Raw genomic sequence first — 288,358 nt, 5'->3', positions numbered from 1 at the left:
AGAGTCAACGAGGGAGTTCTCCTCCTCCCTATTATCACCTCTTGGCACCTATCTCCTGCTTCTGTAGTGGGTGATTGAATGCCGTTGTACTTTGTGCGGGAATTCCTGATCTCTCAAGAATTTCCACTCACATGAGGTAACAGTTAATCCTTTAAGAGGTGGGTGCGGTGCGAAGAAAGAGGGAAGCAAAAGTCAAGATTGCCGTTGAGGGAGGGAAAGAAGAGCAGCGCTGAGGAAGAGAGTCATGAATAGCATTGATTTTCTTCCATAAATGCACACACTTCCTGAAAACACTGATTGTCCCAGTGAAACATGGATATTTGGCATGAATGTTAACATCAGGATTTGGAGTGAGGGCTCCAGCTGAGCCTAAGATTTCTAATGTTGAAATTGCCAGGCCATTTGTGTTTGAAATCGACCCAGTGTCCATGTACCCCAGTAGGAATCAGTGCCTTCAGGAGATTTGGGGAGAAAGTTGGCAGTAAAATCAAAATCTTGACTATACTTCAACATGTGTGAAGTGTTTTAGCCAGGTCACAAACCTTTGCTTCTGTTGCCATTTTGTTTGTTGTCTGAATGCTGATGAAGTCTCTTCTGGACTGAAAGCTGTTTCTCAAGGTTCCGACGAGCCTCAGACTGAAGATTTTCAATCGCATTCTGTTTGTTTCTCCACATGTTCTCCTCCAGTACTTTCATTCTCTCCCAAACCTAAGACACAACATCATACTCCTCACAGTCGTGCAGTAGGTTATACCTTGTCCTTTCACTGTGGAAACTTGGGTCTAGGAAAAAGTCCAGAATGATGTGGTGGAGTTCCCTTCTATCTACTATCCATAAGAGTCCGAGTGATGCGAATTAGTACAACGTCAAACCAAAATACTGGGAATATGCCTTATCCAACTTTGATTTGACAATCTTGTTCAGAGAGATCGGAAATATGGGAAATGCAAAAATGTTACAGGAAATTGGGTCAAAAAAGAGGAGTTTCAGAACAAGATTTAATCAGAGGAGGTTTTTGACTGTATTTATTTCTCTGTGGGCTGATTCCTGCTCTGGGAGAGCAGCCTTGCTACCATTCTCCACCTCCATTACTCTAACAATGCACTGGAGAAGGGTCAACATACCTGCTTTTCACCCCATCCAAATGACATTACCAAATTATGGAGGTCATCATAGATGAGAAAGTACCCAGAATAAATAGTGGTGCAATTCTGAGACAAAAGAACAAAGAAAATCCCTGATTTAATCTCTGTCCTGTTAGGAATGTAGGAAATAGGCCCATTCGGCCCCTCAAGCCAGCTCTGCCATTTAACTAGATCATAGCAAATGGAACTGAACTTGTGGAGAGCATGGTAGCACAGTGGCTAGCACCACTGTCTCACAGCATCAGGGACCCGATCAATTCCAGCCTCAGGTGTCTGTCTGTGTGGAGTTTGCACGTGTCTGTGTGGGGTTCCTCCGGGTGCTCCAGTTTCCTCCCACACTCCAAAGATGTGCAGGTTAGGTTGATTAGCCATGCTAAATTGCCCTTTAGTGTCAGGGGATTAACAGGGTAAATACGTGGGGATATGGGGATAGGGCTTGGGTGGGATTGTTGTCAGTACAGGCTCGATTGGCCAAATGGCCCCCTTCTGCACTTTAAGGATTCTATGATTCTATGATAACAGATCTTCAACCTCAATGCCATTTTCTCAGCCCCTTCCTATATGCCTTGATTCCCACAAAAACGGAAAATCTCAGCTTTAATTACGTTATAAACTATCAATTGTTAAAACTAACTGTAGAAATGATGATTCTTCCAGGGAATTCAATTTTCCCTTCCTCCTAGGTGTTTTGAAACTCCATCACTGCAGCACTTGAGCAGTGATCTTTGGATTTATTTTGACATTTCTTCTATTGTTTTCAACATTGGTGGCATTCTACATCATTGGCCTCGACAAATTCACAACTATAAAGGAGACAGCACAGCAATATAGCCTGTTACTCCTGACACAATAGTCTGATTTAAGCACCTGAAAGTAAAATTATAGCTGTTGATCTACATCTATAGCAGCCATAAGAAAGACCACCTCATGTTATAATTTTAAGATCTAAAAATCAGAAAGGTAATTTTGGACGATCAAATTTAGGTGTGAATTATACTGTAAATAGTAGAACCCTTAGGAACATTAACATACAAAGGGATCTGGCGTGCAGGTCCATAGTTCTCTAAAAGTGGCAACACAGATGGCCAAGGTGATTAAGAAGGCATATGGCATGCTTGCCTTCATTGGTGGGGCATTGAGTGCAAGAGTTGGGAAATCATGTTGCAGCTATACAAAACCTTGGTTAGGCCACATTTGGAGTGTTGTGTGCAGTTCTGGTCACCACATTACCAGAAGGACATGGAAGCTTTGGAGAGAGTGTAAAGATGGTTCACCAGGATGTTGCCTGGTCTTGAGGTTGTTGACTGAGGAGAGGTTGAATAAACTAGGATTGTTTTGAATGGAAAGACAGAGGCTGAGGGGAGACCTGATAGAGGTCTACATAATTATGAGCGGCATAGACAGGGTGGATAGTCAGAGGCTTTTTCCCAGGGTGGAAGTGTCAATTACAATGGGGCACAGGTTCAAGGTGAGAGGGGGAAAGTTTAAGGGAGATGTGTGGGGCAAGTTTTTCTACGCAGAGAGTAGTGGGTGCTTGGAACGCGCTGCAAGAGGAGGTGGTGGAAACAGGCACATTAGCAACATTTATGAGGCATCTGGATGGGTACATGAATAGGGAGGGAATAGAGGGATATGGACCGAGTAAGGGCAGAAAGTTGTTTTTAGTTTCATTAGGACATGACAGCGGCACAGGCTTGGAGGGCCAAAGGGCTTATTCCTGTGCTGTACTTTTCTTTGTTCTTTGCAAATGGTTCAAACTAATTTTATTTACTCTCCACTTACATCCTGTGGTAATTTCCTCTTCAGCAACAGGCTCCTACTCACATTCATCTTCTGTTGTTTTTTAGCAGCACTGTGGGAGAATGAGACAGAGATATACAATGAGACAAACACAGCGAGAGGAGTCTTTCCACAAGCATTACAACGGGAGTGATCAATGAGCCACGAGAATGTGACTTCAGTGGAACTCCGGAGAGATTAGCAAGACAAGTTTACAGACAAGACATCTGGGTAGTAGAATCCTTGTTAATTTGGTAGATAAATGTGCCACCCAAAATGTCATTGCATTTTGACCACCAAGAAAGTTTGTCATTCAACTCCACTCTGTGCTGAATTAGCTCTTCGCTGGAGCAATAGTTGGAGGAACTAAAATTATGCACAGTATTCCTAGGCCAGGAGAGACTAAATCAGCCTGGGTTCCCATTCCAGATCAAAAGTATGCCAATGTCATCCTCCTGCTACAGGATACGAGGCCTCCTCAGGTGCAAACCCTGTGTACTGCAAGGTCCCTCATTCTCACCAGGATACATCTCGATGGTATTTTATATCTCTTCACAATGGGAGCAGTAATGGGCAGCACCTCTGTTCTTACACTTCATGTCATGCCTGGCGGTGAGAACTTTTCCTCCCAAAATGTTTTTTAAAAATCTCTTCCCCCAGCCATCTGAAAATCTTAACACTAGTTCTGGGTGCAATTACGTGGCCAAATGACCATCTTCTATGCGTGAGCCCTCTCCTTGAAGCACTGAAAACCAAGATACTACAGAATTGAAATTTGCGGACCAAATTTTCCATTTTTTAAATCGTTCAAAATAAACTTTATTCCCACTTTGTTAATCTGATTCCTATCTCTTCATTTCTCACAATTAAGTGGTTTAGCTGGCACTTTCTCACCTTTTCTGTGGTGGTATTGGACTGGTTTGTGATGATCTGAAATCTGGAACTGAGTGACTAAATGTCCTTCCTTCCTTCGTCTCTGTATCATTTTTCTGGTTTCCAGCTGTTGATTGTGCATTCTCTGATCTCAGCTCCTTCTCTGGAACATCTGTTTAAAAATATAAACTTTGATTACTTTACACAACCCATTTTAGTCTTAAAAAAACTAACTTAAAATTAAATTCATTCGAATTAGTAAAAGCACTTGCTTCAATTGTGTTGTAAACACCTAAGTCTGTTAACCAAATGTTGAACTCTGTCAAGTCAGGATAGAACAGCAAAGCTGGTGAGATCTATTTCAAAGAATAAATGAAACTACATCTCAAGATAGGAACATTTGACAAAGGCACTGCAATGCTCGTTAACTCATCCATCCAGAAAAGAAAAAAATATTGCAACATCCAACTGTACCTTGTCCAATTTAAGATTTTCATCTCCATCCACATGTTAATCATACTTCATTCAAAGAAATTCTAGAAAATATTATTCCAAAAATCTACCCATTTATTGTCTGAATCCAAGCTCCGTCCCATTGGCACGCTCTGCATTCAAGTATTACTGATGTTTCACGTGTTCCATATTAATATCTTGCAATATACATGCGCCACCAAGACCAAAGAGTTCTTACTTTTCCTGTCCTTCCACATATCAGAGTGCTCTGATTTTGGGGGTCAGGGGAGTGTCTAAGCTCTGCACTATCTCCAGATTTTGCACTTTTCCTTTTATCTTAAGTGATCAAAACTGGATAAAATACTCAAGGTACAGTCTAATTCGAACACTTAAGTACAAGCATTTCAGACATTGACATGTTTACTCAGCAATATTGTTCAGTATTCTAGACTTTGATACGGCTTGTTGTTCACTGCAAATCCACAAACAAGCCAGAATTTTAAACTTCTTTTTTAGCTATTTCTACACTGTTTTCAGATTCCTTTGCCCATTTTTTCTTCTAGTGTGGAGAACCTTGTGCTTACTGGTGTTAAATTTGTGTGTCAACACATGGGACAATACTTTCACAAAATACAGTTTTGCAGTTAAAAAAAACAGCATGAACAGAAACCATAGGATATTTGTCTCTGAACCAGACCTACTATCTTGAGGGAGCTGAGATTACATTCCCAATTCCCCTTACCCTGGTGTCTCATTCCATGACCAGATATGATGTATTTACAAACATCTATGACCACAAAGGAGGACATGGACAAATAGTTGTCAAGTTTTTGGCCATTGAGGCAGAGATTTTGAATGGTTTACTTAACATTGGGTGAAACCTGTATTACTGCCTGAGTGTTATTTTGCACCCAGAGCTATTATAGGATTGATGACATCCCAGCAAATGGGAAATTTCAAGAGTTGCACTGAGGTAGATGGAGTCCAGGCAGTTATTTAAACAAGCATTAATAAAAAAGGATGGATTATCTGGTCACTATCATATTGTTGTTTGTGAAACCTTGCTCTTATATACATTGGTTGTTTATTTTCTATATTAAAAAAGTGACTAAATTTCAAAAATATGCAAGTAGCTGTGAAGTATTTTGGGCCATCCTGAGGTTGTGAAAGGTGCTCTATAAATGCAAACATTTCTTTCTTTAGGCTGTGCTTGTAGTTTTACTGAGTAACTCAAGTGACAGAATTCTTGATAACAGGTTAACTGACGGGCATCTCCATGGTGATCGTCTCCATTTTGTCCTAATATAGCAAAACAAATTGTACAAACCTTATTGTGATACACTGGCAAATTTTAACGTACCATTTTCTGCAAAATATTGCATAATTTCACACAATTACACAAATGTGTATCAGCATAAGAGACTTGCTTAAATGCAATGCTGAATGCCTGAAAAATTGAGGATTTCCTACTTAAATTTATTTTATAAATTTCCCAAAATTTCTCCCACGTTCTTCAGTGAATGTGCTCATTCAGCTGGTACAATTTGGTGGCTGTCAAAAGTCCTCGCCAATCACATCTGTTGTGCATATCAACAGTGCGTTTTGCTTTGGGAGATTCACAGCCAAGCTGGAGTTGTTCTCCCCAGCCTCCGCACATGCATATTACCAGAAAGGATCACTGAATCTGGCAATTTGTCTTCTCCCTGACCCAGGAACACTTAGATCAACTCTAACATCCTATTGTCTCCTTGGTCAAGACCAACTAACTTCATCTGATCCAGGAACTAACCAACGGCTTATATATCATTATAGCAACGTACTGTGGAACTTCAGGTAATGATAAAATGCTTGTAAATCTTCATTGTCTTGCATCCAAGAGAAACACAAACTTTCTCTCTGAGTCATTGAAAATTTAGCTGAAGATATGGCAACAAATGATGAGGTGAATGGTCAAGAATAAAATGGGCACAGAAATCACCAATAAAGGACATCTGAGGAAGAGCCAGAGTGAAACTGGTATGTGCTGTAGAGACATAACTGAAATTAGATTGCTCAATTATTCAATCAGACAATGAGCTGGCATCCGCACTGAAGAAGGACAAACAGTGAAAGAAGACTAGAGAAGGACAAACAGTGAAAGAAGGAATGTTTTCATGTTAAACAGCACAAGATGTTCTCTTGGCTTCAGCTCCATCACTGGCTCCCATAAGCTGAGCTTGTGTCCCCTATGATCTAAAGTACCTCGTTTCCTTCCCAATATCTATGTAAATAGTAATATGATCATATTCCACCGTTCACCAGAGCAGGATCACTCTCATTCCCTGCTCCCACTTTCAGCTATGCTGCCACCAAAAAATCCTGGCCGGGCTGTTGAATTCATATCCCAGCCAAAGTACAGATCCTCTTAAATTACACGCCTCCCTCAATACTTCACCAGGGTTAGTTCAGATTATGAATTTAGGCCCAGCTTAGGGCTTAAACACACTACTTTCTGATCAAGGTGCAATAGTATCAACCACTGAAACAAATGTCAGATTATGAAGATTCACCTAACTGAGGCAGCAATCACTTGGGAAGTACAGCAAAGTCAGAAAGGTATTAAGGACCTACTGTGAGTTCTAAGTCTAAATATTTTCAAGTAAACTCAAATACCTTGACAGCTACCAAAGTTTTTGCATCCTTTATGACTACATCTCATATTGGACAGAAAGTTATCAAACTCAGCTTATGGTTGTTTTACAAAGAAAATATTATTGCCCCAAATCCAGATTTTGTGATATTACAGACCACAGTAAAGATCAGAATGCCATCCAAAGAGGGCACAAGTGTCAATCATGGATGTGTAACAATATTAACATAAAAATCTTTCATAGTTTTCAGAGTGATAGGAATCCAACATGGAAATATACCCACATATATGTACATACACAAACATATACTTATACACCCTACTCACCTGAGATGGAAGTTTTATAGAGAAGACTGTCTGCTGAAGATAATCTGAGTGACTCTAGAAGGTCCCAAATCTCCTTCCTGAAATTTCATAGCAAAGTAGCAATGTGATTCTGAGCTTACTCAAATTTTGTACAGTTTGGATACTTCACATTTGTCTTGGCCAGACGTTGAAAACATACACTGCTACTTTCTTTGTGTGCTATCCAAGTGACTTGTTGGATTCTAAATCATGGGTTAGCACAACAAGTATTAGTATATTTCACATTTTAAAAAATCAGCCTTCTCCACAGCAATAACTTTATATAATAGAAAAATATCTTAAGGCTGTTTCGCAGAACTCTAACCTGACTAGAAATGGACACTGAATCAATGAAACAGATGTTGTAGGGTTGATCAAAAGTTTGGTCAGGCAGGGTTTGAGGACAGCTTTATATAGGTATAGGGGGCGATTCTCCCAAAAAAATTCTAAGTGTCAAATTTGCATAAAAACTGGAGTAAAATCACACTGGTTCTTTTCAGTGGGAGTTTCAAAATGAATCTCCCACACTCGGTGCACTGCAGAATGCACCAGTGTGAATCAGCCCATAAATCAGTGGGTGGGGCCTATTTCCGTTGGGGAGGCCGGCAGCATAGTGCTGAGCAGGGCACTGCACATGCACCAATCTGTCAGTGCCAAGATCGGTGCATGTGCAGTGGCCCCGCACTGCTGGCCTCCCGATCGCTTGCCAGCACGGCAACTCCCGCATCGCCAGCTATGCAAGCCCTCCACGGCCCGATCGCTGGCCCCCCTGAACATGTCTGGGCCAGCTTCGATTCTCACCCCCCCTCCCCTCCACCCCACTCCACCGGCAGCCCTATCTCCCAATTCCCCCCTCCCCACCCCCCAACGGTAGCCTCCCCACCCCCCCCACTCCGCAGTCCCAACCCACCTCCCCAGTAAACCCCAGCAGGCTGACCCCTCCCCCACCCTGATGGCCAGCCCCGATCGCTGGCCTCCCTTCTTTTGTTACTCAGCCAAATGCAGAGTGGCAGCAGGATCCCCCCAACCTTTCCGATCACCCTCAGAGGCCCGATCCCCATTAGGCCCTGCCCCCATTAGTCTCCGCACCTTGGCACGGCCCTATGCCTGGTGGGAAGTGCCAAAGTTTCCCCTGGGTATTGGCACTTTGCCCCTTGGGCAGTGCCAGGGGCCCAGGCTGGCACTGCCAAGGTGGCAATGCCCAGGGGAATTCCCCTTGCCCCTGACCTCGATGGCCCCCCTTCACTGCAGTGGGGCCGGGCCACCATCTCCCCACAAGTGGAGAGCTATAGTAAACCCCGCTGGAGTGAAATACGCCTGACAGTGGGAGGTGGGGGTAGGGGGAGGCTAACATGCCCAGAGACTTCAGTCCCGGCCTGCCAATGCTATTTGAATAACATTTAAATGAGGATCTGTATACATTATGCAGTTCCGTGTCGATTTCTGGCACAAAGCTAACGGCGCCGGAAATCCAGCTGCCAGAGATGCATGGAAGTCGTGGCACCCAGCAGGAAGGCTGCGAAATGGCCTCCGCTCACATCTCCCACCCCACTGCACTACAAAAGCAGCACAGCGGGATGGGAGAATCGTCCCCATAGTGTCTCAAAACCAGAAAGCTCAGGACCAAGGTCCGATCTTGCCAGATTTTGGGTCGGGTGGTTTGGGTCAAGCTAAATTTGGTGGGATCAAGGGTCACTTGGAGTGCAGGAATAGATTGCACGCAAAGCAGCAAAACCAATAACTAGTCAGGTCCCACACCACGCTGGTGAAGCACTTGATTGAATTGTCCAGTTAAGTGTTTGAATTACTTTCTTCATTTAAAATTGATGCATGGCACATTCTGAAATTGTCCAGTTTTCAGACAGCTAGATTTGACATTCTGCACTGTAGTATTAGTCATAATCCTCACATACACAGATATACCATCACCTATCAAACATTTCTTACTTCATAGCTACTAGTGGAGGAGATGGGCAATCTGGCACTTAGTCAAACTTATCCAAATCCATGGATATTTGGTGGGAGCAGGTTCTTTTATTTAAATGTTTGCCCAGCTGTAGGAATTTGGGTATGGAGGTGACCCCTAAGTAGTCTATCCTTGTGAATCCAGTAAAGAAAGTGGATTCCATTCAGATATCCTAACTTTCAAAGCTTATTTTAGAGTGTGCGCTCCTTCTAGCAGCTGAAGAAAATGCTCCTTTCAAGTATATATTCGAAATGTCATCGTGCATGGAACAATTTGCATCAAGATCAGTCTAAACCTAGAATAAGGTTTATGCAGAACACTTTGTAATATGGAACTTCAATCTAGAACAAAGCATGATCAGGCTGGGATATAGGACCATCTGACAAATGCAAATGCTGAGCCAGTTCTCAAAGTTCTGAAATGACAAGAATGAGGAACAGCGTAACACTGACAATATGCTGGAATCCTTTTCTCCTCATTTAACATTTTCCTTCCCCCAACCTCCCTCCTCTTCCAGCTTAGACTAAAAGGATTGTTGAATTTGTGCCACTTGCACTAAATATCAGGACTTTGTGTCTGTATTGTCCTTTTGAAATTGTGGAGTCACTATTCCAACTCATTTTACTGAACGCCCTCCCTAACAGCACTGTGGGTGTACCTATACCACATGGCCTGCAGCTGTTCAAGTAGGAAGTCACCACCACCTTCTCAAGGGCAATTATGGATGGGCAAGGAATGCTGACCTCGCCAACGAAGACAACATGCCTTGAATGAATAATTTTTAAAAACTTAGGACCCTTCAAAGCCAAGCCATGAAAGCATACTTTCAAAGAGAACAAACTCTGCAGTAACTTTACTCATGATGGATTTTAACTTAGGTCCTAGAAATAAAAAGTGCACCCAATGCCCTTCAGGAAAGCAGAACTTGGGTTTACTCTTTCTGGATTATTTTAAACCCAGATCCGAGAGGTGAATAGCCTCACTCAAAGAGTAGATACATCAAATTCTTTGCTGAGCTGAATTCAAACCTGGATCTTACTGGAGATAGTTTTTTTAAAAACTTGTTACGCCATTCAATCTTCACTCTAATTATCTTAGTTCTAGTACAAATAGCTAAAAGCTAAGATGGCAAATGTGGCATTAAGCATCTACTTTTTCCTTCACTGATGTGAGATTAATGGACCTCTATTGTAGTTATCCACAATTACTAACTCATGCAGTTCCTGTAGCTGGGCGAGCTGGAGATTGTGCTCTTCTATTAATAGCTGGACTTCTTCCTCAGAAACCAGGCCCTGAAAAAGAAAGAAAGAAATTATAATAGATTAACTTCATAATGCTGTGTTAGACTAGAATGTTGGCTCATTTCTAACCCTGACTGATGAGCTGATGAGACGGAATTTGACTCTGAAGAGTTGTTATGGTGCTGACATACCTTATGTGCAAGAGAATACAAGAAAATAATGGATACATGGGAGTGAGTCACAGGTTGGAATCTAATTTGAGGGTTCAGCTGATTTATATACTGACAAGAATATACAGTAAGACATTTAATTCTATCAGGCTGTTCAACTATCAGAATCGAGTCCAGTCCAATTTTCATTGAACATTTGTACATGAGCATTGTCACCCGAGATCGCTGGATAATGATCAGCATTAAGAATCTCTGGTTACTTGTATGTCATTTTTAATTTTCTCTTTCCGAAAAAACGTGTATTGCACTTACTGGTTTTTCTATAGGAGAGGCTGCCCAGGACATGGCAGAAGTGCAGCAATCTCTTAGCTCAGGTCTCTTCAGGCAACTCTCAAGCTCAGTCCGGCTTGTTTCCTTAAGGTCTATCCCTGTGGAACAATCAGGTACAAAGGATTATAGAGGAAGTTAGTGTTTTAAATTCAGAATAGTCACACGCCTGAAGTGTCTTCAGATGATTTTCCATCCTCATCTTTCAGGGAATGTTCAGCCTTTCTTCCTGACCGCATGACTGATATTAGGATCTTGCCATGTAAGATTGATGAGTGAAACTGAGCTCTGCTTACTGCTATTTATCGTAAGTTCCATGTATTTTGAGATAATTAATTTTTAAAATGAAGAAACAGAGGCCATGGGCCAAGAATGAAAATGCCAAACATGAAGGTTCATTTTGTTTGTTAATTCTTCTTTCTCATTGAGGCGCTAGTTTCTTGCTGGTTTTAGTTCCATGGATGCTGGTTACCACATTTCCGTCAAAATAACTTTGGGTGTCAATACACTTGCTCAACTGCAGAGGGCATCACAGAGCCAGAGCCTGTCCTCACCCAACTTTTAATCCAGAAGCACTGGAAAGCAATCAGGAGCATAAACATTGTCTGAATTCTACCTAGTCCTGAGGGACCAATTTACTATTGCTTCAGACAAGATCAGAAAACGCAACTGAAACCAGGGATCAAAGCTGGAATAATCCTGGTCTAATGGCTCAATAATGTACCAAGCAGTACATATACCGAAAAACTCGAGAAAACCTCTATTTATTTATTTTTACTTTAATGAATTTTTATTTATATAGCATTCTTTATATCCTCAGGACATTTCAACTAATTTCACTGTCAATTAAATACTTCTAAAATGTAGCCACTGTTACACAGTAGACTTTGATTTGATTTATTCTTGTCTCATGTATTAGTATACAGTGAAAAGTATTGTTTCTTGCACGCTATACAGACAAAGCATAACGTACATAGGGAAGGAGAGAGTGCAGAATGTAGTGTTACAGTCATAGCTTGGGTGTTGAGAAGGATCAACTTAATGTGAGATAGGTCCATTCAAAAGTCTGATGGCAGCAGGGAAGAAGCTGTTTTTGAGTCCGTTGGTATGTGATCTGACTTTTGTATCTTTTTCCCGACAGAAGAAGGTAGAAGAGAGTATGTCTGGGGTGTGTGGCACAGAGATGCCGAAGGTTTTCTTGTAGGATCACGTTCTTTGGGGGCTTGAACCTACAACCTTCAGATTCAGAGGCAAGAGCCCTGTGCTAAGGCTAACATCTTGGCCTCAATTGTAACCTTAATGCACACAATTTACTGGAGCTGGACTGAGAGGAAGTCCCAATGATGGCACTGTTGTGGAACCTGGGCAATCTTCTCCCTCATTTAAATATCCCAATGCTGACTCTCACCCATTGCCTGCAGGAATGAAAAATCTAGCAGCTACTGAAGACCAAGAGGAAACAAATAATATGGTCCCTAGAACGGTAAACTCTTGACAATTGTAGTTGGAGGTGGTGGGAGCTTGGCACAGAGATGCCGAAGGTTTTCTTGTAGGATCAGGAGAATAACCTTCTGACCCATTCCTGAACATTTTTTACATTTCAAATTAAAGCTACACGTACCCACATTACATCATTAGATCTAGACATTTAAATATTTGTGAGACCCCATTTGCCTGCCTTTGGTTCTAATGCCAAGAGTTCAAATGGTGGTGAGCTGGTAGTATTTAATTGCCATTTTAACATACCACCTGCACTGTTTTTAATTTATTTCAAATGATATTCCATAGCTAGTTTTACCTGTAGCATCCAAGACAAGCTCCTGTAGACTCCAAGCCTCAGTGGACTGGTCCTTCCACATTAATTCCTCCAACTCCTCCAAATGGAGGCTGATGCATAGGGCCGCCACAGTTTTAGTTGATGAGCGTGAAGATTTAGGAGTAAAAAGTTGAATTTCTACATTGCTCACATGTTTCTGTTCCATCTGTAGATCCTGAGAAGAAGTCAAGGTAGGGGAAATCAGCCTCTCTACCTGGGTACAATTGCATTCTATTTCATTTATTAAATGCTGCTCATCAACTTGTTTCACTCCGCAGTGCTGACATCCCTCATTGTTCCACTTTCTGCCCTGAGGCACCAACACAAGCAGCAGTAAGCTTTATTTACATTCTCCCAAGATGTTATTCTAGATCAAGTCTAGCACAAGTTAAATGCAGAACACACTGTCCCTTCAATCATTCACAGTTCAGCATCGGCTGGCAACAGCATCAAGAATTCCTTAATACTGTTCAGTGAAGCATCAGACCAGGTAAATTTTGCATTGGAAACTAAGTGAAGCTTCGTTTAAGGCTTGTTTCTAAGCTGCTCCTTTAAGCATGCCTCGGCAAGTTACAATTGCTATTTAGGTGCTCCATCTACACGAGAGCATTTCTTAAGTTCACCCTCCATTGTATTAATGTAACATTAATGGCATCCATTGTTGAGCGAGACTGCCAATCATATTATTCTTAGTTTAATCTTATGGTCCCACAACTACCCAAAACTAGGTTGAAATTCTTTCAACTGATTTCAGTTACAAGTACTGCAGCCAAAAAGCCCAATTGTGTAAGGCTGTATTTAAATCCAAACTTAAAATAATTATATATTTTATTAAGCTGCCTAGAATGTTCTAAGTTTTATTGTCAGTCTTTGCTGAGTTACTGATCTCAGCCAGGTAGCAGTATGGTTGGCTTGGCACCATTTAATTAATGAGGAGAAAAATCAACCAGTTTGATCATTGCAGGCTGTATCTTTTGAATGGCAAGTTACAGCAGGAATAGGTGTAATGTAGGCTAATGTAAACCCACTATTCAAAAAGGGAGGTGGAGAGAAAAACAGGGAACTGTAGACCAGTGAACCTAACGTCAGTAACAGGGAAGTTGCTGGAGTCCATTATCAAGGTTTTCATAGCATGGCATTTGGAAAGCAGTGATATAATCAGACAAAGTCAGCATAGATTTACAAAAGGGAAATCATGCTTGAAATATCTACTGGAATTCATTGAGGATGTAACTAGTAGAGTTGACCAGGGAGAACCAGTGGATCTGGTTTGTTTAGACTTTCAGAAGGCTTTCAACAAGGTCTCCAATAGCAGACGACTATGCAAAGTTAAAGGGCATGGGATTGAAGGTGGTGCCTCGAGAAATCTTTTTACCCATAGAGAGGTGAATCTGTGGAATTCACTACCAGAGAAAGTAAGAGAGTCCAAAATGTCACGTGATTTCAAGAAGGAATTAGATATAGCTCTTGGGGCTAAAGGGATCAAGGGATAGGGGGGTGCAGGATCAGGGTATTGATTTTGATGATCAGTCATAATCATAATCAATGACGAAGCAGCCTCGAAGGGCCGAATGGCCTATCCCTGCTTCTATTTTCTATGTATGTTTGTGTGTGTGCGCAAGTAATTCTTCCATAGTTCAAATAGCCAGCAACAGTTAGTGTCTGGGCCTATGAATAATGGACATTTAGATGAAGTACTGCAGGGTAACCAATTTTCCAACAGAAATCAAATTCCTCCAAGATGGAACCAAATTAACAGGGAGCATAAAGAAATGGCAGTATTGCTACAATGTCTGGCTGTGGAGCAACTCAGCGAAACATTGTGGCACCAAAATCTTCCTGCTTCGTATTTGGAGATCACAGTGTGTTGGTGAAAAATTAGTGTATTAATTTCTATGCCTTCCAAGCCTCAGGGCACAGAGGACACCCCACTGAAGTCATCTCAGAGAACAGGGCATAGCTATCAGCAGGCTGCCACCGCCTTAGCTGTGGATATCAGGACTGCACCCAGACGTAGTGGTAGGTACAAAAAATTAATACGTTTTGAATGCACAATGGCGGCATGGGTGTTCATTCACTGTAAATGCTCTTCACTATTGTTCATTCATCCTTCCCCAAGTCTCAAGGTTCTCTGTTCATTTTAGTGTCGAAAATGTAGATTTAACAAGTATTTGTCACGATGAGCGGTAGAATGTTTACCCTTCTGTAATCAGGAATCCTTCTGTAAAGGCAGAGTACGGAACTCAATTTCATGACTGTGCACTCATTGACTTAGGATTTTTTTAAAAAAGGATTGGACTTTGTGAGATGGACAGTGTAGAGGACTACAATGCCAAGAAAGCAATGCTTTGGCATTTGGTTCTCCTGAATCCACAGCAGGATGTATGAAGGGGGGAAGTTGTCATTGATTGCTTTATCAATCCTGACTGGGCCACATCTCTTCCAAATATTAAAGCAATGCAGGACATCCTTCTGCCGAACGCAAGGTCATGAGTGTTTATAAATAATCATACGTTTGTCCTGCTGAGCTACTCTGTGAGGACAACGTGAATGTAAATCACAGTTTTGGGTGCATGACTCTGAAGAGGGTGAGGAGTAAATGCATGATTAATAGTTGCATATCACTGCATCCTGGTGCCTGAAGGCATATTGGAGATCAGTAGCAAAATGATAGTTCTGCATTATTCATCCATGTGAGCTGGCGTTTGGAGGGATGTTGCTCCCTCTTGAGACAGTCAAACACTAACCATTGATGGAATGTTTTTCCAGTTAGCGTTGCTTTGCTCAGCTGCTGCCGTGAGTGCATCCATGTATATAATGGCTTAAAGGCTGCCATGCGCACTGACTTGTTGACACTACATTGAAAGGACAACACTATATGTAGTCGCTTAAGGAGGTGCGCAAGTGGCGTGCCAAACACATTCAGTGACCACGCTCCCAAGGCCTTCCGAGGGTGATCCTATCATCGGGCTGCAGGTGACTTGTATGCTTCTGTGATCTTAGTGAGATTGATGACCTTTCCTGATCTGTGATGTCAAGAATAAAGGTTTTGTTGTGTCCGCTGCATTGAAGCCTGAATAGAACTTTGATCGTGAAAACATGTTTCACCTTATTCCTCCTGGAATCTTGTAGCTATGAGGTTGACACAGGCATATCTGCACATCATGCCAATGCAATGGCACCCTCAAGTGGCTAGTCATAATCCTCACCTTTTCAGAGTTATCCCCTTTCAAGTCCTCCTCGACTGAGACATCCAGTTCCTCAAGTCTCCCTGTAGCAACACATCCCTCTTTGCAGTGTTAGGTTGTGCAGGGCACAGCAAATGATGATGATGCATGGCACTCTCTATGGTCAGTATTTCAGAACCCCACCTGACCTGTCCAACCTTCGGAAATGCAGCTTTAAGAGGCCAATAGTTTGCTCTATTAAGACTCTTGTGACAGACTGTGCAGCGATGTATCTCCCCGCAGATGCACTCTGTGGCTGAGAAAGAAGTCATTAGCCATGCCTTCCGGGGCTATCCCTCATCATGGAGGAGCAAGTCCTCCAAGTGCTAAGGTCCCTCAAATATCCCTGGCACCTGCAAATAACTCAAAATGCAAGAGTCACGTGAGCTCCCCGGATACCTAGCACAAACATGCTGGATCTGCTTTGTGTGATCACAAATGAACTGGATGTCCAGACAGTGAAATCATTTTCTATTAATAAAACTCACAGGCTGCTGCCAGGGAGCTCACAAGGCCACATGTGTAGTCGATAGCTCCTGCTCTTGCAGGAAACCCGAGATTGCGGTGAATTCCACAGCTCTGGCAGCCAGGCTTGCTTCATCCATGTGAACTTCAGGAAATGGTGAGCCTCATTGAAAGGAGCAACAGTGTATGGTCCCTTTTGCATTTGGGTGTCACTAAATGTGAGACTCTGCTAAAATCCCCAGGATCCGCAGGAAAAAAAGTTCATTGTGGAGGTGCTCTTCAGAGCAACTGGTATTGAATGCCTTCCAAGTCCATGTAGCGAAGAGTTCCTCACACAGAATGTGGCAAATGTGATCTACCACATCCCTCGATGTCTAAAGATATGTGGGTTATATGATTGGCCATGTTAAATTGTCTTAGTGTCAGGGGGATTAGCAGGATAGATATGTGGGGTTACAGGAATAGGGCCTGGGATTGTTGTTGGAGGCCATTCGGCTCGATGGACCGAATGGCCTTCTTCTGTGCTGTAGGATTCTATGAGAATGAGGTGGCCAAAAATTCACAAGAAATATATGAAAAATAGTAGAAAAACAGTCATGTGTCATTATTACCTGTGGCAATCTGAACTCCCCTTCAGCAATCACTCCTTCCTGATTGCGGTAAAGCAACACTTCCAGCATTGAGGAATCTTCCTTTCCTCCTGACATCAGCAATTCAAATTTTGCCCCTGGAGTACTGAGGTACAAATAAAAATCATGAACAGTGTCACCAGTCAGAAAACAATGGTTTTATATCTCTGGTATCCAATTGCCGCCAGACAGCATTTCTGTTATGATTTTCCAATTTTTTTTGCTTTGTACCAAAGGAAGTTTTTCTTGAGAAAGCAAAGTGAGAAGGTCTAAATGCAATATGTCCCAAAGATTGAAGATGAGAGATATAGAAATAGCAATAAGGTGATACCTAACTTGAGTTTTAAAAGTTAGTAGGTTGCAAGGGGAACGGAAGACAGAGGTAACAAATTCCATAGAGCTACAGTGAAAGCAGACACCTTGAACTTTGATTCCAACATTGGAAGATAAAACAACTGTTAGTGGTTCCACCTAATTGATGATTTGTGCCAAACTGAACCAGAAGATGTCCCTCTTGTATTGAGACTCAATAATTGATCACTTGCTGGTTACTTGGTATACTTGAAAATGGAATGCCAGGAACGGGTTTCAGAGACTGTCTGAGTGAAATATCCCTCTGACTTAGGTGAATACTGTCTGGCTTTAAGTAATGTTGTTGTGTACTAAAGTCCACTCTGTCATAATGGCTACAATGGACATTATTATATAATTGGAACTGCACCCAAAAGCCGAAGATCAAAAGTCTCCCACAGCTGAGGACAGGATTGGGTTAAGCTGTGATACCAACCATTGATAAACATCCAGTCAATACTTACTGTCCAGGTTCATAATTGGAAAAAAGCCACTTGTGTGAGATCCATCACCTGGAATTGTGTCCCTGCATGAGTCAGTTTAGAGGAACAGTAAGGAAAATGGTGTGGGTGAAAGGCATCACTTACCCAGTCAGCACAGATTCCACAGCTGACTTTGCAAAATCACTCTTGGCTGCTTCTGATGTTTTTAATATTCCAGATGTGGACCCAGTGACTGGCAGATCTGTTAACATAAAAAATTGGAACTTAGCATTAAATGAGTGTCATAAACCCAATCAGAGTGTAGCACTGGGCTAACAGCATGTAATATTCAGTGGAATATTATTTTCTCCATTTACATTTTGTTAATGCTATTTCCACAGTTTCTTTCACATTACACTCACAAGAGGTTAGTAATTGAAGATTCAACAGCCAAGGGTACATACATGCAGTCCTGCTACCATCTATGTGAGACCAGTATGCTATGTTGCCCCTCTGGTGCCAAGGTAAGGAATATCACAGAGTGCAGAACAAGGGAAAGAATAAGAGCCAGAAGTTGAGGTCTATGTCAGAACCAGTGAGCTATGGAAGGAAGCAGGTTGACATCCTGCAGTCAAGAGTTTAAGGAGTTAGGGAGGGAGTTAAAAAGCAGGTCCGCAAAAGGTCTCATTCTGTGGACTACTACCAGTGCTAAGAGCTAGAGAATCACAGAATGGTTACAGCACAGGAGGTCGTCATTTGGCCCATTGTATCCATGCCAGCTCTCTGCAAGAGCAACTCAATTAGTCCCATTCCTTTTTCACAGCCCTCCAAACTTTCTTTCTTCATGCTTATTCAGTTCCCTTTTAAAAGCCATGATTGAATCTGCCTCCACCACACTCAGGCAAACATTGCAGATCCTAACCTGTCGCTGCATAAAAATAAATTCCTCATATCAGCATTGATTCTTTTGTCAATCTCCTGAAATCAGTGTCCTCGGATTCTCTGCCCTTCCACCGTTTATCCACTCTGTTTAGACCTCTCTTGAACCTTCTTCAAATCTCCTCTCAACCTTCTCTAAGGACAACAACCCCAGCTTCTCCAATCTAGCAATATAACTGAAGTCTCTCATCCCTGAACCATTCTCCTAAAATTGTTTTTGTTCCTCCTAAAATCTTCATATATAACAAGTTAATGTACTGTAATTAATAAGGTGCAAGTGAAAGGACTTCAGACTCGAGACATTGAGACCAGTTATGTGGCAAGATGGATTTCTTCAAGATGGATGCATTCCATGAACAGAGCTGATAATAATAAGCTTGCAGTGGGAGAGAGTTTAAACTAATTCAGCAAGGAGCTGGGCACCAGGACGTATTAAAAAGTGGAATCAAGGTGCACAGAGGACTGGGAGAGACAGAGATATATTACAGAAGTTGATGTGATCACAGAATATACAAAGATGTCCAAGTTCAATCTGGAGTACATATATGGAAACATAATTTGATGAGCTACAGGCACAAATAGCCTTGTGCGGATAAAGAGAAGCTGCACAAAATGGTTGCTAAAGTAAATTCTTATAAACCAAATACCATTGTAGACCAAAGGAAACCTCCAATCCCACTGAACAAATGCTGATCTTTCCTCTAAAACACTGACCAACACAGGGATTAAATGTTGGTTTAAGTTAAAAAGCATCAATATTATTGGTATGAATGCTTTTAGTTCATAAGGCTGTGCATTACACCGAATATAACCCACTGAATCATCTGAGAACCACTCGGATGTGTATATCATTAAGACTCAGTGATCATTGCTCCAGGGGTGGTAAAGACAGTCATTAAATTTCCCTGAAAGCAATTCTTTATAATATAGTGACATAAATCTTACCTTGGTTACCTGCACTTATTTTGACCTGTTTCTGTGCTTTTTTGTTCTGCTTAAGCTGTGGGTCCTGGATAAGCTGTATCTGGTGACCTTTTTGTCGATAAGTGAGTAAGCAGGATAGACCGTGCTCAAAGCGGCCATAAAATTTAGTCAATGTCATACAGAGATATCTGATCAAAAGAAACATTTGCACATTAGAAACTAGGCTAAAGGAAATGAAGGTCATCTCCACAATCAATTGAAAGTCCGTCATGAGAGGGACCATATAAAACACTTTGAAATGGTGCATATGTTCATTAAAATTGAGACTCCTTAAAATTTACCTCTTGCTCTCATTCTAAGACCTCACTTCTGCTACAGAGTCGCTTTCAAATGGAACATGAATCAGGGAACCAGATGTGGATCCAATTCACACACTCCCTCATCGCTGATCATTAGAATTAAACCCTGGGAAATCAGGAGTATCACAAGTGGGGTGTATAAACTTCCGCATCTGAATCTTTGATCAGCATCCTAATTAAATAAAATTCTGCTCCAAGTGGCGAGCCTCAACGCATTTATCCTTATATTCGACTCAGTGTTCAGCAATTGAATAAAACCAGTTAGTAGCCTGGAACAGGTTCAAAGCCTATTGACTATTGAGAGCTCTGTTGACTCTTGAGCAATTAGATAACAATACAGAGACAGACAACTTTAGGAAGAGAACCTTGAAGCTTTCATAAGGATTTTGGAGAGTATTCTTAAAAGCAGAAGTCGATAATGTGGAAAGAAAACATTTCACATAACTGTACAGAGCTTCTGTCTATCCAGCAGGATAACGGTTACACACTGCGAAACTTTACAGAGTTCTTGTAGATTTAACAGGATACTGGTAATTTCCCATGTAAAGAAAACAAATTTCTCTTTAACCAGCCAGATGAGAGATACATGTTGTGCAATTCTAATGATGTTTAATCAGCAGAGGAAAAGACACGTGAAGCTCTATGGAAATTCCTCTTTGTTTAGATGGATAAAAGTTTTTAAAATGCATGTGGAAGTTCCATGGTCACTAACAAATTAATTGCTCTTTCTGTACAGACTTTCTTACCTTTGGCAGAGAGGGTCACCTGTCCAGGTTCCCTGCTCCTCTGTCTGGCCTTCAGTCTGCGCTTCTCCATCAATGGTGTCTTTCTTTAAAAGAGCACCCTCACCTTTCAATGGGAACTGTGGAGAAAGGTAAACAAGCAAGAGTAAGGCTGGTAAAAGGCAGGAAAGCCACGCAGAGTTGAATGAGACTGTCAATGTCAGGATGAGCATATTTTTAGTGCAACATCTTTAGTGTTGCTTTACTGTTAGGATCAGTGTATTGATGATGTGAACTTACTTTGACTTGATTCAACTATATTGATTTAACATTAGATGACCACTATGATGGAAGCAGTACTGCATTCTACCTCAAACAGTACAATTTTGTTGACATGGTTTGAAAATACAGGATTTTCAAATATGTAATTTAAAGATTGACCACAGGTTACTGTCTTATTTCAGAAAGACATATCATTGTCAGACCCTTGGACCTGAGATGGCAAGATACTTGAAATGGGAGGCTATAATTTGTGACAGGACCCAGTTCTGCTGGGTCTCTGTTGCTTCTTACTGATCATCAAAATTTGTTGCACCCACTTCTTCTGGCCTGACATCAATAAAGAGATGGGTCTGGTGGGGGATAACATTCCTGATGAGAAATCCTACCAGTCCTGCATACTTGTTGCCTACATGATACATGCAGTCTTGTTGAATGTAAACAGAGATAGTGACAAGCCAATCCTCTTGTCACTCAGTGTCCACTTTCCTGTACTGGTTGGTTCCCCTGCCCCTCTTTGGTTCACAGAAGCTGGGCCTAACTACAGCACCTCAGCTACCACTCCAGATGAGATCAGATAATTCATTGCAGGCCAAGCACCTTATCATCCCTTTGGTTTATTGTCTTCAGATGTCAGCCTTGGCTCTATCACCTCTAAATCAGAGACATGAGTTCATAATCTAAAGTACCAATTGAGTGCTGTAGTGATGAAGGTGCTTTCCTTTGAATGGGGCTTTAAGCCAAGGTCTTATTGTTCTCTAAGGGCATACAGCTGCAAGAGTGGTGCTTTAGTCAATAGTAGTCCCTCAACCAACATTACTAAAACATGCAAACTGGTTATTTATTGTATTGTGGGAACTTGCAAATTGGCTGTTCTGCATTCTTGCACTACAACAGAGATTTTCCGTCATTGATTGTGCAACATTTCAGACATCATGAAGTTGTGAAAGAAGCTATATTAATCTAAGTTTTTTATTCTTTTTATTCAGTACATCAAGAGACTGTACAAGTTCTTTGGGTTCTGAAAATTACTTACTTTCTCTGTCGGCACCTCAGCTTCCTCCAAGTCACTATCTTCCTTCTCCTCCTCTTCATTTCTTTCCTCTGTATCAGTCTCTTGATCCTCACTGCTAATCAGGCTCTGTCGAGATTCCTTCAAGGGGACAATGCCAAACTGCTTATTCATTATACATCACAAAATCTGTCATATATTCCATGCAGAGGAAGTTTTTTTGTCTAGATGTCTGTGACAGAAAAGATGACTGGATGCCTCACATATACCAAACTCATGATGTCAGCCTTTTGAGTCAGCTGAAAATTGTATCTCTTGTTGGTCTTGAAACTTTGACTTTATTCCATGTTTTATTTATGTTAGTTTAATAGTTTTTATTCAATTTTCATCATTCCTCTCTTATTTTGTCAAACTACCATATCTGATGCATGAACCAAGATGATGAGTGCTGTCAAGGCTTGACTGTGAAACTAATGTCACAACCAATTCTGATCAGGGATCCAAAGAAATCGTTTTTAGACTTGGCATCGGAAGCCCTGACTAATGCTCTGGGATCAGATGTTCAAATCCCACTACGGCAGCTGGTAAAATTAAATTCAACTGCGTAATAAAAAATCTGGAATTAAAAGCTAGTCCCTATAAGGGTGGCCATGGCCCAAATCTTCTGGTCAATGTTGGAACTTCTCATGCCGAGTGGAGGATTTATTGTGTGGTGAGGGATAATCAGGTGGGGTCAGGGGTAATGGGGGCAGGGAGGCCAGGTGGTAGGGGTTAAGTCAGGTGGGTTGATGGGTCGGTGCGAGTGTTTGGAGAGCCAGATCTGCAGTTACTGAGGAGTTAAAAATTTTCTGGTCCAACATTTCAAGTAATTAAGTCAGAACAATCCAAAGTCTTCGACTCTAACTCAAAGTTGGAGACTTTTTCGAAGAGTCCCAGGGAACAGTGGAATTGTTCATTGGAAGTTCAAACTTCCTGGACAATTGCCTCAGAGAGAGTGTTAAAGGACTTCCAAGGGGTCCTGTTATACATCTTGGGAGTACGTCCTGTCTCCAGCTATCCCAAGACCGGAGGATCTGAGACCTAGAAACTACCAGATAGTCATAAAAACCCATCTGGTTCACTAATATCCTTCAGGTAGGTCAATCTGCTGTCCTTACCTGGTCTGCCCTACTTACGACTCTAGAACAAAAGCAATATGATTGATTCTTAACTGCCCTCTGAAATACATAACAAGCCACTCAGTTGTACCAAACCACTACAAAATACACTTGAAAACAAAAATAAAACCAGATGGACCACCTGACATTAATCTAGGTACTGGGAACAACAATGGCACAGCTTGCCCAGTAAAGCCTGCAAAGTCCTCCTTACTAACATTTGGAAACGTGCAAAAATTAGAAGAGTTGCAGCATCCACTATCTTCAGCTATTTCTTGATATCATGTGGAGTGAATTGAATTGGCAGAGGACTGGCATGTTTGATGCTGGGGACCTCCAGAGGCCAAAATGGATCATCCACCCAGCACTTCTGGCTGAAGATTGTTGCAAATGTTTCAGCCTTATCTTTTGCACTGATGTGCATGGCTCTCCCAGCAATAAGAATGGAGACATTTGTGCAGCCTGCTTTTAGTGAGTTGTTTAATTGTCCACCCCCATTCAAGACTGGAATTGGCAGTATCACAGAGTTTAGATCTGATCTGTTGGTTGTGCAATTGCTTAGCTCTGTCTATCGCTTTCTGCTAATGCAATTTGTTATGTAAGTAGTCCTGTGTTGTAGCTTCACCAGGTTGACACCTTGTTTTAGGTTTGACTCCTGGCATGCCTCCTGCATTCTTTGTTGAACCAGGGTTGATCCCCTAGCTTAGTGGTAATGATAGAGTAGGGGATATGCTGGGCCATGAAATTGCAGATTCTGGTTGAGTACAATTGTGCTGCAACTGGTGGCCCACAACACCTCATGGTTGCCCAATGTTGAGTTACTAGATTTGTTTGAAAGCTATCCCGTTAAACATGATGGTAGGGTCAAACACCACAATAGAAGGTATCCTCAATGTGAAGAGGGGACTTTGACTCCACAAGGCTTGTGCAGTGGTTACTCCTACTGATACTGTCATGGTCAGATGCATCTGTGGCAGGCAGATTGGTGACGATGAGGTAAAGTATATTTTTCCCACTTGTTGGTTCCCTCACCACCTGCCACAGACTCAGTTTAGCAGTTACATCAGCTGCTTAGTCTTTAGTGATGCTATTGAGTCACTTTTGGTGATGAACATGGACGTTCCCCACCTAAAGTACATTCTTGCCATCTCAGCGGTTCCTTTATCTGATGTTCAATCTGGAGGAGTACTAACTCATCAGCTGAGGGTGGCCGAAGTGGGAGGTGCAGCACATGATAATCAGCAGGAGTTTCCTTGCCAATGTTTGATCTAATGCTATGAAGCTTGATGGGGTCCAGAGTCTATGTTGAGGACTCTCAGGGCAATTCCCTCCTGACTGTATACTACTGTGCCGCAACCTCTGGTGGGTCCGCCCATCCATTAGAACAACACATATCCAAGGATATTTCACTGTTGCTGAGTCAAAAAACTGGAGCTACCTTCCTAACAGCACTGTGGGCATATTTACACCAGATATGCTGCAGTCGTTAAAGAGGCAGCTCACTATCACCTTTACAAGGACAATTAGGGATAGTCAAAAAATGCTGGCCTTGTCAGTGGTTCTCATTTTTTTTATTCATTCATGGGACATAGGTGACGCTGGCTGGCCATCATGCCTAGTCGCCCTTGAACTGAGTGGCTTGCTAGGCCATTTCAGAGGGTAGTTAAGAGTCAACCACATTTCCGTGGCTCTGGAGTCACATGTAGGCCAGACCAGGTAAGGACAGAGGATTTCATTCCCTAAAGGACATTAGTGAACCTGATGAAAGAATTAGAAAACTCTTCCAACAATTGTATAAACTTTTCCAGTAGATTTAAGGAAGCTGATTGACGTCAATGATGAACATCTTGGCTAATTATCGCCTTTACATCCAAGGAGTAGCTCAGGCCAATTTTAGTTCCCCAGTTGCTGTTCTGGTTGGAATTGGATAACAGAAGACAGACCAACAATTGAATCTGGTTTCTATCCTGTTGCCGAGTGTGGTAGTAGCATCTGTCTATGTAAATGTACTACTAATGTCTTTTAGTGGATTTGCGCATGCGTGTGCGATGTCTTTGGCAGCACAGGTTTTGGCAGGCCTTGTCTGCAAGAGATTGTTCTGCAAGCAAGGCATGTTGCTAGTTGCTCCTGTTTTTGTAGTTCTTACTACTTGCTACGTTATTGCCATTAGTAAACTTCATTATAGAAAGAAGATTGTTCTCTTGACAATGCATTCAACTACCTTTATTGTAGGTTCAAGTTACCATATCTTTTGGTGACGAGGAAGAAACGGTGAAGAGAAAAAAACAAAGTTTTTTGACATTCACCGTGGCAACACGGGATTGTGCACAGTGAATACTAGTTTGCATTGTGAGCAGTGGTTGAGTATCCTGGATATGTTCAGGGCCATCAGTGGGTTTGATGAGAGAAGCAAGGACTAGATGCTCAATTCTCCTGAGTGTGTGTGGGGGCAAAAACCTACAAGTTGATGAGGAATCCGGCTGCACCTCAGAAGCCAAGGGACATTTGATTTGCAGATTTAGTTGCACTTGTGCAAAATCACCACAGTCCAAAGCCTTCGGTAACTGTCCAAAGATACAAGTTTCATAGTCATTTTCAGAAGGCAGGTCAATCGGTAGCTAACTTTGTGTAGAACTGCACCAGCTCTCAGAACAATACAGGTTTGGAGCAGTATTGGAAGATATGCTCAGAGATAGATTAGTCTGTGACATTGAAGAGGACAGCATTCAGCGTTGGTTGTTGGGTGAAGCCAACTGACTGTTGAGAAGGTTCTAAAAATTTTGCAGAGCATGGAAATGGCTGCCAATAATGCTAAAGATATCCTTAAAGCTAATGTTGGTGCCCAGGTGGGGTTGCTGCATCAAGGGAAGAAAGAGGTTGCAAACAAGAAGATGAAAGCTGTGGCGTGTTTTAGATCTTGTGAGCCACATTTTGCGAATATTTGCAAATTTATGGATGCTGTTTGTCGCCGGTGCAACAAGAAGGGTAATTTAGTAAAGAAATGCAGGAGTGTGAAAAGAAAGGCAAAGGCTGAGCAAGAAAATGTAAATTTGAAGAAGCCTCAATCAGTTACACATCACAGAGACAGCTCAGAGCAGGCAGAGGAGCAAGCTTATAATATGTTCAATGTAAATGAGGCGCGAGCAGAGCCTTTTTGTATTACAGTGGTGGTCAATGGAAAGGAAATCAAGATGGAGGTGGACACAGGAGCCTCCACATCTGTAACTTGTGAAGAAACCTACAAGTTGACTTGGGACTCTAACGAAGCACCAGCCCTTACGCCGGCAGAGATCAAACTTTGGATATACACTGGCGAGTCCATTCTGTTACTCGGGGCTTTGGAAGTGCGTATTGTATACAAGACAAGAAGCAAGGGAATGCCTCCTTGTGGCAATAGGGTAGAGGCCTAGTTTGCTAGGGCATAACTGGCTCAGCAAAATTTAATTGAAGTGGGGTGATATCAAGCACTCAAGGGTAACTGGGAATGTGGTTAAGAAGTATCCTGAAGTCTTCATGGGTGAACTGGGTACTACAGCAAAGTTACTCATAGGTCCTGGGCTACTCCTTGCTTTTTCAAGCCCAGAACATTGCCCTAAGTTATGAAAACAAAGTTGAGGAAGAATTCGAAAGATTACAAAGGCTTGGGATCATTGAGCCTATTCAATTTTCTCATTAGACAGCACCAATTGTTCCTGTCCTTAAAAATGATGGTACAGTGTGCATGTGTGAAGATTATAAACTCATCATTAATCCAATTTCCAAATTAGATGCTTATCTGTTGCTGGAGACAAGTTATTCTCAAAACTTGATGCAAGCCATGCTTATTAACAACTCTTGCTAGAGGTGGACTCTAAGCAGTACGGTACAATTAACATGCATAAAAGTCTGTTCAATCATTTGATTTTTGGGTATCTTCCAGTCGGTCAATCTTTCAAACAATGATGGATAGATAACCTGTTCGAAATCACTCCTCATCTCGCAGAATGACATTTTGATTACGGGGAAAACTGAGAAGCAGCACCTCAGCAATCTGGATCAGGTGCTTAAAAGGTTTTCAGAGGCGAGACTGCATCTAAAATGGAGCAAATGCATTTCTCAGGCACAAAGTGTGGAGTATCTAGATCATATGATCACGGCACAAGGCTCATCTCCTGTGGAAGGGAAAGTTTGAGCTATTAAGGAAGCTCCAGATCCAAGGAATGTGTCAGAGCTCAGATCATTTTTGGGTCTGGTGAACTATTATGGAAAGCTTTTGCTAGATATTTCAACTGTGTTATCACCACTCTATATTACTTCTCAAAGAAACCAAATGGAAGTGGGAGTCAGCACAAAAGAAAGCTTACAAGGATGTGAAAATGTTGTTGCAATCAGTTAATCTGCTGGTTCATTTTGATCAACAGTAAGAAGTTTAACAACACCAGGTTAAAGTCCAACAGGTTTATTTGGTAGCAAAAGCCACACAAGCTTTCGGAGCTGCAAAAGCCACACAAGCCCCCGAAGGGGCTTGCAGCTCCAAAAGCTTGTGTGGCTTTTGCTACCAAATAAACCTGTTGGACTTTAACCTGGTGTTGTTAAACTTCTTACTGTGTTTACCCCAGTCCAACGCCGGCATCTCCACATCATTTTGATCAAGACAGGGAACTCATTGTGATGCCTTGATGTGGGGGTGGTACTCTCATTTAATGGAGGACAGGTCAGAAAAACTCATTGGTTTTGCAACTCGTACACTGACGAAGGCTGAAATGGGATATTTACAGTTAGACAAGGAAGGTCAATGATAATTAGCTCAGTTTTATCATTAAATAATTTCACTTACTGCCTCTTTAGATACAACATGCAGCCCTGAGTCAATCTTTCCATCCTGCGTCTCAGCCGGAGCTGGACTCCCTGTGAACCGCTGTGATTCTAGGCTGTAACAGCAACAAGAAAACATCTTAATTTTTAAGACACCATAGTACTGTGGCCTGTAATGATTGTTAAATGGTCAGATTGCTTCGGCCTACCTTAATGTGTCTTTCTTCTTCAGATATTCTACCCGAAACTTCCACCGCCGTCCATGGGTCTTTGCGGTCTGCAGAGAGGAGATAGATTGCCACAGGATCAAAAGGAAAGGCTTGTTCAGTCTTGAAAAGTGCATAATGTTACTACATGTTTATTGGCTTTAAATACTATCAGACTGTACAGTTTAGTTTCATCATTTGCACTTTGGAGCAATGTGAACCAAACTGGCTCAGATACTGGATTGCTTGAAATAATGGATTCCAGTTTGGATGGATGAATGGAACATCTAAATTTCACCCCAGACCCAGATTAAGGTCAGGCCTTTCACTGTCTTGAGTGTACGACACAAAATTACAAAAATCACATACCATCAACTTTCCAAACAACTTCTCCCAGTTCAAAATTTGGCGTTCCCGAGCAATCCATCTGGCCTTAATAAAAGAGAAAATTGAGAGATTACCAAAAAGTACTGGAAGAACATAATAATTATTACTGTGTCAGGGTGTCTAGCTCCCCAGGAGGACGCATGATTCTTTTGTTTTCTCATGGAAAATGGGCACAACAATAATGAAGGGCAATGGAACCATTCAAGGGGCACACATGGTTCATGTTATTCTAAATGGTAAGCTCACAGTATGAGTATCTAACCCACAGTAGCCGTTGTTAAATTACTGTTCTTTCATTGCTTGGCCCGAGCTCAAATACAGACAATAAAAAAACAAAGATCTTTTTCTGTCTCTAATGAAGAAACTGGACCATTCCATGAATTCCAACAGTAAGCCTATTTCTGTTCAAGGCTATGGGCCAAGTGCTGGCAAGTGGGATTAGGTGGGCAGGTCAGGGCATTTCATGCACCAGTGTAGACTCGATGGGCAGAAGGGCCTCTTCTGCATTGTAGTATTCTGTGATTCTGTTCAAGCCTTCACCTCATATCCTGAAATCAGCCCAACATTGGGCCCATCTGGCAAATTATTTTGAAAAAGTACCTTACTTTCCTTTAGGGCTTTAGGTTCAATTTGGTGTGGCTCACATTCATCCACTTGAAGGCTGGTTATGCTTCACTTCACTTGGGGATATTGAGTCCCAGAGATGTATTGTGCTCCAACCAAGCTGCTGGAGTGGACCTCTTGCATGTATTATCCCTATCTCTGTGCTTCCAACAACATGGCCTTGTAGGGAGTGAACAGATGTTCTCCCTTAGTTACCAAATTTGTAATGTTTTGGGACTGTCTGTTTACCTTAAGATAAAATGGAGCCATGGCGTTATATGACCTCTCTAGGTGGCTTGGTTGCTATGGGGACAGTGAAGCCCAGATTAATTTACTGGGAAGAAGCTGCTCATTTGTGGACAATGGCCAAGGTATCTGTGATGACTCTGGGTAGTCAGTTAGTCTTGAAGTCTTACAGGAAAGTGTTAGGAATGTCAGGTTTTTCCAAACAGTTATACTTGAACCTATCCATTTAATTTCAAGATAGAATGATGTTGCGGGTCCAAAGGATAGCCGATTAGCATTTCTCCCTAGATACAAGGCTCAGGCGATTCACATTGCATTGGGGATTGGCTTCAGGAAGAGAAAAGTCAATAGAAAGCCATTATAGGATTGGGTTGTAGATTTTCCAAAGATATCCTGAGCCTCGCAGACACAGTCAGTCTGCAAGAATCTGAGAGAGGAAGCAAGCAAACGAATAGAAGCAGCCTCCCTACTCTTCGCCATGTTGAATGTGGGTGGGAGCTTGTGTTCAGATTGAAGAAAACAAGTTAATGATGATTTGAAGGAGGTTGGAAGATTCACTGAGCTTTGGCTAAAGGGAGGGACCCAAGATAACCCTTACCATGAGAGTCAATGGGAGACCTTTTCTGTAGTTTAGAGTATATAATGCCTTCAGAATAGTAATTAGACAATGTTACCTTCAACTTTTTTTACAGTAAAAGTCTTAAAACTTGAAACCTTACTGTGTGATCCTTCCAGTCAGCCACTGGAAATTTGAATATTTTTCTAAAAGTTATCAGTCTCCACATGGATTGTGTGTTTCCAAGGTTAGTCAGTGAAACTGGCAGAACCTCTGAGAAATTTTGGCCTTAGTGATATTTAGCTCAGCTCATCAAGGGTCTGCATTATAACTAACGAAATAATTAATGGCGACATGAGGAAAAATATTTTACATGGTGTATTATTAGGTTATGAACAAGAATACAAATTCTTAGAAGCTGATTAAAAGGAACCAACATTTAACCATGTTTACTTACATTTGACTTTATAGACACCCTTCTTTGTCGAAGACAAAGTGAGAAGACATAGTAGAGCACAGTATAAAAAGATACCAAGGTAGAGGGGTTTTGGGAGTTTATGTCAAGTGATAAAGTGCTTGCTCACATCAAAAGGACGAGACATTGAGTACTGTCTGTGAATAAAGTGCTTGTGAGAGAATAGAATGTCTTTCTCTACCAGATAATGAAACTTGGCATATAAAAGCATTGAGATACAAAGGATATTACTTATGTAAATATGTAATCTTAACAGTCATATAAATTATACCTGGTTGATCAACAAAAGTGTCCTCACACACATGGTCAAAGATGATTGGGCTGAGTGTTAGGGGCCAGATCAGAAACTCCAAGGTATGTTATGAAATTAACCTAGACCCCAACTTTTACTTTTGATTTTGGGTTTAGGATGAGCGTAAGGTCCGTCGCTCCACATATGATTCAATTGACCCACTAGGAAGCTTTTATCAAAACAACCTTTATTGAAGAACATAGTTAGGATATAACAGAAATAATTAGCCTAACTTTTACCAATTAAAACACTTAAACGTGATAAAATATAATTCTTAATAGTTATCCATCTTTATTGTTCCAATTTAGCAGTATCCCCACAGACATAAATCCCTTCTTCAGAATCAGTTAGCACCAAAAGTAGATATGCTTTCATGGATGCTGGATTTTCAGCCTTTTAACATCTCTGGACAAAAATCCAGATATACGCCTGCCTTTAGACTCTCGTATAGCAGACTCTCAGAAAGATATATCCTCAAGCAACAAAACTTCAGAAATATTCTCTGTCAGATCTCAGTCTCGAGACTTCTTTCCCCTCTCTGTACTTCCATACAGCAACTGAGTTTGAATTCTCTGTGTAAACCTAGCTCCACCCAGTCACTTGATATTATTTTCAATCAACCCAATCAAGTCCTACTCAGCAAACCCCATGGGAAAACATTCAAAACAGCAAAACAGCTGTTTGGAAGTTTGCTTTTTTCATGTTACTGGTCTTGACTTGGATTGTAACAGCTTTGCTTGGCTAATTAGCATTATCTGGCAAACTCGCCCTCAACTGGGAAAAACCTTTATGGAGGAAACTTACGTGACCATCAAGTAGCTGTAGTCGCCTCACAGCTATACTCAGCTGATGCTTTTTCCTGAAATGTTAAAAAGAAATCTTTTAGTATGTAGCAACCACCTGCACCACTGGGAGCAGACATGAAAAACAGTATTGTCTTTTGGACCACATTTTAGAATAGCATGGTGCTATTCAGCTGGTAGTCTGTAGTGGGCAGTGGCCTTATTTGTGAAACTTCAGACAGATGAGGTTCCTGCTCTGCTGCCTTTGAACTGGCAGTGTGAGGCCTGCAACTTTGTCTCCAGGCCATCTTTAAACCACATGGTTCAGAGTTGTTAACCAACTGTCTTGTATATTTTCAGCATGTTACAGTTTTGCATTTACTCTCTTTAAGTTTGTCTTGCACAGTGTCAAACAGGGGTGATATCTTTACCCACCAGTCCACCAAAGGAGCTATCGACCAGGTGCATTTTCCATTATGAGGAAAACAAGCATCCGTACCTCTCACGATCTGCATAAAACAACTCCAGGTTTTCTTTCTTCTGTTCCCATGGAGTAGCATAGAAACGTACAAGGCGGATCAACTCGGTGGTTGGAGTGTACAAGTCAGAAACACTGCGCCATCAGAAAACAAAAGGATGAATGTTAAACAAGAGAATGAAAACAGGGAAGTGAACAAACTCCTGCCAGCTCATGAAATAACTCGTCCTTCCAGAAAACAACAAAGGATTGGAACAATAAAGATCTGAAAAGTGAAATCTTGCCCATCTATTTCTTTCATTGTGGTCCTTTCGAGAGTTTGTTTCTTTCACATTATTGATCTCCTTGGAGATTGTAAATCTTGATTGTCTAACTAGCATTGTCTGGCAAACTCTAATTAACTTTATGGGGGAAACTTGCATGGCCAGTTGCAGTCTCGTCACTGCCACATTCAGCTGATTTTATTTGAGTGACCCAAGTGGTAGGGTCAAGACTCACAGCGAAGGGCCCATAGTAAAGTTTAAAGAAGATTAAAATGAGGTAAATCAAAAAGTGGACGATGCCAAACTTGGGTTTTGAAGGCTTGTTTACTGTATGAAAAAGATTTAAGAAAGTATTCCATTGTTTTGAAATCCTGATAGAGAATGAGGCAAATTTTCATTTGTATCAAAAGTTGGAAAAGTGAGTGGTAGCAGGCTCACCCATCTTACAGCGCAGTCAATAGAAATTAATACCAAATAATGTAAAGGAAATCTAATTAGTGTATAAAAAGGACGGCTAACCTCCATCATCAGTTTTCCATCTATCAATTAAAATGCACTCTAATTAATTAGTGCAATGACTCTTGGTTTCAACACAGCAAGGATGCAAGGAGGAGGATGAACATATGGGACTGGATATTTGCAGATAAAAGTATATTTCAATGTACAACAGATCTGAAATATATCTCCTTCCAAATGGGAACATGGACAGTAACAAAAAAAGTCAGCTGCATCCCACAGCTCACAGACAACCCCGTAGGTCTAACACATTTATTGAGCCTATTTTCTTTCAAAGGTCCCCTGGTAAACATCAGACAGAGAACTCTAGTGCACTGAATATGATCTGCTCTGAGCCTCATTGTAAATCCAGATTCAGGTCATATACATAGGTCTGACAAAGAGTCCTTTTCCTGGACAGAGGCTTGGGTCAGTGTAGGGCTGGAAAGTTAATTGTGCTCAGCAGTAATTGCCACTGACTTTCTGCCTCTGGCGTTCATTATGCTGGCCCTGTTTATGCTCCAAACTTTGTTTCATGACCTACCTCAGATCTTCCAATCAAGCCCTTGATTATCTCTAAGGTACAAATTATGTTAAGGAGAGACATGAGGCAGGAAACACAAGCACACTACTCCATCCTTGAGATTCAGAGTCACAGGTAACTGATATTTTTCTTCTGTTTTACATCTGGAAAATAAATGTACCTCAGGCACAAAAGCGAAGAAATTTGGTTCCCTTATCTTCTATGGAAGAATCTAGTACTGAGGGGAGGTAGCCAATAGTTGTTAAATAAAAAAGAAACAAATTACAAAAAGCTACCCATTAAAACTAGAGTTCATTCAATAGATGTCATACCCCTCGAGTATCTTACCCAAATGGTCATTCTTTATTTGTGAGGATAGCAAGGGATATTTTTTAATAGATGCCAGCCTGTTTAAAGACAATAATACAAGCACTAGGATCCTGAAAGTAGAGTTGCAATCATGTTTGTCTGTTCCATGCAGAAACTGTCATTTTGAGTCAGGCACTCTCCCAGATGTCTAACGTTGCCACCTGAAATTTGTAGGTGCCAATTCAATATATGCAATGAGAGTTCTAAGCTGTTTATAAATTCAGATACAACTTTCAACAACTTTAGTATGCTACCAATCAGTTCGATAAGATACCCAAAAATCACAGGTGGGTGGGTCTATTTACAATGTTTTTTTAAAGGGATCCTGGGTGTTAAACTTTCCAAAATATTGTCTGGCTTAACCTACATTGGAATTTTAACCAGGGGCTTCTGGCAAACTTCAAGTTGGCTTTTTGGCTTCAATGATTGGAATGTTATTGTGGCTGGAAGCATGGGATGAGCAGGAGCACCAAGCAACAGCCAAAAACCTGCAGTCATAGAAAAGAGGCAGAAGGTGGGAGTTTGCATGAGGCCTTACCCCCCTCAGAATGGAAATGAAGCATATGCCATAAAATGCCACTTATAAAACAACAGCAGTACCAGGCAGGCAAAGTGGACCATCTCACATCCATTTTGGACTCTACTTGAGTTATCCCAATATATTAATATAGAAATGTTATAGTCAAGCCTGGCCTTGTCCTCACTTGATAGTCATACAAATGCATCTTCCTTTGGAATTCTCAGGTTAGTGAAGAGGAGTATAAATTTAGTCTTCCTAGCCTAGGTATGATCCCCTCCAATTCGATTTTCAAGTTTGCTGACGACACCACCGTAGTAGATCAGATCTCAAACAATGATGAGACAGAGTACAAGAATGAGATAGAGAATCTGGTGAACTGATGAGGCAACAATAATCTCTCCCTCAATGTCAACAAAAGAAGGAGATTGTCATTGACTTCAGGAAGCGTAAAGGAGAACATGCCCCTGTCTACATCAATGGGGACGAAGTAGAAAGGGTCGAGAGCTTCAAGTTTTTACGTGTCCAGATCACCAACAACCTGTCCTGGTCTCCCCATGCCGACACTATAGTTAAGAAAGCCCACCAACGCCTCTACTTTCTCAGAAGACTAAGGAAATTTGGCATGTCAGCTATGACTCTCACCAACTTTTACAGCATTCTTTCTGGTTGTATCACAGCTTGGTATGGCTCCTGCTCTGCCCAAGGCCGCAAGGAACTACAAAAGGTCGTGAATGTAGCCCAATCCATCACGCAAATCAGCCTCCCATCCATTGACTCTGTCTACACTTCCTACTGCCTCAGCAAAGCAGCCAGCATAATTAAGGACCTCATGCACCCCGGACATTCTCTCTTCCACCTTCTTCCTTCTGAGGTCACGTACCAACCGACTCAAGAACAGCTTCTTCCCTGCTGCTGTCAGACTTTTGAATGGACTTACCTTGCATTAAGTTGATCTTTCTCTACACCCTCGCTATGACTGTAACACTACATTCTGCACTCTCTCGCTTCCTTCTCTATGAACGGTATGCTTTGTCTGTATAGCACGCAAGAAACAATACTTTTCACTGTATGTTAATACATGTGACAATAATAAATCAAATCAAATCAGGCCAATTGTAGGCTTCTTAAGCTGCCCTACCTGGAATCAGCTAACTCAGCACAGATCAGATATTGAACATGAAACTAAGCTTCAAAATTTCCTGCTATGAAAAGCTCAGTACCATGTCAGACAGTGTACTTTTATACATTGAACATTTACCTGAGTTTAACACATGGATTTTTATAAAGATGTGGCACATTCAAATGAATGGTGTCACCCTGGAACAAGTAGATAAGTTTGTCTATTTAGAACACATGATAAATGTTATGCCGAAATTAGAAGAATAAAGATAGGCAAAAGTAATCTTGTGATGATGAAGGATGTGTTAATAACAAGAAAACTCAAACTTATGAGAAAAAAATGCTACATTCTTTCCACTTTCATGTGTGCCTTAGAAACCTGGACATTAAATAAAGATCAAAGACTTTGAAATGTAGATGCTAAGATGTATGCCAAAAATTCCACACACAGACCATAAAGGTGGTAAATGTTATGGTAATGTCATTAGGCTGGTAATCCAGAGGCCCAGGCTATTGTTCTGGGGAAGTGGGTTCAAATTCCACCATGACAGCTGGTGAAGTTTAAGTTCAATTAATTAAAAAAACTGGGATTGACATTTAGTCTCAATAATGGTAACCTTGAAACTATCATTGTCGTAAAAACTAATGTTCTTTAGGGAAGTAAATCTGTCATTCTTACCTGGTCTGACTACATATGATTCCACATCCACAACACCATGGTTGACCCTTAATTGTCCTCAGAAATGGCCTAGCAAACCAGTCAGTTCAAGGGCAATTATGGATAACTGACAAATGTTGGCTTTGCCAATGATGCCCACATCCCATGAAATAATGAAAAGAAATTGCAAGAATCAAAAGAACTCTAAAACATGACATCCAGAAAAGAACATATCAGTTTTTCTACTATTTGATCAGAGCAGAAAAGCTACAGGGGCCTCTTTTAGAGAGAAAAGTAGGTGTCAGTAGAAAGAGGGGTTTGCCTAGGCATTGTTAGATGAAGGATGGTTGCAGATGAACTACAGTGCATGTGTGAGGATGGCACAAGACAGACGAGTATGACATACCATGACAGCAGCAACAAACAGCAGCACCAAGTGTATTCAAAGTTCAAGGAAACACACACTTTACTTAGCGGTATCTTGTCTTTTTAATTAAGAAATTAAGAAGGATTAATGCTCAATATGAAAGACTCCAGATTAGGAGAGAGAGCAAGGTACATCAGGAAGTTGTAGTTATCCAATGTCAAGCTTGGGAGGTTTAAAAGCCTCTAGGTTGTAGGACGAGGAGGCAGCTGACAGGAGTTAGAACAGTTTTGAGTCCTGGGAAAGAATGAGTGTAAGGTGGTACAATGAGCTTGACCTCAACATAGTGTGGATATTTGCATTACCTGCGGAAAAGCCGCCCTGTGGTAATGACCAAATGGGCTAAGAGGTTGGTGGGAAGGGCATGGTTCATCAGTTGATCTTTGAAATCCAGAAGCTGTTGGAAAACCAGAAAAAGCAATGAATAACTGATACTGATTTACGCTCCATAATGGTGCAGGGGTGGAAATCTAGCCCGTTTAGTAGCGTTCAAAAAGTATAACTGAAATTTAAGCCCCAATATTTTGATAGCAGTGGCATTGACAGGTTTGTGCCAGTTGTTAGCTTCAGTGAACTTTGCAAGGCTGGCCTTGTGTATGGAAAACAGACACAAGTGTCCTCGCTAGTAGCATGTTTGAGGTGGGAAGTTCAGCAAGGCCATTGCTCCTAAACGCTGCTGCTTTCCATTAAATAAGAACCTTTTTGTTTGGTTTGTCTGAACTAAACCTTTCCTGGCAAGAATAATGGACTTGAGGATGAAAACACTTCCTTTTGATGATGGAGACTTAGACATCCAGCTGCAGTAGGTGCGACAAGGGTGGGTGCTTTATTTCATGGAGGTGGTCATCCTGTGATCAATGTAGAGGTTAAACTGGTGATCGTGGTCACTGAGAATGGAGTCTCCCAAAGCAAAGGAAACTTAGAGGCATCAGGCAGTATGCTAAAGTAACTGTACCCATACATGTCTGCACACATAATTTACAAGGCACACACTAGAATTTGGAGCTGCAGAACTTTCAGCCAGATAACATTCAAAGGATGAAGGTAACGGAGTCAGACAGCCAACTAACAGACAAATCATTTATCTCTGTCAAATACTTTGAAGGTATCATGTCTCTATCCAGGTATAAATTGAGCAACCAACTTGTATATTCCAAGGGAATTAGTGGAATTAGGAAACAATTCTTCACATGAAGAGTGATAGAAGTTTAAAACACTCTTCTGCAAATGACAATTGATGTTAAATCAATTCTTAATTTTAAAACCCGAGATTGATGGATTTTAGTTCACCAAACGTTTTAATGGGTTATGGGGCAAAAGTGGGTATGTGAAGTTAGTGAAAGGTCAGGCACAAGTGACAGAACAGGCTCGAGGGGCTAAATGGCCTGCCTACTCCTGGTCCTATGTTGCTATAAGCAATTCTTCAGAAACACATATCTTTTGTATTGGTCTGATGTGTAAAATTTGGTCACACTGCAATGCAAATTGCCTAGTCTTCAGAAAACAGATAGTCATTACCTGGTCTTAAATCTGTATGAGTACTGTGGCCAACAATAAAATAACAAATAAATCACCTAACAGAAACAAAAAAAAGCTGTATTTTTGTTACAATAGGCGTGTATCTCTCTTGCAGCATTACGGTTCTGCTGAATTCCACTATGTACAATAAAGTCAATATGAAGTTTCAATTTTCCTTTATTATGGAGAAGATCTTTCTTTTTGTCTTCTTGGTAAACAAAGTAAAGGGTTTCATCCATCTCTCCAGACATAGTGGCCAGACTTCATATAGGACCCCACGATGACTGTAAGTAGGCTATTCAACAGAGGCAGAGCATCACTGGACCTAACTCAACATATACAGATGGGCGTCTTGCAAAGGAGTCACTGGATAATGTTCACGGGAGCTGAGGAGCTAAGCTGCTAACAATCAGCAATCCACTTACGCCAGTAAGAGTGAGGAGAATGGGAGAAAATGTACACAAGAAAAGTTAAAGCTCTTTATAAGGCACTGAAATTAAAAAATAAATCAGAGATATATACACTTTGTGAAGAAATGGAATTGCACAATTTTAGGAGTACCTCAGTGATGCCACCCTGCAGTAATGCCAGTGATGATAGGACAGTGTCACACAGAGTCTCAAACAGCACGTAATCCTTTGCCTCCACCGTCCTTACATCCTTCCAATAAAACAGAAAACAGGTTTTAACACCATCACTGCCTCATTCAAACCCATTTAGATAGAGTCCCATGTTGAGAATCCATTCTCATGAAGCAATCTTACCTTCAGGATTCATTTTGAACAGAAAGCTTCTTTGTCAAGCTGTCTTCTAAGGACACAGTGTAACTGATAGAACTTCCCTTTTGATGGAACATTGGCTTCTAGCCTGCCTCCATTTGTCTCTACCTCAGGCATTACAAAATATACACATTCTATAATTACATGCAACCCATAGGTAACCCTTACTCTTCTGCTTCCTCCCAATGAAGACATTCCTGTCCGTTAGTTGCCTCATTTGGGGGTTTTCTAGAGTCAGGTCAATCACCACACTCAAATTATGGGGAAGGGGAAAAACCAGGGAAGAAATATGGCAGGTAACTGGAGTAGGAAGAAAAAGGACAGGACAAAGATGCGAATAACTGAGGGAGAAACAGAACAGGTGACTGGGAACAAACAGAAGAGAAAATGTTAGAAGGGTAACAACCAGGGGAGGGAGAGGAAACACAAAGATGAATAACACTTGGGAGAGGGCAACAAAAGAGATGAGAGTAAATCAGTCAGTGAATTGTGGAGACAGTTCCAGCAGAATATGAAGCTACTAAAACCACCTAAAATTATTTGAAAGAGTTGCAACATTAAAATAAAACTATGATCTTTGAAAACTGGCACTGTACCAGAAAAATCCCAACTCTTAAGGAGGTGTTAAAACATGAATTTTAATCAAAAGATAGAGAGCATGAGAACTTCAGCTTTGTGTATAGATATTACCAGGGAAATTGAATAGTATGTCAGTGAGACAGCTATAACCTATCTGCTGGCTTTAACCTCTGACCCACTCTAATGAAAATTTGGTGAAAATGGACATGTAATCAGACACAGACTGTACCTCCTCTGCAGGCTTTTCTGTCTCTTTGTTTTCCTTCGTATCTCCATTCCTGGACAGCAGGTCTTCAGAATCAACTTTACCTGCATCATCAGAATGAAAACAATCACCACAAACACCCAGAATAGAGTCACAACAGCAGGCTGAACATTCCAAAGCACCCAGAATAATAAAAGCAAAATACTGCGGATGTTGGAAATCTGAAATAAAAACCAAAAATGCTAGAAAAACTCAACAGAGAGAAACAGAGTTAATGTTTCGAGGCTGTAGGAACTGTAGAGGTAGAAATGTGGGAGGTAAAAATGTGATGGAAATCTTGAACCAAGGTTTGTGCCTTGGTTCAAACCCCCCCCCCCCCACCCCCCCATCCCCCCATCCCACCCCACCCCCCCATCCCACCCCCCCATCCCACCCCACCCCCCATCCCACCCCACCCCCCCCACACCCCCCCCCACCCCACACCCACCCCACACCCCCCCACCCCACACCCCCCCCCACCCCACACCCACCCCACACCCCCCCCCCCACACCCCCCCCCCCCCACCCCACACCCCCCCCCCCACCCCACACCCACCCCACACCCCCCCCCCCACCCCACACCCCCCCCCCACCCCACACCCACCCCCCCCCCACCCCACACCCACCCCACACCCCCCCCCCCCACACCCTACCCCCCCCCCCCACACCCTACCCCCCCCCCCCACACCCTACCCCCCCCCCCCCCCCACACCCTACCCCCCCCCCCCACACCCTACCCCCCCCCCCCCCCCCCCACACCCTACCCCCTCAACCATGGTTACCAGGGCCCTCAATTGTGTCTGACCCATCTCCCATACCTCTGCCCTCACCCCTTCCCCTCTCTCCCATAACCATGATAGGGTTCCCCTTGTCCTCACTTTTCGCCCACCAGCCTCTGCATTCAAAGAATCATCCTCTGTCATTTCCACCAACTCCAGCATGATGCCACCACCAAACACATCTTCCCCTCACCTCCCTTATCAGCATGCCATAGGAACCATTTCCTCCGTGACATCCTGGTTCACTCCTCCAGTACTCACAGCTCCTCATCCCCTTCGCACAGCACATTCCCATGCAGTCTCAGAAGGTGTAACACCTGTCCCTTTACCTCCTCACCATCCAAGGCTTTAAACACTTCTTTCAGGTGAAGCGGCGATTCACTTATACTTCTTTCAATTTAGTCTACTGTATTTGTTGCTCTCAATGCGGTCTCCTTTACATTTTGGAGAATAAACACAGACTGGGTGACCACTTTGTGGAACACCTTTGTTCAGTCCACAAACATGACCCTGATCTTCTTGTTTGTCATTTCAACTCTATGAACATTTCTATAACCTCACCATCTTGTTCTCATGCTCACATTTCGGTCCCAGGCCTGCTTCAATGTTCCAGTGACACCCAACAAAAACTGGAGGAACGACACCTCATTGTCCGATTAGGCACTTTACAGTCTTCTGGAGTTCACATTGAGTTCAACAACTTGGTGAAAACGGGGATAAGGCAAGATGCTGAGGCAGTTCAAACTCGATGGGCTGAATGACCTCCTTCTGCATTGTCGTGATTCTATGAACTTCAGTCCATTAACTCTCTCTTCCATTTCGATCATTGAAAAAAATTCCCCTCCCACCCCAAAATCAGAAAATTGAGCCAGTCTATAACTTGTTCTTATGTTTTGCTTTCAGACAGCACTGATCCTTGTTTTACTATTAACACATTCTGCTATGACCTTCATACCACTATTAACACCTTCCTTAGACTTTAACACTATTGTTGTAGGTAAAAAGATACCTCTGAGACTGTTAGTGAGTCAAAGTACAGTGGCTTTATTACAAAAGCTTTTGGGAGAAGTTGGTTCCTAAAAAGCGGTCTGCCAAACTTCTCTCTGAACAGAAATAAGTGTGGGTATTTATACATCATGGTTCCCAGCAACAGTCACGACGCAAACTCTGGTATCAGTCAGGACCCTCAACGCTTCCGACTCCAGTCACGACGCAGCCCCCGGCTTCAGCCAGGACCCGCAGTTCGTCTGGCAGCTTCAGTCACGACGCAGTCATCGGTACAGTCATGACCCACAGCTTTTCCGGCGGCTACTTCAGTGAAGTAACTGGTGTGGTCGCGGCTGTCCCAGCAGGAGTCCTCCTGTCAAACAGCCGTTATCGCACTCTACCATCTGCAGCTGTTTAACTATGTTTAGCGAGTACAAACAGGTAAGGTTTGCAATGTCTGCAAAATAACATTCACATTTAACTATCTGTCTTTATGGAAATGAAAGTTAAAGCATGAAAGACATGAATAAGTAAGGAAAACATGAATAAATAATTTATATTGATGCTAGGAGCAGTATAAGCCTGGGGAGATCAGCCATGAGGAAGGGTTATGTTTGTGATATATTCCAGGTACAAAATTCATTAACCCTTTTCCTTCTTCAACTATCATCACCACTCCCTTTGTCCTGTCGATGATATCTTTGTCAAATCTCTCTTGAACTCCCACCGATTCCTGATCTTCTATTTGCTCTAATCCCTTTCTCAAATAGTATAAAATCCATCACATTTCTCCCTCTCTTCAGTTCTAAAGAGTCGTATAGACTCAAAACATTAACTCTGTTCCTCTCTCCACAGATGCTGCCAGACCTGCTGCGATTTATCCTAAACCATCCATGTTGTTTTATTTCATCCCAAGATGACAACTGAGATGCAAATTGCAAATGTACAGAAATGTACAGAACTGCTCATTCCTGAGTATTATTCAATTGATTTAATTGAGGCCAGTATTACAATTGAGCCCGATGCTGTCCTCAGGCAATATCTACACATTTTCACTTTCCAGGAAGCAATTACTGGATAGCAATCTATAATGTGGAGATGCCGGCGTTGGACTGGGATAAACACAGTAAGAAGTCTCACAACACCAGGTTAAAGTCCAACAGGTTTATTTGGTAGCAAAAGCCACTAGCTTTCGGAGCGTTCGCTGCTCCTTCATCAGATGAGTGGGATTTCAGTTCACAAACAGGGCATATAAAGACACAAACTCAATTTACAAAATAATGGTTGGAATGCAAGTCTTTACAGGTAATCAAGTCTTAAAGGTACAGACAATGTGAGTGGAGAGAGGGTTAAGCACAGGTTAAAGAGATATGTATTGTCTCCAGCCGGGACAGTTAGTGAGATTTTGCGATCCCAGGCAAGTCGTGGGGGTTACAGATAGTGCGACATGAACCCAAGATCCCGGTTGAGGCCATCCTCATGTGTGCGGAACTTGGCTATCAGTCTCTGCTCAGCGACTCTGCGCTGTCGTGTGTCATGAAGGCCGCCTTGAGATGCCTTCAGAAGAACAATGACCACGACACCACACATGCCACAGCAACCTCTGCAAGACGTGCCAGATCATCGACACGGATACCATCATCTCACGTGAGAACACCATCCACCAGGTACACAGTACATACTCTTGCAACTCGGCCAACGTTGTCTACCTGAAACGCTGCAGGAAAGGATGTCCCGAGGCACGGTACACTGGGGAGACCATGCAGACGCTATGACAACGGATGAATGAACACCGCTCGACAATCACCAGGCAAGAGTGTTCTCTTCCTGTTGGGGAACACTTCAGCAGTCACGGGCATTCGGCCTCTGATCTTCGGGTAAGCGTTCACCAAGGCGGCCTTCACGACACAGAGTCGCTGAGCAGAGACTGATAGTCAAGTTCCGCACACATGAGGACGGCCTCAACCGGGATCTTGGGTTCATGTCACACTATCTGTGACATGCATTCGCAGTTTTCCCAAATTACCTTCCTTCAATTATCTCTGGTTTGGGTTACCATGCAGCCAGTGTCAACTGGACATCCTGATTTCTATGTGAGCATTTTTTTAAAACACAAAGTTGTAACAAGTCAAAGATTACAAGGTGCAGGTCCTGGGTTGTTTAGAGGTGGGGGGGGGGGGGGGGGGGGGCGGGCGGTGGTATTGTGCTCATAAATGGTGGTGAGTGTTGTATTTTGGAGAAGGATGCTAGGGAGCACGGAAGGTTTAAAACAACAGAGCTTTATTTACAGGTGTGCGTTCTCTTACAAGGTCGCTTCTTCTCCGCCTGTTTGCTGCGGTAGGGACTTAAGACATCACTTCCAGTGAATACATTAATAGAGTAAAGCTCAATAAGCCAATAAGAATAAACACAAATATATAGCAGTGAGCAATTTTGATTGACTTAAATTTTCTAGGTTTGCAACATTTATGAGGAAGTTCACAATATTAGGGCATTCATTTGATTTATATCCAGGTAGGGTCATTATAGCACGTAAAACACAATGGAACAGACCTTCTTCTATTTGCACCAGGGTGCAGCACATAAAGAAAATGTGGACGTGGAGGATTGCACAGTTGCAACAAGTATTGTTCTATCCTACCTGCCCAAATTTCTTCCAAGTTAGGCACCTGGTCTCATTTACACAATTTATTATAATTTATACCCAAACACAAGTAGAGGAAAATTCACCCCAATGTGTTATTTACTGCTGCATTATTTTTAGTCTATGTCAATTTAAGGCTAACAAGTTTAACTGATATTAAGCCAACACTGAAGAAATCCATTCAAAAGGAAGACTCAACATCCAACTATGTGCGGGTTAGGTTGATTGGCCATGTTAAATTGCCCCTTAGTGTCCCGGGATGTGTAGGTTACAGGAATTAGCGAGGTAAATGTGTGGGGTTGTGGGGATAGGGCCTGGGGTGGGATTGTTGTCGGTGCAGACTCGATGGGCCAAATGCCCTTCTTCTGCACTATAGGGCTTCTATTATTCTATGATCTGGTTTTGTTTGTAATTCACTATCGTTAGATATTGTGACTTTGGTATTTTCTGTTCATGGACCGTTTCCTCTGACCTACATCTCTTTCTGCACCCAGATTTCAACGGCCCGGAGCTTCTCAGATTTATCAATCTGACTTATTTCCCACCATTGAATGAAGAGGCTCAAACCAACTAACAGACTACAACTTTCAAAATGCACCATACATTGTGGACTGAATTCTTGCAAATTCAAACAAAACAACCTTCCTTTTGAATCCATCAAAAACTGCCATATTTCAGGAAGGACTCTTAATATATCAGGATATTTTTATGATTAGCAGTGAATGTGTAATTCACGCAGGGTGCCAAGGCTTGTTGATTGTATGTCCCATCCTATATGCAGTGTTCAGTAATTGAAAATGACTGACCATCCAAAATCCAGGAAAGGTAAATTATCAAGCTAAAGGAATGAAGATATGTGCAGATTTGGTTTTTCATATAAAACACACAGAATAAATTAAACTTGAACTATTTGAACTCTCTGAGATACCTATGCCAGACAAATTATACAATTAACAAGGCATTGTTTATTTACATTAACTACAGCATGTAACCAACACAAAATGGTCACTTAGGGAAAAGAGAACACCTGACACCCATGAAACCACCACCCCATCCAGACAAGAGGAAATTAGTGGTTGGAGGGGAATGAAGAAATAATACATTTTCAAATAATAATCCTATTGAAACACTCAAGACTGAGTGGGGCACCACGGTGGCGCAGTGGTTAGCTCTGCTTCCTCACAGCTCCAGGGACGCAGGTTCAATTCCTGGCTTGGGTCACTGTTTGTGTAGAGTTTACACATTTTCTGCATAGGTTTCCTCTGGATGCTCCAGTTTCTTCCCACAGTCTGAAAGACGTGCTGGTTAGGTGCATTGACCTGAACAGGCACCGGACTGTGGCGACTAGGGGAATTTCACAGTAGCTTCATTGCAGTGTTAATGTAAGCCTTACTTGTGATTAATAAATAAACTTTAAGACAGAAAGCAGTTCTATTCTGGAGGAGTCAGTGCATGACCCTTGGGAAATACCCATCTCGCTCCCAAATCAACTTTCCTGTTCCTTTACCACTTCCCTTTCAATAGGTCACGAATATAGTTGGAAAATTGATCTATTCCTCGGCTCTCCTCAGTTGCACCATAACTGTGAATTCTGCCCAATGGGCAGCCTTTTCTAATCTTCTTAAACCTCTTCCCTTAACAGCAATATACAACTGCTGTGCTTACCTGAACCGCTCTCCATATTCAGTCTCACTACCTTGCTCCGCTGTGCGCGGTCCCTGGTTGCCCAGCGACCAGTGATTAGACGCCTGTGGTCTTCCCAGCCAGTTGGTGGCACACTTTAACGCTGTGTGTGTGTGTGTGTGTGTGCGCGCGCTCCCTGGTTGCCCAGCGACCGGTGAGAGGAGGCATCGCAGCCTGCAGGTGGCGCATTTAGCGCTGTGTGTGTGTCTGCTTCTGATTGCCCAGTGACCAGTGATTGGAGGCTAATGGTCTTCCTAGCCTGCAGGTGGCGCACTATTGGCGGCGGAACCGTTTATTCTAAACTGAGCTGAAGATCCATCCCTGAGAGGTGTGGAGACTCCTAGTGGCTTCCTTGTGGGTGAACACCTTTGTTAAAATACTCGACCCCAGGATCAGATGATTCAGACAAAATCATACCAACTGAGCGTTTTTCAAGCTTTCACACAATATGATGGGGAGGCAATAGACTAGTGGTATTATCACTAGACTATTAATCCAGAAACTCAGCTAATGTTCTGGGGACGCGGGTTTGAATCCTGCCACAGCAGATGGTGGAATTTGAATTCAATAAAAAATATCTGGAATTAAGAATCTACAGATGACCATGAATTGTCGGAAAAACCCATCTGGTTCACTAATGTTCTTTAGGGAAGGAAATCTGCCGTCCTTACCCAGTAAGAAGTTTAACAACACCAGATTAAAGTCCAACAGGTTTATTTAAGGTTTATTTAAACCTGTTGGACTTTAACCTGGTGTTGTTAAACTTCTTACTGTGTTTACCCCAGTCCAACGCCGGCATCTCCACATCATCCTTACCCAGACCAGCCTACATGTGACTCCAAAGCCACAGCAATGTGGTGGACTCTCAACTGCCCTTGGGCAACTAGGGATGGGCAATAAATGCTGGCCAGCCAGTGACACGTATGTCCCACGAATGAAAAAAAAATTGCTCTTCAAGTCGTTAGTTTTAAAATTCTAAACTTGTGATACATCTTCTACCACATTTGACCTTGGTCTTGAGCTCTGCTTCCATAAGACCATAAGATATAGGAGCGGAATTAGGCTAATCAAGTCTGCTTCACCATTCAATCATGGCTGACAAGTTTCTCAACTGCATTCTCCCACCTTTCTCCGTAACCTTTAATCCCCTTATGTTGGGGAGAAAATCCCAAGGTTAGAGAAATTTCAAATAATCCCTAATTATTTGAAATTAAGTCATTAATAAAATACTAGCAATAAGTAATCCTCAGATCAGATTAATAGTTTAACAGTGAAACTGCATAAAGGCACATGACAATGAGATTTGAACAAGTATTTCTGATTTTGATATTTTAAATGTATTAACTGTATTTTATAAAGTAATTGTGCACTTTAGCCAAGAGCAGGCTGCTGCAAAGGATGATGGGATAAAGCCTTACTAGACAGAACCACATTCTTTGGAAACAATTAAACCTCAGAATATGCAAGTTCTTATCAGCATAAGTTGTTAGCAGTAAGGTTCTCAGGGTTACTTATGAATAGAGTTTTTCACACTATCCAGATAAGACAGGTCCTTTCTCACACATGAGAATGTACATCTGTCTCGTTTGGTCGTTGACGTAGCAGGGGTTTTTTGGGAACCTTAACTTTGACCTTTATAGCTTAGCGTCAGGGGTTACTAGGCAACAGAGGAAGAAGCATTAGCAATTGGGGGAGGAAGCATCCGGATTCTACGGATCAATGAAATCCCGTGATGTTAGAGGCCAGAATGCAATTGGCTAAAGTATGTGACAGTTATTAATGATTGATTTATATTGAAGATGATTTGATCATATCTAATAAAAGGTGGGAACACTAAGAAATGTATAATTGATCGATCCGTGCAGTGTAACTTCAGAGTTATACTGGAAAGCTCAGAGCCTTCTCTGTTGAGAGGCATTGGACTGATCAATGTTATCGCTCCCTTCGATCGTTGGTTAATAAAGATACGTCTTTAAACCGAGACACTGGCTTTTGTGACTCTTTGTATTGGCTGAAGTTTTGGCGATACCTAGCCTCCAAAGAACCCTGCAACACCTTGCCAATCAAGAACCTATCTATCTCTGTTTTAAATATACTCAATGACCGAGCCTCCACAGCCTTCTGAGGTAATGAATTACATGTGGCAATGAATGCTTCAGAAGTCTCACAACACCAGGTTAAAGTCCAACAGGTTTATTTGGTAGCAAAAGCCACTAGCTTTCGGAGCGTTCGCTGCTCCTTCGTCAGGTGAGTGGGATTTCAGTTCACAAACAGGGCATATAAAGACACAAACTCAATTTACAAAATAATGGTTGGAATGCGAGTCTTTACAGGTAATCAAGTCTTAAAGGTACAGACAATGTGAGTGGAGAGAGGGTTAAGCACAGGCTAAAGAGATGTGTATTGCCTCCAGCCAGGACAGTCAGTGAGATTTTGCAAGTCCAGGCAAGTTGTGGGGGTTACAGATAGTGTGACATGAACCCAAGATCCCGGTTGAGGCCGTCCTCATGTGTGCGGAACTTGGCTATCAGTCTCTGCTCAGAGACTCTGTGCTGTCGTGTGTCATGAAGGCCACCTTGGAGAACGCTTACCCGAAGATCAGAGGCCGAATGCCCGTGACCGCTGAAGTGTTCCCCAACAGGAAGAGAACTTGTTGGGGAACACTTCAGTGGTCACAGGCATTCGGCCTCTGATCTTCGGGTAAGCATTCTCCAAGGCGGCCTTCATGACACATGACAGCACAGAGTCGCTGAACAGAGACTGATAGCCAAGTTCCGCATACATGAGGATGGCCTCAACCGGGATCTTGGGTTCATGTCACACTATCTGTAACCCCCACAACTTGCCTGAACTTGCAAAATCTCACTAACTGTCCTGTCTGGAGACAGTGCACATCTCTTTAGCCTGTGCTTAACTCTCTCTCCACTCACATTGTCTGTACCTTTGAGACTTGATTACCTGTAAAGACTCACATTCCAACCATTATTTTGTAAATTGAGTTTGTGTCTTTATATGTCCTGTTTGTGAATAGAACTCCCACTCACCTGATGAAGGGGCAGCAAGCGCTCCGAGAGCTAGTGGCTTTTGCTACCAAATAAACCTGTTGGATTTTAACCTGGTGTTGTGAGACTTCTCACTGTGATTACCCCAGTCCAACTCCACATAACGAATCCTTCCCCAGAGTGAATGTGACTGGTTTGTGATTTTAAGAGAATTTAATAGTCATCTTGCATCCATGGGAAATGTGCCAAAAGTATTAACCTGTACTCTTTTCTCTTTGCAGCTATTGATAGATCCGCTCTGTATTTCTAGAATTTCTCTTTTTTGAGTTGAATCTACGTTTGTATTAAGCGTTGCTCCTCTTTCTGGTTCTGTTTATTCAACGTATCTGCTTCTTGCTTTCTCTTCGGGTGAGTCCAGTTATTCACTGCAGCCCCACTACTTCCAAAGTAACCATCTATCTTTTTTTTACCCCAAGAGAGCAGAAGAGGATGGTTGCGGGAAGGAAATAGTGGAGACAAAGAGAAAGAAGGAAGGGATATTAGGGCTGGATTGGACGTGTGGAAGAGAATCCGGAAAGCGAGAGCATACCCATAGCAGTCATTGTTAGTTGGTGATAAGTATCATTGGGAACGAGCCTGACTTTACTGCTACCTGACTGCACAGTAATCATTTGTAAGATATCCCATAGTAGATACAGACTGGACAGTACTAAGGAAGGAACAGAAGCAAGCAAAACACTGCAGCTATTTCTGCGACCTCAGGATCAATTACATGAACTAAATCCGGGTGAGCTGAGAAGAAAGTGTTTTTTAACTTGAATTTCTGCTAACAGGTCTCTTATATTGGACATGGTCATTCACCCGAGGCACAGTATGTTATTACAGTTCTGCTTCTTAATGCTTTGCTGCTGTCACTGGGGGGAGTGGGGGTGGCAATGCTCTCTTGTCCTATTGATGCATGTGGCAAAAATGTTATGGCATTATTGACAAAAGAGACCATCACTACAGTAATGAGAGAGGGTGTCTTAGAAGGCACTTCAAATGAGGCATGATGGATAGAGCTTAAAAATAAAAAAGACGTGATCACTTTGCTGGGATTATACCACAGGCCTCCAAACAGTCAGAGGGAAATAGAGGACCAGATATGTAGACAATTCACAGGTGTGAGAGGAATAGGATTATATTAGAAGGGGATTTCAACCTCACCAATATTAACTGGAAAATTTGAAAATTTTCTTGCTAAATAACTGTAAATCAATTGCTACCCATCAAAATGGCTGTCCTTAACTAAATGTTATCAGTAAAGAGAGGAAGAGGTTTATAGTACAATATATATAATTTATTCTAGCTATTCATATAGACTTATTCGGGGATTTAACGTGTTGGTTTTGATTCAAGATCAGATCTTCTAAAGTTGATCAATAAAGAAACATTGTGGCAGTCTTGGCATCTTCCCCTGTTGCTTTGAAGTCTCCGCTTTGTTGCGCTATCATGTATTTGCCATTTGGTGCCTTGAGAATGAGAACATTGGAACCAACCAGCTGGATAATGAAGTTGATTGGCTGCTCTCCGGTACCAGTGATGAAGCCGTCTTTGTCCATTTCCCAGTACTTGTCTGTGGATACTGAACCAAAACATAAATAGGCAAACAGAGATTAACCAAGGATGTAGCAGAATTCAGATAAGTGAGGAGTTTTAACTTGAGTGTTTGGAAAGTAAAGTCTTTGGGACTGCTGCAAGACAGTAATGCAAAATTAAAAGGGCAGAGGTCAACTGTTGGAATTATCAAATAACTCTCAATAAAGAAAGTGCATTCATTGGTTTCCCTTGGTCACTTCTTGTTTGAGTGTTTCATATGGTGATTTCACCTGCCTAAGGACTGCAGCATCCAACATCTCACTCTGATACTATTCCCAGTTTTATAGAGGGGTGTGGTTTTATCACATCTATGAATTCTGAGATAGCCTAACCTTCACTGCAGTCTCATGTCTTGATTCACTTTCCAGCAACAAAAAACAAGATGGATAACTTGCAAATCCCAGAGAAGAAGAGAAATATAGAACAAAGAACATAGAGAAAGAGAGACACAGAAGAGAGGGAAAAGGCAAAAAGAGGGGAATACTGTGATGAAAATGATATGTTTTGGCCATGGTATATATTCTTACTGCCTTTATAGTATTTCTGAAAAGAAGATAATTTCTCTTTGAAATAACTTGGGATCGGAGTATTTCATTAAACCACTATGTTCACCGTTGGAGCCAAATCAGTTCTGATGAAACTGTGCCATGAGCATGTTAATGGTCTCATTGGTACCTCGTTTACCTGCTTCTAGTATCCTTAAAATAGTGAAGTAAGGTAATAAATGAGAAACAAAATGGTCAATTTACATATTTCATCAGTTTCACTGAAAAGCAGTTTAAATCTTCTAGAACACAGCAAGTGTGAGCTATGAACCCCAGCCATCCTCTGTATAAAATTGTGTGGATGTTTGACAGCAATTGTAAAAGATATATGAAGTAAAATACTGTGGCTGCTGGAAATCTGAGATAAAAACAGAAAATGCTGGGAAATACTCAGCAGCTTTGGCAGCATCTGTGGAGAGAGAAACAGATAGGAAATAAATATATTTGATTCTCTTTGTTCTTGGTTGAATTTCGAAGAGGACGGAAATATATTTTGAAGAATCTTACTGGAGTTGTTACCGTGTTGCAGACAATATGGGTGTTCCAAAAAGGTACTCCATGGTGGTTAAACTGAACCACATGCATAATTTAATACTAGATGCTCGTACAGATTTCATATTAAGAGATTTTGCAAAGTATTGCATATTTTGTTATATGTATAATTGAAACCTGACACATTGATTTAATGTTACTCTTTACCCAATCTTTTTAATAAATCTAATTCAAAGTTTATAGTTTAAATCGCACCATCCGATCATTTATTCTTCCACTAATCAAAAAAGGGCTCACACCAAATCCAGAAAGTTATTACAAGGGTTTCAGTTGGATTCTAGAGAATGTGATAATAGCGAATATTGGAGGTAATTTTCAATTTAATTTTACAGGCAGTAAAACCTAGGAGAACAGACACACCGTTGTTGCAAAACCCATCCAATTTTAATCAAGAAGTAGAGTTAATTGTGTGCATGAGTTCATACTCTGGTTAGTAATGAGTAAAGAGCTCACTGAGAGTGGGTTTTGTTGTGAGCAAGAGAGAGAAATATCTGGTAGAAGTCTAAAAATTTACCAAATATTTTAGAGCCATTTTGCTAACCACTGCAGTCTGTTTGAAAGACACAGTTTGGCTGTTTAACCTAATTTGCATTAGGAGTTGAAAGATACACAGTTCATAAGTGAAAATTTCAGACATGGGATTAGCCCGAGGTTAGCAGTTCTATTTGCAGCTCTACATTACGACAGTGGCTTTGAGCTAAGGAGCAAAGTTTTTCTCTAAAGTTCTTGCTCGTGTGACCTCACGAATGGGGAATATTGCCTTGCACTGTTCATATAATATGATCACTGAACTTGATGATTGACTATGTATGTAGATGGAGTTGAACACAAAATGTTGGCTTAACCGTAAGTTTAAAAGCCTCAAACAGAGAAGCTATAGGTGACCAAATAACACCATTGATATCTGTCTTTATGAAATGTGGGACTGTGGAAAAATTCAGCTGGTTTGTCATTTAAAAATAAGTCAGTTCACTATCATGATCCTTTTCTAAAGGTTCCACTGATAGGATCTGACTTAGATACATGATAACAAGACCACTTTTAAAGAGAGAGTCTAGCAATCAGGACTGGCCTTAAAATCACATGTTAACTAATAATTGAAATTTCCTTGATGCTAAATCTTCTTTGAAACATTTTTGCATTTTCTCATCAATGGATTCGCCATTTCATGTACAAACCATGAGAGGAAGTGGGCTGATGCATTGGGTGAACACAGGATTGGGTTTGGTTAGAATGGTTACAGCACATAAGGCCATTTGGCCTGTTTTGTTCATGCTGGCCCTCTGCAAGAGGAATTCACCTAGTCCTACACAGTTGAATTGACTGCTAACATTAATAACGAGGCCAACATGCGAGGCATGGTTAGTTGGGTGAATTACGAGAATTTGGCTCACAAAACCTCATATCTGCAAGAATCACTCCAGGAGTGAAGAGGAGAAAAGTTGGAAGAACCTTAATTGTCTCTGGTTTACAAAACAGCACAAATTAAATCCAGGGTAAAATTATTTATCTTTCTGAGAGATAATTAGGAGTCTTTCAAAAGAGTAAGATGGTAAACTTACCAAGTTTGAACTGATAGTAGCCATCTTCATCTGAAGACATCCTACTTACGTCATACATGGGTCTATTGCCATCTAATCTTTGTGTCCCAGAACCAAATGCAACAAAGCCAAAATCATTTTGCAGTATTAGGAGAGGTCGATTGGTAAGTTTTAGAATGAATTCTTGAGAATTATCTGTGAAACAACAGACCATGATATAATTACTGAAGCTCACAGCTTAAATCTGCCTCACAAATCTTTCTTTATTTAGCTATTGTCAGCCAAACAATTCTTAGTAGGGAGGCCCCTAACTCAGAATGTAGCAGACTTCCATATCTTTTTCAAGTATTTTGATATATTCCCTTTTATTACTTGTATTTCTATCCCTTTTGTTTTGCTTAACAGTCAAATAGTCATGTTTCCTGATCACAGATCACTGTACTGGTTTCCCAAATGTGCCAGGGCCCACACCAGACTCTTGTTTCTCTTAAGTCTGATATTAATTATCCTTCCTTTTCCTTCCCCTTTTTCCACCTCACCATACACCAAAAACTCATCCAAAGATGTGCAGGTTAGGTTGATTGGCCATGCTAAAATTGCCCCTTAGTGTCCTGGGATGCGTAGATTAGAGGGATTAGCAGTAAAATATGTAGGGATATGGGGGTAGGGCCTGGGTGGGTTTGTGGTCGGTGCAGACTCGATGGGCCAAATGGCCTCTTTCTGTACTGTAGGGTTTCTATGATTTCTATCATTCTATGAACTCCTTGACCTGAGCCTGATTGCTGCAGTAAAGATCAAGATCAAGTTTTATTGGCACCTGTTTTATTGGTGAGCCGCAAGTCGCAATTGCACAGCACTTGGTGCAGCAAAAGAACCCAAATGTGTTTCTTGCCAGTGGTGGTGAGGAGGGGAGCCTAAGCTCACCGCTGCAGCAGGCTGCAGAGTGCTTGGGGTGCCATTACTCAGGTACCCCAATCTTCCATTACACAGGGAGATCTCCTGACATCCTCCACCCATCCCATAGACATCATCAACCCCCTCCTGCCGATCACTGCCTGTGCCGATCTCTCCCCACCCCTGCCAATCGCTCTCTGTGCTGTCCCCCGCCCCCCGCCAATTACCCCCCGTCTGCAAAGCTCCCCTGCCGATCACTACCTCTGCAAATTTCCCCCCTCCCCCATTGATTACCACTTATGCTGCAAAGTTCCAACCCACCGATCACTTTCCTCCAACTCCGTTATAGATAATGGGCAGGATACTGCTGTGGGCGCCCCCATAATCTGTCTAGCCAATTGACGTCTATTGTTTTTATACAACAATTGAGTGTCTCTAAATTTTGATTTCCGTTTTGCCCATCATTTTTTAGCTCCACTATTTACATCATTTTTGGGGTATTTATCTACCTTCCTAACCTTAACAAACCCGACCTTTTTCTGTTTAGATTTCTCTCCCTTCATAAAGAAACTAGTAATACCCTCCATCAAATTTATTCCCCTACCTCTACTATCTAAATCCTTTCTATTCTTTAACAAAGCCTCAGCTTGTGTAAGCTGTACCTCCGCCACTGAGGTACAGAATACAAAAGAAGTTACAACACTCCGCCGATTACCACCCCTGCAGAACTCCACGCACTGCTGATCATCACCCCTGCAGAGCTTCCCTCACCAACCACCACCTCTGCAGAGTTCCCCCCGCTGATCACCCTCCATCTGCAGAGCTCCCTCCCTCTCCTGCAGAACTCCCCCCTTGCAGAGCTCCCTTCCCCCTCTGCCGATCTCATCCCCTCTAGAGATCCCCCCCCCCTCCCCGCAGAGCCCCCACTTTGCCTTTGCCTTCACCTCCACTATCTTTGCCCCACCCCCTAGGTCCCAAACCACAGGCCCCACCCCCTTGACACTGTCCTGGCACAGTTATGATGCCCAGCAGACAGTGCCAGGATTCCTGGTGGGCAGTGCCAGGGTGCTAGGTGGGCACTGCCAGGCTCACCAAATGACGGGCAGGATGAGGTCGTAAGATCGCACCTCAAGCATTGATTGGAGTGGAATTCTATCGACATAGTCACTTCTCCACCATCACCTGATGGCATTGATGAAGTCATGCAAAAACATTCTCAAGATTAATACTGGCAAGCTGAAAGCCACCTTGATAGCAATGATGTTGATGAAGATAGTCCCATTGACATTGCGAATGTGAACTTTCAAAAGGAATTTGATAAAGTTCAACATAATGGACTTATTCGCAAAAGTGAGGTACAGAATACAAAAGAAGTTACAATAAACCTTTATGGAACACTGGTTAGGCCCCAACTGGGGTATTGTGTATAATTCTAGACATCACATTTTAGGAAAGGTCTCAAGTCTGAGAGAGGGTGCAAATTACTACAATTATACCAGGACTGAAAGACTTCAGTTACATGAAGGGACGAGAGAAGTGGTTGTTTTATTGGAGTAGAGTTGATTGAGGAGAGGTTTGATGGAAGTGTTCAAAATCAAGAAGGGTTCTGCTACATCTCTTCAGCTGCTACCTAATCTGCCGAATAGTTCCAGCATTTTCTGTTCTTATTTCAGATTTCCAGTGTCCACAGGATTTTGCTTTTATTTGAAATTCTTGTAATAGATTTTGGATTGCTCCATGCGTTCATTCTGCAAACTTTGGCTGCCCTATTCTTTAGCACGCACCATGCATTTATGACCCACTGCACTGCCAGTGCAATGCTCTGCATTCTCAAACTCTCTTGCTAAACCCACACCCCCACCTTTCCACTTCTCCTGACCTTCAAAATCTTCCTGTGCAATCACACCATTTATAAGAACATAAGAATTAGGAGCAGGAGTAGGCCATTTGGCTCCTTGAGCCTGCTCCGCCATTCAATAAGATCATGGCTGATCTTTTCATGGACTCGGCTCCACTCACCCGCCTGCTCACCATAACCCTTAATTTCTTTACTGTTCAAAAATCTATCTATCTTTGCCTTAAAAATTCATAGCTTCTCTCTCACCTACAACCACGTGTCTTGCAATCATTGGTAAAATATCCAGTGAGAGAAACTATACAAGATAACAGTGATTGCAAATTGCAATTTGAGTCCATCATTGTTCTTTGTTACTGAGTGTTATGTGAACATCCACCAGCCTTCCCCAGATGACACAGAAATCCCCAGGTTATACTGGGCTTCACAGTTAACGCTGCTTTTTTAAAAAAAACAAGTACTTCAATATTTTTGAAACTGGTGCTGCCAGTTTCCCGTGATTAAAGCTCCAAATACCAGGCAGTAGTTGCTTCATAATTAATTTAGTGGTGGTCATATTTGCCCAACCACTACCTCTCCACTTAGATCAGCTAGCTAGGTACGTCACAAACTGGAAATCAAATCAAGTTAAATTGTTGATGTGTATGGCTTATGGCTTGGAGCAGCATCTTTGCCCATCAGGCCAACAGTTATTAACTCACAAGTGCATGGATGTATAAACAGGAAGGGCTTATAAGTGACTGAATGAAGAGTAAATTGTAACTCACCGGCTGTATAGTATCCCATTACAAGCTGACCGGTGGACTTTGTGGTGAGGACTTTTCCATCTCCTGTTTTTATAACCACCTTGGGCCCATTGTACACAATATTAAACCAACAGTCATCAGTCAGAATTGGGCTTGCCATAATTATATTTTGAGGGCCCTTGAGGTAAAAAGTAGAAATAGACATTATAGGCAGTGGTCCAATTGAATATCTTCACTCAATTTTTAGAAATATTTTCACATTCACTCCTCTGAAGGTATTGACTCATTCCTGGGGTGTGGTTTCATGGGACCTGACAACTTTTTCAAAACCATTCTTAAGTGCCCATTTTTTTGTCTGAGCCTGGACAGAGTATTGGTAAGATTCTTTGACATTATTAGCCAAGCTTAATTTTGTCCTTACCTGATGTCCACGCATGGAAAATTCCAGCAGAAATCACTGGTTGGTTATGGTTACTGAAGCACTCTCAAGACCTCTAACTGCCATAGAACCATAGAATCCCTAACAGTGCAAAAGGAAACCATTCGGCCCAGCAAGTCTGCACCGGCTCTCGGAAAGAGCATCCCACCCAGGCCCTCATTTCCATTCTATCCCCATAACTCTGTGCATTTACCATGGCTAATCCTCCTAACCTACTCATTTTTGGACACGAAGGGACAATTTAGCATGGCCAATCCACCTAACGTGCATATCTTTGGACTGAGAGGGGAAACCCAAGCACCCGGAAGCAACCCAAGCAGACACGCGGAGAACGTGCAAATTCCACACAGTCAGCCAAGGCTGGGATTGAACCTGGGTCCCTGGCGCTATGAGGCAGCAGTGCTAACCACTGTGGTTATTCCTGACTGCCACCCAATGAACCATCAGGGGTCTCCCATAATTTCTTGCTTTTAGAGCTCATTCCTGTTTCCACAATTATGTAAAGATCAACAATGAACTCTTAAAGGAAAACTCACACAACTCACTGAAGTTACTACTATGAACAAAGAACATAGAAAGCCACAGCACAAACAGGCCCTTCGGCCCACAAGTTGCGCCGATCATATCCCTACCTCTAGGCCTATCTATAGCCCTCAATCCCATTAAATCCCATGTACTCATCCAGAAGTCTCTTAAAAGACCCCAACGAGTTTGCCTCCACCACCACCGACGTCAGCCGATTCCACTCACCCACCACCCTCTGAGTGAAAAACTTACCCCTGACATCTCCTCTGTACCTACCCCCCAGCACCTTAAACCTGTGTCCTCTCGTAGCAACCATTTCAGCCCTTGGAAATAGCCTCTGAGAGTCTACCCTATCCAGACCTCTCAACATCTTGTAAAACCTCTATCAGGTCACCTCTCATCCTTCGTCTCTCCAGGGAGAAGAGACCAAGCTCCCTCAACCTATCCTCATAAGGCATGCCCCCCAATCCAGGCAACATCCTTGTAAATCTCCTCTGCACCCTTTCAATGGCTTCAACATCTTTCCTGTAATGAGGTGACCAGAACTGCGCGCAGTACTCCAAGTGGGGTCTAACCAGGGTCCTATAAAGCTGCAGCATTATCTCCCGACTCCTAAACTCAATCCCTCGATTAATGAAGGCTAGTACTCCGTACGCCTTCTTGACCGCATCCTCCACCTGCGAGGCCGATTTAAGAGTCCTATGGACCCGGACCCCAAGGTCCTTCTGATCCTCTACACTGCTAAGAATGGTACCCTTCATATTATACTGCTGCTTCATCCCATTGGATCTGCCAAAATGGATCACTACACACTTATCCGGGTTGAAGTCCATCTGCCACTTCTCCGCCCAGTCTTGCATTCTATCTATGTCTCGCTGCAACTTCTGACATCCCTCCAAACTATCCACAACACCACCTACCTTGGTGTCGTCAGCAAACTTACCAACCCATCCCTCCACTTCCTCATCCAGGTCATTTATGAAAATGACAAACAGCAAGGGTCCCAGAACAGATCCCTGGGGCACTCCACTGGTCACTGACCTCCATGCAGAGAAAGACCCCTCCACAGCCACTCTCTGCCTTCTGCAGGCAAGCCAGTTCTGGATCCACAAGGCAACAGCCCCTTGGATCCCATGCCCTCTCACTTTCTCAAGAAGTCTTGCATGGGGGACCTTATCGAACGCCTTGCTGAAGTCCATATAGACCACATCCACCGCTCTTCCTTCGTCAATGTGTTTGGTCACATTTTCAAAGAACTCAACCAGGCTCGTAAGGCACGACCTGCCCTTGACAAAGCCGTGCTGACTACTTTTGATCATACTAAACTTCTCTAGATGATCATAAATCCTGTCTCTCAGGATCCTCTCCATCAACATACCAACCACTGAGGTTAGACTCACCGGTCGGTAATTTCCCGGGCTGTCCCTGTTCCCTTTCTTGAATATAGGGACCACATCTGCAATCCTCCAATCCTCCGGAACCTCTCCCGTCTCCATCGACGATGCAAAGATCATCGCCAAAGGCTCCGCAATCTCCTCCCTCGCTTCCCACAGTAACCTGGGGTACATCCCATCCGGTCCCGGCGACTTACCAACCTTGATGCCATTCAATAGTTCCAACACATCCTCTTTCTTTATGTCTTCTCAGGAAAAACACTCAGGTTTGTCGATGCAACAGCCAAGATGCAGATCATAGGATGATAAAGCACAAAAGAAGGCACCATGCCTGTCAACTCTTTAAAAGACCTGTCCAATTAGTTCCTTTCTCTTGCCCTTTTCCCAAATGTTTCCGATTCAAACATTTATCCAATTCCCTTTTGAAATTCACTGTTGAGTCTTCTGCCAATAACTTGTCAGGCAATACATTCCAGATTATCAAAACTTAGTGGTGGGATTTTCCAGCCACACTCGCCCGAAACCAGAAAATCCTGCCCGAGGTCAACAGACCTTTCCATGGTCCACCCCTCACCCGCTATGATTCCCGGGCAACCTCCTTTTTAGTGAATATAGATGCAAAGTACTGAATCATATTTTATAAAAGAATTTAGGGGTCCTTACTATGTTATCCACTATTCTATTCCCAAATGGATACACGTAGGAGGGAAAGAAAAGGATCTGTTTGGTACTCCATGGCATTAATCCCATAAGAGAGTGGACCAGAGCACTTGTGCAGAAGGTGGAAGTGGAACATATGTTAAGCCATGAGCTGAATCACACTACTTTGTATTTATTTCACAGTATGCTGTGTGTCATGAGCAGTTGTAAAAGTAACAAGAGAAGGATGCTACCAGTCCTGAGCTTGGGGAAAGCATATGGATTTATCCTCCTTACTCAATCCTAAAGATGTTGGATGTGGCCTCTTTGGACTTCAATTTAAGGAACCCTTTTCCCATTCAGATATCCTCCCTCCTGTTATGTACCACCTTGTTCTGCAAGCAAAAAAGTAATGTTGAGATGTTGGAAGTGTTGGGATCACATTCAATGGTGTCCAAGTGTCCATCTGGATATGATTGAATAAAGCATACATGCAAATTTCTTGCATGTCCAACTTAAGAATATAAATATGACAGGTGTGCAGCTACAAAGTGCGTCCTGCTGTGGTATGGCCAAAGATATTAAGCAACTAAACAGCTGTAAGGAAGTCTGAGTGCTTTACATGGACAGCAATCAATGTGTAACAGGTTGTGATTATTTAAAGACAAATCATGTCTGACTAACTTGATCAAGTTACTTGATGAATTAATAGAGGACTGATAAAGATAGCACAGTGGACATTGTATATGTAGCATTTGACAAAATACCACACAACATACCTATTTGGAAAAGAGAAGCTTGTGTTATTAAAGGGATGGTGGTAGCTTGGGTATGTAATTGACTAAGGGATAGGATATAGACAGTAATGGTGAGGGATGGTGGTAGCTTGGGTATGTAATTGACTAAGGGATAGGAGGCAGAGCATAATTGTGAATGAATAAAGTGAAGTTTGCAATGGGATCCTCTCGAAATCAGGATTAAGACCGTTGCTTTTCTTGTTATATACAAATAACCTCGACTTGGATATAGGGAGTACAGTTTTGAAGTTTATGAATGGTACAAAATTTGGCAAAGTAGTACTTAATGAACAGGACAGTAGCAGATTTTGAACTGTTGTCACTGTTATAATGTATGAATCCAATAGGAATTTAATGTCTACTGCAGGAAGCTTTCTGGGCAACATACTTTAGGAACAATGTTATGGCCTTGGAGAAGGTTTACCAGGATGATATCAGGGTCAGAGATTTCAGTAATGCAGAAGGATTGGAAAAACTAGGATTGTTTTCCTTGGAGCAGAGAAGGTTAAAGGGAGATTTAATTAAAGTGTTCATAATCGTTGAGGGTTTTTTGATAGAGCAAGTAGAAGAAACTCATGACAGTTGACTGAAAGCTTTGCTCGATGTGGTATGTGATGCACAGGCAAGCACATTGCTGACTGTGAGCTGTCGATGTGGCTGATATATTGTTGTGGAAAATCCTTCTGTATAAGGGAGGTGTAGAGGCCAGTAGGTTAAGGGAGAGTGTTGCAGAGCTTAGGGCAGTGATGGGCAACCTGGGCTACTTAGTGACTCTGTGAATAGGATTGAATACACGCCAAATATTTCATAATGAGTTAATCATTCATTTATTTATAGAACTGTCAACAACTTCATTGATAAAAACAAAAGAAATATTTACGTTTTGGAAGCAGATGGAATGCTCATCTCTCATAGGCAATGTTGTGAGCAATCAGCATGCACCTCACTTCACTTGCCCTTGCTTTACATGCTTATCACTTCAATACTGGTAAGATAAAGCTACATGGACAGAAATCAACGGAATGTGGCAACCCTGAGTATGGGCAACAGTCGACAAAATATCTCGTGGGCTGCATTCAGAACTCAGATGAGCCGCATGTGACCTCCAGGCCATGGGTTGCCCACCAGTGGCTTAGGGCCTTGACAACTGAAGGTACAACCACCAAAAATGGAGGAAAGAAAATTATGGCAAGATGCCTGAATTAGAGCAGCACTGGGAACTGCTTTGTGTAGTGACTTCTGAACTGGGCCTCTACAAAAATGTGTACCTCCCTCATTGTGCAGGATCATCAGGGGAAGCCAAGCTACACCCTCTTTGTACGGCATTAGCCGCTGTATTTAAGTAAGTTTAAATGTCTCAAAGCCACTTTGAGAAGTTACAGAGAGAAGATAAGTGTGTCAGATGAAGAGGTAGAGTGCCAAGTAGATGAGAGGGTAGGGTGAATTGGTGTAGTCTGATTGGGGGGGTTTCTGAGTGGTCAGGGGAATAGCTGGGTGGTCGGGAGGGGAGTCAATGGATTTGGTGGTGGGGGGGGTGCAAGGGGGTCGGGGGGGGGGGGGGGTGGTGGTGGTGGTGGTGGGTAGTAGTCAATTGTCCAGTGGGGAGTTGGAGGGTCAGTAGTTACCTAGGAGCTGGAACCGGTTTTAATTATTCCACCCTTTCCTGGGTAACTATTCTGGTAAATAAGTTACAACCATCTGAAGCCTCCAATTCCAAGTTTCAGAGGGTTCAATGTGCAGGAGAATTGCCCATCGGAAGGCCAAACTCCTGTGCTATTTCAGCGTGGTCACTGTGTCAGGGACATCTGAGGGGTCCTGCAGTGCCTCTTGTGATGCGTATCTCTGGGGTACGGCCATTTGGAGATCAGAAGTTCTGGGCCTCTATCTATAAAATCAGCCTTGGAAGAAATGCAATGCAGCTAACACTCCTCCCTCACAGTACCAGGCACGCGGGTACAATTCTGGCCTTGGTAACTGTGTGGAGTTTGTACTTTCTCCCCATGTGTGTTTCCTCTTGGTGCTCCGGTTTCCTCCCACTCCAAAAGATATGCTGGTTAGGTGGATTGGCCATGCTAAATTGCCTCCTAGTTTCGAAAGACATGTAGGTTAGGTGGATTAGCCATGGTAAATGTGCAGGATTATAGGGATAGGGTGGGGGTTGGTCAGGACAGAGTGTGGGTCTGGGTAAAATGCTTTTTCAGAGAGTCAATGCAGATTCAATGGGCTGAATGTCCTGCATTGTGGGGATGCTATGATCTCAAAAGTCTGTAAAGCTAATGGAGGTTACAGAGATAGGGAGAAGAAGGCCATTGAGAGTTTTGAAATAATGATAAGAATTTTAGAATTGTGGTATGGCTGAACTGCGACCCAATATAGGTCAGCAATAATGGTGCAAATTAGGACGTGAGAAATAGTCCCTTTGCATTGTCCATCTCAGTAACTCAATCTAGCCAGCACCCAAGGATACTTAGTGTGTCGACACTGATATCAGTTCAGCTGTCTTACACTGTTGGGCGAACACATTGATATATTTACCAACCCTGGTATATTCCATAATTTTATCACAGTAATAACATTTGCATCCAATTGCCCCACTTGTATTAAGTTTCTGTAAACTTCATAACCACTCCGGTACTGAGTCAGTCAGTTGAAAAGATTTCTATGTTAATTACTCACCACTGCAAGGTAGTCCTTTGAAATCCCACGGAAGCAAGCTTTCCTAGTTGTGTTATTGATGATAATCTGAAAGATCTCAGAGTCTGTCGCTTGTGACTGATGCACACAAACATCTGTACCTAACAAAAAAAATACAACAGTACTCCACTGAAAATGAACATGTTGTGATGTGTATCTGATTTTTAAATGATTTAATTGCTTCATTTTCTCACTAGTTTTCTGTACTGTTCTCCTCAAGGCATTAACTCATTCCTGGAGTATGGTTCAATGCAGCTTGTTGTCTGTGTACGAGCTTTGACAATAATTAAAGGGCCATTTGACTGGGACCTTCAAAGCCAAACCCCAATCAAAGTTTGCATACGTGCACACATACACTTCTGGCAGGGATCCCCGGTTAATTTTCGAACGACAAAATGTTGAGTTTCAATTGCAGCACTCCTGCTGCCACTGTTGGACTTTAACCTGGTATTGTTAAACTTCTTACTGCTCCGAAGACCTGGGATTAAACCAAGGATTTTCTTGGTGTTAGGGCTCAGCTGTTCACGGTACAAATTCAACCATTACTTGGACACAAGTCACAATGGCTTCATCAACACTGGATCTGGGAATTCCCTATCTAACCACATTGTAGAAGCACCATTGGCATTAAGTAGTTGAAGAATAAAGTCCACTTTCTCAGGTGTTTAAAGTTATAAAAGATTTGGGAAAGTTGAATGTAAGTAATCTTTTGAATCACGTATAAAATTTAAACACCAGGGGATCATATTTATATAAATTAAAGACAATGAAAGAAAATAAGAAATATAGAATTTTTTTCAGAATTGGTGGTAAAAGTTTGTGGAACAGGTTAGAGAGTGGCAAATGTTGTGCCTTTGTTTAAAAAGGGCTGCAGGGAAAAGCCTGGGAACTACAGGCCAGTGAGCCTCACATCTGTGGTGGGTAAATTGTGGGAAGGTATTTTGAGAGACAGGATCTACAGGCATTTAGAGATGCAAGGACTGATTAGGGACAGTCAGCATGGCTTTGTGAGTGGAAAATCATGTCTCACAAATTTAATTGAGTTTTTTGAAGGGGTAACCAAGAAGGTAGATGAGGGCAGTGTAGTTGATGGTGTCTATATGGACTTTAGCAAGGCCTTTGACAAGGTACCGCATGGTAGGTTGTTGCATAAGGTTAAATCTCACGGGATCCAGGGTGAGGTATCTAAATGGATACAAAATTGGCTTCTTGACAGAAGCCAGAGGGTGGTTGTAGAGAGTTGTTTTTCAAACTGGAAGCCTGTGACCAACGGTGTGCCTCAGGGATCAGTGCTGGGTCCACTGTTATTTGTCATTTATATTAATGATTTGGATGAGAATATAGGAGGCATGGTTAGTAAGTTTGCAGATGACACCAAGATTGGTGGCATAGTGGACAGTGAAGAAAGTTATCTCCAATTGCAAAGGGATCTTGATCAATTGAGCCAGTGGGCTGACGAATGGCAGATGGAGTTTAATTTAGGTAAATGCGAGGTGATGCATTTTGGTAGATTGAATCAGGGCAGGACTTACTCAGTTAATGGTAGGGCATTGGGGAGAGTTACAGAACAAAGAGATCTAGGGGTACATGTTCATAGCTCCTTGAAATTGGAGTCACAGGTGGACAGAGTGGTGAAGAAGGCATTCGGTATGCTTGGTTTCATCGGTCAGAACATTGAATACAGGAGTTGGGACGTCTTGTTGAAGTTGTATAAGACATTGGTAAGGCCACACTTGGAATACTGTGTGCAATTCTGGTCACCCTATTATAGAAAGGATATTATTAAACTAGAAAGAGTGCAGAAAAGATTTACTAGGATGCTACCAGGACTTGATAGATTGAATTATAAGGAGAGGCTGAATAGACTGGGACTTTTTTTTCTGGAGCGTAGGAGGCTGAGGGGTGACCTTATTGAGGTCTATAAAATAATGAGGGGCATAGACAAGGTAGATAGTCAATATCTTTTCCTGAAGGTAGACGAGTCTAAAACTAGAGGGCATAGGTTTAAGGTGAGAGGGGAGAGATACAAAAGTGTCCAGAGGGGCAATTTTTTCACACAGATGGTGGTGAGTGTCTGGAATAAGCTGCCAGAGGTAGTAGTAGAAGTGGGTACAATTTTATCTTTTAAAAAGCATTTAGATAGTTACATGGGTAAGATGGGTTTAGAGGGATATGGGCCAAATGCGGGCAATTGGGATTAGCTTAGGGGTTTTATAAAAAAAAGGCGGCATGGACAAGTTGGGCTGAAGGGCCTGTTTCCATGCTGTAAACCTCTATGACTCTAGGTTACTGGCACAGGTCAAACAAGAAACCTTAGCGAATTTCAAGGAGTAAGGAGACAAGTTCTTCTGAATAAATGGGATTGAGGTATATTAGAAAGGAACGAGGGAATATTTTAGATAGATGGGCTAGATGTGCCAAAGATCCTCTCATCCCGAAAATTGTTACAATGAGCTGAAATTCTACTTGGGAGGTGGCGGGGAAGGGTAGAGTGGGAGAACTGGATTGAGGTCAGGAACATGGAAGAATGAATTTAACAGAGATCAGAGGTCAGAGGTCAGAGGGGAGTTGTGGGAGATTGGAGGCCTGAGGGGTGAGATGTTGGATATCGAGTAGAGGTGTCTGAGGTAACTGGGCAGGGTGGGGAGGCTAGGTCAAGCAGTCTTCACCTTTTGTTAGTTACCAGTTTCCCAAAAGATAAAAATTTCAAATTGAGGATCTTTATGAGGGTGCCAGTCTCAATACAATGTTGAAATTGCCAACCCTTGGGCCAAGTTGGTTGTCCACTTTCCTCCCAACTCCATTTAAACTGGGAGAGATAGGGTTGATGTTGGGATTCAGATTTTTTAATATTCCAACCTTCAACCTGACCCAAACCTTTCCATTTTTTGGCATTAAAATTTCCCTATCTTTCTAAAGGGTTATAAAGTTTATTTATTAGTCACAAGTAGGCTTACATTAACACTGTAATGAAGTTACTGTGAATATCCCCTAGTCGCCACACTCCAGCACCTGTTCGGGTACACTGAGGGAGAATTTAGCATGGCCAATGCACCGAAGCAGCACGTCTTTCGAATTGTGGGAGGAAACCGGAGCACCCGAAGGAAACCCACGTAGACACAGGGAGAACGTGCAAACTCCACACAGACAGTGACCCAAGCCAGGAATCGACCCAAATTCCTGGTGCTGTGAAGCAGCAGTGCTAACCATTGCGCCACTGTGCACATGTAATTAGAGTTATGCAATCAGAGGAGGAATCCAGAGTTAGGATCCTCTAACAAACTCTCTACAGTTGCATTTTCAGCAACAGTAAGTGAGGACCCAGCTGCTCCGCATTTGGCAATTGCTGGTTTAGGACACAATTTTGGCTATGTGGAAATATGTAACTAGCAATGGACGAAAAGGGTAGCCTTGTCAGTATCAACATCATCCCATGAGTAAATATATTACAAAAAAATACCTTGGCACAGATTTTTGTCAAGTATTTAACTTCTGTTCTCATTCTATTCTTCCACCTTATCCCACCCCCTCAAATGATTATATAGCATGTGCTTTTGGAGTAAAACAAATTATTGATTACATAGCATGTTGGTCAATTTATTCATTGTTAAATGTGTTGCATTATTGTAATAGTAAGTTTTGCCTTCTATTACCTGCTATAATAGTAGAGACCTGAGAGAAGAGGGAAAACTAGATGCAAGAAAGTAGAATGCTGAGGGGATAAAAATGAGGAGGAGAAAAAGAGAAATAAGAAATAATAGAGAAACAGAGCAGAAAATGAAAAAAGTCAGTCTTGTGCCATGTTTTGGGATCTTTTCAATTTTCCACGAATTAATTTGGAAAACTAAGTTACATTAAACATTACTTTAAAGCACATTTCACTTGTTTAAGTGAAAATAGGGTTTGAGGCAATAGATTATTAAGGTGCTAATAAGCTAGTCTTGATGTTGTGCTCACAAACTGTAAATAAACTATTTGTTAACCTGCCTTGACAATCAAAAAACCTCATCCCATCACTTGTAATGGAAAGCTGATGCTCTATTTTTCTGACTGTGAATAACAGGAAAGACACAGGGACGCAGGCAAACAGTTAAGATTTTGGAAACAGGAATGTTGCAAAGGCAGTCAAGTTTGTTAGAGGGAATGCTGTGAGGTATTTTATTAAGTAAGAAGTCTCACATCACCAGGTTAAAGTCCAACAGGTTAGAATCACGAGCCTACGGAGCGCTGCTCTGAAGGCATCTTGCAATTGTGGCTTTGTCTATATATGCCATGTTTGTGAAAACTACCTCTCCACTCACCTGATGAAGGAGCAGTGCTCCGAAAGCTTGTGATTCCAAATAAACCTGTTGGACTTTAACTTGGTGTTGTGAGACTTCTTACTGTGCCCATCCCAGTCCAACGCCGGCATCTCCACATCATGTATTTTATTAAGGTAGAGAGTGAAAACTCAGAATAATAGTTGGCATGGAGTTTCATTTATTTTGAATCATTGCACAAATTTAAATTGTATGGATAGAATTGAGTGAGTTTGAATAAAACAATTGCTTTGTATGTTCACCATACAATGAAGTAAAGCAGTTTAAATTATTTGTGTCTGGCCTTGTCTTACTAAGTGTTTGCTAGGTTAGCTTTTGAAGAAGCATGTGTATGAAAGATGTCAGGTCACAAGGGTGTATCAGCGTTACATTCCTGGATTACTCTGTAATGTAAGTGGATGTAGGACAACATGAATTAATTCCCACTCAGACTGCTTATTGGAGTGAAAGGCAGCACTGAATCTGACCAGGATAAACTCAAATTTGTTATCGCGAGTGGGGTTATTGATCAGGTAAGAGAGGTCCTGAATTACCTCAAACAGGAAGCACACTCTACAGATGCAATGGCAGTGACAATAAGTGAGGATCCATCTGCTCTGCTATTAACAATTGCTGATTTAGGACATTATTTTGGCTACAAAGAAGCATGATTGTTCATAGCACGATCAGAAATACATTCACCTGTAGAAAAGGCTATGGTTGGATTTGGTGCAACAATTTCTGCACCTGAAAAATTAATTTGTACAAATGTTAACCAATCTGCTGAATGTGTCCAGCATTTTTGTTCCAGAATTTGCAATTTTCTATTGTGTTGGTATAATAGGACCTAGGATGTTTAGCTTATACTTGGTGATGAAACCAGAATTGTTAACATTCTCACAACAAGTTTATAAAAGCTGTTCTGGTAGCACTTGATGCATTTTGCTTCTTACCTGGTTTAAGACTGACATATTTGTTGTTGAGTATTGATTTGATGGTGACTTGACCAGGGCTTGGGTCAGGAGAGAAAAGTTCATCCAGGCTGGGGCTGTCGGTTTTAATGGTTCTAATACAGCTGTCTCTTCCAGTCAGAAATCTTCCTTCATTGTCCTTTAAACAAATCATTCCACACCTTATCTCTGGGATATACAAGGTCCTTGGTGATTGACAGGGTTCAAGTTTCCCATTCCAGGCGATAAGATCTCCACTACTTGTCCTTATGTTATATTTCTTCTCTTTAGGAACAAAATGGGATGAAATGTTTTATATTGCATCATGTCAATGTTCTAAAAGATTTACAACTCTTTCTTAGATGGGAAACTAAGAGGTTTGATGAATCTGCTGAGCCATTATCACAAATTTATGCTATTGTCGTCACTACAACCTTCTCACAAAACCTACACTTGCCCATTCTGCCCTTTGAAACTACTGCCCCATCTCCAATCTCCCTTTCCTCCGCAAAGACTTTGAATCTGTCTCCCAAACCAGTGTCCATCATTCCTGCAACTCCAGGTTGAGCCCCTCTAATCAGGTTTCCAGCCCTAACACAGCACTGAAAGAAGACTGGTCAGTCACAAATTAGATCCAATGTGACTGTGGCCATAAAATACTCTCTCTCCTCAACCTTCCTCATCTGTCTGCAACCTTTGACTCTGGTGACCACAACATTATCTCAACACCTCTCTTTCCATTGTATGGTTGAGTGGAATGCTCTTGTCTGCTTCCTAATCAGAGCCAGAGAATCATCTGCAACGGCTTCTCTTCCTGTTTCTTCACCATTTCTTCTGAAATCTGCCAAATCTTTGGCTCATTCCTATTTCTACCTGTATTCTGAGCATCTGCTTCTGAAAGCCCGATTCATATCTTTGTTACCTTCTGACTCAACTATTCAACATTATCTCTTGGCTGGCCTCCCATCTTCCAGTCCTCATGTAAAACTCTGTTACCTGTATCCTAACTCACACTAAGTGCTGTTCACCCATCACTCTTGTGCTCACACACGTTCTTTGGCCCAGTGAGCAACAGCTCAGATTTCACTTCTCATCAAATCATTCCACGGCCTTGCTTCTCCCCTTCTCTGTGATCTCCTTTGGCCGACAACCCTCCAAACTCCCTCAGTTCCCTCAGTTCTGGCTTCTCTCTTTTAAGGTACTCTCTAAAACCTCTCTCTTCAACCAAGCTTTTGGCCAGCTGACCTATATATCGCATGTTACATGGTGTCTAAATTTGTGTGACAATGCTGAAAGGCTGTTTCCCCTTGTGGGGGAATCGAGGGGGTCACAGTTTCAAAATAAGAGGTCTCCTATTTAAGGCAGCGATGAGGAGAAATTTCTTCTCTCAGGGTGGCAGTTAGCACTGCTGCCTCACAGCGTCAGGGACCTGGGTTCGATTCCTGGACTGTCTGTGTGGAGTTTGCACGTTCTCCCTGTGGCTGCGTGGGTTTCCTCCGGATGTCCAGTTTCCTCCCACAGTCCAAAAATGTGCGGGTTAGTGTCAGGGTACATACGTGGGGCTATGGGGATAGGGGCTGGGAGGGATTGTGGTCAGTGCAGACTTGATGGGCCGAATGGCCTCCTTCTGTACTGTAGGGATTCTATGAAGGTTGTTAAACTTTGTAATTCACCCCAGAGAGCAGTGCAGTCTAGATCATTGGATATATTTAAGTTTGTGTTAGACATAATTTTGATTTACAGGGTATTAAAGGTTATGAGGTGCCAGCAGGAAAGTGGAATTCAAGCCACAATGAAATCAGCCATGATCTTACTGAATGGCAGAACAGGCTCAAAAGGCCAAACAGCCTACTCCTGCTCCTATTTCTGATGTTCTTATGTGGAATAATGGCCTTGCAAAGAAGTTAGCACTCACAAGAGATTAAGGGAGAAAGTTAGAAGGAAAATATTTATGCTTAAACGGTACTGCCTAAAATTCTACCTTCTAGCCTTCCTCAAGCAGGTTACATTGTTGGACACATTACTGGGGACACAGAGGGAAAGAGAACTGTATTACCAGGTAAATTAACCTCTGCTTCTCTTATACATCTTCCATCAATCAGAGCTGCTGGAGGAAACATTGGTAAATGTACAATACAGGCAAAGTCTTAAGAAGTGTATAAAATCAGCTTTAAAGATTGAATGTTCTTTGTACCTTTGAAGTTAAACGTAAGTGTCATAACACAGTCTCGACCCCAGGGTAATTCGCTGTCACATTGTACTGCGTTCTCATTGGCATTGTATCGCAGGTATTTCTTCTTGCCTTGGTTGAACATGCTGATGTTGGGATGGATGGCTAGATGCAATACCCACTTCTCACTTTCTGAGATTGCCTGGGCAAAGCAAGTGATATTATCTTCTGCTCCTCCCAAGTACCGTTTGGTTTCCTCAGACTGGAAGGAGACTTTGCCGTCTGGATGTGTGATCATTACAAACTTATTATAAGGATTGGGAACCTCCCGATCGCAGGTGATTTTCCCATTGTTATCTCCAGCTAAGTATCTCCTCAAAGAACTCCTGATGTGGACCATGGGACAATTTTCCTTCAAAAACTCTATGGTCCAGATCTGTTTAATCTTCAAGATGGTACTGGTGGCATTCACTCTGAAATTGAAATTCTCGGCTGTCAAGTATTTTTGGGCAGAGTTGATCAGACCAACTGGAAGTACCCTATATACCATCTTCCCTTGTTGATATTTTAAGCTGCAAGTGTTACCAGCACAGTTTGTACCTCTGTGACGTCATTAGTATCCTGGAGCAGGGTAACTGTGACATAACGTATCTTTGTGACATCAGGGAAAATTACTGTGAAATGGTGAATGAGATAAAGACATAGGATGTGGCTTAAAGAACAAAGAACAAAGAACAATACAGCACAGGAACAGGCCCTTCGGCCCTCCAAGCCCGCGCCGCTCCCCGGTCCAGGATTGAATCCTGAATCCAGGATCCCCGCCCAATTTTCCAGCCTATCTACATACCAATATCCTATCCACCGAGCTGTCCCTCACAGCTACGATGCTTTGTTCATTACAACCTATTAACTCACCCCCACCCCCCTATTCCAGACCATGTGATCCCCAGGGAGAGGCGAAAACCCAGAGTGAAAAACCCCAGGGCCAATATGGGGAAAAAAAAAAATCTGGGAAATTCCTCTCCGACCCCCTGAGGCGATCGAAACGAGTCCAGGAGATCACAATGGCCCTGATCGGAAAATGCTTCCCAACCCTAGTCATTTCCACTTCCATGAACACCATATGAATTCCCTGCCCCCGAGACAGGTTCCCAACTATCCGCAGTCTCGCTCTGTACTGGCAAAAAGATGGGAAAGTCTTCTCTCTGTTGTTTTGAAAAGCTTTAAACTCTCCCCTAACATATCTATTTCAAAGAGCTGTCAGGTTGAAGTTAAAAGTACTGCTTAGGCAGTACTACATGGCAAACTCACTCTCACTGGGCAAATATTTCCAATTTCCATTTCTCAATTCCATAAATAAAGAGGGTAATTCACTGGCCCTGCCAGACCCAGGCACAAACCCCTCTGGACCAGTGAACCCAGCTGTTCCTTTGGCATGGTCAGAATCTCGCTCAGAAAGGGTGAGAACCTGATCAGAACTCATTTGCATTCATTTTAATCTCATTAGTGAGATCAAATCATAGAATCCCTACAGTGCAGAAGGAGGCCATTCGGCCCATCGAGTCTGCACCGACCACAATCCCACCCAGGTCCGTTCTCCGTTATCTTCATTTAATCCCCCTGACACTAGGGTTAATTTAGCATGGCCAATAAACCTAACCTGCACATCTTTGGACTGTGGGAAGAAACCCAGAGCACCCTGAAGAAACCTACGCAGACCCGGGGAGAATGTGCAAATTCCACACAGACAGTGACCCGAGGCTGGAATTGAACCCGGGTCCCTGGCGCTGTGAGGCAGCAGTGCTAAGCACTGTGCCACCGTGCCATCCACAAGTCGAATGCAGTGGCCTCCTGGTATGCTCCCGCTTCCCCTAGTGGGATGTCACCCGAGCATAGATCAGTATCGGTCCTTAAAAGTGGGGACCAGGCACCATGGACTCAGAGGGGGAACAAGGAGGTAAATACCATCTGCACACACCTCCAAGGTGCCCAAAGGTAAAGCAGCTGCTGCCAGAATGCAGAGAGGGGAGTCTTTCAAGGGAGGTGGGGTTTGGGAGGGGTTTTGGTCATGGGTCTCCCCTGGAATGGGGGCTGCGTGGCTAGTCTTCTCTCTGTTGTTTTGAAAAGCTTTAAACTCTCCCCTAAAATATCTATTTCAAAGAGCTGTCAGGTTGAAGTTAAAAGTCTTCTCTCTGTTGCTTTGAAAAGCTTTGCACTCAATCCTAGCATGTTTCAATCACAGAATCCCTACAGTGCAGAAAGAGGCCATTCGGCACATCGAGCCTGCACCAACAATAATCCCACCCTATCCCCGTAACCCCACGTATTTACCCTGCTAATCCCCTGACACTAAGGGGCAATTTCACATGACCAACCCACCTACCCCACACATCTTTGGACTGTGGGAGGAAACCGGAGCACACGGAGGAAACCCACGCAGACACAGGAAGAACGTGCCAACTCCGCACAGACAGTCACACAAAGCCAGGATTGAACCTGGGCCCCTGACACTGTAGGGAGCTGAAACTATCAGGTTGAAGTTGAACACTCCATGCCAGCTTGGGTGGAGGCAGAGTGGCCCCTCTGTGGTCAAAGGTTGGGGGGGAGGGGGGGGAATGCTCCCCTTGTCTGCGGATGGTTGTAATGTCCGTGGGTATAGAGGGAGGAGGGATGGGGGGCCTGTCACTTTACTTTGAAATCAGGGCGTCCTTTGAAAAGATCTTTGAGGAGACGTTCTTGCTGCTTTCTTTAGGTGCTGCTTATCTCCCACATGCCACAAATCACTCTAAACTCCAAAAATATGTCTCTGTGTGAGTGAATTGCGATTGGGTTTTCACAAACATACCCGATAGAATCATAGAACATAGAACAGTACAGCACAGAACAGGCCCTTTGGCCCACGATGTTGTGCCGAGCTTTGTATGAAACCCAGATCAAGCTATTTCCTCCCTGTCATCCCGAAGTACTCCATGTGCCTATCCAATAGCTTCTTAAATGTTCCTAAAGTTTCTGACTCCACTATCCCTGCAGGCAGTCCATTCCACACCCCAACCACTCTCTGAGTAAAAAACCTACCTCGGACATCCTTCCTATATCTCCCACCATGAACCCTATAGTTATGCCCCCTAGTTACCGCTCCACTCACCCGAGGAAATAGTCTTTGAACGTTCACTCTATCTATCCCCCTCATCATCTTATAAACCTCTATTAAGTCTCCTCTCAACCTCCTCCGCTCCAAAGAGAAAAGCCCAAGTTCCCTCAACCTTTCCTCATAAGACCTACCCTCCAAACCAGGCAGCATCCTGGTAAATCTCCTTTGCACTCTTTCCAGTGTCTCCACATCCTTCTTGTAGTGAGGTGACCAGAACTGCACACAATATTCCAAATGTGGTCTCACCAAGGTCCTGTACAGTTGCAGCATAACCCCACGGCTCTTAAACTCCAACCCCCTGTTAATAAAAGCTAACACACTATAGGCCTTCTTCACGGATCTATCCACTTGAGTGGCAACCTTCAGAGATCTATGGATATGAACCCCAAGGTCTCTCTGTTCCTTCACATTCTTCAGAACCCTACCTTTGACCCTGTAATCCACATTTAAATTTGTCCTACCAAAATGAATCACCTCGCATTTGTCAGGGTTAAACTCCATTTGCCATTTTTCAGCCCAGCTCTGCATCCTATCTATATCTCTTTGCAGCCTACAACAGCCCTCCACCTCATCCACTACTCCACCAATCTTGGTGTCATCAGCAAATTTACTGATCCACCCTTCAGCCCCCTCCTCCAAGTCATTTATTAAAATTACAAATAGCAGAGGACCAAGCACTGATCCCTGTGGCACTCCGCTGGTAACCGGTTTCCAGTCCGAAAATTTTCCATCCACCACCACCCTCTGTCTTCTGTTAGATATGGATGTGGAGATGCCGGCGTTGGACTGGAGTAAGCACAGTAAGAAGTCTCACAACACCAGGTTAAAGTCCAACAGGTTTATTTGGTAGCAAATACCATAATTTATTTGGTAGCAAATACCTTATGGTAGAAGGTATTTGCTACCAAATAAACCTGTTGGACTTTAACCTGGTGTTGTGAGACTTCTTACTGTTCTGTTAGATAGCCAGTTACCTATCCAATCGGCCAAACCTCCCTCTATCCCACACATCCTTACTTTCTTCATAAGCCGACCGTGGGGGACTTTATCAAACGCCTTACTAAAATCCATGTATATGACATCAACTGCACTACCTTCATCAACACACTTAGTTACCTCCTCAAAAAATTCTATCAAATTTGTGAGGCAAGACTTGCCCTTCACAAATCCGTGCTGACTATCCCGGATTAAGCTGCATCTTTCTAAATGGTCGTAAATCCTATCCCGAAGGACCTTTTCCATCAACTTACCGACCACCGAAGTAAGACTAACCGGCCTATAATTACCAGGGTCATTTCTATTCCCTTTCTTAAACAGAGGAACCACATTCGCCACTCTCCAGTCCTCTGGCACCACCCCCGTGGACAGTGAGGACACAAAGATCAATGCCAAAGGCTCTGCTATCTCATCCCTTGCCTCCCAAAGAATCCTAGGATATATTTCATCAGGCCCAGGGGACTTATCAACTTTCAGTTTATTCAAAATTGCTAGTACATCTTCCCTCCGAACATCTACTTCCTCCAGCCTATCAGCCTGTGACACCATCTCGTCCTCAAAAACATGGCCCCTCTCCTTGGTGAACACCGAAGAAAAGTATTCATTCATCACCTCTCCTATCTCTTCTGACTCCATGCACAAATTCTCACTGCCATCCTTGACCGGCCCCAGCCTCACCCTGGTCATTCTTTTATTCCTCACATAAGAGTAAAAAGCCTTGGGGTTTTCCTTGATCTGACCCGCCAAGGACTTCTCATGCCCCCTCCTAGCCCCCTCCCGCACCACATTTCCTGCTGGAGATCACAGTTAAAAATTGTTTGGGAGAATTGCCCCCAACATTTCTGCAAAGAAGAAAACTGATTTTTATATATTAACCAATTCATATATAATCTACAGTGCAGAAGGAGGCCATTTGGCCCATCGAGCCTGCACCGACAACAATCCCACCCAGGTCCTGTCTTATCCCCGTAACCCCACATATTTACCCTCCTAATCCCACTGACATTAAGGGGCTATTTATCATGGCAAATCAACCTAACCCACACACATTTGGACAGAGAATCATAGAATCTACAGCACGGAAAAAGCCCCTTCAGCCCAAACTGCTCCATGCCAACCAGAAAACCCATCTAAGCTAACCCCATTTGCCTGCATTTGGCCCATTTCCCTCTAAACCCTTCTTATCCATCCATCTGTCCAAATGCCTTTCAAACATTGTCAATGTCCCTGTCTCAGCTACTTCCTCCAGCACCTCGTTCCACATACGTACCACTCTCTGTGTAAAAATGTTGCTCCTCAGGTTCCTCCTCTAAGGTGAGGCATTGCCTCTTCACTGAGGTCTTATTGCCTCCCCTGAGGTTTTGCGTTACCTTGTCCTTGAGGTCTTTGTTGCTGATGGACCTTTTTTGAGAATTGCCCTCTATCTGGGCTCCAGTTTTCCTGCCTATTGCCCTCTGTTTCTTCTTGTGGTCATTGCTTTAAATGCATTGTATTATCACTTTAAATGCATTAGCTCTTTAAATGAATCACTGCTTTCAGGCTGTCAACTTTTTTTTAAACTGTCAGGATAGGCAAAACACCTCTTCCACGATCATTCTCAATACTGGTACCTCGCAAGGTTGTGTCCTCAGCCCCTTACTATACACCTTACACATCTATGACTGTGTGGCCAAATTCCCTTCCAACTCGATTTTCAAGTTTGCTGATGACACCACCATGTTGGGTCGGATCTCAAACGATGAGATGGAGAACAGGAAAGAATAAAGAATCTGGTGAATTGGTGCGATGACAATAATCTCCCCCTCAATGTCGGTAGAACAAAGAGGATAGTCATCAACTTCAGGAAGTGTGGTGGAGAGCATGCCTCCAACTACATCAAGGGGGATGAAGTGGAAATAGTCAAGATCTTCAAGTTTTTAGGTGTCCGGATCACCAACAACCTGTCCTGGTCCCTCCATGCCAAGGCTATAGTTAAGCAAACCCACCAACGCCTCTACTTTCCCAAGAGGCTAAGGAAATTTGGCATGTCCATTACGACTCTCATCAACTTTTACAGATGCATCATAGAAGGCATCCTTTCTGGTTGTATCACATCTTGGTATGTCTCCTGCTCTGTCCAAGACCACAAGAAATACAAAGCGTCGTGAACATAGCCCAGTCAATCACACAAACCAGTCTCCCATCCATTGACACTGTCTACAGTTCTCGCTGCCTCAGAAAAGCAACCAGCTTAATTAAGGACCCTACACACTCCAGCCATACTCTCTTCCATCGGGAAAAAAGGCACAAAAGTCTGAGAACACCGACTTAAAAACAGCTTCTTCCCTGCTGCCATCAGACTTTTGAATGGACCTACCTTATATTAAGTTGATCTTTCTCTACACCCTAGCTATGACTGTAACACTACATTCTGCACTCTCTCCTTTCCTTCTCTATGAATTGTATGCTTTGTCTGTGTAGCGTACAAGAAACAATACTTTTCACTGTATATTAATACACGTGACAATAATAAATCAAATCAAATCAAATCAGCTGCCAGTTCTCTCTGCTTTCTCAACACTTTTGATGTTATGGCACAAACCTGGCAGTTCCTCCTTTGAACCTTTTTAAAAACTTTTAAAACATTTTCTTTCTGACAGAAATCTGTCCCTGCGATCTCTGCAACTTTCTTTTCTCTGGCCATTTGGAGAGTCCATTCTTCTCTTCCTTTGATGTGCCAGTTTTTTCAACAATTTCACTGCAAGATCCAACGCTCTCGAGGGCCTTTCCAAAACTTTTTAATTTATCTTCTAAACGGATTGAGGACTTCCTTTTCAAACTTTGGAATTTGCTACCTGCAGTCTCTCAGTGTAGGGACCACTACCAGGAACCCACCCACCATCCCCCCCCCCCCCCACCCCCCTCCCCTCACTCCCAACCCCATAGGTTCTGCTTGCATCAGGAGCTTGGCAGTCTCGGCCTCTTCACGTTCTCACCATCTGGAGACCAAGCTATAACTCCTTGGGACATTTTTCCCAATCACTTAAAAACCCTCATCTCTGTGCTCTCCTTTTTCTAAACTTTGCAGCAACTCATCTTTCACTAACTTAGGTTCCACTTTTCCTTTAACTCAAAGTTACAACTCTTGCTTCTGAGGTTTACTTTCTCTTAATTGTTTCTATATATTTCTAAACTCTTGAATGCATCAGCGAACCCAAGTCTGCTTTGTGTCTGTCCCTCAGGGTCCAGCAATATCTCAACATCAGACTACTCACATTTCTTGGGCCATAGGCAGTGTCCTATTCCATCCCATCTTTGTTGCCAATGTAATTATGCATGCTACAGACTTTGTCATGAACACAGAAGATATTTCTGAACAAGAAAAAACTGTACAGATACCTCATAGCTGTCCTGGAGCAGCCCACTAGCTGTCACAGTTCCTACATATCTTCAGACTGTCTTCTGCCTAAGAGAGAGCTACCCCCTCCCCCACCAACTGATTAACCACTCTGTCCCAATTGGTCCCTCAAACCATTTGACCCTATTCTGATGTGTTATCCTTAAAGGGACAATCACCACAATAACAAACATATTTAACATATTTATTCCATTCCAATCTTCTATAAAGCACACACATTATCCACATTGTTTTGGTCTGTGTTGAGATCAAAGATAATTGAAGCAGGTTTTATTCTAAATAGTTCTTTATCAGGACATCCAGCCTTGGGTGACGGACTGTGTAGAGTTTGCATGTTCTCTTCGTGTCTGCGTGGTTTTCCTCCGGGTACTCTGGTTTCCTCCCACAGTCCAAAGATGTGCGGATTAGGTGGATTGGCTATGCTAAATTGCCCCTTAGTGTCCCAAGATGTGTAGGTTAAGGGGATTAGTGGGGTAAATATGTGGGGGTACAGGGATAGGGCCTGGGTCAGAGGATTTGTTGGAGAGTCAATGCAGACTTGATGGGCAAAACAGCCTCCTGCTGCACTGTAGGAATTCTACGATCAAACCGAAACTCATCACCTTCATATTCTCCAATTCCTAACATCTGCAGGCTTTAAAATCCCAAACTATTAACAACTTGATTTGTTTTCTGAGCTACTGTTTCCACCTTTGGCAGAGTCCTGTACCGTGAAACTTTGTCGTTCACCATTTTCTCAATAAAATATTACCAGCAGATAAATTAATTCAGTGCCAGATATGAAGTATTCTGAACTTAACAGATACCAATATATTCAACATTTAACACAAAAATGCCAAACAATTTCACTTTTAACTCATTCTGATTGGTGAGACTCTTCTATCAGAAGTTCAATTTTTAGTATTCCATTACCTTAACTGAATTAATTAGTTGAGAAATTAAATCACAATTCTATTTGACTCTATTTCTTCTCTCCCAGGGGTATTTAGTTCATGCCAGTCACTTTTTTGTGTTTCATCAAGAGTAACCTCTTTCATACAAGAGCTTCAATAGTGAATGGCAGCCGGCTGTTCCATGCTACGGGCATCAAAAACACAAATTTCTCATTTGATATTCACACATGCACGTAGGTTACTGGATAGTAAGCAAGTTTCGTAACCGTTTGATTTTTCTCTTCCCTGAACCAACAATGTTGAGGTCAATTATAGTGCTTCCCTTGAGATTTTCCTCCTTGATGAACATGAAGCAACATTGTCACAGCGACACCATGTGCAGTGAGGAGTCATTACAGAACAAACCAATTCTTAATTTCATCCAAATTAATTTGAGAATTGATGAATCCAGTGATGTGGACAAGGTTTGAACTTACTTTTGGTCACTGTACAAATTGTAAGCTGTTGTAAGCACACCTTTACTGAGCCAATGATTAGAAAGTTGACTTTTAACATTTTCTTTTGACATATTGACTTTAATTCTCAAGGGTTGGGTGGGTAAGAAGGGTGCAGGGGAGCCCAGTGACAGGTGGTGACTTGGAGGCACCAACATTCTTAAAGGAAATGTCTCATTCAAATAAATCCAAGAATCTCACTCAACAGGTCAGATTGGCTACCCGATGGTGACAATTTCACATGGAAGTCAAGGGAAACAGAAAGCTGTTGGCAGTGATCAGAAGGAGTGAGAAGCCTTTGGGCCACAATGGTAGGTGGGGGCTGCCTCTGTCCATGATAGGAGGAGAGGAAAGGGGTGAATCCTTTGGCCGCCAGCAGAAGTAGAACTGATCTGTGAGAGATCAAGATGGAGGTGGTAATGGGGGAGGTTTCTGTGTGAGGTCTGGCAGAACTCTGCTGCCCACAAGGAAGCTTAAAATAAAATTTTTTCCTCTGGCCCAGGATTCACTCCTGACAGGGAGATGGCACTGCCCCCACTGCTCAGACTCCGTTTGAAATTGGAAATTTAGGCCTGATGACAGAACTGGACACAATTTCCATATTTAAAATAGGACCCTGCTTATTTCTGTGTGGTCTGCCTTGCCTTTTTTTTTAGAATTCCTACAGTGCAGAAGGAGGCCATTTGGCCCATCGAATCTGCACCAAACACAATTCGACCTAGGCCCTATTCCTGTACCCCACTTATTTACTCTGCTAATCCCCCTGACACTAAGGGTCAATTTAGTATGGCCAATCGACCTAACCCACACATCTTTAGACTATGGGAGGAAATCGGAGCATCCAGAGGAAACCCACGCAGACTCAGGGAGAACATGCAAACTCCACACCTGAAGCCAGAATCAAACCCAGGTCCCTGATGCTGTGAGGCAGCAAGGCTAGCTACTGTACCACCATGCCGCCCCAAAACGGGAATCAAATGAGGGCTCGTCCGGGATTTGAATCCGGGACTTCTCGCGCATTCAATTAATAAAGCCCACAAAGCGAAAATCATACCACGAGACCTTCTTGCTAACATTGGAATACAGTGGAAAAGCAGGATTGGAGGTGTGAATTGATGTGCATTATTTCAATTCAAGCAAAGAACAGCAATCAATATTAACCACTTTGTGCCTTGTCACAAGTCAAGAACTATGCAATTTAAGGCTGCAATTGCAATAGCAGGGAACTTTGCCTCCTGCAAACTAAATGTTGATAAATATTGACTCTGTCTACACTCCCCGTATACAAAAGTCTGTGATCACCAACCAACTCAAGAACAGCCTCTTCCCTGCTGCTATTAGACTTTTGAATGGACCTACCTTATATTAAATAAAAGCAAATTACTGCAGATGCTGGAATCTGAAAGCAAAAGAGAAAATTCTGGAAAATCTCAACAGGTCGGGCAACATCTGTAAGGAGAGAAAAGAGCTGACGTTTCGAGTCTAGATGACCCTTTGTCAAAGCTAAAAGGCTTAGAAAGTGGGAAATATTTATACTGCAGGGTGAGGGAATGAAAGATGAGTCATAGCCACAAAACCAAGGGGAAAGGCAGTCCATAGAGGGAATAAAAGGTGTGAATGGCCGAATGGCAGGGAAGCTGAAATCAGAGGGTAAGCTGTGACAGATGAAGATGTGGAGGAGAGGTGGAAGGGATGAGATGTGGGGGAGAGAGATAAAATGGAAAAAAAGCAAAGGGGAGAAAAGGCAAGGAAAGGGGGGATAAAATGGGGGGGAAGGGGGGGGGAGAGAGGAAAAATAAAGAAGACAATAAAGTAAAAGGTAGAGAAGTTAAAAGTGAAATGAAATGAAAACAGAGGGGTTGAGCTAATTATCCAAAATTGTTGAATTCGATGTTGAGGGCGGAAGGCTGCAATGTGCCTCGCTGGAAGATAAGGTGCCGTTTATCCAGTTTGCGTTGAGCTTCACTGGAACTTCTCTTTTGGCACTTTATAATAAGCTGATCTTTCTCTTCGCCCTATCTGTGACTATAACACTACATTCTGCACCCTCTCCTCTATGAACTCTATGAATGGTATGCTTTGTCGGTATAGCACGCCAAGAAACAATACATTTCACTGTATACTAATACATGTGACAACAATAAATCAAATTAAATGAACGCTAATTTGCATTTCTGCTTGAACAATCCAAATTATATGTAATCCATTTCCTGCAATTATGTCCAAAGTCCAGTCTTTTACTTGAATTTCCAAAACCTAAAAATGTCCCTCTCCCTCAGCTCTCACATTAATTTTCCCTCCCTACCACCTATCATTAAATCGTAATGACTTGGTCGAACAAATCTTGAACCTGGTTAATCCATGCCAGATCTCCATTACACAGGCTTTACAACCATCTTCATCTGTTCTTCTCTGAGCTGGGTGTGAATCCAGGCTGAGAAATTTAAGCGTTTGCGATCCACCGGGCCAAGAAAGTAGTGAAGGTCAGATTTATTAGCACACTGCACAGTAAAACAGGGTGCATGACACAGAAATGCAAGGCAATGTGTCAGTCTCAGATCCACCCCAAGACCTCAATCCAGTACATTAGGTTCACGTTTGGCAAATGTGTCTTAACAGTATGGCATTCCTCTATATAGCAAGTGGCATTCTTAAAAAAGACAGCAAGGCATCAGGAATTTACATTTTAATGCATTGGAGCATATTTTGTCACTAAAATATACATAGTAACAAGCTACAAAGAAACACTTTGTTTAAATTTCACAGTAAACGCACAAGCACAATACAAAGTCACCAACAAATCATCCTTTTTTCCTTAAATTGGTACGACTAAAAAAAATTACATTTTTCTATTTTTAAAAAACAGAAAACTGCCCCAAGTGAAGAAAGATTCAAATTCTGCATGGAATGCTGAAGCTTGTCCATCATTTTTCTTGTGTTTCCCCCAATTCCCCAGTGGTGTTGGCACCAACTGTAGTAGCACCAAGCCAGCAGGTGCCAACACAGCTGCAAATCACACAGTAGTTATGCTATTCCCGTTTCCAACTATCCAAAATAAAAGACTTAAATCAAAAACTTGAAAGAGGGGTATGGCTTGCTTCAGGAACTGAAAGAAAGTTGAACTGCAGAGCTCACTGCCAAACTTAAAGAGTTTCTCCCCATTGGCTTTGCATGTGCAATACAATGTCATCAAGGTAGCGTTTGAAGTGAATCACTTGATCGGTCAGTAACATTTATGCAGAAATCAGTTAAGTCTCAATTGCTCTTTGTAAATCCTTCATGGTCTGCGCTGCATAAGTGCCCATACAACAACTTCCATTCAAGTACCTAAAAACTAAGGTTCCAGTCAAAATGGCCATCACACACCGCCCCCATTATGTCACCATTAAAGCCATTATTGCGCAATATGCTATTCAGTCTTCTTGTACTTAGAACTGCAGAGAGCGTGCCACTCTAAAGCTGGGCATATGCAGGCGACACTTGCAAACAACTCAACACAACCACTAGTCTGGGGACTAGAAGAGCCAGGAGCAAGCAAATGCAAATGCTGCATGCAGTATTCATTTCCCACCACCAGATGTTACCAACATTCACAATTTATATTCGGAATGTAATAAGGGCATCATTCCGCAAAGTTGTTGCCAACAGGTTCCCTGTAATTCTTAACAATTTTTATTCCCACATTTCAGACCAGTTAAACTGATCGTCGTAAACATGGCTCCTTACTGCTCCTTATTTTTACAAATGGTACATCCAGTGAGATTTTCAGTAATGTAGTAGGGAATTTGGAGCAGCTAAGTAAATTTTCAGTGTACTCAGGCCACACTTTGGGGAAACTGCCCAGCGAGAGAGGATGTAAAGTACATTTCTATTACTCAAATAAATCTAAGATAGCTAACACACTTCAATTTTTTTTTTAAAAAAGCTCAACAAATGAGAGATTTTCCAGATGGCACCAAGTTGTCGGGGTCTCTCTTGCATTGTTTTGACTACAAAATGTATTATCTCATAAAAGATATTAAAAAACTTCATTTTTCTATTTTAAATTTACAACCAAAATACTTTTGCGACTCTAGCATTACAAAGCAAAAAGCATTCTGCTGACTGGATGTGATCCAAGCTAACACTATAATGCACAAAGAATGATTTGGACAACATCAGCCACTGTTCTCACACATGGGAAAAAATGTCTTTGTCAGGCTCCGAAACATTTGCAAGTCATGGCACACAGATGCAAAAAAAATGTTTTCCTGCATCCAAATGCAAAAGAATTTAAAAATGTGTTTACTCCATGACAGAGTGATGATGGTCACTATCCACTTGTACATTTGCAGCACAGAAAGTGTAAAAACATTTAGTAGGAAGATATCCCATGGCTGTTATATCCAGTGAAATCAAAAATCAGTTTACTTAGAACTTAGGAACATGGAGTGACCAGAGGAAATGTTCCAATGTTATCCACAGAAAACAAAACAAGTATCATTAGTTACAGGATTTTATTCAAGATGATGCAACCAACTGATGACATTTACCCCCTAAAGGTTTTACCAGTGATTTTCAACTGGTAATACATGTTAGGGCTCAGGCCGGTGCCCTCAGTGGGCAATGAAAAGATTGGCACGGACAATTACTGCAACCAGTCAAACATACGGCCTCCTACTGAAGACTCTCTCCAAGTCATCTGCAGCTCATAATAAAAAAGATCTTCCCAGCCAGCAACTTTTAAAGAAACTGAGGATGTAAAAAAAATGTTTAATATATAATTGTTGAACAAAAACAAGTTGTTCGACATAATAGCAGGTTTATGTTCGAGAACACCACTCCCAGCTGGAGAAATTCTTCAAGTTGCAGCTGTGTGTGTACTAACACTTCACTTTTTACAGCCCATGATGCGCACACATCTCTCCCAAGAATTCAGCTCCTTTCTTCACTCATTTCAAAATGTCTTCCTGATTTATTGTTATTTAATTTTTCTCCTGATCCAGGATCTGTACAAAGGTGAAAATTGTTCTCTACAGATTGAGGGGTTGAAGAGGAAGGGGGAGAGAGAGAATAATGCACATTAATTTACCTGGATAAGAGCTTTAGATATCAAGGCTACAGCAGTGATATCAACCATATTTATGTCCATACTCCCCCTACAGTCAGAATGATCTTCTATTTCCCTCTCTGCCAATCTCCTCTTCGGAAGGCACTGACTTTTGTTGGACTGCAGTCTCACAGGCATCAGTATCTCTGGTATGTTACGCAACTGATCATTCAACAAGTATAAGCCCAGACAGTTAATGTCAGGTTTTTTCACTGGAGGAGGAAGTCACGACTGAGTCTCAGCCTGATTTCATCTGATGTCCAGGGATTTGCACTTTCCCACAGTGGGTCATTGAATTGTGACCAGGAACAGGGAAAATGGGGGATTTTTCTACTCCCTATTGTGGAGGTTGTAGAGGTCAAATGTGGTGTCCATGTTGCTGTTCTGAATAGCAAACATAAACTGTCATTTAATTTTGAAATGTTCTGACACACTTCTACAAAGATCCATTCCACTACCTTCTATTGCTATAGCCATTTTAAGTTTGCAGGTTCATAGACTCATGTTTAAGGTGTGCAAACATATAATTATCATTTCACACCAGTAATTCCCTGGCAGATAGTCTAACTGGCATAAATGTTAAATAACTTCTTATAAACTTAGTACACAACTGGAAAGCCATCTCTTTTTTATTCAAACAATTTGAGTTTATAATCCAGAATCACTTTCCATGGAGGGTGCAGGGTGAATGGCAGAGGTATGTCCCTCAGAATTGACATTAGATTAAAGTTCAGTCCACCCCTAAGAATAGATGTTAAAGATTCCGTACATCTTTGAAGAAGTCAGGAAATGACCAAAATTTCCCCCTCATTCAACCCATCACTGCTCTTTATTGGACACTACTGGATAGAGCAGTTACTTTTTGTCCACAAACAAGGGCAGGATTTTCCCTGTGGGCTTCAGGATCTTACTATCTGGATTAAATGTGGGTCAGAAGCCGCACTTTATGTTCCTGAATGGAGAACAGTGATTAATCTGTGATTTTTCCTAGATTTGGCCAATTATTAGCCATAGGATGGGCTAGCTGTCCATTAAATGACAGTATGCCTGTTCTCAAAAATGGAAGGCCTACAGGAGGTCCTCTACCTTGGAAGCAGCAGCAAGATGCCATGCAGATAAGTGAGAGAGAGGGTGTCTCAAGATGGAAGTGCACAGTCTCCAATTTATGAAAATTCAAACTAAAAAACAGATCAAGCAGCTGGGCCATCGGTGTGTTATGGTGTGCAGTGGAGGAGGTCCAGCATAAGACAGCCTGTGGTTGCAGCTGAACCCAGACATACATAGAGGGCTCCTCAGCCAGCCTGGTGTGCTGCTTCCCCCACACCCACAGTCTGCCACAGGGTGGGGTCCTGTCCAAGCAGCTACACGATGTCCTGCCTGTGGACCTGGAGACACACTGGAAAATCCCAGCTGACCTCTGACAACTGGCATAAGTGACAATTAACATCGTGAATTGACTTACCCGCCACCCCCATCTTCTGGGTAAATAGCCAGAAACGGGATAGAGCTGGGGAACTGGCACCCGGGTTGGCGGTACAATTTTTAGTGCCATTCCACCTCCCTGCCCACCCCAACAGAGCCTAAAAATTTGGCCTCAAGAATCTCATACTGCTTGCAGTAATTCATTGTGAGAATTGCTTGAAAACATTGAAATGTAATAAGGCAATTATAATGAGGCAATTTCTGGAATGAGCTTTGTTTTCCAAACATACCTTAGCGGTGCCTATACTCTCTCTCCCGATCTCTTTCCCTGTCACGGTCCCGGTCTCTATGCCGATCCCGTTCTCTGCTTCGCTCACGATAATTATCTTCGTGTTGATCCTCACTGTGAGAGCGCTCCCTGTGCCGACGGCTTCTGTCGTGAGAACGGCTGTACTCTCGGTCTCGTGATCGATCTCTCTTTCTGTAAATGGAATAAAACAATCCAATAACTTCTGCAACTTCTATTCAGGATGCACGTTTGAATGCTTTGTATTGCGTGCAGTTCTGGTCACCTCACTATAAGAAGGATGTGGAAGCGCTGGAAAGAGTGCAAAGGAGATTTACCAGGATGCTGCCTGGTTTGGAGGGTAGGTCTTATGAGGAAAGGTTGAGGGAGCTAGGGCTGTTCTCTCTGGAGCGGAGGAGGTTGAGGGGAGACTTAATAGAGGTTTATAAAATGATGAAGGGGATAGATAGAGTGAATGTTCAAAGACTATTTCCTCGGGTGGATGGAGCTATTACAAGGGGGCATAACTATAGGGTTCATGGTGGGAGATATAGGAAGGATGTCCGAGGTAGGTTCTTTACTCAGAGAGTGGTTGGGGTATGGAATGGACTGCCTGCAGTGATAGTGGAGTCAGACACTTTAGGAACATTTAAGCGGTTATTGGATAGGCACATGGAGCACACCAGGATGATAGGGAGTGGGATAGCTTGATCTTGGTTTCAGATAAAGCTCGGCACAACATCGTGGGCCGAAGGGCCTGTTCTGTGCTGTACTGTTCTATGTTCTATGTTCCTTCAGCAAAAGTGTGTTAATCACTTAAAGGAGAAATATTAAATGATTACTTTGCCTCGATATTTATCATGGAGAGCAACGTGGTGAGCAAGACAGTAGAAGAACATAATAGCATAAAAATAGGAGCAGCAGTAGGCTGTCTGGCCCCTCGAGGATGCTCTGCCATTTATAATGATCATGGCTGATGCTCAGCCTCAATTCCACTCTTCTGTCTGATTTCCATATTCCCCGATCCCCTTTTGAGTCCAAAATTCGATTGATTATGCCCAGTAACTGAACATCCACAGCTCATTCTGTCAGCTCCCCCAAACAATAATAATTGGGCGGCACGGTGGCACAGTGATTAGCACTGCTGCCTCACAGCGCCAGAGACCCGAGTTCGATTCCCGCCTTGGGTCACTGTCTGTGTGGCGTCTGCACGTTCTCCCCATGTTTCCGTGGGTTCCTCCAGGTGCTCCAGTTTCTTCCCACAGTCCGAAAGATGTGCTGGTTAGATGCATTGGCCATGCTAAATTCTCCCTCAGTGTACCCGAACAGGTGCTGGAGTGTGGTGACTGGGGGATTTTCACAGTAACTTCATTGCAGTGTTAATGTAAGCCTACTTGTGACTAATAAATAAACGTATAAACCCAATAACAGTGCCAATACGAGCTTGTGACACAATAAATTATTTGGGAACACAGGAACAGGCGTTGGCCATTTAGCCTGAGCTTGTTCATTAGTGTGATCACGGCTAATCTGCGACTTAACTCTAAATGACAGATGCTCATCTTTTCCTATATCCCTTAATACCTTTGACGAACAAAAATCTTTCAATCTCAGTTTTAACATTAACAATTGACCCAACATCAATTGCTATTTTCAGGAATGTATCCTGAACTTCGACTACCCTTTGTGTGAAGAAGAGAGATTTGGATAAGCTGAGCGAGTGGGCGAGGATCTGGCAGATGGAATATAACGTTAGCAAATGTGAGGTTATCCACTTTGGAAGAAATAGTAGTAAATTGGAATATTATTTAAATGGAGAAAAATTACATTGTGCGACTGTGCAGAGGGACCTGGGGGTCCTTGTGCACGAATCGCAAAAACTCAGTCTGCAGGTGCAGCAGGTGATCAAGAAGGCGAATGGAATGTTGGCCTTTATCGCGAGGGGGATAGAATATAAAAGCAGGGAGGTCTTGTTGCAACTGTACAAGGCACTGGTGAGGCCGCAACTGGAGTACTATGTGCAGTTTTGGTCCCCTTATTTGCGAAAGGATATATTGGCCTTGGAGGGAGTGCAGAGAAGGTTCACCAGGTTGATACCGGAGATGAGGGGTGTAGCTTATGAGGAGAGATTAAACAGATTGGGTCTGTACTCGTTGGAGTTTAGAAGGATGAGGGGTGATCTTATAGAGACATATAAGATAATGAAGAGGCTGGATAGGGTAGAGGTGGAGAGATTCTTTCCACTTAGAATGGAAACCAGAACTAGAGGGCACAGCCTCAAAATAAGGGGGGGCCGGTTCAGAACAGAGTTGAGGGGGAACTTCTTCTCTCAGAGGGTAGTGAATCTCTGGAATTCTCTGCCCATTGAAGTGGTGGAGGCTTCCTCGTTGAATATGTTTAAATCACGGGTAGATAGTTTTCTGATCGATAAGGGAATTAGGGGATATGGGGAGCAGGCGGGTAAGTGGAACTGATTCGCTTCAGATCAGCCATGATCTTGTTGAATGGCGGGGCAGGCTCGAAGGGCCAAATGGCCTACTCCTGCTCCTATTTCTTATGTTCTTATGTTCTTAAGTGCTTCTTCATTTTGCTCATAAGATTTCTGGTTTTAATTTTTAGACTATTCCCCCAGTGTTCTAAACTGGCAGAAATAATTTGTTTTGCCCGTAATATCTTGAAATCGTTAATCAAATTACCCTATAACTTTCTAAAGTGTTGAATGTTTTGCTGAGCAAGAATAGCAGCAATTTTCCTGCCCATATTAGTGGCATTGCATGGACAAGTGACAGCAGTTTCAACTAAGACAATTGAGCCGATGCTTATTATCTGCTTACCTGGATCCTGACCCATATGACTTGGATTCAATCCCGTGGAGGCAGTCCTGTAGGGAGCTGACCAGAACCTTGCAGCGGTCATCTGCTGCGACTTTTGACTGTCTAATCAGGGCAATGGCCGTAAGCAGTGTCTCAATTGCATTCCCATAGTCACCTGCATAACACAAATATTGAGAAATTGATCCTACTTCAAAACTCTACACCGGTGCACAAGTTAATGCATCTATAGCATTATCCTGGAGGAATTTAAATAGCAGGAATTGGGCCAGATGTGGCCATTGAGAGCTGGCAGTACAACCACAAGGCCCAGATAGTTCAGTCTTATTTTCGTTTAAGCATTATTTCCTAATCCAAAGGCGTGCAGGTTAGGTAGATTGGCTATGTCAAATTGCCCCTTAGTGTCTAAAGGTGTGTAGATTAGGGGGATTAGCAGGTTACGGGGATAAGATGGGGGAGTGGACCTGGTTAAAATGCTCTGTCGGAGAGTTGGTGCAGATTCGATGAGCCGAATGGCCTCCTTCTGCACTGCAGGGATTCGATGATAATTTTCTATTTGAATGTTGCAATTCAGGAAGTTTGAAAGGACTATTCTTCCTATTGTTGCCTCATTGATGATTGAATTGTAAACCAGAATATTGAGGTCTGTTAGTAATCTGAGATATATGGGAATTAACTGGAACACAAACTGTCCTCATTCGAAGGCTCTCTTCTACTATCCAGTTTGGTGGTATTGCCTTCACCTTGTTTCGCAGCTCTAATGGTGGTTTCTCTTCTTGCCCTGGATGGTTGCCCATAGAGTTCCCCAACGACCCATCCTTAGCCACCTCCTCTTCCTCTCTATGTGCTGCCTCTTGATGAAATTATCCATAGATAAAGATCAGCTGGCACATATATGTGGGTGGCACGATGGTACAGCACCAGAGACCCAGGTTCAATTCTGGTCATCGGTAACTGTCTGCATGGAGTTTGCACGTTCTCCTCATGCCTGCTTGGAATTCCTCCGGGTGCTCCGGTTTCCTCCCACAGTCCAAAAACATGTGCAGGTTAGATGGATTGGCCATGCTAAATTGTCCCTTAGTGTTTCTGATGTGTAGGTTAGGAGGGTTAGCAGGGAAAATATGTGGGGGTTGCGGGGATAGAGCCTGGGTGGGATGCTTTGTCGGGGAGTCAGTGCAGACTCAATGGGCTGAATGGCCTCCTTCTGCACTGTAGGGATTCTATGATATGCTGTTGCCAGTTCTACCTCTCCACTACCTTTTCAAACCCTCCTTTACTGTTCAGTACTGGTCCAGAATGCAGTCTTGGGTAAACCGTAATTTTGTTCAGCTAAACATTGAGAAGATTAAAGCTGTCATTTTCAGCCCCCTTCTACTCTGTAACCTCACCACAAATTGCATTGCCCTTCCTAGCAACCATTTCAGGCAGAACTAGACTGTTCATAACCATAGCATTCTGATAAAAGCTGACCTGAACATTCTACCTCATATCCTCTCCATCACTAAGGCTGGCGACTTCCAGTTCCTATATCAACCCATCTGCTGCAACCCTCATGAAGGCTTTTGTCACCGCCAGATTCAGTTTCTCCAATGTTCTTGTGGCTCGGCTCCCTTTTTTCACCTTATATAATCAGCTAATCTAAAACTCAACTGGAAATATGTTACCACCATTGCTCTTTTCCAACTGACTTACATTGGCTCCTGGTCTCTAATTCAAAGTTTCCATCCTCATTATTAAATCCTTCCATGTCTCACCCACCCTATCTTTGTAATTTCCTCCAGCATTACAATAAGCACCCACCCGTGGCTAAAGCTGTTATGCACCCCTCTTTGCTACATCATTAGCCTTCAGTTGCCTGGACTAGAATACTCTCTCCAAACTTTTCTGACTCTTTTCCTATAAGGCCCCCTTAAATAAACCATCGCTTTAGTCAAGTTTCTTTGTCATCTCTGCTAATTTCTGCTTTTCTGGCTCTGTGTCTATTTTTAAGTTATGCCATTGTGAAATATCTTGGGACACCGTCCAATCATGAAATTGCTAAATAAATGTGCATTGGTGTGTACCCAATGCTTTATGTGGTCCATATTCGCTTGGTGGCCTTTTGGCTAAGATCAAGTGTCAGATCAAGCCCAAGATGGGGTGCAATGCCTTATCTTGTCAGCTCGGATCTTGTTTGTCCCTTTTATGGGGACCTTGAATTGGATTCACTTGGATTTTGAATTTGGCTTTTGGAGCAAGCAAGGAATGGATGGGTTTGCCTGGTCCATTCTGAGCATTGGCTTAGTAACTTTAAGGATGGAGTAAAAATTTAAAGATAAAGGTTTGGACATCTCTATGTTGGCCAACCCATAATCTTTCAGAAGCTGCAACATTCTTGGTACTTTGTTGTTATATCTGGGCTTCTTCACAAAACTGACAAAACATAACCATGTCCTCATTTACATTGCACATTGCCTGCAGATTGGGTATATATAGGACCTCAGGAAGCATAGGTATGGCACTGGCACACAATGGGTAGCTTTGATAGATAACATTCAATAAAACTTTCCTTTCTTGTTCCTCCTAAGCTCAGATACATCATCATCTTCTCTCCATCTTCACTTTGTTGAAATGAAGGCTCAACACAATGTGCCCACTGAGTTCTGAAAATGCCCAAGCTCTACATGTATCACCACCTGAGGTGGGCAGGGTGAGAGCACAGGACAGTGGGCATTTTACTGATACTTCTGCTCTGAATTCCTCACAGATGAGTACAGTTTTGTAGTTATTAGTGCACTGGAATTGAGTGGAAAGGCCTGCAGCTACTGAATCACCAACCTGTGCTGGCTCCAGCCACAGCTTTGGAGATGGCACTGCTAGATATCGCTCGGTTCTTGTTCATCATTTCTTCAAACTCTGCTTCGCTCAGAGGAGGACTGCTGGGGTCAGGATCTCTGCAAGAACAAAGCATCTCATTGTTGACATATAAATCAAAATAAAACAGCAGTCACCTCAGATATTATGCTACACAAACGTCACATCCAGAAAGTTTGACTGATACGTGGGCAGAAAATGAGGACTTGGCCATTAACGACCCAGTGGCCTGGCTTTTCACTTTATATTTAAAACATCAACCCCACTGGCTCAGTGCTCCACATGCCTATGGGCCTCCATTCATAGCTTGTCTCACCAGCTGATATCAGAGATGATCCCTCTCTTTCCTTGCCCTCCAGCAGAAGAAAGTGAGAAAACTCTATTATGAGGAAAGATTATCCCAGCTTCCATACTGCAAATGAAAGCATCCAATTAAAATATTTGATAGATCTATTGGTCTGGTTGTTTTAATCTCCAATCCATGCAGAACATTTGGACTCCACAGTTGTATGGCAATTGTTTAGAGGAATTGCAGGCTTGGGCCCGAGTCTCGTTAGTCTATAATGCAGCATAAAGCTGGTTGGGCCAAATAACCTATTTCTTTGCTGCAACATACCTTGATTTGTTGTTCAGTGTGTCTGTCAAGAACAGCAACCTTAAAAACATAGACACACACAGAAAGAAAGTTCATTATTCCCCACTACTTTTTCTGAACATGAGATAACCTTAACAGTCAAACAACTGTCATTCGCAAGAAACATTGAACAACATCATCAACTAGCCATTAATTAACCATGAAATGCTTATTTAGACCATTTAGACCACAGTGACAGGGCAGGTTAGTACAGAAACATAAGAACTAGGAAGCAAGAGTAGGCAATTCAGCCACTCCAGCCTGCTCCACCATTCAATACAATCATGGCTGATCTTGTCTCAGCCTCAACTGCACTTTCCTGCCCATTCTCTATAATCCTTCAACCCATTATTAATTAAAGATCTGTCTATCTCTTCCTTACATTTATCATAGAATCCCTACAGTGCAGAAAGAGGCAACTCGGCCCATCGAGTCTGCACCGACTCTCCGACAGAGCATCTTATCCAGGCTCTATCCCTTTAACCCCACATATTTACCCCTCTAATTCCCCTAACCTATACATCTTGGGATACCAAGACGTAATTTAGCATGGCCAATCTACCTAATCTGCACTTCTTGGGACTGCGGGAGGAAACTGGAGGGTCCGGTGGAAGCCCATGCAGGCACGAGGAGAATGTGCAAATTCCATATAGACAGTCACCCAAGGCCAGAATTGAACCTGGGTCCCTGGCGCTGTGAGGCAGCAGTGCTAACCACTGTGCTGGTGCCAATGTCCCAGCATCCACCATATTATGTGATTGTGAATTCCACAGATTCACGACCGTTTGAGAGAAGTAATTTCTCCTCATCTCTGTTTTAAATCTGCTATCCTTTATCCTAAAACTATGACCTCTCATTATAAATTGCCTCACAAGAGGAAACATTCTCTCGATATCTATCCTGTCAATCACCTTGAGCATCTCATATACCTCAAATAGGTCTCCCCTCATTCTTCTAAACTCCAGAGAGTACAGGCCTAAACTGCTCAGCCTTTCTTCAAAGATAAACCCCTCGTCTCTGGCATTAATCTAGTGAACCACCTCTGAACTGCCTTCAGTACAACTATATCCCTCCTCAAGTAAGGGGACCAAAACTGTGCACAATACTCCAGATGTGGTCTAATGCCTTGCACACAAATGTACAAATCCCAGATTACATGTGAACAATGTCAAAGGAAAGTAGTTAGTATACCTCCCTCTCTGGGCATCATATTGTTGTGGGAAAATCACCACTCAGAGTCAGATTTAATGATTCAACATGCAGTTTATCGGACAAAGCTTTGGGAGAAGCGCTGGGCTCTCCGCAGTGCACGCAGTCACCTTCTCAACTTTAAAATGGCAGCTGAGCTTCTTTTATACATTTTCAAATAGTGGACAAGTACAGACATGAGCAGTTATCACATCGTTATACATTTATGCCCCTCTTACAACGACTGATCTGGTTAACAAAACTCATTGTTTTGGTTCTGCCTTATCTCAAGCTAAGGTGATCATCTGGGCCTCAAGGTCTGATTTATTTCCTGTAGTAATTAGACACTAACAGGATTTAACTCGTTGTGCAATGCCTGTGCCTAAGTCAGCACATCTTAATGTCTTTTCACAGAGTCCATTTTGAGCCAGGTAACCATTTTGTATCTTTTAATTTCGAGTTTACTCCAACAATTCCCCCCTTTTGGTCAGGATTATGCTCTAATAATCTGATAGACCAACAATAGCAGTATCGTGGGTCCGGCAATTGATATGCCTGACCCGTAACCAACAGGTTATGCATTCACAGGTAGACTTCCATCTTCTCGCCCTTTCCTTCATTGTCGTTGTCTTCCTCAGTGACTTCGGGTGTTCTTCTTCGGTGACCACACTGGCCCCTGGCACAATCCGAGCCATCATGACTTTACAGCAGATATTAAAACATCCGACAATCAGGCAACAGACAATTATTATTACAACGAGAATAATTAGTCCATGCATTAAATAAGACCCCCAGGATCCCCCCAAAAACCATTCGAGCCAGCTATTCCCCTTCTTGGGGCCTTGTCTAAAGTCATCGAGCTGCTTTCTTATGTCATTAATGGCTTGGGTGATGTTGTAGGATTCATCTGTAACATGCGTTATACATTTGTCTCCTATTATTGTGCATACTCCCCCCTAACTGATAATCTACGGCATAGCGGGTCTGCTGCGCGTATAATCTTAATTCAGCCAGTTCTTGGTTGACGGCCTCCAGTGCTTTTGATGTGCTGTTTCCCAGAATGGTTAATCCACAGATAAGATGGTTTCTATTTTTGGCACTAATTATTCCTGCTGTTCTCCCCAGAGACAGGGCCCCAATAAACCCGTAGCCGAGTGACGATCCCAGTGTGACCGGGACCTCCCAATCGGCACAGAATTCCTTGCTGATGGCCCGGGTCACTATCTTTCTCCGGGTATGCCCTTTTTGAGGGCATGGGACAGTGAGGGGTCCTATTGATCCTACTGCAAAGAGGACCGGGAGGGTTGGTGTCGCTGTCGTGAAGGTGCCGTTGAGGAGGAACACAAATCCCTTCTTGGCTCGGTAACATTTAATATCCTGGTTATTAGTCTGTACGAACTGTATATACCATCAGTTGCTCGGTTCACTTGACTTTCTGCCCGATCCTACCAATTGGTACGTATCAAATGGGTCTGTCCATGTGGCTGAGCTGACATGAGTCCCATTACACTGACCACAAATGAATTGCCTTCCCGCGGTCACGTTCAGGCATCTTTGCTTGTTACAGGTACAAGTAAACTGGCCTCTGTTTACCCGACAATGCTGATGGACACACTGCATCTGTATACAGGAAACATTCTTGGGGACCAAGGCATATGCACACCCCCATCCCTGCCCCGAGAAGCAAAGTGGGTAGCTTGCATCATCTGAGCATACTCTTCCTCCCAATCCCTGGAGTCCCCTGCACACAGGATCTGCGGAGTTTATTAGTTCCACACATCTTCCCTGTATACCCCTTTTATATTTGCCTGTTTATCCTTTACAGGGTGCGTCCGAGGTATCTGCCGTATATAAGTCATGGGGGGTCCACCCAGGGGTGGCCACAAATAGGGCCTCTACAGATTGGGCTAGCGGGTAACACACGGTTCGATTACCGTGTAAATGTACATGAGCCTTGTAAAATAAGTTATCTTCTAGCCCTGTCAATCTTACAATCGTGACAACATAGAGTGATGCAATTATATGTGCTATCCTAGACATGTTCGCAACAGGCAAGTATTAATCTTATTACTCTATATTAACAACTTCCCAAAGACTGTATTGCCAACCCGAACGCGTCAGTTAATCTTGCTTGTAGTCGTCACCTGTTTTGGGGAAAGCACTCTGGTCACTTTATGGCTTACTTGTTAATATCACTCATTCGTTTCTTTGTATAATTTCAGCTGGGTCCAATGTTTCCATACACCTTTCCCCCTTATGTCCAGACAGGCACAGGTATCTCCACTAATTATGACCTCATATGGCCCATTCCATTTTGGTGCAAACCCTGGTTTTTCAGGTAATGTTTTTACCATGACGCGACTTCCCGCTGTTGGGACGTCAGGGAGCATTTCAAACTCTCTCTGTGCGTCTCTTTCTTCCTGATTATCCCTTACTAATTTACGCATTCCTTTTAGTTGGGCGCTTAGTTCCAAAACATATCATTTAATTTTGTCTTTTAATGGGCCTACATCGGCCCCACCTGTTATGATGTTTTCTGATAATTGCATTGCCCTTGCTGTCATTAGTTCATAAGGGGTTAATCTGGTTGTCCGGTTTGTGGTGGCTCTTAACCTCATTAATATAGTAGGCAATACTTCTGTCCACGTATTTCCTGACATTCGCATGGCCTTGACCAGGGCATTCTTAAGGGTTCTGTTCATGCGTTCCACCATTCCAGAACTCTGCGGGTGGTAAGGGATGTGGAATTTTTGTTTTATTCCCATCAGTTGGCACACTGTTTTTACCACCTTTCCGGTGAAGTGCGTCCCTTGATCTGAATCAATTTGTATGGGTATTCCCCATCTAGGGATTACCTCCTCCGCCAATATTCTAGCCACCGTGGTAGCAGTACAATTCCTGGTAGGGAATGCTTCTACCCACCTGGTAAACTGGTCTATAATAACCAGACAATAGGTTTTGCCATGGGATTGTGGTAGTGGCCCTGTGAAATCTATTTGCAGATGTTCCCAGGGTCCCTTTGGTCGGGGCTGGTGTCCCATCTTAATTTTTATAGGTCGACCGGGGTTGTATTGCGCGCATGTCACGCATCGGTGACAATGTCGGGCCATGTCCCTCCCCATTCCTTTCCACCACCATTCTTTTCCTATACTAGTTGCTATGGCCTCTCTTCCCGCATGTGAGAGTCCATGATGTAGTTCCAAGAGGGTGTTTTGTATGCACTCCAGCGCCATTACCTTGTCATTGCGTCTCCAAACATTATCAGTCCCTCTGCTCGCTCCTTGTGCTCCCCACTTACCCTTTTCTTCTTCCGAGGTATCTTCATATAAGTCCTGAATATCTATTTCGTCTCCTGTCTGGCCTGTTACTGCTATTGGCAGCTCGCCAACTGCCTCCTGTTCTAATGCTAATTGCGCTGCTCTATCTGCGGCTTGGTTCCGTTTGTAATTTAACCAATCGGGGTTATTCCTTTCTGGTTCCTTCTGGTGTACTTTAATTTTTATTACTGCCGCTTCTCGGGGTCTCTCGCTGGCCTTTAGGAATGCCTCGATCCTTTGTTGGTGTTTAATAGGAGTTTCTCCCGTAGTTACAAACCCCCTTCTACCCCATGCCGTCATATAATCGTGTATTACGCCGAATGCGTACCTACTATCGGTATATATATTTACCGTTTTTCCTTCGGACAATTCTAGTGCCTTTGTGAGTGCCACTAGTTCCGCCACCTGCGCGGATAGACCTCCGTCAATTCTTTCTGACTTTACCGTTTCCATTTACTACTGCCCACCCTGTCCAGGGTGATCCTTCCACGTATTTACGTGAGCCATCTTCAAAGTGGGTCTCTTCCGCTGTTGCTAAAGGTACATCCTTTACTCTACCTTCGTCTATATCCATATCTACGTCTCCACAGTTATGTGGTTCTCCTGCATCCAAAATTCCTTCTGCTAGGTTATCTCCTGTGTCTCTTACTATTATAACTGATTTGCTGGGAGGTAGGAGGGTGGCTTCCCACTTAGCCCTTCTCATGTTCGAGACAGACCTTAACTTTCCTGTATTCAGCATTTCCACCAAGGTGTGTTTGGTGTGGAGGATTATGTTCCCTGTCATTATTATCGGTTCGCTAACCTTTACGGCCCAGGCAGCGCAATCCAAGGTGGCCATGCACCTTGGCAGTCCGGTTACTACTGGCCCTTCTGCTGTTGAATAGTAACCTATGGGTCACCGTTTATCGCCATGATCTTGCGTTACTACTGCAGAATAGAACCCCCCTTCATTATTACAGTGTATGTGGAAATCTTTATTGGAATCTGGTAGTCCCAGTCCGGGGGCTGATATCAGTTCTGCCTTTAACTTATTCTAGGCCTCTTCTTGCTCAGGTCCCCATTCTATGGAGTTTAAAGCTGGTTTTCCCCCTTTAACTAGCCTCTGTATAGGCTCTGCCAATTTTGCGAATTCCGGGATAAAACTTCGGCTATAATTAAACAGTCCCAGCACCTTCCTGACTCCTCTTACAGTGACTGGCCGCGGCATTTGTTATATTGCCTTCTTTCAGCATCTTTTTAAGCCCTTGTGATATTAAGTGTCCTAGGTACAGGACTTGCGCTTTCCCGATTTGTGCCTTTTTGGGGCTCACCTTTAACCCTGTGGTTTTCAGTTCATTCAACACTAGATATAGTGCTCCCTGATGTCCCGACTTAGATTCTGAGGCTAATAATATATCATCCACGTATTGTAGAATCGTGCTACCCTCTGGTAGTTCTACCCTTTTCAGGATGTCACTCATTACTCGATGGAAGATGGCGGGACTATTGTGGAATCCCTGCGGTAGGCAAGTCCAAGTGTACTGTTTGTCTCTCACCGTAAATGCGAATTTGTCTTGGGATTTGGGATCCAAGGGTAGGGACCAGAATCCATTGGCTATAGCTAATACGGTAAAGATTTATGCTCCGGTGACAATCCATTCAGGATTGTCGAGGGGCTTGCTACAATGGGGTGCAATTTGGACGTGACTTTATTGAGGCCGGTGTAGTCTATCGTGAGCCTGTCGCTTCCGTCGGGTTTGCTCACTGGCCAGGTAGGGGAGTTAGTGGTACTCGTAGTTTCCCTCAGGATTCCTTTCTCCACTAACCCTTTAACTATTTCTACTACAGCTGCCTTTGTTTCCGGTTTTATCGGGTATTGTCGCTGGGGCTTATGCTCCGGTTCAGGCACCTTTATCGGGTCAGTTTTGGTTAGGCCAGTGTCTAATTTCGTTTCGGCCCATACTCCGGGGACGGAGGCACAGATGGCTCCAAACCCCTTTTTTTCTAGTCGCCAATCCCTGGTGGTGGCTGTGGCCACCTTGATAGTCTCGAGGTGACTCGTGAGTTTTCCCATTCCGGTTTTCCGGCCGTCCTGTTTCGGCCAGATTAGCTCTCCCTTCCCACGGTCAATCAAAATTTCATACTCCTTCATTAAATCATTTCCCATTATTGTACCCTCGTTATTTTTACATACATAGAATCTCTCAGGTATATACAAATTATTTATTTCTACTCACGTGGTCTCGCTCAGGTAGGCGGGTGTTTTGTTCCCTCCTATCCCTGTTAGATAAATCATCCTACTTGTAGTGGGTAGAGGAAGGTCGGTGACAGATATGGATGCTCCTGTGTCCACCAGCATCTCACATCGCCTGCCCCCTACTAGTGCAGACACATAGATCCTTCCCTCCTTTTTACCCTTATGAATGGGGGCTGCAGGCCGTCAGTCTTGCTGATCTCGGAGGTTCCTTAGTTCCTCCAATTCTGCTGTGGACATGGATCGGGGCGGGGGTCTCCCATGTTTGCCCCAACATATTGCTTCCGTGTGTCCATTTTTATTACAATAATTACAATGTCTCCCACTGTTTCCAAATTTATTTCCTTTCCTTGGGATCCGGCACTCCTTTGCAAAGTGCCCTTGTCGGCCGCAATTGTGACAGGTCAGTTTGGGCTTAGTTCCGCTCCCGCTACTGTTGGCAGCTACTCTTTCCTGTTTTATCTTTGTCTGAGATTTCTCCTCCCCCACTCCGTGTACGCCGCTAGCCCATTCCACCAGTTCATCATAATCCTGGGACATGATCACTCCCATTTTTAAGATGGTCTGGTGGGCGCTGGAGAGCCCATCCTTGAAAGCCTGGATAAAGGCTCGATCCCCACGAGTGGGGTTTCCTTGCCCTGAGCATTCCTGGTATACTTGGAACAATCGTTCCCCATATTCAGAAGCCCCTTCCCCCTTTTGTTGCTTGGTCGTTGTGATTTTACTCCAATTGTTCGGGGCATTTCCTAAAACTTTCTGGACTTCCGTTTTAAACAGGGCGAAGAGTGCCTGTTGGGCATCTATTTCTGCTGTTAGGGCTACTACGTGTGTCAAACGTCCCCCACTGTAGTCTTGTGCCGGGGGAATGGCGGGCCCTCCGGCTACCTGCCTCCATTTATCCGCTGGACATGCGGCCCTAACCAATTGGTGTATGTCCCTTAAGTGCAGTTGGTGTCCTACCCAAACCGTATCTAATTCTTCCCAAAATTTCGTATTTGCGTTTCTAAGTTGTAGTTTACCCAGGGAGGCCATTATCTGCTGTCTTTCGCCCGGGGTGAATAGTTTGTAATTTGCTTTTGACTGCGCGTCCGTTCCCCCTCGGGTTACTGGTGCCAAGTTGTGTTCTAGAGCTTCCCCTTCCTCTGGAGGGGCGGTTGGTCCCTGTTGTGTGGACTCACAAGGGGACAGAGGAACAGTTTCCCCTCCCCATTGATTCTCCTCTAATACTCGATTCCTTTTCTCCAATTCCCTTACTCTGGATTCTAATTTTTTAATTTTATCCTTATCTTCGTTCCACTTTTTAGTGGAGGCGACTACTTGTTCAATTAGTCCAGCTAATTGATGGACTAATAATACCCCTGCTTTTTTTGTTTAGTCTCTCTTTTCCCCATCTACCCACTTTCTCTGTTGTTCTAAGGTCTGAGAAACATCCCAGCCATCCCTTTGCATCTTCTTAATCAACGAGTGTCTGTCTGTCATATATTTATCAATAAGGGAACCCACAGGTCCCCACTTACTTTCTCTACCTGCCATCTTGCAGACTTCTACGCCCCAGCCACGATTACCTCCTCAGCAATATGTTTTCTCCACCATTGGGGTTTCTATTTATACTCACGGCCACGATTACCTCCTCGGCAATGTGTTTCCTCCACCGGAGTCTGGCTGTAGGTCAGGGTGATCAGCTCCTTACCGCACCGCTTTACAACGAGACAGACAAGTACACAAACTACACTAACTTTTATGCAAACAGGTGGCAAACTCTGCGTTTGTTCGCCACTACAGAGTTTGATGCTAAATGACCTTTATCACTTGTGCTTCACGATCCTAAGTGCCTTGGTGCCTCTACGCCCACTTCAGGATCCCGACCTTTGCGTGGGGGATTTCCCCTCTTAACAACCGGTCTAAGGCTGCACGTTTGAGACAGGCACTTCCTTGTCCTTAGTCGATCAGCACAAGCAATCAATTCCTGTTTCTATCCGATAGTCCCATAAATTCCCCTAATTTTCACCCATTTTTAACTGCATTGTTGGCTCAGTCTGACTCCCACAGGTTCAATAATCTCTACTCCAGTTCACTGATCGAGGCCAACCGATCAACTCACCAGCAGTGAGATCCTGCCGACTACGCCAATTTGTTGTGGGAAAATCACCACTCAGAGTCAGATTTAAAGATTCAACATGCAGTTTATCGGACAAAGCTTTGGGAGAAGCGCTGGGCTCTCCGCAGTGCACGCAGTCACCTTCTCAACTTTAAAATGGCAGCTGAACTTCTTTTATACATTTTCAAATAGCGGCCAAGTACAGACATGAGCAGTTATCACATCGTTATACATTTCGGAGAGTAGACAAGTAGGAACATTAGCAGTTATCACATCGTTATACATTTTGGAGAGTAGACAAGTACGGACATTAGCAGTTATCACATCGTTTTACATTTATGCCCCTCTTTCAATGACTGATCTTGTTAACAAAACTCATTGTTTTAGTTCTGCCTTATCTTAAGCTATGGTGATCATCTGGGCCTCAAGGTCTGATTTATTTCCTGTAGTAATTAGACACTAACAGGATTTAACTCATTGTGCAATGTCTGTGCCTAAGTCAGCACATCTTAATGTCTTTTCACAGAGTCCATTTTGTGCCAGGTAACTATCTTGTATCTTTTAATTTTGAGTTTACTCCAACAATATTAACAAAAGTTTAAAGTTTAATTATTAGTATCACACGTAGGCTTACATTAACTGTAATGAAGTTACTGTGAAAATCCCCTAGTCGCCACACTCTGGCACCTGTTCAGGTACACCAAGGGAGAATTTAGCATTGCCAATGCACCTAACCAGCACGTCTTTCGGAGTGTGGGAGGAAACTGGAGCACCCAGAGGAAACCCACGCAGACATGGGGGAAATGTGCAGACTCCGCACAGACAGTGAGCCAAGCCTGGAATTGAACCCAGGTCCCAGGCGTTATGAGGCAGCAGTGTTAACCACTGTGCCACCGTGCCGCCCACGGCAAAGTACAAGAGAAAAATAAACTCCCCCAGTAACATTGACTTCAAGAAGTGTCTAAGAGCAAATATGATCTCAGCATGTGCTCATTTACAGCAATAAAATCATGCAGCTTTAAAACCTCCAGCCAAATTATCTCTGGATCTTCCTGAATAACAGAGCATTCCATTAATCGGGAAAAATAATGTATCCTCCGAAGTGCACAAGAAAAGCCACATAAAAAGTATTTCTTCATGTCACCATCGATTCCTTGCCAATCACCTTAGATCTCCATTTCTTGACCCTTTGCCAGTGGGAACAGTCTCTCACTGTACAGACCTCTCATGATTTTGAGCACCTCCATCATCTCCTTTCAACCTTCTGTCCACTGAGGAAAACCAGTTTCTTCAATTTATCTTGGTATCTGAAATCCTTCAACCCTGGAACCATTCATGCAAATCTTTTCTGTACTATTTCGAAAGCCTTGACATCCTTCTTAAAATGCAGTGCCCAGAACTGGACACAATACTTCAGCTGAGGTCAAACCAGGGTTTTATAAAGGTTCATATTAACTTCCTTGCTTTTGTACTCTGTGCCTCTATTTATAAAATACAGGATCCCATTCGCCTCATTAACCACTTTCTAAGCCTGCCTGGCTACCTTCAGTGACTTGTGCACAGATGTCCCGAGGTTCCTCTGCTCCTGCACCCTCTTTAACTTTGCACTTGTAATAATTCCGCCAAGGCCAGTGTTCCATTATCAAAAGCCCTTTAAAGATAACATAAGAGCTGCACCGGCTGCTTACAGCATGCAAGTCAATACCCAGGAACCTACGGAATACTGGTCTGGGTCGAAGCAATGGGTTTTAACCACCCCCCACACCTACCCACCCCGCTCATTTTCCCATTGGGCAAGCCTCCGCTCGCTCAAAAAGGGAGTTCCTACCCCACGAAGCCCATAGGGAGATCTATTGACGATCCCATGAGCCCTTTGTGGCCATCATAACATCCCTCTCCCCGTTAGATCCGTTTCTCCCCCCGCCATGAGAAGGTTCTTTCCGCCGCTTGGAGGTTGGTCTGCAGTCTGAAGGCGGGGCTGGGTCTGGCAGTGTGAACTGAATGGGGACCTTCGTTTTCAGAGAGTGCGTCGTAATTTTTCTATCATAGCATGAGAGGTCGTGGAGCCCATGCAGTGTACCTCCAACCACTTGGAGTGTGCATCTATAATGATTAAAAACATGGAACCCATAAAGGGCCCAGCAAGGTCCACATGCACGCATACCCATGGCCTACCAGACCACTCCCATGGATGTAGGGAGGCTGAGGGAGGGAATTTTTGATTCTCTTGGCATAAGGCCCACCACTTCAAGTTGAGGCAGGGCCACCAGACGTAGCTCCATCTAGCATTTTCTTTTTTGACACTCCAGGGTGGCCATTACTTAACTCATTACTGACTCAAGAATGGCTTCTTCCCTTGCTGCCATCAGACTTTTGAATGGTCCTATCATATATTGAACTGATCTTTCTCTTCACCCTATCGGTAACTGTAACACTATATCCTTTCCTTCTCCCCTATTTAGTCTAAGGACGGTATGTTTTGTCTGTATAGCTCACAAGAAACAGTACTTATCACTGTATCCCAATATATGTGACAATAATAAATCATTTCAATCAGTTATCTAGCTCCATTAGTATCGGACGCCACCCTGGACAAGGGATAATTACTGTCCTCAACACTGAGCTTGTCTTTCTTAGCCATTTCTTCTGAGGGTTATCCTCGGAATTCACCATTTAGGATCAAATGCTTCATTTTAGACAAGATTGGATCCTTTTTTGTCCAGGCCTTAGTTTGCCTTGCGGACACCAGCAGAGTCTCCAAAGAATTTCGGGTCATCATGACCTCTTCTAATGCTGGTGGAGGAGTCCGGCTTGTGGGCCACGGGAGGCGACTCAGCATCTCAGTGTTGGCTATTCAGGTTCCAGGGCAATGCTCCAATAAGTGTTTGTGGTCAGTAACTAATACAAAACGTTTGCCATAGACATATTGATGGAAGTTTTTCACACCAAATACAGCAACCAAACTCTCTCAATTTGAAACTTTGCCATCTACCTGATAGTCTAAGTAGGTCACTTCAGTTGCTTGAAAGATGCATTTTTCCCTCTTCAAGCATACTCTGGCTCATGAGATTCACTGCAACGCCTTTTCCAAGTTTGTCAGGTGCTCTTGTTCCAAAGCCCCGGTGAGCAGGACATCATCCAAATACACCGCCATTCTGGGTAGCCCTGAGAGTATGTTCTACATAACTCATTGGAATATGGCACGTGCTGACAAGACCCCGAAAGATAAGTAAGTATAATCGTGTAGTCCCTTTTGTGTGTTGATTGTCATATATTTTCGGGTAGACTCATTCAATTCAAGCTGAAGATGGACATGGCTCATGTCCAGCGTGGAGAACATCTGGCCACCTGCTAACTTAGCATACAAGTCTTCAAGGTATGGAGTACCTATCAAGTTTAGAAACCTGACTGACTGTTAGTTTATAGTCCCCAAAGAGACGGAACAACTTGTCTGGCTTAACAACACAGACTACAGCGCAGCCCATTCTGCAAATTGCACAGGCCTTTTGGCTAATCTTTCAAGGTTCAGTTTCCACCTTCTCCAACAGGGAGTATGGGACTGCTCTTGCTCTGAAATAATCAGGTGTAGCATCAGGAGCGGTGTAGATCTTGGCTTTGACCCCTTTTATTTTTCTCAGTCCTTCTTGGAAAACTGAAGGGTATCTATTCATAACTTTGTACAGTCCCCCCATACCTAACCTGAACATCTCCATCCTGTTCAGCCTGATCTGCTGGAGCCAATCTCTCCCCATAAGGCTTGGTCCTTGCCCCCATACAACAATGAATGGGAGATGAGCTGATTGCTGCCTATAATTCAACGGGGCCATTGTGGTGCCTTCTATTTGTAAAGGTGGCTAGTCTGGCCTCTGTGCCTTCTAAGCTATGGTGCTAAGCATAGTGGGCGGCAAAGTGGTTAGCACTGTTGCTTCACAGCTCCAGGGACCTGGGTTCGATTCCCGGCTTAGGTCACTGTCTGTGTGGAGTTTGCACATTCTCCCTGTGTCTGTGTGGGTTTCCTCCGGGTGCTCCGGTTTCCTACCACAGTCCAAAGATGTGCGGGTTCGGTAGATTGGCCATGTTAATTTGCCGATAGTGTCCTGGGATGTGTAGGTTAGAGGGATTAGGGGGATAAATGTGTGGGGTCATGGGGATAGGGCTTGGGGTGGGAATTGTTGTCGATGCAGACTCGATGGGCCGAATGGCCTCCTTCTGCATTGTAGAGTTTCTATGAAGCTACCTTTGACATGATGATGCAATTCAGTTGTAAGGTCCCTGTTCCTGGAAGTGGCTTTACCTGATGGTACAGTCAGGCAATGGCCTTGGCTTCTTCACTCAACAGCATGCATCTTGCCTGTCCCTATATTTTCACTTTGGCTGTGCCCTTTGGTATTGCTTACAATAGTCCATTGTCTGATATCCTTACCCCTCTGGAATATATTCCCTCATATTTTTGGGGCCATCACTGCCTTTCCTTGACTGCTTGGTGGTGTTAATAGAGCTCCAATGTTTCTCACATCTTATTTACAAAAGCACTCTCCATTAAGGACTGATAACATGAAGCCACTCATCCTAACTGGAGGACATTGCTGCCTGACGCTCCCTGTAGCTCCTGAATCCCTTTTTCTGCATTTTCCAGCAATAGAACTATTTCAATGGCTTTTCATTGTGGTTTTTCACCAAGTCTACCAGCTCATTAAAAGTTTTTGAGTCGGGCGTCTGGGTAGGTCAGACTTTTTATCATGCTGAATGTTAGGGTCCCACATGCCATCAACAAAATTACTTCTTGCTTATTTTCTCTCCTTCGATGTTATAAGCATGAAAGAAGTAACGCATGTGCTCTGTATATTGGGCCAGTCTTCCCCTCTGGTATCATAGGGTTCAAGTTTCCTGGAGAGAGGCATAACTTATTTTTCTTACCAGAAAACAGTTGCTTGTTCTTGACTACGGAGGTTGCCCGGAGAGAAAAAAAATTGTTTTTACTCTTCGTCGCCAATGTAATAATCCCGCCAAGGCCAGTCTTCCATCACCAAAAACCCTCTAATAACACAAGAAAAAGCCGCTCCGCAGCTTACAGCAAGTCAATACCCAAGGACCTACAGACTACTGGTCCAGGTTGAAGCAGCGGGTTATAAATTCCCTCCACCCGCTGCTCATTTCCCATTGGGCGAGCCTCTCTGGCTTAATAAGGGAGTTTGAACTCCACAAAGCCAACAGGGAGATCTACTGACAATCCCCTGTGCCTTTCATGGCCATCATAAAAGTACTCTATTTTACATTTTCTCTCTTAACTTTTCCTATCAAAATGAATAACTTCACACTTGTAAGCATTAAATTCTCTTTGCCGTTTGTCCACCTAGTTCACCAGCTTGTCTCTTCTTGAAGTTTATAATAAACCTCCTCACAGTTCACAATATTTCCAAGTTTTTTCATCAGCATATTTTGAAATTGTATCCTGTAGACCCCAGTCTAGATCATTAACATATTAAGAAAAGCAGCAATCCTCGTTCCAACCCATTGGGAACACCACTGTATATCTCTCTCCAGTACAAAAAACAACTGTTCGCCATGACTCTCTCCTGTTGCTCAGCCAACTTTGTATTCATGCTGCCACTGTCCCTTTTATTCCATAGGCTTCAACTTCGCTGGCAAGTATGTTATATCGCACTTTATCAACCATCTTTTGGAAGAGCATATACACTACATCAACCACATTGCCCCCATCAACCATCTATTATTTCATCAAAAAAACTCAATAAAGTCAATTAAACATAATTTGCCTTTAACAAATCTGTGCTGGTTTTCCTTAATTAATCTCCATTTGTCCAACTGGTCGTTAATTTTCTCCCAAATGATCATTTCTAAAAGCTTTCTCATTGCTGAGGTTAAAGTGACCAGCCTGTAGGTTTTGGGCTTATCCTTACACCCTGTTTTGAACAAAAGGTGTAATATTAGCCATTCTTCAGTCCTCTGGGACCACTCCCGTATTTAAGGAGGATGGGCGGCACGGTGGCACAGAGACCTGGGTTCAATTCCGGCCTTGGGTCACTATCTGTGTGGAGTTTGCGCATTCTCTCCGTGTCTGCGTGGGTTTCCTCTGGGTGCACCGGTTTCCTCCCCCACAGTCCAAAGATGTGCGGGTCAGGTTGAATTGTTAAATTGACCGTAGTGTCGGGAGGATTAGCAGGGTAAAAATGTGGGGTTACAGGAACAGGGCCTGGGTGGGATTGTGGTTGGTGCAGACTCAAATGGCCTCCTTCAGCACTGTAGGGATTCTATGATTGGAACATTAGAAGCAATACCTCCACATTTTTCTCCCACTACCCTCAATATCAATACAATGGGACTTCCATAACCAGTACTCATGGACATTAATTAAATTAATTCATTTTGGAGAAAATACAAAATAATCCTTGGAGATTTTGCCCCTTTCACTCACTGTGTACAAACTGTAAACCGCAGCATGTAAAGAGAGAACGAAAAGCAGCATGTAGTTAGGCAGTGAAATCTGCAGTGGGAGGAACATGTCTCAAAGTACAAGAACTAATCCCCTGTGGTATTGGTCACATGAATTGGGAATCTGGCACATATTTATGTGGTTTAGAATCTAACCCACCCTGTTCCTTTGTCAGACAACAAGGCCTGCTTTTTATATGCAAATCTCATCAATCCCCAAAATTAGTCCTGCAGCTCACGCCACAGCCAAGCCAATCTTATCCGCACACATATCCAAATGATCCAATAAGTGTCCCTGGACAGGAATCAGAACACTTGCTTATCATTCCCTTCAATCACAATTCTAATGATCAAGCAAATCAGTATAGAAGTGTGCAAACCTGGGTGGATCTTTGTCTATAAAGTTCATTGCCATCTCTGTTTACTAATTGAGCTAGAAAAGTAGTTAAAATATAATGTAGCTCCGCTGGACAGAACTTAATAATGCTCTATTCATACCTTCCACGCTTGAATTCCTCTCTGTTGTACTGAGATGGTGATGGTCTGCCATAGATATCCGTTGGTGGCATTGGGAGTCCTCTATTATCAATTGGAGGAGGCAAGCCGGCGTTTGGGGGTATAAAGAAGGCTGGGTTAATGTGAGGCGCAGGTGGAACAGCACCAGGAGGTGGCACAACCAAGTGAGGAGGGAGTCCTGGTGGCAACGGAGGTACAATAGATCCTGGAGGGCCAGGTCGGGCTAAGAATGCACCTGGTGGGGGCAGCGGCCCTGGCTGCACCTGAAGTGGTGGTATGTATCCAGAGTTGAGAGCAAGTGACATTGGAGGAGGAAGAAGACCTGGAGGTGGAATTCCATGTGGAATTTCACCATATGGTGGCCGACCAGGCATCTGAAAGGAAGGTGGTAACTTATCCCTCCTGGGAGGTGCTACTGCATTTTCAGCTGGTGATGGCCCTCTCCGTGGCAACGGGGAATCTCGATGGTCTGGAGAATTCATCGAGTCATGTGATTGGCTTCGCTGAGGGTTCTGTCCTGTGGAAACATTTACAGAGCAATGTTAGCAGTTAAATTATGAACAAGTACTAATTTGGTAAATATGCTCCCAAAAGTGAGGCCACTCGCATACTGGAAAATAAGAATATTCAACTTAAGTTGCAATGACAATCTTTCATTTTCAAAACAGCACTGCCTGCTGGCCCAATAACTGCTTTCCTTCATGGTTTGAGATTTGGTGCCAAAATTGAAGCAAACTGTACAGACTATGAGGTACATCTCACTCTGTTAGCTCTTGGGATCGAGGTACACATTCCCCAACACTCAAATTTTAACACATCAGACTGAGGAAAGATCTATCACCTTAGTCTTTGCTAGGTGCATACTCCGTGGAGTCACAGGATTAAAAAATAGAAATTAAGCCTCTGTCTCTATTTTCCCAACAAAACACCCTGAAATTTTACATTAAGAATGGGGAAATGCTCTGTAATTAATGACCCACAAACAAAATCACCTCAATCACTTCAATTCAAAGCCACATTTTCAAAGCATTATTTTGTATTTTTTCATAAAGAAGAATTTCACCCTACAAGTGTGGTTGAAGAGTTGTATTTGTTTCTAGAAGTCTTGACTCCAGAATCCACTTGCACCGAGATTGAAAAAAATTCCAATGATAAAACAAAAAATGCTGGAATGTGCAGTCATGGTTGGTCATCTTTATTTCCACTGCCGGAATTTATCCAATGTTCTACCAGTTAGACCCAAAGGAACCTGCTTTCTACTTGTTTTATTAACTAATCAGCAAACCCACTGGTTTTCAGTTTTCATGGAAAATTGGAAAATACACTTCACAAAAACACCGGCAAAAATGCAGTAAAACAAAATCTGACTTGCTCAGCTATAAACCAGTGAAGCTGAGAATCAATAATTTATAGTACAGTGGATTAGTAAGAACCTGTGACTGTACTATTACTTCAATATTGAACTGTAATGAGACACTGTCCAAAATGGAACGTGCTTTGTATGATTATGTATGAAATACAATGTGTAACAAAAATGGAGAGAATCTATAATGAAGGACAAAGTCACTTTACACAAATAAATATCAGCTATTTAGAGAGGGCCAACAGGGATTTGTAATGGTTGGTCAAGTCTAAAGAACTTAATTGAATTTTTGAGGAAGTAACTAAAGTAATATACAGGGGAATATGTATGGCTGTAGCTTAGATGGAATGCAGAGGCATTGGAATAGGTTCCACTTACAAGACTTTTACCTCAAATTGAAACTCATGAAATTGAAGGCAAATTATCAACCTGGTTAATCGATTGGTTAGATGGTAGAAGATATGAGAAGGGATATGGCAAATGTATTGCAATTAGAAGGAAATGACTAGTGCTATTCCACAGAATCTGTGTTGGGGCCTCAGCTATTGACTAAAATTATTGATGATTTAGATAACAGTGAGCCACATATCCAGGTTTGCTGATGTAGGTGGCATTGTAAGCACAATAGACAAGAGAATAAAATTACAGAAATATTGATTTGACTTAGTGGAGGAAAAACATGGCAGATGGATTTCAATGGAGGTAAGTGTGAGGTTATCCATTTTGGTTCAAAAGTAGACATATCCGAGTATTTTTGAAATGGTGAAAAGCTAGGAACAGTGGAGGGTTCAAGGTGCACAAGTCACTAAAATATAGTCAGAAACAAAAAAAGGATGTAAAAGGCTAATGGAAAGTTAGTCTTTATATCTGGAAGACTAGAATATAAAGGAAAGGATGATTGAGTTTTTTGAAGGGGTAACCAAGGAGGTAGATGAGGGCAGTGCAGTTGATGCTGTCTACATGGACTTTAGCAAGGCCTTTGACAAGGTACCGCATGGTAGGTTGTTGCATAAGGTTAAATCTCACGGGATCCAGCTTGAGGTAGCTAAATGGATACAAAATTGGCTGGATGACAGAACAGAGGGTGGTTGTAGAGGGTTGTTTTTCAAACTGGAGGCCTGTGACAGCGGCGTGCCTCAGGGATCAGTGCTGAGTCCATTATTATTTGTCATTTATATTAATAATTTGGATGAGAATATAGGAGACATGGTTAGTAAGTTTGCAGATGACATCAAGATTGGTGGCATAGTGGACAGTGAAGAAGGTTATCTCGGATTGCAATGGGATCTTGATCAATTGGGCTCGTGGGCTGACGAATGCCAGGTGGAGATTAATTTAGACAAATGCGAGGTGATGCATTTTGGTAGATTGAACCAGGGCAGGACTTACTCAGTTAATGGTAGGGCGTTCGGGAGAGTTACAGAACAAAGAGATCTAGGGGTACAGGTTCATAGCTCCTTGAAAGTGGAGTCACAGGTGGACAGAGTGGTGAAGAAGGCATTCAGCATGCTTGTTTTCATTGGTCAGAACATTGAATACAGAAGTTGGGACGTCTTATTGAAGTTGTACAAGACATTGGTAAGGCCACACTTGGAATACTGTGTGCAATTCTGGTCACCCTATTATAGAAAGAATATTACTAAACTAGAAAGATTGCAGAAAAGATTTACTTGGATGCTACCGGGACTTGATGGATTGAGTTATAAGGAGAGGCTGAATAGACTGGGACTTTTTTCTTTGCAGTGTAGGAGGCTGAGGGGTGACCTTATAGAGGTCTATAAAATAATGAGGGGCATAGACAAGGTAGATAGTCAATTTCTTTTCCCAAAGGTAGGGGAGTCTAAAACTAGAGGGCATAGGTTTAAGGTGAGAGGGGAGAGATACAAGAGAGTCCAGAGGGTGGTGAGTGTCTGGAACAAGCTGCCAGAGGTAGTAGTAGAGGTGGGTACAATTTTGTCTTTTAAAAAGCATTTAGACAGTTACATGGGTAAAATGGGCCAAATGCGGGCAATTGGGACTACCTTAGGGGTTTAAAAAAAAGGCAACATGAATAAGTTGGGCCGAAGGGCCTGCTTCCATGCTGTAAACCTCTATGGCTCTATGCTTTGCTGCACCTGTACAAAGGCACATCTGGAGTACCTTGAACAGTTCTGGGCACTGCATCTTCGAAAGATTATACTGGTCTGTAGCACAGATTCATCAGAATATCATTAAGGTTTCAACTGTTAAATTATGAGATTACACAAATTAGGCTTGTACTGCCTGGAATATAGAAGGTTAAGGGATATTTGATTGAGGTTTTTTTGAAAGGAATTGATGGTGTTGACAGAAATCTTTGCCACTTGTAGATGAGTCTAGGACAAGAGGACATAACTTTAAAATCATATTCAGAATATTCAAGAGTTCATCACACTAAGTTAGTTTCTCACATAAAAGGTCGTAAAAGTGTGGAATTCTTTCCCACAAAAAGACAGAAGATGCAAACTCAATTAATCAATTTAAAGCGAAGAATGATTTATTTTTGGCAGCCAAGGGTATTAAGGGATCATGCAGCCAAAGCACATAGATGGAGTTAGGAAACAGATCAGCCATGATCTCATGAAGTGATGGAACAGACTCGAGGAGTAAATGGCCTACTCCTTTTCTTATCTTTCTAAGAGGCCTTTCAAACTAAAATTATTCTTGAAAAGTATTTCCTGTCTGGCAGGACAATCGACTTTGACACTTTTGCTCACAGTGCAATATTCTACCAATGTTGAAAAGAGTGGAAAAAGGCGAACAAAATCAGGAAGTAGTAACTTCAGACTATGATGAAGTGAAGAATGAGAGAGTTAAGCAGTTCCAGTTTTGAGGTGCTGGTCAAGTAAGTTAGGATAGGCTACTGTTCTATATCTCAAGAGTTAAACACCAAGTTGTTCCCACTCCTATTGCAGCTGTAACTGCTCGTCATTCTTTGACAAGTAGGACTGTTTCAGAAATTTTTTAACTCAACTATTAATAAGACAACTTAATGGGGGGAAATGAACAGTCAATGTCCTTTCTCCTTCTTTCCCAATCTCCAAGGAAGTAGAAAGGTCAACCCTCATAACATATATTCAATTGCCTGACCAAGCGTCACCAATATTTTGTCCCAGATAAGACACTAGAGAGCAGTTTTGCTGGCCTCAAAGAAAAACCAGATTCGCCAAGAAAGAATGCACCAATCTTTAAGTTAATACTGGCCAAGCATGCAGCAGCACTCAGCGAGCGTTAGGCTGCAAGGGTAGAAGTAAAATTTATTTTTTGTACCTCATTACTGTTGACCTCTCAATGAGAGTTCAGGTGTAACAGTCAATCTCAGCCTCTTTACCAAACTGCCATTATTGTTTATAAAGCATTATCAGCATGTGTACTTTTAGTGGAGCAGAAGCCTTCGCTGATAAAAGGCTGAAATAGCTGCTGCAATGGGTGGAAAATTAACACTGCAAGAGCTGAAAAAATAATGTAAGTATAGTTTTCATTGACATCATTTATACAAAGGAATAATTTTTGAATAAGTGCATGAGGATAAAATTCTAGGGCCTTACCCTGGTATTATAGGGAGGGCATTACAGAAGGCTCAAATTTCATGCAATACAACAACATGCACTTATTTTGCACCTTTAAGGTACTTAAGAAGTCCCATTGTGTCTTACAGCAGCATTGTCAGATAAAATGTGACATCAACTCACAAAAGGAGCTATTCGGGCAGGTGATCAAAAGCTTGGCGAAAGAGGTAGGTTCTAAGAAGAGCTAGTAAACGTAAAGTCGCTATAGTCCCAGATGGCCATAGGCTGCTCTCCCCTTTGAGGGGGAGAGCTGACTGGTGATGATTTAACCTGAGGATCACCACACCTCCAGTGTACAGCAAGGTTGAGAAGGCGGGCTTTCATGAATGACCTCAGCCAGTATGGAAACTGAACCCGTGTGTTGATGTTGTTCTGCATCATGAACCAGCCGTCTAGCCAACAGAGCTAACCGACTTCCCCTAGTACGTGATGTGAAAATTCTGGAGAAATTGAATCAATTAGAAGAGATTTGTTTGATCTATAAAAATGCTATTCTTTGTCGTTGAAATTGAGCTGCTCGAATTAAAATGTCTACTAGCTACCAATGTTCCATCTAATGTTTCTCTGAGCAACCTGTTTATTGCACTGCATAGTACATTGAAGATTGCTGCATAGCTGTGCACTTACACAACTTAGATGGAAGGTTACAAACCACAGAGCAGCAACAAATAGAAAATTTCTTCCAGTTACTTAGTAGGAAAAGGCAGTGAGACAGTATCCACCAGTTCCCACAAATGTATTTTATAATAGCTACTAAAATCATGATAAGTTATAAAACACTTTATGACACTAAATAAAGGTTTAATGAGACTAAATAAAGATTAAAGATTAGAAAATTTCCATAACAGAGGATAGAAGACATATAGAACAAGCGTCCAAAGAAAGTAATTCATGTCTAAATGCATATCTGTTGAGAAGCAGTTTTGAAGATTTTAGCAAATAGAAGAAAGTTATTGTTCCTTAATGTAGGGAATCAATAGTTGTGGTGGTAGAATAATCATATAAGGACATGAAAGAGGCCAATCTTGATGGGTTAAATATTCTTTTCTCATTCCAGAGTTACATTCTAAGATCATAAACCTCAAAAAGTTCAATACAACAAAACTAGTAAAGTTTTATAGTATAAGGTTTTATATGAAAATATGATAGTGTTGAGACTGACAAAAGGTGTTTCTGAATTTAACTCCATCCAGCTAATGCTTCCAAGTCACAAACCTTCAAGTCCTAGTGAAGGATGCATAGGCAGTCTAGTACCACTGATACCAGGAGTACCACTACTCTACCACTACTAGATGATATTCTCCACTGAGAATGGACACCCTCAAACATTATACTGTCAAAATTATATGACTATGGGAATATGTGGGAGTGAATTTGCTTGCTAATTGGGGTAAGCAGCATCACATCAGTGCATAAAAAGTAGTTTCTATTAGACTTCTGCATTGTATATTGGTGCTCCACCTGGAGACTGATCCTCCCACTATTTGCTTTCAGATGTAGTCATGTATGCTGTGTAATTGGTACAGAAAATATGAATGAGAAAGGACAGGCTTATAAAATATACAGGATGCTGGAAGGTGAAGTGTGATCATGCATTGATGATGTTGCTAAAATTTCAGACCAGGAGAAGCAGCACAAGAATCAGAAAAGAGGGAGAATGAGTTATATATTGTCTCATGTTGGACTGTTTACCTCCCCCATTTCTGATTACATCCAAGCTACTTACACTGAGACGACATAATGTAGTAATTTTCAACGATTTACAGTTAATAAAGCTGGGGTGATTGTAGATTGAGACCATGTGATATGGAAATTACTATGACTGCACATTTATTGAGAGAAGACCTAAAGCTCAGTTAAAGATTTTTGGATTTTTCTGTTCATGAACATTTTCAAAAGTGGTGATAGAAGTAGCAGGAGAGGAAAACTGGAAAGGAGTTTAGAAAAATTCAAAAGTGAAGCAGTTTGCCACCACTGGTGAAATACACAAGGTTCAGAGGGATGAAGCATGGGTTTTAAACATTGATGGAAAGCATACCATGAATTCCCCTCCCTCCCCCTACCCACCATCTAATAATAATCAGGGTCAAATTTCTCAGTCAATCCACAGTTCAGTAAATTAAATTTAAAACTCACAAGATGGAAAAAACCATTAGTAAAATTATCCACAATGCGCTAACATATTACTATTTTGCCAATTTTATTATTTACTATCCTACTATTTTACCATCTTGTCCTTCGTGACAGTTTAAAACTCCTCCCCCATACACAAAAGCAAAAGTATAATTATGGGGGGGGGTCAAGGATTTTTGTGTAAAACTATTGAACTTCTCAGTGAAACACTGTTTAATACAAGATAACATTACTTAAGGGATCAATGTTATTACTGGGTTTGATGAACCGGTGAATCTTTCAGCCTTTGTAAACCACCTGCTCAACATGGGTGTAATATATTCTTGTGTTGAGCCTAGAATGAAAACAGCAGCAATGTTTCCACGTTGTTCCTTCAATTCAGCCATTTCCTGCAGCTGAATGTTTTTTAGTGGGGGGCAGATTAGTTACCACAATTGCAGGCTTAAAACAAGTAGTACTCCCACTGCAATAGGTAGGTCTGTTTCATCAATTAACTGAACTGTAAACTCAAGTTCTACTTTAAACTAAACCAAAGAAAACCAACTGGACAAATAAACGTTTTTTTTAAAATCCATGTGTAGTTAATATTACACCTTCGCCTCCCCACTTCACCCCAACCATCAAAATGAAATGAGAAAAAACAAGAGTAATCAGCTGTTTATTCTTCATCCCGTCGCAACAGAACAGAATGAATCTCATTTGTGCTTAGTGGGAGAAAATACTATTCAAAATTGGTCAAAGCCATGTAGACCAAAAAGCCTCTTGCTCAATTCATGGTCTGCATTTAGTAAAGTTTAGCCAAGGCATGTGTACGGGCAATACAATTAGTGTTAGTGCCATGGGATTAAAAAGGGTTCAGTGTGGCAGGGGCCGCGCTCAGGAAAATCAGCCAGTATTTCTGCTACTGACTACTAACCTGTGACTCTATCTGGAAAGTGAGTATGTATTCACATCTGCATGAATATCCAATAAAAACAGGATCAAACCCCATAGTGGATGCTCACACAGTGGAGAAACCTGCTGAAACTCACCATAAAGATTCCCACAAGAGGAGGTACTTGAGGGCAGCCCCAAAGAGAGTCAGCACTTTCAGGAAGGGCAGGGAAAGCTGACAAGACAAAGGACTCTGTTGTGAAGGTAGGTTGTTAAATTCAAAAGACTTTTTTAAAAAACAATCCATGTCTTCAATTAAACATTTCAATTTAATAACATGGGTTTATCCAGATTTGAATATTGAAAGGGTATAGTCATCTTTAGTATAACATTTAAAGTCACAGGGAGATGCAGAGACTTAAAAAAACCTAGGAGAGATGGGATTGAATTTGCAATATCCAGAAATTTACAGGTACAGAATCTGGTTTCAATGTCTTCTTACTTAATTTCAATTTTTCTTTTTTTTTTTCAAAATGTGATTCAACTTTTCCTCACTATAATTCCAAAAGAGGGTCTTTTGTTAATTTGTTACGTCTTTTCTACTCTCAGATTTCTTTCCATTCTCATTTGCCTGCCTTCTTTGCGATTCATAATGGAAGTTTGATTTTTTTTTAACTTTCGAACCCAAGGATGAGATTTTAGTTCACTCAAAACCCAACTTGCATACTTAAAATCAAGGCCCAAGTATTTAAACTAGAAAATGGCTCGCCAGGAATTCTAGTTTTACTGGATGCAGACGTTACAAAACCACACTGATAATGGTATGAAGATTCTCTAAACCTGGCTACATATCCCAAGTGACTGAGCTTTCTACAGGTTTAATTTCCTTCAGCAGCTCTCCCTTCCTTTGATTATGAGCATAGGAATAATATATAATCCTAGTCACTATAAGCTTGTACCAAACTCAGTGAATTTGTTGCATTTTATTAAGTGAAATTGTATGGTCAGCTTTCACATGCCTACACAAAATTAAAACAAACCATGAACTCACCCAGTCACACTCCTGTAAGATAAATTAAGTTCTTGGAAGGGCTGTTCCCCTGCCCAATCTTGACTGCCATTTTGTAAGCATATTTTCATATCTCCTAACTACACACTCCTCCAAGGTCTGACCAAGACTTTAAAACTGCTTCAATATCTGGTGAGCCTCCCAACACATTTTTGTACTCCTGGGCAAGTTACAAACTTCAAACATGATAGGAAATCCTTCACTCATCTCTAATTTGTTTTTCTTTATCTTATTGATAGTACTATAGCCATTACAGTTAGAATCATAGAATCCCTACAGTGCAGAAAGAGGCTATTTGGCCCTTTGAGTTGTCTGTCTTTGCCTTCTTCCTTGTAAACTACAAATGCACCATTTGCCTCCCTCCACTTCCTTTGTGTTGTAAAGAACATTTAATTGTACTATATATTATTTTCATAGAATCTCTACAGTGCAGGTGGCCATTTGGCCCATCGAGTCTGCACTGACCACAATCCCACTCAGGCCCTATCCTCTTTACCCTATCTATTTACCCTGCTAGCCCCCCTAACACTAAGGGGCAATTTAGCATGGCCAATCAACCTAAACTGCACATCTTTGGAGTGTGGGAGGAAACCAGAGTACCCGGAGGAAACCCATGCAGATACAGGGAGAACATGCAAACTCCACACAGACAGTGACCCGAGGCCAGAATTGAACCTGGGTCCCTGGTACTGAGGCAGCAGTGCTAATCACTCTGCCGCCCGATTATTTTCTAGAACTTCAAAACTTATCTCTAAACAGGCTTCTCAAACCCAAGCTTGGCAACCCATTTGGATTTGAACACCAGGAAGCATTAGAAAATTAATTATGGGAGGTGGACGAGGGCTTAAGTTTTGAGGAAGCTACTGAAAATGGATTGAGATATAGCCCACCCTCAACACCGGTACCCCACAAGGCTGTGTTCTCAGCCCCCTACTATACTCCTTATACACCTATGAATGTGTGGCCAAATTCCCGTCCAACTCAGTTTTCAAGTTTGTTGATGACACCACCGTAGTGGGTCGGATCTCAGACAATCATGAAATAGAGTACAGGAATGAGATAAAGAATCTGGTGAACTGGTACGGCGACAATAATCTCTCCCTCAATGTGAACAAAACGAAGGAGATTGTCATCGACTTCAGGAAGCATAGTGGAGAACAAGCCCCTCTCTACATCAACAGGGACGAAGTAGAAATGGTCACGAGCTTCACGGTTTTAGGTGTCCAGATCACCAACAACCTGTCCTGGTTCCCCCCATGCTGACACTATAGTTAAGAAAGCTCACCAAGGCCTCTACTTTCTCTGAACACGAAGGAAATTTGGCATGTCCACTGCGGCTCTCACCAGCTTTTATAGATGCACCATAGAAAGCATTCTTTCTGGTCATATCACAGCTTGGTATGGCTCCTGCTCTGTCCAAGATCGCAAGAAACTACAAAAAGACATGAACATAGCCCAATCTATCACGCAAATCAGCCTCCCATCCATTGACTGCCTATACTTCCCGCTGTCTCGGCAAAGCAGCCAGCGTAATTAAAGACCCCACGCACCCTGGACATTCCCTCTTCCAACTTCTTCTGTCGGGAAAAAGATACAAAAGTCTGAGGTCACATACCAACCGACTCAAGAACAGCTTCTTCCCTGCTGCCATCAGACTTTTGAATGGACTTACCTTGCATTAAGTTGATCTTTCTCTACACCCTAGCTATGACTGTAACACTACATTCTGCACTCTCTCATTTCCTTGTCTATGGTATGCTTTGTCTGTATAGCGCGCAAGAAACAATAATGTTCACTGTATACTAGTACATGTGACAATAATAAATCAAATCAAATTCAAGATAAAGAGATTCAAAAGGTATAAAAAAATGCAGGCCTTGCCTTCATGCTGAAGATAGCAGAGGTAGGGTGCAGCAATGCAGTGAAAGGATTTGCAAATGAGGACAAGGATTTTGTGAATGTATGAAAGAGGGGATAGAAATCACTTGGAGAAATTTGATAGCTAAACGAAGTAATGTATCTCCTAATACTGTACATAATAGAATATGGGCAGCAAAACATGGATGCTAAAATTAGTCACAGGAAGCCAGCATTAGGGAAACCAAGCCTTGATGTAATGAAGACATTGGATGAGCATTTTGTAGGAGACAGAAGGTGGCGCTATGACATGGGTGCAACTAGTCACTCTTGGCGCTGGACCAAATGAAGGGGTTTGAAGTTCAATTCAGATTCAAAGAGGACACTGAAAAAATCCTCCATTAGATTCAATCTGAGAGAACATTGGGATGGGAGAAGAAATTGAAGGCTTGGATCCACTGTTTCTGTTGGAAGACAAACAGGATGCTTACACTCAAAGAAGCCTTGGTTTATTCATGATATAATGTTGTCAGATTGCACAACAAGCAGGGAGGTATTGGTGCTGGCGAAGAGCTAAGATTGGGTATTGTTGGTGTATACTAGGAAACTGATTTGATGTTTAATAGCAGGGGAAGTTTAGACTCCTGTCACCTTCTATCTGATTTACCTTATCTCTAATTCTACTTTGGACACCTGTACCATAACCCTTTGACATCATTGCTGAGACAGTTCATCGCAGCCAAGGCAGCAATAAGGTTGTAATACTTCTGGGTTAGTGAGGGGATAATTGAGCCAGGGCACTACACCATGTCGCCAACTAGCGACTCTCGTTGGAAGTGCATGCACAGCTGTCAGGACTGTTTCAAGATTCCAATGTGACACTCATAATCAAATGGCTGATAGGTATGCAGGGCTTGTACACTATCCAAAAGAACGTAATTCATATATCAAAAACTGCCCATACCTTTGGAATTGGACCCCAGCATTAATCAGTGCCTTTATAAGGAGAGCAGGAAAGAAAAAGCCATTTTGCATCCATGACAGCACAGCCCAAAAATATCTTTTATGAGACAAAAATCTATGATTTAAAATTATAGTAATCACAAAATTATTGTTTGTTAGTAGGAAACAAAATTGGAGAAAGCCTTGATTTAAATGCTGATTGTGTCTGAAAGGATGGATTGTAAAAATTTCAATAGAAAAGTTAAAAGTATACAGATTTGCAAGCTGAATGATTTCCACCAAATGTGGCTATATCCGATATATTGATATCCGTTTATCAAACTGACAAATTTCTGCTCTCCACCAAGTTCAGATTCATATGTTACAGGTCACTTTCATTCAAGTGCTAACATCCACTCAGCTTTTATTTCTTCTGGTACCATGATGTTGGATCACTGATGAGGATAAAAGATAGGCATGTCGAGCATACAGCCATAATAACCTTTCTGCTCTCTGTTTATGTTTTATTCATTTTTTTTAAAACTCTTTATGGTCAACTGAGAATCAAAAATGGTTGAAATAGATCACTTAATTCTACAAGGGTAAACACACCGTGTGGTAGTGTGGAGAAAAGTTCCAGGTTCAATTCCAGATTTGGTCCTGGCGGATTTATCGCAGCCATTGAAACAGCTGGAGAATTATGATGTCTCTGCTTGTCACAATCTAGTGAGGCCTGTCACAAGTACATATGTGAACATCGACTAAGGACATAGTTGGGCTCGGTTGCGATGTTTACAGACACCCAATGTCTTGGATCCAATCTAATTCTTAAGGTCATCAAACTTCTGTTCATATATAATCAGTTTTTGTATTTAAACAGATGCAGTAGCATAGTGACTGTGTTAGTAGACTACTAATCCAGTAGTTTGGACAAATGATCAAATTCCAGCAAGACAGCTGGGGGCAATTTAAATCCAGTTAATTAAATAAATCTGAAATAAAAAGCTAGTATCAGAAATGGTGACCACAAAACTATAACATTTCCATACTCAGCTGGTTCATGCATCTTTTCTGCAATGATAGAACTACTTTTCTCTGGGAAGCTGTCAGTATCACTGAATTTTTAGGCAATTACCCAATTTGTGGTGGTAAAGTCACTGCACTAGCAATCCAAAGGTCCAGTCTAATGCTCTGGGGATACAGGTTCAAATACCATCACAGCAGCTGATGGAAATTAATTCATAAAATAAATTTGGGATATGAAGCTAATCTCAATAATGGTATCAATGCCATTATTGATTGTTGCAAAAACTAATTTGGTTCACTGATGCCCTTTAGGGAAGGAAATCTCTGATCCTGACCCAGTCTGTCCTCCATGTGACTCCAGATCTACAGCAATAGGGTTGATGCTTAACTGTGTCACGGACAATTAGGGATGGACAACAAATGCTTGCTTTACAAATGATGTCCACATTCCATGAAATAATAAAAAAAACAAGTTTTGAAAATCTCAGGTTTAGGCTTGTTATATTGTAGGACAGTCACTTGGATGAGATATCAGAAGGCTACTGATGTCCATGGAACCTTCTGTCATTGTGAGCGAGTTCCTTCAGTTTAGGGCAGCAGCAGAACATAAACACTTAAACCGACAAAAATCAATTTTTCAAGCAATAACCAACCATCAGGATGATAGGTTTTTTAAAAGCCCCTTTTAATTGTATGGATTCTGTGTTTATGTAGTTCAGAACATTTTTGAGTCACAGAAACTCTGTTCTTCCATTTACTACAAGTATGCAAATATTTCCTTCCTCCTCTCCCACTCCTTCATTTTACTGTCATCACATATTTTTCGACAACATGCTACTGTAATGAAATTGGGTCTGGTTGGTTCATGATTTCAAACCAGATAGTGTTATGATAACAGCTGTGCAATTCACCTAAGGAATAAAGACCAGAATTCATCAAACTCTGCCTGAGTCATCTGATCTCATGGGCTGCAATTAGGATGCAGACAATTATAGTGCCCTGTTCAAGGGGCAAGTGCCCTGTGCTCGGAGCATTAACCCTAAAGACTCACGCAAAGAATGAACCAGTCTGTAGGTGTCCACAGGAATGTATCCCCAAAAAATTGGTAACTTCAGAGAGGGGAAGCTCATATAAGAGGAACAGTGCAAGAAAGGGGAGGGGCGCTGAGGGGAGCCGGGGAGGGGCGCCGAGGGGAGCCGGGGAGGGGCGCCGAGGGGAGCCGGGGAGGGGCGCCGAGGAGGGGCGCCCCGAGGGGAGCCGGAGAGGGGCGCCCCGAGGGGAAAGGGGAGGGGCGCCCCGAGGGGAAAGGGGAGGGGCGCCCCGAGGGGAAAGGGGAGGGGCGCCCCGAGGGGAAAGGGGAGGGGCGCCCCGAGGGGAAAGGGGAGGGGCGCCCCGAGGGGAAAGGGGAGGGGCGCCCCGAGGGGAAAGGGGAGGGGCGCCCCGAGGGGAATGGGGAGGGGCGCCCCGAGGGGAAAGGGGAGGCGCGCCCCGAGGGGAAAGGGGAGGGGCGCCCCGAGGGGAAAGGGGTCGAGGGCCCCGAGGGGAAAGGGGTCGAGTGCCCCGAGGGGAAAGGGGTCGAGGGCCCCGAGGGGAAAGGGGTCGAGGGCCCCGAGGGGAAAGGGGTCGAGGGCCCCGAGGGGAAAGGGGTCGAGGGCCCCGAGGGGAAAGGGGTCGAGGGCCCCGAGGGGAAAGGGGTCGAGGGCCCCGAGGGGAAAGGGGTCGAGGGCCCCGAGGGGAAAGGGGTCGAGGGCCCCGAGGGGAAAGGGGTCGAGGGCCCCGAGGGGAAAGGGGTCGAGGGCCCCGAGGGGAAAGGGGTCGAGGGCCCCGAGGGGAAAGGGGTCGAGGGCCCCGAGGGGAAAGGGGTCGAGGGCCCCGAGGGGAAAGGGGTCGAGGGCCCCGAGGGGAAAGGGGTCGAGGGCCCCGAGGGGAAAGGGGTCGAGGGCCCCGAGGGGAAAGGGGTCGAGGGCCCCGAGGGGAAAGGGGTCGAGGGCCCCGAGGGGAAAGGGGTCGAGGGCCCCGAGGGGAAAGGGGTCGAGGGCCCCGAGGGGAAAGGGGTCGAGTGCCCCGAGGGGAAAGGGGTCGAGGGCCTCGAGGGGAAAGGGGTCGAGGGCCCCGAGGGGAAAGGGGTCGAGGGCCCCGAGGGGAAAGGGGTCGAGGGCCCCGAGGGGAAAGGGGTCGAGGGCCCCGAGGGGAAAGGGGTCGAGGCCCCGAGGGGAAAGGGGTCGAGGGCCCCGAGGGGAAAGGGGTCGAGGGCCCCGAGGGGAAAGGGGTCGAGGGCCCCGAGGGGAAAGGGGTCGAGGGCCCCGAGGGGAAAGGGGTCGAGGGCCCCGAGGGGAAAGGGGTCGAGGGCCCCGAGGGGAAAGGGGTCGAGGGCCCCGAGGGGAAAGGGGTCGAGGGCCCCGAGGGGAAAGGGGTCGAGGGCCCCGAGGGGAAAGGGGTCGAGGGCCCCGAGGGGAAAGGGGTCGAGGGCCCCGAGGGGAAAGGGGTCGAGGGCCCCGAGGGGAAAGGGGTCGAGGGCCCCGAGGGGAAAGGGGTCGAGGGCCCCGAGGGGAAAGGGGTCGAGGGCCCCGAGGGGAAAGGGGTCGAGGGCCCCGAGGGGAAAGGGGTCGAGGGCCCCGAGGGGAAAGGGGTCGAGGGCCCCGAGGGGAAAGGGGTCGAGGGCCCCGAGGGGAAAGGGGTCGAGGGCCCCGAGGGGAAAGGGGTCGAGGGCCCCGAGGGGAAAGGGGTCGAGGGCCCCGAGGGGAAAGGGGTCGAGGGCCCCGAGGGGAAAGGGGTCGAGGGCCCCGAGGGGAAAGGGGTCGAGGGACCCGAGGGGAAAGGGGTCGAGGGCCCCGAGGGGAAAGGGGTCGAGGGCCCCGAGGGGAAAGGGGTCGAGGGCCCCGAGGGGAAAGGGGTCGAGGGCCCCGAGGGGAAAGGGGTCGAGGGCCCCGAGGGGAAAGGGGTCGAGGGCCCCGAGGGGAAAGGGGTCGAGGGCCCCGAGGGGAAAGGGGTCGAGGGCCCCGAGGGGAAAGGGGTCGAGGGACCCGAGGGGAAAGGGGTCGAGGGACCCGAGGGGAAAGGGGTCGAGGGCCCCGAGGGGAAAGGGGTCGAGGGCCCCGAGGGGAAGGGGTCGAGGGCCCCGAGGGGAAGGGGTCGAGGGCCCCGAGGGGAAAGGGGTCGAGGGCCCCGAGGGGAAAGGGGTCGAGGGCCCCGAGGGGAAAGGGGTCGAGGGCCCCGAGGGGAAAGGGGGTCGAGGGCCCCGAGGGGAAAGGGGTCGAGGGCCCGAGGGGAAAGGGGTCGAGGGCCCCGAGGGGAAAGGGGTCGAGGGCCCCGAGGGGAAAGGGGTCGAGGGCCCCGAGGGGAAGGGGTCGAGGGCCCCGAGGGGAAAGGGGTCGAGGGCCCCGAGGGGAAAGGGGTCGAGGGCCCCGAGGGGAAGGGGTCGAGGGCCCCGAGGGAAAGGGGTCGAGGGCCCCGAGGGGAAAGGGGTCGAGGGCCCCGAGGGGAAAGGGGTCGAGGGACCTGAGGGGAAAGGGGTCGAGGGCCCCGAGGGGAAAGGGGTCGAGGGCCCCGAGGGGAATGGGGTCGAGGGCCCCGAGGGGAAAGGGGTCGAGGGCCCCGAGGGGAAAGGGGTCGAGGGCCCCGAGGGGAAAGGGGTCGAGGGCCCCGAGGGGAAAGGGGTCGAGGGCCCCGAGGGGAAAGGGGTCGAGGGCCCCGAGGGGAAAGGGGTCGAGGGCCCCGAGGGGAAAGGGGTAGAGGGCCGATGGGTAGAGGGCCCAGGGGCGGGTCGGGGCCGGGGGAGGGTCGGGGCCGGGGGAGGGTCGGGGCCGGGGGAGGGTCGGGGCCGGGGGAGGGTCGGGGCCGGGGGAGGGTCGGGGCCGGGGGAGGGTCGGGGCCGGGGGAGGGTCGGGGCCGGGGGAGGGTCGGGGCCGGGGGAGGGTCGGGGCCGGGGTGTGTCGGGGCCGGGGGAGGGTCGGGGCCGGGGGGAGGGGAGGGGCCGGGGGGAGGGGAGAGGCCGGGGGAGGGGAGTGGCCGGGGGGAGGGGAGGGGCCGGGGGAGGGGAGGGGCCGGGGGGAGGGGAGGGGAGGGGCTGGGGGGAGGGGAGGGGAGGGGCTGGGGGGAGGGGAGGGGCTGAGGGGAGGGGCCGAGGGGAGGGGCCGAGGGAGGGGAAGGGCCAGGGGGAGGGGAGGGGCCGGGTGAGGGGAGGGGCCGGGGGAGGGGAGGGGCCGGGGGGAGGGGTGGGGCCGGGGGGAGGGGAGGGGCCGGGGGGAGGGGAGGGGCCGGGGGGTGGGGAGGGGCTGGGGGGAGGGGAGGGGCCGGGGGGAGGGGAGGGGCGGGGGGAGGGGAGGGGCCGGGGGAGGAGAGGGGCCAGGGGCAGGGCCAGGGGGAGGGGAGGGGCCGGGGGGAGGGGAGGGGCCGGGGGGAGGGGAGGGGCCGGGGAGAGGCCGGGGAGAGGGGAGGGGCCGGGGGAGGGGAGCGGCCAGGGGGAGGGGCTGAGGGGAGGGGCCGGGGGTAGGGGAGGGGCCGGGGGTAGGGGAGGGGCCGGGGGTAGGGGAGGGGCCGGAGGGAGTGGCCAGGGGGAGGGGAGAGGTCAGGGGGAGGGGTGGGGCCGGGGGAGGGGAGGGGCCGGGGGAAGGGAGGGGCCGGGGGAAGGGAGGGGCCGGGGGAAGGGAGGGGCCGGGGGAAGGGAGGGGCCGGGGGACGGGAGGGGCCAGGGGGAGGGGAGGGGCCAGGGGGAGGGGAGGGGCCAGGGGGAGGGGAGGGGCCAGGGGGAGGGGAGGGGCCAGGGGGAGGGGAGGGGCCAGGGGGAGGGGAGGGGCCAGGGGGAGGAAAGGGGCCAGGGGGAGGAAAGGGGCCAGGGGGAGGAAAGGGGCCAGGGGGAGGAGAGGGGCCAGGAGGAGGAGAGGGGCCAGGGGGAGGAGAGGGGCCGAGGGAGGGGCCGGGCCGAGGGAAGGGGCCGGGCCGAGGGAGGGGGCGGGGCCGGGGGAGTGGGCGGGGCCGGGGGAGTGGGCGGGGCCGGGGGAAGGGTGGGGCCGGTGGAAGGGAGGGGCCGGACCGGGGGAGGGTCGGGGCCGGGTCGGGGCCGGGGGAGGGTCGGGGCCGGGGGAGGGTCGGGGCCGGGGGAGTGTCGGGGCTGGGGAAGGGGAGGGGCCGGGGAAGGGGAGTGGCCGGGGAAGGGGAGGGGCCGGGAGGGGCCAGGGAGGGGCTGGGGGAGGGGAGGGGCGGGGACGGGGGAGTGGCCGAGGGAGGGGGTGGGGCCGAGGGAGGGGCAGGGCCGAGGCCGAGGGAGGGGGCGGGGCCAAGGGAGGGGGCAGGGCCGGGGGAGAAGGGGTGGGGGGGAGAAGACAGAAAAGGGGAGAAGCCGGAAAGCGGGGAATACCAGTAGGTGGAAAATCTGGAAGAGGAAAAGTTTACATCAGCAGGGCAAAGGTCAAAAGGACAGTGGGGGGAACGGAGGGAGGGAGGGAGGGAGTGGGGAAGGGAGGGAGTGGGGAAGGGAGGGAGTGGGGAAGAGTAATAAGGTGAGGAGGGGATGGTCGAGAAAGTAGAGGGACAGTAGGGAGGGATAGAGGGCACAGTGAGGGAGGGGGACAGTAGGGAGAGGGTGGTAAGGATGGGCGGAGGACAGCCAGGAGGGGAGCAGTCGGGAGAGAGTGGAAGACAGGAGGGGAGGGAGTAGAAGTCAGCGGGGAGGGAGAGTAGTGAGGCAAGACCATAAGACATGGGAACAAAAGTACTCCGCCATTCAATGAGATCTTGAATGATCTGGTAGGAAAATCCTCATGTCCACTTTCCCAACTTAACCCCATGATCCCTGATTCCCTTACTGATTAATACTCGGTCTATCTCCACCTTGGACATACTTACTGACCCAGCCTCTGCGGTGAAGAATGAAGAAATTCCTCCTCATGTCCATCTTAAATGGGTGATCCTTTACTCTGAGATTATGCTCTCTGGTCCTGACTCTCCCACAAAGGGAAACAACCTCTCAGCATCTACCCTGTCAAGCCCCCTGAGAATCCTTGAAATCTCAATCAGGTCGCCTCTCATTTTTTAAAACTTCTACAAGTGGAAGTCAAGCTGCTCAATCTCTCCTCACAAGAAAATCTCTCAGGATCAACCCAGTGAACCTTCTCCGGACTGCCAGTATATCTTTCCTTGGATAAGGGGACCAAAACTGTTCACAGTATTCCAGGTGTGGTCTACACAAGGTGTGCCATGTGTAGTTTTAGCAAGAATTCTCTATTTTTACATTCCATTCCCTTTGAAATAAAGGCCAACATTCCATTTGCCTTCTCTATTACCTGCTGAACTTGCATGCTAGCTTTTTGTGATGTCTGCACGAGTACCCTCAAATCCCTCTGCCAGCTTTCTGCACTCTTTCTGCATTTAAATAATGTTAATTTCCTTTATTCTTCCTCCCAAACTGCATAACCTCACATTTTCCTACATTATATTTAATCTGTCTATATCCCTCTGTAGACTCTGTCATCCACACCACTTGCCTTCCCACCTATCTTTGTGTTATCCGCATTTTCCAATAGTACATTCACTTCCTTCATCCAAGTCATTAATATATGTTGTAAATAACAGTGGCCCCAGCACTGACCGCTATGGCACTCTACTAGTTACAGGTTGACATCCTGCAAAAGCCCCTTATCCCAACTCTATGTCTTCTATTAATTAGCCAATCCTCTATCCATAACATACTACCCCCAACACATGGGCTCTTATCTTATTAAATAACCTTTTGTGTGGTACCTTATCAAATGCTTTTTGGAAATCTAAGTATATTAGATTTACTGGTTTCTCTTTATCTGTCAGACATGATTTCCCCTTCACAAACTGACTTTGCTTGATTATATTATGTATTTCTAAATGTTCTGCTAATACATCCTTTATAATGGGGGTGGGGAGGAGGAGGAGGAGGTGGGGGGATGTAGAGGGAAGAAGGAAAGGTGAAGTAGGAGAGGACGACATAGAAGGGGGTGAAGTAGGAAAGGAAGGAATAAGGTGGGGTGAAAGGGGAAGAAGGGAATTATATGAAAGATGAAATAGATAAGTAGGGGAAGTGGGTAAGCAGGCTAAAGTGGTTGAAGCAGGAAAGGGCAAGAGGGAGCAGGCAGGCAGAGAGGGGGGGGAGCAGGCAGGCAGGAGAGGGGGGAGCAGGCAGGCAGGAGAGGGGGGGAGCAGGCAGGCAGGAGAGGGGGGAGCAGGCAGGCAGGAGAAGGGGGGAGCAGGCAGGCAGGAGAGGGGGGGAGCAGGCAGGCAGGAGGGGGGGCAGGCAGGCAGGAGAGGGGGGAGCAGGCAGGCAGGAGAGGGGGGAGCAGGCAGGCAGGAGAGGGGGGGAGCAGGCAGGCAGGAGAGGGGGGGAGCAGGCAGGAGAGGGGGGAGCAGGCAGGAGAGGGGGGAGCAGGCAGGCAGGAGAGGGGGGGAGCAGGCAGGCAGGAGAGGGGGGGAGCAGGCAGGAGAGGAGGGAGCAGGCAGGAGAGGAGGGAGCAGGCAGGCAGGAGAGAGGGGGAGCAGGCAGGCAGGAGAGAGGGGGAGCAGGCAGGCAGGAGAGGGGGAAGCAGGCTGGAGGAGAGGGGGAAGCTGGCTGGAGGAGAGGGGGAAGCTGGCTGGAGGAGAGGGGGAAGCTGGCTGGAGGAGAGGGGGAAGCTGGCTGGAGGAGAGGGGGAAGCTGGCTGGAGGAGAGGGGGAAGCTGGCTGGAGGAGAGGGGGAAGCTGGCTGGAGAAGAGGGGGAAGCTGGCTGGAGGAGAGGGGCAAGCTGGCTGGAGGAGAGGGGGAAGCTGGCTGGAGGAGAGGGGGAAGCTGGCTGGAGGAGAGAGAGAAGTCGGCTGGAGGAGAGGGGGGAGAAGGCAGGAAGGAGTGTGCGAGAAGTGGTGGATAGGAGGCAAGCGGAATTCACACGGATGATCCCAGGAATGGTAGGCCTGACATACGATGAACGTCTGAGGATCGTGGGATTATATTCATTGGAGTTTAGGAGGTTGAGGGGAGATCTGATAGAAACTTACAAGATAATGAACGGCTTAGATAGGATGGACGTAGGGAAGTTGTTTCCATTAACAGGGGAGACTAGGACGCGGGGGCACAGCCTTAGAATAAAAGGGAGTCACTTTAGAACAGAGATGAGGAGAAATTTCTTCAGCCAGAGAGTGGTGGGTCTGTGGAATTCATTGCCACAGAGGGCTGTGGAGGCCGAGACGTTGAGCGTCTTCAAGACAGAAATTGATAAATTCTTGATTTCTCGAGGAATTAAGGGCTATGGGGAGAGAGCGGGTAAATGGAGTTGAAATCAACCATGATTGAATGGTGGAGTGGACTCGATGGGCCGAATGGCCTTACTTCCGCTCCTATGTCTTATGGTCTTATGGGAGGAGGCAGCAGGAGTTGAAGAGGCAGGAGGCATAGAGATATGGGTAAGTGGACGGGTTGTAGAAGGTGGGTGAGGGTGGTAGGTGGGTGAGGGTGGTAGAAGGTGGGTGAGGGTGGTAGAAGGTGGGTGAGGGTGGTAGAAGGTGGGTGAGGGTGGTAGAAGGTGGGTGAGGGTGGTAGAAGGTGGGCCGGGGGAGAGAGGAGGCTGTGGGGTGGGGAGCGGGTACAGGGTCAGGGGATACTGTGGCGGTGGGAGGGGTTCCTGAACGGTGAAAAGGACCAGGCAAGTGCAGTGGGGCAGGAGACAAATGGCATAAGTGAGTTGGTTGTGAGGGGGTGGGTTGTGGAGAGAAGAAATAGGATGGGGGATGCGGTGGAGGGAGTAGGACTTGGATAAAGGGATTTCGTAAAAGAACCAGGAAGAGCAACGTTGCTTGGAGTAGAGGGGAGATAGTCTAGGAATGGATGGATGGTTGGTTTTGTTGGGCACATTGGATTTGAGACAGGGAATATCTAGGAGTGGGGGACAGCATGGGGTGGAGGGCCTGGCAAGGGGCAGGAGGAGGGGCAGGTGGGGGGGGCACAATCCAGATGGGGCAGGAGGAACCCAGATCCACGTGGGGCAGTTGGCAGGGGATGGGGCGGGAAGCATGTGGGGTCCCAGGCAGGGTGGGCAGCAAGGGGGGGACCTGGGCCAGGTGGGTATGGCGGACCCCGGCTGGGCTGGCAGCAAGATGGAAGGAAGGAAGAAGGACAAAAACCAGAAGGGTTAGGGGAAATAGAAGGTGATAAACAAAGAAGGGAGGGTGTGAAGGAGTGGGGTTATAAGGTGAGGACATTAAATAAATGACTAATGGGTAAATCCATTGTTCAATTTCAATTACACACAGGCAATGACAGATAAGAAAAGATCAGTACCACAAGCAGGCAGATAAGCAACATCCCAGCCCAGATTATTTTCAGGAGGAGGACCAAAGGAATATCCAACCCCAGTAAAACGAATCCAAATGGATTCCACTCGGGTCACTTTCTGCTGGTTGGCACAATGAAAGCAAGCAAAACGTCCTCACAATGACAGGACATGTTAGGATCTCATTCCCAACAACAAAAATTAGAAACTTCTGCTAGTTTTGTCAGCTGACAATTTTGTCCTGAGCCCTTATGATTTTAAATGACTGTGGTACACGATGTAGATTTTTTTTTAAATGAAATTTTCATTGATAATTTTTTAACCAGCTGTATGTAGATGGTTTTTCAACTTACCAGAAATTCCTGAATCACAGAGGAAATTGCAAAGTAAAATCAAAGAGGGTGTCTTTATGACATTCGTGTATCATCAGGCCTCATTATAGATTGGTGTGATCAATGTGTTTTATTTTAAAGATACAATAGTTATCACACATGGGTACAAACACAGTCTAAAAGATAAGTACGTTATTGGTACTTGGGGGGGGAAATACTAATATTTGTTCAGTACTCCAAAACTGACAGAGACTGAGCCTGACAGTGTGAGGGAGCTGAATTAACATAATGATAGATATCATCAGTACTTTCATCTGAAGTAACTTTGTAAAGGTGACTGGGTGAAGCAAGGGGCTGCTGCAAACTGAACTTGTTAAAAAGTGTTCCATTGAGAAACTGGGCAAAGGTTTATGTTACTGGACAAAAGTTTGAAGAAAGTGGGAATCAGGAAATAGCGGTTAAATACCATTGAGTTTGGGTTTTAAAAACCTGTAAATTTCCGACAAAAGGCCGAAGGGAATGAGGAGTTCTGTGTTTTGGAAGTACCAAGAAAGAACGAGTTGGAACTGAAAACCACACAACAACCTTGAATTAGACACAATAAAGATGCAGTGAGGGGTTATATACAGAATAGAAGGTGGCAGCTTAGTGGAGCAAAAGGGAAACTCAGAGGAGCACTGGTCAAAGTATCACTGACAATATAAAATTAACTGAATGCTAATTTAGTGTCCTCACACCGTTAGATCCAGTAACTCTAACCAATTTTTAAAATGTTAACAGCATTTGCCATTCAAAAGTATTACAAAAATTTACAGAAACTTGATGAAAATGAGCAAGATTTATAAATAAGGGGGATCCAATTTGGATTCTGCCCCTTGAAGGGGTTATATTAACAAAGTGGAATTATCTTTTAAAGTGCGTTAAGAAAGACAGAGCTAACCCTGCAAGCATTAGGAATGTGGCAGACATTGAAGTGGAGCAGACAAATAAAGCCATTGGACTGATATGCAGCTCTGACGTCTGTGGGCTGATTCACAGAAATGTAAAGTCAGCATGTTTTGTAGTGGTACAAAAGATGTTTCTATCCCATGGGTAAGAACATAACCCTAAACCCTTGAAGGGTTAAAGAGAAATTATGCACATTATGCAAGAAGTCACCCAATCAGTTTGAAGTCTCAACAATTGTCATAATGAGGTGCTTTGTTTCTCTTCCCCCTCAAATGCACAGCACAGGTAGATCTTATTGTGCAGTGAACTGCACAAGTACAACGTTTTATTGCAACATAACATGCAGGAGATTGTGGACTCTGGGAACACTGATGGCAATGGGCAACATGGTCACATCACAACAAGAAATCTCTTGAAAAAATATATGATATTACGCACTGTTCCTTCCATCATATTTCCAATAAGATCCATTTAAAAACATATTTACAGTTCACAAATATGAAAATAGAAACATTTGTCATATTAAACCATGGGGGAGGAGGCAGGAAGAGAATAAAAAAGGTAACACTCCCAATCATATTCCCTCTGAACATAAACTGTTGCCCAGTTGTGTAATTTACCCCACAACTGAAGTACCTCTAACCCACCAGATAGTATTTGCACTTTGTTATCCACTGTTGCTATTTAGTGGAAACAAGTTTTCTCAAAAAATTTGGCCTTTTGCTTTCCCATTGGTTAATAGCTGTGTCAGAATAATATGTTTTCCTGCCTCAGTAAAACTTAATATGACAAAGGCGTGAAGCTGAATTTAGTATCCATTCAACTAGTTCAATTCACCTAATGACAATACTTCCATTTAATTTTGTATTTGCTAGAATAACCAAATGGAAACATATTGTGCCACATAAAGCCAGTGTTAGTAACTGGCTTACTATCATGTGACCAGAGTAATTCCTGACATAACTGGATATGAAATAGTTTTCCACCATCCCACTTGACAGGTATTACTCTGGCTCATAAACATACAGGTCTGCAAAGAGGTTAATGAAGATCTAATGTAGTGTAGAATTTCCAAAGATTTACTTTTCTTGGATTGCGCTTCAAACTGGTTGAGGTTCTGAATGTTGCAAGGCATGACCTCCAGTCTCTGTCCATGAAGTTCTCTTTGTGGGAGTTGCTCCATGAGGCGTAGAACGGAACTTTCAGAGCCAAGATATACTTCAGCAAACCTGGTCAATAAGTAGAGGAAAACAAAAAGATAAAGATCTCTATTATTCATCACAGTATAGCAGTACAGCAAGCAATTTCTAGTTTTCTCCCCATTTCTCTTGAAGGCCCTTGCTAGCCATTGTTCCATGGGTTCCAACATTTGTGTGTTATCTTGGCCCAATGTCCTTTTGTTCATGTATAAGTCCAGACAGTGGGTGAACCTTGGAGAGATAAATTTGATCCTTTTTTGACACAACATCTGCATTTATGCACTTTCTAGCTGAAGGTACTGGATAGTGATCAAGAGTTGTAACCCACGCTGATTTTCCCTTCCCTAATGCTCTTCCCTTCACAGTCAATTCACCAAAGAAAACAGATCAAAGACAAACCAGGGAGTGAATCTAGGACCCTTCAAGTCTGATTCTTTCAATTGTAGCATGTGCCATCTCTACCCACCAAACTCTTACAAAACCATCACTAACCTAAGTGCTCAGGTAAGGAGGGAAAATAAATAATTAGATAATGTTCCTGCTTCTGACTGCCATCCAATGAGGTGTTGGTGGAATGTGTACATAGACAGGATTCAAGCTTGCTATGGCATGCAAATATTTTTATCTTCCTAACAACATTGTAGATGTACTTACACTGATGGCCTGCAACAATTAAAGAAGACAACTCACCACCACCTTCTCAAGGGCAATTAGAGCCCAGTTCACTTCCACTGATCCTTATTTCTATTTACAGCAAGATGTGACAGATTCTAGGTAACTTAATTTTACATCTGATCTGATTATGAACAAACATAACATAAGAAATAGTAGCAGAATAATTGTAGACCATACAGCCCATCAGGCCTGCTCTGCCATTCAATATGATCATAGCTGTTCTTGGGCTTCTACTTCACTTTTCCGCTCGCTCTCCATTTCCAAAATGTTTCAGTTAGTACAAGTTCCCAGTCAACAAAGTGGTTACAAAAGTTTGCATCTTAAACTCATATATAGAAAGAACAAAACATGCTGTACTCTATACATATTTCATTCTCACCTTTTGCTGTACCACTCATTTTCACTCCTCGTGCCGGGCAACCTCTACATCCTCACCAAATTTTACAATTCTGCAGGCATCATAACCAAGTCCAATTCTGTCTTCTAGATTGCAGAACTGTCCTAATAGATCATAGAATCCCTACAGTGCAGAAACAGGCCATTCAGTCCATCGAGTCTGCACCAACTCTCCAACAAAGCATCTTACCCAGGCCCTATCCCCATACCTCCAATGTATTTACCCTGCTAATCCCCCAAACTACACATCTTGGGACACTAAGGGGCACTTTAGCATGGCTAGTCCACCTAACCTGCACATCTTTGGACTATTGGAGGAAACTGGAGCACCCGGAGGAAACACATACAGATACAGGGAGAACGTGCAAATGCCACACAGCCAGTTACCCTGGCTGGCATCGAACCAGGATCCTGGCACTGTGAGGCAGCAATGCTAATCACTGTGCCACCGTGCTGCCCAAAGTCAACCAAGGCTGGAATTGAACCCGCATCCCTGGTGCTGTGAGGCAGCAGTGTTAACCACGGTGCCACCGAGCCACCCTTCTATTGCCCTGGCAGAGATTAGCTAACTGAGGCAGAGCAGGCTGGACCTTCTGTTATGCATGACTTAGTACTCCAACTGGTGGTACAGTTACCAACTCAGTCACTCGGGGCTTCATTTTCTCAACTTTCTACAGTGGAAATGTCAACGCTTCGGTTTGCTTCACAGAATCTGTCTGGCCTGATGAGTCATCTGGCATTTTTTGCTTTTATTTTTATAAAAACTTGTTTAATCTCACGGTACCATTCTCACAGGTTAAACATTAATTTATTTACTGCATTGTAATTCTCAGTTCAAAGTGTATTTGGCATCTTGCTCAGCAACATAATCACACAGGCCTGGTTGTCTCATGTTAAAATTGATTCAGACCTATTTTTTTTAAACTGACAAGAGTCTAGATCCTTTTCAAAACTCTTCTCATGTTAACTGCTATTTGTCACTTCATTAACTGAGCCAAGATTTGGTAAATGCCATTTCAAGTGGCAGACGTCCTGACTTTCAGAGAGATTAACACCCATGCCACACTGCTGCATTTATTAAATTATAGATAAATAAGTAAAACACCTGCTAACATTGGGAATAAAAAATAAAACCGAAAATGCACAGCTGTAGTGCAGGTCCTAATGCACCTGGGTAGAGAAGAAAGGTTTATGTTCTGATAAACAAGCTCTATACAAAACATGAACTGTTCTTTTCTCTTTACAAAAGTTACTGAACCTGGTATGAAATCCCAATTTTGTAATGCCTAGTAAACTAATTGCACTTCAATATACCAATCATAGGTGCCAATTTGGAGACCTATTTTATAACAGCATGCAAGCTGTGGTAATGAGTTGAAAGCTTCTCTTTTTTTAAATGATAATCTACAAACAGATTTGTGCAGAACTGAATGCATGAGCTGCTAGTTTCTGACACAACACACCATGTTAACACCATGTTGAGTTAACACAAAGCTGAACTGCATCTTCCCTTATAAGCACTGGTGGCGTTTCCCATGGTAAATGTGTGGGGTTTACTGGGTTAGGGTGGGGGTTGGAGAAGATGCTCTTTCAGAGAGTTGGTGCAGACTCAATGGACGGAATGGCCTCCTTCTGCACTGTAAGGAACCTATGGAATTAGACAGTAATATGTTGGGCCTTATTTGTATTCATGCAATGAAAGAACGAACCATGTTAATCATAGAATCAAAGAATCCCAACAGTGCAGAAACAGGCCGTTCAGCCCATCAAGCTTGCACTGCCAACAATCCCACCCAGACCCTATTCCCATAATCCCAAGTATTTATCCCATTAATCTCCCTCACACTAAGGGCAGTTTAGCATGGTAATCAAACTAACCTGTACATCTTTGGACTATGGGAGGAAACTGGAGGAAACCCACGCAGACGCGAAGAATGTGCAAACTCCACACTGACAGTCACCCGAGGCCGGAATTGAACCCGGGTCCCTGGCTCTGTGAGGTAGCAGTGCTAACCACTGTGCCACCATGCCACACACATCGTATTAATAAGATGAAAAGCACAACAGAAATTCAGTGTTCCAATCCCCAATCATCACAAAGAGAAAAAAAAAATCAACACATGCTTAATTATTGCTTTGTTATAGTAATATGACACAACGCGAGGATGATTCAACTGAATGGCATTGTACTAAAAAGGTCAGAGTGTGCTCTGGCTCATTAAAATAATTGTACAAACTTTCTCAACCAAACAGTGCAACTCTTATGACAAATTATAAAGTAATATGCGATATAACCTGTGGCTGATGTTGAATGGAATATTAATGAAAAAAAGTCTCCATTTTCTTGCTGTGGTGTAGTTCCACAAGTTCCTGCAGTCTGTTGTACCACATCAGTGACCATCTTTGTATGTGGCCTAAGAGGGAGCAGATTTCTTGTTGTGGCACGGCAGACTATTCAATCACAATGCTCATCACAACTAAATCTGATCCTATCCTTATTTGATGTCCACAGATCTATTTTCAGGAGGACACACAGTTTAGCAATCAAAAATGGGAACGCCAGTCCATTTTTTCTTTTTTCAGTTTAAAGGTGTTTGAGAAAGTTACAAACTATTGACATTGTAATCTTGAGTGTTTGTTGGGCAAGTCACACTGGAAGTAATAGTGAAATAATATTTCTTTTCCAATGTAATCACTCTTGTTTGCAAGTTTCACAAAACTGTGCTTATGATTTTGAGCCACAATGTTTATTTTCACAAACCTCAAGCCCCACACAAAATGACCACCAGCCCTACCTGCCCCACACAAAGATCATTCCAAAATGGCCTGCAGATTTACCTACCCCACGCAGAGATGATCTCAAAATGGTCACCAGCTCCTAATCACACCAAACTGAAATCACCTGAATTTTCAAAACAAATCTGTATGACTCCAGAATCAAATAGTCATCCAGGGTAATTAGAAATTTAAACTAGAGACAATGGATTATTTAATAATCCAACTGGGCCACAACGACCTATTTCTGAAAGTCATTTTAACTATGAAAATACCATTAAAGACACTTCAGATAGAATATTAAAAACAAAATCAGGCCAATGCTTCTACATTATTGCCCAATTGTCCTGCAATTAACGTTTACTATTTTATTTGATGAGAAAACATTGGGCAATTCTCATAACTGACTCTACAGGGGATTTTTTATTATGAATAAGGATTAAATTTGTTGTAATTTGTGAAGGGAGAGCGACACAACTACCAGAAAAAAGTACATAGTAACACAGTGCAAGACACTCCATGTTTAATCATATTAATTCTTCCATCTAAAGTTAAGGACCAGCAGTATTACATAATAACATGGTAATGTTTTAGACAGAACCATCATTGATTCTTCTCCATTATTACTCTATAATTTCCTGAAATTCACATCAGTTTTCTTAATGTGGGTCTAGAACTTGTTGCAATATTCATGATTGGAATTACCCAGATCTTCTAAAAAACGTTTTCTACTATTATCCCCACCACAAATCTATTCCACTATTTGATAATTATTTTAAAAATTGCCTAACTTTCCTATTTTCCTTTAACTCCAGGACGTGTCCCTAGAGTCCTTAAACTTTATGCTGACAGAAAAACATTGTTCAATCTAATTTCTCCACGTCAGGCCTCCACTAAGTCTCCCTTCAACCTCCTTTTCTTACAAGATAAGTCTGCAGTAGACATCATTTCCTCATAATTCAGCTCTCTCTGTTTGGGAATCAGTTCTGCAGTCCTCCCTTGGGCTCCCTCCAATAATCTTGCACTTTTCCTGTAACATGGAAACCACAACTGAACACAGCATCCCATGTGTGTCAGCCAGGCCTAAGTTGGTAGAACCCTTGCCTCTGAATCACAGGGTTTCGGGTTCAAATCCCACTCCAAAGCACAAAAATCAAGGTTGACATTTGGAGTATTGAGGAAATGCTGCACTGCAGGAGGTGCCGCTTTGAAACGAGATGTTAAACCAAGGTTCCTCATTGTCTCTTCTGGTGAATGTGAAAGCTCCATGACACTATTTCTAAGAGGAGCAGGGAGTTATCAATCAACACTATAAAAACAGTTCATTTGGTCATTACCACATTGTTGTTTGTGGGAGTTTGCTCTGTGCAAATAGCTGCCATGCTTCCAACATGACAGCAGTGACTACACTTCAAATATACTTAGTTTGCTGAAAATCACTGAGACATCTGGTGGTTGTGAAAAGCACAATCTAAATTCAAATATTTTTCTCATATAACTCCTTGATTTATAATTCACACTCAAATATATCAAATATTTTATCTGCTTTCTTGATATTATATGAGCACAAGACAATAATTTTAATGATCTATCCACCAAAGCCCCGATTTCTCTTCTGCTGTTATCTCAAGCACAATGACATTTAAGCATAATTCATATGCTTGTTCTTCTACCCAATTTTGTCTGCATGAGAGCGACAGCATTTCAAAAGAAGTAATTAAGGGCCAGGATGTGCTTTGGGTTACCCTGAGGATGTGAGTGGTGCTCTGTAAATGCATGTTTTAAACCCATGACTTTGATATTTGTTGAATTTACCATTTCTCTGCCCACTGTCTTGGCCTATCCATATTCTTTTGGATTAGTTAACACACCTGTTAGTATCACTGACAACTTAACCCAATTTGGTATAATATGCAAACTTAAACATAAAGACACCTATGTCAAACTATTGACTATAGCTCAGCCTTTAACACTATTATTCCCACGAAACTCATCTCTAAACTCCGTGGCCTGAGCCTCGGCACCTCCCTCTGCGACTGGATCCTGAACTTCCTAACTCTCAGATTACAATCAGTAAGGATAGGCAACAACACCTCCACAATCATCCTCAACACCAGTGTCCCACAAGGCTGTGTTCTCAGCCTTGTATACTCTTATACACCTATGACTGTGTGGCCAAATTCCCCTCCAATTCGATTTACAAGTTTGCTGACGACACCACCGTAGTGGGTCGGATCTCAAACAATAATGAGACAGAGTACAGGAATGAGATAGAGAATCTGGTGAACTGGTGCGGCAACAATAATCTCTCCCTCAATGTCAGCAAAACGAAGGAGATTGTCATCGACTTCAGGAAGCGTAAAGGAGAACATGCCCCTGTCTACATCAATGGGGACGAAGTAGAAAGGGTCAAGAGCTTCAAATTTTTAGGTGTCCAGATCACCAACAACCTGTCCTGGTCCCCCCATGCCGACACTATAGTTAAGAAAGCCCACTAACGCCTCTACTTTCTCAGAAGACTAAGGAAATTTGGCATGTCAGCTATGACTCTCACCAACTTTTACAGATGCACCATAGAAAGCATTCTTTCTGGTTGTATCACAGCTTGGTATGGCTCCTGCTCTGACCGCAAGGAACTACAAAAGGTCTTGAATGTAGCCCAATCCATCATACAAACCAACCTCCCATCCATTGGCTCTGTCTACAGTTCCCGCTGCCTCAGCAAAGCAGCCAGCATAATTAAGGACCCCATGCACCCCAGACATTCTCTCTTCCACCTTCTTCCATTGGGAAAAAGATAAAAAAGTCTGAGGTCACGTATCAACCGACTCAAGAACACCTTCTTCCCTGCTGCTGTCAGGCTTTTGAATGGACTTACCTTGCATTAAGTTGATCTTTCTCTACACCCTAGCTATGACTGGAACACTACATTCTGCACCCTCTCATTTCCTTCTCTATGAACGGTATGTTTTGTCTGTATAGCATACAAGAAACAATACTTTTCACTGTATGTTAATACATGTGACAATAATAAATCAAATCAATCAAATGGACAGTATTGTGTTCCAAGTGATTATAAATGTTATATATACCTTCTGTGGTCAGTTTAGCTCAGTTGGCTGGTTAGTGATACAGAGTGACGCCAACAGCGTAGATTCAATTTCCGTATCGGCTGAGGTTATTCATGAAGGCTCCGCCTTCTCAACCTTGTTCCTCACCTGAGGTATGGTGATCCTCAGGTTAAATCACCACCAGTCTCAGCCTATGGTCATCTGGGACTATGGTGACTTTACCTTTATATATCTTCTGCTGCTGAATCTATGCTTCAAAGGTCGAACATTATAATTGTACCAGCAGATGTTTTTGTAGTTCTACAAAACACAGGATGAAAATTTCCCGCACTCATCATTACAGTTGTCTGAGCTTTAGTATCAGCACCAAAGAGTGTTATCCTTGTTTTTGCACATATCTTAAACATAGTATGAATAAGAACACTTAGTTGGGAGAAGATAGCAAGTCCAACAATAGGAAGAAACAATCATCATACAGTTGAAAGGGATGGATTTTCAACCTGCTAATGGAAGGGAAATAAAAGTAATTTAGTCAGAAGCCCAGAACTCCTGAGATACAGTATAATTAGTGGAATTTAATTTAACCTAGCTGCCTTCTGTCCAAGTTTTAGGGTTCTTTCAGCCAGCTTCCCATATCTCTAGCACCTGATTTAAATTGATCAGGAAGATTAAAATAAACAAAAGAATGTTAAACCATATTCCACGTCCATAGCCATCCTAACACAAAAGTAAATTTGTATTTCTTTGCCTGGTTTGAATAACTCAAAAGTGGCACATCTAGTGCTATACCTGGAGGACTCCGATGCTGATATGGTGCACGTGCCAGCCTTCCAAAGAACTGACTCGGGTTTGATTTCAAGCCATCATTCAGAAACATTTATTCTAGTATCATCTTGACTTAACAGTCAAAATTTCAGGAGTTCAGTATATAGTTAATACTGATGTACACTGCAGCTGGCATTCCACCTCAATATTGCTGCATTGCCCAAGGTGCTGTCTGTTTGTGGTTGCACTGTACTATTTAAGTTAACAACAGCAATTTGTGTATCCGAAGCAACATTTCCCTCTTAAACAAAGCCAAATTAACTCTGTTTATTTTATCAGTCGTGTGGAAAATTGCTGCTACATTAGTTTACATCATAACAGTCTTGTGTTTCAAATTTGGTTCACTGTATTTGAAGCACTGAGACATTCTGAGAGAAATAATTCGACTTTTATTATTCTTTCAAAGGATGTGGGTGTCGCTGACAAGGCCAGCATTTATTGCCCATCCCTAACTGCCCTTGAACTGAGTGGCTAGACCATTTCAGAGGGCATTTTTAAGAATCAAGCACATTGCTGTGGGTCTGGAGTCACACGTAGGCAAGACCGGATGAGAGATTTTCTTCCCTAAAGGACATTAATGAACCAGTTGGGTTTTTATGATAATCAACAATGGTTTAATGGTCATCATCAGACTTTTAATTCTAGATATTTTATTGAATTCAGATTCCACCAGCTGCTGTGTTGGGATTCAAACCTGGGTTCACAGAGTATGACCTTGGGTTTGTGGATTACTAGTCCAGTGACAATACTACTTTGCCACCGCTACATAAATGAAAGGTTTTCTTGTATCTTTAGCACCTCAAGGTGAAATTGATATGGGAGCTAATTGTATTTCTTTAGCTCAATTGAATTTTCATATGCACTCACCCTTTAGACTGTCCATTGACTCTGTTTTCATAGAACTTGATTTCCAACAGGTCCTGCACACCAACTGAATGGACAGCATCAGCCACGTCCTGGTCTGTTGTCCACTGAATGAAACAAATCAGAAGGGGTAAGAAAGTCACTAGCAAATTTAGATCAAACTTTTAATTCCCCCACAATTAGCTTTCAAAGCTAGAAGTGGTGTCATTTTTATTGACTATTTGAAATGCAAACTTTTGTATTTTTTGTATAAATTAGAATTGGAGGGGTGGCTCTTGTAGGCAATCCTAGGGGTCATCAATATCAGCAGATTTCAGTATTTGTTGACTTACTAGCATATCATTATTGTTATGCTCACAATACATGCCTTAGCATTATTCCATATGTTCATCAAGCTCTTGTACTGTTAGTAATAAACTTTCCTTTTATCCTCCTGCCGTAGAATCAGTAGAAAATACAATGGCGCTATCCCTTGTTTAGCATTCTGTGTTGTCAAAAAACGGTGTGCTAAACAAAAGCTTCATAGAATCATAGAAACAGAGAGTCTAAACAGCTTCTAAACAGAAATCCCCTCCTCATAAGAAAGTATGTAAGAATGGTAGGTTGCATTCCTAACTGATAATTTTTAGATTAAAAGGCTATTTTTATGTATTAATGTATTTGTACAGAACACTTGCACACTATGCACAATTTTCAAAAAATGTTAAATAAGTGAAAATAATGCACCAACAATGCACAATCTTCCACAGAACAATGTTTCCATCTAGAGTTTTCATTGAATTCAGTATTAGCACTCTTCTTGACGCATGCATAGTAAAGACTGACTAACACGTGCAGTAATAACTGACCAAAGCAGTCTTGACGCATGCACTATAACCGTGCTAAAGTGAAAATGGAGAATACGGCTGACATCACTATTTGGGAAAGTTCCCTATTTATAAAACGACTAAGATAAAAACATGTTAATAGAACTGGCCCTAAATGGGGGATATTTGTATATTGATAATGATCCTGACCACACCCTTTAAGATCTTTATTACATCTTGATCCTTTATTCCTTCAGTGTAAATGTTTCCAAGATTGTCATAATCCCATTGATTATTTTGGTTTCAGGCAGGAAAATGTGAAGTTAGGCACCTTGGTCGAAAGACTGGAAAGCAGAATATTTTTAAAAAGCTGTTGGTACATGTTGGTGTTGAGGGCATTTGAGGGTTCTTGGACATGAATCACAGGAAGTTAACATGTACAGCAAGAATTAGTAAGGAAAATGTAGTGTAACCTTTATTGCAAGGGGGTTGGAGTAAAAGAGTAAGGAAGTCTTGCTGCGATTGATCAATATCACACCTGCAGTACCATGTACAGTTTTGGTCTCCTTGCCCAAGGAAAGATTCACTTGTCTGAAAGGGTATACAACAAATTTCACTAGATTGATTCCTGGGATCTCCTCTGTCCTATAAAGAGACATTGACATTGAGCCTATATTCCTTGGAGTTTCAAAGGAGTAAAATTGATCCCGCTGAAATATATAAAGGCCTCAAAAGAGTAGTTGCTGATTTGTTACTCTGGAGAGTATAGACTCAGAATCCCCACAATGCAGAAAGAGTCCATTCAGCCCATCGAGTCTGCATTGACTCTCTGACAGAGTATCTCACTCAGGCCCACCACCCCGCCCCATCTCATAGCTAATCCAACTAACCTACATAGCTGGGAAACTAAGGGGCAATTTAGCATGGCCAATCAACCTAACCTGCACTTCTTTGGATTGTGGGAGGAAACCAAAGCCCTGGAAAAAACCCATGCAGACATGGGGAGAATGTGCAAACTCCACACAGCCAGTCACCCAAGGCCGGAATTGAACTCGGGTCCCTGGCACTGTGAGGCAGCAGTGCTAACCACTGTGCAAACATGCTGCCCATAGCCACTGTGCCACCATGTTGCCCATAGATTAGGGACCACAGTCTCAGGATAAGGGGTTAGCCATTTAGGACGCAGATGAGACAAAGTTTCTTCATTCAGATGGTTGTGAATCTTTTGAATTCTCTACCCCAACAGACTGTGGATGCTCAGTCATTGAATATATTCAGGATTAAGATCAACAAATTTATGGGCACAAAAGGGATCAAAGGATATGGGGAGAGGATGGGAAAAATAGAGCTGATGTAAAATTTTAGCCATGACCTACTGACTGTCAGAGCAGACTCAAGGTGCCCCATGGCTTATTCCTGCTCTCACCTACTTCTTTTAAAACCCTGGTGCATAACAAGACACCCAAAGGGCAACACAAATTATGATTTCCCACATAAGTGTTCACCAATCCATGAATTTTCTGTTCATTGAACAAATGAGGCCAATTGCACAAGGAGAAAATCCCAGACATATCTTTTTCCTTTCTGGTTTTAATTTTGCCTTGATCACAAATTCTTACAGCTTCCCTTTTTTAAATTCATATAAAACATTTTCTTTTCGTTTTCCTTCCTCCCTCAGTTTCCAAAACCATTTTCCTGATATTCATGTGAGTTTTCCTTGTACACCAAGCCTCAGTCCAGGTGCCACCCACACAATCCCATTACTATTTAGGGATGCCACATTTATCCCAGTCGAAATGGAGTTCAATCCTGATAAATGCGAAGTGATGCATTTTGGTAGAAATAATGTAGGGAGGAGCTATACGATAAATGGCAGAACCATAAAGGGTGTAGATACACAGAGGGACCTGGGTGTGCAAGTCCACAGATCCTTGAAGGTGACGTCACAGGTGGAGAAGGTGGTGAAGAAGGCATATGGCATGCTTGCCTTTATAGGACGGGGCATAGAGTATAAAAGTTGGGGTCTGATGTTGCAGATGTATAGAACGTTGGTTCGGCTGCATTTGGAATACTGCGTCCAGTTCTGGTCGCCACACTACCAGAAGGACGTGGAGACTTTGGAGAGAGTACAGAGGAGGTTTACCAGGATGTTGCCTGGTATGGAGGGGCTTAGTTATGAGGAGAGATTGGGTAAACTGGGCTTGTTCTCCCTGGAAAGACGGAGGATGAGGGGAGACTTAATAGAGGTGTATAAAATTATGAAAGGCATAGATAGGGTGAACGGTGGGAAGCTTTTTCCCAGGTCGGTGGTGACGTTCACGAGGGGTCATAGTTTCAAGGTGAAGGGGGGGAGGTTTAACACAGATATCAGAAGGACATATTTTACACAGAGGGTGGTGGGGGCCTGGAATGCGCTGCCAGGCAAGGTGGTGGAGGCGGACACACTGGGAACGTTTAAGACTTATCTAGATAGCCACATGAACGGAGTGGGAATGGAGGGATACAAAAGAATGGTCTAGTTTGGACCAGGGAGCGGCACGGGCTTGGAGGGCCGAAGGGCCTGTTCCTGTGCTGTATTGTTCTTTGTTGTTCTTTGAAATCACGGTTTGGCCAGGACCACTTCCTCAAACACATGTTTTGGATGAGACATTAAACTGAAGCCCTGTCTGCCCTCTCAGATGGATATTTCTATTCCACTATTTGAGAACAGCCATGGGATTTCTCTTAGTTATCTGGCTAGTATTTATTCCTAAAGGAAAAGATTCTCCAGTAACATGCCTCACTGCTGCTTGTAAAGCCTTGCTGTGTGAGAAATGACATCACTTCACAAACTGTAGTCGAAACAAAAATCACGTGAAATGTAATCCAGGAGGCAGGAGTAAAAGAGGCCACTAAAAATGCAGCAGAGTGGGCTGGCTACCTCAACTAGGACGGGAGCACCCAGGGTAGAAAGACTTTTTATTATATTCATTCACGAGCGTCACCAGCAACGAGCACATTTATTCCTTCCCTAATTGTCCTTGAGAAAGTGATGGTCAGCTGCCTCTTGAACCATTGCAGTCCATGTGGTGCAAATATATCCATAGTGCTACTAGGGAGAGAATTCCAGAACTGTGACATAGGAACAATGAAGGAACAGTGATAAAGTTCCATGTCAGGATGGTGTGTGACCTGGAGGGGAACTTGCAGGTGGTCATGTTCATGTCCGCCAGCTGCCCTTGATTTTCTAAATGGCAGAGGTCAAGACTTTGGAAAATGCTGTCAAAGGTACCTTGGTGAGTTATTGCAGTACATTTTGTAGATGGTACATACTGCTGCCTAGGTGCACTGGTGATCAAAGGAGTGACTACTTCAGATGGTAGGTATTGCTAAATATGAAGGGGAGGTTGTTACATTCTCTTTTGTTGGAGATGGTCATTGCTGATACTCATGGCACAAATATTACCTGCCATTTATCAGCTCCAGCCAAAATGTTTTCCAGGTCTTGCAGCATAAAATGTAGGAAAGTAGAGCACTCAGCCAATTGAATCTGCTCTGCCATTTAATGAGATCATGATTGATCTAATAATCCTCAACCCCACTTTCTCACCTTACCCCCATAATCCTTGATTCCTTTACTGATTGAAAATCTGTCCATCTCAGCCCAGAACATATGTACTTAATGACCTTGATGGCAATGGCTACTTAGCTGAGGAGTTGCAAATAGAACTGAACAATGTGCAATCATCGGTGATTATCTCTACTTCTGAATTTATGACAGAGGGAAGGACATTGATGAAAAACATTGGGTCTGACACCACCCTGTGGAACTCTTGTAGCGATGTCCTGGGACTAAAAGATTGGCCTCCATCAACAACAACCATCTTCATTTGTGCTAAGTATAAGAATATAAAAAATAGGAGCAGGTGTAGGATGATCTTAGCTGATCTTCTACTTCAACTACATCTTCTCATGCTATCCCCATATCCGTGAACTCCCTTAGTACCCCAAAATCTACCCATCTCAGTCTTAAATATACTTGATGACTGAGCATCCACAGCTCTCTGAAGCTGGATAATTCCAAAGCTTCACAATCCATTCAGTGAAGAATTTTCTCCTCAATGCAGTCCTAAATGGCTGACCCCTTATTCTGAGACTTACAACTTTGTTTAAGATTCCCCAGCCAGAGGAAACATTTTTTCAGCACCTACCTTGTCAAGCCCCTTAATAATTGTATGTGTTTCAATTGTATCACCTTTCAATCTTCTAAACTCCAGGAAATATAGACCTAGTTTAATCAATCTCTTCTCATCTCATGACACAGTCTAGTTAACCTTTGTTGCAATCCCTCTAGCATAAATATGTCCTTCCTTTGATAAGGAGACCAAATTTGCAAAGAGAGTACATTATTCTTATACTCAAATCCATTTGTAACAAAAGCTAACATATAATTTACCTTCCTAATTGCTTGCTGTATCTGCATGTTAATTATGAGGTTCATATACAATGACACCCAAGTCCCTCTGAATGTAAACATTTCCCAGTCTTTTACCATTCAAAAAATACTTGCTTTTTAAAATTTTTCTACCCACATGGACAACTTTATACTTCATCACATTGAATTCCATCTGCCATGTTCTTGCCCACACATCCAACACTCTACAGCCTTTGTGTGTCCTTTTCACCACTTCCTTTCCCATCCAACTTGGTATTGTCAGCAAACTTAGTTCTTATTACTCTCAGCCAGTAATGTTTTCCCGTTTTCAATTTACTAGGGTGCCTTGATGCCACATGCATTCAAAAGCTGCCTAGATAGAAATAGAACTCATAGAAACCCTACAGTACAGAAAGAGGCCATTCGGCCCATTGAGTCTGCACCGACCACAATCCCACCCAGGCCTTACCCCCATATCCCTACATATTTTACCCGCTAATCTACGCATCCCAGGACACTAAGGGGTAATTTTAGCATGGCCCATCAACCTAACCCACTTGATCACTTGATGAAGGGGCAGTGCTCCAAAAGCTCATGCTACCAAATAAAAGTGTTGGACTTTAACCTGGTGTTGTGAGACTTCTTACTGTGCATGTTATTGATGATCCTGTACCACTTGATAGCACTATCGATGACACCTTCCATCACTTTGCAGATGATTGACAGTAGACTGATAGTAGATTAATTGGTCGGGTTGGATTAGTGCTACTTTTTATGGACTGGGCAATTTTTTACTTTGTCAGGTACTACCAGTATTGTAGCGGTACAGCATGGTTATAGGCACAGCTAATTTTGTAGCACAAGTCTTCAGCCCTCATCTGGAGTACTTTCAGAACTCATAGTCATTGTTATATCCAGTGAGCACAGACATTTCTTGATATCGTATGGCGTGAATCAAAATGGCTGAAGACTGGTTGCAAACACTACAATGGGAAGCACGTCCACTCATCTCATTGTTTTCTTAAAACAGTCTTTAAATACAGCACCTTCATATTATAAGTATTATATAGTATCAAAATTTGGATGGGGTTCGTAATGACTAATCCATTTGTAAAGGGGGTCCTTCAACCAAACATGTTCATGAACCACCGTGACAACATTTCAAGTAGTACATTACTGGCCACTAAAATACTGAGACACTGAAACCTATGAAAGACACTTTATAAAATGTCTGAGATAAGGGAGATGGTGGCATAGTGGTATTGTCACTAGACTAGCAATCCAGGGACCCAGGATCTAGGTTCAAATCCCACCATGGCAGATGGTGAGATTTGAAGGAAATTTAAAAGAATTCTGGAATTAAAAATCTAATGATTACCATGGAACAATTGTCGATTGTCGTAAAAAAACCCATCTGGTTCAGTAATATCCCTTTAGGGAAGGAAATCTGCCATCCTTACCGAGTCTGGCCTACATATGACTTTGGACAAGCAATGTGGTTGACTCTTAAATGTTCTCTGAAATGACCTCAGTTCAAGGGCAATTAGGGATGGACAATAAATGCTGGCCCAGACAGCAACGTTGGCATCCCATGAATGAATTGAAAACAAATGCAAGTCCTTTCCTCTCTTATATGAGTATCAAAAATGGGACTTTATCATATCTCCTGAAAAAATTACAGCACAATCTGAAATCAGGCCTTCCAGTTCTTAATCCAAGAATGTCTCCTGCAACAAGATATTACAGAATTTCTCTATGACCATCTAGGCAGAGAAGGAACTATCAGAAAGCAATGTAATTTCAATTTAGTTGAAGTTGGGAACAAGTTACTAGATTGGTGGCAGTAGATAGCTTGGTTGACACAGTATATGTTGATTTTTTAAAAGATTTTGTTAAGATGCTACACAATAACCTACAAAAAAGGTTAATCCTGTGGAATAGTGAGTAGATTAGAAAAGCTGAAAAATTGGTTGGATATTAGTAGGAAGGAAATTGCTATTAATAGCAAAGATTCTATAGGGCACCAGGGTTCAATTCCAGCCTTGGGTGACTGTCTGTATGAAGTTTACACATTCTCCCTGTGTCTGTGTGGGTTTCCTCCAGGTGCTTCAGTTTCCTCCCACAGTCCAAAAATGAGCAGGTTAGATGGATTTGCCATGCTAAATTGCCCCTTAGTGGCTCAAGTTTTGTAGGTTACCTGGATTAGCCATGGTAAAATGGGCGGGGCTACAAGGATAGGCGGGGGTTTGGGCCTGAGAAAGATGCTTTTTCAGAGTGTTGGTGCAGACTAAATGGACCAAATGGCCTCCTACTGCACTGTAGGGATTTTATCATTCAATGACTGGTAAAGTGCTTCGGAAATTGAGTTAGGCCCACTCATTTTCATCTTTACCAGTAGTGTGGAAGAAAGTGCTGGTGAGATCCACTCGTGATTCAATTGGCAATTTTGGTCTTAGGATCTTAGATGAGAAAAGCATACCTAGGTGTGATGAGGGCACAGACCCACAGATGCCATTAAGTATAAAAACATAGGAAGATACCTAGATAGATAAATGTAGTTTTGTGCACATAGATAGGGGTAATGGCAAACAAGTGCAAACAATGCGAGGTTAAGAACTTAAGAGTGTTCAATCAGAAAAATATCTAAGTATTACAATATCTCATAAGATTCATAACAGGTCTGGATGAATGTAGCTCCAATAACAATATCCAAAGCAGCCCACCAGATTGGCATGTCATCCACTGCCTTTAACCTTCATTCCCTCCACCACTGACACAGTGGTAGCAGTGTGTACTATCTACAAGATGCAGTGCAGCAACTCACCAAGGATCCTTTGACAACACCTTCCAAGCCCACAACCTCTACAACCTCGAAGGACAAGGGCAGCAGATGTTTGGGAACATCACCATCCCCCAAGCCATGTACCATCCTGACTTTGAACGATATTGCCATTCCTTCACTGTTGCTGGGTCAAAATCCTGGAACTCCGTAGCAGCACAGTGGGTGCATCTACACCACATGGATTGCACCAGTTCAAGAAGTTGGCTCACCACTATCTTCTCAAGGCAATTAGGAATAGGCAATAAATGCTAGCCTATCCAGCGATGCCACATCCCAAGAAAGAATAAATTTTCAAAAGATAAAGTTATAGAAAAAAAATGATTGGATTACCAGGGTGTATTGTGAAGACAAATCCAATACCAAACAAAAAATAAGGCTTAATTTAGAATACTATGCCTGGTTTTGCTCCCTGTACATGTTGAGTGAATTAGAGGCCCTGGAAAAGGATCATAGAATCTCTACAGTACAGAAGGAGACCATTCGGCCCATTGATTGGAGGAGGACCACTAGATTGGTCGAGTTTAAATTCCCTCAATGACCAAGATAGGCTTAAAGAGCAGGCTATTTTTACTCTAAAGCACATACTTTGAGGAGATTGCTTAAGATATTTTAAAGAGATGGGAGGATTAGATCCGGTCATTGTGGATCTGCTATTTGACTTAGATAGGTTAAGGAGAATTTGTGGATATTTGTATAAGTTGGACATCAGAAAGTTTTTATTTGCAGAGTTACTGAACTTTGAAATGACTTGTCAGCTCATGCCGTGTAAGCATTTACTGTGATTTCTTGGAGGGTGTTTGATTACCTTTGGGGTTGGAGTTTCTCAGGGTTTCTTGCTCCAGGATTATTTTCTGTGTTTCTTGCCTGTCCAAGCAGATTATAATGGTGTTGGTGGAGAGTGGCAATAGGGGTCATGGTGTTAAGTTGCACAATGATGATTCTTGATAGCCTTAATGAATCATTTGGTCTTTTCCTGTACATTATTTTTGTTTGTTTATAAGCACTTGGCAGACTTAATTCTGTAAAAAGTAGAATTTACCTCGAGTTCTCAATAAGTGAAATCTCTTGTAACATGAGAATGAACAAGCAACTTCACTTGTAATTAGCATGAAACAGATACATAATCAATGGAGGCAATACTGGCGGGGTTCATTCCTCTCCAACAACAAGGAGAAGTGACAATGATACTTTAAGGAACAGTTGTTAGGGCTGCAGGATAGGCATGTGCCTGTAAAAAAGGATAGGATTCGAGAACCATGGATAACCAGGGAAATTGAGGGATTGGTCAAAAGGAAAAGAGAGGCATACGTTAGGTCCAGGCAGCTAAAAACGGAGGGAGCTCTGGAGGAATACAAAGAAAGTAGGAAAGAACTCAAACGAGGAATTAGAAGGGCAAAAAGGGGTCACAAAATGTCCTTGGCAGACAGGATTAAGGAGAATCCCAAAGCATTTTATTCATACGTTAGGAACAAAAAGGTTGTCTGGGAAAAAATCGGACCTCTCAGGGACAAAAGTGGGGAATTATGCTTGGAGCCCAAAGAAGTAGGGGAGATCCTAAATGAATACTTTGCATCGGTATTCACAAAGGAGAGAGATGTGTTGACTGGGAGTGTCTCGGAGGGGAGTGTTGACCCGTTAGAGAAAATCTCCATTACAAGGGAGGAAGTGTTAGGTTTTTTAGGGAATATAAAGATTGACAAATCCCCAGGGCCTGATGGAATCTATCCCAGGCTGCTCAGGGAGACGAGAGATGAAATCGCTGGGCCTCTGACGCAAATCTTTGTCTCGTCACTGGACACAGGTGATGTCCCAGAGGACTGGAGGATAGCTAATGTGGTCCCATTATTTAAGAAGGGTAGGAAGGATAACCCGGGAAATTATAGGTCGGTGAGCTTGACGTCCGCGGTAGGGAAGTTGTTGGAGAGGATTCTTAGAGATAGGATGTATGCGCATTTAGAAAGGAATAAACTCATTAACGATAGTCAGCATGGTCTTGTGAGAGGGAGGTCATGCCTCACTAGCCTGGTGGAGCTTTTTGAAGAAGTGACTAGAATGGTTGACGAGGGAAGGGCCGTGGATGTCGTCTATATGGACTTTAATAAAGCGTTTGACAAAGTCCCTCGTGGCAGGTTGGTGCAAAAGGTTGGATCTCATGGGATAAAGGGGGAGGTGGCTAGATGGGTGGAGAACTGGCTTGGTCACAGAAGACAGAGGGTGGTAGTGGAAGGGTCTTTTTCCGGCTGGATGCCTGTGACTAGTAGTGTTCCGCAGGGCTCTGTATTGGGACCTCTGCTGTTTGTGATTTATATAAACGATCTGGAAGAAGGTGTAACTGGGGTGATCAGTAAGTTCGCAGACGACACAAAAATGGCTGGACTTGCAGATAGTGAGGAACATTGTCAGAGGCTACAGAAGGATATAGATAGGCTGGAAATTTGGGCAAAGAAATGGCAGATGGAGTTCAATCCTGATAAATGCGAAGTGATGCATTTTGGTAGAACTAACGTAGGGGGGAACTATACGATAAATGGCAGAACCATAAAGGGTGTAGATACGCAGAGGGACCTGGGTGTGCAAGTCCACAGATCCTTGAAGGTGACATCACAGGTGGAGAAGGTAGTGAATAAGGCATATGGCATGCTTGCCTTTATAGGACGGGGCATAGAGTATAAAAGTTGGGGTCTGATGTTGCAGTTGTATAGAAGGTTGGTTCGGCCGCATTTGGAATACTGCGTCCAGTTCTGGTTGCCACACTACCAGAAGGATGGTATGGAGGGGCTTAGTTATGAGGAGAGATTGGGTAAACTGGGGTTGTTCTCACTGGAAAGACGGAGGATGAGGGGTGACCTAATAGAGGTGTATAAAATTATGAAAGGCATAGATAGGGTGAATGGTGGGAAGCTTTTTCCCAGGTCGGTGGTGACGTTCACGAGGGGTCATAGGTTCACGGTGAGGGGGGGTGGGGGGTTTTAACACGGATATCAGAAGGATGTATTTTACACAGAGGGTGGTGGGGGCCTGGAATGCGCTGCCGGGCAAGGTGGTGGAGGCAGACACACTGGGAACGTTTAAGACTTATCTAGATAGCCACATGAACGGAGTGGGAATGGAGGGATACAAAAGAATAGTGTAGTTTGGACCAGGGAGCGGCGCGGGCTTGGAGGGCCGAAGGGCCCGTTCCTGTGCTGTATTGTTCTTTGTTCCATTTAGACCATTTCCCAAAGAAGGCCAAACACATCGAAGTTGAATTGTCCAAGGCAGTTTAGCCAATATGCTCAAGAAAGGAGAGACCAAAGCAGAAAAATAATGTCGCATCCAGGCCTCTTGGAAACTTGTCCAAATATAGTTGTCAGCCATTGGACTTAGGGCTTTGTGCATCGGAGTAACACTAACCAGATATAGATTCACTCACCCATGTCAGGTTTCCCACATATACTGCTTGCCTTTTGCCTCCATATGTGTAGACTATGGTTGGCCTGGCACTGTCAGTTTTCTGTGGCTCACCGGGAGTCCGTGGTAATATCTCATCAAAACTTTGATCTTCTTGGTTATTACCATCAGCAGCCGCTATTACGTCATCATAAAGGTCAACTTGATCGTTTGGAGTGTAATCAGTCTCCTGAAAGAGAATTCACACATTTCATTTAGGACTGGGACTGCTATGAAAAATGGAATTGGTGGGTCGGGGGGAATGACTTGGGGGTTAGCCGTCATTATGATGCATTATAAAATTATCTGCTATAGTAGCCATATAATCCTCAGCACCTAGGGTGTACTTTTGCTAAGCATGCCATATCCCCACCACGCTGTTGTATCCTCTCTTGAAGGTGCCAATTCATACTGAGGCACATTTCTAAGGGCACAGAGGGTCCTCTGAAGCCAAACCCAAGTAATCATTCTTGTGAGCGCATCACAGCTAACCACAACTCACTCCTCACCTGACTGTCACAGACACTGGATAGCGAAAAATAACTGATTCCCCCCCTTCCCTCAGGCTACTCAGTCTCTTTGTACTATTCTAATGGTCTCCCAAAGTGAAATCAGCTAATTGATCAAGGATTAAATCTAGAACTTTAAGAATTAGCAGGGAAGCAGAACCAACTAGAATGCTCTTTGAATAGCTGGCACAGACTCGATGGGATGAATAGCTGCTTTCTGTACTGTTCATCAATTCTCTGACCATATGGTGTATTTATCCAGTAAAACAATGGTGTTTCGCATGGATTTAGGAGGGAAGGCTCTACTCGACAATTACTGTCGACTTCTTTGAAGATATTATACATTTAAAAATTGTTCCTAGAATTATAGGGTTAAAGCACAGAAGTCATCATTCCGCAGATCATACCTTTGAATACCCTAAAATGGATTTGATTTGAACTTCAATGGATCGATGAGGGCACTGCCACCAATAGTTCAGAAAAGTGAGGGAGTAAAACCATGAAGCTATTTAAAAACAAGGGTGAGAATTTTAAATTCTGAAGTGGAAGGATCTTGAGCTAATGTCAGTTGGCAAGGGCAGGGTGATGGGTGAGTGGTGAAAGACATGGGCAAGAGATTTTTGAATGAGCTGAAATTTACAAGGATTGAGAAGATGGCCAGGAGAGCACTGGACCTCAGGAGGAAGAGATGGATTATCCAGTCACCATTTCTAGTTGAAAATGGCTGCAATGTCTTTTGCATTCATTGCTAGGCCCCACCATCACTGAGGATTGGAACGTTCATGAAGTCTCTTCTTTCTATTAGTTTTTAATCGCCCACCACCAATCATGACTGGAAGTGGCAGCTTTGGAGAGCTTTGATCTGATCAATTGGTTATGGGATCACTTCGCGCTGTCCATAGCAAGCTGCTCTCCTGTTTAGCATGCCGAGTGCTGCTCCTGGCATTCCCTGGGGGGGGGGGAATTATTAATTGAGAATTAGATCACTCCAAAATTGAAGGGCTACGCCATCACTTATAATGGCAGGAATTAAAAATCATAGAACCTCTACAGTGCAGAAGAGGCTAATCATCCCACCGAGTCTACACTGACTCTCTAACAGATCATCTTACCCAGGCCCTCTCCCCTGCTCTATCCCTGTAACCCCACACATTTACCATGGCCAACCCTTCTAACCTACAGATCTTGGGACACTAAGGGGCAATTTAGCATAGACAATCCACCTAACTTGCACATCTTTGGACTGTGGGAGCACCCGCAGGAAATCCACGCAGACTTTTGATTTATTAATATTGTCACATGTATATGGTGAAAAGTATTGTTTCTTGCACGCATGGGAGAATGTGCAAACTTCACACAGACAGCCACTCAAGGCCAGAATTGAACCCGGGTCCTGGAGCTGTGAGGTAGCAGTGCCAACCACTGTACCCCCAAAATCAAAAACACCTTTATATTTACAGACAGGTAGTGAGTGGAGAAATCAGAGCTGTTCTAAATTAATGCCCCTCCTGTCGTAACACTTGTGTTGTTCTCTCAACACCTGCCACAGACCCAGTCTTGCAGACCTGTCCCTCAGGACTCAATCAGGGGTGGTCCTACTGAGCTTCTCGGTGATAGACATTGAAATACCCGATCCAGGCTATATGCTATGCCCTCACTGCCACTTAAAAGTGATGTTCAACATGGAGAAGTATTGACTTGTCAGCTGAGGAAGGGCTGTAGGAGGAAATCAACAGGAGATTCCTTGTCTATGTTTGACCTGATACCACGAAACTTCATGGGATCTGGAATGCTACAAACTCCCAGGCCACTCACTCCCAACTGTATACCAGTTCTGCCATTTCAGGTGGATCAAACCTAGGAATGATGATAGAGGAGCCTGGGACAATGGCTGTAAGGTCTGATTTGGTGAGTGTGACTATATCAGCTGTTTCTTGACTAGGCTATGGGACAGCTCTTTCAAATTTGGCACATCTGCAAATGTTAGTGAGAGGTTTGCAGGGTGGATTGAGCTGGCTGCATAATCATATCTGGTGCCTTCATTAATACCGGATGGTCAGGCCAGGGTTTAGGGGGCAAATGTCAGAGCCCAACTGCGAAATGGGGCAAGGCAAAATGACACAGGAGAGAGGAAGAACACATAGGAGAGCAAGGGAATGGAACAATTGCTTATAGTCATGCCATGGTTCCCATGCGCGATAGAGAGGATGAGGTAATTCCCTTGTTATTCACACCCGGAGCTTATTGTGGGTGGCACAGTGGTTAGCACTGCTACCTCATAGTGCCAGGGACCTGGGTTCGATTCCCGGCTTGGGTCACTATCTGTGCGGAGTCTGCACCTTCTCCCTGTGTCTGCGTGGGTTTCCTCCAGGTGCTCCAGTTTCCTCCCACAGTCTGAAAGACGTGCTGGTTAGGTGCACTGGCTGTGCTAAATTCTCCCTCAGTGTACCCGAACAGGTGCCAGAATGTGGCGACTAGGGGATTTTCACAGTAACTTTGTTAATGCCTTAATGTAAGCGTACTTGTGACAGTAATAAAAAAGCCAGTTGTTTTGTTTGTTTCATTTCATGGACACTCTTATTAAATAGATTCTGCTGAGTTAATACATGCTCTAGTGCACAATTTCCTCACTGAGAAATAAAGTTTGCTTGTTGTAAAATGCAGTTTTCTGTGGCTTTAGAGTAACTCCAGTTCTGCCTCCAATGTATTGGCGGACAGTGCAGCTCACTAACTGATGATGGTTTTGACAGATAGTCTTGAGATGATAATTCTACAACTGAAGCATTTGCCTCCACAAGCAGCATGAATCCGGAAACCTCAGGGACTGCATATGAAGTTTAAGTTCATGCTCTCAATAATTTACATATCGCCAAGATTACTGAAACTAACAGGCCTTGGTGTCTTTATTTAGAATTTATTGATCAGAAAGGTCTCAACAAAGAATGGCCCATTCCAAACCTTCAGTCTCAAAAAATTAAAGCAAACCTGCAAATATGAGTTGCCCAAGCTTCAGGGAACAAATTATGAGGATTTCGGGGCTACCGCGGACTTCAGACTGCAAGTTGGCACTGACGATACAGTGAAGGACAAATAAGGATCCAAAGGGCTAGAAACAGTTTAGTTTGTTTAAAACAAAAGATCTGAGGTAAATCTGTGTTTCTTGACTTACCAAGAGATACAAGCCCACGTCAGCATGTGGATGTTTGACGACTGATGTCATTAATGGTCATGAAATACATATTTAAAATTCTCTTGTTTCTGTTTAAAGAGGGGTGCCAGAGGGAGGCAGAATGTGTATCTGAGAGACCGCGTTTCCAGATCACTAGTCCTTCTACTTCATTAGTTCGATCGTTTTTATTCTACCACTTCCTGAAATCTGAGAAATCATGTGAGGGTCCATGTCCAATCCAGTAAGCTAAAGTTTATTCATTAGTGTCACAAGTAGGCTTACATTAACACTGAAATGAAGCTTCTGTGAAAATCCAAAAGAGAAAATGCTAGAAAGTCTCAGCAGGTCTGGCAGCATCTGTAAGGAGAGAAAAGAGCCGACGTTTCGAGTCCAGATGACCCTATGTCAAAGCCCTGTGAAAATCCCCTAGTCGCCACACGCCGGCACCTGTTTGGGTACATTGAGGGAGAATTTAGCACAGTCAATGCACCTAACCAGCGCGTCTTTTGGACTGTGGGAGGAAACCAGAGCACCCGGAGGAAACCCACAGACACGGGAAGAACATGCAAACTCCATACAGACAGTGACCCAAGCCGGCAGCAGTGCTAACCACTGTGCCACCGTGCTGCCCTAGATATTGTAAGATGGATTTACGTTCAACACTAGGCTATGTCACATTAGCAGCTACTGGATATATAAAAACACTATTTTACAGAAAGTAAGGCCTAGTTATGGTGCAACGGTTCAGCCCAACAACACAAGAAAAACTGACTTACACTTATATGTCAGCTTTCACCACCTCAGGATGCTCCAAAGCACTCTGTCAATTAAGTACTTTCTCAAGTGCAATTATTTTTGTACCCAATACACACACAACATTGCTGTTAGTGGGAGCTTCTTATCATCTGTTTTAGTGATGTTGGTGGAGAGATAAATATTGGTTAGGGCATCAGGGAAAACCTAGACATGGGTGCTCAAGTCTGGAATGAAGTTTGAACCAACAACCTTCTGACTCAAGAGTGTTCTACCAAGGAGCTGACCAATGGAGTTGTTACAGAAGGTTTGTTGAACAAAGAAACACAAGTCTGATGCTCAGTTCAACATGTCAGTGTAAAAATCCACCATTAGCAGTAACTTTCGGGTGGGGGTGGGGTGAAGAAGCAGAAATGAACAGACAACTTGTGGCTATGGAAACAATTTATGGTGCTGAATTAGAAGTTTCACAGAAAATGTAGCGAATGACCCGAATAGAGCCAGAACCAAAAAACAATTTAAGCATTACAGACTGACTTGCCGCAAGATAGCTCAATCTGGCTGCACATTTTAGCCACACTAACTAGTTTGGGTCTAATTGGCAAACTTCACTGTTCATCTCCAAAGACTAGAAAAAGATACTCTGATGTACATTGTGGTTATTTCACATATACCACACTTCTTGTCAGGAAAGGCAAAGTTTTCCCTTTCTTTATAACATTGTACAAAGAGATTAACCAGTGAAGTCATAAAAATTAAGAACTTTAACACTCAGGTTCTCTCTTCAGTTTTGCATAGTCAAGTTGTTAATCCAGAGGCCAAAGACCCTTCAGCTTCACAGAATTTCCTTGCAAATAAAATAATCACTTCCCTATCTTATTTCATTTTTTTCTCCTGCTGTACCCAACAAACACTTAAATGAGCACAGGCCCAGAATGTTTTGGTTCTTGGTAGTATATCAGGTGGCACTTTTATCCTCTTGAGCCTCCCAAACAGCTAAAAAATATATTTGGAGTCTGTTAAATTTCAGTATACCTCAAATTTCCATTCTATCTGCAGGTGTCACCCTGGCTCCCTTTGGATTGCCATTTCAATTTCCATTCTGACACCTCAATCTTTAGTCTCCAATGTTCGAATGACAGTCAATACAAGTTTTAGCAACTCGCTCATCTAGGGACCTTTTACATCATTTAACAATTTACTATTCAGCAACTTGCAAATTCACTCACACTCTGTATGTCAGTGTAACTTTTGATTCTCTCTTCTCGTGTACTTTCCAAACCTTAATAAAATGCTGTGAGGGAGGGAGTTCCAGAATTTAACCTAGAGACAGTGAAGGAGTGGCAATATAGTTCCAAATCAGGATGGTGTGTGGCTTGGAGAGCAACAACAAGCTCCCACTCTCTGTGAGTTGAGTTCAGGGAACTCAGCCTTCTTGTAGATTCAGAACAGCAGAATGAAATTGCCTTGATTCAGTATTAATTTGGAATTTCACTTTTATAAAACCGTAGATAGTATGTGTTGGAAAATGGACAAATGTCACATTAGAGCAGTACAAGTTAGAATTTCAGCAGCGTAGAATGTGTTCTACTCTGCATGCAACCTGGAAATGCTCCAAAATACTAGGTATGTTAACATCACTTATGAGCACAAAATCTGTGCGAACAGCTAACTGCAACTTCCCCAAACCTCATTAACAAGGTTATTTTATGAGTTTCCAACTTAAAGTAAAACATGGAATTTTGAGAGCAGGAAAGACTCGGATGGTTTTAGGTAAGCAAAACTTTAGGTAAAGACTCGGTGAAGAAGGAGAAAATGAATTGACATTAACACAACCTGTCTCAGAATATCAAAGTTTATATTATTCTGCTCACAATGCCAAACAGAAGCTGGCATTTCCCCCATCTCACCCAAATGAAATTAGTAAATGCACATTCAAAACGCTCAATGCTGTCACCAAGTTCATTTAATATACTGAAACTTCTATGCTAAAAGGGTAAATAACTCCAAGCCAACAAACATTTTATAGTGCTGCATGCTGTGTGTCATATTTTTGACATTACTTCAAACTGCTCCCAACACCAATGATAAGCAAGGAACCAACAGTACTTAAACCCTAGCATTGCACAGCTCATAAATCTCTCCAGGGGGAATATTCAATTGTACTGATAGGAATTTTAAATTCAAATTGATACAGCACAAAAGTTTCTGCAACAGATCACATTACGCATTGCTGAAGACGTGGGAAACATAGGACTGTCCTACTGTAGATCAGACTAGCTCCATTAACCCAGTTAGGTCAGCTTGATTACTGAGGCCAGGGACTCAGCACCAATGGGTGGAGCATAAGGCTGAGGTGATGCAAAAGGAGAAACTGAGTTGCATAGAAAATGTAAACTCTTAAGTAAGGAACAATGCTGTTTCTGTCTGAGTATAATCTGTACACTTTTCACAATGAGTGGAAATTTCTTTTTCCTTTTAAAGGAAAGCTTTGTCCAAATATTTCTTGCATCTAAATTTCAGTGGTACATTAAGTCATCAGCAAGGCCAACATGACAAAAGACAAATGGTGATTCTACAATCACATGATCAAATGCACAATCTACACACCTGAAGTTGTATAACAGCAGGCATTCTTGCCACATGACAGGGAAATCCCAAACACCATCAGATACAAAAATATAATCAAGAATCTTCAATATTAGCTAACACTGCTTCCTGTACAAACCACAAACAAATACTTACCTCAGCCACAGATTTTACAAAAACACTACTGAAAATGTAAAAATAAATACAGTAATTTCATCACATCTCTTTCAGGGCTCTCCCTAAAGCTCAGTGAGTAAATACAATTACTGCATGATTATAAGAGAAAATGCTGGAAAATCTCAGCAGATCTGGCAGCATCTGTAAGGAGAGAAAAGAGCTGACGTTTTGAGTCCAAATGATTCTTCGTCAAAGCACATGATCATCCTCCGCTTTGACAAAGGGTTATCTGGACACGAAACGTCAGCTCTTTTCTCTCCTTACAGGTGCTGTCAGACCTGTTGAGATTTTCCAACATTTTCTTTTTTGATTTCAGATTCCAGCATCCACAGTAATTTGCTTTTATACTGCATGATTATGACGTGAAGCCATACATCTTGCATTCAACCTCTGTTCTAATACAGGTCAAGCAACTGGCCGGCATAATTGGCCTCAGTTGTTCTTGGGCTCGGGAAGGAAAATGAGCCAGAGTCCCCAGTCGGGACTGTTATCTAGTTACTCCTGCTAAAAGGTGCAATGGCACCATGATGGGTCCAAGTCATGACCAAACTACCCAAGGTTCTCAAGAAAATATCACTTATTCAATGGCAGAAATCATGTTTAACCAGTAATTCACTTGGGGAAATCATATTCCTGCACCAGTAGCAGATATCTAATCCTAGTCCACAATGCTTGCAAAGCCACTGCCCAAACTGGATTTTTCTGCATTTACTTAAAACTAAATACTTAAAAATAATTTCAGTTATTCAAAAATAACTTAAAATATTGGTTATATAGTTCATAAAGTTCCAGGATTAAATAGTGGCATTAAAATTTAAGCATTTCAGAAGATAGGCCAAATTACGTGGAATTTAAACCTGTAACAGACAGCAAAGCACAACATATTATCAGACAGTAGTAATCAGGATGCTACAGTCCTTCCTTCAGCTGTGTCATTCAAAATAGAGGATATTCGAAAGATTTTCACAAAATATAGTATATCTCCTGTAACATTGCCCAGATTTTATTATAACATCAACAGTGTGACTTTGTTAAATTCTAAGAATAAGAGTTAAAAGTGCATCTGAAATTATTTTGCAAAATCTATTTAAAACTCATGAGTTAACTTATTTACCAGTTTTTAAATTTTAAAATGACCTTCTAAACCAGTTTATAATAATCGGCAGATTAAGCTTAATAGTCAGTTATAATATCTTATTTTCTGGTATAATACATAAATAAATAGCATAAATACATTTAATAGCCAAGTATGCGAGGGAGAAAGGAATAGAAGGATGCATTGATGTAACTAGATGAAATAGGGAGAGGTGAGCATGCATGCCAGTACAGGCCATTGAGCCAAATGGCCTGTTTCGGTGCTTTAAATTGCATGCAATTTACCATGGAACACACGTACAGCTTCTACAGTAGGGTGTGCATCTAGCCTGTCGCTTTAAGGGCAAGGTCTAATTGCTGTAAATAGATCTACCTGACATAAACTAGAATTTAATTTCTGTTAGTGAGGAACATTTGCGGATCTCCAGATGTCTGTAAATTTCCAGCTCAATCTGCAAACTCACTTCACCAACAGAAAAGAACCTATAATAGACCCAGTCTGAAAAACCCTTTATTTTCGAACACTGATGTATGGCACATTCTTTACAGATGAAATTAGTTGATGAAAGAGCTACAAAATCTAAAAATATCTTCATTTCAGCCTTCACCTGGGTTTATAAGCAGACCTCACAACACACTGTAAAAGCACTTCACAAAGTCAATACAACTGCATACAAGGGATGTACAACCTGCAGCCACACCCCTCCCCCACAAAGCTCAGTGAGATGAGTTCTATTTGCCATTATATTTATAATTTGGTTCATCCTGGTTGAATTTTGACAAGTTGGAAGATTGGAACATGCTGCTGCTAATTGGTGGACAAATCCTAAATCTGAACACCAAGACGTGTTTGTATCAACAATTTTAAGTATATACAAATTAATTGCAACATGAGTTTAAATTTGAACACGATTCCTGAGGCACCATGATGCATCTTTTTAGGCTGCAGAAAGATGTACGCTAGGATGGTCTTATTGTGGGAACTGAAAGTATGTAATAAATGAGCTTGATCTTAAAATAAGTACAAAGATCTGTTCACATTCTCGAATCAGTTCACTACTCGACTACCTATTGCATGTCCAGATTTAAATTTCCAGCTGAGAAAACAGCTGAAGGACTTTGGAAATATTTAAAGGAAAGGGAAAATGGAGGTCCCAAATCATCTACTGTATTTAAGAATGTTCGTATTTCAATTACTGCAAATCGTTGAAGCATAGGAATATACAGAACTGGAAAAAAAACATTCTGGCCCATTTGGTTGGTACCAAAGTTCAAATATTACAACTAAATATTCACTTTCATAACCTTCATTTTTTTTTCATTGTAGAACCATGCAACTGCTGTACTTCCATTGTCTAAAAACAAAAATGATTTGATTTTTAAATAATCTTTATGAATGGAACCATTTTTTCCACTATTACTTATCACATTTTCCTATCATCCCATTTGTTTCACTGACAATCTTACCTTCAAGTAATGCAACATACTTTAGTAACAATATAGCATTAAAGACAAAGATGAGGAAGAATTTCTTCTCTCATTGGGTTGTGAATCTATGTAATTCTTTACCGTGGAGGGCTGTAGAGGCTGGGTCGTTAAGCATAGTCAAGGCTGAGATAGACAGATTTTTAATCAGGAAGGGAATCGAAGGCAATGGGGGTAAGTTGGAAAAGTGGAGTTGAGAATTATCAAATCAATCATGATCTCACTGGGCGGCAGAGCAGACTCAATGGGCCAAACAGCTCACTTCTGCTCCTACAGCTTATGGTCTAACCTCTCCATTGCCAAATGGCAGCCAATGTTGATAGGCGTACAATGGGTCTTTGAGTAAAGAACAGAAAATTCAGAGATAACAAAATGCATTAGAGAGTATAAAGGTTAATTAGCATACTTCAAACCTGCAAAGAGGCAAAATGAATGTGAACGAGAGAATCTGACATGGAAATATAGAAGTTGCTGAAAGGATATTCAGCACTGCAGACACATGAGAGGAAATGTTCTTTGGCGTATATGTAAACTTTAATTGGAATAATGTCATTTGACTTTATTTTGCATTCTGACAAAAGGTCTCCATCCAAATCAGTAACTTTCTTTTCTCTTCTCAATTTTTTAATTTTGTTGCATTTTCTGATTATTTTTAATTTGCAATTTTCACGTTTTCTCCTTTTTAGCTCTAGATTTCCTCCCCCAAAAGTACAGTAAATGTTTGAATTCATTGCTCCGGGGCAATCGTTTGCTACACTGAAAACATGCTGCCAGAGACATGGGGAAACTAAGAAATTATATAAGCGCTCACGAAACACATCAGCAAATCAATCAGATCTGAAAGGTAAAATCCAGACCATGAACCTGCCTTGTTCGTTCCCAAGATGTCGGCGTACTAACTGTAGATGCCATCATTTCATGTTCAATTTCATTTTCTTGGTATGTCACTTTATTTTTAAATCGGCTTTCAGTAAGCTGCATCCATCAATATGTCATTTCGAACCTCAACTTATCAACAGTTTTTATTTCACACAGATATAACCGGTATTTCTTTTATAAATATTTGAAAACTTCAACATAAAAAAATCCAGGCCAACCCACACTCATCGGTTTTAAGTTCTGTAAAAGTGGGTTCCGCCCATTTATTTCAACATTTGAACATTTATTTCCCCCTCTGAAAGGTCCCAGGCCAGACTCGAGTCAAAGCTGATTTTAAGCTGCCGATTCTCCTGCAGCGGTTCTCTCAGCTCATGGGCCCGGGGGAAGGGAATTCACCCGGTTCCTCCAACTCGAGCCAAGACCCGAGGCCTGCCAGCAGATCCCCGCCACTCTCTGCTTCCCAAGTCCTTAACTCAGTCTCTTCACTTCCCCCCAACTCGGCACAACTCTTATACCCACAAACTCCCGCTCACTCACCTGATTAAACTCTTCATCCGCGTAAATGTCGATCAGATCGGCTCCTTCGGCCATTCCCCCAGCCGCGCCGTGCGCACACGGACAATCAAACACCCGGACACCTTTCAGGGACGGACCAGGCCGAGTCGGAGAGACGGACCCTCCAGCCCGCGGACACAGAACCGACTTCCGCCCCGCTGTTGACACAGAACCGACTTCCGCCCCGCTCGCCGTAACAAGAGCCGAACACAGGAGCTCTCCTCCTCAGTAACTGGCTGTAACATTGCAAATGTGAAGCTTTCCTTGCCCTCTCGCCAGGGATACTTTCCAGTAAATCCAGAATAACGTCTGTTACCTTGAAGAAGGTGGAAGATGTCGGTGGTGCGGAATGTGAGTAAAAGCGGCAGACAGCCGGGGAGCTGGGTTTAATTTTCAACAAGGATATGCATTCAGGCCTCGGAAAGGCGCTGCTCAGATTCACCAGAACCATACTGGGGCTAAAAGGGTTAAAGTCAAAAATCACAGAATTGTTATTGCACAGGAGGAGGCCATTCGGCCCATCGCATTTGCACTGGATCCCAAAATGAGTATCATCACTTAGTGCCATTCCCCTGCCTTTGGGCTCCTGTTCCTATACGTAATATGAAAGGGAAAAAACTGTGCAGTCCCACTTTAATTGTGCCTTCAATAACATGGAAAATAGGAGCAGGAGTAGACCCTTTGGACTTTCCCACCATTCAATATGATCATAGCCTGATCCCACCTTCCCCTTGTATCCTTTGATCCCTTTTGCCCCAAGAACTATACTTAACTCCTTCTTGAAAACATACAATGTTTTGGCCTCAATTACTTTTTGTGGTGGAGAATTCCACAGGCTCACCATTCTGGGGTAAGAAATTTCTCTTCATTTCAGTCCTAAAAGGTTTACCCCTCATCCCTTAGCCTATGTTCTCTGGTTCTGGATTTCCCCCACCATTGGGAACAACCTTTCTGCATCTACTCTATCTAGTCCTGTTAGAATTTTATAGATTTTTATGAGGTCATTATGCCTACAGTGCAGAAGGAGGCCATTGAGCCTGCACCGACGACAATCCCACCCTACATTCCCCACATTCTTCTGAACTCTAACCAACTCAATCTCTCCATGTACATCATTCCCACCATCCCTGAATCAGTCTGGTAAACCTTTGCTGCACTCTCTCTATAGCAAGAACATTCTTTTTCAGATAGGGAGACCAAAACTGCACACCAGCTCACACAATGATGAGACGAAGGACAGGAAAGATAGAGAATCTGGTGAAATGGTGCAATGACAATAATCTCTCCCTCAATGTCAGTGAAACGAAGGAGGCGCACTGGAGGACATGCCCCTGTCTACATCAACGGTGATGAAGTGGAAATGGTCAAGAGCTTCAAGTTTCTAGGTGTCCAGATCACCAACCTGTCTTGGTCCTTTCATGTTGGCCTTATAGTTAAGAATGCCCACCAACGCCTCGACTTTCTCAGGAGGCTAAGGAAATTTGCACGTGCACTACAACTCTCACCAATATTACAGATGCACCATTGAAAGCATCCTTTCCGGATGTATCACAGCTTGGTATGGCTCCTACTTTGACCAAGAAACTATAAAGGATTGTGAACGTAGCCCAGTCCATCATGCAAACCAGCCTCCCATCCATTGACTCAGTGTGCACTTCCTGCTGCCTCGGGAAACCAGCCAGCATAATCAAAGACCCCACACACCTGGACATACTCTCTTCCACCTTCTTCCATCGGGAAAAATATACACAAGTCTGAGGTCATGTGCCAACCGTCTCAGGAACAGCTCTGCTGCCATCAGACTTTTGAATGGACCTACCTTATATTAAGTTGATCTTTCTCTTCACCCTGGCTATGACTGTAACACTATATTCTGCATCCTCTCCTTTCCTTCTCCCCTATGTACTCTAATGAATGGTAAGTTTTGTCTATAGCACGCAAGAAACAATACTTTTCTCTGTATCCCAATACATGTGACAATAAATCAAATCAAAATTCCAGGTGTAGCCTTACCAATACATCTCTGCTCCTGTACTTGAATCCTCTCGCTATGAAGGCCAACATACCATTTACCTACTTTACTGCCTGCTGCATCTGCATGCTTAACTTCAGCGTCTGGTGTACAAGAATAACTAGGTCTCATGGCACATTCCCCTCTCTCAACATGTGCATCTCTTGAGATTTTTCATCAGTATTTTGGGATCATATTCCACAATCTGGTTGATCTTCTATGAAATCTGTAAGCTGGTTGCCTTGAATTTATCACAGTAATAAGAAAATGATGAAAAAATGAAAAATTATAAATTTGAAATGAGAGAAAATGTTGGTAATGCACAATGCATCATTTATGAAAAGAATTTCAGTTTTAATCAGAGCTCTGGATATTAAAAGTGGGTAATGATCTAAATGCTTTGCCCAAACGTTTGGTTAAAGCAGATTTAATAGAAACTTTTAAATGGGAATTGGATAAATAGCTGTAGGGGAGAAAATTGCAGGGCGATGGAGAAAAAGTAGGTGAGTGGGTTTAATTGGATAATGCTTTCAAAGCATTCACATAGGCACAATAGACTGAATGGTCTCCTTCAGTAAAATTATATACTCTAAAGTTACGTACTCATCCAGCTATGATCTACTATCTCCACTCTACTGTTGGTGACAGAAACTTCAGCTGTTGTATCTTAGTACACTGTATCACCATTTGTAGATAACTAATTGAGCCCAGGTAATACAGTCAGTCAGACTATGCAATGCCTCATTGTAATGTGTACAAAAATCATAATGAGGGAATCTTTTTAACTGATAATAGACTCCAATTTCAGGATATTTGACAATCAGTTGATAATCAAGAGATATTCAAGAGCTCAGGAAGCGATTAATATGCTGAGGATTGACAGAATCTCCATCTTGTCCCTTTGCAGGTTCTGAGCCTGTCCAGACAAAACGTTATACGTACTGTACTTGGTGCTTGCTCTGTCCGAGCATATCGTGGAGATACTCCTGATGATGAAATGAGAGACATTTTTCAGATACTGCTGCCTCCATGGGAAGAGCGAACCAATGAGCCACTGGATACAAAGCGAGCACGTCTGCTGTATGAGAGCCGCAAGCGGGGAATGCTAGAGAACTGCATCCTACTGAGGTAAAAAAAGTGGACTTTGAATTTGAAGATCTGAATTATCATCTGCTTTGGTGTTTAACTAACTGGCAACGGCATTGTCTCATGGTTATACTGCTTTTTCCAGTTGTAATGTTTCTCGTGGCACTTTGCTGAATGCTATTTGAGACAATGTAGAAGCTTTTTTTCATTCATTCATAGGAACGTGGGTGTCGCTGTCTAGGCCAGCATTTATTCTCGATCCCTAATTGCCCTTGAGAAGGTGGTAGTGAGCTGCTTCCTTGAACCGCTGCAATCTACATGGTGTAGTACACCTACAGTGCAGTTAGGGAGTGAGTTCCAGGATGTTGACCAAGTGACGCTGAAGGAACAGCGATATATATTCAAGTCAGGATGATGCGTGCAGGTGGCGGTATTCCCATGTAGCTGCTGCCCCTATCCTTTTAGATGGCAGCAGTCTTGAATTTGGAAGGAGCTAAGGAGGATTGAATTCCTGCAGGGCATCTTGTAGATGGTACACACTGCTGCCACTGTGCATAGGTAGTGGAGGAAATGAATATTTGTGGATGGGATACCAATCAAGCAGACTGCTCTGTCCTGGATGGTGTTGAGTTCGTCCAGGCAAGTGGCCCATATTCCATCATACAACTGACTTGTGCCCTGTAGATGGTGGACAGACTTGAGAGTCAGGAGGTGAGTTACTCCCCACAGGATTCCTAGCCTCTGACCTGCTCTTTTAGCCACAGTATTCATATGGCAAGTCCAGTTCAATTTCCAGTCGATGGTAACCCCCAGGATGTTGATAGTGTGCGATTTAGCAATGATAATGCTATTGATTGTCAAGTGGGTGATTGTGAGATTTTCTCTTGTTTGAGATGGCCATTGCCTGGCACTTGCATGGTGCAAATGTTACTTGCCAATTGTCTGTCCAAGCCTGGATATTGTACTGGCCTGAATGTATTAGGAGATCATAGAAACCCTACAGTGCAGAAGGAGGCCATTCGGCCCATCGAGTCTGCACCGACCACAATCCCACCGAGGCCCTACCCCCACATATTTACCCGCTAATCCCTCTAACCTACGCATCTTAGGACTCTAAGGGGCAATTTTTTAACCTGGCCAATCAACCTAACCTGCACATCTTTGGACTGTGGGAGGAAACCCACGCAGACACGAGGAGAATGTGCAAACTCCACACAGACAGTGACCCGAGCCGGGAATCGAACCCGGGACCCTGGAGCTGTGAAGCAGCAGTGCTAACCACTGCGCTACCATGCCACCCCATGGGCAGATGGGCTGCTTCAATATCTGAATCATCATGAATAGGGTTGAACATTGTAAAATCATCAGCGAACATCCCCACTTCTGACCTTATGATGGAAGAAAGATCATTAATGAAGCAGCTGAAGATCTGTGATGCTGGGGACCTATGCAGCGTTTCACCTAACTTGAGAATATTTAATATAAAAACAGAAAATATTCTGAGACTGAGATGATTGACTTCCAACATCCACAACCATTTTTCTTTGCATTGAGTATGACTCCAGCCAACAGAGAGATTTCCCCCTGCAATCATTGACTGTAGTCTTGCTAGGGCTCGTTGATGGCACACTCAGTCAAATGCTGCCTTGATGTTAAGGACAGTCACTCTTACCTTACCTCTGGAGTTCAGCTGTTTTATTCATGTTTGAACCAAGGCTGTCATGAGGTCAGGAACTGAGTGGCCCTGTCAGGATCCAACCTAAGCATCAATGAGTATATTATTGTTAAGCAAATGCTGCTTGATAGCACTTTTGACCCCTTTCATCACTTTAATGATTGAAAGTAGACTGATGGGGTGATAATTGGCCAGGCTGGATTTGTCCTGCTTTTTGTGCACCGGACATACATAAATTTCCACATTGTCGGGTAGATGACAACGTTGCAGCCATACTGGAACAGCTTGGCTAGGGGCTTGGCAAGTTCAGGAGCACAAGTCTTCAGTACTATTGCCGTAATATTGTCAGGGCCCATAGCCTTTGTAGTATACCGCGCCTTCAGCCATTTCTTGATATCACATGGAGTGTGAAGACTGGTATCTGTGATGCTGGGGACCTCTGCAGCGTTTCACCTAACTTGAGAATATTTAATATAAAAACAGAAAATAATGGAGATACTCAGCAGGTCTGGCAACTGTGGAGAAACAATTAATGTTTCAAGTCCCGACCATTCATCAGAATACTTACTACTAGTACTGGTGCTAATACCCAAAATACAAAATAGTCCCTACTGCTGACAAAATAAAATTAATCACATATATCTGACATTGAATAAGAACAAAACTGCCTAAATGCAAGATAAAAACAGAAAATGCTAGAAATATTCAGCAGGTCAGGCAACATCTATGGCGAGAAACAGAGTTAACATTACAGGTCGATAACTAATGACTCTCATACACTAGAGCTAGAAATTAAAAACAATGTTTTGATTACAATGGGTTATGCTTGATAACTTTCTTATTTCAGTTTCTTTGCCAAACAATATCTAAATAAAATGACAGCGAAGCAACTGAGCTTGTATGATAAACTGATAAATCAACCAACCAATGATTGGGACATTTACTACTGGATAACAGGTATGTACAGACAAACAATGCTCCCTCTTCGCTTGCCTTATTCCCCAACCTCAAAATTAGAAAGTAATTAGTTATTGTATAGTAAATAGTTGATTTATGAATTGCTTTTATGTTTTAACTTCATCCAAAAAAGTAATTCCCAACCTCCAATGATTCAATGGATAAGTGTGGCATGTTGTGGTACTAACCTTTAGAGAACAGGAACATCTGTCAGTATTACACTGTTAGCAGATAACTGAGGCATAAATGAGAGCAGTATAATTAGTCTCATTGTCTCAGTCCTCAGGAGGGAAAAACTATTTAAGGATATCGCTGTTGATATGCACCCTTAGAAACATGACATAGTGCCAAGGAGCAAAACTCCTTCCTGGCACTGAAGCAGATTGCTTTACCACTATACCAGTTCAGATTAGCTAACTCAGGCAATGCTGTAGATAAAACTGTTCCCTTTGGGTTTTACACAAAAGTCAGCATTAAGGAAGTTGAGGGAGGAAAGCAGCCTTTACAATTGCACTATTTTGTGCTTGAACCAGCAGCTTAAGAACTTTTTTCCAGGTCCTTGTATTAGCAATTTACATTTGATTATTATCCAATAATTCCTGAAGATGTTGATGGTCCTCAGTCAGCTTGCCTGTAATATCCTTAATAGTCAAGTAGATACCCATTGTCTAAATTCACATATGAAATATAAGACATTTTCTCATGCTGAAGGGCTGTTGAATATTATGAAGTTGTAACCCAAAAGACGAGCCATCAGAAAAGGGAGGAAATCTGCCATTCACCCATCATCCAATTTAAATTTTTCAAAATTTAATCATTAGGTAGTAATTGTGCTGTTTGTGGGTTGAAGAGGGTATTGGGATCAATCTGCAGTCTCATAGTCAATCTGGAGCTTAGACACACTATATAGGTTGTGATTTTTGTGACCTTTGTTTTTTATCATCTTCACCTGAACAGAAACCAAGCCAACTCCTCCAGAATTTGATAATGAAGTAATGACCTTGCTGAAGGAGTTCACCAAAAATCGCAACATGGAGCAAAGGATAGGGCAGCCTGCTCTCGATTATCTCTTTGAGAACAAAAATTAATATCGGATTACTTGCTCATAAATGGACTGCTGATAATTGTTTTACTTAAGATCTGCAGTTAAAATAAACAAATTCAGAAGTTTAAATATTAACAAGTTTAATACCTTTAAAAATGAGTGCGGTATCACTGCCTACTTTTGAGGTGTGAGTCACTACCTGTTTATATATGAGCTCAACGGGATCTTATTCAACAAAGTTCCAGCCCCTGAAATATCAGTAGTTTTGTTTCGGAACTGATTGACTTCTGTCAAATTCTTTGGCCAAAATTGAACTATTTATAGCATTATACAAAAAAGATTGAAGCTGATCGTTTGAAAATAAATAAGCCGGTTTTCTGAAAGATGGCCTGATCTCTTTTATACAATCATAGAATAATTACAGCACAAGAGAAGGCCATTCGGCCTGTCAAGTCCATGTCAGCTCTCTAAGAACAATCCACCTAATCCCACTCCACCTGTCCAAAATAGCTCAATAGTTAGGTGTAGCATGTGGATGGTATTGGACTGAGTTATTCGAGGTCAACCTAAGTGAGTTAGCTGATCTCAGCAAGGGACCATGATTTGTAATCGTACACTACCTCCTTCCTCTGCCACCAATTCAAAAATTACTTATATAAATTTACAGCATGAAGGGAGGTCATTCAGTTCATCATTATCTGTTCTAGCCAATAAAAAGCTATCCAGTCTCATCCTACTTTCCATAACTTGGTCTGTAAGATTGTGGGTTACGATACTTCAAGTGCATACCCAAGTACTTTTTAAGTTTAATCAGGGTGAACAAGGCAATCTAGTGTTCAGATCTCTTGCACCTGATCACTTCTAAAATTCAGAGAACAAAGGATCAAGTTGATCAAACAGTAGGTCTTCAATTAAAGTCGTTGCATTCCTGAAAATTGTGACTTTTAAATGAAATAACTTCAAGTAAATCAAAGGTTCCCACAGGAATCGATGTTAAAACCGAAATTAATTTATTTTGGCCAATTCTCACCCCATGTACAAATTGGAAAAACTGCACAACAAATGTGTAGTACTGTTTATTCCTAGTAAAATACTATATAAATTCAATTAACACTCAGTGATAAGGTGCACCAGCTCTCCAAATAAGCATTTAGTGCCATTCTCCTGCTTATTCCCAATACTCTTTCACATTGGTTCTCTTCAAATAATTATTCAAGTCCTCTAAATTGATCAGTCTCTCTTTCTTCTTAGGCAATATCTTGGGTTTGGGGATGACTTGACTTTGGTTCATTGGGTTCAGAGATAACTTCGAAGTTTAATGTGGGATCTGCAAACTGCTACATGTAGGTCAGCTGTTTCTTGGATGGTAAGTTAAAGGAGTTGTTTGGAGGTTTTTGCATTCTCACTGCCATCTTGACCTCTCTTCCACATGTTTCGGTGTCTTCCCAAATGAAGATTCTCCCAATTTGGTCTGGCACCATGAGTCAGTAATGTTTGACCTCTTCAGCAATATTTTAAGCACATCTCTAAAGCATTACACTGGCTTTAAAATGGCCTTTAAAATGGTGTGCAAAGATGATGAATAATGATACTAATTCACAATTTAAGATGTAAATCGAGGCTACTGGCCCTAAAAGCAGCACAATTTTAAAGCAAACAGGACTACTAAAATGGGACTTGCTGTAGTTGAATAGCCTGCCAGATGTGTGTCCAGGTGCTTACACAGACCTGTTCAAGATCCCAAAAGGTCTTTGTCACCAACAGAACTGCATAACTGAAATATGGAGCAGAAAAAGTGCCTGTCTATAAAAGTTGACAGTGGACAGTGATCATTGACTGTTAAGTCAATTCACTTGATGTTTGTCCACAGTTTAAGTGGGACTTAGCACAAAATTTCCATGTACCCACTACTGCACCCCACCAATTGGTTAATAGCTGGAAAAAGAATATCTTACTATAGAACAACCAGAATTTAATCGAGATTTCTATTCGGTATAAATGCTTTTATTGTGATACAAATATTATAAAACTGTTACAACTTATGATCTGAAACATCCTTGGAACTTGTATTCTCTTCAGAAAATTCCATTTCCCTCCAAATGAGCTGAAATTAAGAATAATCATGATCTCAGTGAATTGACGACAAAATGACATCATTCACTGCAGAGCACAAAGCTTGGGTGGATGCCGGTTCAACGCCACTGCCGCAGCCCAGCTCCCAATCTGAAGAATATTGAGTGCAAGATAGTGTCTGGTATATCTTAGTGCGGGGAACAATACCAGCAACATGCGGGCAATCAGTGGATCCTCCTGGCTGCAGGTATCAGATAAAACGGAGGTCAGAAATACATAGGAGAAACTTACCCAAAAATCCCCTACAAAAATAAAATTTAAATATAAAAAATGTAGTTTTGATCCTATTGACGCAAACTGCAAATAGCTCCAGATGGTGGGAATGTCTTGGTAGCCTAAACAAATGATGCGTCATTCCAGTCACATCATGCGTAGAACCTGGGCAAAATACAAGATAAGATATACCATAATGTCTTTGAACAGCACTACTGAAATCAAATTGAAAAGATAGTCCAGTAAAGTTCAAAACATTGAAGAATACTTCCCGCTTGCTTAAAGTGAAGTCATTATCCACAAATAAGAGTATATGTGAAAGCCATTTTATATATCTGAGCTGGATTTAACTCCACATCCAGCACTGAAAGAATAGCATCTAACACTATACCACTTCCACAGTTACGTTTCAAAATCTATCCAATGTTTCTTTTGCTAATTTCTGCTAACTCCTAGGATAATCATCTAGTAGCTCATCCAAGACAGGAATTGTTGGCTAATTGAGTACAAGATGAATCAGTGAGTCAGACTAAGTAGTTACTCTCTGGGATTGAGTTGTAAACACAGTAAGAAGTCTCACAACACCAGGTTAAAGTCCAACAGGTTTATTTGGTAGCACAAGTTTTCAGAGCACTGCTCCTTCATCAGGTGAGTTGACTCACCTGATGAAGGAGCAGCGCTCCGAAAGCTTGTGCTACCAAATAAACCTGTTGGACTTTAACCTGGTGTTGTGAGACTTCTTACTGTGCTTACCCCAGTCCAATGCCAGCATCTCTATATCATTGAGTTGTAACCCAGTCAAGAAAGAATAAGTTCCTCTGATGTCCAAATGCTTTTTAGGGTTCTGTGTAAATTGAGTTTGGGTCACAATCCAAGTCCTGGTAAATTTTTGTCCAGAACACACAACTACATATAATTCAGTACAAATTGGTACTTTTACTCCAATAGATTGTTGGTGTGAGAAATGGGAATTTTTTACAAGAGGGGTACTTACTTCTGAGGCTGAAGCACATTTCTATCCTGGAATCGAGGTTTTATTTTGTATCTAACCCATTAAAAGCCAACCTAGAAATGTTCCATGGATCATTCAGGAAGATTTGCTCTGCATCTAACCATCTTATCCACAACTTGGAAGTATTACACCTTACCATTCCATGTGCAACCTTGGATTGTGTATGATACAGTTTTGATGGTATTTTTCTGTAACAACTCTGTATCTTAAATTGAAAGCTCAAAATGGAAGCTTTCTATTTGCCACCCTCACCTAAAGCATGAAAAAAAACTGTATTCCAAAAATGTTTGTACAATATTAAGCCACATGTACTGTTCCACCAGGAATCAGAGGATTGTGATCAGGAATGGAAACCCTGACTGATGTCAACTTTTAACACTCATAAGGTCCTTACTGAAATAAACATATGAGAGGGATTGAACCTAATCTATTTGGTTCAATCACACACTCCCTTTACTAATTGAGCCAGTTACAGTATTCCAACAGGTACATTAAACTCCTAAATGATGTGTCCTTGTGGGAAAAAAAGGTGACAGTTAGCAGCTATCAATGCTGTATTAGTGTCATTGACTTCAGAACTTAAAATTAGATCCAATTGATCAAATTACCTGGCAAAAGCTGAAATGACAATTATATCCAATATCCCCTCCAGTCCATAGGTTACCAGGAGGATTGCATTGATTATTACATCTGCTTTCAACACATAGGTCTGCCAGAACAAGAAGTACAGACAAAGCAACAGATTTCCAATTGTCAGGACCAGGCTAGTAACAATTGGAACCGCCTCTTCCGTCAGGTTACCTTTTAAACCTAGGGAAAGAACAGAGCTTCAACACCTCAACTTTGGAGACCCATTACATTTAAAGTCACATGCACATACAATTTTATTGTATGCAAACCCAAAGCAGCCATATAGCTTAATGTAGCACTAAGCCATATAGACCAGAAGATCTCCGGTTCAAGCTATGTCTGTGCCAACTTAGCTGGTTTCGTATTTGGAGCACAATTCATCTCAGCACAGGTGAGCTACGAAAGAGAAATATGCCTGCTCCAGATCACTATCTAATGACTCCTGCTGCGATAGGTGGCTTTATAGATATTGGCTTGACAGATCAATTACTTGTTCTTGGTTTTCACATGCTTCTAAAGAAGTAAAAAAATTCAAAATCTTTTCATGATACTTTATCAAAAATGGTGTGGTTAACAGCCTGTTTGACACCCTCCTGGACCAAGCAACCCGCTTCATTCACACCCCTTCCACAAACTCCCTCCCTAACAGCATTTTGGATGTAGCTACACCACAGGACTGCAGCAGTTCATGAAAGCAACTCACCACCACTTTCTCAAAGGGAAATAAGGATGGGCAATAAATGCTGGCCTAGCCAGCAAAGCCTATATCCCTTGAATAATTTTTTTTAAAAACTGCTGTCACTGAGGCCTTCTGCTTATTTAACTGCAGCTTATTTACTTCAGAGGATGACTGACTGTTGTTAACTCTAACTTCTCTCACATTCTGCCATGTCCATGACAAAGCTGTCTGGCAAGCTATGTTGAAAATTAACTTTGGCAATGTCATCAACTTACTGTGAATGTGTTGACTTTTTAAACCAAATGAAATCTGTCTTGTAACATGTTCTCTTGAAATTCTCCAAAATTGCAATAAATAGCAACTTTTTCAAAAACATGATAAACTCTCCAAAGTCTTCACTGGGCAACTCATTCCTTGCTCTGAAACAATAGCTTTCTGCGACCTCCAATCACTTGGGACTGTAGTGCCATTCGCCAGTGGCTTGGCCTTCGTCTTTGATGTTGCAAGCAAATTCGTGAGCAGCTCAAGAATCTCTAAATACTCCAGACACTCTCAGGCATGGCTGCACATCCCAGTCTCTCAATAATACCTGCTGAGGCAGCCACCTTTGGTCAATCTATCCATCTCTAAAACCAGATTTTGAAACCTATTCTCACAGAAAGAACACTCAGTTGGTTAGCTGGAAGCTTTTCCAACCCAAATTAGCTTGGCTAGGGAATCGGTATCCCATCTTGTTGCCAGACTGTGATATCCTCCCAGAATAGAAGCTGTACAACATGGAATCTGGTAAAAAAGTGAAATTAGTTTAATCCAGTTGTACATATATACATACATACACAAGTGGCCTGACAGGAGGGCACTATTTCACATAAGAATAAAAAAAAAAGAGCTATTAATCTATCAAGGCAATATCTACAAAGCCACCCATTCCAGCAGGAGTTATTAGATAGTGATCAGGAGCATGAACTTTTCCCTTTCCAAGGTCACCTGTACTGAAGTGAATTATGCCTCGAATACTTCCCTTGTTGAATCAATAAGTTGGCAGAAATTAGAAATGGAGATACACTCATGTCAAGGAACCTGGATATTTCACTACCTGCTGATATTGTGCAATCAAGCAATCAAATGTACAACAACTTCACAAAAGATTAATTTAAAAGTATACTTTTGAGAATTCAATTAAGATTTTTTTGAAAAAGACAAATCTCTTTTTACTGTTGGGTGTTAAATTCTTGATTGTTTTCCTGTTTGAATTTACAATAATAAAACTAGCTACCTGAAATAAAGTTTATTTTGTGTAAAACAAAATTGTGTACTTAGTGAAGACATGTATAATGATGATCAAAACCACTGATTTACAGTTTCCACAGAAAATTGGGCAACGATATGGAACTTGATCCCCAAAACAGGAGCAAAAATCCCAAAGCAACATGGAACAAAAACACAAATTGATTTATCCATTCCTGATGATCCACTGTGTTACATGGCATGACGCCACTAGTTAGAAAAGCAATGGATAACGTAATAGTATATCTGGTGTAGTAATTCAGCCAAGGCCAGTTCCCCGTCACCAGAAACCCTTCTTGGAAACCAAAAGAAGAGTCGCACCCCCGACTTACAACAAGCAAGTCTGTACCTGGGGGCCTACAACAACAGTCCGGGTTAGAGCAATAGATATTAATCACCCGCAGCTCATTTCCCATTGGATTTCCTCAATAAAGAAGTTCATACTTCACAAAGCCAATGGGGAGATCTATTGATGACTCCCTGTGTCCTTCATGGATGTCATAACATCTGGTATTATATTTAGTACATATCTATCACACCTTAAAGCATCAGATTTGCAATCACTATCACACAAAAAACATGTTTCAAACTCGTACCCAATTGGCAGAAAGTAATCTTTATAAATTAACAATTTATTATTTAAGAAAGTGTAAAAAAAGAAATTCAATCCTGCTGTCTTTCAAACATAGATAACCTACCTATACTCTTCCTAAGGGAAGGAACAAATCGAGGAAAACTTCAACAGTAACAATTAGCACCAAAATGACCACAGATTTCTGAGCACTAGCCTTTGAAAAGACAAGTGGGGCTGAACACAATTACAACTAAATATCAAAACCGTGCTCAAATTCCAGGCTACCAGTAGTAATACCACAGAGCATCAATTGGGTGATACAACATAATTTAAAGCAACATCTTACCAAGATATAGCCTTATCACTTCCAGTATTACCATGAGAATCAGAAGAATCAGATCCAAGGCCAGATTACCATCTGGAAAACTGAAAGCTTGACCTAAAACGTGAAAAGAAAATAATTCCTTGACTCAATGCTTTAAATACTATGATTATAAATAGTTATAGCAAAACAGTTACAAATGTAAAACTTACTTTTGTAGATAACCATTAGCAAAGTAGCAAGAAAATAAAATGAATAATAAAACATGTTGAAATAATAAACTATCTGTAGAGGGATGGAGGAGAGCTGTTGTGATGTGGTTAAGGAATATTGCTGCAATGAAAACTACAAATATTATCTTAGACAATTTTACAGGACCAAGTGTACTGAGTTTTCATCCAGGATTTCTGACCTGGTATCTGGAAATTATGAAGAGAGAAACCGGATAACAAAAGTCTAATTTTTAAATCAGAAGTCCACTTTTTCCAACTAATTTGTGTGTTTTATAACAAGGGAAAACATTTCTGCTCCACATTCAATGCACTGAAATCATAAATGTGAGTGCAAAAAGCGATTTATGATTTTACAGTACATTGCAAAATAAATCATCCACTGCAGAGTTCAGTTATTGATGTCTTTGGACTTCTGCTGACTTTTTAAACACCAAAAGGCAAAAGCCAGAAGTCAGGTAAAGCCATGATTCTACCGTAAACTCTGTCTCTGTTCCGCTGACAGTATATATTCTGAACTGGCTGGATTTTCTAGATTCCTAGATCAAAATCACAGAGCTCCCCTACCTAGTAGCAATTAGGAGTACCTTCACCAAATAGACAGCAATGGGTCAAGAAGGCAGCCTATCACCACCTTCTTAAAGACAACTAGAAATGGGCAATAAATGCTGGCCTTGGAAATGTCTCATGTTAAGCAAAAATGAATTAAGAAAATTGGTAAAACATGGCAACCCAACTTGCTAAAAATTACAAACTACTGTAAGTACTGTAATGATGTGGAGATGCCAGCGTTGGACTGGGTTAAACACAGTAAGAAGTCTCACAACAGCAGGTTAAAGTCCAACAGGTTTATATGGTAGCAAAAGCCACTAGCTTTCGGAGCGCTCGCTGCTCCTTCGTCAGGTGAGTGGGATTTCAGTTCACAAACAGGGCATATAAAGACACAAACTCAATTTACAAAATAATGGTTGGAATGCGAGTCTTTACAGGTAATCAAGTCTTAAAGGTGCAGACAATGTGAGTGGAGAGAGCGGTAAGCACAGATTAAAGAGATGTGTATTGTCTCCAGACAGGACAGTTAGTGAGATTTTGCAAGCCCAGGCAAGTCGTGGGGTTTAAGATAGTGTGACATGAACCCAAGATCCCGGTTGAGGCCATCATCATGTTTGCGGAACTTGGCTATCAGTCTCTGCTCAGCGACTCTGCGTTGTCATAACACACGACAACGCAGAGTCGCTGAGCAGAGACTGATAGCCAAGTTCCGCACACATGAGGACTGCCTCAACCAGGATCTTGGGTTCATGTCACACTATCTTAAACCCCACGACTTGCCTGGGCTTGCAAAATCTCACTAACTGTCCTGTCTGGAGACAATACACATCTCTTTAACCTGTGCTTAACGCTCTCTCCACTCACATTGTCTGTACCTTTAAGACTTGATTACCTGTAAAAACTCGCATTCCAACCATTATCTTGTAAATTGAGTTTGTGTCTTTATATGCCCTGTTTGTGAACAGAACTCCCACTCACCTGACGAAGGGGCAGCGCTCCGAAAGCTAGTGGCTTTTGTTACCAAATAAACCTGTTGGACTTTAACCTGGTGTTGTGAGACTTCTTACAATAAGTACTGTAAGCAGCCCTTGTTCCATGCAGGAAACAGATGGAAACCACCAGTCACTGATTCTTTTTGTTTTTGCAACTAAGTTACAAAGATAAAATCTCATACTTACCTCTCAAGTTTAGTCTAAAACAGCTGAGAATTCATTTTCTCATTCCTGAAAATGGGATTTAAAATAGAAAATGCTGATTCCCAGAGAGGGGATTGCTCAATCAATCTATTGAGGCGCATTGAAAAGATGTCCTGCTTAATACTTAATACCAGATTTTTTTTTAAAATTCTGAGAGGTGACTTAATTTAATACATCTTCTAATGTGGCCACTACGTGCAGCAAATAGGTCCGGGTCTGTGCTTTGTTAAATGTTATCAACTCAGTTGGCAGCAGTGCTGATACAATTGATCGTTTTCCTCTTTTGGGCGGCAAAAATCAGCCACGATTCCCACTGCCAACACATCCAATGCCCACTGCTGGAAAGGACAGCATTGAGTTTGACTCTCCATAGTTAAACAATCTGCTGCCACTCACCACAAAGGATCAATAATTTGTATTTATATACTTCTTTTAAGTAAATATCTCAAGGCCATTCCCAAATTTCAAGCAAATAGCAGGCTGCAGAATAGTTAGATAACAAAAGGAATGTGCAAAAAGATTGATTTTGAAGAGAATCAAACTGCAGTTGCTCACAAATAAAAATAATCTATTTGAGCAAGATGTTGGAGTTATTCCATTAGCTTTGGACCCAACAGAATTATCATAGCTGAATACCCCACCATCAACATCCTGGGGATCATCTTTAACCAAAAACTTAACTAGACCAGCCATATAAATGCTATGGCAACAACAGGAGATCAGAGGCTAAGAATTCTGCAGTGCATACTCACCTGATTCAACAAAGCCTATCCATCATTGACAGGGCACAATTCAGGGAATATGATAGAATATTCACCAAGTGCCTTGATGAGTGCAGCTCTCCAACAACACTGAAGAAACTCGCATCATCCAGGACAAAACATCCCACTTGATCAATACCCACCTACTACTTTAAACGTTAACTCTCCACTACTGGCTCATAGTGGCAGCAGTACATACCATCTACAAGATGCACTCACCAAGGCTCCTTCAACACCCTTCCAAACCTTCCATTTCTACCACCTAGAGGAACAAGGGCAGCAGACACATGGGAACATTACCAACTACAAGTTTCTCTCCATGCCACACATCACTTTGGAACTATGTCACTGTTTCTTGAAAGCCACCAAGTCAAAATCTTATATCTCCCTCTCTAATAGCACTGTGAATGTATCTAGACCAGATGGATTGTACTGGTTCACCATCACTGACTCAAGGGGAGTTAGGAATGCTAACCTTGCCAGAGAGGCTCACCTCCCAGGAACAAATCATAAAATGCAAGAGTTAGCAATAACTGACAGAAATGTTTTTGAATTACTTAAAAATGTGTGAAACCAAAAACACAAAATGGCAGATTGGAAGGCAGAATGCATTTTCTCTGAAGAAGAACTTCTCCTTCACAGACTCACAAGGAAACTCCTCAATCACCACACCAACCCCAAATGTTAACTGCCGTTGGTACATTGTGGAATACATTTTGTATTAGAATTCATGCCTTTAAGAGAGCTGAGCTGGGCTTGTGTTTGACGAATCTACTGGACTTTTATGAAGATGTCACTAGTGCGGTTGACAGAGGGGAACCGGTGGATGTGGTGTTTTTAGATTTCCAGAAGGCGTTCGATAAGGTGCCTCACAAAAGGTTGCTGCAGAAGATTGGGGTACACGGAGTTAGGGGTAAGGTATTGGCGTGGATTGGGGATTGGCTATCTAACAGGAAGCAGAGAGTTGGGATAAATGGGTGCTTTTCTGGTTGGCAGTTGGTGACCAGTGGCGTGCCGCAGGGATCGGTGCTGGGGCCTCAATTGTTTACCATTTACATAGATGATCTGGAGGAGGGGACTGAATGTAGGGTATTCAAGTTTGTTGATGACACGAAGGTGAGTGGGAAAGCGAATTGCGTGGAGGACGCGGAAAGTCTGCAGAGAGATTTGGATAGGCTGAGCGAGTGGGCGAGGATCTGGCAGATGGAATATAACGTTAGCAAATGTGAGGTTATCCACTTTGGAAGAAATAATAGTAAATTGGAATATTATTTAAATGGAGAAAAATTACATCGTGCGACTGTGCAGAAGGACCTGGGGATCCTTGTGCACGAATCGCAAAAACTCAGTCTGCAGGTGCAGCAGGTGATCAAGAAGGCGAATGGAATGTTGGCCTTTATCGCGAGGGGGATAGAATATAAAAGCAGGGAGGTCTTGCTACAACTGTACAAGGCACTGGTGAGGCCGCAACTGGAGTACTGTGTGCAGTTTTGGTCCCCTTATTTGCGAAAGGATATATTGGCCTTGGAGGGAGTGCAGAGAAGGTTCACCAGGTTGATACCGGAGATGAGGGGTGTGGCTTATGAGGAGAGATTAAACAGATTGGGTCTGTACTCGTTGGAGTTTAGAAGGATGAGGGGTGATCTTATAGAGACATATAAGATAATGAAGGGGCTGGATAGGGTAGAGGTGGAGAGATTCTTTCCACTTAGAAGGGAAACCAGAACTAGAGGGCACAGCCTCAAAATAAGGGGGGGCCGGTTCAGAACAGAGTTGAGGGGGAACTTCTTCTCTCAGAGGGTAGTGAATCTCTGGAATTCTCTGCCCATTGAAGTGGTGGAGGCTTCCTCGTTGAATATGTTTAAATCACGGGTAGATAGTTTTCTGATCGATAAGGGAATTAGGGGTTATGGGGAGCAGGCAGGTAAGTGGAACTGATTCGCTTCAGATCAGCCATGATCTTGTTGAATGGCGGGGCAGGCTCGAAGGGCCAGATGGCCTACTCCTGCTCCTATTTCTTATGTTCTTATGGACTGCAAGACGTCAGCTCCTGAAACTGGGTGGCACACTTCATTTTATTCCAAAGGATACAACAACAGCAGATTTCACTGTAAAGCAAAACAGAGAATTAATAATACTAATGTAAACAAAATACTTAATATTAATTAGTACCAATATACTAAAGGGAAAAAAAATTTAAGCTAATACTCTTTTAACTTTCTCCAGCGTACTTATGTTTTTAAATTTACCATCTCAAATTGTTCACCCTCTACCAGCACATATGGCAAAACCTTTAACCATTAGACGTAACTCTAAAGTTGTTCAACTCAAAATGCTCTCTCTAGACACAGCCTAAGTTGATGGAAGGGCTGAGAGACAATGATCTAAGGTGATTAGCAAAAAAACTGGAAGCACAATAACTGAATCTTTAATTAAAACTTAGCTTTTTCAATTTGATAATTGTCATAGAAATATAAAATATCCTATTTGAATCAGACAAGAAGGCTGGTAATTTTCATGAGAAACAGCGGCATTTAATAATAGGCTAACTGAGGAAAAAAAATTCCACATATGCATCCCTAGATTCCACGACTGATTTGGATTTTCAATTTATCTCAACAACCACAGTGAAAACACTACAAACTGTAATAGACCCCTGGATTAAAGAGGAAAACAAGCAAATTAAAGAAAAACTTGTTTACGTTGTGAGTGGTTGTGATCTGGAATGCACTACCTGAGGGTGTAATGGAGGCAGATTCTATTATATCTTTGAAAGGGGGCATTACCTGAAGAGAAAAAGTTTGCAGGAATAAGAGGAAAGGTGGGGCAGTAAGACTAACAGAGCTCCTCTTGCAGAGAGACAGCACATTCATGACAAGAGAAGCGGCTTCCTCCCGTGCACTGTAACCATTCTATGATCTTTCTACAATAACCATTTCTTGGAGGTGATTGAGCCAGACACCAATTTCATCAACGTGATTTTGCATATATAGATGATTTCCAAATTAATTTATACTAGCTGTTTGGCAAATAGGGTTTATTTTGATTTGATTTATTATTGTCACATGTATTGGTATACAGTGAAAAGTATTGTTTCTTGCACGCTCTACAAAGCATACTATACATAGAGAAGGAGTGCAGAATATAGTATTACAGTCATAGCTAGAGTGTAGAGAAAGATCAACTTAATGCAAGGTAAGTCCATTCAAAAGTCTGATGGCAGCAGGGAAGAAGCTGTTCTTGAGTCGGTTGGGTACATGTCCTCAGACTTTTGTACCTTTTTCCCAATGAAAGAAGGTGGAAGAGAGTATGTCCGGGGTGCATGGGGTCCTTCATTATGTTGGCGGCTTTTCTGAAGCAACGGGAAATGTAGAAAGGTCAATGGGTGGGAGGCTGGTTTGAGTGATGGACTGGGCTTCATTCACGACCCTTTGTAGTTTCTTGCGGTCTTGGACAGAGCAGGAGCCATACTAAGCTGTGATACAACCAGAAAGAATGCTTTCTTTGATGCATCTGTAAAGGTTGGTGAGAGTCAAAGCGGACATGCCAAATTTCCTTAGTCTTCTGAGAAAGTAGAGGCGTTGGTGGCCTTTCTTAATTCTAGTGTCGGCATTGGGGGAACGAGGACATGTTGTTGGTGATCTGGACACCTAAAAACCTGAAGCTCTCAAGCATTTCTACTTCGTCCCCATTGATGCAGAGGGGCATATCCTCCACTATGCTTCCTGAAGTTGATGACTAACTCTTTCATTTTGTTGACATTGAGGGAGAGATATTGTCATCGCATTAGTGAATATCTTTTCCATGATATGCCAATAATGCCAAGTTTGCAATATCAGTATTGTCATCCGCTGGCTGATAATGCAGCAAGTGAGATTTAATGATTAAAATAAAGAAACCAAAATATTGCACAGATGGCGCAGCTGGAAAAGGCAGCAAGTAACTGAGCATTTAATTTCAAAACATCCCAAATTCGATTCCCAGTCTGTATAGTCAGCTGATCTAAATTGAGATATTGCATTCTCAGCATCCTAGGCTATTAAAAAAGTGAAGAAATATTTGTCAGGATTCCCACTCCAGATCGCTATCCTATTATTCTTGTCGCAAAAATATAGATATTGGGAAAATATGCCTACCATCTAGCCGCAGTTTGGGGGAAACTCACTATCTCAGCTCAAACACAAAGATATCAAGAGGATTATTAATACCCGTAAAACTAGACCCAACAAGGATAGGATCTTTAGGATAGGATTGGGATGCTTGAGGTAGAAATAAACATTATTCTGCATGTCTCCATTAAAAATTAAGTGAAATCCCCAATGCATTTGTAACGCGCTTTAAAATGTTTTCACCAAATCATTTTACAATGTGCAACAAAGTTCGTCTCCTTAAAATCAAAGCAAATTTCTCAGTCGGTGCGGCTCCGACTGCGATCTCTCACAAACCCCAATCTTTAAACTCAATCGTATTATTGTAGAGTTATTTAGGGCGACCAAGAGCACTTTGGTTGGGATAGCAACGCGTCCACTGCTCCCCCACCTTTTCGCAGCGCCATCTCTTCGACCACGAGTCCTCCAGTATCCCATCATTCCGCGCAAATGGTCACGTCAAGGGATCACTGCACCCAGACAGGAGAGCGCCCCCTAAGCGCGGGGAGGACAAATGTCTTTATTTAGCAAAGGTCAGGAAAGTGCTTTAGGAAGCTCAAAGCCGTTTGCTGACTCAATTAGATATCTATTCATCATAAAAGGAAGGCTGGAAATGTGCAAAAAATATACAATATGCTGCAGATATACCTAAGCACAAAAGTGAACACTGATGCTCCAGTGCACTACTGAGGGAGTGCTGCACTAAGGTGCTGCTTGTCGGATGAAACATTAAATTGAAGCTCCATCTGCAATTAATAGGTGCCTCCACCTAAAACTTTGATCTATAATGTACAATCAACTGGCCATTCCTTTTCAACAACAAAAACAGAAAATACTGGAAAATCTCAGCAGGTCTGACTGACAGCATCTATGGAGAGAGAATAGACGTTTTGCACAGATGCTGTCAGTCAGACCTAAGATTTTCCAGCATTTTCTGTTTTTATTTCAGATTCCAGCATCCGCAGTATTTTGCTTTTGTCTGGCTATTCCTTTCATTAAGTCATTTTGTTTTTGATTGACCACAGAGGGACGACTCAGCTGGTTTAAGGCCCCACACAAGCCTTCACCCAATCTATTTAAACCTAACAGTATATTTTACTTTCTCCCTCTGGAGCTTCCGGACATCTTCAACCTTGATTAGGAATCAACAAAATTAACATAAAGCAAATAACAGCGATGAAGAAAATAAAAATGGCTTGCATTTATAAAGCACCTTTCATGACCGGACGTCCCAAAGCACTTTATGTCTAATGAAGTACTTTTAAAAGTACAGTCAATGTAATTGGGAACATGACAGCCAAAATCTCCCACAATCAGTAAGGTGATAATTACCAGATAATCTGTAAATGTGATGTTAGTTAAGGGATAAAGATTAGTCAGGACATTGGGGATAACGCCTCTGCTCTTCAAAACAATGTTTGGAATAGTTTACATCCACCAGAAATTGCAGATGGAGCTTCAATTTAATGTCTCATCCAAAAATCTACAACTTAGACAGTACAGCACTCAGTAGTGCACTGGAGCATCAGTGTTGATTTTTGTGTATAAGTGCCAGAATGTGTTGATTTAGGGCAGCCAGTATATTGATTTATTAATTCATTGGTATCTGCTTAGCTCTGTTGTAATATTCATCAGTAACCTTTTACTATTGTTTGCAAAGTGATGCGTGTGCTTTGTACAATACAAATTTAATTTTCTTGCTATAATTGCATATAATGTAAAAGTTAGGTTGATTGGCTATGCTAAATTGTACCTTGGTGTCAGGGAGATTGGCAGGGTAAATACATGAGGTTATGGGGATAGGGACTGAGTGGGATTGTTGTCGGTGCAGGCTCTATGGGCCGAATGGCCTCTTTCTACACCATAGGGATTCTATGAAAAATAAAATATTTTGATGTAATGTAAATATTTCCAGTTTATTCTATCCATTAATTTACAATCTATTATTGTAGCCACAGCTTCTACTTTTTTATTCATTCATGGGATGTGGGCGTCACTGGATGGGCCAGTATTTATTGCCCATCCCTAATTGCCTTTGAACTGTGTGGCTTGCTAGCCTATTTCAGAGGACATCTAAGAGTCAATGACATTGCTGTGGGTCTGGAGTCACATGTAGGTCAGGCCAGGTAAGGATGGCAGATTTCTTTCCAGCAAGTATATTAGTGAATCAGATGGGTTTTCATGACAATCAACAATGGTTGCATTGTCATTATTAGACTTTTAATTCCAGGGTTTTAAAAAAAAAATGAATTCAAATTTCACTGTGCCATGGTGGGATTCAAACTCAGATTCCCACAGCATTATTTCGGGTATCCGTATCGCTATGTCAGTGAAAGCAACAAGTTCATAAACATGATGAATTGGTGTGAGGATTAATAATCATAGGCAGGATTCAATTATAAGCATTAAGGAAAGAAAATGCAAGAAGCTAAGCAATATCTAGTTTAGTGTAAGATGTTGAAAGGTATTTTTATTTGAAGAGAAAGGAGAAGCTGGGTAGTGCAAAGGATAGAATTAGGGTCATTCCTTTGAAGCTATAGGTCGTACCATCAAAGTTGTAGCTCCCTTTTCCATATGAAGTAAAGTTAAACTTTATTTATTAGTAAAGTTTATTTATTAGTTACAAGTAAGGTTTACCTTAATCCTGCAATGAAGTTACTGTGAAATTCCCCTAGTCGCCACAGTCCGGCGCTTGTTCGGGTCAATGCACCTAACCAGCACATCTTTGAATGTGGGAGGAAACCCAAACAGACACGGGGAGATTGTGCAAACTCCACACAGACAGTGACCCAAGCCGGGAATCGAACCCTGGTCCTTGGCGCTGTGCAGCAGCAGTGCTAACCACTGTGCTACCGTGCTGCCCCATATACTTGTGTTTTGTTTTTTTAGAAGCACATGTAAGATCTCTGGATGATAGATTACTCAGACAGTCACAAGTGTGACTCAAATCTGCAGACTCTGTCACATGTGGTATGGCTGTCGTACAGCTTTAAAGGACCCTGTTCAACAATTATTGGCACAGTGCAAACTACGAAAAGTGTCTTTGAGGTTTTCTATAATAAAAATGCAGAAAAGGAAAAAGGTTGCCTCCACCACACCATAAACATATTTTTGAGTGTATATTATAAAAATTCTATCAAATCTGTTAATTCCTTTGTATATCTCGAGGCTGGTTGGGAAGTTGAGGACTGGGACCTATAATCTCCAAGAATTAGAGAGAGAACTTTCAGGAGTGAAATTAGGAAACATTCGGCAGGATTCTCAGCCTCCTTGCGGCGTGTTTCTCAGTGGTGGGAGGCAGCCCGCCATTGGCCCGTGGCAGGATCTTCTGCTTTCGCTGTTGCAAATGGGATGTCCCATTGAATCCACCTACGTCGCCAGGAAATCCATGGCAGGGGAGCGCTGTTGGCAGGACCAGAAGATCTTGCCAGCATGAAGAGCCAGAAGATCTCGCCCACAATGTACAACAGTAGGAGTTGGAAGCTCTCTTTGATTAATATTTGACCTAACATCAATTGTTGTTTATTTTAAATCTGAGCTTGATAAGATTTGGGAAATATGAAACAGGTCACAGACCAGCCATGATCTGTGAATGGCAAAACAGACTTGTGGGACTAATTGGCATAAAAGAGGCTCCAAATAGCAGTATTTCCAGCTAGGGAGCCCAGGTTGTGTTACCCAGACTGTTTTCCCTATGTATTAAAAAAAAATCATAGATTTTATAAAAATGCTTTAATTTGGCTGAGAAGATTATTTAAATGAGGACAGTTTAAAAAACTGGTACAAATATATAATATATAAATCACACAAATTAAAGTTAAGATAATCTGCTAATAGATATAACATTACATTTCTTTCCATAAATACAATGAGGATGTTTCTGTGATTAAGCAAGTTAGTACAGTTAGAAAGGTATGTATTATACACATAAGTAAACTATTCAAAGATGTTTCTAATGATACAAATTTATATCACACTCTTAAAAAAGTATAAAAAGTAATTTCTTAGTTTAAAAAACTTCCCAGCCACAAAAGAATCCTTTAGTGATCTCAGAACATACCCAAGTGATTTTCTGTAACCACACAATGTGCCAGTGACAAGAATTTCCGTAGTATATTTTTAATGCGACTGTGCTTAAAAAGGACAAATCTGTATCTGCAGTATTTACTGCATTTCATTTGATATTGCAATTAGAACAGTAATTCTTATAGACCCACCAATTCTGCCGTAAAGGTGCTGATTCGGTGCATGAACACTTGTTTTTATTCCCACTTGCTACAAACACAAGTTAAACTACTGAGAGTAACCAAACCCTATCAACTGATGGCAGCTAAAGTGGGATAAATCTCATCCATAGTCCAAACAGGATATATAAATTTTAAGGTGAAGTTATCATAAGCAAATAGAAGTTACTAGGAGCACAAAAGTTCAGAATTGTCTCATTGGTGGAGGTGAGCTATTGGTAGCATACGTAGGCTAACAAAGAGGAAAATTAATGGCACAGCTACAAGGAGGATTGACAATGATTGAAATAAATATCAGTATAGGCAAAGACATGAAGAAAAGGAAAAACAACATCAACGTGTGCTTCAGTTAACAAAGTGAGCCTCAACAACCAGTGAATGGGAGTTCAGTTGATACAGCCCACAACTTTTATCTGAATTGTTTCACCATCTAGCCTTAACCCAAATTTTAAGGAAGGGTACAATAACTGATTAAAAACATTTGATTATTAGCAAATCACCATGGATGGCAAAAGGAACTTGGGCAAGTATGATCACACAAATATTTTTGCAAGTATTTCTGATGGAAAGTAAGGACTATTTTGTCGTAAAATGATTGATTATCATTCCTTCGGTGAGTCTGATGTTGATCCTAGATCAACTGATAGTTTTAAAATTGAAATTGATATATTCAGCCAAAGCCTTTGAGAAAATATGGAACAAAGGCAGTTACGTTGCATATCAAGCAAGATCTTACTGAATGGCAAACCAGGCTTGAGGGACTAAGTGGCCTACTCCAGTTTTGATGTTTCTATGGTCAGTTTCTTAGTACCCACATTCATATTTTGGAAGGAAAATAAGTACTTTAAGTGTGGTCTATTGACCGTCTATTTTTGGACAGGTGTAAAAGAAGTTGGAGTTTTAGTGTCATGGCAAAGAGTTGTCCGTCAAAGATTTAAATGTTAAAATATTGTTAGCCTGTACAGTCATTAGTGTTCAAGGTGGAACTGGAAAGCAGAGCTAAACCTCAAAGATCAGCACAGCTGTTCCAGTGAATGACAGCAGCATTGTACAAAGACAGCAGTCTTCACTAACTTGAACTAGATCTAAAACCCAGGTAATTCAGAAGCAAGAGGCACATATAATTAATTCAGAAAGCAACAGAGGCACTAAGAGAAAGTCATTGGATGATCAATAAAGTCTCAAGGACCTTTCCATTGTGCATTCTCTGATAGAATACTCAAACATTATATACTCAGATTTAGTAATGGTAAGAAATGGTAAGAATGGTAAGAAAGATCCACTAGTGTATTAAATTAAAAATATTAGATGGAATCCCTCATCATTCAGAGGGTAAAATACATTTTATGATATAATACCAAGCCACTGAAATCAGGAAGATCTGATCTCTGGCCTATATCTCCGCAGCCATCTGTATTATATACTTATGCTGCTGCTTGTAGATACTCCTGGCAGGAGATCTACTGTCATGCTCATCTGTAACTTTTCACACTTGCCCACTGTATTTTTTCTGCAACCACTCTGACATCTGTCATTTAACTACGCCTAGGTCAACTCCTCTTTCTGCTGCCCTCCATTTTTTCTTCTAGGGGAGATCTCTGTAGCTTTTCAGTTCTGATCAAATGGCCAAAAGCTGAAATTTTCTTTTCTTGATGTCACTTTTTAGAGTTCTTTGCACTTTTCACATTTCAAATACCTCTTCATTTATCTTAAGGTCTGTATGTGGAATATGTCTTAACATCCACATCTCAAAGGACTCCTCACAGATCTTATTGTCCAGGTTTCTGAAGCATACAGAAAAGTGGATAGAATTTCACATCTTGAGAGTTTTTTTCCTTGTTACAAGCTTGAGTTTTCTTATTGTTAACACATACTTCATCTTCACATCCTCCATTTTCTATCCTTCTTCTAATTTTGATATCACACCTGCCATCTTCTGTTATAATTTGTCCTACAGAAGCAAACCTATCTACTTGTTCAGTGTGAAACCATCCACTTCAATCTAATTTCTTCTAATATATTCCTTCCAATACCATTGTTTTTGTCTTTTTCACGTTCATATTCAATCCATAGTCTTAAACTTCTAGATTGGACTTGATCTACAATATTTTGTAGATCCTTTACATACTTCAATTGACATACATCAATGTCCTCAGAATAGTGAGGAGGAATCAAGCAGGTTATTCTTGATGACCATCTTTTGACACTCAAGAAAGTATGCTTGCATATGGATTTGCCTGTGGGTCAAATCAGACTTGACTTTGATGCCTTCCACAGCTAACACTCCATTTGGACTTATTGACACTCATTGTAGGTTCACAAATGAAATTTGGCCATAAGCCTGCATGAGTTAAAAGCTTTCAGAAAGCATGAGAGAAAGAGAGCAAATAAGGGTGCGTGCAGAGACATTTCACCAAAGATTACATTGCTTTACAAGGAGGGAACAAACCAGAGTGAAAGATGGCTCAAGGTTGCCCTCATACACCCAAATAGGGCTGACTCAAGAGTGGATTTAACATCTAAACTGCTTTCCACAGCTGATGTTGGGAAAAGAGAACAAAAGAAAGGGAACACAACAAACAAAATAAATTGAGCAAAATAAATCGAGTGAAGATATAACTGTACAAAATATTGGAAATGTTATCCTTAAGACAACCACTTACAAAAACAGCATAAAATATGTTACAATTAATTTGAAGTCAGGGTAGAGAAACATTTCATCGGTTAAGGGCCTCATTCCATCTCTTCAGATTCTCAGTCATTGATGATTACACTAAGAAAACAAAATAAACTTAAAAATTAGAATAGTCTTTCAGCTACCATAGATACTTGCACATGGAAATTACTTCAATATTTTAAATAGAGAGCAATAGGACTAGAGGTAATGACCCATTAAACACATAGGCAAAGAGTTAGATTAGATTTTCAGTCAGTGTTTCCTTGCATGAATTTCCACAACACATGGTGAGTGATACAATCATGAGATCTTTACAGCTTCTTTTAAAGGACACTTGATATGTTCCTGAGAGAAGAAAACATTGCCAGAAGTGGGGATAAAAGTTTAATTAATTTAAACTATGAATCATAATGAACAATTCTAGACTCCTGGAACTTGTTTGACTGTAGTAGCAAAGAATGCAATACTTTTACAAGAAGAAAGGTAGATGGGCTTCACATTGGCAGGAAATATTTCTAAATTTCAATGTTATTTTCAAACTTTTATCAAGATTTATATGAGTGAGATTTATACAATCAAATGCAAACACTGCACAGCCATTTAAGAATGTAGGATATTCAGGGATATTCAGTATTTAGGAAGGACAGACAAAAAGGTTTGTATTGCTGGTTAAAGAGAAAATTAATGCAATAGTGAGTAAGGGTATTATGTCCATGATGTGAAATCTGTATGGGTGCAGCTGAGAAACACCAAGGGGCAAAAAACATTAGTGAGGTCGTGTATAGACCCCATACTGTAGTGGTGATGTTGGGGATGACATTAAACAGGAAATTAGAGATGCATGTGATAAAGAAACATACATAATTATGGGTGACTTGAATCTGCATTTAGATTGGGCTAATGAACTTAGTAACAATACCATAGAAAAGGAATTCCAGAAGTATGCATGGGATGGATTTCTGGACCAATATGTTGAGGAACCAAGTCGAAGAACAGACCATCCTAGACTGGGTATTGTATAATGAGAAATCTGCAATCTAGTTGTGCGAGGCCCCTTTTCGGGGGGGGTGGAATGAGCAACCATAATATGATAGAATTTTTCATTAAGATGGAGAGTAACGTAGTTGATTCTGAGACTAGGGTGCTGAGTCTAAATAAAGAAAAGAGTGATGGTATGAGGTGCAAGTTGGCTATGATGTATTAGATAATATTACTTCAAGGGATAATGGTGGATAGGCAATGGCAAACATTCAAAGAACACATGAGTGAACTACAAAAGTTCTTCATTCCTGTCTAGTGCAAATATAAAACGGGAAAGGTGGCCAAACCATGATTTACAGGGGAAATCAGGAAGAGGCATACAAATCAGCCAGAAAAAAACAGCAGGCCTGAGGATTGGAAGCAGTTTAGAATTTAACAAAGGACGACCAAGGGAATGATTAAAAAGGGGAAAATAGAGTACAAGAGTAAGCTTGCGGGGAACAAAACAAACCAACTGCAAAAGCTTCTATAGGTATGTGAAGAATAAAAGATTGGTGAAGACAAACATACGTCCCTTACAATTAGAAACAGGGAAATTTATAATGGGGAACAAGGAAATGGCTGACCAACTAAATGCATACTTTGGTTCTGTCTTCACAAAGGAGCACACAAACATACCAAAAACGTTGGGAACACCGTGTTTAGTGAGAGGGAGCAATTGTAGGAAATCCGTATGAGTAGGTGTAATATCTCAGGAAGCCCAACTGGAAAGGAACAGTATTTATTGCTAAACGTAAAGTAAAGCCACTACCCCATGGCATACATACACAAATCTCAGTTAGGATAATAGTTCTGCAGATCCTTCCTGATGTTTGTCTTGTAAAGCGTTCAGATGACGAGTTCCACCTGAGCAGGCCTGTTACCAAGGGAACTCATATTCAATAAGTCCCACAGGGAGGTCAATTAGAGATTTCCCCATGGAACTCATGGGGGTTATTATAGTTGGGACATGGTGTGGGGAAATTGATGGGATTGAAGGTTGATAAATCCCCAGGGCCTGATAATCTACATCCTAGAGTATTGAAAGAAATGGCCCTAGAAATAGTGGATGCATTGGCGGTCATCTTCCAAGATTCTATAGATTCTAGAACAGTTCCCATGGACTGAAAGGTAGCTAATGTAACCCCATTATTTAACAGGAGGTTCATAGATCATAGAATCCCTACAGTGCAGAAGGAGGCCATTCGGCCCATCGAATCTGCACCGACACCAATCCCACCCTGGTCCTATCCCCGCTTAGCTACCCTACTAATCCCGCTAACCTTTCACATCCCGGGACACTAAGGGGTTAATTTAGCATGTCCAATCAACCTAACCCACACATCTTTGGACTGTGGGAGGAAACCGGAGCACCCACAGGAAACCCATGCAAACATGGAGAGAATGTGCAATGAAACCTGGGTGTCCTTGCACACAAGTCACTGAAAGTAAGCATGCAGGTACAGTAGATAGTGAAGAAGGTAAATGGTATGCTGGCCTTCCGAGCAAGAGGATTTGAGTACAGGAGCAGGGATGTCTTGCTGCAGTTATCCAAGGCCTTGGTGAGACCACATCTGGAATATTGTGTGTAGTTTTCTTATCTGAAGGAGGATGTTCTTGCTATGGAGGGAGTGCAGCGAAGGTGTACCAGACTGATCCCTGGGATGGTGAGACTGATGTCTGAGGAATGACTGAATCAGTTAGGATTATATGCGGTGGAGTTTAGAAGAATATGGGGGGGATCTCAGTGAAACCTATAAAATTCTAACAGGACTGGATAGGATAGATACAGGATGGATCTTCCCAGTGGCAGGTGAGTCCAGAACCAAGGGTCACAGTCTGAGGAAATGGGGTAAACCATTTATAGAATCATAGAATCCCTGCAGTGCTTAAGGTGGTCATTCAGCCCATCAAATCTGCACCAACTCTCTGAAAGAGCATCTTACCCAAACCCTATACCTGTAACCCCACATATTTACTTCACTAGTCCCCCTAATCTACACAATTTGGGGCACTAAAGGGGCAATTTAGCACGGCCAATCTGCCTAACCTGCACGCCTTTGGACTGTGTGAGGAAACCAGAGCACTTGGAGGAAACAAATGCAGACTTGGGGAGAATGTGCAAACTCCACACAATCAGTCACCCAAGGCCCGAAATGGACCCGGATCTCTGGCACTGTCAGGACTGAGATGAAGAGAACTTTCTTCACCCATAGAGTGAAATTCTTTACCACAGAAAGCAGTTGAGGACAAAATATTGCATGTTTTCAAGAATATGTCTCTTGGGGCTGAAGGGATGAAAGCATATAGGGGGAAAAGAGGAAACAGGTTATTCAGTTAGATGATCAGCCATGATCATAATAAATAGTGGAGCAGGTTCACAGGCCTACTCCTGTTCCTAGTTCCTGCATAGAGCAAAAAATCCCAACAATCTCAAAATTTAGTGGGAATTGGGTTTTGTTTCTTTTGCTTTTTCCTGGAGGTGACATTATTTGAGGATAATGTTCACTGTACAAGTTTACACTGCCCACCGGATGGAACAAGTTTAAGTAAGTCTGATAGCCTTGTTCTTTTTTTACTTTTGTACAGTACAATCAATTTTTCTCACTCTGCCTCTACTCTATCTGATGGAGCAGTTTTGTGGAAGTATCCTTTTCACTTGATTCAGGCTATTCTAATTCAAAGTTTAAAAAAAAACCTTCTCACTATTCCTTTTTCTTGCATTCTCTATTTTGAAATCAAAATGTATTCCCCGTGTCCTAATATACCTCACTTTTCTCAGGACAGAGAATTCCAGAATGGTTTGCCTCCTTCAGTCTTTCTTTCCTCACAAAAGATGTCTCACAAAACCAAATGTCACCCAATTACCATTTGATGTACTCTGTCTTCTCTCATATTACATAGCTTTCTCCATAATTGAAGAAAAGGATAACTTTCATAGTGATGATTCTATGCACAATATGATTTTGGATTAAACAACATGTGTTGAAGGGCCTAAATTCAAACTTCCTCAGTGTTGAGTTAGTTTATCACAACTGGGAAGTAGAAGGGCCTTGTGTCTAGAAGTGGAAAAACCATTAGCCAAGGTTCCCACTCCTGATAACTATCTGTTATTCTCCAATGAATATTGGACTAGGAATTGGCTCAATTTCAATGCTGTCAAAGAAAAATAGCCTGCTGACACCAACTGATCAGTCTCTCATAAGAAAATTGGTCACTGACCAAGTTGTGTGAGGCACGCTACTGCTCAAGACTGCAACGCAGCAAGAATCAATATTTTTATAAGGAAGGAAGGATGGATTGGGTTCATATTGGCAGGAAATACTTCAAAATTTCAGTGTCACTTTCAAACCAGTAACAACATTTATATTAGTGAGATTTACACAACTAAATGCAGACAAGGCACAACCATTTAAGAAAAACTAACATCTAGAAATTGACAAGGACATATTGTTCAACTCACCTTGAGAAGCTTATCAAACCCACAATGTACAGAAGCAATTCAAAGACGTAAAATACTAATAGTATTGCATTGATAATCACTTCCAGCCTCAGAACATAAGTCTGGAGCAGCATATAATAAACAGCCATTATTGTTGATGGTCCAAGTAGCACCAGGCTAATAGAGAAAGGCACTTTACGCTGGGACAGATTCCCCTTAGAACCTAAGAAAAAATTAACAGTAAGTTAATGACGGAATTCATTATACATTCGCTCCTCCCCACCAAAGTGGTGGCTTCTTGCTATAATACAGTTCTATCACCTCTGGTGCTTCAAACTTCATTTATGATCCTAGAAACTCTTGAGCCACAAAAGGCATCAGCCCTCACCTAATCAACACTCAATCAGCAGTTTCTGCCCCATGTCACCTTACTTCCCCATGCCGCTCACTGCTTTCCCATCCAATGTGTTCCACAGAAGTCAACATCTGGAATCTTTAACCCAGTCTCTAACAGTGAACTGCTTCCTTCTCATCAAGGCAAGTTGCTCACTTCATGATTGATCATGTTCCAGTTCTATTCCACCATTGAAACTCCCTCTATTATTCGATTCCTCACCCTCTTTCGATCCTCTCGCCTCTCCTAAGATTCTTTTAATTTTAATTACAAGCACCTTCTTTGTCAGATTCTATTGCATCTTGCCTTGGTCTCTGTAACTACAAGACATTTTTGGAGTTTCAACCACAGAATTTCTATATGTTGAGGGTCTTTCATAGAGACTTTCTCAGGTTCAGTAATGTCAAATACTTTCATAAGTACTCAGTTCTGATGAAAAGCCATCCACCTGAAATGTTAATTCTGTCTCTCTCTCCACAGATGCTACCTGACCTGATGGGCAATTCCAGCATTTTCTGTTTTTATTTGTGGTACATTTTAACTTCTGTGTTTGCTTTGTTGCAAACTTTATTAGACCCGACAGACCCCAAACATGAACGTTTCCCTTGGTTTTGTTAATTCTAATCCCAGGATATGGTGTCCAGTCAGATTATCCTGGTAACCACTGTTACTGACTCTCAAATGAACTAAGACATCTCAACCAGTATAGGTATGAAAGAGCACAGCAAGGTCCAAAATAACATCTACTGTCAGAAGCATGTGACCTGCATTAGGGATGCCATGAGGGGTATTTCAAGATCTCAGCTTGTTCAGGTAGGGCGGCAGGGTGGCACAGTGGTTAACACTGCTGCCTCACAGCACTAGGGGCCCGGGTTCAATTCCTGGCTTGGGTCACTGTCTCTGCGGAGACTGCACATTCTCCCCGTGTCTGCGTGGGTTTCCTTCGGGTCCTCCAGTTTCCTCCCGCAGTTGAAAGATGTGCTGGTTAGGTGCATTGGCCATGCTGAATTCGCCCTCAGTGTACTCGAACAGGTGCCAGAGTGTGGCAACTAGGGGATTTTCACAGTAACTTCAATGCAGTGTTAATGTAAGCCTACTTGCGACACTAACAAATAAAAAACCTTTTTAAAAATCTGGTCTTGGGAAGTTAAAACAGGAAAGCTTGCATTTTACTAGCACCTTTTATAACTTCACTACACCTCAGAGCAATTTATAACCAATGAAGTACTATGTAAAAGTGCAGTCATTATTGTAATATAGGAAATACTGCAAACAATTTGCTCACAGTAAGAATCCACAAATAGCAATGTGATAACACCCAGATTATTTTTAGTGATCTTGATTGAGAAGGGAAGAACTTTTCTGTTCATCTTTGAAATAATGCTGCAGCATCTTTTATATCCACCTAATGGGACAGACGTAGTTGAGTTAACATCTCATTCAAAAGGTAATCTCTGACAGCATAGCACTCCATCAGAGCTGCACTGAAGTGTCAAACTGGATTAAATGGCTCATGTCTCTGGAATAGGACTTGAACTATTAACCTTCTGACTCAGAGGTGAGAATGCTAACACAAAGCCATGGCTGCTCTGGGAAGAGTAGTACCTCAGGGTTAACATGATCTTTAGTTCAATTAGAGATAAACCAAACCTAGGTATACAACATTAGAAAAGTTAGTGCTCCATGTTGAGGAATGAGGTAAAGAATCAAACATGATGCTGAGGGATGATGCAGGGAAATGGGTGGTTAGGAAGGGAATTATATCTATTTGTCACTGGATGCCCAAACTCAAGTTGATTTTAAGATGTAGGGTCTCAGCTTCAAACTCGTCCATGGCCTTGCTATGCTTTACCTCAGCTTTATTCTCTAGCTGCAAGCCCATGTTCGCACCCTTCACTCTAAAACCAGTGTTCTCATTTTCCTTGTGCCCTGCTCCTTCAAAGCCAGAAGTCGCCAGTATTTCAACCACGACTGCTCCTGCATTTAGGAAATCTTGTCCTCAATAACTCCAACATTTCCAGCTTTCAAAAGCCTTCGCAACCTTTGACTAAGCTTTTGTCCTCCCAATCCTGCTCTTCTTTCTCCTTAATGCTTGCTGTTCACTCTTTTTGCATACTGCTGTGTATAGTGCTCTGCAATGTTTCTGCCACAGAAAGGGAGTGGCTGCTGCAGGTTGCATCTTCCCCACTGGGCTATCAGGTGAGCTGCAAGTACTTCAAAATATACACATATATATTTTCATTTTAAAATGTTCCACTCGGAGCAGAAAGATCTGGGGAAACTTCAACACTATATGTGAGCCCACAATAAAAATAGAGTATATAAAAAAAACAAGGAGTTTTTCCTGCTTTTTCCTTCATGGAACTGCCCTACAGTTTATCATTTGATGCCTTTGATGATGACATCCAGCTCAACCTCACCACCAGCTCTTTTGTCTTCATAGAACCCAACAGTGCAGGAGGCCATTCTGCCCATTAAATCTGTACCAACTCTCTGAAAGAGCATCTTACCTAGGCTCACCCCTGCCCTATCCCCATAACTCTGCACATTTACTATGGCTAATCCACCTAACCTATATACCTTTTTGACACCAAGGGGCAACATGTTCAAGCACTTTGGAAAGAGGAGGAGGATTGGAGATGGAAGACAGAGAAATCAAGGGTGGTTTTTGTTTTTTGAGGAGAGGGGTGATGACAACAGACTTGAAGGAGGAGGGGGCAGAACCTGAGAAGAGGGGTAATAGTTAACAATATCCTCCAACATGGGGACCAAGAAGGGAAGTTGAGTGGTTAGCAGTTGAGTGGGAATAGGGTCGAGGGAGCAGGAGATGTGTTACACAGAAAAGATGAGCTCCAAAAGCAAACATGGGAGATCGGAGAGAAACTAGAGGAAGATTTCTGTTGAGGGCTAGAGTGGGAAGAACCCCAAAAGAAGTTGGGTCCATGGGCTAGGGAAAGGGCAGAAGCAGCTGATTGAATGGTCTCAATTTTAATAACAAAGTAGCCCATGAGCTTATCACACACGTTATTGGAGGCGAGTATGAAGGAGACAAGTTTAAGAAAATGGTTTGCAGTAAAGAAAATAAGCCAGGAGAGGCCGGAAATGTATTTGAGAATAAAGACATCAAAAGTGGGGCGAGATGGGGTTGAGAAGATTGGTGTCTGCGGAAATGTTATGTTGGACAGAAAGCCAAAGGCTGGGCAGTGAGTTGTTGAAACTGCAGTCGAAAGTGAATTGGGAGAGTTTATTTTCCCAGGAGCAGACACAGAAGGAAGTAGGGTTGGATGGGGAAAGTGAGTACAGTTTTTTAAAATTCATTCGTGGGACATGGGCGTCATTGCTAACCAGCATTTATTGCCCATTCCTAGTTGCTCTTGTTCAGAGGGCAGTTGAGAGTCAACCACATTGCTGTGGCTCTGGAGTCACATGTAGGCCAGACCAGGTAAGGACGGCAGATTTCCTTTCCTAAAGGACATTAGTGAAAAATTTTCCAACAATCAACAATGGTCATCGGTAGATTCTTAATTCCAGATATTTTTTATTGAATTCAAATTCCACCATCTGCCATGGCGGGATTTGAACCCGGGTCTCCAGAGCATTAGCTGAGTTTCTGGATTAATAGTCCAGTGATAATACCACTAGGCCATTGCCTCCTTTAATACGATATTAAAGAAGTGATCAGAGATGGCCTTTACTTCGATTGGCACAAGAGTTGCAAAGCCATATGTGATGGCAAGGTCAAGGGGGTTGTTACAAACTCCCTCCTATTGGAGGGAGTGATTAAGGAAGGATAGAAGGTCAGTGAATTCGAGAGAGAGTTTAAAGAATCGAGATGGACTCACCAAGAGGTAATACAGAGGTGGAGTAGATGGTACTTGGATAAGCAGTAGAAATTGAATATCTTGAATGAGAGATGAGGGGTGAGAAAAAGGTGATACGGTCCCAAGGAAGAGAAAATGCCAGAGGAATAGAAGAACAGATTAAGGAGTAACTTGGTGAGGATAAACATACTGGCCACCGTGACAATCACTTACCAAAAAATATTCTGATTACTTCAACTCCAAGGTAAAGGAAGAGCATTACTAGATCCAAGATCAGATTTGCAGGGGTATATGGCAAGAGCAGACCTACAATATAACAAAGCAGAAAAACATTACAGGTAGGGCTAAAGCAAACTTATACACAGAAGTACAGATTTGGTATAGGACAAGAGTGGATCCTGCCACAAGGGAAGCATATTAGTGATGGACAGTGAAATCAAGCAAGCACCAGCCATTAACAGTATTGTATTTATTCATTTTAGTCATTCGTGGGACATGGGTGTCGCTGGCTGGCCAGCGTTTTATTGCCCAACCCTACGAGTAGTCAGTTGGCCAAGAGAAGTAGCAATCTGGGAAAACATTTCCAGGGCAAGCAGTAGACCAGTTAATCATCTTTGGATTCATGCTCGGATTTCTAATAAGTGCAAAAGTAATTTCAAAAGAAGATCGGGCAGTTTTATAAGCAAATAAATAGGTTTATTCATCAACTAAGTTGTAAGCCAGTTTTGAGGTCAGTAGACATAAAGCAGTTTTAAGCCAGTTGGGGCAGCACAGTGGTTAGCACTGCTGCCTCACAGTGCCAGGAACCTAAGTTCGATTGCAGCCTTAGGTCACTGTCTGTGTGGAGTTTGCATGTTCTCCCCGTGTCTGCGTGGGTTTCCTTCGGGTGCTTCGGTTTCCTCCCACAGTCCAAAAATGTGCAAGTTAGGTGGATTGGCCATGATAAATGCACAGGATTACAGGGATAGGGCAGGGAGGTGAGCCTGAGTAAGATGCTTTTTTGGAGAGTTGGTGCAGACTCGATGGGCTAAATGGCCTCCTGCTCCACTGTAGGAATCCTATGGTTTGAATGAAAGGTTTAAAGAAACAAACAAATCACTTCTGTTTGTTCCTTTGAATGGCTTTCTTTTCAGGACTTACAAATAAACAACAAACAATCCTCAGAAGGGAGTAACTATCTAATCCCAACTAGTCAGTCTTTCTTGAAATTACTTGAACAAAGAGCTGCATTTTGCCACAACATCTGTTGTCACGAGGTTAAAACCAAAACTAACCAGTATATCAACAGTTTTGTCACCCACCTTTACCTCACTACTGCTTCTATTGACTCCTCCACGGCACATGATTCATCACACAGCTTATCTGACACCAAATATTGGATGAGCAGAAATTTTCTCCAATTAAATATCAGGAAAATTGAGACCCTTGCTGCTGATCTGTCAAAATCTCCATTTCCTAGATACTGACTCCAGCCATCTCTCCTAGACTGAACCAGATTGGCTGGAACGTGGGAATGCTATTTGGATTATTCCAAACCCCTATTTTATCATAACGACTGCTCACTTCCGCCTCTATGGCATTGCCTATCTCTGCACTTACCTCAGCCTATCCATGTTTTTGATACCTCCTGCCTGTTCCAATGCTCTTCTTGCAAGCCTCCCATCTTCCACCCATTGCAATCATGAACTCATCGAAAAGTTTACTCCCCACAGCCTAACTCATACCAAGTTTTGTTCACCTATCACCCATGTGCTCACTGATCTACATCGGTCCCAGTTCAACAGTGTCTCAATTTTAAAATTCTCATCCTGGATTTCAAATCCCTCCATGCTCTTAGGCCCTCCCAAATCATTATAACCTCCTCTGGTCCCACAACTGAGAGGACTCAATGTTCGTCTAATGCTTGTGCATCCCCATCTTTACTTGACCATCACTGGCAGGTGTTCCTTTAGATGTCCGGGCCCTAATATCTAATATCTCCACCTTTCTCCCCTCCTTGAAAACATAAGAACATAAGAAATAGGAGCAGGAGTAGGCCATCTAGCCCCTCGAGCCTGCCCGGCCATTCAGTAAGATCATGGCTGATCTGAAGTGGATCAGTTCCACTTACCCGCCTGATTCCCATAACCCCTAATTCCCTTACCGATCAGGAATCCATCTATCCGTGATTTAAACATATTCAACGAGGTAGCCTCCACCACTTCAGTGGGCAGAGAATTCCAGAGATTCACCACCCTCTGAGAGAAGAATTTCCTCCTCAACTCTGTCCTAAACTGACCCCCCTTTATTTTGAGGCTGTGCCCTCTAGTTCTAGTTTCCTTTCTAAGTGGAAAGAATCTCTCCACCTCTACCCTATCCAGCCCCTTCATTATCTTATAGGTCTCTATAAGATCCCCCCTCAGCCCTCTAAATTCCAACGAATACAAACCCAATCTGCTCAGTCTCTCCTCATAATCAACACCCCCCATCTCTGGCATCAACCTGGTGAACCTTCTCTGCACTCCCTCCAAGGCCAATATATCCTTCCGCAAATAAGGCCCACTCCCTTCCATTTAAATTAATATCTACTTATATACTTCAGTGTTAATTATTTTTGATAATATTGTGAAGCAGCTTGGAACATTTTATTATATTAAAGCTCTGTGTTAATGCAAGTTTTATACCCTATGGAATATATCTTTGCTGCAAGACTCTAACATTTTACTTAGACAATGAACAAGCAGCCCTATAACACATGCACAGAAGTATAGTGATGGTCACTTGGTGCTGAATCTGGTGGAGCTATCCTGACAGATTATAGCTTTAATTTATAGCCTGGTGACACATCAGTTAGTCCAGGCACACAATTCATCTTGCACTTTTTCTACTACTTTGTACTAAATTTTCTCTCCTAAAGTTCTTTGACAGGTCCAGTACCATGTGTACTATCCCTTATGGACATTTATTCACATCAGATTTTTACTCCTGGGAATCAATGTTCAGTTCAATTGTAGCAGCATCACAACCAAGACACACGTATTCTATAGGGATTTTTAAATAATAATCAGAAATAGGAATGTTAACCATCGTGGCTAAGATTAACAATTTTGGAACAGCGTAGATATCAAACCTGAAATCTATATTATAGCTCAGTCACTCACTGTTTAAACTTGTTGAGACATCAAGTTCGATGTTGTTAATTTTAGGAGAAGCTGGTGAAACAATCAACAAAACAGCATGAATCTCCAGGTTTGACTTTAAGTATTTCAAAGATTTGGTTCTTTGGGTTTCTGTAATCCATGATGTGGTATCAAGTTGTGCAGCTACGAGAGTTTAAGATTTTATGGTCCATGTGTGCTGAGAAAGCATGATTAGCCAGATAAGCAGTTGTGTGGGGCTGAGGCCTCAGCAGCCTTACCCTGATATATACCATATAAGCTATTTCCAATTGTTATGCTGCTGGAAAATGTAAACTAAACAGAATAGGATTGATCTGAGCAGTGATGACCTCTGAAAATTACCTGTGGACTCATATGACAAAGTATATAACATCTTTACGTAGAAAGATACTCCAATATGTAAAGAATGGCCAGTAAAAAAAGGCGTGGAAGGCACTGATGGAATCGTACCCCATCAAGTATCACTGGCAACATCTATTGTTGCAAAAATGTTGCAATCAATTATTAAGGAAGTACATTTGGAAAATCATAATCTAATGAAGCAGAGTCAGCATGGCTTCATGAAAGGCAAATCATATCTAATTTATTAGAGATTCTCGAGGAGCCTCAAAAGAGTGTTTAAAGGGGAACCAGTAGAGTATTTGGACTTCCAAAAGGCATTCAACAAGGTACTTCAAAAAGGTTAAGTCATAAGATAAGAGTCCACAGTGTTGGAGGTAGTCTAGGCATGGCTAGAGAATTGGCTAATGGGCAGGAAACAGTGGGTGGGGCTAAGAGATTCTTTTTCAGGTTGGGGACCTGTACCCAGTGGGGATTGTGATGATAGTGTGCTATTCCTATAAGTATATATATATTTTTATGTTTAAGGAGACTGTTTTAATGTTCAGTTTTTTTCTACAGGCAGTCGACATGTCTGGAATATATAAAAATCTTAAAGGGCTTGGCAGGGTAAATGCTGAGAGGATGTTTCCCCTCATGGGACAGTCTCAGAATAAAAGGCGCCAATTTAAGATGGAGATGAGGAGAAATTTCCTCTCTCAGAGAGTTGTAAGTCTTTGGAACTCCTTGCATAAGAGAACTGTGGGAGCAGAGACATTGTGCATATTTAAGGCTGAGATAGATTTTTGATCAGTAAGGGAATCAAGGGTTATGGGAAAGGGCAGGTAAGTGAAGAATGTTGGATCAGCCACAGTCGTGCTGAATGGCAGAGCAGGCTCAAGGGGCCGAACGGCCTTTTCCTGTTCCTATTTCTTATGACAAATCACAAGAAAAAACTATGAGTTTTCAGTCTTGAATTGAAATGTTTATTTTTTGACTGAATTTTTCATTTTACTGCTAGGAATATAATTTAGAAAAATTGTAAGCATTGCATTTTCCTCTATTTAAAAATTGCTGCAAAAAGTATGGACATAAAATACATTTTTTCAATAAAATGATCAAAGAGCAAAATATAGAAACACTTTTTCACTAATTACAAAATAATGTGATCAACATTGTTCTGTTGGCATTAATTAAAGAGAGAAAACATATTTAAAATACGCTCACACCAGGATTCAAAACTTACTTTTGTATATGAAAAGAAGGATCTCTGCCACAAAGTAAGCAGCATAGTACCAGGTATTCAGGAATAGCAAAACTTCCATTGAAGACAAGGAGAGCTGATGAAAAACATTAAGGAAACACCACATACAAATGTTATTACTGCAGCTTATATTATTTCAAAAGAACTTCAGTGTTGGTCTAATCTTCTAGTGATACAATTTCTCGAAGAGGCAGTCAATTCAGTACAACTTGCTTTGTCCTGTTGGCTCATATCAACCAAGTTCAAAAAACCTAGAGTTAATTTCATGTGGAAATGTCAGCAGAAGGGAGGCTTTGAAGCTAGGTCTCAGAAGTGAAGAGCAACACTTCAATTCTCATTTGTTGTCCTATTCCAATCCACGATTCTTTTTGTGCTTGCAGCTGCAAAAGAGTGAATTTTGCACCAATCTTAAATTACAAAAGGATACAACTGGAGGAGGTTTTGCTGCAAATGAAAACAAAAGACATTAAAATTGTTGCAGATAAGTTCCTGGAAGTGCTCAATTTGAAAATACACCATGTGGCCTGGTACAGCATTAGACAGACGAGGAACGTCCAGACTTAATCCTTGCGGTATCCGCTGATCTTACATGGCAAGATGTTATAATTCAGCATTGAATATGCTCAAGTGGACAAAATCCAGGCAGAGCTATGTTTCCAGCCAATACTGGTTGACTAGGTTTCCATTGCAAGGTTATCAGTTTAGTGTGCAATTTATAATTAGGTGGGTGGATTTCATTAATCTCTTTTCGGTACTGGCTGGCTGTAGGACTGTGCAGAATTGTGAGTGCATAAAATGTGCTCTTCGGGGCTGGGACACTTCATACTCTAAAACTGGATACCCACTGATACACCTACTATACACCCAGACAGAGACACACATACATAGAACTTCAACACACACAAAGATCCCCCCCATTCACCCATCCCCCCCACACACACACACACACACTGACAGCCACCGAAACAAACACAACCAAACCCTCCTCTCGCCATCACCCAAATAGCCTCATTCTCCTCACCTCCACCTTTTCACTCACCTCGCGCCATTTTGCGTTACCTCAGCAACAGTTTCCAGCGTCTCCCCGTCACTTCCTGGTAACCGGGCCCAGGTTCGATTCGGTTTATTTGCGACTTCCCGGAGAGCGCTGGGTTTGGTAAATTTCCCGGGACCGAGATTCAGACCAACTCCCCGGAGCCCCTGAGCCCCGCCTCCGGGGGGCCCTGAGCCCGCCCCCGGGGCCCATGAACTCCGCCCGGGCCCCCCTGAGCCCCGCCCCCTGCACCCCGCGCCCCACCCCCCGGGCCCCACCCCTCGGGCCCCCTGAGCTCCGCCCCCGGGGCCCTCTGCGCCCTGCCCCCCAGACCCCCTGCGCCCCGCCTCCTAGGCCCCCTGCGCCCCACCCCCCGGGGGCCCCTGATCCCCGCCTCGGGCCCCTGAGCCCCGCCCCCAGGTGACAAAAGCCTTCGGCCGCCGAAGCTGTGCGCTGCTCTAATTGGTTTACCGTTCAGTCGCCTGATTGGTCAGTCTGTCTGAACGCTCTGATTGGCTGACAGGGCTGAGGCACGCTGTTCTGTGCGCTTGCGCGGGCCGGGCTGGTCAGAAGCGGCTCAGTTGGAAGATCAGTTCGGAGGGGAACAGAGGCTCTGGGAGGAAATAAGTGTTTTTGAAATGATCGAGGGTAATTTTTACAAATCACACGGGTTAATTTTTTTGGCACCTGCTGGAGCTATTAATTTATAACAGTGGTGATCTGTGTAAGACACAGAATAGTGTTTTCCAAAAAAACTCTTCATATTTCATCTGCTATTTATTAATGTCCTCAAGTAATATATGATTCAATTCATATGGGGGTACTAGGAATGGGTATTAAGAACATAAGAAATAGGAGCAGGAGTAGGCCATCTAGCCCCTCGAGCCTGCCCCGCCATTCAATAAGATCATGGCTGAACTGAAGTGGATCAGTTCCACTCACCCGCCTGATCCCTATAACCCCTAATTCCCTTACCGATCAGGAATCCATCTATCCGTGATTTAAACATATTCAACGAGGTAGCCTCCACTACTTCAGTGGGCAGAGAATTCCAGAGATTCACCACCCTCTGAGAGAAGAAGTTCCTCCTCAACTCTGTCCTAAACTGACCCCCCTTTATTTTGAGGCTGTGCCCTCTAGTTCTAGCTTCCTTTCTAAGTGGAAAGAATCTCTCCACCTCTACCCTATCCAGCCGCTTCATTATCTTATAGTATTAATTGGTAAGCTTGTGATATGGGGTGGGGCTATGAATTAAATTACATTCTTAGTTTTCTTCTAATCTTTCTTACTCCATTCTTAAAGTTACAAAGCCAATGCTCAGAATGGACCTCGCAAACCCAAATACATTCCTTACTTGCTCCAAAAACCAAATTCAAATTGAATCCAATTCCCCACAAGAGAGGCAAACAAGATCTAAGCTGACAAGATAAGGCATTACACACCATCTTGGGCTTGATCTGATGCTTGATCTTAGCCAAAAGGCTTTCAGATATCCAAGCCCTTTGCTACTTCAGTAAACTGGACACTTGATGAAGATGAAAATGCATTCTTGAAATGTTGCAATGAGGTTTGAAATGGGGAGCAGTCTGTTCTGATTTTTTTTTCAGATACCTGACCGTCACTCCATGTGGACCTTGTGTTGAACATCCTAGCCTGAAGGTACTGAACCTTCTTCACAGTCCAGAACCATTTCAAGGATAGGGAACATTCCTGTACTTAATTTTCAGGTTTCAGATTTGTTCTACTTAGACGAAGAGACCACAACCATGCACAACTGCTGAGTCTCAGTACTTCAACTATTTCAAAAGAGTTTCAGTTGAACAATAATATTGTTTGTAGTTTTTCCGGTCTCCTGTCTTTTCTGCTGAATTGAAAATGCTGCGATGGGCAGTATTCGACAGGTGCCAAGTGATAAAATAAAGATTTAATGGGATATTCTGGGGTGGGCAAATTGTTTCTGTTTTTCAGATCCCTGAGGTGCAGCTCCAGCCACATGACTAATTTGCCATGAACTCAAGTTTCTTTGTACAGCAGTGTATTTATAAACTAATCATGTAAGCATTTTACGTATGAATAAGGCAGCAATGTAGTAAATGTATGTAAGCTGATAGTGACAGCATTTTGTACATTGTATTTAGAGCCTTATTAATTTAGCTTTCATTTCTGGATTCAAATTGCTGGACTTTACTGGACATGTAGTACTGCACTGGACTACATTGGAAAAAAGTAAGACTGCTATTTGACAATTTTTAAATTTTGATCTGTAACTGATGTAAAAGATCTGGAAAAATCTAGATATAAATTGTCTTTCAAATTCGGCTTCAAAGTTTTGGACTCCTTGACATCAAGAAGATATTTCTGTTCTGGGCTATATGTGTTACACCATAAATTCACTGACTTGCTGCTCTTTTGCAATAGCTGAAGTATCTTTGATCAGTTTATTGCTGATGTGGGACATGACGTGTACACAACTGGGTTGCAGCAGGCCCTCTTTGCACTGGGGTGGGGGGATATGCAACAGCACATGATCATGCACAAATTGTGCTAATGTTCCACAGCAGAGCATGACCTTCATTGTCTTGGTTGGAACCCCCTTGCCATTGGACCAGGACCCTGCTATGTCAAGGCCATTGGTGGTCAGTGCAAAATGATCACCCAACGTGTTAAAACAAAACCCAAGCATATTCCACTCATCAAAATTAAATTTCGGTCTGAAACACCCAGACCCTAATGGACAACCCCAACAGAGACAGACTTTCTAATACCAATCGCATGCAAGGTTCTTCAGCACTGTCAAGATAATCTAGGGCACAAACACTCAAGAACCCTTTCTAGTGAGAACGAAGCATGGAGGGGAGCTCATCAATTACAGAGAACCACTGGAGAGAACATTTTGAAGATCTTTTCAACCAAAACTCTGTCTTCGACTTGAATGCCCTCAACTTCATTCCTCATTACCCCAGTACCACTCTGGCAGTACAACAGCAGCATCCTCTCCCAAGACAACATGTCCAGCATCGAGGTGCTAATCATTCAAAAGTAGTTCTGCTGGGCAGGATATCGAATCCCTACAGTGCAGAAGGAGGCCATTTGGCCCATTGAGTCTGTACCAACTCTCTGACAGAGTATCTTAACTAGCTCCCCCCACCCCCCCCCCCCCCCCCCCGCCAACATATTTACCACACTAATCTACATATTTTGGGACACTACGGGAGAATTTAGCGTGGCCAATCCACTAACCTGCCCATCTTTGAACTGTGGAAAGAAACTGGAGCACCTGGAAGAAACCCATGCAGACACGGAGAGAACGTGCAAACTTTGAAATGTCAGTCACCCAAGGGCGGAATTGAATCTGGGTCCCTGGCGCTGAGGTAACAATGCTAACCACTTTGCCACCGTGCCACTCTGCCATTCATGTGCCTGACACCTGACTTCTGAAGCAACGGCCTCCTTGGAAATGCTTTAGGGGTGTCATCAAAGCATTCCTGAAGGTCAGACATCCCTGCTGACTCATGGGGCTCCCTAGCTTTTGACTGGCCAAAATAGAAAAGGTTAATTCAGGACGGCAGCAAACAAATCAAGAGACGGAGGCAAAGTAGAAGTGTCCGAGAGGGCACAGAAACCTCCAATCTACCCAATCCTGCAAATACCACTTGCCCTGCAAGTTTTTATTCATCTTGTCAGACTGCTTAAGAAGACAAGCTCCCTCAGAATGTTACGTTTTAATAAGATTACCCCTCATTCTTCTAAACTCTGAGTATTGGCCCAATTTGCTCAACACCTAAGATAACCCCTTCATCTCAGGAATCAACCTAATGAACCTTTCTGAATATTTTGCAAATATACTACTATGTAAATAAGGAGATCAAAATTGTATGCAGTACTCCAGGTGTGGTCTCACCAATGCCTTATAGTTTTAACTACACTTCCCTTCTTTATACGCCATTTCGCTTGCAATAAAGGCTAACATTTTATTTGCCTTCCTAATTACTTATACCTACATGCTTTTTTTTTGTGTTTCATGTACGAGGACACTCAGATCCATTAGCATTATAGTATTCTCATCTCTCATCTTTTGCTTTTCTATTCTTAAAGTGGAAACCTTATTTTGCCACACCATATATTCATCAGCTAAATTTCTGCCTACTCACTCATCCTATCTATATCCCATTGCAATATTAGGATCCTATGGCATAAGATGAACCATATCCTTATTGCTATTTTTAAAAATGGATTTTTTCTTAACTAAAAAGACGACTACTACAAATTACCCAATCATAGGCTTGGCTCTTTGTCTGTGAACCACCACCACCAGTTTCAAGAACAAAATTATTTTCTCAGCTTCTGGAGTCTCCTACCTCATTGTACAAACCCCTATCATCACACATACCAGGAGGCTTGCACACCCAACCTTGGTGTGCCGAGAGAGCTGCTAACAGACTCAAATCACACCTACAACTGTCCAGACTCACTTCAAAAGGGAAGCACAGGGATGTTATTTGCGTCTGATAAGCAGTCAGTGGATCTGCCTGGACAATGATTTCCCAAACACCTCACCTTAAGGGTCGATGGTATTTCTTCAACACATAATAGGTGCATTGGCTATGCTAAATTCTCCTTCAGTGTACCCAAACAGGTGCCAGAGTGTGGCGACTAGGGGATTTTCACAGTAACTTCATTGCAGTGTGAATGTAAGCCTACTTGTGACTAATAAATAAGCTTTAAACTTTTACTTTAACTGGGATATTATCAGTCCTGAAATCAAAGCCAATTCCAGACACTGGATAAACATCCCTTTTTGAAGTCATTGTGGAGATGGTCACATAACTCCAGTTACCATTCCTATATGCCTTTGGGAAATCGTCAGCCTGCTCTAACATACAGCTGGAAACCACCAAGAAGCAGACGCTCCAGCAGGACAACAGCTAGTACCTAGAAAACTGTCTTCCAGAAAGTTTTGTACCAACAGAACCAAACCTGTTGTACCTACTTCATCTTGCAGTGCTATAACTCCAGTCTTCAGCCAGCAGAGCCCGAAGTGCTACGTAACAGAGTGCCTCACTGGATTCTGGAATTGATGTAAACTAATATTCATTTGTGGTTCATATATTGTAAACTCCTCTTTCCTATCCTCCCTTTATGTGTGCACATGTTTGGAGTGGGATGTTGCAGATACTCTTGCCCTGACTTTGAATGTGAAAATAAACTAACTCTAGTTTTCTGCAGATTAATAAATTGGATCACAAAAACAGAGGGATTTAAAAACTAAATTCAAAACACCAGGTGACCCTCTCTGTCCATAACAACTTGCTTTTTGAACTTTGTATCACCACCAAATTTGGCTACAATACATTCTTGTCCCTTTATCCACGTCAATAATATAGATTGTAAATAGTTCAGACCCAACTCTGATCCCCTTTCGCTGTCCATATTGGCACTCTGGTTAAAGCACTGCTGCATCACACAGTGCCAAGGACCCAGGTTCAATTCCGGTCTTGGGTGACTGTGTGGAATTTGCACATTCTCCCCATGTCTGCATGGGTTTCCTCTGGGTGCTGTTTCCTGCCACAGTCCAAAGATGTGCAGTTAGGTTGATTGGCTTTGGTAAATTGCCTCTTAGTTTGGCAAGATAGATTAGCCATGGTAAATGTGTGGGGTGGTGGGGATGCAGCAGGGTGGTGGGACTGGGTAAGATACTCTGTCAGAGAGCCAGTGCAGACTCAATGGGCCGAATGGCCTGCCTCTGCACTGTAGGGATTCTATTAGTTAGCCAATCCTCTTTCTGTACACATAGTACTCCCAACACTATAGACTTTTGTGCAATAATTATGTGGCACCTTATCAAAATTCCTTTTGGAAATCCAAATGCACAGCACTTACTGATTCCCCTATAACCACCCACTTCTAACATCTTCAAAAAATTCTATATATTTGTGAATCATTAATTCCTTTCCACAAGACCATGCTGACTGTACTATGATTTTCTAAATTCCTTGCTACTACTTCCTAATGAATTGCAGCATTTTTCCTAATAACAGATGTTTGACGAACTGACCTATAGTTTCCTAATTTGTCTCCCGTCTTTCTTGCTGTTCTTCAATCCTCTTGGATCATTCCAGATTATAGGGAATTTTGTAAGAGTATGAAACAATTGATCCACAGTCTCTGCAGGTATATATTTTTTTAAGCCTGAGTTTGCAGGCCATCAGGTCCATGGGATTGGTCTTCATGGAACCAGACAAATTTATGGGATTAAGTCCTTTGTGGACTACTTCCAGATCCTTTTGCTGTAACTTGCATTTGCTTAAACTTGCATTTGCTTAATATATTTCCTTCTGTAAATCATCTAATTATAAATAAATTAAAGCAATTGTTTTAATTTAAGATCTAATGTTTGATATTGGCCCCTTTCCAGACAAGATATTAAATGAGAACTTCAGATTCCAGTGTGCAGCATTAGGGCAACAAATCCTCAGTCAAGCAACCTAAAATATACATTCTCAGATTGAAGCTCACTTGGAGAAGTGTACTTTGGTCTTCTGTCATTATTTAAAAAGCCCAAACTGTAATGATTAAATCTGCCAATGAAATGAGACAGAATACGAACGAGAGAACAATGTCTCATTTATTGGACTGGATAAATAAAAAGCTGAACAGAAAATTCACTACACTGACACCACATAAAACTTTTGAACGTTTCCTTTACATAGGCAATAGAAAAACAACCATTTTACACACATTTTCTGGAAAAAAAATCTATTAGAAAAGTTTTCAAAGTGCAAAGTCACTGACAAGATTACATAAAATAGCCACGCGTGTTCTAATAGAAGAATGGCAATTAAGTATGGATATAATTTATTACTACAAAATATCCTTTTCAATTATAAAACAAAGTCAGAATTGGAATTGTACATTTGAGCAAATCCAAGTATCACTTCTTTCATGATGATTTTAAAAAAGTAAAAATATTTTTAAAAATTCTAAGTACATAAATACAATGAAAACAGTAAAAACTCAAAACAATTGCAGATTACTCTGCTAATTCAGAGACTTGGCCTTCTTTGTCCCATAAATGGATCTTTGGTACCTCGCCTTTCTTGTCAGATTGCTGGTGGAAACACACTCCAAAAGTAGAACTCATTAAGCCAGTACTGAATCAATAGTGTGTGCAGTGCCTCCCCATTCATTGGCTGCTCTTCCTGTGGGATATCTTACAAAATGCATGTGTTATTTCCTCCCAGACTCCTTTAAAAATGGCCCTCCTAATACTTAAAAATCATGTAGGAGAATTGGTAGGTATATACTCATCATATCTTTATGTCCCAAATGAAGTTTTTTTTTTTAAAAAAGAGTTGGGTTGAGTAACTATATTATTTCCCCTTTCCCTCAGGCAATACTGTACAGTTTACCAATTAGCAAAAGCATTGACAATTAGTGGGAAATTTTGAGCAGTATTGAAGCTTTACAATGATCATAATTAGTGTCTATTCATTTTGAACACTTACTGGGTATTAATACATTTAAACACTAATTAAAAGACAAACACCTCGACCTTCACCACACAGTGCAGCATTAAGCTAGACAAGTCTAGCTGCAGGGTAAACTCCATTTATACTGAGTTATTTCATTATAGACTGCTATCATTGGTCTATGGAAATAGAAAGGTCTATGTTCCCCTCCTGATCACTATTTAGAACTGCTGTTGAAAAGTAAACGTGTGGGCATCAAGGGATGTCATTAGTAAGTACCCTAATAAGTAAATGTAAAAACCTTGGGGTGAAGACACAAACAACATGTACAATGATACCCTCAATAGCCAAACAATGCTGACATTCAGTAACCTCGATCTCTCAAAAAAGCCCATATACCACTGCCACAGAATTGTACCCCAGAAAGAGGAAGTGTCTTCAGGGACAAGTAGTACAAAAGGGGGAAAAAACTGTCAACAAAATTTGCACATTAAAAAAGTTTAATTGACTGAGTTCTGAGTCAGTGATCTGAAACATTAAGTCTGTTTCTGTCTCCAGAGATGCTGCCAGACCTCCTGAGTATTTTCTGTTGTTTTAGATTTGCAGCATCCACAGTATTTTGCTTTTGTAAAGAAAATCAGTCCGTTTGGTAAGATTGCAGCAAAATTAATACCCATTTGACATAAACAACTAATGGCAACCGCATGATTTAGCAGTGAAGTACTCAGAATTTCCAACTCTTACTACTAGAGTTCAGAAACAATATGCACATTAGTGTACAGCAGTTCCCAAAGTATATTTTTTCAAAAATATAGCTAGAAAATTCATACAAATTTAGAAGCATCTTTTTACTCAGATAAAAAAGTGTAACAGTCAGTTTTTAGTGTTATGCATCACTGCATTTGTCACACCGTCATTTTATTTTCGGACACGAAAGAATTCATTTCGAAGCCATTCTGAGTCTTCATATAATCGAGGGTCTCCAAGGCAGAGGATAGTTCTTTTGTAGAAGTAATAGTATAAAACAGCACCTAGAGAGTGGTAAAATCAAAAGTTTCAGGTCAGTGCTTGATGGAATTATAATCTGAAACTTTCTACAGTAACAGGCTCAAGACATCTGTAGAAACAAATCAAAAGTTTTTCTCAGACCATGTATAACACAATTTTACATACCAGGAAGCCCCAGGTTCAGTTCCTGATCCACGCCAAGTTAATTCATCAGGCTACTGCACATAGCCTCAACACACTCTCCACTTAGCATGGAAGTGCTTAGGCCGAATCAATGCCGATTGTTGTTACAAAGTGCAAAGGGCAGGACCAAATTCATGTTCAGCAATGGTGTCTTCCAAAGTCAAAGAATTTGAAATACTCACTGTCCAGACTCAAGACTACTATGAGGTGGTACTGGAGGATGCTTGGTGCTTTTTTAAAAAACTGTACCAAAGCAGGAGTCAGACTTTTGAGTAGAGGAAAGAAATATCAGGGCAGACAGAGTGGAAGTAATACATGTACTTCGATAGATTGTGTCATTAGTGACAATGTATTATGATAGGATTTCAAACCTTCGACCAATCACTGTTAATCATGTCCTTTTGGGAATTTGCTGTGTATAGGCCAACTGTTGGAAGTGTGGTGGAAGCAGATTCAATCAAGGCATTCAAGAGGCCATTTGATGATTATTTGAATAGAAACAATGTGCAGGGTATAGGGAAAAGACAACGGAATGGCACTAAGTCATGATGCTCTTTTGGAAACCTGGTGCACACATGATTGGCCAAATGGCTTCCTTCTGTACCATAGCAATTCTGTGATTCTGGCCTCCTTACAACTTTGGTCCACACACAAACAAAAGAGCTGAACTCCAGAGGTAAGGTGAGAGTGACTGCCCTCAACATCAAGCCAGCATTTGACCGACCGAAGGTAGTTGAGGGCAGTGCAGTTGATGTTGTCTACGTGGACTTTAGCAAGGCCTTTGACAAGGTACCACATAGTAGGTTGTTGCATAAGGTTAAATCTCACAGGATCAAGGGTGAGGTAGCCAAATGGATACAAAATTGGCTGGATGACAGAAGACAGAAGGTGGTTGTCGAGGGTTGTTTTTCAAACTGGAGGCCTGTGACCAGCAGTGTGCCTCAGAGATTGGTGCTGGGTCCACTGTTATTCATCCTTTATATTAAATGAGAATTTAGGAGGCATGGTTAGTAGGTTTGCAGATTACACCAAGATTGGTGGCATTGTGGACAGTGAAGATTATCTAGGATTGCAACGGGTTCTTGATCAATTGGGCCAGTTGAATGGCAATGAATGGCAGATGGAATTTCATTTAGATAAATGCGAGGTGATGCATTTTGGTAGATCGAACCAAGGCAGGACTTACTCAGTTAATGGTAGGGCGTTGGGGAGAGTTATAGAACAAAGAGATCTAGGGGTACAGGTTCATAGCTCCTTAAAAAGTGGAGTCACAGATGGACAGAGTGGTGAAGAAGGCATCCAGCATGCTTGGTTTCATTGGTCAGAACATTGATTACAAGAGTTGGGACATCTTGTTGACAAGATGTTGGTAAGGCCACACTTGGAATACTGTGTACAGTTCTGGTCACCCTATTATAGAAAGGATATTATTAAACTTGAAAGAGTGCAGAAAATATTTACGAGGATGCTACCAGGACTTGATGGATTGAGTTATAAGGAGAGGCTGGATAGACTGGGACTTTTTTCTCTGGAGCATAGGAGGCTGAGGGGTGAACTTATAGACGGCTATAAAATAATGAGGGGCATAAATCAGCTAGATGGTCAATATCTTTTCCCAAAGGTCGGGGAGTCTAAAACTAGAAGGCATAGGTTTAAGGCGAGAGGGGAGAGATACAAAAGGGTCCAGAGGTGCAATTTTTTCACACAGAGACTGGTGATTGTCTGGAACAAGCTGCCAAAGGTAGTAGTAGAGGCGGGTACAATTTTGTCTTTTAAAAAGCGTTTAGACAGTTACATGGGTAAGATGGGTATAGAGGGATATGGGCCAAATGTGGGTAATTGGGACTAGCTTAATGGTTTTAAAAAAAGGAGTGGCATGAACAAGTTGGACTGAAGGGCCTGTTTCCATGCTGTAAACCTCTATGACTCTATGACTGAGTATGGCATCAAGGAACCCTAACAAAATTGAAGTCAATGGGAATTGGGGGAAATTCTCCATTGTTTGGAGTCATACCTAGCACAAAGGAAAATAGATGTAGTTGTTGGAGGTCAATCATCTCAGTCCTGGGACATCACAGCAGGAGTTCCTCAGAATAGTGTCCTCAGTCGAACCATCTTCAGCTGTTACACCAATGACTTTCCCTCCATCACAATGGAGGGAATCATAGACTTGACGGGCTGAATGGCCTCCTGCTCTGTAGGGATTCTATAAGGTCAAAAGTGGGGCTGTTCATGGATAATTGCACAATGTTCAGCACCATTTGTGACTCCTCAGATACTGAACCACTGACTGAATGCAGCAAGACTTGGACAATACCCAGGCTTGGGTTGATTAAGTAGCAGGTAATATTCATGCCACAGAAGTACCGGACAATAACGAGAGAGAAACCAGCCATCTCCCTATGACATTCAATGGCATTAGTAATGCTGAATCCCACACTATCAATATCCCGAGGGCTTCCATTGACCAGAAACTGAACCGGACTAGCCATATAAATACTGTGGCTACAACAGCAGGTCTGAGACTGGAAATTTGGAGAAGAGTACCTCATCTCCCAACTACCATCTACAAGTCTCAAGTCAGGAGTGTGATGGAATACTCTTCACTTACTATATATATATACACACACATGATACTATCCAGAACAAACCAGCTTGTATTATTGGGACCCCCATCCGCCAACTTAAACATTCGCTCCCTCCACCACTGACACACAGTGACAGCAGTGAGTACCATCTACAAGATGCACTGTAGCAACTCACCGAGATGTCTTCAACAGCACTTTTCCAAACCTGTAACCTCTACCACCTAGAAGGACAAGAGTAGATGTATGGGAACACCCACCACCTGCAAGTACGCCTCCAAGTCTTACACCAACCTAACTTGGGAAATATATCGCCATTCTTTCCAGTCAAAATCCTGGTACATCCTTCCTTAGCAGCACTGCAGGTGTTCCTCCAGCATACAGACTGCAGTGGTTCAAGAAGGTAGCTCACCATCCCCTTCTCAAGGGAATCGAGATGGACAATAAATACTGGCCTGGCCAACAACACCCACATTCAACGAACAAATAATATTTTTTTTAAAGTCCTTACTCGTCTTGCAAGCACAACAATTGTAACTGCTGAAGCATTTTCCTTCTCCCTAACGCAAACATCTTTTCAAGTAAAGATTATAAATCAAATATTCCAAGTATATGTAATGTGGGCAGGTTGGATGGAGAAGCAGTGAACTGAGACAAATAGGCAGGGTCAAGGGATTAACACCATACTTCACCCCTTCCATGCCTCAAATGAATTGGTGCACAGTCTTTTCCTTTCCTCTCCAATTGTTTCCAAGAACCTGATATAGAATTGAACTGTACAGAAGAACTCAGAATTAAACCACAGTTTATGTCAAATTTAGGTGTACCAGGATGGGGCCTCAGCTAAGGAGCCAGGTTTCTTGATCCTGGTTGTTAGACAACGTCCCGTGTTGAAAAGGTGTGTGTATATGTACTTTGTAAGAACAGGATCATATTCCACTTCAATACACCTGCTGTTAAGTGTCTTATTGAAAGTCATTGTCTGGATTTGTTTATGAAGAATGGTCACGTCTGACCAGTGTTGAAAGATTCTTACCTCCACAAAAGTCAGTACCTACAACAAACGATTGCTTAAAAATATAGGCAATCTTGAAATATTAGAATAGTTACCAACAGCTCACTTACCAAATCGTTGGAAGACGAAAAGTGCTTGAAGTCCAGCTGTCCACACGTACCTGCGCATATCCCACCACCGCAGATTCTGACATAAATAGGAATGAGAGTGAACATGAAAGGTGAATACGATTAAGCAGCTGAGGGAAACTATTTCTAGCAATTCCCATAGATATTTTCAACAACTTGCAAACAGATTTAGTAATGCTTTTAACATAACACATACGTATCACCTAATAAGATTACCAGTATAAGCAAGCTAAATCCCCTTGACCTTCTCAACACATTCACACCAGTAAACATGAGCATCGTCAACATCTGCGATGCTCAAACAGAGCCCCAATGCAGCTGCTACTGCTCAAGCTTCCTCCCAACACTGCAACTCTCATTCAAAGCAAATTACGTTTCCTGTGAACTGCAGCTTTCACCTTCTTCATGGCACGTCTAAAACTACATGACCAAGGTTAATTATCTTTTCATTATAATACTGTCAAATTGAGGTCGTGTGGATGTCCACCATGCTCTTGGATCTTGCTCAAAAAGTATGAAAACTTATTAAATCAATGAGGATAGGTTAAAACTAAATTTCATATTTCTTTACAGTTAGAATAAAAGAAAGATCATCAAGTTACTCAAGTAATGTTAGGGATAAAAAGGATTCTGATGGATGAGATGTAAACAATACTCCTTTTCTTTCGGCTTCCCTTGTTCCTAAAAACTGGATCCATGCTTAACTCGTGATGTTTCCAACATTACAACACTTTAAAATACTTCATTGGCTGGAAAGTGATTTTTGATGTCCTATGCTCACAAAAGATGCTTTATAAATGGACGTTTCTATCTTTTTCTCATTCTCCCTTATCCATTCTAATTGTTAGTGTCTCCTAATTCCCCTCTTAGCCTTTGTCTCCCCCCTTTATGAAACATGGCCCCTCTGCTTCTCAATACATATTTCCTCTTCCCACTCCCTTAGGGTGGTGGGGGTAGATTCAACAGTATCCTTCAAAAGGGAATTTGAAAAATGTCTGAAAGAGAAAAGTTGCAGAAACATGGGAGAGAGAGCAGGGAAGGGGGAGGGGGGGAATGGAACTAATTGAATTGCTCTTTGAAAGGGTCAGTGTTGACTCAATGGGCTGAGTCATAGAATCCTACAGTGCAGGAGGCGGCCATTTGGCCCATCGAGTCTGCACCAACTACAATTCCACCCAGGCCCAATCCCCATAACCCTACATATTTACCCTGCCAGTATGGGACAATTTACCATGGCCAATCAACCTAACCCACACATCTTTGGAGTGTGGGAGGAAACTGGAACACCCGGAGGAAACCCACGCGGGAGAACATGTAAACTCCACTCAGTGACCCGAGGCTGGAATTGAACCCAAGTCCCTGGCGCGGTGAGACAGCAGTGCTAACCACTGTGCCACCGTGCCTCCTTTAGTTATACTTTCCTGATTTATCTACGATTCTATGCACATCACACCTCCCTAGGGTTGTCTCTGTGCAAAGTAGCATCATTTAAAATTCCATCTGAAATGCATGTCATCTTCTTTAATCTGCCCGACTTAACAGCAAGAGTTTCTATAGAATCACTAGCTGCAAAGGAATCTCAAACATTCGAACCCTCAGGACAAATCTCAGTGAACTATCAAGTCACTACACAAAAAGATTCCTCAGATTTTAAATCATTTAAAAACAACCCAAGCATTTATACCTTGCATTGTGTGGTGCATTGTTTTGATCCATTTATTGATACTATTATGGTTACATCATGTTGAAATGAGGATGTGTTGCATTAATTCTCATTTTTACCTGGAGTTCAACATTGTGAAACTCCTTAATCTTCCTTTCTTCTTATAATCTAAAAATATTTAAAACCAAAGTATGCTGACAGCTAATCACTTTTGTAATTTACCTCATCGTCTGTCACATTTTTTCCAACATTGGTAGTGTCCTGCACCATCTCAGTTTCTCAATATAAATATGTAGGTTCTCTATAATTTAATGAATAGCTGACCTAAAACAACTCAAAACAGTTCTGAACCCAAAACCAATGCTAAAGTAGCTGCTATCAGTGGTGTTCCAGTAAAGATGCAACTAGCTCGCGAGGAGAAAGCTGTCGGTAGCTGAGAGTTTGCAACTGGATGTAACGACTTTGAGAACAAGAGAGAGATGACCTGGTATGATTTGGGGGGTGGTGGACGGGAGTTTCGGTATTGCATTAAGGCATTAAAATGTATAAGATATTTTTTAAAAAGGGTTCAAGGTGGAGGAGAAAGGTTGCAATCTAAAAATTATTGAACTCAATGTTGAGTTCTGAGGGCTGTAAAGTGCTTAATTGGAAGATAAGATGCTGCTCTTCCAGCTTGCATTGGGCTTCATTGGAGCATTGCAGCAGGCCAAAGATGGATAGCTGCGGTATCTTGATGCAATCTCTCTCAGCTACAAAATAATAAGTATTTGTTTTCAAACAGCTTTCAGCCAGCAATAAATGGAATGAGAAAAGGTTGGTTACTTGCCCCTTATTGTGGGTAAATGAGATTGGAATAGGAACAGGTGGAGGTTATATTTTACTCCCTCAGACAAATGTCAGGAAAATGATTGTTTCATTTTCCCTTCTGATAGTACTGACTCTTGTATCTGCCCAGAAAGCATGTTGGAGTCGATTGAAGCACAGCATATCAATGGCTGACCAGGCTTCCACACAAGCAGGTGTCTTGGAGAGGTTATTAAATACCTGGCTAATCTTCCTGTCAAGGGCGTGGAAGGCAACAGCAGGACCACCATGGCTGAGATCAGCTAATGAGTCTTTGATTCCTTTCAGATGTTGACTTACTCATGTATTTCCAATGTTTTCTGTCTTGAATTAAAGACTTATTTTCCTATTCTACTTCAACTAGAAAGATACAATTATGGATTTTCCCCCTCCAAGAAAAAACTGGAAGATTGCATTGGTAAAGCACTTCATCAGGTCTCAAATTTTACATGCAACAAATAACTTGCAAGTATTATTCACTCAAATGCAATATCTTCCTTTGTTTAAAGCTTGCATACCTGAATCCAGACATGAAAGCTGACACTCAGGACAAAGTAAATACCAGTGACAATAATGGTTCCTGTAAACCTATGAATTAGCAGTTTGACTAAGCCAGCTTGAAAGATGAATGTGTTGAAAAACATTAGGAAGATGATGATGATATTGAAGAGGATTCCGATGTCTTGGATACTGAAAAAAAGGAGAAAAAGCCATTTAGACTTTAAAAGTTCCAGATTAATTATAGCAATTCCACAGTAACAATGTCAATCAACATATAGTTTAAAATAAATGGATTTGAAAGTGGTCAATTACACAGACATCATAAGATTGGGGTTAACTCTGATGCCCTCTTTGATTTAATAAACAAATTATCTAGGTTCACACAAGTTGAATGGCCACTACTTGGATGAGGTACTGGAAGCCGATTATTCCCCTTAATAAAATAAATTACTATCTTTGAGAGAGAAATAAAGCGAACCAACCATAAAAGTATTCCAAATTACCAAGATTTAGATATTTTCTAAAAATAGATTTACAAATAATGTTGAATTTAAGCTTGTGAATAGTGTCACATCAACCTGTAAGTGGCTAAGTTGTTCCATATAGAATCCCTACAGTGCAGAGGAGCCATCTAGCCCAAAGAATCTGCACTGACTCTCCAAACAAGCATCCCACCCAGGCCCTCCCCTCCACCCTATCCCCATAACCCCACACATTTACCATGGCTAGTCCACCTAATCTACACGTTTTTGGACATGAAGGGCAACTTAGCATAGCCAATCCACCTAACCTTTGGAGAACAAATGAGTGAGTGAGAGGAGATTCGATAGAGAGTCTGGACAGGAGAGAAGGAGAAACTGTTCCTCTGACAAGAGGATTGGGAACAAGAGGCCACAGATTTACGGTTACCAGCAAAAGTAGTAATGGCAACAGGCAGCAAGTGTTCGGGATCTGGAACACACTGCCAGAGCGTGTGATGGAGGTAGGTTCAGTTGTGACTTTCAAAAGGGGATTGGATAATTATCTGAAAAAGAAATAAATTGTAGAACTACAAGGAAAAGGGTGAAGTGACTTGCAGAAAGTCAGCACAGGGTGGGCTGAATGGCCTTGTGTCATAACCATTTCATGATGCTACACTGCAGTCAGAAGAATGTAACTAATCACGATTTGTGCAGTCCAGCACTACAATCTTTATCCACAAAGCAAATGGGGGAACTGGAGGAAAGTAAGTATATTTTTTAATTGAAAGAACCAAGATTCCCACTTCACTACAGAGCTGTTTGTCTCTACCTAGATAGTTTTAGTCAGGAGGAAATGTGGTTTAATCTTAGCTATTTCCCAACATTGTTGATGTATTTAGCTGTTACTTATTGGCTATCAGAAGGTTCCATTGCACCCTGGTAATTTTTTAATGTAGAAAAGCCTAGATGAAAGCCCATAAAACAGGACAATATCAAACAAGATTACAGGTAATGGGATTATCACATGGGAAATTGCAATAAAGTCCACATATCCTTTATGCTTATTTACAATGTGTTTTGTTGCAGACTTAGTACTATAATCGATGGCCTGGGATCAAATCCACATTCTCTTTCTTATGTGGTTACAAATTCAATTGTGAGGAAAATTGCTTCCACAGATATACAACTATCTTTTTATTTAGACAAAACTTGTGTGTTATGCAATTTGATTTCAAAACAGGCAAAAACCATTTAAAGATTGCTGAAAACAATCAAATAAAGACTATAACAATTGCATTGGAATCTCTCATCTCATTGAATTTTGTAAGCTTTGCTCAGCTGTGATGAACAATTTTTGATTTTCCACACCACAGATTGAACATTCAATAGGTCTGCAAGGTGCATTTCAGTCTGTGTACTTGCTTTGCAAGAGTTTTAACAACACCAGGTTAAAGTCCAACAGGTTTATTTGGTAGCAAATGCCATTAGCTTTCGGAGCGCTGCTCCTTCGTCAGATGGAGTGGATATCTGCTCTCAAACAGGGCATACAGAGACACAAAATCAAGTTACAGAATACTGATTAGAATGCGAATCTTTACAGCTAATCAGGTCTTAAAGATACAGACAATGTGAGTGCAGGGAGCATTAGGCACAGGTTAAAGAATTGTGTATTGTCTCCAGACAAGACAGCCAGTGAGATTCTGCAAGTCCAGGAGGCAAGCTGTGGGGGTTACCGATAGTGTGACATGAACCCAAGATCCTGGTTTAGGCAGTCCTCATGTGTGCAGAACTTGGTTATCAGTTTCTGCTCAGCGACTCTGTGCTGTGTGTTGTGAAGGCCGCCTTGGAGAACGCTTACCCGAAGATCAGAGGCCAAATGCCCGTGACCGCTGAAGTGATATGACTCGACTCATCGATCGACAGTTCCGAAGCGCCACAGCGCAAAACCGCACCGACCTCCTCAGAAGACAAACATGGGACACAGTGGACAGAGTACCGTTCGTCGTCCAGTACTTCCCCGGAGCGGAGAAGCTACGGCATCTCCTCCGGAGCCTTCAACATGTCATTGATGAAGACGAACATCTCGCCAAGGCCATCCCCACACCCCCACTTCTTGCCTTCAAACAACCGCACAACCTCAAAACAGACCATTGTCCGCAGCAAACTACCCAGCCTTCAGGAGAACAGTGACCACGACACCACACAACCCTGCCACAGCAACCTCTGCAAGACATGCCAGATCATCGACACGGATGCCATCATCTCACATGAGAACACCATCTACCATGTACACGGTACCTACTCTTGCAACTCGGCCAACGTTGTCTACCTGATATGCTGCAGGAAAGGATGTCCTGAGGCATGGTACATTGGGGAAACCATGCAGACGCTACGACAACAGATGAATGAACACCGCTCGACAATCACCAGGCAAGACTGTTCTCTTCCTGTGGGGGAGCACTTCAGCGGTCATGGGCATTCGGCCTCTGTTCTTTGGGTAAGCGTTCTCCAAGGCGGCCTTCACGACACATGACAGCGCAGAGTCGCTGAGCAGAAACTGATAGCCAAGTTCCGCACACATGAGGATGGCCTCAAGCGGGATCTTGGGTTCATGTCACATTATCGGTAACCCCCACAGCTTGCCTGGACCTGCAGAATCTCACTGGCTGTCCTGTCTGGGGACAATACACATTTCTTTAACCTGTGCCTAATGCTCTCTCCACTCACATTGTCTGTATCTTTAAGACTTGATTAGCTGTAAAGATTCGCATTCTAATCAGTATTCTGTAACTTGAGTTTGTGTCTCTGTATGCCTTGTTTATGAGCAGATGTCCACTCCATCTGACGAAGGAGCAGTGCTCTGAAATCTAATGGCATTTGCTACCAAACAAACCTGTTGGATTTTAACCTGGTGTTGTTAAAACTCTTACCCTTTGTTGACACAGGCCACAGCAGTGTTTCCAAATGTGAGAGGCCGCGTCAATTAAGGCAACCAATCACAGAGTATTTAAATGCATCACTCAAAGTAGCAATTTCAAAAATGTATACATATGGGGCGGAATTATTTCAACAAAAACTCTTAAGTGTCGAACGGGGATAAGTAATGGGGATTTACGGCACTCCGTGCAATACAGAAGCTGTAATGCGAATCTCGCCATTGGGAGGGTGGTGGAACCACAGCTTGCCTATGAAGATGGCTGCTGAGCTCTAGGGGCACCATTGCACAGGTGCCTCGATCAGTTTACTGGGATTACTCCCACCATCACTCCCCCTACCCCCTCTTGCAGGACATCATCGAGAAACAGAGGACAAACCCAATTTTCCACCTATTTTACCGGCTCGCAAAGACTGCAGAAGCAGCAGCATTGGGAGCAGCGATGGGCTATGGGCAGGAGCAGGGGGTGGGACATGAAAGGGAGTGGGGAGAAACCAGAGCAATGTTTGGTTTCCTTTTCTGACTTTCCACTTTGATGCAGGTTATTTTATTCATTTCAGTGCTATGAGCAACGTCACAGGCACTAACACTGCATCTGTGCATGTGCAAGAAGCGTTCTCCGTGTCTTGCAGCACAAATAAACAAACCTTAAACACAATTGTCTGGAAATTCTTTGCGGGCACATGTCCAAATTGCTGACTTTCTCTCATATCCAAGCTCTGTGCCTGGAGTGTTAATAATGATGAAATTATTTTATTGCAGATAGCGACAAGTTCAGTCAACAACAAGAATAAATCAAACCTGGATACATTTTATTTCGTGGATGATGAGCGAGCTGGAGATCTCTGGGTTCCAGGGAAAGGAATGGTCATGACATACATATTTGAAGTAAAATTATGTTTATTTCATGAGTCCTAATATTGCTGAAATTTTACCAGCCGGAAGCTTGAAACTAAACTGCCTTATCCAATTGAAAGTTTCAGGTGTACCCATTTTCTATATTTCTCGTAGGAGAAAACAAATGTTTGTAAATACTTCGATACAGATTGTGGAGCTTGGCTTATCTTGCCATTGCAGTGGGAAATGAATTTGGATTTCATCAGAAGACGTGTGGAACAAGTAACGGTGAGCAACACATCTAATTTATTGAAAGCACAATGGCAGTACCAAGTGTGAATCTCTCAGTCCTGTGTTGCTTTTAGGAATAAGCCTATTCAACTCATAAGTTATTTTTAAAAGGCATCATCATTATAAGGAAAACATCAAAGGAATTGCTGCCTGTCTCTGGAGTTACATTGCAAAGTACTTTTTAATATTTTAATCTATTTATTAATTTAAAATTCATTCCTTGTTGAAGGTAGCTATGATGTGGAGATGCTGGCGTTTGACTGGGGTGGGCACAGTAAGTAGTCTCACAACACCAGGTTAAAGTCCCAACAGGTTTATTTGGAATCATGAGCTTTTGGAGTGCTGCTCCTTCCTCAGGTGAGTGGAGATTTGGATTCACAAACACAACATATATAGACAGAGACACAATTGCAAGATAATGGTTGGAATGTGAGTCTTTACAGGTAATCAAGTCTTTACAGGTACAGACAATATGAGTGGAGAGAGGGTTAAGCACAGGTTAAAGAGGTGTGAATTGTCTCAAGCCAGGACAGTTAGCAGGATTTTGCAAGCCCAGGCCAAATGATGGGGATTACATATAGGCCTTTTGGCTAAGATCAAGTGTAGTTATGCGGATGCAATACTTGGTTGAGGTCATTAGGTTACATTTAAGCTTCATTTTCATATGAAGCAATTTTTAAAAGCGGCATCTCGGCCTTTTAGCTAAGATGCAAATGAGATCAAGCCTTGGAGGAGGAAGACCTGCGCCTACTCCAGTCAGCTTGGCTCATGTAGATCAGGCCCAAGACAGGGGTTGCAGACCCTGTCTTGTCAGCTTGGATCGGAAATGTCTCAACTTGTTAAGACTCTGAATTGGACTTGATTTGATTGAATTGGAAAAGTATTTTAAAAAATGACTTTGCTTGCCTTTGCTTACTGTCCTGGCTTGCCTTTGCTTACTGTCTTTGCTTACTGTCCATGCCTCTTTAACCTGTGAATATCCCTTTCTCCACTCGCATTGTCTGTACCTGTAAAGACTTAATTACCTGTAAAGACTTGCATTCCAACCATTATCTTGCAATTGCGTCTGTCTATGTATGCCGTGTTTGTGAACCTAACTCTCCACTCACCTGATGAAGGGGCAGTGCTCCGAAAGCTCGTGATTCCAAATAAACCTGTAGGACTTTAACCTGGTGTTGAGAGACTTCTTATTGTTAAAGGTAAGTATCTATTGGATTGCTTCAGGAGAACAGTGACCACGACACCACACAACCCTGCCACAGCAACCTCTGCAAGACTTGCCGGATCATCGACACGGATGCCATCATCTCACATGAGAACACCATCTACCAGGTACACGGTACCTACTCTTGCAACTCGGCCAACGTTGTCTACCTGATATGCTGCAGGAAAGGATGTCCCGAGGCATGGTACATTGGGGAAACCATGCAGACGCTACGACAATGGATGAATGAACACTGCTCGATAATCACCAGGCAAGACTGTTCTCTGCCTGTGGGGGAGCACTTCAGCGGTCATGGGCATTCGGCCTCTGATCTTCGGGTAAACGTTCTCCAAGGCGGCCTTCACGACACACGACAGCGCAGAGTCGCTGAGCAGAAATTTATAGCCAAGTTCCGCACACATGAGGCAGCCTAAACCAGGATCTTGGGTTCATGTCACACTATCGGTAACCCCCACAGCTTGCCTCCTGGACTTGCAGAATTTCACTGTCTGTCCTGTCTGGAGACAATACACATTTCTTTAACCTGTGCCTAATGCTCCCTCCACTCACATTGTCTGTATCTTTAAGACCTGATTAGCTGTAAAGATTCGCATTCTAATCAGTATTCTGTAACTTGATTTTGTGTCTCTGTATGCCCTGTTTGAGAGCAGATATCCACTCCATCTGACGAAGGAGCAGTGCTCCGAAAGCTAATGGCAGTTGCTACCAAATAAACCTGTTGGACTTTAACCTGGTGTTGTTAAAACTCTTACTGCGTTTACCCCAGTCCAACGCCGGCATCTCCACATCATGCTCGCTTTGCAGCAGTTCCTCTGAGACGGCACAGTGGTTAGCACTGCTTCCTCAGCACCAGGACCTGGGTTCAATTCCGGCCTTGGGTGTCTGTCTGTGTGGAGCTTGCAAGTTCTCCTGTATCTGCATGGGTTTCCTCCAGGTGGTATCCGCTGGACTTGCGGATAGCGAAGAGCATTGTCGGGCAATACAGCAGGATATAGATAGGCTGGAAAATTGGGCGGAGAGGTGGCAGATGGAGTTTAATCCGGATAAATGCGAAGTGATGCATTTTGGAAGAAATAATGTAGGGAGGAGTTATACAATAAATGGCAGAGTCATCAGGAGTATAGAAACAAAGAGGGACCTAGGTGTGCAAGTCCACAAATCTTTGAAGGTGGCAACACAGGTGGAGAAGGTGGTGAAGAAGGCATATGGTATGCTTGCCTTTATAGGACGGGGTATAGAGTATAAAAGCTGGAGTCTGATGATGCAGCTGTATAGAATGCTGGTTAGGCCACATTTGGAGTACTGCGTCCAGTTCTGGTCGCCGCACTACCAGAAGGACGTGGAGGCGTTAGAGAGAGTGCAGAGAAGGTTTACCAGGATGTTGCCTGGTATGGAGGGTCTTAGCTATGAGGAGAGATTGGATAGACTGGGGTTGTTCTCCTTGGAAAGACGGAGAATGAGGGGAGATCTAATAGAGGTGTACAAGATTATGAAGGGTATAGATAGGGTGAACAGTGGGAAGCTTTTTTCCAGGTCGGAGGTGACGATCACGAGAGGTCACGGGCTCAAGGTGAGAGGGGCGAAGTATAACTCAGATATCAGAGGGACGTTTTTTTACACAGAGGGTGGTGGGGGCCTGGAATGCGCTGCCAAGTAGGGTGGTGGAGGCAGGCACGCTGACATCGTTTAAGACTTACCTGGATAGTCACATGAGCAGCCTGGGAATGGAGGGATACAAACGATTGGTCTAGTTGGACCAAGGAGCGGCACAGGCTTGGAGGGCCGAAGGGCCTGTTTCCTGTGCTATACTGTTCTTTGTTCTTTGTACTCTGGTTTCCTAAGATTAGATGTGGAGATGCCAGCGTTGGACTGGGGTAAGCACAGTAAGAAGTCTCACAACACCAGGTTAAAGTCCAACAGGTTTATTTGGTAGCAAATACCATAAGCTTTCGGAGCACAGCTCCTTCGTCAGATGGGGTGGATATCTGTTCTCCAACAGTGCACAGACACAGAAATCAAGTTACAGAATACTAATTAGAATGCAAATCTCTACAGCCAGCCAGGTCTTAAAGGTACAGATAATGTGGGTGGAGGGAGCATATGCTCTGTACCTTTAAGACCTGGCTGGCTGTAGAGATTTGCATTCTAATTAGTATTCTGTAACTTGATTTCTGTGTCTGTGCACGGTTGGAGAACAGATATCCACCCCATCTGACGAAGGAGCTGTGCTCCGAAAGCTTATGGTATTTGCTACCAAATAAACCTGTTGGACTTTAACCTGGTGTTGTGAGACTTCTTACTGTTCCTAAGATTAGCCATGGGAAACGTGGGGTTACAGGGATAGGGCAGGTAGAGGGCCTGGTAAGAGACACTGTCAGAGAATCGGTACAGACTTGATGGGCCAAGTGCTCTCCTCTGCACTGTAGGGATTCTATGATAATCAAAATAGGGGCTACAGACACTATGTTGGTGGATGAATCCAAGTTCCAGAGACTGGCTCATATTTAATGCTACTAAGAGATAGAGAATGCTTTTATTATTTTTGTACCTAAAATAGAGTTAGCATTTCTGTAATATATTTACCTTCTCATGCTTACACACACACACATACTTACATGAACATTATCAGTGGGATCACTGGCTCCGTGAATATAAGCTCAGAAAAAGAATTGGCCAACAGATCATAGATCATGAGAAGGAATTGTATTGCCAGCACAAGGCTGTAGTTTGATGTGTGGAGCATCCCCCAGCGAAGTCAGAGTTGATAACACAGAAAATCCGTGATACATTAATGTAAACACATTGTTCAATAACCTGAAATACAAAGATACACTTCAACCACAGAATTTTTAAAATGTGAACATAAAATCGTTTACTAATGAGATTATCTGGGGTGATATATCATGCCTCTATCACAATATCTCAAATTCTAATAGAGATCAGCTAACTCAGTACATGCAGGAAATCTAGTTTGTATTTTGTGATGCCTTTCCCCAACAAACCATTAGCACAGATAAGAGGTCTGCATGACTGAATTCAAGATCTAATTGCAAAGATATCCAATAAGGAAGTATGATCAAGTTAAACTCAAGAAGTCATCAACTTTGTTCACTGCTTATGGTTACAATTTCAAATCTGCTACTTTACTAATCAATTCCCTGTCTATAGTCTTTGCTCCTGAATCTCAACAAGGTATTACATACAAGGCATAGACAAAAAATGTAGCTGCTGCGTTTAGTTTTTTCAACAATTGTATGTACGAGATACTGTGAAGGTTTTGGAGAAGGTATGAGAATGGCTCTAGGGATAAGGGATTACAGTAGTGCCTAGAAATAGGAGGAGTCATTAGGATCTGGAACAGGCTGCCTGATAGGGTACTGTACAGATACAGATTCAATATTAACCTTCAAAAGGGAAATGGATAAATATTTGAGAAAAAATTGTAATATATGATAAAAGAGTGGGACAAGGGAGTTGCATTAAATTGATTTCTTTTCAAAGGAGTCAACACATATTAGGGCAACAGAGCCATCTTCTGTACTGTACCATTCTATGATTCTTTGAGCAGGATATTGGCCAAATACTTTCACACTTCATGGAAGCAATATTGAGTGTATGCAAATATTGACAAAGGACCCAGAGTGATAAAAGAACAGCCAGTATCATAGGATCATACGACATGTAATCAATTATCATATTTTCACATATACAAGGCAACCCACAAATAAAACTAATTACCACCCCACAGCTCACAACAAAAAAAAACTAACTTCCAATTTTAAGAATTTCTAGTTGTATTTTTGCAGTACAGTCAATAAAGTCCTCAATCTGTGACACAGTTTTTGAGGAAATCTTGCACATGTATAGTGCCGTTCACAAGCTCTAAATGTCCAAAAGTATTTCAGAACCAAGGTGCTTTGACATAGTTTAATGTAAGAAAATGTTTCACAATTGATTTACAATGTACGTATATATTTACACACACAACACAACCATTTTTACACAGGCTGGGGTCCCAGGTTAATCTCAGGTAAGGCAATGAACACTAACTGCTTGCTGCTCCGAAGACAAACGTAAGTCAGGGATCTGTTAGGGTACGAATCAGAAACCCCAATAGTTTTTCTATCTTGGCATTGTGAGCATAAGGTGTTTCTCTCCAGATGTGAATCATTTCAGATTCTATTGACACCAGAATTTTATCAAAACAAACCTTATTTAACAACATTGAATGGATAAGCTTAACTTTGACTAGTTGAAATACTTAATCATGACAAGATACTATTTTTAACTACTAACCCATCTCTTTTCATTCCAATTCAAGCAATATTCCTCATAGACTTAAACACCTCTTCAATCTCCTCCGTCAATCAACTTCATCAAAACCCTACTCCAAAACCTCAGGGGAAAAACCAAATAAACAAAAATGCATCAAATCAAATTAAAACAAACATCCCTAGCTAAAATGAATCATTGGTCAGCATTCTCAGCGTGTGAGCTGCCTGGTGCCCTCACAAATTGGCACCATGTAAAACAGAGCTGATTTTTAAACATGCTCCTAACAAGAAACATGATACGAATACATTTCTTAAACGCACAGTATCATCACGGATCACATCCAGATTGAAAAATCAGTGACCCTTAACTCCTGCTGCTGGGAAGCATGGATCATGTGTGACAACTGTTATATTAATCTTTATTATCTTTTCATTCCAGATCTCTGGGCTCAACAACAGTCCCACATGCCTGTACTACAAAGATGCTACTGATAAGCTCTTCCTGACCCCACCTCTGTAGAAATCATGTTATACAAGTGTACTGAAACCAGAGAACAGCACGTCAGTCTATATTTGGTTTGTTATATAAACTGAATCACTTATCAAAGGATTTATTCTAATCTGCATGCTCATCAGCTGCATTTTGTAGGAATGAAAATAAAATCGTAGCCATTTAGTTCCTTGCATCATTATCTTTCAAAATATAGTAAATTACTCTCGTGTACAGATTCTACACTTGGGCATTTCCTCCCTTAACCTCTCTGTCTCGTTCGCACTTTTTCCTCCTTTCATTCACTTCTCAAAACCTACCTCTTTAAATCAACTCTTTGATCACCTGTCCTATAATCTCACATTTCTTAGGTGACAACTTTTGTTTGATAAGGCTGTGAAGCTTCCTGGAACGCTTGCACCGAGTTATCGAATCTCAGCCAAGCAGGCTTCAGCCTTCCATACCAAGCAGTTTGAAAATATTATTAGACATGGACACCTAATTATTCTTGCTAGAACCAAACGTGTCGACATCAGATCTTACAGCCTGCAATCAAATATCCTGATGTTTGTCAGTGGAAGCTCACACAAAGAATGGTAACTTGGACAAGGTTCTGGTGGGTAGCTGGATCTCATGGGATCCATGGAAAGTTTGGACCTTTGCCAGAGATTCCATTCACTATCCGACCACCATCACAAACAAAATTCTGGAGAAACTCAGCAGGTCTGACAGCATCTACGGAGAGAGAATAGAGCCAACGTTTTGAGTCAGGATGACTTTCGTCAGAGCTGAAGGCAAAGAAAATCAGACAAGATTCATACTATGAGGGCGGGGGTTTTAATGGACAAAGGGAATGCAAATGGTGATGATAAAGGCTGACAAAAGGTGCTAAAAGCATCCATTAAGTGATTGGAACATGTGAATGGCAAAACAAACGTACAGATTGTCGGGGACTACCTGTGCAATGTGACAGTTGACCCTCTCCACCACCATTGGTACCACAAATTCAGGAGAGAGAATATACAAAGCAGATTAACATGATCCTCTGATAATGCAGACACCAACAGAAGACACAGGAAATAAGCCACTTGCTTTTGAATGCTACACTGTTCTCTGTACAGTGGTGTGCTGTCACTGTATACAGCTACTTCCATACAACTCAAAAGGTAAGTCACAATCAATTAGTACTGTGAAACTCCTCTTGTGCAAAAGGAAATTAAGGATACAGCCAAACTAATTGGGGTACTGCCAGATTGTGACCAATTGCTGAACAGAGAGTCACCTCTGATTCTTTTGCCAATCTATGTCCTGGTACTCAGTCCCTTCCACAATAGGAACAATTTATCGCTATTTATTCTTTAGACCTCTCATGATTTTGATCCAATATCCACTTAACCTTTTCTCTGACGAGAACAGCCCCAACATTTTGTATTCATTCATAGGATATGGGCATCCTATGGGCTAGGCCAGCATTTATTGCCCATTCCGTTACTAGTGGAGTTCAGTTACTAGTGGTGTACCGCAAGGATCTGTTTTGGGGCCACTGCTGTTTGTCATTTTTATAAATGACCTGGATGAGGGCGTAGAAGGATGGGTTAGTAAATTTGCGGATGACACTAAAGTCGGTGGAGTTGTGGACAGTGCAGAAGGTTGTTGCAGCTTACAGAGGGACATAGATAAGCTGCAGAGCTGGGCTGAGAGGTGGCAAATGGAGTTCAATGCTGAAAAGTGAGAGGTGATTCACTTTGGAAGGAGTAACAGGATTACAGAGTACTGGGCTAATGGTAAGATACTTGGTACTGTGGATGAACAGAGAGATCTCGGTGTCCATGTGCATAGATCCCTGAAAGTTGGCACCCAGGTTGATAGGGTTGTTGAGAAGGTGTACGGAGTGTTAGCTTTTATTGGTAGTGGGATTGAGTTTCAGAGCCAGGAGGTCTTGTTGCAGCTGTACAAAACTCTGGTGTGGCCGCACTTGGAGTATTGCGTACAGTTCTGGTTGCCGCATTATAGGAAGGATGTGGAAGCATTGGAAAGGGTGCAGAGGAGATTTACCAGGATGTTGCCTGGTATGGTGGAAAGGTCTTATGAAGAAAAGCTGAGGGACTTGAGGTTGTTTTCGTTAGAGAGAAGGTCAAGAGGTGACTTAATAGAGGCATACAAGATGATCAGAGGATTAGATAGGGTGGATAGTGAGAGCCTTTTTCCTCGGATGGTGATGGCTAGCACGAGGGGACATAGCTTTAAATTGAGGGGTGATCGATATAGGACAGATGTCAGAGGTAGGTTCTTCACTCAGAGGGTGGTAAGGGTGTGGAATGCCCTGCCTGCAGCAGTAGCGGACTCGCCAACATTAAGAGCATTCAAATGGTCATTGGATAAACATATGGACGATATTGGAAATAGTGTAGGTTAGATGGGCTTTGGATTGGTTTCACTGGTCGGCGCAACATCAAGGGCCGTAGGGCCTGTGCTGCGCTGTAATGTTCTATGTTCTATGCTGTTAGGAAGGGAGTTCCAGGAATTGGCCCAGTGACAGTAAAGGAATGGCGATATATTTCCAAGTAAGGGTGTTTGTGGCTTGGAAGGGAACTTCCAGGTTGTGTTCCTATGCATCTGCTGCCATTATCCTTCTAAATGGTAGTGGTCACGGGTTTGGAAAATGCCAAGGAGCCTTGATGAGTTTCTGCAGTGTATCCTGTAGTTGGTACACACTGCTGCCACTGTGATCAGATCGAATATTTGTGGATAAGGTACCATTCAAGTGGCCTGCACTGTCCAGGATGGTGTTCAGCTCCTTTTATGTTGTTGGAGCTTGCACTCATCCAGGCAAGGATTTCATCACAATCCTAACTTGTGCCTTGTAGATGGCAGACAGGCTTTGGGGAGTTAGGAGATAAGTTAATCACAGCACGATTCCTAGCCTCTGACCTGTTCTATAGCCGCAGTTATGATATAGCGAGTGCAGTTCAATTCAGTTCCTGATTAGTGGTAACATCCAGTTGTTGATAGGGGAGTTTCAGTGATGGTAATGCCATTGAATATCAAGGACCGATGGTTAGATTCTCTACTGTTGCAAATGGTCATTGCCTGGTACTTATGTGATGTGAACGTTACTTGCCACTTGTCAGCCAAGCCTGGATATTGTCCCGGTTTAGCTGCATTTGTACATTGACTGCTTCAGTATCTGAAGAGTCACGAATGGTCTTGGATGTTGTGCAATCATCAGCAAACAGCCCCACTCCTGACCTCATAGTGGAAAGAAAGTTCTTGATTGAGCAGTTGAAGATGGTTGGGCCTAGAACACTACTCAGAAGAACAATACCATCATACTATTGCCTCCCCTAAAATTTGGTATGACCTCAGTCAAAATATACATTCCTGGCAGCACAAAGATCGAGCTCACAAACTTGGCATTATTAGCACCATACACTAACCATCCAGGTTAACCAGCTGGCTCATAATGCCTTCACATCTTCCCCAAATGTGGCACCCAGAACTTATGGCAATACTCCAGTTGAGTCAAAACCAATGTTTTACACAACTTTAACATAATCTCCTTGTTTTTATATTCCGCTTCATCTATTCGTCCAGCTATTTGCAGGGATCTATAGGCACGCATTCCAAGGTTCCTCTAACTTCTCAGTACCCAACCATTTTGTATATTCACTTGCCTTGCTAGCCTTCCCCAAATGCATTATCTCACACTTCTCAATGTTGGACTCCATTTGTCACTGTTGAATCCAACCGACCAGTCCATTGATATCTTTCTACAGTCTACCATTTTCCTCTTGGTCATAAATGCAACCCAATGTTGTATAATTCCAACCTTGTTAAATCACAGCCCTTATTTTAAGTCCCACTTATAGATGTATACCATAAGTTAGGGACCTTTCATTGAGCCCTATGGAAGCCCACTGGAAACAGTCATCCTGGCACAAACATACCCGAGAACTACAATTTGCTTTCTGCCTCTTGAGCCAATTTTGGACCAAACTTACCACTTTGCCTTGGAGCCCATGAGCTTTTACATTTGTGACTACATGTGGGAACAGATCAAAAGCCTTACTAAAATCCACATAGACTACAGCACATGTACTACATCAAATCAACACTCTTTAAAAGATTTAATGTCAGACACTTCGCTTAACAAATTTTATATTTGATTAATCAGTGACTTTTTAAAATGAAGACTCATCTTGTCTTTCAGAATTTTTATCCCAATAATTTTCCCACCAGTGGTTAGGCTGATTGTAATTATTGAGTTTATCCTTTCTCCCTTGTTAAAAATGTTAACTGTCTTCCAATCTTCTGGAACCACAACTGTAGCCACAAGAGAATTGGAAAATGATAATTAGAGCCTCTGCTTCTCCCCCTAAAAGCCTAGAGCATATATCATTTGAGCCCGGGACTTCACCACTTTCAATGTTAAACCCTTTAATGCTTCCTTTCTCAATTTGGCAGGAAACAAAATGACACAATTACTCCATAAAAAGTTGTAAAATGGCTAAGTATGACCTTATAATCAAACCATAAGAGACTCGGATAGTACAAATATAAAACAAAACCAGCCCATATTTTAGATCAACAAATACAAAACTAAACCATAAAAACAAAGGGAAACTTCTAAATTATAAACCTATGGAGAGATGGTGTTGTAGTGGTAACGTCACTAGGCTAATAACCAAGGGGTCCAAGCTAATGCTCTGGGGACATCATTTCAAATTCCATCACAATAGTTAGTGGAATTTTAACACAATTTATTGAAAATAAATCTGAAATTGAAAGCAAATCTCAGTAATGGTTACCGTAAAACCATCACCAATTGTTGTCATAGCCCATCTGGCCAACATGTGACTCCAAACCCACAGCAATGTGGTTAATTCTTCACTGCTCTCAAGGGCAATTAGGGACAGCCAACAAATGTTGGCCTTGATCACTTCAAATGAAATAGAAAAATTAAAATATCACTCTTATCCATTACATACTCCAACTGACAGCAAGAGGGTGAGTTGAAAAGGCAAATACAAGGAGGTTGGAATCATGCTTGCAGACTGATCTATAAAATGTTTATAAGGGGTTAGAAATTTTAAAAGTTAACTTTTTGATACTAAAGAGTGGAGTTAAAGGACACAGTTATGAACAAGACGTATACTTTTAGGACAAATGTCAGGAAAGTCTTGAAAAACTGATCAAAAACCTGAATCATTTAAATTGGATCCTATATGGAGATCTCTGAACGGATCAATTAAGGTGAGTTGAATGGTGCTCCTTATCTGGGAATATAAATTTAACAGTAAATTGTTCGCCACTGAACAAGAGGCCTGTCCTTTCCTCACCTCTAAAATTAACACATCGGCCGGTCCCTTTCTCATTCATTCCCAGGTTACACTTCCAACCCTCACCATCCGAATTATAATTTAAACCCTTCGGACAAAGTCATATTGGACGCGAGGAGTTAAACTCTGTTCCTCTCCACAGACCTGCTGATTTTTTCCAGCATTTTCTGCTTTTATTTCAGATTTCTACCCGCAGTATTTCGCTTTTATAATCAAATATTTACTCCCCCTCCCCCCAAACCCACCCACCAAGGTTAAAGCAATTGCAACATGCCACACGCCCGCGAAACAAGTCGGGATAATGACTAAATGAGAAGTAATTGCTCACCGAGTAAAGACGGTTCACTCCATCCCAGATCCCGGTACGGCCCGGACAATTCCCGAGGCCTCAGCGGCTTTCATGGAAACCGGGACGCGAAGAGCATTGAGCATGCGCATACCTTCCACAGCGACACCTACCGGACTGGAGGAGCAGCGGCGGCTGCTCTTTGTTCCTTCCAGCACAGCGACACCTACCGGCCTGGAGGAGCAGCGGCGGCTGCTCTTTGTTCCTTCTAGCACAGCGACACCTACCGGACTGGAGGAGCAGCGGCGGTCACACCGCGTCCCCGCTGAAACAGCGACGTCTGTCGGACTGAAGGAACAGCGGCGGCCAGAGCCGGGCTCCATTCCGGCTCAAGTAGCGACACCTGCTGGTCGTGGTCCTCGCTGAAAGAAGTGGAGCAGGTTTGCCTGAACATTGAAGTCACCCCAAAACCAGAATAAAACCTTCAGCAACCAGCGATTTAGGAACAGCGGCCACATTTGAGACGCACGAACTATAAGAGATCTTCAATTTCTCTCTCTCGCCCCGCCCTTTTGCTTCTTTAGCGAATCCCTAGATTCACATTTTATGTCATTGGTTAAGTAACAAAAGCATAACGTGGTCCAGAAATTTTGAACATTTGTGAAGTCGAATTTCTTCTGCACCAACGGAATTCAGTGACAACTGGGAAAAGGCCTGGCACTGCAAACGAGTCCCGACCTCATCTGAGAAAATTGAATGATTTGCAAAGCCGTGAAATTATTCTTTCTCATGCTGTGCTCTTCAATAGGATCGTGGCCGAGCTGTGATGAAGGGTCATCCAGACTCGAAACGTTGGCTCTGTCCTCTCTCCACACATGTCAGACCTGCTGGGATTTTCCAGCATTTCCTGTTGTTGGATCATGGCTAATCTAATTGTCACCGCCTGCCTACCTCCAATAACCTTTCACCTTATATATCCAGAATCTATCTATCTGTACCTTAAAAATATTCAAAGACTCTGCTTCCACAGGCTTTTGAGAAAAGGAGTTCCAAGGATTACCCTCTGCAATAAAAAAAATCCTCAATCCCTACAGTGCAGGAGGCCATTCGGCCCTTCAAATATGCACTGCCTCCGAAAGAGTATCTCACCCAGGCCCACACCCTCTGCACATTTACTATGACTAATCCACCTAACATTTACATCTTTTGGACACAAGGGGCAATTTAGCATGGCCAATCCACCTAACCTGCACATCTTTGGACTGTGGAAGTCCACGCAGAACGTGCAAACTCCACACAGTTACCCAAGGCCAGAATCAAACCTGGATCCCCGACCCTGAGGCAGTGTGCTAACCATAGTGCCTTACTGTCTTAATTGAGCACAGTGACCTCTTACATTTAAACAGTGACCTCGAGTTCTTGATTCTCACACAAGAGCAAATGTAATTTGCATACCTACTCCATCAAGATCTATTGAGATCTTATATGTTTCAATCAAGTCACTTTATCAAATGCCTTCTGGAAATTGATGTACACTATATCCACTGATTCCCCTTTACCCACAGCACATGTGATGCCTTCAAAGAATTCCAATAAAATGGTTAAACATGATTTCCCTTGCACAAAGCTATGTTGACTCTACCTGATTGCTCTGAGACGCGCCATCAATAGGTCCAGGCAGCGGGCGATCGACGGGGCCGTCCATCCCGACTGTCTGCCCCTCTACCGCGGCTACATTCGCGGCCAGGTGTCTCTGGAGAGGGAGCATGCGGTGTCCACAGGCACGGTTGACGCCTTCCGCGACCGCTGGGCGCCGCAGGGGCTGGGGTGTATTATCGACCCCGATAATCACCTTTTGGTTTGACGTTTTAAGTTTCCTTTCGACTTTGTTTTTGGTTCGGGCTGTTCCCCCCTTCCTTTTGGGGAGCTGCCCCTTTTACTTTGTCCCTAAGTTAATTTGAGTTCGTTTACTTGATTGGTATCGAAAAAAATACCTGATTGCTTTGATTCTACGCCCGCTGGGCACCGCAGGGACTGGGGTGTATTATCGACCCCAATAATCACCTGTTGATTTAATGTTTTAAGTTTCCTTTGTACTTTGCTTTTTGGTTCAGGCTGTTCCCCCTTCCTTTTGGGGAGCTGCCCCTTTTACTTTGTCCCTAAGTTAATTTGAGTTTGTTTACTTGATTGGTATCAAAAGAGCTACCTGATTGCTTTGAATTTTACTAAAGTGCCCTAACATAATAATTATAATTTTCAACATCTTCCTTATGACAGATGTTAAGCCAGTTGGTCTGTGGTTTTGTGATTTCTGTCTCTCTCCCTTTTTGAATAAAGGAGTTATATTTGTTATTTCCCAATCTCAAAAGGCACATTCCCAAACCCAGGTAATTTTGCAAAATTGGAACCAACACATCAAATACCTCACCAGCCACTTCTTTTAAGACCATGGGATGAAGTCCACCAGGACCCAGGGATTTGTGAGCTTGCAGCTCCAACAATTTGCTAAGTACCACTTCTCTGGTGATTGTAATTTTCCTGAGTTCCTCCATCCCTTCCAACTCCTGATTCCCAGCTTTCTCTCCTTATTAATATTTTTGTCATTCTTCACTGTTCTTTACATTCTGTCCAATCTTGTGATCTGCCACCCATCTTTGCACAATGATATGCTTTCTCTTTAAACATTTTTTTTAGTTAATCACAGATTAACTGTGCTCCCTTGGAATTTTTCCTTCTGATTGGAATGGAACTTTAAATGGAACTGGGACCTGAATATTGAAGGGTATATGACTTTTCGGAAAGGCAGGAAGCGAGGAAAAGGTGGAGGCGTGGCTCTGTTAATTAATGATGGTATTAGCACATTAGAGAGGGATAACCTAAGTTCAGAAAACCAGGATGCAAAACTGTGCAGAAATGAGAAATATTAGAGGCAAAATGTCACTTGTGGAAGTGGTGTATAGGCCCCCTGATTATAATGACCCAGGGACAGAGTATAATGAAGAGGTAATGGGAGCTTGAAAGGTAGTGATGATCTCGGCCCTGATTTTACCAGCACAGCCGCCCCGAAATTGGGGCGGGTGAGGCTCGCAGAACGGCATTCCCAGTTGACTGCGGGCGCATCTTACAAGCCTTGGGCAGCCATGCCAGTAAAATCAGGGCCCACATCTCTTAACCTCATTAATCATTTCATGTTAACTAGCTCCATTTTCATTGCCACATGTGCTCTTATTTAAATTTAAAAGACTAATCTTTGACCCATTCCCTCAAACTAAATGTAAAATTCAATAATTTGATCAGTGCTACCTAGGGGCACTTTCACTGAGGTAATTAATTAATCCTATCTTATTGCACAACACCAGGTCGATAATAACCTGCTGTCTGGTTGGCTTTGAGAAACTATCACAAAACATTCTAAGAACGTCCCAACTGATCTTTGCCCAACTGATTTTTCCAGTTTATAAATAGATTAAAATTCCCCAAGATCATCACTACCTTTCAAGCTCCCATTACCTCTTCATTATACTCTGTCCCTGGGTCATTATAATAGGGGGCCTATACACCACTTCCACAAGTGACATTTTGCCTCTAATATTTCTCATTTCTGCACAGTTTTGCATCCTGGTTTTCTGAACTTAGGTTATCCCTCTCTAATGTGCTAATACCATCATTAATTAACAGAGCCACGCCTCCACCTTTTCCTCGCTTCCTGCCTTTCCGAAAAGTCATATACCCTTCAATATTCAGGTCCCAGTCTATGTCATCCTGTAGCAGATCAGATTTCTTTATTTCTATTTGCGCTATCAGTTCATCTGTTTGGTTTTGAGTGCTATATGTATTCAGAAAGAGCCTTTATTTTTGGCCTTACATTATTTTGTAACCTCCAGCCTTGGTTTCTGCTTTCCACTTAGATTTCTACTCTATCCCTTCCTGTCATGTGCTGTTGATCATTTCCCACATTGATAAATTTCTCTTTTGCCTTGTCTCTACTCTTTGGTTTGCCACATCTTCTCAAATTTGATCCCTTGCCCCCATGATTTAGTTTTAAACCCTCTTACTTCCTTAGTTAGGTGGCTCATAGAACACTGGCTCCAGCATGGTTCAGGTGTAGATCCCATTTTCCCCAATATTTGTGCGAGTGCCCTGCAAACTGGAACCTACTTCTTTCATACCAGTCTTTGAACCATATATTCACTTTTCAAATCTTATTTGCTTTACGCCAAACTGCATGTGACCTGGGTAATAGAGATTACCATTCAATTTGCTTCTTAATTTGGTGTCTGGCTCCTCATACTGACGATTCAGAACATCTTTCCTCGTTCTAGCTATGTAATTGGTACCGACATAAACCACACAACTGGATCGTCCCCGTCCTACTGCAGGTTCCTCTCCAGGCCTGAGCAGATGTCCCAAACCCCTGGCATCGAGCAGGCAACACAGTCTTCTGGATTCTCATTCTTTGCAGCACAGAACAATGTAATTCATCTACAAACATTACATTGCTCTCCCCACCTGCGTCCACTTGAATAGCTTCCTGTAAAATGGTACCATGCCATAAATAAGTAATAATTCATAACATAACTACAAATAAAGTATAAAATAACGAGGTGTTCACAATTCTCCAATCCTTTAATATACAATTACAACACATTGCACAATACCTTTAATTCACGGAATTAGAGTGAAAGGTCTGCACTCTATTAAAGTCCATAAATCACATGTCAGATTGAGTTCATTAAATTCTCAATCATTTACATACTATTTATGAGCTTTGTGAAGTGGAGGGAATTGGGCTGTCATGTCGGCTATTCATTCTTGGTTTAACTTGCGGAATCTCTGTAATTCCATTGCACACATGTTTTTAGCGATAGTGACAATGGGAGGTGAGATTCAAGAGCTTTCTAGCAAAGTACAGACAGCGCTTTTTCCACTTTTCAGCAAGACAACATTATTTAGTTGTTTAACTGTGTCAGAGTGGCTTTCGTACACATTATCCAAGATCAGTTTGTGCTAATTTCTGAATGCCCTCGAGCTTGTTCACATGCTTTTTTTTTAAATACTTTTCCAATTCAATCAAATCAAATCCAATTCAGAGTCTCAACAAGTTGAGACATTTCAGATCCAGGCTGACAAGACAGGACGGGCGACCAAAACCACCCTGTCCTGGGCCTGATCTACATGAGTCAAGCTGATTGGAGAAGGGGGAGGATCCTCCTCCAAGACTTGAGCTCATTTGCATCTTAGCCAAAAGGCCGAGATGCCGCTTTTAAAAATTGCTTCATATGAAACATATGAAGCCTCAGCGTAACCTAATGACCTCAACCAAGTGCAGGCAATCCATACTACACTTGATCTTAGCCAAAAGGCCGAGATTTGTTAAGTCCAATATTCCAAACCGGCACTCCGTTTTCAACAATCGGTCTTGCGCAGTGAATAGGTCAGTTTGAGATATGTTGTGATGCTTGAGAAAATGTAGCACATCTCTCAAGCATTTCACACCCTTGTGAATCCCATATGCCATCACTTTGAATGTGTATTCCTCATAGTCTAATGCACGTTTTTTGTTCAATTTAAGCATTATATAAGTTGATGAAAGGGGGAGCAGGAGGGTTGCACAGGAAACATAATTCCATACTGTTAGGGAGTTTAAGTTTATTCTAAGCATCCCAATTCAACTTTTATGTAAACATTTTACAAATAGATGACAAATATTATACACAACACTTAAATAAAGTTAATTCCATGGACATTGCACATGGTGAATAATGACAACATGTTGCAATACCAATTGCGAGGGGACATACCAATTGCGAGGGGACATAGCTTTAAATTGAGGGGTGAGAGATATAGGACAGATGTTAGAGGTAGGTTCTTTACTCAGAGAGTAGTAAGGGCGTGGAATGCCCGGCCTGCAGCAGTAGTGGACTCGTCAACATTAAGAGCATTCAAATGGTTATTGGATAAACATATGGATGATATTGGAATAGTGTAGATTAGAGGGGCTTTAGATTGGTTCCACTGGTCGGCGCAACATCGAGGGCCGAAGGGCCTGTACTGCGCTGTTATGTTCTATGTTCTAATCTGCACAAACTTGAAAGGCCTCTGGTTCAATCATTGATCAGTCATGTGTACAAGGCTCTTTGATTGTTTACACAGTTCCTAACATTCGGGAAGCAGAATTCCATTAGGTAAGGACAGGATCGAGCTCACATTCAGTTAAATAGCCTGCTCAGTCTAAACTCTTGTGAAAAACAGGTATTAACATGATGTTACTGCGAGAAGGGGGCACTGGCACCAATGGAACTATACCACAGTGAAGGCCAGCATCATTAAAGGACAAAAAAAAACCTACATCTTAAACATGTTTACACTAAAGGAAGTTGTGTAACACTGCCCAGAAAATGAAGGAAAGGTTTGGTCTGTATGTGCAAGTGTGAATAAAAAATTATAAAGTGTAACCAGGTAAATAAACACACCAACGTGAATAAAGAGACATTAAAAATTCCAGCCTTCCTTATTTCTACCTAATTATGTTCCCATTGATGTGTAAAACAGAAACTGTAAATTTTACCCAGCAAAAAAGCAGACATAATTCCCTTGTGTTTCAGTTGAGGGTATAGTACTGGTTCCAAAATAACATAATTAGGATTATCCACTTATAGTAGATGCTGGACAATGTTGTCATTTTCACTGAAAGATAAACAAAACTAGTACTTGTGTAGTACTGTTGAAATACCTGTGAAGTGTAACAATTTATGTAGGTAAATACAGTAGCCATTCTGTACCATAAATATCAAAGATATGAATAACCGATTAACCTGCCTTTTTCATCTTGGTGAGGCAGGAACTTTGTCTCAAGAATGCTCCACTCGTTGAATATGATTGTAAGATATCTTAATACCCTCCTGTGAAAATTTTGGTTTACTGTCTCATCTGAAGGACAGCACACCTCTACCAATGCAACATTTCCTCAGTATCAGCTTAAATTATATCAAGGGCAAGAGAGCTACCAACTCAAACAAGCTGGCCCTTATACAGCATTAAAAACCGATGATAATTACATATAAGAATGCAGGTTATACTGCAGCCAACACCATATGCAAGATAGAAAATACATTTGGAATCTGACTCCAAACAACAACTTAGCACAATTAACATAGTTGGTGCTGCAATGGGACCATATACTGCAAACTTTGAAGTTTTTAAATGAATCAAACGGAGGAAGGAATCCAACTGTGCACACCAGTGATGTAGTGCAGTCCTGTCACATTTAGTGCACCATTTCCAGAAGCATTGAAACTCGAGAATTCTAAGAATTTTCTGAGCCTATTCTTTTGGAAGTGGTATTCCAAGCGCAGTGTGATTCTGTAAGTTCTGAACTTTTTCTACCTCTTCTGGGGAACAGAAATCTTCCAGAAATAAGGTCGCTAAGTTACTCAGACGTTTGTTTTTGGACATGGAGAAACGTAGCATACACTCAACGACTGGTATTGCCGTGATTTCTGTCTGGGACGAGGGCGTCACCAGGTATATTAATGTGGTAATGGCAGACAGTACTATGTCCTCATTGGGGCTGGATAAGCAGTCCAGCACTGCCTGAACTCCATTGTTCTGTAAAATATATTCCTTGTTTTCTTTGTCCAAACACAGGTTACAGAGACCACCTGTAGGATATAAAAAAAACACTGGCAATTCTTGGGTCCATGAAAATTTGGAGAAACAGGTAATGTATAAGAAGTACAGGTGAGATATGAATGATCACCCACATTAAACATTAACTTCACTGTTAATGTCCTTACAGTTCCCTTCCCACTTACACACAAAACAACAAGATCATTGATTTATAATTGCTACAAATAAATAATCTTATTCTGAAAGTCCTATAATACTTGGAAATAAAAATAAATCCTAATGCTGCTAATCTACAGGTACGTAGCATGTCATAAACCTATATCCCTAATTCCACTTGAGGAAAATCATGGAAGAGCCACCATTATCTATGCAAAGTTTTAAGAGAGTCTGAAGAGCATTGATTACACTTCAAAGGGTTCAGAGCTGAAAGAAAGCCAATCATTTTACATGCAAGCCAATGACACATTAAAAACCTAATACTGAGGAAGTTTTACAAATTGACCTGGAAAATTGTAATCACCTCACTCTCTGAAAACTCCCTTATTAGCGGTAATTAATCTATAACTGACCTCTGGATCAATATAAATCACCTTCCTCCAAGATATATCTGAGCAGTGATCTTAAAGGGACATGTAAGATTAACAGTTAAGCATAACAACCACATTCCAAAACTCAAGAGTTACATCACAGAAAATCAGACAAATAGGTAAATCTAAAATATTGAGATAGTGAAACCAATATTTCTGGTGTTGCTCTTTTTTCAACGTAAGTGATATTTCCTTAAAAAATGCTGATTAATTATGACAACGGGTCTGGAATTGAGCACAGCTTGGAAGATCCATACCCACAACTAAAGGAGTGTGGAATAAAGTACAAACATAAACTTAGGTTTTACCTATTCCAAATTCAACAAATCTTTCATTATCTTCTGAGAGCATATCCTGGAATAGGTCTATAACTTGCAGCTGTCGAAGATACTGATAGTTACTGGGATCATATGCAAAATTAGCCAGGTTTGCCAGAACTTGCTCCTTTGCCTCTGAAAATGTAGAACAAAACAATGTTAACCCTCACACACTAGACTGGCATTGTCAGTGTCATTGGGACTGATGTACACAATCGCAGAATGAACATTGGGATGATATGGTTATATTTTTATTTTGTGTGTACCATACATACTGTGTAGGTAAAGGAAAGCTGAGTCTATGTGTATCTAGGGTTAATCAGAGGAGAGGTTTTTGAAGTCAAATTGTCTGTGGAGCATAAGGCATTTTGTATGAAGTCTTTCCATTTATAATGAGGCCTTATAGTGGGTTTTAGTTTACAGGTTAACTAAGTAGGTTTGAAATTTACATTTGGGGTTAAATGTTTAAATTATTGTGTAATTATTGCATTTGAAAAGAGGTCCAAAGGCAATAAGGACATTTACATTTGACAGGGGATTCATGGGTAAATAGGGGAAGACATTTTAAATTTTATTGACCCAAAATTGAGGTAATATAGAAACATGAAAGGCTTTAATATTTGGGGAACCTAAGTTTAAAGGGATTTGTGAAGACTATAGAAAGCGAACAAGAAAGGGGAAAGAAGGATTTATTAGTACATGTTTTCAGTTGGAGTGGAGTTCTTTCGGCAGGAAGCCCACTGAAGACCAGCTTCTTTGTATCGGAGTATGCTGAAAAGCAGTGAAAAGTTGTGAATTGAGAAAAACAATTTGTGAAGTAGTTTGTTTGAATCTGCCTTTGGAAAACCCACATCAGATTTTGGGATGTCAAAGAATGTACCCCTGTTGGCGGTGAAAGGCAATTTCTTGATTTGGATAACACACCTGAATTTTTCAGTTAAGAATCTATAAGGACTATTGCCAAAAAGTTACGTTTCATTGTGTACCTTTTATAAGTCATTTTTGTGGGTTATCTTTTAAAATCTTTTCTAACTATGTATCATTTCTCTTGTATGTTTAAGTTTTATTTTTCCTTTAAATAAACATTTTTAATTCTTCACATTTTAAACGTTATCACTGGAGTTCTGTGCTTTTGAGTTCAGTAGCTATCCTTCCTTTTCTATAAATACAAAAAAAATACAGATTACGTTCAGCCGAGACAGATTGCAATCAGAGATCTGACTTGCTGAACTGTGTCGTATCATGTGAAAGACAACTTCAATACTATTCACCTAGAAAAGCCTACATGGTGAAGTGCTGCAACAAATATCCCTGTATATAATTGATTAAAAAATAAACAGCATAAATTTATCACACAGGTAGCTTTGTCTAGCAAGAAACATGAGCACAGCCAAAAATATTGGCACCTGTGCTTCCAAACATTCATGATTGTTCCTTTTTGAGCATCTATTTAGAATTCCATAGTTCCATACTCAGATTGTGTCTGATAATCATGGATCACCATCCGACATTTTTTGTCATCCTACCTTGACTATCAGTATCTTGAAACTCAGTAACAAGGGCTTGTAGGTAATCAAACCGGTCTTGGAATTTGTCTTCCCTCAGCCGACCTGAACTGGCCATTTCATCTGAACTCCAATCAGCTGCACAGAAAAGAAAAAAATAATTAAAAACCTAGTCCAACTGCAGTCTGTAAATAGCGGTGGGACATTAATGACCATTAGCCCAAATGCAAGGAGCTTGTGGTATAATTTATCTCTTTGGAGCAAAACTATTCATGCAGCCATTGTCTCCTCACTCCCAACTCAGTCCTGAACTCATACTGCAAATGGATTTACCCACGTCCCCGACCTCTTTCTCCACCATGAGACTTGCCTCCTATTCTCGCAAACATTTCCCCCGTAAAACTCCTTGAAAATCAAGTCAACTACCTTATTGTGACATAGGGAGAACCAATATCTCTCAAAAAAGACTATTTCTAATATTTATACTTAAGCTTTACATTTCTTTCAATCCATCTGCTGGAGATAATGCTAACATAGGCTCAAAACCTTGGTGAGATCAGATGAGATAACCTGCTGCATTTCTGAAGGCTGAACAAGCAGATTGTGGAAAGACAAAGTCTGCTACAAGTGCCACACGTGAAGCTGCCCCTTGCCGGTGGTATAGAATGATCTCTGTTGACATTTTGTTGCAGGGCTGGTGTTTACTTTGGAACCTCTGAAGCCACATCTTGTGGTGACAAACTCCATCCACAGTTGACTTTTCCATTTGAATTGATCATCAGTTGGAGTTTCCCCAATTGCCATGAATGATAGAATCCCTGCAGTGCAGAAAGAGGCCATTTGGCCCATCAAGCCTGCACCAACAACAATTCCACCCAGGCCCTATACCCAAGTATTTACCCTTCTAATCCCCCTGACACAAGGGGCAATTTGGGACGGCCAATCAACCTAACCTGCACATCATTGGACTGTGAAAGGAAACCGGAGCACCCGGAGGAAACTCACACAGACACAGGGAGAATGCAGAGACTCCACACAGTCACCCAGGGCCAGAATTGAACCCAGGTCCCTGGCGCTGTGAGGTAGAAGTGCTAAGCATTGTGCCGTGCTTCAATGATGTTGAAGGCTTTCATGTCTTTTTTGCTAGCATCCTTGAATTAGAACTCTGGGCATCTTGTTGGTTTCTTGGCAAGGGCTACTCTCCATAGTAGCAGCACAGTGGCTAGCACTGCTGCCTCACAGCGCCAGGGACCCGAGTTCGATTCCGACCTCGGGTGACTGTCTGTGTGGAGTTTGCACATTTTCCCCATGTCTGCAGGGGTTTCCTCCGCATGCTCCGGTTTCCTCCCATAATCCAAAAGGCTGGTTAGGTGCATTGGCTATGCTAAATTCTCCCTCAGTGAACCTGAATAGGCACCAGAGTGTGGCACCTAAGGGATTTTCACAGTAACTTCATTGCCATGTCTATGTAAGCCTACTTGTGACACGAATAAATAAATATGTCATATGCTTGACGATGCAGCCATCTTCCATCCTGTGTACATGCCCAAGCCAGCAAAGCCTTTTTTGTCTGACTGGAGGTAGCATTCTTGGCATACATGCCCCAGAAAGGACTGCTTAATCGGTGACTTTGCCTTTCCATATGACGCCAGGGATGTGTCACAGATACCAAGGTGGAAGTGACTGAGGGCCTGTTCTTAATCAGCCCGGTGTTTTTCTGCCATACAGCAACGTGCTGAAGGTACAAGCTTTGCAGGTAAGCATCTTGGTTCTGCAGGTCAGTTTGTTGTTTTCCATGCCTATTTTGTTAGTTGGCCAAAGTTAGAGGCTACCTTGCCAATGCATGTGCTAAATTGTTAGAAGATTGGATCTATGGTGACAGATAACCTAAGTAGCAGAACTTGTTGACTGTTTTCAGTGGTATGTTGAGTCTCATCACAGGCAGAGACACAGCACCCTGTCCCATAACTACAGTTTGCTTGACACAGAGGGCGAGGAAGAACTTGACACAAACATGTGATAGGCAATCCATGAGCCTTTGGAGTTGATCTTCTATCTGGGCAACAAGTGCAACAGCATCAGCAGCCAGAGAAGTTCTCTGATCAGGAAAGTGCACACCTTTGTCTTGGCTTTCAGTCTTGGGAGGTTTGATCACGTGTAGAGGTACATTCCTTCGATATCAGGAAGGAAACCATGGGACTGAGAAAACAATACCAAACAGAATAGGGACCGAGATGCAGCTCTGTTTCACCCTATTCTTGATTTCAGTTGTCAGAGGTGGAGCTGTCAAACTGAATGCTGCCATGCACGTCATCCTGAAAGGATCATAGGAAACTGTGAAGTTTGGGAGGACAGATAATTCTTTCTAGTAGCCACTAGAAGCCCATCATCCTAGTCATGGTGTCAAATGCTTTTGTAAGATCCACAAAAGCAAGGTGAGTAGTGTTTGCTGTCTCTGCACTTGAAGCCGACAAAGATCATGTTTAACATGAGCCTGCCTGCTCTGAAGCCACATTGTGCCTTTGGGTATATTCTGCCAGCTAGTGGATTAAGCCTCATTAGAATTACTCTGGCAAAGGCCTTCCTGGTGACACTGAGAAGTGAGATGACTTGGTAGATGGTAGAATCCTCTTAATTGTCTTTATTTTTGTACAACATGATGTTTGCATCACACATCTCTAGTGGGACAGAAACTCTCCCAGCGGGGCGGCATGGTAGCACTGCTGTTTCACAGCGCCAGGACACAAGTTCAATTCCTGGCTTGGATCATTTTGTGTGTGGTGTTTGCACGTTCTCCCCGTGTCTGCGTGGGTTTCCTCTGGGTGCTCCGGTTTCCTCCCACATTCTGAAAGATGTGCTAGTTAGGTGCATTGACCCAAACAGGTGCCAGACTGTGGCAACTAGGGGAATTTCACAGCAACTTCATTGCAGTGTTAATGTAAGCCTTACTTGGTGACTAACAAATAAACTTTAAAAAATGCTGAGGAGGTAACTGAATATGGTATGGCAGCTTCAGTGTCGTGTTCTAGCCAGTGGATCATTTGTTTGTTCCTATCAGTGAGTACTTTCCCATCTGTGAAATTCAAAGAAGCAACTTTGAAGGGCCAACGACCATTTTAATGCCATCATACATGATGCAAAGGTTATCACTGTCAATTAGCAACTTGTATTCCTTTGCATAGATTGATTTAATATTTGTTGGCACAGTATCTTACTGTCTTCTGCACAACCGTGAACATGAGATTGTCACGTGTCTTAGGGTCAGGGGCAGGTGAGCTGCATTCTTTGCTTCAATGACAGGAACTGCAGTTTTGTAGATGATTGATCAATGCTTCATCAGCATTATCTGGTGAGCCCTCAGTTTGAAGAGGCAGCCTAAGTGCTTCTGAGAACTTTGATATTTGTTGTTATCCCTTGTGCTTGGAATGTTGACATTTGTTATGCCACTGTGTTCAGACTTATATATTTTCCATGGTTGCACCTTCACCCTACAATTGACAAATGAGTAATAGTTATCACAATCCTGCACTGTGATCTGTGTTGGTGTGAAGGATGCTACAAGATAAATCACATCTTCTGCTGATTAGCAGATCAAGTTGGTGCCAGATCTCAGATGGCACCATGACACCTTGTGCCAATGTTTGCCCTGGAAGGTGCTGAAAACATAAAGTCTATGCTCTGCACAAAGTTCTAGTAGACATTTTTGTTTATCTTTCCAATGCCATGATGACTCAAGATTTGCTTGACATGAAACTCTGTATGAACCAACTCTTGCATTAAAGTCACCCTGGAGAAATAACTTTTCTCCATGTGACAGATGCTCCAGAATATCATCCAGAATGTTACTTTGTCTTTGACATTAATTGGTGCACAAGCACAGATGATGGTAACAAAACTGCCATCTGATGATGATTTCAGAAATCAAAATCTCAATCATCTGCATCAATCTGTTGTTGACAACAAAACTCACTCCATGTCTATTGTCGTCATCTGCACTTTTGCATGCCAACAGAAGGTACAATTGGTCTAGTACCAGCCAATCTAGCCTCTTGAAGAGCAGCGTCAATGTTTAACTTGTGTAGCTCACAGTTGATCAATGCTGTCTGGACCACATGGTCCTGACATGCCAGCTTATAAACTGGAAAATCTTCACTTTTTGTTTATTTGGTACCAAAATACTGCCTGCTTGTCAGGATAGGATCCCTCACGCCACCAAAGGGTGATGTTGGCGGGTCAGTATCATATTGGCTGGGGGCTGCCCAGCTTAAGGCAGGCAGTGCCTGGCCAATAGATTGTAATAATCCTTTCCACCAGAATCAATCCATGACACCGTTTCTTTACACCAGTTAAGCTGGACCATAAAATGCTTCCTCTTGGTTGGTCTCTTCACTGGTAAGAGTAAGGATGGTGTCCTCTCCATTTGTTTTTGTTGCATAGTCTCAGCAGGAATTTAAGACACAGACTTGCCTAGCATCTGCATCTCCTTCTGGACCTTATGAACCGAATCCAGAGGAAGGGCCAGACCTTTGCATGAGGAGATCATTTGGATTCAGGGATTGCCAGAAGATGCTTGCTCACCAGCTGCTTACTCCACTCCAGTGCATTTTACTCTCCTGAGTCAGGACACAGTAAGAAGTCTCACAACACAACTGTTGAACATTAACCTAGTGTTGTGCGACTTCTTACTGTGCCCACCCCAGTCCATCGCCGGCATCTCCACATCTGAGCCAGGAGGCAGTGGGTACAATTTAACCCATTGCTGGGACTTGGTTGATGGATGCAAGGGCACATTCATACACTGACAAACCTTTGTTCACATCTCTGGGGACCAAGATTCCTCGAAACGTAGGAGTTTAGCTACATTGCAGAAGGTGCACTGCAGAGACATCCTCAATTTTAACTGCTCTATTGGTAACTTCAGGTACCTACACCCTAAGCTTTGCAATTCCCATTGAGACATTCCTTAAAGCCTACTTCTTTGATGAAGGTTTTGGCTATCTGCCCTTTCACCTCCACTGTTATCATCATTCCAGTGTCCCAAAAGCTCCTTCCTGTTAAAACAGCCACCTACTTGCACTTCAACAACAACTTGCAATTATATCAGATATCTGACAGTAATAAAACGCCCCAAAGTACTTCATAGGAATGGTATAAAGCAAAAGGTTACACTGAGCTTCCTAAGTAATACTAGAGCAAATGGGTTTGCACAGGATAATACTTTAGGAAGTAGACGGGGTGTTGGAACTTGGAGTTGGGGTAGAACTTACATTAATCATGTACAGCTAGAAGTCGTAAATGAGGGAAATGCTCGTAGAGATGTTGCATATTTCATAAACAGTTTGAGCAAATGGGTTACTAGATATTCAAGTGATGACTTGAAGCAACTTTGCTTTGTTCTGTGGAACATTGTTAAAGTTCGCTTCAGCCGCACTCGGCATAAAGCGGCCGGTCAATGATAATAACGGCCTCTTACGGCATGGTGAAAGCTGAGACCCCATCAGCCTGGTCCCAGGAAGCCTGACAACACCGCCCCTCCACGCTCTGTGCGCCTGGCTGCTGCTCACTCACCTTGTCCCAAACCACAAGCGCCCGCTTCCCTCAGACCGGAAGTTGTGGAAAACCTCAACGTCACTTCCTAGAAACCTGAACACAGCGCCGATGCTTTTGAGCATGCGCACAGGATCCAGCCATGACTTACCCTTCCAAGATCCAGCCATGACTTACCCTTACCCTCGTTTGAGAGCAGATTTCCTCTCCATCTGACGAAGGAGCAGCGCTCCGAAAGCTAATGGTATTTGCTACCAAACAAACCTGTTGGACTTTAACCTGGTGTTGTTAAAACTTACTGTGTTCACCCCAGTCCAACACCGGCATCTCCACATTATGATTACCCTTCCAACACAGCGCCACTTACCGGCAGGAGGACATTCCCTCTTAAAGGCTCTGACGAAGGGTCATCCTGACTGGAAACATTGGTTCTATTCTCTCTCCACAGATGCTGTCAGACATGCTGAGATTTTCCAGCATTTTCTGTTTTTGTTTCAGATTCCAGCATCCGCAATATTTTGCTTTTATCCATTTAAAGGGACATTGTCAGAAAGAATATAGCATCTTTCAAGACAGCGGACGTTGCAAATTCCTTTCAAGTGTATTCAAATTTGTAATGTAGGAAACAAAACAGCCAATTTGTGCATAGCAAGCCCCCACAAACAGCAATATAATAATGACCAAATTATCCAAATCAATGTGTTTCAAACAATTTTCTGGCAATCCACTTCTACCAAATGGCCCTACCTTAGGACTTATGTCACGTGCAATGAGTAATGAAATACAATTTTCCACTTTGTACTAACATACAGTACATTAAATGTTGGGATTCAGTTTCAAATCCATCTTCAAATTTACTTGGGTCATATTCTGGCACAAAGGAAATAGGTGTCAGTATTTTGCTAACTCCTCTCGTCAACATATACATTCATAATAAATGTCTGAAATTAGACAATACAGTAATTTACTGCGCATCAGCCATCCACACAAAATTGACTGCCGTTTATTTGTGACAGGTTTTTCATTTAAGATGCACCTTTGGAATACAGAGCTCACCTGATCAACATTCTGCTTTTAGGTAAAAAATTAATAGGGCAGACATTAATCATTTATTTCTGTTACCATCCTATCAATAAAACAACTCAATGGTTTTCTTGCTTTTTTAGATGTCATCTCATTTTGAAATTGACTCAGCAAAATATTTTGATGCACATGGGAAAAATAATGGGCTAAATCTTACCGACAAATGGCAGTGTTGCTTGCAGCAAGAAAACCAGCGTGTTCCTCTCCAGAGAAACACGCCAGTTTTCTCTTCAGATCTTATGATACTTTGCCAAAAAAAATCAACGGGCAAGTTTCATGTCATCATACGGCGGAGGGTGGGCGGGGGTGGGTGTTGCTGAGCAGGTTCCTTCCCACATTTAGAGCAGATGAAAGTCTCTCCCCGGGATGAACTCACTGGTGCATCAGCAGGGTGGATGATTCGCTTCCCACACTCAAAACAGGTGAATGACATCTCCCCCATGTGCACTTGCTGGTGTACCTGCAATTTGGGTAACTGAGTGAATCCCTTCCCACTCTAAGCAAGTGAACGGCTTCAATATGTCAGCAATACCTGACTGCACAGAGATCAGAGTGCCATCTCTAAAAGGCACCCTGATCATAATCTGAGTAATTCTCTCACCCCGCCCAGCACGGCGATCCCTGGGGCTCCCCACCCCAACTCTGATTGGAGTCGGCACTTCTCTACCACCCCGCCCCTCTGATCATCAGCCCCCTCCCCCACCACTCCGATCATCATCTCTTCCCTCACAACCCCCCAACATCTATTGCCAGCAACCCCAGCTCCTCTGTCCACTTCCGACCACCACCACATCCAAATGAATCTCCCCCATGAGGCCTCCACTGGGGGAGTCACTAGTCTGGTCACTGTCTGGTCATGTCTCTCTCCCCCATCAGGTTCACATCGAAGTGAACCTGTTGTAAACAGGTGTCAATGTTTGGTGGGGGTGGGGGAGAGGGGATCAATATCTGGTGAGGGGCAGGGCTAATTATATTAAAATCTCTTTAAATTCATGTAAATCAGGTTCAAACCCATTATGGGTATGAACCTGATGATGTCACCGGCGTGGGATGGGGTAGATCTGAAATCATGAACTCTCCAGCGACTTCTGGATCTTGAACCCCGCCAACATTTGCACTGATAGTGAGTGTGAGCTCAAGGCCGCCCCCAATGAGTTGGATTGTGAGATAATGGCACTGATTTTACCGGCACACCCGCCCCGATAATGGCCCTGCTTTTACCAGAACACCCGTACTGATTTCAGGGCGGGCAAGGCTCGAGGAATGGCATTCTCCCTTGGCCCCGGGCACAATCTTACGAGCCTCGGGCGGACGTGCCGGTAAAACCCCAGCCAATGATTATACTCGGGGGATGGGGTGGACCTATTAAATGTGGTGGAGGAGGTTAATAAAAACTTGGTTTTTCTGTCAGAAGAATTCAGGAATAGTTTTGTTGTAGTAGATTTGAGATGGCTTTAATATTGTATTATTCTCTGCCTTTAAGAATGCTTTTCTTTTAAGAATAGTTTTGGGAATAGTTTTGGATTTACCATCAATGTAGACGCAGTGGTCATGGCACAAGACTGCACCAGAACCATACTAAAGGTTGTACTTAAGCTCTGCTACTTAGGATTAACTGTGTCAGACAACAAGATTTTTTTAATATTAGAAAGGCAGCAATCACATTTAGAAGGTAATAACTCAGCCAAATGCCAGTTTCCTGACACTAACACCCTTTACTGTGCACCAAAGGAAAAGGCCGCTCCTGCAGCTTACAGCAGGTAGTTTTCACCTCGGGATCTACAACTTCAGTCCAGGCAAAGTTACATGCTTAAAAACCCCCATTGGTTGCTTCCCATTAGGGAGCCTCCGCTTGTTCAGTAAGGCAGTTCATACTCCACAAAGCCCATGAGTAGATGTATTAATGTTCCCCTGTGGTCTTCATGATCATCATAACACTAAAGTTTAAAATACTTGGTAAAGTAAAACTTATAATATAATATCAATTCTGCAAGCTGGGAAGATATGGCTAACAACAGACCCATACTGGACAGCTTTGCTGAATCAAGGGGCCAAAGATTTGATGAGAAGTGGCTGAGAGAGCAGTAAGAAAAGACAGCAAACAGGAAAGGACATCAGTTTTAAAGAGTCAAAACTGTTCATCAGTTGATTCTGCGATTATACCTGCGTCATCCGCGACATAGACTGATGTTCAAGAAATGGACTCCAACCACTCACATTATTGTAGCAATATATATTTATTTATTTCTCTACTCAACAGTAAAACATTTTAAAATAATACTTCAGAACTCCAGATGTCACATTCCAGGCGCCACACAGTCTCGTTCAAATTTATATATCTCATTTAATTCTGGAGCCAAAATGTCTACAGCTTCCTACAAACAAAGTCAATGTTCTGCAGCATGACTTGTAAGCAAGCTGAGGATTAATTTAAATGAACCTACATAGTGTAATTGTTCATATTATGTATATATAGCTATACTTCAGCAGTGGAATCATCCATTTTGATTAACATGGTAAAATGTATCCATCTTTACAAAATAGCACATTCTTATCATGATCAATGTCATGCAGTGTTACTAATAATGTAAAAACAACGTCATACGTCAGCCTATGCCAGATGTCACACTCTGGACATCACATTTCACCCAGCTAATGAGTGCATGTCTCACAAATACAATATAATCTTTAAAAATAGACAAAATGCAAGTTGTTATTTGCTGAGTGTGTTTGACCTGGAGTTAAAACTGACAAATACTTTGCAAAGTTCCCTGACTAAATAACAATGAAATTCTGAGTATCTTTGGCTTGTATTTACTTAATTGACATTGTTGCTTGCAGGAGACAGCAGAATATGTGCAAAGTATGCCGCTAAACATGAGTCTTCAGCCTTTTTGCTTCTGAAACCCTCTGCCACTGACCCCTGTAAGACAATAAAAGTACTTTTTAGTATAAAAATTAGTTATGAAATTAAATATGTTTATTGTTTCTGTTTTATTTAACATACTAATATATTGCTGCTGCTGAGTTCTGTGAAGCTGTGGAGGTATCTTTGATGAACACAAGTAAATGTCATGGTCAATGTTCATGCTGACTCAATACTTTATTTTCAGTTGGTAATAGCTGAACCTATCCGGGGGCTAGATTGATGTGTTGAGAAAACCAAGGCAGTGGCAATGGACCGCTTGAAACCTTCTCACGGCAATCTCCAGAGTTGTGGACTGCTGGTCAGGAACTCCTGGTGTAAAACACCTGACTCTACAAAACAGCATATCAAATGACTTACTGGAAACATTGCCTTGGACAATCCTCAAATCTCTCATACAATCATCACAATCCAGATATCACACACCAGAGGGCATACTTTCTCACCATTGCAAAAGTATCCAAAAAAAAGAAAGTGACCTGTAGGTGTTCTGAAATCTACAAGAATTTTTCTGACTTCAAATTGATCCCAGGAATTTACAAGCAGCTAAAATCTATGAACTCCAGAAGGAGAAATAGTTTCACTGGAATGGGTGAAACTGCTGTTGGCCGTGAATCGAGGCCAACATGAAATGGTTGATCCTGATTGCCAAGCAGCTGTTATTTCCCAGTGGGAAATAGCAGCCACTGATTGCTGGTTGGTTGACAATTGGAAGCAATCACCGTTGATCAGCTTTTCCTGGCTGTGAAAACAATTCTCACTGACCTTTATGCCGCTATTAGCACTTCTTTAATCCTTAATGTCACCATTAACACTCCCTTTGTCTTGTGTCCATGATACCTTTGTTCCTTTGCTCCGACCTATTCCTGATCTTCTATTCTGCCCCACCTCCTCCACCCACCTCTCCAACTATATAATTCATTACATTTCTACCCAAAGGGTTATCTAGACTCAAAACATTGGCTCTATTCTCTCCCAGTAAGAAGTTTAACAACACCAGGTTAAAGTCCAACAGATTTATTTGGTAGCAAAAGCCACACGCTTTCAGAGCCTCTGAACCATTATTCTGTAAATTGAGTTTGTGTCTTTATATGCCCTGTTTGTGAACAGAATTCCCACTCACCTGAAGAAGGAGCTGACGGCTCCGAAAGCTTGTGGCTTTTGCTACCAAATAAACCTGTTGGACTTTAACCTGGTGTTGTTAAACTTCTTACTGTGTTTACCCCAGTCCAACGCCGGCATCTCCACATCTATTCTCTCCCCACAGACCTGCTGTCAGACCTGCTGAGATTTTCCAGCATTTTCTGTTATTGTTTCAGATTCCAGCAACCTCAGTATTTTGCTTTTACATTTCTACCCCTCTTCAGTTCATATGGACTTGAAATGTTAACTCTGTTTCTCTCTCCACTGATGTTGCTTAGGCCTGCTGAGTTTATCCAGCATTTTCTGTTTTTATCCCACTTGTTATTTTTTGCTTATCCTGGTTGGACCCAATTTATGGAAGATAATTACCCAAAATATAATTAAGGCCTTGCACATCATAATGTGTGCTGTGAAAACTAGTGAAGAAACCAAAAGACAGACTGTACCAGTAAGTTCAAATTTTTATTGGTAAAACATAATCAAACAAATTACATAACAAATAAAGAATTCATCCTCTGGCAGTGTACGAAATAAGAAGTCTCACAACACCAGGTTAAAATCCAACAGGTTTATTTGGCAGCACAAGCTTTCGAAGCACTGCCCCTTCATCAGGTGAGTGGGAGCTGTGTTCACAAACAGGGCATATATAGACTCAATTTACAAGATAATGATTGGAATGCGAGTCTTTACAGGTATCAAGTTTTAAAGGTACAGACAACGTGAGTGGAGAGAGGGCCAAGCACAAGTTGAAGAGCTGTGTATAGTCTCCAATCTGGACAGTTAGTGAGATTTTGCAAGCCCAGGCAAGTCGTGGGGATTGCAGATAGTGTGACATGAACCCAAGATCCCGGTTGAGGCCGTCCTCATGTGTGTGGAACTTGGCTATCAGTTTCTGCTCAGCAATTCTGCATTGTCGTGTGTCGTGAAGGCCACCTTGGAGAACACTTACCCGAAGATCAGAGGCTGAATGCCCGTGACTGCTGAAGTGTTCCCCGACTGGAAGGGAACACTCCTGCCTGTGATGGTCAAGTGGTGTTCATTCATCCGTTGTCGTGGCGTCTGCATGGTCTCCCCAATGTACCACGCCTGCACAAAATTCCAGGGTCATTCTGGGATCTCGCTCTCATCCAACAATTGTGCCTGTAAATAAAATCAGGGACAGATCAATATCCCATATCTAAAACATGGAAAATATCACATTTAAAAATTGTTAAGGTTCAGGCATCAGTGTATTGACGCTAGGCGAGTTTAACAAACCCATGACTGCTACCATCTAGAAGGACTAGGACAAGCAGATGCATGGGAACACCATCACCTTGAAGTTTCCTTCCAAGCCACTCACCATCCTGACTTGGAACTATGGCCACGATTCTCCCAAAAATGCTGAATTGTTGGGAGAACTGTTCTAAATCCCGACTGTTCTGTCAGTTCAGCTTCTCATCTGAATCTCCACACTCTGTGCATTGAAGAGATCCCAGTCGGGAATCTCATTAAAAACCAGGGGGGCATGGGGCCTATTCACGCTGGAGTTTGTCAGTTCTGGAGCTCTGCGCATGTGCAGCAGCCGCAAACTGTCAACCTCCCATTTGCTGGCCAGCTCGATCGCTGGCCAGCCCAGGACCACCGCAGTGCTGCCCCTCCAGCCCTCCCCTCAGAGCAATTCTCGGGCCAGCCCTGACACCCCCTATCCCGGAGCGCCCCAATGTCCAGGCTCCATCCCCGCAGCAGTGGCGATCCCCCCACCCCCCTCCACCCCCAGCAGGTCCCCCAGCAGGTCCCCCTGCCCCCAGCAGACCCTCCCAATCGCTGGCCTCCATCCATCCCAGACCGATCCTGTCTGCAGAGTGGCAACGGGCCCCCCACCCCCACCGATCACCCTTAGGCCCCGCCCACAATAGGCCCTTCCCCTTGGCACTACCCGATGGGCAGTGCCAAGGTACCCCTGGGCATGGGCACTTTGCACCTTGGGCAGTGCCAGGATGCCAATGCCCGGGGGCACCACCGCCCCGCCACCCGACTCCCTTGGGAGGTCCCGATTGCCCCCCTTCACTCCAGCGGCGTCTCCCGCTAGTTCTCCAAACGTGGGGAGCTAGTCTGAACCCTGCCGGAATGAAGTACTCCTGGCGGGGTGGGAGATTCAATTGGGACCTGAAAGGTCCTGATAATTAACTAATATGCGCATTTAAAACATATTAAAAACAGACTTAAATGACTTAAATGCCTTCCTGCCGGTTTCCAGCATGGTCTGACTGGCGACTGTTCGCCGGCTCTGGGAGATGCGCATGCGTTTCTGGCACATGCGCAAATCCCTGTTCAAGGCCGCAGACGCGACCTTACAGAAAAGTTGTGGGTTGCAATGGGAGAATCGTGGCCTATATTGCCATTCCTTGGAGCTCCACACTAGCATTCTGGAGTTAAACAAAGGGCATCACAGATTTGGCCCTAGTGGACTGGGCAGGAAGACTTAAAGTTAGGGCAGTTGATGAACAGTGGTAGATATTTAAGGAGATATTCAAGTCCTCCCAACTAAAATATATTCCAGAGAGGAGGGAAGCTGGTAAGAAGGAGGAAAGACTTGGCTAAGCAAGGAAGTTGAGGATAACATAAAGACAAAAACGAAAGCATACCATATTGCAAATGATAGTGGCACACTGGAAGATTGGGAAGCTTTTAAAGATAAAGAAAGGGTCGCTAAAAAAGTAATAAAAAGAGCAAAGGTAAATTATGAAAGAAAACTTGTGCAAAGTATAAAAACAGACAGCAAAAGTTTCTATAAGTATATAAAGAGGAAGGGAGTAGCTAAAGCAAACGTTGGTCCCTTGGAAGATGAGGCTGGGCACTTAATAGTGGGGAACGTAGAAATGGCTGAGACAGTAAATAAATATTTTGCCAGTTTTCACGATGGAGGACACGAGTACCATCTCAATAGTAACAAAAAATACAGAGGCTATAGAAATGGAGGAGCTTAGAACTATTTAGATTAGATTAGAGAAAAAGTACTGAGAAAACTTTTGGGATTGAAAACAGGCAAGTCCCCAGATCCTAGGATTTTAAATGAAGTGGTGTTGGAGATAGTGGACCCATTGGTTACAAGGTTCCAAAATTCCCTGGATGCAGAAGTGATTCCAATGGATTGGAAAAATGCTAATATAACAGTTGCATGCATTTAAATTGACTAAATGGGCTGTATGCCCAACCTTACCGGCTCTTCCTCCTTTATCACTGTGTTCGCCCATCCGGAATCGGCGTGAAACAGATATGCTCCATATAGGTCCGATTTGGGTGCTTCATCAGTGAGGGTTAGTGAGGAGGTAAGTGCCGAGCATCTCTGCTGCTTACGGGGGTCTTTTCATTGCAGCTATTTTCTTTCTCGAGTTGGTGGGGGCTCTGTGAGTGTGTGGGGTAGGGGGGGGCGGGGGGCCTGTTGCTCAGCAGGATGTCCGATGTCTGATTTGCAGCACAGACCCAGGTCTCAGCACTGACCTCAGGTCTTGTGGATGCTGCTGGGTCCTAGTGCACTCAGCACTTTGCCAACTGAAGGATGTACACAAAGCCCTTGCAAATTGCACTGCTGCAGCCTCTGAACTTTAAGGAGTTGTGATTCTGGGGAACATGTGGGATCTGATTTTGGGGAGCATGTGGCGGAGGAATGGGCAGTATGGACAGTGACTGGTGATGGGCTAGAGGCAAACAGTGTTCCTTAACCTCTATATGTGTTTCTCTCCATCTCCAACCACGCCCCCCCCCCCACCTTTTGTAGCGGGATCTTTCTCTTTACTCCACTTACAGGCCGGTATTTGGGGGTCTGCCGATAGCTGCGAGTGTCTCTCTCTTACAGGCCTTGAAATTTCAAAGGCCGGGGAATGCTGCACTGGGGCAACTCCACAGGAGAGAGCGCTGAACCAGGCTCACCGTTTATACCTGACCAGTAACCTGATACTTATATCACACAGCCATCCCAGAACCGCCACCAAGGCCTGAGTGATTCTCTTCCTTGTCGGTGGGACAACGGCCACCCTGCACCCACTCCACTCGAGTAGGTCTCCAAGAGAGAGGACAGAGAGACTCTGTCCTTTTTATCTCCTGACCAGCAGTCTCCCTTGAGTGAGCGGGTTCGAATCGCTCAGATCACCCTCGGTTCTAGACTCCGGATTTATGGTAAGGGATATTGAAACTGTGACCTCGTCAGAGTGCGCTGATGAGAGAACAAAGGCAAGGTGGACTCCAAATGAGTTTCAAAACTTACAGTGATTTATTTAACAATAGAATCAACCTCTCCAATACCCCACCACACATGAATAAAACTTATACTTTATACTATTGCTATGGGAGAAATGCTAACGGGTACAACGTAAAATCTTACTTTACACAGTTCAAAACAAGATTACTGAACTTTAAAATTACAATACATCACCCCTCCCCTTGCCTCAACCTCTATCCTATCCTCGGAAGCTTCACAAGGTTGGCTGGGATACTCACAATTCTAAAAGGGGTTCCTTTGTGGTGGGCTCGAATGTCTTAGTGCAGGGTCGAAACTGGGCTGCTGTTGATCTTCACCTCTGCACATCAGCTTGCGATTCTGGAAGAGAGCTCGGTCTTGCTTGTCTGCTTCTCTTGATCTTAACTTCAGCCCAATTTAACAACCAACTTCCCTGCCCCTGTAGGTGATTTTCAAGGACAATGGGCTTCCGATCACCAGCAGTCTCAGTTTTAATTGAGGCAAGTCCAAACACAAAAGGCTGGAACTGCCTTGACCCCCCCGTGGGTCATTATTTTACTGTCTTCTGAATGCTCCTCCGGAGCTTCCTGAACGGTATCCCATTTGTGGGATGGGTCGTCTTGTCTTCTGTGGATGGGCCGATTTCCGTGGCCATTGTCTCCTTGCTGGTCTGTTTACTGTTCGTCTGTTGGCCTCCATCTCCCTTTGTCCTTCTTTGACACACTGGTGTGTTTGCCTTTTCTGGCCACTTGTATATTCAGGGGGCGCACACCTTTTTCTTAGCACAGTCCACAGGCAGGTTATGTTTGTCCTGCCGAGCCTTCTGGGAGGTTTTTATCAGCCAGCAGCCAGAGTTGGCCACTTTTAAACTGTCAGGTTTCTCCTGAGTCCTTTTAAAATATGGAGGATTGCCCTGAAACTTACACTTTCAGAGTGACGAGATGGCTTTTGTGATGCAACTGATTGATCTTGCTGCTGGATCTTTTGGTTGCTGCTGGAGCTAAGGAGTAGGAGCAGGAGGCCCAGGCCTGACCACTTGCAGGAGTCGAGGCAGACGACCACCAGAGGCAGGAGGTGGCCGCCATTCATCCATAGGAGAAGGAGGGAGCAGAGACCCCGGCAGTTCTGTGCATAAGTGTCATTTGAACAGATATCGGACACCATGTGCCGCCAATGGCTCTGCCTCCGAAAGGAGACAGTGCAACTCCTGTGCCACCGGTTGCAGGATCTGGCACCTTGGGGCAAGGGGGGGGGCACCCACTCTCGGTGGCTGTCAAATTGATGGCCGCTCTGAACTTTTATGCAACTGGCTCCTTTCAGACCCCTAGCGGAGATGTATGTGGCATTTCCCAGTCAGCTGTGCACACCTGTGTCAAGCAGGTCACAGAAGACCTGTATGCCCGGGCTGGACAGTACATCAAATTTAACCTGGACCAGGCCCATCAGGAAGCCCGGGCTGCAGGGTTCACAGCCATTGCGGGGATGCCTAACGTACAGGGGGCTTTGAGTGCACCCATGTTGCCCTCAAGGCCTCCCTGCAGAATCCACGAAGATTCGTCAAGAGAAAGGGGTTCCACTCCCTGAATGTCCAACTGGTGTGTGACCACAATGTGAACATTATACACGTCTGTCCAAGACACCCAGGCAGCGTGCATGACATCTTCATTGTCAGGAGCTCTGACATCTTGGAGGCATTTGAGCAGGAGCCCTGGCTGCGGGGGTGGTTTGTAGGTTTGTCTCAGTGTCTCCCCAGAATGTACATCGGAGGTGGAGGGGGTCAGCTGCCTATCTCGCCCCATTGCCTGTGAATTGTGTGGCAGGTGTCCTCTGGAGGCCCTGGACCTTGAGGGCCCTGGCCGGCTTCCAGGTGTCTGGAACGTTTCCATGACACCCTCTTCATCATGCGGCCCCTGAAATGCCCCGGTGTCAGGAAGGGGGAAGTCAGAAGGTGTAGCCACAGCCACAGTCTCCTGGCTGGAAGACCCCGGCATCGGCTCGAGCCCTTTTTCCCCCCTTGGGGTTCCTGTGGGCCCCTGGGTCACTCCATGGGATGCGGTGCTTCTGCAGTGAGCTACATAAGCTCCGGCATCACCTGGCCCTGCCAGTCCTGGAGGACTACCTGCATCCTACCCATGGTGGTTGAGCCCTCAGCGATGGCCACCTGAGTCGGGCGCCACCTGTCAATGGCTGCAGTAAGTGCCCTCTCAGACTGGGCTACGCTTTGCAGCCCCTCAGCCATGACCCCCTGTGACTGGGCCACGTTCTCAACGGCTGCTGCCATAGCCCACTGTGTCTCAGCGCTGCCCCACTGGGTCACCTGCAAGCTCTGAGCCTCTCAGCCATGGCCCTCTGTGTGGGCCACATTCTCAAGGGCTGCAGCCATAGCCCACTGTGTCTCAGTGCTGTCCCGCTGGGTCTCCTACAAGCTCTCGAGCCTCTCAGCCATGGGCCGCAGAATCTCAAGAAGCCTGTTCAGTGCCTCAGCTGTGGCCCGCTGTGACTCGGCCGGGGCCTTCTGGGACTCCGCTGTGGCCTGCTGTGACTCGGCCTTCGTTTGGAGCCTGCCACTCATGGTGAGGATCCCCTGCCCCAGGCTTTCCATTGCATATACCACCCTTGCAGTGTTGGCCTGGCAAAACAGGCAATAGCTGGTCCATCTGAAAGTTTTGGGACGCCTCCCAACAGCTTCGCAGTTGGTCCAGTGTGGCTGTCAGCCCCTCCTGCATTCCCTGGCTCTGTTGCTGCATCTCCAGCAGCTGAGGGAGAAGTGATCTCAGAGGTCCAGCATGTAGCCTGGGGCCAGCTGAGTCCTCGCCTCCGGCAGGCCCTCACGTGCCAGAGGCTTCGGACATTCCTTCTTCCATCCAATGTACATTATCAGATATGACCCAGAAGCCTCATCACTGGACCCACCAACAGCATCTGGGATGGTGAACTGCAAGGTAGAAACTGACACCAAAACGGTGCCACCCTCGGAGGTCCCTTCACCCATATCCTCCGAGGACTCGTCGAGCTGTCTGGACCAAGATGGGTGGAAGCCCACAGTTGGGGCCAGGATGCCAGATGGCCCCGAGGCGTCTGGATCTTTCCCTGCAACACAAAACACAAGGTTAAATGCAAGGGAGGAAGAGGAATCCGGGATGCAAAAAACGTGATTGACATTTCACCAATTGAACATAGAACAAAGCACAAAGATTACATCACAGGAACAGGCCCTTCAGCCCTCCAAGCCTGCAGCGACCAGGCTGCCCATCTGATTTGTAACCCCCTACCCTTCCAGGGACCATATGTCTCTATTCCCATTCCATTCACTTGGCTGTAAGAATGCCCCTTAAAGGTCAGTCTCGTATCTGCCTCCACGACCTCCCCCAGCAGCGTGTTCCAGGCACCCAGCAGCCTCTCTATGCAAATAAACATGCCTCGTACATCTTTGAACCTTGCCCCTCGCACCCAAAACTCATGCTCCCAAGAAGTTGCCTCAAATTGAGTGGAGGAGTGACAGGTGCTCACTTCTTGATTCCAGCCCGACCATGCTGTCACTGACAGCCCACATCTCCCCTTCCCTGAACATCTCCAGCGCCCACTCCTCAAAGGGGGTGAGGACTCGAAGGTCTAGCTTCCCACCCCTTGTCCTCACCCTCTCTCTGGTGTTATGGTCGGTCTTCTCCTGTGGAGACAGAGGAGCCAGGAAAGAAATGGTGGCGTGACTCCTGTAGAGTATCAGGTGCCCTTAGAGGGCAAGCACAGTGTTGCTCTTGGGGGGAACGGAAGGAGATGCTTGGAGGTCAGGGGCTGAAATCATGCAGGATGCTGGGGTGGGGTGATCTGGGGGAGATGTGGGGGAAGATGCTAGATGGGGTTAAGCACTCACCCTTGCTGCCCGGATGAGGTCATTGACCTTCTTGCAGCACTATTTCCCAGTTCTGGGGGCGAGTGCCATGGCACTGACTGAGGTGGCAACTGCCTCCCAGGCTGCATTGCCATCAGCCCCCTGGGTCTGCGTCCTCCTGAGAGGAAGAGGGTGTCCCGCCTTGCCTCTGCCACATCCAGCAGCCTCCCCAGGTCGCCTTCAGTAAATTGGAGGGCTGGTGGTGTGGTCATTTTTTCCTGCATTGCCTGCCTGCCTTTCCATCCTTGGGTTTTTTATGGAGATGCCCTCGTTAGGTCAGATCAGCTGCAGGCAGTTTGGCAGAGCATTCCAGCAAGTTACATGCAGTTTGCTTGTTAGCATTGAGGGGAAGGCAAGTGAGCACTTGCAGGTGTGCTGATGGGAGGGTGGGGGGGGAGGTGGGGTGGTGGATCAGTGCCTCAATGATCGGGGACATGGGAAAGAGAGGGAGGTGTCGTACAGCCATTGGAGTCAGGAGGGGATAGGGGCCTTGTGCAGGAGGGTCCGGGGTGGGGAGGAAGGGGAGGGGGGGGGTTCACTCTGCCTAAGATCAGTGGAGGGGAAGGGGTCTGCTGCCACTCTGCCTGAGATCAGTGGGGGTACAGGGGAGGGTAGATCACTTTGCCTGAGATTAGTGGTGGGGAAGGGGGGTCCGCTGCCACTCTGCCTGAGATCGGTGGGGGGGAAGGGGGAGGGGCCTGCAATTGATGTGGGTGGCAGAAGGGATGGGAGGATAAGGGAGTCAGTAATGTTGGGGGGGGTGGGGCATTGTCTTGTGGGCACCGGGGAGAAGCATTATCCGGCCTGGGAGGGATGTGGCAGAGGAGCAACATTCTATCATTTTTTTTCTGCACATGCGCAGTTGGAGGCGCCGATCAGAGTCGCAGGGTTTCGGGTGTGTTAAGCCCCGCCCACAGGCTTGTGCAGCGCGATTCAGACTCACTGATATTTTTGCAGGCAGAGTGTGTATGGGGGCACCTCAGAACGGGTCTAAGAGTCGGACCTGAAACTCTCCCAGGATCAGGTCCACCCAGCACTTAGAATCAAAATGGTAAAATAGGGCCCTATGTATTAATTCTATATAATGCGCAGAACATCCAATTGTAGTGGAGATCTCATACTCGCAGTATCTGATGGACCATCAACTATACACCATGCCCATTGAAATCAATATTCAGATTTTTTGCTCTTTAGGCAGACTAAATGTATAAATATTGCAGTGCCAGGAGTAGTTTGCTTGATGACTTACAGCTACTGTAAGCAATAACTAATAACTAACTTTGATCAAAAATACAAGATTGTATATCTGCCTCAAATGAATGCATATATCTGTCCCACCTACATTATTATTCATCACAGTGTCTGTTAAATTCACAGAAGAAGCTACCCTGATGGTTTTTTTGTACTGATCCAATAAACCAGGCCATCCCTGATTGGAGTTCTGGCCTGTGCTGAGTTAAATGGTATCAACTGCATTCTATAAATGGCTTCAGCATTCTCAGGTAGGAAAGGGGTGGAGGAGGAACAGGAATCACATTTCTCATTTGTGATCATTATCCAGTGACTCCTGTCAGAAAGTGTACGTGTTGACATCCATGGGGGCCTGATTAAACTTGTCTTTTGATCTTATCTGTGGTTTAATAACGTTTCAAACAAGCTCACTTATGAAGAATCTTCACCAGAGTAATACCAGGGAAGCTATAGTTATGAGAAGACATTTGAGATACTGGGATTATTTCCACTAAAGCAGGGGATGCAAGGAGGAGATTTAATAAAAGCTTTTGAAATTGTGATTTTTTTTAAATAGGGGGAATAAGGAAAGGCTATTTCTGTTTGTTGAAGAATCAGTGATGAGGGATCATTACTTTAAAATTGTCCTTTGGAGAAAGTGGAGAACAGGTTCGAGGTGGGTGGTGGAGTTGGAGAGTTGATGGTCATATGTCTACATATAATGTCACCCAGAAGCAGCATGTAGATCAGAAAGAAGAAAGGACCAAAGATAAATTTTCAGGGAGACTCCAGAGGTAGAAAGGCAGGAAGTCATCATTTGAGATTCTGTAGCTACTATTTGATATTTAGGGGTGAAATCAAATGAGGCCACTGCCACTGAACTGGACAATAAAGAAGAGGTTTTAGAACAGGATTCTGTGTTCACTTGTGTCAAAGCAGCAGAGTGCTTGAGGAAATATAATGCACCAAAGTAACAGGGAATGTCATTTTAAGACCATAAGACCATAAGACATAGGAGCGGAAGTAAGGCCATTCGGCCCATCGAGTCCACTCCACCATTCAATCATGGTTGATTTCAACTCCATTTACCCGCTCTCTCCCCATAGCCCTTAATTCCTCGAGAAATCAAGAATTTATCAATTTCTGTCTTGAAGACGCTCAACGTCTCGGCCTCCACAGCCCTCTGTGGCAATGAATTCCACAGACCCACCACTCTCTGGCTGAAGAAATTTCTCCTCATCTCTGTTCTAAAGTGACTCCCTTTTATTCTAAGGCTGTGCCCCCGCGTCCTAGTCTCCCCTGTTAATGGAAACAACTTCCCTACGTCCATCCTATCTAAGCCGTTCATTATCTTGTAAGTTTCTATCAGATCTCCCCTCAACCTCCTAAACTCCAATGAATATAATCCCACGATCTTCAGACGTTCATCGTATGTCAGGCCTACCATTCCTGGGATCATCCGTGTGAATCTCCGCTGGACCCGCTCCAGTGCCAGTATGTCCTTCCTGAGGTGTGGGGCCCAAAATTGCTCACAGTACTCCAAATTTTTAACTTTTGTTACAGCTAATTCAGTGCTAGAAAAATAAAAATAAAACTAGAACATACATTTATATAGTGCCTTTCTCTCAAAGACATCCCAAACATTTCACAGTCGATGGAGTACTTTTTAAGTTCAGTCACAGTGATATGCAAATACAGCAGCCAAGTTATGCTCAGTAAGGTCTCACATAATCTATTTTGGTGCTTTGGTTAACAGATAAATGTTGAGAACATACTTTCTGCTCCTTCAGAATTCATTTGGAGGGGCAGTAAGGGCCTCAATTTAAAGTCTCATCCAAAAGCTGGCACACTGAGTACTGCACTGAAATGGCAACCTAGACAGTTAGATATCTGATGTGGGGTGGAAGGCATAGAGACATGTATCTCTATGAGACATATCACTGAGCAAGGCTTAAAACTTACCAGTAAAAAATAAAATAAAAATAGGGTAGCATTGTGGCACAGTGGTTAGCACTGCTGCCTCACAGCTTCAGGGACCTTGGTTCAATTCCAGTCTTGGATGACTGTCTGTGTGGAATTTGCACATTCTTCCTATGTCTGCGTGGGTTTCCTCTGGATGCTCTGGTTTCCTCCCACAGTCTAAAGATGTGCACGTTAAGTGGATTGGCAATGCTAAATTGCCCCTTAGTGTCCCAAGATGTGTAGTTTAGCAGGATTAGCAGGGTAAATGTGCAGAGTTATGGGGGTAGGACAGTGGGGGGGCGGGGGGGGGGGGGGGGCTGCTGGATAAGATGATCTGTCAGATAGTTGTTGCTGACACAATGGGCTGAATGGCCTACTTCTGCACTGTAGGGATTCTATGATTCAATGAAAAACAGAATTGCTGGAGGATCATCAACTAAGTGAAAGTCGCTCTTTGGTCTGCCCGAAACTTGTTGGTCTTCCAGTACAAAGAGTCCCCGACCAAATGTTGAAGACTGGTACATTCCAAAGCCCAGGACTACGCACTGAGGGATGCACTAAATCTTGAGGCAGCCACCATAGAGGTGCAATGGGAGACTTTTCAGCCATTGTGAACTGAGGGGAGTGGAACTACATAGAACCCCCTCTGGCTGTATGACTCACATTGAATGTATGCAGTGCATATCACATAAGAACATAAGAAATAGGAGCAGGAGTAGGCCATCTAGCCCCTCGAGCCTGCCCCGCCATTCAATAAGATCATGGCTGATCTGAAGTGGATCAGTTCCACTTACCCGCCTGATCCCCATAACCCCTAATTCCCTTACCGATCAGGAATCCATCTATCTGTGATTTAAACATATTCAACGAGGTAGCCTCCACCACTTCAGTGGGCAGAGAATTCCAGAGATTCACCACCCTCTGAGAGAAGAAGTTCCTCCTCAACTCTGTCCTAAACTGACCCCCCTTTATTTTGAGGCTGTGCCCTCTAGTTCTAGCTTCCTTTCTAATTGGAAAGAATCTCTCCACCTCTACCCTATCCAGCCTCTTCATTATCTTATAGGTCATATAAGATCCCCCCTCAGCCTTCTAAATTCCAACGAGTACAAACCCAATCTGCTCAGTCTCTCCTCATAATCAACACCCCTCATCTCTGGTATCAACCTGGTGAACCTTCTCTGCACTCCCTCCAAGGCCAATATATCCTTCCGCAAATAAGGGGACCAATACTGCACACAGTATTTCAGCTGCGGCCTCACCAATGCCCTGTACAGATGCAGCAAGACATCTCTGCTTTTATATTCTATCCCCCTTGCGATATAGGCCAACATCCAATTTGCCTTCTTGATCACCTGTTGCACCTGCAGACTGGGTTTTTGCGTCTCATGCACAAGGACCCCCAGGTCCCTTTGCACAGTAGCATGTTGTAATTTCTTTCCATTTAGATAATAATCCAATTTGATATTATTTCCTCCAAAATGAATAACCTCACATTTGTCAACGTTATACTCCATCTGCCAGATCCTCGCCCACTCACTCAGCCTGTCCAAATCTCTCTGCAGACCTTCTACGCCCTCCACACGATTCACTTTTCCACTTATCTTTGTGTCGTCTGCAAACTTTGTTACCCTACATTCAGTCGCCTCCTCCAGATCGTCTAAATGGTAAATAGTTGAGGCCCCAGTACCGATCCCTGCGGCACGCCACTAGTTACCATCTGCCAACCAGAAAAGCACCCATTTATTCCGACTCTCTGCTTCCTGTCGGATAGCCAATCCCCAATCCACGCTAACACCTTACCCCCAACTCCGTGTGACCCAATCTTCTTCAGCAACCTTTTGTGAGGCACCTTATCAAACGCCTTTTGGAAATCCAAAAACACCGCATCCACCGGTTCCCCTCCGTCAACCGCACTACTCACATCTTCATAAAAATCCAACAAGTTCGTCAAGCACGACTTTCCCCTCATGAATCCATGCTGCGTCTGCTTAATCAAACCATTCTTATCCAGATAGCCTGCTATTTCTTCTTTAATGATGGATTCCAGCATTTTCCCAACTACAGATGTTAAGCTAACCGGCCTGTAGTTATCCGCCTTTTGTCTATTCCCTTTTTTAAACAGCGGCATAACATTAACCGTTTTCCAATCCGCCGGCACTACCCCAGAATCCAACGAATTTTGATAAATAACCACTAACGCATCCGCTATTACCTCTGACATTTCTTTCAGTACCCTGGGATGCATTCCATCCGGGCCCGGGGACTTGTCCACCTTCAGTCCCGCTAGCCTACCAAGCACTGCCTCCCTGGTATCACATGTATCACAATTGTATTGAAGCACTTCAGAGTGCAACTTTATCTATGTGGACAACTTAAATAGCTTTGCACCATTTGTAATGACCATTTTGAAATATCTTTAATGGTTCTTTGACTATATTGAAGCATCTCAGAGTGCGACATGGCGTATGAAGAGAACCCGAATACTTTTGCGCTTTGTGTGATGGCCTTTTTGAAATGTTTGTGATGTTCTTTCAGATATCTTATGAATTTTAAAATAATGGAAATACAGGAAATATTCATCAAGTCAGATAGCATCTGTGAAGAGAGAAACAGTCAATATTTCAGGTTGGTAACTTTTTATCAGAACTCATATTAAAGTAAAAATTAAAGTTAGCAGCCATTTCCAGATGTGATGGAAGGACATAAGTATGCCTGCCACTTCTAATTTAACATAAAAGTACAGATTTTGAATACAGAGCATAGAAAAGTCTAAAATCTGAGCCAGGCATCAAAATGTTGAAGGTTAACATAGATTCTGCCAAGCATCTGGACTGATGACAACGCCTCTTGAAATCATCTTTTAGATCCTTCTCCTTACTGCCACCACAGAAATTATAATATTAACAAGCTTTCAGTTTGGGGGGGAGGAATCTGATGATGTTCCTGCTCCTTTAAGTGCCCATGGTGTTAAGGGTAAGATCCTGGGATGGAGAGTGGATTGGTTGACTGGCAGAAGGCAGAGAGTGGAGATAAAGGGGTCTTTCTCAGGATGGCAGCCGGTGACTAGTGGTGTGCCTCAGGGGTCAGTGCTGGGATCACAACTTTTCACAATATACATTAACGATTTGGAGGAAGGAACTGAAGGTACTGTTGCTAAGTTTGCAGATGATACAAAGATATGAAGAGGGACAGGTAGTACTGAGGAAGCAGGGGAGCTGCAGAAGGACTTGGACAGGTGAGGAGAATGGACACAGAAGTGGCAGATGAAATACAATGTGGAAAAGTGACAGGTTATGCATCCTGGAAAGAGGAATGGAGGCATAGACTATTTTCTAAATGGGAAAATGCTTAGGAAATCAGAAACACAAAGGGACTTGGGAGTCATTATTCACAATTCTCTTAAGGTTAACGTGCAGATTCAGTCAGCAGTTAGGAAGGCAAATGCAATGTTAGCATTCATGTTGAGAGGGCTAGAATACAAAAGCAGGGATGTACTTCTGAAGCTGAATAAGGCTCTGGTCAGACTCCATTTAGAGTATTGTGAGCAGTTTTGGGCCCCATATCTAAGGAAGGATGTGCTGGCCTTGGGAAGGGTCCAGAAGAGGTTCACAAAAATGATCCCTTGAATGAAGAGCTTGTCGCAAGAGGAATAGTTGAGGACTCTGGGTCTGTACTCGTTGGAGTTTAGAAGGATGAGGGGGGGATCGTAATGAAACTTACAGGATACTGCGAGGCCTCGATAGAGTGGACATGGAAAGGATGTTTCCACTAGTAGGAAAAACTAGAACCAGAGGGCACAACCTCAGGCTAAAGGGACGATCATTTAAAACAGAGATGAGGAGGAATTTCTTCAGCCAGAGAGTGGTGAATCTGTGGAACTCTTTGCCGCAGAAGGCTGGGGAGGCCAGGTCATTCGAGTGTCTTTAAGACAGAGATAGATAGGTTCTTGATTAATAAGGGGGTCAGGGCTTATGGGGAAAAGGCAGGAGACTGGGGATGAGAAAAAGAAATCAGCCATGGTTGAATGGCAGAGCAGACTCGATGGGCCGAGTGGCCTAATTAAAGCCCTTATGGTCTTTAAAGTGCACTGCATTCTGGGAGGTGTAGTTCTATCTGACCTTTTGGACTACAATACCCACAATGCAGAGCGGCACGCGCATGCGTGTTACATGCGGAGGGCTCTGTGAGTGGATTGGAGGATGTGCTTGAAGGTCGACAATAAAGGTGGCTGCCCGGGGGAGCTGTAGTTAGAGTGGAGAGCAAGGTAAGGAATTGTAATTCGGGGAGGGATTGGCAATCTCCGGTTTCACTGTGGCGTGTGGAACTTAAGCGGAAATCGCTTTTTCTGGTTAAGTTTGAAACTTTCTAGATCGTAATTTCCCCTTTAAATTCCATGGCGCATCATTGGTCTGATCTGCTGTCAGGAGCAAATAGAAGAATTTAACTATTCAGTTCCGCACTTAAACTTGGTGTCATTTGATGGCCTGTTAGTGAAAAGTTCCCTCTGCATTTCTTAATTGCACTCTTTCCACAACAGAACGGCTTAATCGATTTTGAAAGATGAAATTGGAACTTATTTTAACTGCAACATGCAATGTTATTAGTATACAGGATCCCTGACATCAATTTCCATATGTAAACATTAATGGCTTCGATGCATTTCATAAGTACTGGTTTCCAAAAGTTTTATATCTTATGGCACCTGCTCCTATAAGGGACATTGTAGGATGTTAACGATGTCTCTTGAGAAAGTATGCAATAGAAATCCATAAATTGCTACATATATTAAAAGCATCAAGGGATTCTGGGGATATTGCAAGAAAATTGCGTTCAAGTAGAAGATCAGCATTGCTCTTGTGGAGTGGGCTTGACGGACTAAATGACCTACCCATGCTCCAAATATATTCTTATTACTGATTCCTTTCTCTAACTGGAAATATTTGTCTGTTCTTGGATTTGGCAAGTTCACTTTTGGGTTGAAAGCTGTGATGCTTCTGTTTGGTACTCATGATGTGAATGTGCCTCTTGTGAAATAAAAAGCCACAGTACCCACACCAACATCTGATAACTTGGTACTGAGTAATGAGTTTCTTGTCTATAAAGTTCAAAACCAGATCAAAATGCAATTTCCTCCAGTTCTGTGCTGCTGTTTAATCAATTTTAAAATCATGTTTATTTCCTTCCTATTCTACTGGAATGTGGAAGGGTTTTTTTCTTGACTAACTTTGGTCCACATTTATGTTCACAGTGAAATTCTGATACTTAGTGGCTACTTTGAGGAGGTCTAGGGTAAGTGGAATACACAAATACTAGTCTAGGATGATTGTGACCAAAAACTCTAATTGGCCAGAATGTTGGATTTGATATGTTTAATTGTGAGTTGCTTCCAGCTGAGTATCACTTTAAAATACTGCAATTGACCTGTGTTCCAAATTTTCACCCAACATCAAAACTTGTTATCTCAGTTTACACATTGACAGTAGCCACTTGGGATAGGTTTAGACACTGATAATGGCCATTAGAAGTTACAGGAGGGACACCATCGTGACAATCCTATTTCGGGAAAGAGTCAGTAAACTTTCTGAAGGTTGGAGAATTGCATATATCCAACTTATTTGCATTGAATGGATTTGAATAAATAAATTGAACTTCCATGGGGAGAAAAGCAGGATTGTTGTTTTGTTATATGCATGCCTTGGCATGAGTCAGCAGCTTTTTGAGAAGGGCAGAAAACTGGACAAAACTAACACTTTTTTTTTGGTTGCTGTCTAGGACAAAGATGAAGAGTAGCAGTGTGTTTTACCTTGTCTACACCTTGTCTCTCATCTTTGGTCTACTTTGTATAATATTTGTGACTACCTGGTGTAAGGGCTACAGGGGTGGCTTTGCCTGGGATGGAACAGCGAAGATGTTTAATTGGCATCCTGTCTGCATGGTGACTGGGCTTGTTGTCCTTTATGGGAATGGTAAGTTTGGAATACATTTTTCTAGTTTGCTGATTTTTATTTCCTCCTGGAGCTACCATTTCATACTTTGATACTGCATTGTATTATCTGCATATGAGACTTGCCTAATTTTCAAACTTTATGCATAATTTTAATGTTTACATTAGTACTTGCCATTTGTAAGTTTCTATAGTTTACACCATGCCACCCAATCTAGCTATAATCATAGCTGCAGTCTCTGACAGCACTTGGTTATATCAAACTGCTGTGGAAAAATTGAACAAAGATGAATCACAGTTGCAATTTGGACCTCAACAACAAAAGCAAACCTTGCCCAGTCACCCTTAAAGTCCTCACTAACATCTAGGAACACGTGCTAAAATTGGGAGAGCTGTCCCACAGGCTTGTCAAGCAGCCTGATACTATCTCTGACTCTTCCATCCCACCATAGATGGTAACTCAGGTGTACACGCAGGAGGAAGTGACCCTGGAAGTAATCAATTGATTCTGCATCAGATAAAACATGGGCAAAGAAACCTCCTGCTTATTATAAGCACCCTCAATTCCAGAATCATGCCTCATCCATGTTGAAGATGATTTGGAAGAAGCACTGAGGGTAGCAATGTCACAATGTACTGTGGGTGGTTCAGTAACACCATTGCTGGCTCAGTCCTGAAGGATGAAGCCAGAATAGGCCTGCAGCAGAAGGCAACAAGAGGGGGGGAAAACCCTACCTAACACTTTTTTCCAAAAGTATATTTTGTATGCATAAATTTGGAAACATGCATTCCAAAATGACCACCACACAAAGCAATCAGGTTCATTACATAAAGTAACATTCTGAGATGCTTCAGTACAGTAAAGGGAACATTTTGGATATTTTACAATGGTCTTGCAAAGTTACTTTAAAGGTTAGCCTCATTTGATAGGAGTGACCATTGCATTGTCCTTGTGGAGCTGAGGTCCTCTTTAAATTATGGATAATTGGGCAACTTAGGCTAGTGAATGAGCTACCTGATTAAAATCTGGCTTGTTCACTAATCACAATCCCATGAATAAGATTAAATATATTTAGTACATGCCAAATATTTCAATTTCTATATTAACAGAACTATTAACTGCAAATTAACAATGTTTACACTTTCCATAGCACAGCTGCACCTCTTTCCATTGCTTTCTGATGAGGTGGGGGGGGGGGGAAATGACATGAATGGAAATCATTAGCATGTGGGCAGTATCAACAAAATGTCTTGTGGACTGCAATTAGAACCCAGGCCTCATAAAATCCCTACTGCACAGAGAGGCCCATTGAGCCTGCACAGACAACAATCCCACCAGGCCCTATCCCTGTAACCCCACATTTGCCCTGCTAATGCCTCCAACTTGTGCATCCTGTGACACTAAGGGTCAATTTGGCATAGCCAATCCACCTCCTCTTTGGACTGTGGGAGGAAACCGGAGCACCTGGAGGAAACCTGTGCAGATTCGACAGTTACCCAAACCAGGAATTGTCCCTGGTACTGGGGCAACAATGCTAACCACTATGCCATCGTGCTGCCCAATATGCTCCCTAAACTGTAGGTTCTCCAATAACACCAGCAGCTCAAAGCTGGGCAACCATGAGTTGTGGGTTAGCAGCAGAATTGTAATCCTCCTGGCCGAGCATGTACTTCAATCAGTCAGTACAGTTGAGATGGGGAGCCACCCTTGGTTTAATGAGGGAGTGAAAGCTGAGCTGGCTAAAGTAAATTGGTAAATTGAGGGATGGATTAATAAAGATTCTGTAGTAGACATTTAAGGGGATATCTCAGAATACATAAAGGGACAGACCCACCATCTGTGGTTAACTAGAAAAGTTAAAGATGATATCGAACTTGAAGAAAAAGCAAATTTTGCTAAGGTAAAGCTCTGGTTTCAGTATAATCACGCCAGGAGTGAAACATCTATCCACTCAATGTCAAAATAGAAAAATTATTGGTCTAGTCTATATTCATAATATACCATGGGGGTTTCTGATCTGGTACCCTAGAACTGAGTAAATTGATAGAAACCTACAAGATTGAGGGGCATGGACGGAGTGGATAGTCAGAAGCTTTTTCCCAGGGTGGAAGAGTCAATTGCTAAGGGCATATGTTCAAGATTCAAGGGGCAATGTTTAAAGGAAACGCAAGAGGCAAGATTTTTTTGAGGGTGGTGGGTGCCTGGAATTTCCTGCCAGGGGAGGTGCTGGAAGCAGATAAGATAGTGACTTTTAAGAGGTGTCTGGAAAAATACATGAATAGGAAGGAAATGGAGGAATATAGTCCCTGGGAGGGTAGGAGGTTTTAGTTCAAACAGGGAGCATGGTCAGTGCAGGCTTGGAGGATGGAAAGGCCTATTCCTGTGCTATAATTTTCTTTGTTCTAAATTGTTTGCACTGGACCAATTCCTGATGAACTTCATCCTATGGTCTTAAAATAAGTGACTAGTGTGATAGCTGATGCATTAGTTTTAATTATTAAACTCCTGTCTTTTGGGGAAGATCCCATTTAGGTTGGAGTTGCATTTGCTTTCTTCCTTATTTGAAAGTGGGGAAACTACAGACCAGTTAGCCTAACATCTGACAATGTTAGAAGCTGTCATGGGGCAGTTGGATAAGCTCAATGTAATTAGGCAGCATCAACATGGTTTTGTGAGGGGAAATGATGTTTAACCAACTTATTGAGAAAGTAATTGGTGCTGTGGATAAAGGGGAACAGTGGATATACTGTATTTGGATTTCCAGAAGGCATTTTATGAAATGTCACAAAGATTATTGAAAAATAAAAGCTCATGTTGGGGGCAACATATTTTGATGTGGATAGAAGATTAGCTGGCTAACAGGAAACCAAAGGCAAAAATGGGTCTTTTTCAGGTGGACCAGATGTAAAGAGATCAGTGTTGGGATGTTAACTGTTGGTCATTTGTATAAATGACCTGGATGAAAGGATGGTTGCCAAATTTGCTGATGAAGGTAGGAAAGTAAGTTGTGAAGAGGATAAAAATGTAGTTGGGTTATGGGTGTGGACAAATCTGGCAAATGGAATAAATTGTCCATTTTGGCAGGACAAATAAACAAATCTAAATGGTGAGATTGGTTGTCTTCATGCATGATTTGAAAAGGTTAGTATGCAGGAACAGTAAGTAATTAGGAAAGCTAATATTTGAGGAGAAATAGAATATGAAAATAGAAAGGTTATATTTCAGTTGTACAGGACACCAGTTGGAGCACTGCAGTATTGGTCACCTTGTATAAGGAAGGATATAAATACATTGGAAGCAGTTCAGAAATGGTTTGCCTGACTAGTGGCCTAGAATGGGTGGATTCTGTCAAGGGGCGGTTAGACAGGTTAGGCGTGTATCTGCTGAAGTTTAGACAAGCAAGAGGCAACTTGATTGAGACATAAGATCTGGAGGGGTCTTGATGGGGTGCATGTGGAGAAGATGTTTCCTCTTGTGGGAGAATCTCAAACGGGTCACTTAAAATAAGTGATAAGATGGAAATATCTTCACTGAGTCTTTGGAACCCTCACTGACAAGGTGATGGAATCGGTCTTTAAGTATTTTTAAGGCTGAACTAGATAATTCTTCAGTGGGCCATTACCTTGATCGGATCAGCCATTATCTTGTTAAATGGTAGAGCAGGCTTCAGGGGTTGAATGTCCTGCTGCTTGTTCATATCCAATGAAGTATGGAGGAGCATGGCAGGTGCAGAGTTCACAACTCAGTGAAGCTATTACATGGGACTAAATGGCAGCAGCATGTGATACAGCCAAATGATTTCACAACAGCTCTGGTCAAAACTCTGCAGTCCTAATATGGAAATGGGGAGATGAAAACTAGGTGACAGATTAAAGCATGCAGTGATGGCTAGGGTCATTGAATTTATTCAAGGCAGAATAAAAACAAATTTTTGCCACCTGCCCCCCCCCCCCCCAGGAGAAAACAGTTCATATTCTCACAATTATTGGTGACCCTTTGATGGTTATCATCAACAAGAACAGAGGACTAGCATTTTAGTTTTTCAAATGAACTTGTATAAATCTGAGTCACTGCATCCTTGTTAATACCATCTTTTATTTTATTTCCCACTCCGTCTTTTTTGTGGAGAAACCCTATAGTGTCATAATGCAAAAGAGGCTCATATCAAATGTTTGCAGCCAACTTGTTTAATTCTGGTGTTGACAACCCCAGAATTCCTATGCTGAACACAGTTCAACCAATTGTTTAGCTTTAGCTACATAGTGAGATGGGGGGTGGATTTTTGCTCGTGCTGCATGGATGGTAATTCCCATCATTAAGCTGTAATCACTTGGATTAAATGTTGTGTCACTTGAGTACGGGTGAGTGTTGAAGAACTACTTTCTGGATACCCAGTGATTCCTTGATGTTAGATGCAAAAGCATATTCTTTGCACTACAGGACATGTGTACTTTATCTGGAACCTTTTTGGGGCCATTTTGGTTTTTGGACACTGCAAATGAGACTTGTGATAGCCTAAGCTTATGTAGACTTAAGGCTAGGTTAGCCAAGTGACTAAAACGGCTAGAAAAGTAAGATGTACCACTGAATAATAAAGGTATGATGTGGCCAGCAAGGTTTGTGTAGGTCTTGTACCGTGCTCAAGGTCTGAGGTTAATTTTAGATGTGATTGGATTCATGGATTGAAAAAGGATAATTGACCTGTATAATCATGAGGTAGGGCAGCAACTTGTAAAGCTAATCACGGGTGGAACTGATCAACCTCCTGAGTGATTGACAGGGCTAGTTCAATTCTATTGATTCAACTTGGGAGCAGTATGAGGGCAGCATAGTGGTTAGCACTGCTGCCTCAGTGCCAAGGACTTGGATGACTCTGGAGTTTGCACATTCTTCCCCCAGTCTGCATGGGTTTCCTCAGTCCAAAGATGTGCATGTTAAGTGGATTGGCCTTGCTAAATTGCCTCCTTAGTACCAAGATGTGTGGGTTAGACTAATTAACCATGGTAAATGTGTGGGGTTATGGCAAGAGCATGGCTAAGATGCTGATTTGGTGCAGACCTGATGGGCCAAATGGCCTGATTCTGAGTTGACCCATATAATTTTCTGCACCTTGATGGGATCCAGTCCAACAGGAGGTGCATGTTCATATACCGACAACATCAAATGAGTGTAGCCACTTTCTCTGTTCACCAGCTTTCACCTTGAGCAGAAAATTGCAAGTTATTGATAAGTGGGAAAACCCCTGCCTGTATTTTGCCATATAGGTTAATAGTTTGAATTAAATCCATCAGGAAATAAATTTGTACATCGTGTGAATATAGGAGTAACTGACCTGTTCTTTATTCCAGCCATTCTTGTATACAGGTTGCCCTTCACCTGGTCCAGCAACAAGTTGATCCTAAAGTTTGTTCATGCTACATTGAACCTTGGTGCATTGTCTCTAGCTGTCATTGGGTTACTGGCAGCATTTGGGTTCCACAATAAGATGCACATCCCCAACTTGTATTCTGTGCATAGCTGGGTGGGATTTGCAGCAGTCATTCTCTTTGGTTTACAGGTAAGCAATGTTTAAAATGTAGTTTTAAATCTTTCAAAATAATCCTCATTAGCAAAACAAGTAATAGCTTGCTAACTTGCACTCAATTTACCTAATTTCTGCTTAAGGATGCCTGAATATTTGTATTTTTATTGCCTTAATTTTTCTGAATAAATGTAGTGCTATGTACACAGAATCTATTCTTACCAGAGCTCATTCACTGGGGCTGCAGCTACATTTAGTCTAGTTTCTGGCATTAAGGCAGTGAAATTCCCAGTTTTAGTTACTCCAAGAACTCTTGATGGATTGTGCATGTCAATACTTCAGTGAATTCGGCTTGTTTGAGGTTCCTCTTCAATACAAGACCATAAGATATAGGAGCAGAATTGGGCCATTCAGCCCATCAAGTCTGCTGTGCCCTTCAGTGATGGCTGATATGATTTTCATCCCCATTCTCCTGCCTCCTCCCTGTGACCCTTATCCCCTTTTTGACCAAGAACCTATCTATTTCTGTCTTAGAGACACTTGATGGCCTGGTCTGCACAGTCCTCTGTGGCAATGAGTTCCACAGATTCACTGCTGGCTGAAATTCCTCATCTCAGTTTTAAAGGAGCATCCCTTCACTCTGACATTGCCCTCAAGTTCTAGTCTCTCTCCCACTAGTGGAAACATCCACTCTATCCAGGCCCCTCAGTATTCTGTAAAGTTCAATTGGATCCCTTCATCTTTCTAAACTTGATCAAGTATAGATCCAGGCTCCTCCATGACAAACCTATCATTCTTGTGGGCATCCTTGAGTATGGGGCCCAAAACTGCTCACAATATTCCAAATGGGGTCTGACCAGAGCCTTGTACAGCCTCAGCAGTACATCCCTGCTCTTGTATTCTAGCCCTCTAGAAATGAATGCTAACATTGAATTTGTCTTCCTAACTGCCAACTGAACCTGCATGTTAGTCCTGAACCAGGACTCCAAGCCCCTTTGTGCTTCAGATTTCTGAAGCCTTTCCCAATGATCAAAGCCATCTAGTACTTGCTATTCTTGCATGAAAAGGTATTTGGCTGAGCTATTGGGTTCCATAGCAACACCTTTTCTAACTCCAATTTGGGCAAGACTATGCTCTTTAACTTCAAATTCCTCTTTTGTTTGCCGCTAAGATATGCCCATCCTAACATTAGCCACACCTCTTTGAAATTTTTTGTTCAGTCACATGTGCATTTTGACTTGTCATTCTGGGCCTGAATTGACATTTGTCTAATTTTTCTGTCCTCACTTTGACTCTTTCCAGTTCATGCCAACTTTTTTCTCTGCACCAGTATTTTGGCCCTCCATCCCTACTGTAACCCATCCATCTGCTGCTTTAACTCCTATTGCTATCCTAGACTTCAATCCTTTCACTCTTCTCTTGCAATTAAAAGAAATAAGGTCACCAAATATACCTAGTGAATAACAGGCATAAGAGTGTGTATGGAACTTGTATAGGACCCTGCTCAGCCATGCTGCATATATCTGGTCGCCAACTATTTTAAGTCAAGCAGCTAGTACCCTTACAAAACCCTTTGTACTATCTGGAAAGATTTGAGAACAAATTTCATAACCTGATCAAAGAATGGTCTTAATTTGACTTAGTTGCATGGGATTGATGTGGAAAAAATGTTTTTACTTGTGCAAGAATCAAAAGTGAGCTGTAATTAGTTACTAATATAATGGGAGATGGGATTTTACTTTACCCAAAGTGATTGGAATGTGGAACTCTCTCTACCACAGGAAGTAGTTGACAAATAGCATGGATGCTTTGCAGAGGGAACTAGGCAAGTTCATGGGGGGAAAAGAAAACATGTCTGGAAATATCAACATTAGGCCATTGCTGCCCCCTCTATCTTGTCATTGTGGCTTCTCTACTCTTGTGCTTTCTATCCTTGTGTGCAACATCCACAAAGACCCAATGGAGATGATTTCATCTACATCCCACCTCATTATCTGCCCTGAGGTGCAGAAGAGAGCAAGAATCTCAAGAGCCAACTTCCCTACTAGTGTACAACTTAATTTGCCATAGTTCTGCAGAACAACTTTTTAAAAGTTTATTTATTAGTCACAAGTAAGGCTTACATTAACACTGCAATGAAGTTACTGTGAAATTCCCCTAGTCACCACACTCCAGCGCCTGTTCAGATCAATGCACCTAACCAGCACATCTTTCGGAATGTGGGAGGAAATTGGAGCACCCAGAGGAAATCCACGCAGACATTGGGAGAACATGCAAACTCCACACTGACCCAAGCCAGGAATCGAACCCGGGTCTCTGGCGCTGTGAAGCAGCAGTGCTAACCACTTCCACTTTTAATATCCTTGTGCCCAGTGGAATCTTTTCTTTAAAAACAACAGGTGAAATTTTACTAGTTTGCCCTGTCATTGGTGGGCAGAACAAGCCAGTAAAATATCAAGAGCTGAGAAATTATGATCATGCCTGATTTCAGCTCCCAAATGGGCAAGAAGCTGAATAATTTTTTAAAATGCATTGTAATTCTGATTTGCATGTGTTTAGTGAGCCTGGCACTCAATCGTCCAGGCTCACTTCCCTTTATGGCCTTGCTGGGAGAGGTTCTTGCTGGCGAGGAAAACACCTGCTCCCCACAAAAGGAACAGTCCAGTTGGCTTTGCTGGTGGAAATTGAGGGCCCCCTCCTGGGAGACTGAGGGCAAGGGGGTAAACCATAGCACTGCCAGGGGCAGGGCATAAAGGGGTGGCCTGACCAGGGGAAGGGGGGGGGCCACTGCACACTCTACAATGGGATCAGAGGGCCTGCTGGCACTCTACAGTTGTGGTCGGATCTGTGGCAAGGGCTAGAAGCCCATGCATTGTGGGGCACATGATCAGCAGTGGACTCCCACAATTTTGGGAGGGGTAGAGGGGGCTCTGTCTCAGATCCCTGCTGTTGCTATTGAGCATATGCAGAATCGGAGGTCTGCACGTGCACAGTAGCTCCCTCTACATGCTGGTTGACAAATTAAGCCCAGCCCATTGCCTACAGCAGCTAGAAACAGTCTATGCACCATTTTTGTCAATGACTAAGTGCATAAGGTTAGGCATGAAAACTCACCCAAAAAACAGATCAGGAACACTCCCATTTTCACGCAAGCTGAACACAATCTGGTAAAATTCCACCCAACCGGTCTGGTAGCATCTGGAGAGAAACGGGTAATGTTTCAAGTCCAACATTCTCTGGTTTTTATTTCATTTCCAGCATCCGCAGTATTTTGACATTAGTCATGATGCAGCTCCTGATCAAATGCACAACTGAACTTGGCTGCAATGCCTTGTTGACACCTATTTGAGGCCCAAACAAATGCCCTGCACAATTGGGTAAATTATTCGAATAGCTACTGATCACTAGCATGAATCAATCCTTTCCAGAGATGACAATTTGAAGGCATGAAACTTTAGTTTTAATTTTGGAAATTACTTGAATAACAAGTTCTAAACTCTCTAAAGTAAGTAGTTTGGATAAAACTTTTAACTGAATTGTTTTCTATTTCATTACAATTGAGATTCTGAGCAGTTATTTTAGTTCTGCTGTTTCTTTAATATACCATTAATCTGATTTGACATGTTCTGCTGAAATTCCCTTCCAATATTTCCTCATGTAACTAGGGTCATGCTCCCTTTCACCATCCTTTCCTGCAATGACTTCCACTTGTGAAAACTCTACCTTAGATGGCTGGAATGTGTTTGCTACTCTTAACTTGACTCTTTTTCATCCTAGTGTCCATCAACATGATTCCTCCACTGATACTGTCAATCCTAAAGTCCACTGGTGTTTTGAGGGACTAGTCAAATGAACGGGTATGAAAATGTAGGTTGTGCCATGAGGTTCATTTTTTGAGATATTCTAATATGTTTCTCCTTATTTTACAGTGGCTGATGGGATTTCTGGCTTTTTTGCTACCCTGCACACCCCTCTGGCTTAGAACTACATACAAAGACCTGCATGTCTTCTCTGGACTTTGTATCTTACCAATGACCATTGCTGCTTCCATATCAGGGATTAATGAAAAGTTAATATTTGCGCTGTAAGTAAACTGAGGTTTGAGTAAAATGCTCCTAGTTTAAGTTTAACCATTTTTAAATAAAAAGTCACTTCATACTCTCCCTTATTAATTACTGTTGTCAATCTCTTGACATATTTTGGATCTTGGAGGACCACAGTAGCTATACTATCTGGTGACCCCTGCTGGAAGTATCAGGTTTAACTGAATTATGCTTGATCCTAATATTCTAACTAGTCTTCTAAAAAGGCTCTTATGAATAGCTACTTGAAAGATGAGGTGGCTGCTGCTTATCTACCTGAAATACAGATGCCAGATTCATGAGTCGAGGTAAAAAATAGTTTGGGTTCCAGCTAATGGATAGTAAGAATATGGGGAAGTTTTTTTTTTGTGGTTGGATTTGAATTACTCTACCATAAGCAGATGGGTCTTAAACTGCCTGGACCCTAAGCTTTTCACTTTAATATGCTGCTTTTAAAATCTACCTCTGACCAAACTTGAAGTCACTTGTCCTAATAACTCTGTGGCACAGCGTCAAGTTTTATAAAACACACTTTTTTAGTGCCTTAGAATAATTACGTGTGTTGACATAGAAAATAGGAGCAGAACATAAGCCTATGGTAATGAATTGCCCAGATTATCACTCTGGGTGAAGAAATTTCTCTCCAGTCTGAAAGTTTCCTATGACCCCTAGTTCTGGACTCTCCCACCAACAGGAACATTCTTTCTGAATCTACCCTGTCTAATCATTTAGAGTTTTGAAATCCCCCTCTTCTAACCTCCAGTCTCCTTGTACAACAGACCTGCCATCCCAGGAATCGGTCTAGTAACTCTTTACTGCACTCCCTCTATAGCAAGGACCTCTTCCTTGGATAAGGACATCAAAACTGCCCACAATACTCTAGGTGTGGTCTCGCCAATGCCCTATACAATTGCAGTAAAACATTCCTATACTCAAATCCCCTCACTATGAAGGCCAACATACCATTTGCTGCCTTTACTGCCTGCTGTACCTGCACACTTCCTTTCAGCAACTGATGCATGAGGACACCAAGGCCTCAGAGTATCCACCTCTCAATTTGCACTCATGGCTCTATGCCAGAAGTTCTCAACCAGGTGTCTTCAAAGAGAACTTGGACAAACTGAAGCTGGTACCAAATATTAGTGATTGGGCCTTGAAATGCCAGCCAGTGGTTCCCTGGGAATTGGATTATCAAAATCTCGAGTATTTTTTCAATGTGGGGGGGGGGGGGGGGTAACCAGTTCAACTTTAGTTGGACTAAATTGGGTTTAATGGCGAAGCAGGCTAAAATGTCAAGCTTATCCATTTGTTTTGTTTCTTGATGTAACACCTGAAACTTGGACTGCAAAATGCACATTGACAGTCCTCAGGTGCTAAATTTAGCTGAAAAACCAGAACAAGAGCCTCCAACTCAATTAGCCCCTTTGGTGCTCGGGTGAGGGAAATGATCTTCAAACAAAGATGAAAACATGGAGAGTGGAACTGAGGGGTGAATAACATGAGAACTAGGAGCAGGTAATTCAGCTCTTGTCCGCTCTGCCATTCAGTATCATATCTGATCTTGGCCTCATTGCCACCTTCCTGCCTGCTCCCTAGAACCCTTCATCCTGTTAATTAAAAACCTATCTATGTCCTCAAATTTGTTTGGTATTCTGGAGTTGAGAATTCCACAGATTCATGACCCTTTTAAGTGAAGTAATTCCTCTTCATTTGTGTTAAATCTACCACCTTAACCTAAAACTATGGCCCCTCGTTCTAGAATGTCCAACAGAAGAACATCTACCCTATTCTTTAGAAGAGAGAGGGGATCTCAAATCTAAACTCCAATGAATACAATCCTCCAACAGACCTGCCATCCCAGGAATCAACCTAGTAAACCTTAGCTATGCTCCCTCTATAGCAAGGACATCCTTCCTCCCATAAGGACTCCAAACTGCACGTACTCTAGGTGTGGCCTCACCAATGCCCTTACAATTGCAGTAAAACATCCTTATTCCTATATTCAAATCCTCTCTCTATGAATCTAGTGAACCTTCTCGGAACTGCCTCTACTACATTTATCCTCCCTCCAAGAAAGGGGAGCAGAAATGTGCAAGTACTCCAAATGTGGTCTCTCAAATTCCCCTATACAGCACTCTACTTTTATACCCTTGGAATTTGTCTGTTTTATTACCTGTAGTACCTGCATCATGCACAAGGACACCAAGATCCTGTTGCACAGAAATAGTTTGAAGTTTCTCTCCATTTGGACCAAAATGGATAGTCTCACACTTGGCAGATCTCACCTAACTATCCATTTGTAAATTTCTTAATTCCTCATTGCAACTTGATTCCCCATCTATTTTAGTGTCATCTGCAAATTTGACTACAGTACATTCTATCCCTGGGTCCAATAATTGCTGTCAGGAAATGCTATCCCACACCCTATTCTGGACATACATTTCATATGTCTGCAGAAATTGGTGCTGAAGTCCCCCAAATGTCCAGTGTCTCTCTGGCATAATATGATTTAACCATGCTCCAGCCATTTGTTGGCTAATATAATCCATCCTTGTGACCTATTGCCTTTCTATTCCAAATGGAAAGCAAACATCTTGTGACCTAATTAGATGATGCTTGACTTGTAGCCAAACAGCCATTTTCCATATTTGTCTATTCATATTTTAATGTCTTTGTCATTTTTCTTTGACCATTTATAGAATTTATGCCCTGATTATTTTTTTGATCTAGGATTGCACACCAGTGTGCTGGTGGTTGATTTTGATTTGGGTTTTTTCAAATTCCTGAAAACCCAAGCCAGTTCTGGAGGGTTGGCAACCTTACTCCTTTCCAGTACAAAGCTCCAGGCTGGTTATCACCTGGTGTAGTTTCTACTTGAACACAAGTGGGTCATACACCCCCTTGGGTCTGCACCACCATTCAGTAAGATCATGGCTGACTTAATTGTACCTTGAACTCTATCTTCTCACCTGTTCCCTACTCCAACCTATCTCTACCCTTGAACATTTCCAATGACTCTGCCTCCACAGCTGAGGTAGAAATTAATGACCCCCCCCCCCCCCCCCCCCCACCCCCATGGATGACCTCCACATTTCCCCACCAAGGGAAACATCCTTTCAGCATCTACCCTATCAAGTCCCCTCGGGATCTTCTTTTAAACTCCATCGTGTAAAGGCTGACCTTTTCCATGCAAGACAAACCCCTTCACCCCAGGAATTGGTCAAGTAAGCCTTCTCAAATGATTCCAATGCAAGTAGTAGGTCAAAAGTGTACAAAGTACTCCAAGTGC

The 288,358-nt window shown here is 42.8% G+C and overlaps 8 protein-coding genes and 1 long non-coding RNA gene across 22 annotated transcripts in view; 3 read left to right on the top strand and 6 right to left on the bottom strand.

Annotated features, from left to right (window-relative positions):
- Positions 1 to 13,128: 13,128 nt before the first annotated feature.
- On the top strand, positions 13,129 to 34,603 carry LOC144499167 (uncharacterized). The gene is made up of 3 exons (XR_013498788.1): positions 13,129 to 13,234; positions 28,257 to 28,361; positions 32,129 to 34,603. It is a non-coding gene; the product is annotated as an uncharacterized LOC144499167 (long non-coding RNA).
- Positions 34,604 to 50,053: 15,450 nt separating this feature from the next.
- On the bottom strand, positions 50,054 to 70,862 carry LOC144499166 (fascin-like). Its single transcript, XM_078221256.1, has 6 exons — positions 70,337 to 70,862; positions 68,146 to 68,427; positions 62,877 to 62,995; positions 56,428 to 56,584; positions 52,933 to 53,106; positions 50,054 to 50,259 (listed from the first exon to the last, which is right to left on the bottom strand). Exons 1-6 carry the CDS (start codon positions 70,860 to 70,862, stop codon positions 50,054 to 50,056), a joined length of 1,464 nt encoding a protein of 487 aa, XP_078077382.1.
- An 11,051-nt stretch (positions 70,863 to 81,913) lies between these two features.
- On the bottom strand, positions 81,914 to 164,176 carry LOC144498823 (cleavage and polyadenylation specificity factor subunit 7-like). Of its 2 annotated transcripts, XM_078220543.1 has the most exons (10): positions 164,052 to 164,176; positions 152,842 to 153,048; positions 141,371 to 141,474; positions 132,646 to 132,791; positions 108,149 to 108,683; positions 92,341 to 92,379; positions 91,689 to 91,804; positions 88,875 to 89,028; positions 86,045 to 86,235; positions 81,914 to 84,255 (listed from the first exon to the last, which is right to left on the bottom strand). In XM_078220543.1, the coding sequence occupies exons 1-9, from the start codon at positions 164,103 to 164,105 to the stop codon at positions 86,046 to 86,048; spliced, it is 1,545 nt and encodes a 514-aa protein (XP_078076669.1). In that variant the 5' UTR covers positions 164,106 to 164,176; the 3' UTR covers positions 81,914 to 84,255; position 86,045. The 2 variants fall into 2 exon arrangements, with proteins under 2 accessions (XP_078076669.1, XP_078076670.1); XM_078220544.1 differs by lacking the exon at positions 92,341 to 92,379.
- Positions 164,177 to 164,202: 26 nt separating this feature from the next.
- On the top strand, positions 164,203 to 232,039 carry sdhaf2 (succinate dehydrogenase complex assembly factor 2). 2 transcript variants are annotated; one of them, XM_078220538.1, is made up of 5 exons: positions 164,203 to 164,420; positions 166,988 to 167,208; positions 169,689 to 169,798; positions 170,756 to 172,209; positions 231,809 to 232,039. In XM_078220538.1, exons 1-4 carry the CDS (start codon positions 164,403 to 164,405, stop codon positions 170,884 to 170,886), a joined length of 480 nt encoding a protein of 159 aa, XP_078076664.1. In that variant the 5' UTR covers positions 164,203 to 164,402; the 3' UTR covers positions 170,887 to 172,209; positions 231,809 to 232,039. The 2 variants fall into 2 exon arrangements, with proteins under 2 accessions (XP_078076664.1, XP_078076665.1); XM_078220539.1 differs by lacking the exon at positions 170,756 to 172,209 and having other exon boundaries at positions 164,253 to 164,420; positions 231,809 to 232,037.
- LOC144498822 (transmembrane protein 80-like) lies at positions 172,834 to 185,008 on the bottom strand. 2 transcript variants are annotated; one of them, XM_078220540.1, is made up of 6 exons: positions 184,972 to 185,002; positions 182,524 to 182,540; positions 177,906 to 177,999; positions 177,718 to 177,810; positions 174,810 to 175,011; positions 172,834 to 173,354 (listed from the first exon to the last, which is right to left on the bottom strand). In XM_078220540.1, exons 1-6 carry the CDS (start codon positions 184,985 to 184,987, stop codon positions 173,342 to 173,344), a joined length of 435 nt encoding a protein of 144 aa, XP_078076666.1. In that variant the 5' UTR covers positions 184,988 to 185,002; the 3' UTR covers positions 172,834 to 173,341. The 2 variants fall into 2 exon arrangements, with proteins under 2 accessions (XP_078076666.1, XP_078076668.1); XM_078220542.1 differs by lacking the exon at positions 174,810 to 175,011 and having other exon boundaries at positions 184,972 to 185,008.
- LOC144498820 (transmembrane protein 216-like) lies at positions 188,307 to 206,184 on the bottom strand. Of its 5 annotated transcripts, none has more exons than XM_078220534.1 (7): positions 205,958 to 206,162; positions 205,346 to 205,362; positions 204,901 to 204,994; positions 203,319 to 203,369; positions 200,392 to 200,484; positions 195,985 to 196,186; positions 188,307 to 191,597 (listed from the first exon to the last, which is right to left on the bottom strand). In XM_078220534.1, exons 1-7 carry the CDS (start codon positions 205,965 to 205,967, stop codon positions 191,579 to 191,581), a joined length of 486 nt encoding a protein of 161 aa, XP_078076660.1. In that variant the 5' UTR covers positions 205,968 to 206,162; the 3' UTR covers positions 188,307 to 191,578. The 5 variants fall into 5 exon arrangements, with proteins under 5 accessions (XP_078076660.1, XP_078076661.1, XP_078076663.1 ...); XM_078220535.1 differs by having other exon boundaries at positions 205,978 to 206,116; XM_078220537.1 differs by lacking the exon at positions 203,319 to 203,369 and having other exon boundaries at positions 205,958 to 206,184.
- tmem138 (transmembrane protein 138) lies at positions 212,553 to 238,404 on the bottom strand. 3 transcript variants are annotated; one of them, XM_078220532.1, is made up of 6 exons: positions 237,527 to 237,651; positions 229,711 to 229,909; positions 221,364 to 221,535; positions 218,322 to 218,397; positions 217,375 to 217,420; positions 212,559 to 214,451 (listed from the first exon to the last, which is right to left on the bottom strand). In XM_078220532.1, the coding sequence occupies exons 2-6, from the start codon at positions 229,836 to 229,838 to the stop codon at positions 214,385 to 214,387; spliced, it is 489 nt and encodes a 162-aa protein (XP_078076658.1). In that variant the 5' UTR covers positions 229,839 to 229,909; positions 237,527 to 237,651; the 3' UTR covers positions 212,559 to 214,384. The 3 variants fall into 3 exon arrangements, with proteins under 3 accessions (XP_078076655.1, XP_078076656.1, XP_078076658.1); XM_078220529.1 differs by lacking the exon at positions 217,375 to 217,420 and having other exon boundaries at positions 212,553 to 214,451; positions 237,527 to 238,404; XM_078220530.1 differs by lacking the exons at positions 217,375 to 217,420; positions 237,527 to 237,651 and adding an exon at positions 232,180 to 232,235 and having other exon boundaries at positions 212,553 to 214,451.
- Positions 238,405 to 242,093: 3,689 nt separating this feature from the next.
- On the bottom strand, positions 242,094 to 253,418 carry armc7 (armadillo repeat containing 7). Of its 3 annotated transcripts, none has more exons than XM_078220526.1 (4): positions 253,369 to 253,418; positions 247,544 to 247,660; positions 246,009 to 246,152; positions 242,094 to 245,145 (listed from the first exon to the last, which is right to left on the bottom strand). In XM_078220526.1, exons 1-4 carry the CDS (start codon positions 253,394 to 253,396, stop codon positions 244,808 to 244,810), a joined length of 627 nt encoding a protein of 208 aa, XP_078076652.1. In that variant the 5' UTR covers positions 253,397 to 253,418; the 3' UTR covers positions 242,094 to 244,807. The 3 variants fall into 3 exon arrangements, with proteins under 3 accessions (XP_078076652.1, XP_078076653.1, XP_078076654.1); XM_078220527.1 differs by lacking the exon at positions 253,369 to 253,418 and adding an exon at positions 253,091 to 253,121; XM_078220528.1 differs by lacking the exon at positions 253,369 to 253,418 and adding an exon at positions 252,790 to 253,098.
- Positions 253,419 to 273,658: 20,240 nt separating this feature from the next.
- LOC144498817 (lysosomal membrane ascorbate-dependent ferrireductase CYB561A3-like) overlaps positions 273,659 to 288,358 on the top strand; it is a 19,472-nt gene continuing 4,772 nt past the window's right edge. The window contains exons 1-5 of one of the 3 annotated variants that reach the window (XM_078220523.1): positions 273,689 to 273,785; positions 274,770 to 274,810; positions 275,294 to 275,487; positions 280,815 to 281,023; positions 284,917 to 285,071. In XM_078220523.1, the coding sequence (XP_078076649.1) occupies positions 275,301 to 275,487; positions 280,815 to 281,023; positions 284,917 to 285,071 (551 nt within the window). In that variant the 5' untranslated portion in view covers positions 273,689 to 273,785; positions 274,770 to 274,810; positions 275,294 to 275,300. Of the gene's footprint in view, positions 273,786 to 274,769; positions 274,811 to 275,293; positions 275,488 to 280,814; positions 281,024 to 284,916; positions 285,072 to 288,358 lie in introns of all 3 variants that reach the window. The other 2 variants (XM_078220525.1, XM_078220524.1) reach the window with 2 other exon arrangements.

The sequence above is a fragment of the Mustelus asterias genome, chromosome 9 (genome assembly GCF_964213995.1).
Source record: "Mustelus asterias chromosome 9, sMusAst1.hap1.1, whole genome shotgun sequence".
In the NCBI taxonomy this organism is placed as follows: Eukaryota; Metazoa; Chordata; class Chondrichthyes; order Carcharhiniformes; family Triakidae; genus Mustelus; species Mustelus asterias.
This window is presented reverse-complemented; position numbering and strand designations above follow the sequence as displayed.

What these genes read in the sequence shown, in the direction of transcription:
- LOC144499166 (XM_078221256.1), bottom strand. Translation starts at nt 70,862, where the DNA reads ATGGTATATAGGGTACTTCCAGTTGGTCTGATCAACTCTGCCCAAAAA. An exon ending in AATGGGATACTATACAGCCG is followed by an intron (nt 53,107 to 56,427) that starts GTGAGTTACAAT and finishes GTTGTTTCACAG; the next exon opens with ATAATTCTCAAGAATTCATT. An exon ending in CTACTATCAGTTCAAACTTG is followed by an intron (nt 50,260 to 52,932) that starts GTAAGTTTACCA and finishes GTTTTGGTTCAG; the next exon opens with TATCCACAGACAAGTACTGG.
- armc7 (XM_078220526.1), bottom strand. Translation starts at nt 253,396, where the DNA reads ATGCCGGTGTTGGACTGGGGTGAACACA. An exon ending in GTTGGACTGGGGTGAACACA is followed by an intron (nt 247,661 to 253,368) that starts GTAAGTTTTAAC and finishes TTTTCTGTGCAG; the next exon opens with CTGATTGGAGTTCAGATGAA. An exon ending in TCAAGATACTGATAGTCAAG is followed by an intron (nt 246,153 to 247,543) that starts GTAGGATGACAA and finishes CTACATTTTCAG; the next exon opens with AGGCAAAGGAGCAAGTTCTG.
- tmem138 (XM_078220529.1), bottom strand. Translation starts at nt 229,838, where the DNA reads ATGCTCCACACATCAAACTACAGCCTTGTGCTGGCAATACAATTCCTT. An exon ending in ATCCCACTGATAATGTTCAT is followed by an intron (nt 221,536 to 229,710) that starts GTAAGTATGTGT and finishes CCTTTTTTTCAG; the next exon opens with TATCCAAGACATCGGAATCC. An exon ending in TTTCGTCTTCCAACGATTTG is followed by an intron (nt 214,452 to 218,321) that starts GTAAGTGAGCTG and finishes ACCACTCTCTAG; the next exon opens with GTGCTGTTTTATACTATTAC.
- LOC144498823 (XM_078220543.1), bottom strand. Translation starts at nt 164,105, where the DNA reads ATGGCCGAAGGAGCCGATCTGATCGACATTTACGCGGATGAAGAGTTT. An exon ending in ACACTGAACAACAAATCAAG is followed by an intron (nt 91,805 to 92,340) that starts GTATGTTGCAGC and finishes TTGTTCTTGCAG; the next exon opens with AGATCCTGACCCCAGCAGTC. An exon ending in TGTGGCTGGAGCCAGCACAG is followed by an intron (nt 89,029 to 91,688) that starts GTTGGTGATTCA and finishes TGTGTTATGCAG; the next exon opens with GTGACTATGGGAATGCAATT.
- sdhaf2 (XM_078220538.1), top strand. An exon ending in GAGAACTGCATCCTACTGAG is followed by an intron (nt 167,209 to 169,688) that starts GTAAAAAAAGTG and finishes TTCTTATTTCAG; the next exon opens with TTTCTTTGCCAAACAATATC. An exon ending in CATTTACTACTGGATAACAG is followed by an intron (nt 169,799 to 170,755) that starts GTATGTACAGAC and finishes TCACCTGAACAG; the next exon opens with AAACCAAGCCAACTCCTCCA.
- LOC144498820 (XM_078220533.1), bottom strand. Translation starts at nt 205,024, where the DNA reads ATGTGGTGTTTCCTTAATGTTTTTCATCAGCTCTCCTTGTCTTCAATG. An exon ending in CCTTCTTTTCATATACAAAA is followed by an intron (nt 203,370 to 204,900) that starts GTAAGTTTTGAA and finishes TTGTTTCACCAG; the next exon opens with CTTCTCCTAAAATTAACAAC. An exon ending in TGTCTCAACAAGTTTAAACA is followed by an intron (nt 200,485 to 203,318) that starts GTGAGTGACTGA and finishes GTTATATTGTAG; the next exon opens with GTCTGCTCTTGCCATATACC.
- LOC144498822 (XM_078220540.1), bottom strand. An exon ending in GCTAATGGTTATCTACAAAA is followed by an intron (nt 177,811 to 177,905) that starts GTAAGTTTTACA and finishes TTCACGTTTTAG; the next exon opens with GTCAAGCTTTCAGTTTTCCA. An exon ending in AGTGATAAGGCTATATCTTG is followed by an intron (nt 175,012 to 177,717) that starts GTAAGATGTTGC and finishes TTCTTTCCCTAG; the next exon opens with GTTTAAAAGGTAACCTGACG.